The sequence below is a fragment of the Microchirus variegatus genome (assembly GCF_963457635.1).
Source record: "Microchirus variegatus genome assembly, chromosome: 8".
NCBI lineage: Eukaryota > Metazoa > Chordata > Actinopteri > Pleuronectiformes > Soleidae > Microchirus > Microchirus variegatus.
In genome coordinates, this window is record NC_139809.1 from 16,824,773 (window position 1) to 17,084,410 (window position 259,638).

Sequence of the window (259,638 nt, forward strand, 5' to 3'; positions counted from 1 at the left end):
TCAGTCTGTTTGAATAAAAGCGTGGGTTTATTCACAGAGTGACACGGTGAGGCTGACGCTTCACCCACACCTTCACTCTGAGGCCACAGACACCAGATTAAACAACAACACAACAACAAAAACACCTTATTATGACATTATTTTCTCTTTCACGTCTTAATACGACACTCACTTGAATCTTCTGGGTCTTTTAAAATGATTTATCTGTCATCAGGAATTAAACCACTGGATATTAAAGAGCCAGTGTGTAGGTTTTAGTGTCACTGGGACATTGTTTATGAATGCACATCAACGTGTAAACATGCCAGATTACAGTATATAGCATAAGCTAATTTACATGTGTAGTCTCCGGGTGGGTTGATGGAATAAGACAGATTACACAAAAAGGTGAGGAAAACAGGGAAAAATATGTAAACGTGACAATAATAATGAGGACGATGTCAACAAGAGTTTAAGCCTTAAGAGTTCCTTTAAAAAACTGACTCATTTGTTCCTCGCCGCAGAAAATGTCACCTTCACAAAAACTGCTGTAAAAAAATGTATATATTAATACATAATATTATATAATATAATCATATAATATAACGTATTTATATTAATATTATATTACATAATAATATAATATTATATAAAATAAGTGTGTGTGTAAGTGAGTGAGTGAGTGAGAGTGTGTGTAAGTGAGTGAGTCTGTGAGTGAGTGAGTGAGTGAGTGTGTGAGTGAATGAATGTGTGAGTGAGTGTGTAAGTGAATGAGTGAGTGAATGAGTGAGTGTGTGAGTGAATGTGTGAGTGTGTAAGTGAGTGAGTGAGTGAGAGTGTGTGTGAGTGAGTGAGTGAGTGTGTAAGTGAGTGAGTGAGTGAGAGTGTGTGTGAGTGAGTGAGTGTGTAAGTGAGTGAATGAGTGAGTGAATGAGTGTGTAAGTGAGTGAGTGAGTGAGTGAGAGTGTGTGTGAGTGAGTGAGTGTGTAAGTGAGTGAATGAGTGTGTGAGTGAGTGAATGGATGTGTCAGTGAGTGTGTAAGCGAATGAGTGAGTGAATGAGTGAGTGTGTGAGTGAATGAGTGTGTAAGTGAGTGAATGAAAGAGTGTGTGAGTGTGTAAGTGAGTGAGTAAGTAAGTGAATGAGTGAGTGTGAGTGAATGAATGAGTGTGTGAGTGTGTAAGTGAGTGAGTGAGTAAGTAAGTAAGTGAATGAGTAAGTGTGTGAGTGAGTGAGTGTGTAAGTAAGTGAGTGAGTGAATGTGTGAGTGTGTAAGTGAGTGAGTGAATGAGTGTGTAAGTGAGTGAATGAATGTGTGCGTGAGTGAGTGAGAGTGTAATTGAGTGAGTGTGTAAGTGAGTGAGTGAATGAATGAGTGTGTGAGTGAGTCACTTGACCTCATGTTGTGAATGGGTGAATGTGTGAAAAGTATTTTGAGGAAGTGCAGCAGAGTAAAAGTAAAAGTTGGTCGAAATATAAATAACAAAGTAAAAAAAAACATGAAACCAAATCAGTTTGACAAAGAAAACTCTTGACTCTTGTCAACTGTTTTAACGGAGGAAAAGTGTGTGAGTGTGAGTCTCTGCTGGGAGAGAGACATTCACACGGACAGAGGAGAGAGAGGTGTGTGTGTCTGTGTGTGTGTGTGTGTGTCTGTGTGTGTGTGTTACCTGGGAGAGAGTCTGATTAGAGACAGAGCAGTCAAGTGGAAAACTCATTAAACTATGTTTAAGCCTCTTAATCAAATCAATGGCCAAAGTAACTGTGGACTGATACCAGTTATCAGCTGCTGTGGAGTTTAAAACAAAGATTAAAAACAACAGATGAAGATGTTGTTGTTGTGTCTTCACTCACAGAAGAGTCAGTGAGTGAAGGGCAAACGGTTTGAATAAAACAATGTAAAATTACATAATAGTAGTTTTTTGTAATTATCATTATTAGTGCCCCATCGGTGTCAACGTAAATTAACGCATGACACGTTGCCATGACCACTGAACGGAAAAACGCGCATGTTTACGTGCAGCGGCACCAGAGTCCAAGCACCGTTTACCAGTTAGCTCCATTAGCTGCGTTAGCTCCGCTAGCTGCGTTAGCTCCTTTAGCGCCGCTAGCACGCCTACAGTCGGACTGGAGCGGTCTGTTTGTCGAACGAAAATAGCAGTGTACTGCAGTACACAGGTATTTGTGCTACAAATACCTGTGTACTGTGTATGTGTGCCTCTGCTTTTAAAGTTTAGCGTTACTTTAGGGGCTCATTTTAATAATCGGGAGTCATGTAAAACATGACGTCACGCGCGTCTTTTTCTGGTCAGTCGTCATGGAAACGTGTCATTGCGTCGCCCAGCACTAACCATTAACTAACAAACAAGAGGAAACACCTCTCGACAAATCTTGCTAATCATCACGAAAACGCAATGTTTTACGCTAATCCGTGACAAACCAGAACATAATGTTAGGCCCTGGTCGGGGTCAAGGGTCGAGGGAGGAAGCTGCGGGGGGTGGCTAAAGAAAGTCTGATATCAGAATGTTGTTGTTTGTGATGTTTTGTCCTGTGGCGGCGGCGGCGTTCTGCGCGCCTCAGCTCCACTGGACAGGCGACGACGTTCAAGGCTCGCGTTTATCTCCACATCAGCACTTTTGTTGCGGTGGATTTTGTGCTGTTTGCATTTTATGGTTCATGATGAAACAACACGGAGAAAATAGGATAAATATTTATTATTCAACGGGAAAAGCCATGGTTTGGATTGTTTTTTTGAAGTGTGTGCCTTTGGCTGCTAACACGCTCTGCTTATTAAGGCATCGACAACATCGTGTTCCTCCTCCCGTCAACGTCTCTGCATTCAAACAGGGGAAATTAATTAAAGGACTTTTGTTGTCTTTCTTCTCCGATTCACATCACAAAGACGCTGTTTTATGACGGAGCTGTAATTACGAGGAAGTCCCGAGCATCTCAAAGCGGCTCCGCCACATACAGTAAACATTTGTTTTATTCATCGGATGCTAATTTCGTTTGACGTGCTCCTCAAAGGGAACATGTGTCGACGGTTTGATTCCCTCCGCGCTCGGCTGTCAGCGCAAATCTGAGGAGGTGCAAAAACGATGACAGGGAAAGCGGCCTGACTCTACATCATCACCAGAGCAGCTGACGACAACGAGAGGTCGACCGGAGACTTCATGTTCTTTTTCAGGACACGTATAGGGAATGTAGGGGGAATAAGACGACATGATTTTCTGATTAGATTAAAACAAATCACAAAGTAAAAGACGATGACAAAATGAAACAAAGAGGTTTCACGTGAACAGTGTTTTAAGAGGTGAATATTTATCATGTAGCCGCAGGCGGCGCGATATCACACGTGAGCATCTTCCTCCACGAAAACACTCTGCACTAATCTTCTCACCGCCGTTTCCCGTTATCTTCACCATCAGACTGATAAAAATCATACAGATTCACATATTGTTATTCTTTACTGAATATTTATGCTCCATTAGCAGCTGTTTTAATATTAATGTTCTTTGATAACATCTTTATTCTCATTTGGGGTTATTTTAAAGTCTGAAATGTTCCTTTAATGTACATAAATCTGATCCATATGTTCAGATTTACCTTTATATGAAGCTACAGAAATAGAAGGAAGAAGCTAGATTAAAATAAAAATAAAAATTTAATCCAATAATTAACTTAGAGATTTTACTCACTAGGCCTGGTCTTTGTGCAGCTAGCTTAGCTTATACAAAGAAACAAAACTACATGGAAATAGCTAGTTAATCCTTGATATCTAGCTTAGGTTAGCAATAAGCACGGTGGAGCATTAGCTAAGTGTACAACTACAAATACAGGGAACTAGCTGTTTAGCAAAGAGACTTACATACATACGTATACGGGGAAACAGCTAGCTTTTTTTCTGCATAAAAAAAGGTGGAAAGAGCATAGCAAAACTATAGGGAAACAAGTGGCTTAGCATTTTTACACAAAAATAGAGGGAAATTGTTATCATTGTTATCATTGCTTAGCATTATGGACTACAAAAAGCTAGCAGCTTAGTAAAATGACTATAGGGAAATAGCTAGCTTTAGATAAGTTAAGCATAAAATAGAGGGAAAGAGATACAGATTAGCTTCAAGGAAGCAGCTAGCCTAGCTTCTCATTTTATATATGAGAATGTATAAAATGAGAATGAAAACAAAAGCATTAGAGCTATTTGAAACAGCTCGCTAATATTAAAGCGAAATCTGCCTTAGGTTAGGAATAAGACAAAAAAAAAACAACGGTAAAATGGTTGTGCAGTTAGCTTAGCATACAACTACATACAGGGAAACCATGGAAATGACATAGCAAAACTATAGGGAAACACATGGCTAAGCTTAGCATTTTTACAAAAATACAAAAAATAGAAGGGAACTGTTACAAATCAACCCGGTAGCAGGTTAGTATAAAGACTACAGGGAAACAGCTAGCTTAGCTTGTATAAGAAGTAATAAAACACCTTAAAGAAAGTGGACAGAAGGATGATAGACGGAAGAATGAACATATCTTCTCTGCTTTGTTTTCCCAGAAAACTTTGAGTGATCCGCCGATCACAGACCACATGATCACAGAATGCTGATAAATATCCCACCCAATTACGCGATGTAATAATTCCGCAGTGGCTCGATAATGAGCTCTAATGCGGCCCCCGTGTGTGATGATTCCTCCAACGGACGGCGTCCCGATCGCATGTTGAGCTTTGTAATTAGACGAGCACGAAAATCATTATTTGGTGTTCAAACAGAAAATGAGGTTGTGAGGAGTCAATCTGTGCTGGCACCGTGCAGCACACGCGAGAATTTAATGATTTAATTACAGATGTAAGCTCCTGGGATGAGCCTTCAGCCCGGCCTGGTGTGGTGAGGGGGGGATAATGACAAACTGAGCTCTTGACATCAGTTCAGCGATGGCATTAAGGACTGGCCCTCGGTTAGCTTAGCACTGAAACTTTTCACAAAGTGAGACCCTGAACTCACCTTCAAGTTTATTTCTGGAACATCAGCTGCTCCGATTGTGCTTTATTATAAATACAAATACGTATAATCAGTATTATTTCCTGGAAACCCTGATCTTCTGCCACCATCTAGCCTATGACTGTTTCTTGTTTATTGAGTCTGACTTTGTCCCATACAGCGGCAGTTAAGAGCGTCATAGTGTGCACTAATGGTGTCCAGGCGCGTTGGTCCTCTTCAATCAGCGCTGTCTGTCAGGGAGCCACCTGCAGTGCTCTGCAGGCCTGCTGGGGGACACCTTTACACGAGAAAGAAAGAAGTTTCTGGGACTGCAGCGCAGCGACGGATGGTTCCGTCACTCAGCGACTCTCTGCTGTGAAGGAGCTCGGACGAGTTAGAGTTTAGATTCTCTGCCCAAGCCCAGGTCGGGCCCTTGATCAAGCATTTGTGTTTTTCTCCCTCGTCGTGTTTGCGTGGTATGTTATAGCACTTCGTATTGTGTGAAGATTGTGTAAAATCCTGCGACCGTGAACGCATCATTTAAAAACCAGGAAGCGTATCGTCATTAGCATCATATGCGTTCGTGGAAGCGGATCTCAGCGGCTCTGTTATTGTTGTAAATTAGACCGTGGCAGCAGGTACAACAAGCTCCCGCTGTCGGGAGGACGTGGACGCACATGTACGGCTCACGTTTTAAAAAAATGTCGGGTTTAAATCAGGCACAATTAATGTGTCGGGCCGGCCGGCCTCGGACAAAACGTGCACATGCACGGGTCGGCCTTGATTTTTTGGGATTCTGAAGGTGAGGTAGTGTGAGTAAGGGATTTGATTTCGTACATCTGGCAAGGACATTTTGTCCTTTGTGTCATTGTGATGGTTAGATGTCTTGTTGTGGGGAGATTGGGGGCTGTGTCCACTACCCCCCACTGTCTGTTAGTAGAAAATTAGCCTCGCAAGATCAGGGCATGCCGAGACCTCCGGAGAATCAGGAGGTCTTGCAAAGTGACAGGTCTTGCAAGAAACCCTTTAACGCTTAATGGCACTAGCCAGGTACTAGCTATGAGATCTAAGTGATACCATCGTGGCAGAGTCGGTGAAAAGAAAGCAGAGAAAACAGAAAACGGTTGTTGGAGGAAGCGAGGAAGAGGAAACAACCGCACAAAATTGGATACCCACTGGCATGGACTCCGCGGCTTGTGTCCGCCGGGGAGATTCAGCGGTGAGTTTTTACAGTACAACAGTGAGGATGAAGAGGTAGTTGTTAAGGCACCATCGCTCCTAGAAAACCACAACACCCACGTTTGCTGCGTACGTCAAACAGTTCATTGTCCGATTGGTTGTAGGTCTGTCCAGTTGAGGCCTTGCATCATGGAAGTGGGAGGTGACTGCACCCTTACTAGACCCCTAGCTGGCTAGGCTAGGCTAAAAAGTGAACAAATGCGAAGTATGTCAAGTGTTGCTGTGTCTTCAGCGACGCCTTCCGTCAGTCTGTCGCATCAGAGCGCCTGCATTGTGAAAACCTTTGACGTGGCATTTCAACTCATTAGGCTTGAGTCACCGTGACGACCGTTTTGAGGCAAACAATGAGTTAAGGCCACATTTCTTCCTCATCATCCGGCCTCTTTATACAAGAGAGGTGACAGCTGTGGGAAACATCGAGGTCAGAGTTCAGCGGGGGGGTGGAGGGGGGGCGTCGAGTAGAGGTCAACATATTGTTGTCACATGCAAAAGGACAGACGGACGACAGTGGGTCGTTTCACTTTGCGATGTCTGAGACAGTTTGAGGAGCTGAGGTGTGGCGTTTTACAGGCCACAAGGTTTGCGAAAAGTGTTTTCCCGTGAGGAAACACGCTCTTGGTGATGACCTCACCAAAGGGGTCAACATCACAGAGCCCGAAATCTCCATGGCAACGAGACAAACAGCTCAATGGAGGCTCTTATTCAAAACGTCTCACTAACAATACAGTAAACGCGAGTTGGGGAATCAAATGCAACATCTGATAAACTAAAGACTCGCCTACTATAATATCATATTAAGAATATATTTGCTAATTTATCTCATCGTTAAACAGCCATTTTGTGGCTGGAAACTCAAGTTTGTAAAGCCCCGCTCCAAACTCACATTGAGAAAACATGCTTTTTTAGCTCATGGCGACAGAGCAGCTGCTGGTCGACACTCTTAGAAATAAAATTGCTAAATTGAACCATATAAGGTTCTTCGGCTTGTCCTCATAGGAGAACCCTTTTTGGCTACAGGTAGAACCTTACCCTTTTGGATGGTTCCACCAAGAACCCTTTTAAAACCCATTATTCAGGAAAGGGTTTTTAAAGGGTTCCCTGGATCAAAATGTTTCTTCTTACTGGAACCATTAGTGTTACCAAGAACCCTTGAAAAACCCTTTCTGCAAGAAAGGGAGCAAATGGTTCCAGGTAGAACCCCAGCCCTTGTAGAAGAACCCCTTTGGAACCCTTATTTCTAAGAGTGTACTGCTGCCTTGTTTTTTTAGGTTTGTGTCACTTAAATAGACACGAACAACACATTTGAACTGACTGATGGAGGCAGCAGTGGATCAACAACTCCTGTGTGATTTTTCAATGGAGTTTGGTGTGTGACGGGAAGTGTCGTTTCAAAGCTTCTATCGTGACATTTTCTAAACAGAAGTGAAGTAAAATAAGAACAACGTGAACCTGAATGAACATTTTTACACCTTATTGTGCTGAATCATCAGGTTTGAACGCAGCACGTGACGCCTGTGCAGTGATCTTTAGTCACACATGGACGAGCGGTGTTAGTTTCTTCCTCTCCGCTCGTTTCTTCCTCATCAGTTACACAAACGCTGCCGCTCCGCCTTATTAAAGCAGATAACGAGCTTTCAGCTCCGATGCGGCCAACGGCGCGAAGACGTTAATGAAGACGTTAATGAGTGTGTGAGCGAGAATGAGAGGGTAAAACATGTTTCACTGTGTCAAACATTTACTAATGTAATGGACGCAATAACCACACTCATCTAACAGCTTCTTCTATAAGTAAAAAAAAAAAAAAAAAATGTCCAAACACAAAAGTAAAAGAAAAGACATGAATGTTATCGCTCTGGTTTAATCCTGAATTAAATATCCATAAAACTGAGGTCTGAACCAAAACAGTAACATCTTGAAATGATGAAAAGCATATTCACATTTTTAACGACAGTACAAACAAACAAACAAACTACTACTTAAAAAACACACTCGGATTGAGATTAACATTTAGAAAAACAACTTTTTGGGAAAACCTTTCGCCCTCCCACACCAAAGCCCATTGAAAAAAATCAAAGTTTTTAGCTCGTGGGGACACAGGAGCTGCTGCTACATTGCTGCCTTATTTGGTCATTTTGTGTCACATAAGTAAATCCAAATAAAGGTTTTAAAAAGCCGATGTCACAAAATAACACGCTTAAATTTAGTGCAGTGGATCGATAACTCCCTGTGTGCTGTGACCTAAAATCGTGGATTTTCTCTATGGACTTTGGTGTGGGAGAGTTATCGGTTCCCAAAAGCGACATAAACTTTAACAAACAACTGTAAAACTTGTGTCCAGCTGCAGATTTGTTGCTTGGCAGAGAAAGTTCGGTTCCTCTTCCTCAGATGGGAGGCGTTCCCTGAACATTTACTCACTCTCTCCAGCAGGGAAACTCAAACCTGAAGGTCCGACGTGTTGTGAGAGGACGACTGAGGCGAGGACATCCCAAACTCCAGGAGGAGCTGACCCTGACTGCGAGAGCGAGACATCAGCAGAGAGGACAGAGAGGACAGAGAGTTGCGCTGTGTCCGTCGTCCTCGAGAAAACCTCCCACCTGCAAACACAGCAGCTGTGATTCAGCCTCACAGGACTCGTCTTCTCTTTCAGTAAAGCCGGATGCAGCGCCACCTCAGGCGAGGAGGGGAACAACAGAAAAACGTGGCCGCTCACCTTCCTGAGTCTCCGTTCGGCGGAAGGCGTCGGAGCAGCCGCTCCAGTAATGAACGGCCGTCTTCCCGTGATAATCTCTGACGCTGGTTTTAGCGTCTGGAGACGACAAAGAGAAAGAGAGATGCCGAAATTAAATAAGATTACAGTAAAACACTGACAGCAGGTGGCACAGTAACTTCCTGTCAGACCTCAGTTAGTGCAGCAGTCATTGTCGCCCTCACTCAACGGTCAAAAAGTGGGATTTTAAAGTAGTTTTCCGGCCATTTTAACTAGGGCTGTCAAGCGTTAATGCAATGTTAGCGCACGTTAACGCACAACGCGTTTCCATGACGACTGACCGGAAAAAGACACGCGTGAAGTCATGTTTACGTGACTCCCGATTGTTAAAATGAGTCTCTAAAGTAACGCTTAACTTTAAAAACAGAGGCACACATACAAGTACACAAGTACGCTAGTTATTATATATATATATAATATATAATAAACAGACCGCTCCAGTTCCACTGTAGGCGCGCTAACGGCGCTAAAAGGAGCTAATGCAGCTACCGGAGCTAACTGGTAAACGGTGCCTGGACTCCAGTGTCGTGGCACGTAAACATGACGTCATGTGCGTCTTTTTCTGGTTAGTCGTCATGGAAATGTGTCGTGCGTTAACACACACTGATTTTAACGTCAACTTTGTCACACCACTGAGGCCACACCTTTTGACTTAGAGAAAATCATAATCTTTGATAACTTTTAAATCATTAACTTGTCCAGAAAATATGGACCGAGTTTGACGCGGCTAGCTCAAACGCGCTAGGACGAGTTTGTTCAAATAGCGTAGACGAGCCATTTTTGTTTTTCCAAAATGGCCGACTTCTGGGTGGGCGGAGCTAATGGAAGTACATTAGAAATTTGTTTGGAATCACGAGAGCAACGAGTGTACGCAACTTTGGTCAAAATTGTAACAACAATGTGCGACTTAGACACGATAGAATAAATGCAAAATTTAGCATTTTTGCACGAGAAAAATTATAATCTCGACAGGAACAATAGGTTCCTCCTACTTCGTACCGGGGGAGCGTCATCAAACACAGGTGAAACATATCAAGGTGGAAGGCAGGACAGGAAACAGGAAAACCCAAGATAAAGAAAACCAATGTACAATAAAGGTTCCAGTGTTTTCCACCTGAACGTCTTCACAGGGACCAGAGTGGATAATTAGCAGCACAGCTTCCTGCTGCAGACCTGATGGACGAGTATAAATCCATCACGAGGCTCAGGACGGAGAGGCCTCACGAGAGAGCGACAGAGGCTAATAATGTCAGATAACATGTGGTGAAGGGAAGGAGGAGGAGGAGAGAAAAGTCATGGAATAATATCATCTTCATCTCAAGTCTAAAACATCTCGTGTTCACTGCTTTATTTAACAATAAAACAGACTTTTATGATGATTTGTAAACGTCTCAACCGTCCCACACCAAACCCCATTGAGAAAATCGCCAAATTTACAACACAGCGCGTGGGGGTCGTTGACCACCACTTCCTCCATCGCGAATTTCAAATTCAAATGTGTTATTTTAAACGTGTTTGAAGTCCTTGGTTTGGATTCACCTCAGTGACTCAAAGTGACCACACGAGGCAGCAGTGGACCAGCAGCTCCTGTGTACTCCCATGAGCTAAAAACGCTGATTTTCTCTATGGGCTTTGGTTTGGGACATTGAGCGGTTTAATAAACGTCTGTCCAGTGGTCAGATAAAGCTGCAAACGTATATTTAAGACACTAAAACACTCTGTGACTGGGGCATTTTGATTGACAGGTGGTGTCACGGCGACGGTGGCCCCTCCCTCTGTGACCATATGTCTGTCTGTAGATATGGAGGAGGAGGAGGAGGAGAATCATCATGAGTCCATGAACCGCCCCGATGATTTAAAGCTGGAGTCAACCTCATTAGCAGCAGTGTGACTCCCCGCCTCTCCTCATCCTGCTGAGGAGGAGGAGGAGGAGGAGGAGGAGGAGGGGGTGGCCTGTCAATCAAGCTCTTGGGTGGTTATAACGTCTGGCAGAGTGGATTTGCATCACCGCTCTCTTTGCCTCTCTGAGCCTCTGAGGCGTGAGAGAGGAGAATCTCACTCAGGTGAGTGAATGTCAGCCTTAAAGGGACAGTTCAGGTGTTTTTGAGTTTTTCAGTTATTATTCTGTCATAAAAACCCAGCAAAAGATGCCCTTTTAAAGGTTCATGAGGACACATGAACAACCGTGCCTGACTCAAATATAACAGTCTATATAAGAAAGGAAATGAGCATCATCGTGTGCTGAGGTCGGTTCTGTTATATATATATATCTGTTATATATATATATATATATAAAGTTTCGTGGCATTCGGTCAATGTATGGCAAAGTCATAGGGCACTTCCTGTTGTGTGGCGAATGGTTGGAATTTGCAAAAACGATGGTTGCAGTGGTAAAGAGAAGAAAGTCAGCTCACTGTCAAAGTGCATCAGGGCAAATTTCCTCAACTTCAAAAAATCATTAAAATTATTCCTTAAGAGGTACGCAAATATCTTTCGACGGATCCTTGTTCAGGGCGATGCCCACTATTAGGATGGTCAATTTCAAGTCATTCCGAGATACTTTTTGTTTTTGAGAAGAAAGTCAGCTCACTGTCAAAGTGCATCAGGGCAAATGGATCATTTCCGGAACTTCAAAAATTCCTTAAAATTTTTCCTTAAGAGGTTTGCAAATATTTTCAACGGATCCTTGTTCAGGGCGATGCTGACTATTAGGGTGGTTTCAAGTCATTCCGAGATACTTTTTGTTTTTAAGAAGAAAGTCAGCTCACTGTCAAAGTGCATCAGGGCAAAAAAATCGCCTAAATGGATACCAAAACTCAATATGGCCGACTTCCTGTTTAAGCCGTGGTTACGTTCACCTTTTTTATTCGTCTTGGTCTGTAATATCTTCCCACAAAGTTTTGGGAAATTCGGTGGATCTCTGTTCGGTGAAACTCTGACCTCTGTTTTCATCTTTAGGGAGCACTGCTATAGAGCCCTTGTGCAACGCACGGGTCTGGAAACTATGTCAATATCGCATTTTCACCAGAGCTGACCTCTGTGCAAAGTTTCTATGCCTTTATTGTTCACGTTTTTGTGACTCACTGTAGTCGTTGACGAGGGAGAGGACGACGTGCTGGTGTCCGTGGATGGATGCGAGGTGTAGAGGTGTGTAACCCTGCGAGTGACACAACACACAGTTAGCATCAAAACACACACACACACACACAACAACAACATAGGGTCAATTGTCTCGTCCACAACAAAGAAACATCATGTGTTCCAGTTGTGGTCGGAAGTCTGAGCAAAGACACCAACCCTGACCTGGGCTTCCAAGATGGCCGCCACTCAGTGTTGTGTTGTATTGTAAAATAAATTAGTGCTGGGCGCTAGCATGACACGTTTCTATGACGACTGACCGGAAAAAGATGCACGTGACATCATGTTTACGTGCCGCGACACTGAAGTCCAGGCACCGTTTACCAGTTAGCTCTGTTAGCTGCATTAGCTCCTTTAGCGCCGTTAGCGTGCCTACAGTTAAACTGGAGCGGTCTGTTTATTAAACGAAAATAGCAGCGCTACAAATAACCAGCGTACCTGTGTACTGCGTATGTGTGCCTCTGTTTAGCCTCTGCCTCTGTAAAGTTTAGCGTTTTTTAAGTCGTTTCTTTTTCCGGTTAGTCGTCATGGAAACGCGTCACGCATTTCCCAGATAAATGTGTGTACTTTTACTCCACTATTCTCTTGTGGGACTATAATTGGACTAAAACTGGACTAAAACTGGTCTAAAACTGGACTTCTGACTTGTTGTGTCCTTCCTTTGGGACACACTATAGAAATGTCCACTCTACTCTGAAGACATCGCGGTCAACTCGACGATGGCGATGCCACTTCCGACTTCCGATGCAAACGGAACGCAGCACCTATCCGAGGAGAAACTTGAAATAAAATAAATGAATGAATGAAATCATCAAAAGCAGCATCCTGTCGACCTCACTCACTGATTTTTTACTTTTCGGCGTCTCTTGTTGTCTCAGTCAATGTCCATCATCCCGTCGTCGCTAACGCGCTTTTTTAACGTGGGCCGATGGAGTCCCGGTGGAGCGGCTGTCAGCGTCCGCCCGTCGCTGTCAGTCCAGTCCAGCGTCTCCGCCGCAGTTTGAACAAAATGACAGCAGGAGACGCCGGAGACGCCTTTTGAAGTCGGCGCCGGTTTGCGAGGACGACGTGGACGAGTCTGTAGTTTACAGAACGTCGCGTCTTTAAACTCTTCTCTCAGTTTTTGACTTTTTAAAACGGGCCCTGGAGGCCGTTTTTGATGCGGAGAACAAACGCTGTCACACTGTCACCATCACACACACACACACACACACGAGTGTGTACTCGATACAATGACACGTTTACACTCGTGAACGCGAGTCAAGTGACAACAAAGTGAGACGAGTCGGTGTGTCGGCGTCTTCTCCTCCTGTAGGTGGTGACGGACAGTTAGAGACACTTTAAATGCCGACAACAAAAAGAAACGGTCGCGGTGGCGACGGTGACGTTAGAGTTCGGACGCGGACGTTTGTCGCAAACACGCTGCGATTTGACATTCAGCGGCGAAAAGGTTGAGACGCTTTGATGTTCAAATGCACTTTCAGGCTCCGTTATCACAGGGAAAGGCCACTTCAGCAGGAGGCCCAGGGACCAAGGGAGATCAAGGTAAGGCCTCTTTAACACAAACACACGGGCGCGCACACCCCCCCCCCCCCTCACACACACACACACGTACTAAAAGTGATACTTGATTGAGCCATGGTGGCTCAGGGATCGGGCGAGTTGTCTTTTACCTAGGGCTGTCAAAATTAACGAGTTAACGCAGGATGATTAATTTGTGGAATTAACGCGTTAATTTTTTTAACGCATTAACGCACTTTCTCACTTTCATCGCGCTACGGGTAGACGTGCAGTTTATGAACAGGCAAGGCGGCGGGCAACTGCTTGGGGCCCCGAGCCGATAGGGGGGCACCCGACACTCGGAGCCTAAATGCATCAGTGAGCAGCTGCATCCCTGTCTCCCTTAAACAACAATGGTTGATTTGCAATGACATTTCAGTAGGAAACCTCCCTAAAGGAGCCCCACGTCTCCTCACGTTAACCTGTGTGAAGCTGAAGGAAAATGAAGAGGAGTTATCAATCAGGAAGTTAGAAGAAAAAAGAAAGAAAGACACAGTTGTAAGTGGCGCTACTGGCGCAGATAATGATATAATCATAACATTAACAGTCACTGTCTAACTAACAGGGACACAGACAGCTAACATTAGCGGGGGTCGTACCTATGTTCCCCACTTTGTATGTGACCGGGGAACATAGGACCCTTTCTCTAACTCTAACCCTAACCCTAACCCTAACCCTACCCTTTTTCAAAAAAAGGGTCCCATGTTCCCCTGTCACATACAAAGTGGGGAACATAGGACCTTTTTTGGGAAAACGGGGAACATAGGACCCGGGGAACATAGGTACGACCCCCATTAGCGTCAGAATGCTAGCTGATGCTAACGCTAACTAGTAGAAGCAGTGCTTCAAAGTGCTGATGAGGAATTTCCTGCTGTGAGTTTAGTACCACAAGAAAACTATTTAACTTCTATACTTTATATTTTTTTTATAATGTGAGTTATTTACAGTGCAAGGTTTTTTTTAAGTTATTTACAGCATTTTATTTTTTCTATTTATTTATATTGTCTTATAATGTGGGTTTTTTACAATGTAATGTTTTTTTTTACTAAGTTTGAATAGGTTTTTACAAGTTATTTACAGTATTTTATTATTATTATACATATTATTATTATTATTATACATATATTTAAATTTATATTTTCACATACTTTATTTATCTCTCCATTCCTACAACAATATAAAGACAAAATTTGAACTTTTTTTTGCATATTTACGAATGGTAATTAATCGTGATTAATCGTGATTAATCCACAGCTAACCTGTGATTAATCTGATTAAAAATGTTAATCTTTTGACAGCCCTACTTTTAACTGGAAGGTTGTGGGTTCAATTCCTGGCTCTATATGTGAGCAAGACACTTAACCCCATGTTGCAGCGTGTGAGTTAGTGAGTGAGTGAGTTTGTGTGAGTGAGTTAGTGAGTGAGTGAGTGAGTGAGAAAAAGTGTGAATGAGTGAGTGAAAGTTTGAGTAAGTGAGTGAGTGAAAGTGTGAGTGAGTGAGTGAAAGTGTGAGTGAGTTAATGAGTGAGTAAGTGAGTGAAAGTGTGAATGAGTGAGTGAAAGTGTGAATGAGTGAGTGAGTGAAAGTGTGAGTGAGTTAATGAGTGAGTAAGTGAGTGAAAGTGTGAATGAGTGAGTGAGTGAAAGTGTGAGTGAGTGAAAGAGTGAGTGAGTTTGTGTGAGTAAGTGAGTGAGTTTGTGTGAGTGAGTGAGTGAAAGTGTGAATGAGTGAGTGAAAGAGTGAATGAGTGAGTGAAAGTGAGTGAGTGAAAGAGTGAGTGAGTGAAAGTGTGAGTAAGTGAGTGAGTGAAAGTTTGAGTGAGTAAGTGAGTGAAAGTGTGAAAGAGTCAGTGAGTAAGTGAGTGAAAGAGTGAGTGAAAGTGTGATTAAGTGAGTGAGTGAGTGCCTTTTTTTTAAAGGTGCATTGACGGAAACTCACCCCCTTCAGAGACAGAGATGCAAGCGTAGAAACAGAAACACAGAAAACTAATTTCACATCACTGCTGCAGGATAATATAATATAGATAATAATAATGATTAATAAAAATACATTTTAAAATATAATAACATGAGAAACACTCACATGCTGTCGACGACGACGAGAAGACAGGAAGAAAAACAAAGACAGAAGAATATATTCAGTCAAATGAAAACGTCACATGACATTAATATTCACAAAAAGACCAAATATTTAACCAGTTTTCAATTATAGTCAACGTCATAAATATTAAGTTTTTTATATAATTTTAGACCTTATTTTTCTATTTTCTGCATGATATTAACATTCCAACATATTTCTGATTCAGATTCAGGTTAAAAAACAGATGAAATGTAAACACGTGTGTAGCTGCTCAGACTGAAGGAACGTCCACACTATTTAACGCTCTTCTCTGCTCCCTAATCTCCTTCCTATGGATTATTGATCTTTGATTTGCTGACTGCTCTCTTTCGTCATTAGCTCTTTAACGATTAGAGACAAAACAGTTCATTATGTCATTATGGAGCCAATAAGTGATTTGTCTGCTTTGCTTTGCTCTGCTGGGACTTCAACTATCTGCTGTGTGCACATCATCATCATCATCATCATCATCATGAGCAGCAGCAGTGAAGGAGCAGATTAACACTTAGAGCAGATGCTAAATTGAATTCTCCAGGTCCACGGCTGACTGGGAACACATTATTGTGTGTGTGCGTGTGTGTGTAAGTAACTGAGGATAGAGAAAAAAAAATTAAAAATAAAATGTTTTGAGAAGGTCATAATTTTATGAGAAAAATTCATAATTTTATGAGAAAAGTCATAAAATAACATGGAAAAAGTCAATTTTACAAAAAAAAAGTCAGAATTTTACGAGAAAAGTCATAATTTTACGAGAAAAAAGTCATAATTCTACGAGAAAAAAGTCATACATTTATGAAAAGAAATCATAAAATAACATGGAAACATTCAGAATTTTACGAAAAAATAAAGTCATAAATTGACAAAAGAAAAGATAATATAATGAGAAAAAAGTCATAAATTCAGCAGAAAAATTATTCAGTTTGATCCTAATACTCCGTTGTACTTTTTCATGTTTTGTCGCTCACCGATCTGACGTTGACGTCGGCGCCGGAGCGAAGCATCATGTTCACCACATCCTGACGTCCCTGCTTCGCTGCCCAGTGAAGTGCTGTCTGAAGACACACACACACACACACACACACACACACACACACACACACACACACACACACACACACACACACACACACACACACACACACACACACACACACACACACACACACACACACACACACACACACACACACACACCTTTTAGACACTTGACAAAGTCCTCTAATAAATCCATGTTTCAAACATCACTAACCAAACCCCATAGAGAAAATCAGTGATTTTAACATCACAGCACACAGGAAGTTGTTAATCAGCTGCCTCCATCAGTAAATTCAAATGTGTTATTTTGTCACTTAGGCTTTCAAAATCCTTTGTTCGGATTTACCGCGGTGACACAAACTGACCACAAGAGGCAGCAGTCGACCAGCAGCGCCTGTGTCCCTGTGAGCTAAAAACACTGGTTTTCTCAATGGACTTTGGTGCAGCAGAGTGAGTGGTTTACAAACTCTAACTTCAGCTGGAAAAGTCTGACAGCAGTGAACTTACATTCTGGACGTGTCCCGTGGATTAGACAGAAGGAGACAGAGAGGAGAGAGACAAACATTAGACAACAACTGAACGTTGACATTTAAGTGTTGCTTTGTTGTTTTTTTGTCTCTTTGAAGGTTTGTCTTTCTTTGGAGTGGTTTAATGTCTCTTTGTAGTGTTTTGTCTTTCTTTGAATGAGTTTTTTGTCTTACTTTGGTTGTATTTTGTCACGTTGTAGTTGTTTTATGTCTCACATAGTTGTTTTATCTTTATTTGTGGTTGTTTTGTTTTTCTTTGTAGTTGTTTTGTTTTTATTTGCAGTTGTTTTGTTTTTATTTGTAGTTTTGTTTTTATTTGCAGATGTTTTGTTTTTATTTGTAGTTGTTTTGCTTTTATTTGTAGTTGTTTTGTTTTTATTTGTAGTTGTTTTGTTTTTATTTGTAGTTGTTTTGTCTCTTTGTAGTTCTTTTATGTTTCTTTGTAGTTGTTTTCCTCTCTTTGTGGTTGTTTTTTTCATCTGTTTGATTATTTTCTATCCAGTGAAAATCACTTCAAACAGACCCTCTGACTCTGGACCTAGTTGCCATGGAGTCGTCGTGTTCAGTAAAGCGTCCGTGTGTTTGTTTGTTTTTAAACGTGAGACGTCACTCACACAGACGCAGATGTGTTGCGTATGCAGGATGATGCGGCTTTCCAATCCCTTAAAGTCGCTTGAGAGGTAGAGAATAGGTCCTGTATATTTGTATGACGCGCTGCTGCCTAACATAGAAGCACGCTGAGTCCAGGTACGTTTTCACTTGTATTTATTAAACGAAAAGAGCTACAGCGGCCTTCCTATTGCACTCGCAAACGTGTACACTGTTGGCGTGTGTATTTAGACAATCATCTTTTGAATTGACGGTCAACAAAAATTACGGCTACCTCCCTTCCTCTCTCCTCTCCCGCTGCAGGTGAATCAGCCCTTCTAAGTAACTTCCCGTGACCATGTGACCCAAACCCCACATATCACCGTGGCAACCAGACCAAACAAATCGAAACCCGAACAATCCTCAGCAAAGCAATGTGGCTCCTACACAGGACGTTGCTCGGGTTTGAGATCACGCCTTCACACTTCACAGAGCAGCGATAAAAACATGTCAGACGTCGTCCACGCGCCACATATTTACATCATGAAGAGCGTTCTGAATTTAAGCAGCTGCAGCTTCTCTGTGCAGAGCATCGATGTGAGACAGAGGTCACAGAGGTCACACGGACAGGAAGTGTGTGTGTGTGTGTATGTGTGTGTGTGTGTGTGTGTGTGTGTGTGTGTGTGTGTGTACAGAAAACACAACATGACTTACCCCCTGTATGAGGTTTACATCACATGACAGTGAGGGGGCGGAGCCAGAAACAGACAGAAGACACATGATGTCAACATTGAGACAGGAGCAGTTAAAGGGACAGTTCAGGTTGTATATCTGTGTATTTGATTGGTGGACACTGTGTCTCTGAGTATCTTCATCATCATCATCATCATCATCATGTCCCTCTGCAGCTTCTTATCCAGACTAATAGGATCTTTACTCCCTCAGATTACTCACTTGTTTACTGCTCTCTGAATGTTAATTTCTCCTAAGCCAGAGCTTAACCCAGAGCTGCTAAATAAACAACAACAACAACAACAAGCAGCAGCATTTATCTGCCTATTTACAAATTTATCAGTTTATTTACCCATATATATATATATCTGTTTATCTGAGATTTGTGATCTCACTGGGACGTCTGGTTTAAATAAAGGTCAATTCAAAAAGAAATTGTTTTAATGTGTGCAAAGTGAAAATGTAAAAATGCTTAAAAACACAGGAAACATAGGGACATCTATCAGTGAAACAGGAAGTACTCACAGTAATGAAGTCCTGAAGACACAAAGAAGAAGAAGAAGAAGAAGAAGAGGTGGTTAATACCTGTCGTTTCCATCACAACTCATCACACGATGTTGTCTCTGTACCTTCTTCACCACCAGACTCGGCTCCTGAGCGAGCAGCTGCCTCTGCGCCGCCGTGTTCCCCAGCGCGGAGCTCCGCCACCAGGCCTTCTCCAGAGGATCCAGCTGCAGCCTGTGGAACAGAGACTGGGAGAAGACGTGGGGGCTTGGGTCGGCTACATGAGAAACTGAACTCTCTAAACCACCGCTCACTCTCCCACACCAAATAACCATAGAGAAAAGCAGTGATTTTAGCTCACGTGGACACAGGCGCTGCCGGTCAGCTGCTGCCTCGTGTGGCCAGTTTGTGTCACTGCGGCTAATCTGAGCGAAGGATTTCCAACACTGAAATCACAAAATAATACATTGGAACTTAGTGAAGGAGGCAGCAGTGGATCAACAACTCCTGTCTGCCGTGATGTAAAATCGATGATTTTCTCTATGGGGTTTGGTGTGGGATTCTACAATTCTCCCATGCCAGAGAAGGCAGAAAAAACCCCTGAAATATGCCTTTAACGCTCCCAGTGTTGTGTCTCTATGTCAGTATTGTCCACCACGAGTCAGTGTCCTCGTTGTCCTCTGGCAGGGACGGTGACGGTGACGGCGGCGCCGCCGCAGGACGAGTTTCCCGACGCCATTAATGGTGTTTATTGTCCAGCAGTGATTAATCACGTCCCTGCTGAGTCATCCTCACTGTTTACCTGATACCTCCATGTTAATTACTCGGCCTCAGTCGCACACAGAGGGGGGCCGTCCTTCAGCCTGACAACATGCAGAGCGGGGGCGGAGCCAGGTACCTCTTTTTTTACATAATAGTTATTGAAAATCAGCTAAAATCAACACTCACCATGACAGAGGAGGTGGTCACACTCCTGGTGTCATCCTCTTCACTCTGCAACAACCAAAATAATACTCTCATAAAACGGTGTTTATAGTTATTTACAATAAAGTTCACGTGAAACTGTGAAACTCGTCTCCAACAGTTTGATGGACATTTAATCTGTTTTGTTTTAGTGTTTGTTTTCTTATTTGTCATTTGAAAAGGCAAAAATGCGATATTGCCAGATGAGTGCGATCCTCAAGGGCAAAATTGAGTTGCACAGAATTTCCAGAAACTTGGTGGGAAGATGTTACAGACCAAGATGTACAAAAAGTCGACCGTAACCATGGCCTCAACTCAACAGGAAGTCGGCCATTTGGAATTTTGGCCTCCATTTTTTGCGATTTGCACCCTACATAAACAAGCTAACTTGTCCGAGTGCGTTTGTAGTACCGACATAAAAAAAAAACATGCCAATTTGTACTAGACACTTCAAAGGTGAAAAGTTGTCGAAAAAGGTTTTGTGGATTCAAAACGGTATGGGCCGTGGCTACCCACGAAACAGGAAGTGCCCTATGACATGAAGTTGAGTTTCATCAAATTTCCAGAAACTTGTTGGGAAGATGTTACAACATGTACCAAGACGTACAAAAAAGTAAACCATAACCATGGCTTCAACTTAATAGGAAGTCGGCCATTTGAAATTTTGGCATCCATTTTGGCAATTTGCAGCCTACTTAAATGAGCGAGACACATCAGAGGTGAGAAGTTGTCAGATTTTTGTCAATTTTTCTGGGATTTTTTTTTATCCCCAGTTTGTGTTAATATTGTGTTTTACACAATCTCCTAAACTCGTGTTCGCAGGTGTTTATGTTGTTTTTTTATCTTACATTTAATAATCCTGTAAATTTAGCTGCTGTTGTGTAACCGTTTGTTATGTAAGATCTGTGTGTGTGTGTGTGCGTGTGTGTGTGTGTATGTGTGGTTAACGTCCCTGAAGGATGAGGCGTAAAAAAAGGCAAAAATCTAACGAAGCCATTAAGTGACTTAAAGCGGCAGAGTGAGGCTCACTTCAGAGAGGACGAGGCAGCTTTCATGTGACAGCCTGACGTCTGCTCTGACTCTGTGATGATCGCAAAAGTCTCCTCTTAACGAGATAATGAGCGGCGCTTCATTCGCTCATTCATCTTTTTCTTTTTCCTTCTTCTTCTTCCTTTCGTGTCTTTTCTTCCTCTCACGTTGAGGCACTAGAGTCTAAGTGACGTCCTGGTCACGACTGAGAAGCCGGGAAAACACGATCTTAGCGTAGGAAACCAGGTGAAATAAAACGTGGATAATGTCGTGTCCAAAACGGCTCCTGGCACGAATTTGTGCCTATTATTTTCTTCCATATTATTGTTATTATTCCGTGGTTTTTTCCTGCGATCATTTTTGTGGGCGTTAACGTGCAGAAAAACTCTAGAAACTTGACACGGAGGTCAGGTGTGGCCAAAATGCCATATTGGCATTGTTCTCGTTGCATCCTCTCTCGCTATCTGAAGTCGCTCTCAGCCAAGGAGGCAAGAAGAAGAAGAAGAAAAAAATCCATTATTAGCATAACAAAAGGCCTTTTCCAGCCACTTCCACTCCTCCACCTATTCATCCTGTCAAAACATGCCCCCCTCCCCATCCTCGCCTCCCCCACAGATCCTCTGACAGCTCCTGGAGGAAAGTCGTCCTCCGGCAGCAGCTCTTTTGTTCATCTGTAGCTCGATCTAATTGGCGGCGTTTAGTCAAACTACAGCGCTAACATGCGGGCGCTAACAAGTCGAGGAGAATCTGCAAAAGTTTGTTTTTTTTGCTATCCACATGGAACCGACATTGTTTGGAAAAAACGCAATTTTTGAAAATCACTCAAAAATGCCACCCTTGCAGTTATGTTGGCGCGCAACTGATTCATGCTAGTTTTGGGGGAAAACGATGAAAACGATGGGTCATAGCACCACATACAGGTCTGACAGAGTAGTTTTCTGTTGTTTTTTTTGCGTGAATGACGTAGGGACGGGACGATACCACTTACTGAAATCACAAACTCCAGGATCACCACATACCGTTTAGTCCGTTAGTCCGATACGGTCATTTTAGACCATTCATGAAGCTCGTTGAGCTTAAGTTTTGTTAAACCAGACAGAAAAACGACCTTTAACATGATTCGACCTCAGCAAGAAGACACCCTCAACCGGGGCTCAAACCCAGGCCGTCATGCAGAGAAATACATTGCGCTCATATACTTGTCATTACGGTAGAACCTCGGGACTTTCACGCAATCACAAACGAGATTCAACAGAAGCAGAAGAACTCACTCATTCTCACAGCCATAAAATCTTAATATCATGATGGTCATAAGAGGGTTAAACTTTGATTGATTTTTAACTGATCACGTTGAACTCTGATGACCTCAGATGTTTCTACGCTGCTGTAACTAATCACAATCCTGCGCATTAACATATTAATTGAGATTTTTCCCCCACAATCATGTTTTGTTAATGGAAGCTTTGAAACCAGATTCTGACTCTCTGCGACGCTCGCTCCGTCGCCGTCACCGTGTCATTGTTGGAGAAATGAAAAAGCCATTTAGGAGTGAGCGTCGCTCTGAAAGGAGCCCTCCATGTCGGGGCCCGCCGGGGTCGCCGGAGGTCAAGGGAATTATGATTACACTACAGCCTCGGCGCTTGTTCCACGGGCTCCATCTCGCCCCGAGCGACCTCTCAGTAACGAGACACTCTCGCCGATGATGAGAGGAGAAAACTGAGCACATGAACGTGGATGAAGAAGGGGAGGGCGGGGTCAACGTGACAAGATGGAGGGCATGTTTTTTTGTTATTTTCACCCCCTCATTTTTCAAGGTGATTCTTGACACTTTTCATAAACTAGGTTTAGAACATTTGAGACAAAGACGACGAGACGACGAGATACGAAGCTAGCACGACGTGAACAAGACACTCACACAATGCTAACATGGCGCTAAAACGACGCAAACTTGGAGCTCACATGCTGCTCACACAGTGCTCACACAATCGCTAACAACCGCTAACAGGACACTAACACAATGCTAACACACCGCTCAAACTGCGTTAACATGACGCTCACACGGCACTCACGCGGTGTTCGCACGGCGCTCACAAGACGCTCACTCTACGCTTACAGGACACTAACACGCCGCTCAAACTGTGCTAACATGCCGCTCACATAATGCTCAGTCGACGCTAACACATCGCTCACACGGCACTCACATGGCGTTCGTACATCGCTCACACAACACTAACATGACGCTAACAGGACACTAACATAACGCTAACACGCCACTCAAACTGCGCTAACATGACGCTCACATGACTCTCACATGGCGCTCACTTGACGCTAACTCAACGCTAACACGGCGTTCGCATTGCGCTCACTCGACGTTAACACATCGCTCACACAATGCTATCAGGACACTAACACGGTGCCCAAACTGCGCTAACATGACACTCACATGACTCTCACACGACACTCACTCGACACTCACTCGACACTCACAATGCTAACATGACGCTAACAGGACACTAACACAGCGCTAACACGTCACTCAAACTGCGGTAACATAACACTAACGCAACTTTCACACGACGCTAACTTGGCGCTCACGCGACGCTAACACGAAGCTTAAACAGCGTCATATCGCTTCGTAAACGCCACCTACTGGACGCTATGCACATGCTCCACAGTCTCACTCACCCTCCTGGAGACGGTCGTCTCACTGGCCAGAGACACGGAGTCGCTCCTCAGAGACAGGAGGTCGGCACAGCTCATGTCTCCTCCGTCACCGCTGCAGCTCAGACTGGGATCAGTGCTGACCTTCACTGGGTCTCCCGGGCTCTCTGGTGGTTCTGGACTTGGCGGAGGCTTGACTGGAGCGGCTGACGCCTAGAACACACACAATTCAGGGTTTTTAAACCATTTAAATAAACACAGTAAAGGACGTAGGACAACAAAACCATCGTCGTCTGCCAAAAAAAAACGTATTGTTTCAGCTCTGATATGTGGATAATGTCATATTATTAGGAGCCTGAGACTCACAGCAGCAGCATTAGCATATGAGAGAGTGTTTTTGTTTGGCTTCATCTCTCAGAGCGAGCGAGACAGCGAACGCACCGCCGCCTCGGCCTGTTGAGGACAATTAGGCCTCAGACGCCATCAGACAGTTTAACGTCTCACAGAGCGGAAGTGTCCTTTAACTGTTCAGGACTGAATGTCCCAGGAGAACTCATTACTCTCACAGAGATTTACATCACTGTGCGCACGATCACGGCCAGTTTATTAGGTACACGCTCCTGCTGCAGTGCTGTTTTTCCACGTTTGATAGCATCTGACCGTAGGACGACAAAGTTCCACATACACACGAATGGAAAACGGTCGAGAAAACGATCAGAACCCACTTTGGAGCCTCACGGTGTCATCATACTTTAACGTAGAAACGTGGTTGAAACTTTAAACGGGTCAAAGTGTTGATATCTGTTATGATTTTTTAACAATCGCAGTTTAAGTTTTGAATTTTTTTTATTTGGACGATCTAGCGCCACTACAGTGGCACACTATAATGACAAATATCTCTAAATCTTCTGCTCAGAATTTCCAACCTACACTGACATTTTTAACATAAAAACGTTGCTATGGTTGTTGTCTAACCCTGTGTGTTGTTTTCATTTTCATGTGACTTTTAGTTTTTCTTAAAATCACATAAAAGCGCAGAGAGTTCTGGTCAAACCTCAAATTGACCCCCATGTTAAAACTATAAAAAAAAAATGATGAGGGCGACTTTAAAACTGTAATTTCGCTATCAATTCACGCCCGTTTTGCGCAAATTTAAATGTGGGAGTTCCTGAAAGCCTCCTGACGCTCACAAACTAAACATTTCATCTCTATCATCAACCGTTCTTGAATTAGGACAACTTTAAAACACGTTACTTTCTCAGTTTTTCACCTGTTTTTGACTGTCAGAAACAGGTGTTCGGGAGGGAGGAGTTCAGGGAAGGGGGCGGGGCTTGTACGACAAAAGTCATTAGTAGCGCTGTGCAATAGGCTAACGCGCGTTAACGCACGACGCGTTTCCATGACGACAGACCGGAAAAAGGCACGCGTAACGTCATGTTTACGTGCCGCGACACCGGAGTCCAGGCGCCGTTTGCCAGTTAGCTCCGTTAGCTGCATTAGCTCCTTTTAGCGCCGTTAGCGTCTACACACACGTACCTGTGTACTGCGTATGTGTGCCTCTGTTTTTAAGGTTTAGCGTTACTTTAGAGACTCGTTTTTAACAATCCGCCGTCACGCGCGTCTTTTTCCGGTCAGTCGTCATGGAAACGTTGACGCGTTAACGTTTGACAGCGCTAGTCATTAATGCAGAAAATGTAACACATTATAGCTTTCATTTAAATGTTGTATTAAATTTGTATGGTAAAGTTTTGGTGTTTTACATCAGGACCTGCTGCTGCTGCTGCTGCTGCTGCTGCTGCTGCTGCTGCTGCTGCTGCGCGGGGTGTCCTCGTGTTGTGTTTGTTGCCATGGCAACAGAGGGTTAAACCAACATCCCACCCGCCGGTGAGAACTGCGGCCTGTGATTTGTTTATCAGACACTCACGCAGGCGTCTAATCCCATTTGCATTCATATTAGTTCCCCGTATCGGCGTCTGCGAGGGTAAATAACTTCATGCATGATCTGAGTATCTTCATAACTCACATCAGTGAAGTCAATTTAGCTGAAGTTCTCCATCAGCTGCTGCTGCTGCCGTTACCGCGGCGCTCAGATCAGCGAGCGGGAACCGAAGCTGCTGACACTGACCAGTTTATTAGGTACGCCTCGCTGAACTGTGTCATTTTTTTTCTCCTCGCAGCTGAAATGATTATGGATCAATTAATGTGATTAATCAGATTCAAAAATTCATTATGATAATGTCTTTTTTTGGGGGGGGTTTGATTAAAGACTAACGAGTAAAGCTGTTTATTGACCACTTTGTTTGACCTTTGACCCACATAACTCTACACATATTTGAATCCAAATGAAGGTTTTATCGTTGACTCAGGGTGCTTTCACACCTATGCCAAATGCTGTGGTTCGGTCCGTTTGCGTAAGTGTGAATGTAATCTCGGTCCTTTGGTGCGATTTGGTCCGCTTTATCCGCGCTACTTTTGTAAGGTTTCTCTGGTGTGAAAGCAACCAAAACAAATGAGACTAAACGGTCTCGGTTAATGCATTATGGATATGAGATATGGGATAACCCAGGATTTCCACCGGACCTCAGTGGTGCGGTTTTGCGCCATTCTCAGCCCAGCTTCAATCCCCACCAGGCGCAATACGGTTGTGCAGCGCTGCTATCAGTGCAGCGTGGTCTATTTTGGTGTTCTGGTGCAGACCAAAGCAATCGAACTTTAGGTGTGAAAGCGCCCTAAAATACATTCTCTCTGTACGACCAGAACAGGACCGAGGACACAGGCAGAGAGGGACAGAAAGACAGGAGATGAGGATGGGGACAAGGAGAAGAAGGACATGAGGAAAAAGGACCGAATCGATAGATCTATTGATCAGGACATGGACGATGGCGTCTCTGTCCTCGATAATCACTTATTTTATGTCACAAAGTCTCAAATGAAGCTGTTTTAGTTTTTTTTCTACACTCGTTTTCGAGACGGTGGACAGAAATCGACGCGGACGGATCAGCTGAAGACGTACGATGACTGATTATCGTAAAAAAAAAAAAACGTTCTCTCGGATGGTTTAAATCACAGCGGGATCGCAATCAATCAGTGATTTTATAAAGAAGGGGAATAAAAAAAAATAATAATAAAGTGAGTCGGGGCAGGTTGACGAGCCGTCAGCGCCGCCATCGCTGTTCCTCGCCGGCGCCACCATCGGCTCGGCTTTGAACATGATCACTGCGCACATCTCTTGACAAAGAACAAAGAGGATCATGAATATACATGAGACGCTCATTTTACTTCCCATCATGCCTTTCTGTCCCACCTCCTTTGCCTGAGTGACGAGCAAGGCTGGGACGCCGTCACATGACCGCCCAGCCTTGTCCTCATTGGCTGCTGTAGTTGTCAGGTCCTGGTCCTGGGGCAAACCTTGAAGGGGGGGAGGAGTCAAAACATGAAGACATGTCAATGCGAGAGAGCGCCACCTGTGATACAGCTGCTCACTAAAGGAATAGCTTTGGTCGCTTTGTGAAGAACTCACTTCCTGCACCAAAGCCCATAGAGAAAATCAGCGATTTTACTCTGTGGCGCAGAGGAGTTGTTGATCCACTGTTGCGTCCCTCACGATATTCACACAAGTTATTTTCATGATTTCTGTGTTTGAAAACATTTGATTGGATTTACCTCAGTGACACAAAGTGACCACACGAGGCAGCAGCAGACCAGCAGCTCCTGTGTCCCAGTGAGTTCAAAACACTACTTTTCTCTATGGAGTTTGGTGTGGGAGAGTGAGTGGTTTATAAAAGTGAACAAAAACTTCAGTTTCCTGTTATGAAAAAGGCTGTTTTAAAGCAAAAATAAGAACAATATATATCCTTAAACTATTGTGGACTTAAGCAGGCAGTCAGAAGTCATCACCTCATACAAAAACCAGAAGACTGATGGCATCAGGAGACCAGTAGTTCCTGTGTCCTTGCAAGCTAAAAACCCAGATTTTTAAGTCACATCTCACCTCTGTCCACATCAGCTGCTGAACGTTGGTCCTGGATCTGCTCCGTTTGTAACAAACCCTGTTGGAGAACACGCTGAACATCTCCCTGAACCTCATCAATCTTGTCTTCATCTTGAACTCCATCCCGATCCAGAGGACGCTCAGACCTCTGGTCCTGTTCTTGGTCTCGGTCTTGAGGAGTCACCTCAGAGCTGCAGGGCTGGAAGTCACGATCCACTGGAGGCTCCTGGAGATCTTCTTCCATGGTCCAGAGTTCCCCCAGAGTTCTTTGGCTGTAGACAAAGACAGATCAGATCAGGGTTAATGTTGGTTTGACATTTCCAAAAATCGAGATCTCCACATACCGTGAGAGGACTCAGAGCGACGCTTACTGACGTTAGCTGTGGGACGATGAAGACGTGTCCACAAAATACAAAGATACATAAGCTTTATGATGGAATACAAAACAAGGACTTGCTCAATGAGCAACTATTGACGCTCAACTAACTAACAAAAGTCAATACTATAAAATGGACACTTTATTTTGGACTTTGGTCAGTTGGATTTTAGATTCGGTATTTGGTCCTGGGACAGTCAGTTTTTGGACAGTTGATCTTTGGTCCTTGGACAGTTGACATTGGACAGTTGGTCTACGGTGCTTGGACAGTTGATATTGGATAGTCGGTCTGTCCTTGGACAGTCAGTTTATGGACAGCTGATATCAGACAGTTGGTTTTTGACATTTGTGGGGCCGGGTACCGTGCTCAGGGGTGTCCTCTACGGGATTTGACCTGATGGTTTAACCTGGTTTTGACCTGGTCGGGCGACTCAAACCCCGGCAACCCTCTGGTTACAAGCCAAGTTCCCTTTCCTCTTGGCCATGGGCTCTTGGGATTCACTTTTCAAATCGGAAGACAATGAAGAAAATGTTATGTAGAGTCTACGGTTCATTTCCAACACATACCAGGACTAATCCCAGGAGGCGTAATTACGGCTGAGCCCAGATAACAAGGACTACTCTTCATACTCGGATAACGGCGATTAAAAACAGTGTTTTCCAATTAATTAAACACACTCTCTTTAAGTAACCTCGGGACATTTGTCCTGCGGGCAGAGATAATTTATGAAAACAAACGAGTTCCTCTTTCATGTGAGAGAGAATCAGTACCAGGAGAAAAGGCAGCGAGCCTCGACGCTCCACTCTGCACATGCAAATTGTGAACATAAGTTTTTGATGTGATAAAAAGACACAGCTGCGTCTCATCGCGGTTGCACTGAGGGTCTCGACCGTGCGATGATGAAAGAGTCGCTGCAGCTTTTCCGAGCCATTGCTCACACAGTGGGTTTAAATACGAGCCTCTGGAGAAGAAGAGGCGTCTCCTTCACCTCGGCTCTAATGAAAAATGCTTAAAAAAGCGTGAAAATGCCGCCGCTAATCTCCTCGACCCATCTGCAGCCGCTCGTTCCAGAGCAGTCAGGCTCATGATAAGCTCAGAGGCTCCGGCGGGGATTATTCAGGCTTCATTATGTCCGATCAATATTCATTTAGACGTGTCCTCACAACGCAGCTCTGTCCATGTGTGTGTTATGTGGACACATGTTCAGTCAGCTGCACAGGTAGGTGGTTTGGTCCAGGGAAGTGTCCGGAACTTTTGAGTCTGAAGATGGTGGAAGAGGACTTTTACTGAGGACAGCAACTGGAATTAATCACTTCTGTTTGGTCCAATTTTAATATTCAGTTATTCAGTCCTTAAAATAAGGACAATTTACTGTGCACTAATCATCGCCTTTGGACAGTTGATCTTTGTCTTTGGACACTTTGGTCTTTGGACACTTGGTTGTTGTCTTTAGACACTTGGTCTTTGGACACTTTGGTCATTGGACACTTTGGTCTTTGGACAGTTGATCTTTGTCTTTAGACACTTGGTCTTTGTCTTTGGACACTTTGGTCTTTGTCTTTGGACACTTGGTCTTTGGACACTTTGGTCTTTGGATACTTTGGTCTTTGGACAGTTGATATTTGTCTTTGGACACTTGGTCTTTGGACACTTGGTTGTTGTCTTTGGACACTTGGTCTTTGGACACTTTGGTCTTTGGACACTTTGGTCTTTGGACACTTTGGTCTTTGGACACTTTGGTCTTTGGACACTTTGGTCTTTGGACAGTTGATCTTTGTCTTTGGACACTTGGTCTTTGTCTTTGGACACTTGGTCTTTGGACACTTTGGTCTTTGGACACTTTGGTCTTTGGACAGTTGATCTTTGTCTTTGGACACTTGGTCTTTGTCTTTGTCTTTGGACACTTGGTCTTTGGACACTTGGTCTTTGGACACTTTGGTCTTTGGACACTTTGGTCTTTGGACACTTGGTCTTTGTCTTTGGACACTTGGTCTTTGGACACTTTGGTCTTTGGACAGTTGATCTTTGTTTTTGGACACTTGGTCTTTGGACACTTGGTCTTTGGACACTTGGTCTTTGAACACTTGGTCTTTGGACACTTGGTCTTTGGACACTTGGTCTTTGTCTTTGGACACTTGGTCTTTGGACAATTGATCTTGGTCTTTGGACACCTGGTCTTTGGACACTTTGGTCTTTGGACAGTTGATCTTTGTCTTTGGACACTTGGTCTTTGGACAGTTGATCTTTGGACACTTTGGTCTTTGTCTTTGGACACTTGGTCTTTGGACAGTTGATCTTTGTCTTTGGACAGTTGGTCTTCGGACAGTTGATCTTCGGACAGTTGATCTTCGGACAGTTGATCTTTGTTCTTGGTGTAGTTGGTCATCACCTTTTGGACATTTAAGCTTTGTCTTTGGACACTTGGTCTTTGGACACTTGGTCTTTGGACACTTTGGTCTTTGGACACTTTGGTCTTTGGACACTTTGGTCTTTGGACAGTTGATCTTTGTCTTTGGAGACTTGGTCTTTGGACACTTTGGTCTTTGGACAGTTGATCTTTGTCTTTGGACACTTGGTCTTTGGACAATTGATCTTGGTCTTTGGACACCTGGTCTTTGGACACTTGGTCTTTGGACACATTGGTCTTTGGACAGTTGATCTTTGTCTTTGGACACTTGGTCTGGACAGTTGATCTTTGTCTTTGGACACTTGGTCTTTGGACAGTTGATCTTTGTCTTTGGCCACTTGGTCTTTGGACAGTTGATCTTTGTTCTTGGTGTAGTTGGTCATCACCTTTTGGACATTTAAGCTTTGTCTTTGGACACTTGGTCTTTAGACCGATAAGCAGGTCTCTAGTTTTTGGACGATCAGTCGTTGGTTAATCGGCTTTTGGACAGTCAGTTTTAGACAGTCTCTCTTTGGTCTTTTATGGACAGTTGGACGTTGAACAGTTGGTCTTAGGTCTTGATATAGTGTTTTTTTGGGACAGTTTGTATTTGACAGTTAGTCTTTAGTTTTTGAATGACTGGTCTTAGAACCTTTGGTCTTTGGATAGTCAGTTTCTGGACAGTTGATGTTGGACAATTGGTATTTGGTCCATGGACAATCAGGTTTTTGGATAATTTATATTGGATAATTTTGATTCTTTTAGACACTTGGTAAATGGACTTGCAGGACACCTTCACAGTGATCCAGGGACAGTTATCTGTGAGACACTGGGTTCACTGCAAACATCAGCTGATCACAGTAAATTCAGCTGCTGAAGTGGTTCAATCTAACCATACACGTTACACTTAACCTAAAAGCTAAAATAAATAATGACCTTAATGAAAACAATCATCATCAGTCCTAAAAACACAGCTTCAGACGAGCGTTGTATTCCTGGAGTAGATGCTGGTTAGTTTAGTGACTGAGATCAACAGCAGTAAGTCAGTGAAGCTCCTGACAGCAGCAACAGCTCGGTCTGTGACCTGAAGGCCTCATCTTTCCACTCTTACCTGGAAAATCTGGAAATCCCAGCAGCCGCAGAGCCTCGTCTGAAAAACACAAGCCGACCAGTAGACTGGAGGTTCACCAGGAGGTTCACCGACACGGCCAGAGAACGATGGATCTCTGCAGGTGACCGTTCCTCTCCTGCTGAGAGCACAGCCTTCCTTCAGACAACACGCTGGTATTTATAGCAGGCGCTAATCAGATTAGCTCAAACTCTGACCTCACCTGAACACACACACACAGATAAAACACATGGTCTGCAGTTCTGACAGCTGATTGGACTACAAGAGCAGCAGGAAGAAGGAGGTCACTGCCTGTCCACCGACTGACCTCGCCCGCAGGTCACATGAGGTTGGTGACATCATACTGGAGGTTGGTGACATCATACTGGAGGTTGGTGAGGTTGGTGACATCATACTGAAGGTTGGTGAGGTCAGTGACATCATACTGGAGGTTAGTGACATCATACTGGAGGTGGGTGACATCATACTGAAGGTTGGTGAGGTCAGTGACATCATACTGGAGGTTAGTGACATCATACTGGAGGTGGGTGACATCATACTGGAGGTTAGTGACATCATACTGGAGGTTGGTGACATCATACTGGAGGTTAGTGACATCATACTGGAGGTGGGTGACATCATACTGGAGGTTAGTGAAGTCGGTGACATCATACTGGAGGTTGGTGACATCATACTGGAGGTTAGTGACATCATACTGGAGGTTGGTGAGGTTGGTGACATCATACTGGAGGTTGGTGAGGTCGGTGACATCATACTGGAGGTTAGTGAGGTCGGTGACATCATACTGGAGGTTAGAGAGGTCGGTGACATCATACTGGAGGTTGGTGACATCATACTGGAGGTTAGTGAGGTTGGTGACATCATACTGGAGGTTAGTGACATCATACTGGAGGTTAGAGAGGTCGGTGACATCATACTGGAGGTTGGTGACATCATACTGGAGGTTGGTGACATCATACTGGAGGTTGGTGAGGTCGGTGACATCATACTGGAGGTGATGTCATACTGGAGGTTGATGAGTTTGGTGACATCATACTGGAGGTTATTAATTAAGAGTAATAATATTTATTATTATAATAATTATAATAATGCTCCCTCCCCCCTCTCTCAGTTTGCTCTTCCTCTCTCTCTCAGTTGTCTTCAGTGAGGACAGTCAGTCTCCCGCTGCCTCCTGTGATGATCCTCCGTGTTTAAAACTCTGTCCTCTCCCTCTTTCTCCTCCTCCTCCTCCCCTCTCTCCCTCTCCCTCCCTCTCTCTTTCTCCGCTCACATGTGACAGTGTCAGGGAGTAAAAGTGTCTCCTCCGCCGCTGCTGCTCTTCGCTTCTGTCCGGTTCCGCTCGGTCATGGCTTTTCCTCAGAGTTTCCTCTTCCAGCCCTCCGTGTCTCTGGCTCTTCACTCCTCTTCTTCTTCTTCCTCCTCCTCTTCTTCTTCTTCTTCCTCCTCTTCCTCCTGCGCCTCCTTCAGCTCCGGGCTCCTCTTAGGACCGAGGAGGACGGAGCAGCTCGGTCGGTCCTCCTCGGGCTCCGCCTTCGCTCCGTACGCGGCTTCGGCGGCCGTTTCCCCCGGTTTCACCTCACACCTGCCGTTCAGCCCCGGAGGAGGAGGCGGAGGAGGCGGGGGAGGAGAACCGCGGCCCGCCGCCCTCAACCCTTTTATGGTGAGAACCGGAGTTTGTTTATTTGTTTGTTTGTTGTTTGTGAGTTTAAAAACTGTTGATAAAGTATTATTTTGCCTGTTTATTGTGCCTTTTAATTGAATTTCTGTTTTTTTTTTGTTTATGTTATGGTTTTGTCATAATTTAGCACTTTTTTTCCATTAAAACATTGCATGAGTTACTTTATTTATTTACTCATGTGTTATTTTTATATTTCTTTGAGTGAATTTATCTGGACATAATAAGCTGTAAACAAATAAAAAAAACAAAATCATTGTATAATATGAAGAAATGTGAAGCTTATTTATTTACTTGAAAATCAGAAAAGAACAAAGAAGCGACTCCTTTTATATAATTATATCTAATGAAGCTTGAATGTGAAAATAACATTTAGATTTTTTTCAATATAAACGATTAAAAATAATTTAGAAAACAAGTACAATATAATTAATAATTAGCCTGACTTATTCTATTATTTTCACTTAACGTTTAATTTATTATTTAAAATCACATTATATAATTTTATTATAGGACTCTATTAGTTTATTTATTATATTGTTTTGTTTATTTATGAATGTGAATTTATATTTTTTGTATTATAATTATTATTATTATATGTATTATTATTATTTATAATGTTTTAATGTTTTTGTTTTATATATTGAGGTGTTTGTGTTACATTTTATTCATATAAACAATAGACTATGAGTGATTAACTGACTTTATAATAATAAAATAATTAATAATAATTTTGATTATTATTGTAAAATGTTTATATATCTATATATATATATATATATTTTCAGAAGAGATGCGACCCTCTTCCCTGCGTCCCATTTAGTTTATACTTACATAGAAATCAGTGACAATAAACACATGAAAAGAATTATATATAATATTACACATTTTAAAAATAACACCTGAATGAATACAAATTATATTTATTGTTGTAGCTTTTATAGCAAATTAAATGTGATGTCAATTTGTATTTTTAAAATAACTTGCATAAAAAACGTCATATTTGAGAACTCAGATTTATTATGAATTAAATTTGGGATTAAGATAAAAAAAATAAAAAAAAGTCAGATTTGAACAAAGTGTTCACGTTTTTACCCTGAAAAAAATAGTTATTTCAGTCAAATATGTACCTATTATGTCAAAAACATCTAAATAAATGAAGTTTATTTAAAGTAAAATTAGCAAATTGTGTTTAAAAAATTTAAATGAAAATTCTCTATATATATATATATATATGTGTATATACACACACACATATATTTAAATATATGTCTATATATCATCAAAACATTATAAATAACATCGTGACTGTGTTTCAGACTCCCGGTTACGACCCCTCCTCCTCCACCATCTCCGTGTCTTTGGACTACCACCCGTTCGGGCCCCTGGGGGCGTACCCGTACGGAGACCCCGCCTACAGGAAGAACGCCACGCGAGACGCCACAGCCACGCTGAAGGCCTGGCTCGGCGAGCACCGGAAGAACCCGTATCCCACCAAAGGCGAGAAGATCATGCTGGCCATCATCACCAAGATGAGCCTGACGCAGGTGTCCACGTGGTTCGCCAACGCTCGCCGCCGCCTGAAGAAGGAGAACAAGATGACGTGGACGCCGAGGAACCGCAGCGAGGACGAGGACGAGGAGGACAACATCGACCTGGAGAGACACGAGGAGGACGAGGAGATGATGAAGACCAGCAGGGACGAGACGAAGATGAAGAGAGATGAGGCTGGTGAGTGACAGGAGAAGAATCTCACACACGGTGTTCTAACATTGTTCCACACGTTGTTCTCCACATTGTTCCACATTTTGTTCTCCACTTTGTTCCCACATTGTTCTCCACATTGTTCCACACTTTGTTCCACACTTTGTTCTCCACATCGTTCCACACCTTGTTCTCTACATTGTTCCACACATTGTTCCACACTGTGTTCTCCACATTGTTCCACACTTTGTTCTCCACATTGTTCCACACTTTGTTCTCCACATTGTGCCACACTTTGTTCTCCACATTGTTCCACACTTTGTTCTCCACATCGTTCCACACCTTGTTCCACAAGTTGTTCTCTACATTGTTACATAAATTGTTCCACTCTTTGTTCTCCACATTGTTCCACAAGTTGTTCTCCACATTGTTCCACCCATTGTTCCAAACTTTGTTCTCCACAAGTTGTTCTCCACATTGTTCCACTCTTTGTTCTCCACATTGTTCCACAAGTTGTTCTCCACATTGTTCCACACAAAATATCGTCCACTCTGTGTGAGTCTTCTGTGAGTATGTAATCTGATGTTAATCTGATGTTTCTCCTCCTCTCTCAGCAGGAGACTCCTGTGCTCTGACGTTCGACGGCAGCAGAATTGATGCTGACCTCAGTTTCACTCGTCCAGACTTCACAGAGTCCGTGGACAGGAGACCGCCTCACACCGCAGGCTCCGCCTCCTCAGAGGCTCCTCCTCCAAACACCGCCCTCTGTATGCTGGACCGCACACCGAGCCCTACGTCTAAGACGCATCCGGACTCGTGCGGCGCCATCCAGGGGCCGAACCCGGTGTCAAAACCCAAACTGTGGTCGCTCGCCGAGATCGCCATGTCTTCCGACAAAACGAAAGGATATAATGACACTTCGTCACAGAGCGGGGGCGCCAGAGAGCAGGGGGCCACCCCCACGCCACGGACCCTGTTCGCACACAGCCCCGCCCTGCACCGGCACCTGTACTACACCTCCCCTTTTATCCCGGGATTCTCTAACTCCCGCCCCCTGGGGGCGCTGGAGGGCATTAACGGATTACAGCAGACGATGCTGCAGCGCGCGGAGGTCGTGGCGAGAGACTGTAAACGCCACGGCGAGAGTCAGCTGGAGCTGCACGAACTCACGAAGGGCACGACGCACGCGTAGAGAGCGACCTTTGAGCACATCTATTCAGCGGACTGAAGTGAGGAATTGTGGGAAATTTTTTACTTTGCGTGACACTTCCTGGATGTTGAAGAAAAAAAAAACATATTTAAACAAAGACAAAAAGGACAAAATATTCACTTTGACACGTTGAGTGTTTTTTTCTATGTTTGTGAGATTTTAACGTTTGTTCTGCACAAAACACGAGGAATCATTAAAAAGTAAGTTTTACAAAAACACAACTGAGCCGTTTTTCAGCAGAATTCACAACCTACAGGATATCCAGAAATGCTGCTCAAATATTCAACGGGATTATCTGTCTAATATTTACACACTGCATTGACTTTCATTCATTTAAACACCCAAAACAAAGCTTTATCCTTAACTTAACCTAACCTGATTCAAATCTTAGCCCTGAACTTAAGTTCTGCCTCATTAGGATCAGGGTTTAGCCTCCATGAGGACTTCTAAATATACAACATGGTACTTGACTGTGAATCCAGTCATTTGAAAATCCCTTGATCTCCCTGCACCAAACCCCATAGAGAAAATCACCGTGATTTTAACTTGCAGGGACACAGGAGCTGCTGTGTCACCTCTGGTGCTAGCTGCTAATGTTAGCAACCATGTCCAATAACTTCTACTATCATTCGGCATTATTTTTAATGATACATGTTAGCATATTAGCATATAAATCAGCCACTTTGCAGTCTGAGACACTTACCCTCACTCTCCGTGAAAACAAAATGGCTGCCAGTGGAGACACAAGGAAAAAAACTGATTTTAGCCACTTCACTAAACACTTAGCTTATAAAATCTACATCAGTTTAAGTCTATGATGTCTTAATAACATGTTTCACGTCTTTATCTCACCGTTAGATGGACTTTACCAACAGGAAACTGAAGTTTGTAAACCACTCACTCTCCCACACCGAAGTCCATAGAGGAAAATCAGCTATTTTAACTTGTGAGGACACAGGAGCTGCATGTCACCTCTGGTGCTAGCTGCTAATTAGCATCCATGTCCAATAACTTATGGTATCATTCGGCATTATTTATTATTATTAAAATCTACATCAGTTTAAGTCTACAGTGCCTTAAGAATATGTTACACATCTTTATCTCACTGTTGGACTGACTTTTCTAATGGGAAACTGAAGTTTGTAAACCACTCACTCTCCCACACCAAACCCCATAGAGAAAATCAGCGATTTTAACATTTTTAACATCACGGCACACAGGATGTTGTTGATCCACTTCTGCCTCCATCACTAAGTTTTAATGTGATATTTTGTGACTTTGGTGTCTGAAATCCTTCGTTTAGATTTACCTCAGTGACACAAAGTGACCACACGAGGCAGCAGCAGACCAGCAGCTCCTCTGTCCCTGTGAGGTAAAAAACGCTGATTTTCTGTATGGACTTTGGTGCAGGTGTGCGAGCTCCTCAAGACATCGTAGACTTTAGAATGTGTAGATTCTGATCACTTTTACCATGGTTGTAATCACCAAATCTGATGTTTATATAAATGTTTTTTTTTCTGAAAACAGTCTGAGTGAGAGTGACATTTCCCCCTCGCCACCGGAGTTAAACGCTGTCAGACAAACATTGAGCGTTGTCTCACCGTGGGCCGTCTCACCGCCACGACTGGCAGATGTCGCGCCGCAGTGATGCCACTCAAGCCTCCTGCCTCGCAGATCCCCTGCTCCTCCTCCTCCTCCTCCTCCTCCTCCTCCTCCACCACCTCCACCGTCAGCTCCAGCAGCTGGGCTCACAGGGGCAGAGCAGCAGGCAGCTGTCCCTCAAACTACGCCTCGGTTCCCCCCCAGCAGAGCCACGGGGGCCCAAACCCGTCTGCCGTTGTTCGGTCTGACCCTCCATCATCACACAAACAACACGCCAAGCACGAGGTGTTACTGTCGCCGCGTTCCATTTACGCCGGAGCTCGGATGTCGGAGCAATCCGGTGATTTCAGCTGAAAAAATTTAATAAAAATGTACACAGTGGACCCTTCAACTTTTATTTCAGACCAGGTAGAAGTGTAAAGGTGTTGTTGTTTCCCATGTGCATGTTATTTTAAACATATGTCATATAAAAATATGAATACATACATTTTAAAGCGATAGTTTGATCATTCTGAAGCACGATTACACTGTTAAAGGGTATTTTTCTTCCTTTATCCCACTGCAAACTTAAGTTTGAAAACTGCACCAAACCCCATAGAGAAAATCAGCGATTTTAACATCACAGCACACAGGAGTTGTTGATCCATTGTTGTCGCCATCACTAAGTTCAAATGTGCTATTTTGTGATTTCGGTGGTTGAAATTCTTTGTTTAGACTTACTTCAGTGACACAAAGTGACCACACGAGGCAGCAGTAGACCACTGCTCCATTGTATCCACATGAGCTTAAATCACTGATTTTCTCTATGGACTTTGGTGCGGGAGAGTAAGCACATAATTGTAGATTTTACTTGGTAAACCCTTTGACTCAAATCTGTAATTACTTAAGAATATGTTTCCCACTTTATCTGATGTTTGCTCGCTCTCCCACACCAAACTCCATTGACAAAAATCAGTGATTTAAACTACGAGGACACAGGAGCTGCTGGTCCACTGCTGCCTCGTGTGGTCACTTTGTGTCACTGAGGGAATTCTGAAAGAAGAATTTCAAAGGCAGAAATGACAAAATAAGGCATTTGAACTTAATGATAAAGACAGCAGTGGATCAACAACGTCCAAACTTCTTGTTTGCTGTGATGTTAAAATTGTTAAAATCAGTGATTTTCTCTATGGGGTTTTGATGCAGTTTACAAACTGCGCCAAACTTTCTCTTTAAAACGTATTATCGCTCATATTTTATATGACATATGTTTAAAAAAGAACCAGCACATAGGAAATGATAATAATAATAATAATAATACAGATAATAATAATAGCGACATAAATTAATACACATTTTTATCGACACTGTCTGAAGACACAAAATAATGTATTTTTATAGGAGACTTTTCTTTTTTAAATATTCATAACTAAAAAGCTTTTGATGTGAAATCTACAGAGTGGCGACGTGTGTGCGCACACAGACACACACACACACACACACACACACACACACACACTGAAAACATAAGGAAGTCAAATAAATTCACTTTTTCATGATTAAATAAATTGAATTGAAAAATAAATAGTCTGAAACACTTATATTATGCACACAATCAAATAGAAAGATATAATTGTTATTTGAGGTCAATCCTATTTCATTATAAATTATGATTTAAATTGATGATTCATTTACAGTGAAATTAAAACACACTCAGGTTTTTCTCCACAGATTAAAATAAATAGCACAGAATGTAATAATAATCAGAATAATATGTGTGTGTGTGTGTGTGAGACGGTGCCGGTGATATTTGAAAGAAACAAAGAGAAACTATAAACTATAATGAATGTTATTATAATTATAAATCTATCGGTCTATATTAAAATTAAATATCCACACTGTGGTTATCAGTATATAACAACATATGAAACATCAATGTTATCCATAGGTTTGTGTGAGGATTTTAATCACATTTGCTTAGACCGCCCTCTGCTGCCAGCTGAGCGGAAGTACAGTCCTATAAATTATGTGATTGGCAGCTCATCTATTTCTAAATGATCAACTCTTTTTTTTTTACGTTTTTCTTTTACTGACTTTATATATGAAAATATTCACATTTAAGAAATCACAGAAACGTGTTTGTTTTACTTGTTATTGTTAAAAAAAACCCTGTGTTTCTGTGTGTGTGTGTGTGTTCTTCTAAAAATAGGGTTTTAACCAACAAAGTGAGGTCATTTTTACAAAGTGAGGACATTTTGGCCGGTCCTCACTTTGTTTTCATTCAAATCACTTCCTTAGGTTGTAAACATGCTAAACTCTAATTTTTAACAGAGGTCCTCAATTTGGTACAAAAACCTGTTTTCCAGCCCTGGTGTTTCACACACGTTTTGCTCTGGGGCTCCACCTGCAGACATTTTATGGTACTGCACCCAGTGGTTCTTTATAGATGTCATTCATGAAGTAGATATTTGTCATTTGGTCGATTTATAAAGTGGAACTGCTGGTCCTCACTTTGTCAGCACTTTTACCCGGTCCTCAGTGTGCGGCAAGTACAAGAATGTGTGTGTGTGTGTTTCCTCCTGCAGGTTTTTCTGTTGTTTTTTTTGGGCTCAAAGTGTGAAACAGATGGTGCCATTTTCTCTCTGTCGTTCCTCTGGTGACTCTTAAATCTGAATATCAGCACACAACAGGAAGAAGCTGGAAGGAAGAAACTACCAACACGTTATGACACTTTATTTTACTCATAGACAGGCTTTTCTGACCCGGAAACCAAAGTCTGTGCAGCACTCATTTTTATTTTACACGTGTGGTCACTTTGTGTCACTGAGGTGAATCAAAATGAAGGATTTTTATTCCTGAAGTCACAAAATAACACATTTGAACTTGGTCATGGCGTGCAGCAGTGGATCAACAACTCCTGCTAACTGTGATTTGAAATCGTTGATTTTCTCTATGGAGTTTGGTGCACAAACAGTTTAAGAGTGAAATAAAGCCGCAAACCGTCTTAAAGCTGCAGTATGTAACGGTGCAGAAGGAAGGTTAGTGTGCGGTTACCATGGAGACGACGCTCAGCTTCACTCCTGCGTCTGTCTTTGTGGACGCTTGTCGCCTGGAGGAGGGAGCCCCCTGCAGGCCGTGGCTCCCCCACAGCAGACGGCCTGGCTTCAGCGCTCCGCCAGAGTCAGACGGAGGCATGCTGGGAACTCTGACAGAGCAGGGGCCTGCTGCTGCTGCTGGGCCCCGTGGACGCTCGGCAGATTTAACATTTCTCTGAAGCGTCATCTGTCACCTCAGCTGGGAGCAGCGCCTCCTGCTGGCCCCTGTGGATCGGCGCTGTGCTGTCAACACCTAGGTTTGAGAGTAAGGAGGCGGAGTCACATCAGGGTCAGCGCATCACAACTTATTATCACGTGCACTTGAGGTGAGATTTTAGCCCCTTAAAAAAAGGCTAGTTAATTAGTTAGTTAGGTTGTAGTACTAATTTTAGTTTAGTCTTAGTAGTACTGAGTTTACATCACCTAAAGTACTAAATGTACTCACACACACATTACTGTACAGGCAAGGTATTGTGGGAGTAACACAACTGCGCATGCTCAATGGCGTCCACAACCTGGATATAAACCAGGAAGTCAGAAACTTTTTTTTGGCAAAAAACATAAATAACAACTTGAATTTCCAGGTCATATCATTTTATTCCACTAAGTCTCTCAAAAGTCAGAGAAAAATAATAAATTGTCATACAAATAAATTATTCCCAGGATAAACAAAGGAAGGGCTCTCATCATCTGACTGGTTATATGTATATATAAATATTAGTTTTTTTGTGTGTTTATTATGAGCTGCTTGATCGGCCAAACTTACCTTGAATCATGATGATAAGGTGTATTCGTTTAATTGCTATCTCGCGCGTTATGCGGCGAGATAGCGGTTGTTCCACACGGACCGTTTTAGCAGACGCACATCCAGTATTCAGCTGGAGTGAAACAGTCCGTAAAAGGCAGAAAATGTCCAAAATGTAGGATAATTTCACGCTGAAACAAGAAGCGAACATGGTGCAGTGTAACCACCGTAAACGACAGCTGGCGTACAACAACAACACGTTCTCGATGATTCAGTATCTGATCCGGAAGCATCCGTTTGCTAATGCTAACGCTAATGTAAACATTGACGTTTGTTTACCGGAGCGAAAGGGGCGGGGATTTTATCATACGTCTACCGGAAAGCATGTCGCGTGGCTACTACGTCACAAACGAACAACGTCCCGCTTGTAAACAACAAGCAAAAATGGAGCGGAGCCCGGAGGAGGACGACGACCTGGGCCCGGAGGAGCAGGCGGCGGCTCTTCTGGCTCCGGTTCTGAGCCTCGGTTTTCCTCCGGAGCTCGGGCTACAGGTGTGTGAGTTGTTCCGACTGCAGGTGACCGTCCTGCGGCGGCGGAGGCAGCGGGAGATGCTAGAGAGGGAGCGGCGGCGGCGGCAGTACCTGCGGAGGAGGAGAGCCTTCCTGCTGTCCTCCCTGGCGGCGGCGCTCAGCCTCTTGTCCAGCACCAGCAGACCCATCTGGGTCAGGGACCGCAGCCGCGGGCAGAACCTGTGGGCCACGGCCGAAGCCTTCGACGACGAGGAGTTTAAGGCGCAGTTTCGCGTGTCCCGCTCGACCTTCGACTACCTGCTCGAGCTGATCGGCCGCGCTATTAAACGCCGCAAGACGAACTACCGCGTCCCTATTGAGCCGCGCCGCCGGCTGGCCATCACCCTGTGGTGGCTGGCCCGCTCCGGGGAGTACCGCTCCATCGCCGACATGTTCGGAGTGGGCATCGCCACGGTGTGTAACATCGTGCGCCAGGTCGCAACGACCATCGTGGAGCGGCTCTTCCACCGCTTCGTGTCACTCCCGAGCGGCCAGCGACTGGACGACACCATCCAGGCCTTCAAGGACCGCTGCTACCCGCAGTGTGCCGGGGTCATCGGCGGCGTTCACGTCCCCATCGCTGCTCCGAGGGAAAACCCGGACCACTACATCAACCGCAGCGGCTGGCACTCCGTCATCCTTCAGGCCGTGGTGGACCACAACGCGTGGTGAGGTCACAGGGGCGTAGCTACAGGGTGGAGTGCCTAGGGCCCCCCTGACATGTCATTGGGTCAGATACCAATATTAAAACCTTCCTGCTTGGTAGTTAAAGGGTAATTATGGGGAAATATAGTATGACATGGGTCCTTGAAGTCCTTGAAAAATATTTGAAAATGACATGGGTCCTTGAAATCCTTGAATAAACTTTAAAGGATGAAAGTTTTTGAAAACGACACAGGTCCTTGAAATTCTTGTAAGTTTTTAAAAATCACCCTTAATAGGCATGGGTCCTTGAAATCCTTGAGAGTTTTTGAAAATGACATGGATCCTTGAAATCCTTGTACGTTTCCTTGAAATCCTTGAACATTTTTGAAAATGGCATGGGTCCTTGAAATCCTTGAATAAACTTTTAATTATGAACGTTTTTGAAAACGATACAGGTCCTTGAAATTCTTGTAAGTTTTTCAAAATCTCCCTTAATAGGCATGGGTCCTTGAAGTCCTTGAATGTTTTTGAAAATGACATGGGTCCTAGAAATCCTTGAATAAACTTTTAAGGATGAAAGTTTTTGAAAATGACATGGATCCTTGAAATCGTTGATAGTTTTCTCCTAAAACAACTCGTAGATTAGCAGCAGACTAACTTGTTGCCCACTCTGAACGACAGTGAACATCCTGGTGTCTCGTGTATCTCTGTCCCCTCAGCTTCACCGACGTGTACGCTGGCTGGCCTGGGAGCAGCAGCAGTGCCACGGTGTTGTCCAGCTCTGACCTGTACCTGAAGGCAGAGGACCGGCCTGACGGTTACCTGTTCCCCCGAGAGGTCAGTGCACGTACAGCTTTTCTGTAATACGTTAGTTTTTGACTTATGGTTTTTTGAAGTGATGATTTCTACGGCAGCTTACGTTTAGGATACCTTGAAAATATGTCTTTGACAGCGGTCGATCCTGTCCGACGGCGTGGAGATCCCCGTTCACCTGATCGGCGACGCGTCGTTCCCTCTGAAGCCGTGGCTGATGAAGGGCTACAGCAAAGAGCAGCAGCTTTCCCCCGAGCAGCGCCGCTTCTCCTTCACCCTGTTCTCGGCGCGCTCTGCGGTCGACGCCGCCTTTGCCCGCCTGAGAGGTCGGTGGCGCTGTCTGCTGAAGAAGAGCGATGTCAACATCTCCATGGTGCCCCGAGTGGTCGCGGCGTGCTGCGTCCTGCACAACATCTGTGAGCTCCGGGGGGACGGCTTCCTGCCCGAGTGGAACGTCAACATGGCGCCCTCGGAAAATTACCTGCGGCAGCCTGACATGGAGCCGTACAACGCCGACACGTACTGCACCGCCGAGGTCATCAGAGACACGCTCACTTACAACCTGCTGACTATTCTGCAGTACTGAACACACAGACTTAAACGTCCAGTCCAAGTGGTCAGGTGCCGCGTTCCATTTACGTCGGAGGTCGGAACTGCGGGAGACGGCATCTCTCAGAAGCGAGAGACACTAACTAACTAAAATCATCGACCAGGAGAGAGAACAGGGGTCTCAAGGGTCCTGGAAATCATTAAAGGTTTGTGAATTTGCAGAACAAAAAGGTCAAGACCTTTGAGAGATCACCCTCAATAGACCTGGGTCCTTGGAACCATTACACATTTGTGAATTTAAAAACCCCTAAAACAAGACCCTTAAAAGTTTTTGAAAATCACCTCAAATCCCTCAAAGTTTTTGCGTTTGCAATAAAAACAAGGCCCTTAACAGTTTTGGAAAAAAAATTGCCCTTAATCGTCTCCTTGAAATCCTTGGAAGTTTTTGAAAATCACATGGGTCTTCAAATCCTTGAACATTTTTGAAAATAGCCCTAAATTGACCTGGGTCCTTGAAATCCTTGAACGTTTTTGAAAATAACACTTAAAAGACATTGGTCTGCCAGGCTGCAGTGACTCATATCTGCTAACGTGTCTGTTTTTATCTAACTGTTTATATATAAATAATATATATATTTTTAAAACATTTTAGAGTAATCCTCTTCTTCTACATGTATTCAAGGTTGTTATATCTGTTACTGTTTGTATATACATTTTATATAAAACATTTGATGAAATCATAAAATCCTTTTATTATTATTATTTATATATATATATATATATTTATAGTATTTAACCATGAGAATCTACAAGAGCATTGTTAAATCTTCTTTGTGGTTATATAATAATAATAATAATAATGATAGTAGTGCGTATTAAAAAGTCACATTAGACATGACACAAGACGAAAGAAATATCTAATTGCGACTTCTCGGGCAGATATCGCGATTGCACTTGATTTACGATATCATTTATAGGTTTTCGTTCAATTATTCACTGTTTTTTAGATTTAATACATGCATGAACATATTCATATATAAATATAATCCTATGTTCATAAAGTAATGCACGGATGAGAAAACTATTTAAAACTGTGACTTTCTGACTTTAATCTCAGAATTCTGACTTTAATCTCAGAATTCCCACTTCCTGGCTTTAATCTCAGAATACTGACTTTAATCTCAGATTTATGACTTCCTGAATTTGATCTCAGAATTATGACTTTAATCTCAGAATTCCCACTCCCTGGCTTTAATCTCAGAATTCTCCTGTAGAATGCACCATAAAGAAAAAACAAAACCGAATGGCGGTGCAGAAGTTGGTGGTGACGTGTGCAGAACTGTGTGTGTGTAAACCTGAAATGTTTCCTCGTTGCCTTGTTCATGAAGATAATCCCAATAATCCCTCCTCACATTTGTTTTGAAGCAGTATCTGAACTCAGTTTTGGAGAATGACGTACTCGTTCGTCTGAGAGTCTCCTGATCCAAATGATTGAATTAAACTAAAGTTAAAAAACAAAGAGATCATTCAGGGCCTGGGATCAGTGAGATTCATTTATTTTAATTCACTCAATTGAGTCACAAAAATATTTTAATTTCTAAATTCATTTTATTTAATTTCACGGCAAACACGAGGACGAGGACTGGAAGAAAATATAAAGCGGTTCTGTTGAAGGCGTTTTTCACTCTGTGCCACTAGGTGTCAGTGTTGTAACACATTAAAACAGCACAGGCTGCAAAATTCACATTATTCATTTATTCATCTGATCCCTTAAGTTCTGATTTTTTGTTTTTTTAATACCGCAAAATTAATCTACTATTACCATTAATAATGATAATTAAATTAGATTAGACTTTATTGATCCCACACTCACATCTTGTTGTGTGCGTTATAAAAAAATATATTTTTATATAAATTTTATACACAAATACTACATATAATAAATAGCTATATATATATATAACAATAACAACATTTAAATGTATAATGTATATAACATTATAAAACATACAATACTACTAGTGGTAATATTTATATAACATGCACAATAAATCATGGTACTATTATAATAATAATAATAATAATAATAACGATACAATTCTTTAAAAAAAATAATATCATTTAAAATTTAAAAGATCAAATAAAATGACATTTTTGTGTCACCTTCATGTACCGTCGGAAATCTTTGCTTATGAGAGGTTTGGCAATATTCCGTCTGTATCGATGTTAAAGTCGTCAATCATTTACTGAGACATTTGAATAATTGATCATGTCAGAATTATGTGGTGGTTTACGCTCCCGCCGGCTGAGCATTTAATAAGACCGCGCTCCTTTTATTGTCTTTCTTTTTTTGTTTAAGTAATTGATACCCACGAAACGCTCGAGTTTCCGAGGCGCTCATGAACGCAGCACGCCGATCACATGGCAGGTGTAGTTGCTCCTCAGCTCAGTCTGAGCCGAGCGAGGACGAACCGGGACGAGCGGACAGTTCGGCTCTCACTCACTCTCCCGGTTCTGTCAGTGTGTTCTTTTACACGCGTGGGTGTGAGAGAGAGAGAGAGAGAGAGTGTGTGTGTGTATGTAAGTGTGTGTGGGGGTGTGTATGTCCGTGTTTTTGACCCAAACTGTGGATTATTATCGATAAACAGCGGAGGAGTTGACGCTGCTGAGGTGAGTGAGCTACAACATGACAGCGAGCTAATTGCTAATTACACACACGTTTAACTTTAAGGTTTACACATAAACGCATGTTTTAATATTATTCTTTCTTTCTTTCTTTGATCGATTAATCTGTGGAATATTTTCTAGATTATTCTCGCTTGCTTTTATGGAAGAGGATTAGCGCCAAATGTAAACAAAAAAACTGGGAAAACAGCCTGAATTTTTGGATTAAAGTCACTTCCTGACTTCTCAGAATTATGACATTTTTCTCAGAATTATGTTGTTTTTTTCTGAATTCCGACTTCTTGACTTTAATCTCATAATTTCCAATTTACTAACTTTAATCTCAGCATTTCCGATTTCCTGACTTTAATCTCAGAATTCTTACTTCTTTTTAAAATTATGATTGATTGACATTAATCTCAGAATTCTGACGTTTTTCTCAGAACTCCGACTTCCTGACTTTAATCTCAGAATTCAGATTTCTTGATTTAAATCTCAGAATTCAGATTTCCTAATTTTAATCTCAGAATTTCCGATTTCCTGAATTTAATCTCAGAATTCTGATTTCTTGGCTTTTAATCGTAGAATTCTGATTTCCTAACTCACCTCAGAATTCTGACTTCCTGACTTTAATCTCAGAATGCTGACTTCCTGACTTTAATCTCAGAATTATGACTTCCTGAGTTTAATATCAGAATTCTTACTTTATTTTCTCAGAATTATGACTTCCAAACTTTAATCTCAGAATTCCGATGTTTTTTCTCAGAATTTTGACTTTAATCTCGGATTTATGACGTTTTTCACATGACCATGTGTAAATGTGTCCTTTGTACTTGAAGCCACTTTTCCATGGTGACACTGGTGCTTCTCTGGCTCAGTCATGTGTTGTCAGCCCGCAGCCATGGAATGATGCTCAATCGCACTGACACATGCTGTGTAATTGCAAATCATCAGCTTCTGACGGCGTGCGTGCAGGAGGGAGGGAGGGAGGGAGGGAGGGAGGGGGGGGGGGGGGGTGAGATGCTAATGGCATCATATCAAGGCTGATGTTCAGCTCCCCACTGCGCCAACATCTGCTGCTGCAGGAGCGCCTCCATACCACTTTGTTATGTCTGACAACAACAATATGACATCACAACGGGGGCAAAATATCAATACTTTTTTTTGCTGATTAATCAAACTTTTAGCACTTTATCGTTTAACCCTGAGAGACATCTTCAAAAATGTCACATTCGCACACCCAGAGCTCATAAAAGTTCATATTTCTGAGATTAAAGTCAGGAAGTCAGAATTCTGATATTAAAATCAGGAAATAGGAACTATGAGATTAAAATAAAGAAATCTGAATTCTAAAATCAGCTACTCGGAATTCTGAGATTAAAGACAGGAAGTCAGAATTTTGATTAAAAATATCATAATTCTGAGATTAAAGACAGAATCAAGAAAATAATCGGCAGATTACTAGATTCTAAAATCGTTAGTTGCAGCCCTCGTTGTCTCTGTGTCGCTGATGATGATATTCTCAAATGTCTTGTTTTGTCCACAAATCCAAAATTAATGATTTTGTTCTTTTGTGGATCAAAGGAACCGGAACATATTAACATTGAAGCACCTGAAAAATCTAGAGTTGACGTTTATTTATAACAAAAAGGTTAACAGTTGAACCTAATAAAGTGGTCAGTCAGTAGATTCAAAGAATGCCTGATGAAAGTGCTCATTATAACGTGAGCTCTGTGAATAGTAATGTTCGCAGGCTTCAGATGCACTGAAGGAGCTTCCTGCCTCACAGACTCACAGGCTTTTCTGTTGCAAATCTCATTTATGGAGTTGAAAGGAAGGCATCGCTGCCACTGATGATGATGATGCTGAATTGATTAGTGAAGAGCTTTGGTTGGCACTTGTGTGGCATTAGCACACAGTGAACATGGGGGAAATAACTCCGTATTCACTCAGTATTATTATGACCCCTCCTGTTTATACAGCAATAAAGTCATTACAGGTCAAGTGAGGACAAATAATAGTAGAGATTATACAAAAAGTAAACAAGCATTAAATAAATCCTGGCTTCGGGTTGGTGGGTAGTGGTGTTGTGTATAATACATACGGATATGTGATTAAACCTGTGTATACGTATACAGTACTCGCACATATCAACGGGAAACAAGAACGAGAGGGAAAAACGCAAAAGGATAATGTTTTTATGAATGAAATGTAATATATAACGTGTCTTATAACAAAACAATACAACGTAACTTGATATAAAACAGTATAACATAATCTTACAGCATAGTATAACATCTAATATAACATAATTTATCTAATGTAACATAATCTAATATTACATAAGTTAACATAACTTAACCTAATATAACATAATCTAATACAACGTAACCTAATATAACATAACGTAACCTAGCATAACATAACCTAACCTAGGATAACATAATCTATTATAACATAACTAATTTAACATAATCTAATATAACATAATCTAATGTAACATAACCTAATATAACATAACATAACATAACCTAGCATAACATAACATAACCTAACATAAACTAATATAACCTAACATAACATAACGTAACCTAATATAACATAACCTAGCATAACATAACGTAACCTAATATAACATAACCTAACATAACCTTGCATAACATGAAATAACTTATGTGCTGCAGCAATTAATTGCGTATTAATTGATTGACAATTAATTAAAATGAATCACCATCCGTTTTGTCAATTGATTCACGAGTTTGGAGTGATTTTCTTATGTTCTCTTATAATACGTGTGGTTTGTGGTCAGGAGGAGACATTTGAGGACATGTTTTTCCCCTCATTCCCTGACATTTTATGAACTAAACAATTCATTGATTTATCAAGAAACAACGCACGCACGCACGCACGCACGCACGCACGCACACACACACACACACAGGCTCGGCTTTCCCCTCATCCCTGTGATCAAAGACACTTTTGTAAAAAAGCAGCTGATCACAGCCACTGTTGTGTTTTCCCGGTGGTAAATCCTCTGATCGCTGATGTTGAGGAGCGGTGCAGGGAGTTCACACGAGGAGGAGGAGATGAAAGATGCAAATAACGTCAGGGGATGAGATTTTACAGTAGACGAGAAAAAGGGGGAACGGCCGAGGAACCAGGAGAATAAATTCAGGCTGTTTCATCTGTAAAGGAGGAGAAGATGAGATGGTAGTTAAATAATATCTCATTGTCATGTTTCTGACGGATCTATTTTCTTTTCAAATAAAGCTCTGAATTCAGGACAGAGTAGACGAGAACGTGGAGAGTTTAACGGAATTAGGATTGTAACGTGAGATAACGCAAAGTGCAGAAGTTCACACAACTGTGTAATCCAATTTTTTACAAGTGCAGTGATCGCGCAGCCTGAGCTCCTGGTGTATTACAGCTGTACGTTATGTATTTAAAGGAATACATCGCAATCATCGAGAACTAGCCTGAGAAACGAGAAACTCAAATGTGTAAACTGCACCAAAGTCCATAAAACAGTGATTTTAGCTCACACCGACACAGGAGCTACTGGTCTACCACTGCCTCGTGTGGTCAGTTTATGTCGTTGACGTGAATATGTACAAAGATTTTCGAATGCCGAATTGACAAAATTATACATTTGAACTCAACCGACAGAGGCTACAGTGGATTTACAACTCGTGTTTGCTGTGAGGGTAAAATCGCTGATTTTCTCAATGGACTTTGGTGCAGGAGCGCAACGCTAGCGTTATTGGGAGTGAACCCCGACGTCTAAGGCTAATTCAGTCAGAACTGAGAAGTTGAACAGCCTCTTTGAGTATTGTTGATCACACAGTACGAATTTAACTGAGAGCGCTTGAGATCTACGTCGATTCAGCACTGAATTGTGTGTGTGACTCTAACTGACACACAAACACACACACACTCTTTGTGGCTGTAACTGTAGCCTGTGTAACGCGATCTGTCGCTCGTCTCGTTTGTTAGCAGGTTGTGACTGGCGGCCTCCTCCTGCTCTGCGTAACCTTAGTCTTCCTGTAGTCACGGTGCTAGTTTTTCCGGAAGTTTCTGCACTTCACTGTTGCCGTGTCCTGGTCTACACACACACACACACATGCCCCCCCCCCCACCATTCTACATTCTACATCGGAAGTAGATGAGTAGATTAATAAAATAAAATATGGATTTAATCGTTCGTTATAATACACTTGTTCTATGCATTCCCTGATTTGATCTTTGCGTTCCCCGATTTGTTATTTACGCTCCCTGATTTGTTCTTTACGCTCCCTCACTTATTCTTTGGGCTCCCTGACTTTATCTTTGCACTCCCTCACTTGTTCTTTGCACTCCCTCACTTATTCTTTGCGCTCACTGATTTGTTCTTTGGGCTCCCTCACTTGTTCTTTGTGCTCCCTGATTTGTTCTTTGTGCTCCCTGACTTGAACTTTGCGCTCCCTCACTTGTTCTTTACGCTCCCTGATTTGTTCTTTGTGCTCCCTGACTTGAACTTTGCGCTCCTTCACTTGTTCTTTGCGCTCCCTCACTTGTTCTTTACGCTCCCTGACTTTATCTTTGCGCTCCCTCACTTGTTCTTTGCACTCTCTCACTTGTACTTTGCGCTCACTTACTTGTTCTTTGCGCTCCCTCACTAGTTCTTTGCGCTCCCTCACTTGTTCTTTGCACCCCTCACTAGTTCTTTGCTCTCCCTCACTTGTTCTTTGCGCCCCCTCACTAGTTCTTTGCGCTCCCTCACTATTTCTTTACGCGTCCTGATAAGTTCTTTGAGCTCCCTGACTTGGTCTTTGCGCTCCTTAACTTTATCTTTGCGCACCTCATTTGTTCTTTGCGCTCCCTCACTAGTACTTTGCGCTCCCTCACTTGATTTTTGCGCTCCCTCACTTGTTCTTTGCATTCCCTCACTTTGTTCTTGACCAAACAAGAACTGAATTACATATAATTGTTACTTGCAGCTCTAATATTGCTCTATAATGTATAATAATGCTCAGCTCTATAATGTGGAGGCCATGATTTGAGCTGCCTCGATTCGCTGATGTAGCTGTTCCTCCCATGATGCTTTGCTGTGTCACCTCATCAGCATCAACACATGGCAGAATGAGTCCACACTGTCTAAATGGTTTTTTTTTTGGTCGATCTCGGCCGTCACATGAGGTTGTGTTTGTCTTTAATATGTGTGTGTGTTTATTAAGAGGCGCCGACGTGTTGTTTTTATAACCCTGGCTCGCAGTCACTGTGCTGACACTGGTCTTTGACTCCACTCCTGGTTTTCTCTGCCTGAGGCCACTTCATGACTTGAGAACGAGGCGGAAAGTAAAATCTTCACAGCTGTAACATTTTTTATGACACTTATGGACCGAAACAAATGCATTTAAAGATAAATAAATAGCAGTTGGTAGCATGAAGTACTATAATTGCTAAAATCTCCAAAAAATGGCCGTTCAACCCAAGATGGCGGACTTCCAGTTGGATTTGGATCATGGTCATAATGTCATTTTTTCTTCATCTCGACCGCCTACACACGTGTACCGATTTTCGTACATTTGCGATAATTGTGCTGGCACACTTATTGGCCCCTCCCACATCCAATTTTCGAAGCACTTTAAATGGACCACTTTAAGACATAAATCCTAACCTTGTGCACTCATACCCTAACTAGGACAAGTCTGTTTAAATGCCATTGGTCCAATATCGCCCAGAAATGGCAGTTCAAACCAAGATGAAAAAATAGCCATCGTAGGATCTGGATCCTGCAGCCTGCAAGATGGGGACAGAGAGAGAGGACAGGAAGGACAGAAAGAAACGTTATGTCAACTGGTGAAGAATCCGCACAGTGAAATTTTTTGCCGTGTCAGAAAAGCAGAAGCAGGCGCCCAATGTTTTCCGCCTTTCAAAAAAAAATAAAATTATTATAACATTAACCGATTAATATTCGAGAAAATTTTAATATTATTCAGCAGTCATTTTACTCAAGTCTAAGTCAAGTCGACTGCACACGGTGGTGCGTAAATGTGTGTGAGGGCCATGCAACGTCGGCTTGTCAAAGTGATTTCACTACGCCCGTCACACACACACACACTAACGCACACACACACATGTGCCTGTGTGCTGCCATGTGTGATCTAAGAAACAATATTTTTTTTGTTGAGGTGGAAGAGCTTGAAGTTAAATAAATAATTGAAAGGGGATCATTTTGTTCTGATTGATTAGTTTAGAAAAAATGAAATTGTCAATAATTAGGCTTTAAAATTAAAGAACGAGAAGTCTTCTGTTCGTCCTTCTGTGTTCGTCTGGTCTCTCTGCGGTGTCGTTATTCTTTTGCTGGACGTTTCTCGAATCGTTGCGTCTGTTTTTGTTTTTTCGTTTGTGAATGTGCAACTCGTTGCTCGTATTTCTGCGTGTATTTTGTGTCGTGGTGCGTTTTTGCCACCCGTCGGCCATCTTAGGACCTGGATCCTGCAGCCTGCGAGATGAGGACAGACACAAACCAGGGAGAGAAAGAAATGTCTGTGGTCCTGTCACATTGATGTCAACTGGTGAAGAATCCGGGGTTTTTTGTTGGCTTTGCTGCTACACACACACACACACACGCACACACACACACACACACAGGGCTAACTCTACCTCTTACCTAACCGAATCTCGTCTTTGGTCTCAGTGAGGATGACAGGTCCTGACAAGGTCGGTGTATGTAACACAAAAGATCCTTAGACAAATGTGCACACACACGCACGGTGACACACACACACAGACACACACACACAAACACACACACGGTAGAGCCTCGGGGGCTCAGGTCTGGCCTCTGGCAGTTGACATTAATCCAAACAGGCTGAGCGAAATGAGGAGGAACAACAAACGCACCAGTAGCTGTTTTTGTGTTTTTCCTGCGTTAATATTTAAGCCGTGTGGCTCCACAAACACACACACACAGACACACAAACACACACACACACAGACACACACACACACACACACACACACATCAATAATCAGCGTACACTGCTGATGTGGGAACCCGATCGTTTTTTCCCACCGTCCAAAAAACAATGACGACGCTTAATATTTAACGCGCTTTGACCCCCACCTTCTGACTCTGAGCTACTGATTTAGTTCTGTTTATTCTCCTAAATGTACACAGATTTTTTTCAGTCTCGTATATGAGTATGTTATGTGAACACACACTCTCATTGATTCCACATGCTTAATCTCTGTGGTTGCTGTTGTGTCACAGTCAGGTCATTGAGTCATTATTTACATCTGCACGAGAGAAACCAAACTAAATCATTAAATACTGGCGATCGTTACAGCATGATGTGGTCAAAACATGTCATTGTGTCACGTTTAAAATTCTTCTTCTGCTTCTTCTACAGTTTTTAATCTGTTAATCTGAGCTGTAACTCGGACTGCATGTCAGTCATGATAGGGCCCTCATGCCACCACCACGCAAGTGTTGTGTTCAGTGTAGTATTACGTAGGGTGCAAATGGCCAAAATGGGTGCCAAAAATTAAAAATGGCCAACTTCCTGTTGAGCTGAGGCCATGGTTACGGTCGACTTTTTTATTTGTCTTGGGCGAAAACATCTTCCCGCCAAATTTTGGAAAATTCTGTGACACTCAATGTATGCCAAAGTCATTGGGCACTTCCAGTTTTGTGGCAAATGTTTGACATTTGCAGAGAAGCCACGGCCATGCCGCTTTGAATCCGCAAAACCTTTCGCAAACTTCTCACCTTTGATGTGTCTAGTACAAATGGCCGACTTCCTGTTGAGTTGAAGCCATGGTTACGGGCGACTTTTTTGTTCGTTTTACTAGATAACATCTTACTGCCAAATTTTGGATAATTCAGTGGAACTCAGCATATGCCAAAGTCATTGGGCACTTCCTGTTTTGTGGCGAATGTTTGGAATCTGCAAAACATTTTGTGAATTTTCACCTTTCATGTGTCCAGTACAAATGGCCGACTTCCTGTTGCGTTAAGGCCATGGTTACGGATGACTTTTTTTGTTCGTCTTGGTCTATAACATCTTCCTGCTAAGTTTTGGGAAATTCGGTGGAGCTAAATTTTGCCTCTGTTTTCTGTTTCACTCAAGAGCCCATGAACAACGCACAGGTCCAGGAACTATGCCAGTTTAGCCAGACCTGACCTCCATGCAAAGTTTATAATAATCCTTATTATTATGATAACGATTACCACAGAGGAGCTGCTCTGTAACTGAATCTACAGGAATGTAGTCGTACTGGACGGCAGCCAGTTGTTGGTGTGCGGACGCTGTAACAACGGGGGAAACCTGTAAACTCTCGCTGCAGGCTGTGGCAGTTAAAGGAACAGTTTCTGGGGGGGGGTTTGTTTGCTTTTTTGAGGCGTGGTTGTCTGAAGTAACCGAAAAATAGTCAGTGTTGACTGTGCTGTGAGATGTGAGCGCCCCCTGCACTGCATGTTGTGCATAGCTCTTAAACTGAAATTATATGTTTTTAATGCTAAAATCTAATTATAATTGTTTCACAAAAAACCTGAAAAAGGAGTCTGTTTTATCGTTTTTATGACAGGTTTATTGCATTTATTTTGGTTATAAACTATAAGTTTTCATACTATGTGATCTAATTAAATAAATATAATAATACAACTAAAGATTTCTTAATGCACACAGGCTTTTTAAGATGAGGAACTGAAGTTTTTAAACTGCTGTTTAAAAAACAAACTTCTATGTTTTTCCACACCAAAGTCCATAGAGAAAATCAACGTTTTTAGCCCGAGAGGGAAAACAGGAGCTGCTGGTCCACTACTGCCCCGTGTGGTCAGTTTGTGCCACTGTGGTAAACCTGAACAAAAGTTTCCAAACACTAAGTCACAAAACAACACATTTGAACGTAGAGACGGAGGCAGCAGTGGATCAAAACCCCGATGTGCTGTGATGTGAAAATCGCTGATTTTCTCAATTGGGTTTGGTGCGGGAGAGTGAGTCTAAAAAGCCTGTGTAAACAGCAAGATTGAGCAATTAAGAAATATTCAGAAGGCATAAATATTATTAAGATAGCCTTTTATTAGGTTATATAATAAAATTTTATTAATTAGATCCAGTTTTTGACAGGTATAGGTGCATTAAAAACGTCCATATACGTTGTGTTCACACAGGTGCAAGAGATGTGTTGATATGATATGACTGTTTGCTCACAGGCAGCAGAGCAGATGTTTGTTTTATACCAACCGACGCACTTCATAACCGATTAGAACCTTCGCTACGCCTGAAATTATGAAAAAATACAGCAAAAAGCATGCAGTTCATAGCAGTTATGGTGATGAAAGCTTTTTCAGGGGAAAAGTGTCGATTGCTGAAGTCAAATGTGCCTTGGACTGCAGAGCTGTGGATTTAAAGCTCTACAGTGAGTGGATTATCCCACTTAAATAGGTGTTTGTGTAGGGTGTGTGTGTGTGTGTGTAGGAAGGTGCTGATCCGCAGTGCTGTCAGCACTGCTGCTTTGTAAAAACGTGGGGGGGTGTGGCTGACCTGTCATCACATGACGACAGGCCCAAATAGCAGGTTTGACACTGAGGTGGCAGCGGAAACCATTTTTTTTGTTTTTAAATCCCTGTAATCTGGGGAAAAATTGCGACGCTCGACTTTTTCTGTTAAAGTAAAACATCTCCGTGAGGTCATTTTCCACCAAAGTCCATAGAGAAAATCAACGTTTTAAGCTTCCGCGGACACAGGAACTGCTGGTCTACTGCTGCCTTGTGTGGTACGTTTGTGTCACTGAGGTAAATATATGAATAAGGTTTTTTAAACACGGAAGTCACAACATTTGACTTAGGTGACATTCTCAGTTTAAAATCCAATTTCCAATTTTTCAATCACCCCATTTTTCACTTTAGGTGTAGTTGAATAAAGGAACAATTAGTGCCTGCTCTGCAATGCACACCACTGAGAACTCCCGCGTAACTCCTCCAACAATTCTGAGAAAAACCCCACACGTCCGATATCAAAACGTGCAGTTTGATAGGGAGTCGTGTGCTCTGACTTTTCAAAGAGTTTCGAGTAACCATGGTGACATAAAACGCAAAAAAATGCGAACAAATTTCCACCTACAATGGGAAACGGTCAAAAATGACCATGATTTGGAGCCTCACCGTGTCGTCATACGTTAACGTAGAGACGTGGTTGGAACTTTAATCGGGTCACAAGACTTGCAACTTTTCTCACCTAAATCATAGTTTTCATACATATTACGGGATGGGAATTACACAAATTTTTAGAGTCGATTGTCGAGGTCCACGTGTCAAATTTTTTGTCCACTTTTTTTTTTTTGCAGCAACAGCAGTAATGCGGGGGAGAATATTATTCTACACTGTACTACTTCATTTTAGGCTCAAAAACATGGCTGTAATGTCCGTTATTGACCATCAGAACAGCGATAATAAGTGAGATGCCGTCTTCATTTGTGTAGCGCTTGTGTTATGTTGCTCACCCCCGTCCTAAACTTAAGCGCAACCTCGTTCGCACTGCACGCACGTGTGCACACACGCTTGGAGGCGCACAGCCTCTCGAGAGAACGAGCCGGTGACGCGCGCACAATCATCTGAGAGAGCTTAGAGAGCCTGGACAACAGGATCAACTTTTCGTGCACATCTTCTTTTAAATTTACGTGTTTGTGACACTTCGACTTTTAAAAAAAAAATTTTGTCGAGGTGCGCACGTCTCGATTGTCGGTCGATTTGTCGACAAAAAAGTCCCATCCCTAGTTTTTATTTAAATCACCTTCCGGTCAAACCTCCCATTGACTCCCATCTTAAAACTTAGCTTTGGAGTTTTTTAAAAATGAAGACGAGGGTTATTTTAAAACTGTAATTTCTCTGTCAATCTACACCCGTTTTTCACAAATTTAAATATGGGAGTTCCTGAGAGCGTCCTGACGCTCACAAACCAAACATTTAATCTCTATTATCAACAGTTCTTGAAATACGACAACTTTAAAACACGTTGCTCTCTCAGTTTTTCACCGGTTTTGGACAGTTAGAAACAGGTGTCTACGTTGTCTAAATACTTCAAGTTTTAAAGGTTCAATCCACTCAAAATGGGTGGCAAGAAGTAGACACCATCAAAATTTGGCTGCAGAATTTTCTAGTTATGATTATAGTTGTTATTTCTGTCTCTCTCTCTTCACTCGGGATCAGTCAACACAACAGTGAGGTGGGCGGGTGTCACTGCTGCAGGAAACAGGTCACACATTGTCACGTTTGACAAACTTGTTTTTCTGGTGTGTCAGCCGTGTTTCTGCAACAACCAGAGACCTGGAGGAGGGAAAATCAATGCCATTTAACCATTAACCCTTCACTCCATAACGGGGGGAGTATTGACGAATCAGTGTGGCCATCACGCAACTCCACATCTGTTTTTAAATCTGATAACAACGGTGTGTAACGCTCATGTGCTTTTTACACATCACGTCACGTCTGAGGACGCTGTGATTCACTGACGTGAGTGTGTGTGTGTGAGACTTTGTTTTCCTCTAAACAATCATTAACACGGTTTAAGGAGGAAAAAACTGTTTCATCATGAGACGTTTCTGTTCAAAAGGAATAATCCTGGAAGACGCACACACAAACACAGACACACCCTCACAATTCATTCTTCCCTCCTCTCTCTTTCTCTTACCTTCAAACACAAACACACACAGGTTTGTCCTGCTGATCTTCTCACCCGTAATCAATTAATCCCTTACCTTAATCTAACCACAACTCAAATCTAAGCCTTAAACTTAACCAGTTCCGAATGAGAAAGTGAGGTCCTGCCTCATTAGGACCATGTTTTGGTCTCCATGAGGACTTGATATACCAGAAAATGTCAAGAACACACACACACACACTGCTCTGCTGCCACATACAGGCCAAAGACTCTAAACAGAATCTCTAGAAATTCAACAGGTAATCTGAAAATACATGATACTTAACTGTGAAATAAGTACGTAATTAAGCCCACGACGTCTTTAAAAAACATGTTTAATACTTTATCTTGCATTCATACTGAAGTTTGTGTCACGCTTAAATAAATCGAACCGTCTCCCCACACCAAACCCCATTGAGAAAATCAGCCATTTTTACATCACAGCACAGAGGAGTCGTTCATCCACTGCGGCCTCCGTCACTGCGTTCAAACGTGTCGTCTTGTGACTTCGGGGTTTAAAAATCCCTCGTTCGGATTTACCTCAGTGACACAAACCTGCCCCCCCCCCCGTGAAATAAAAACTCTTTTCTCTGGACTTTGCTGCAGGACAAGGACACTTGCACAAATCTATAGAAGAGACCGCGATTGTTATGTCGCTATGTTGTAACAAAGACACGTAAAACGTAAAACCTGCTGTTTGCTTAATGATCGTCCTACACACACACACACACACAGTCATTGTTCTGTGAAGGTCTACACTACTGCTGAACACAGTCTCTCTGTCGTTTGTCTGAATGGTTCCTGTCACTCTTTGTCTCACCAAGACTAATATAGAGTCATTTATAATCACACACACACACACATCATGGGAGCGCCCCTAGTGGTTTACACAAACTAGTGACTCGTAAAGCAGTTGTTTTCCGTGTAACTGAATCATTACAATCTGAATCACAGAAGGGTGAAACGGTCAAGGTCAGGTCACACTAGGTAACATAAATGTAGATTAAAGTTGAGTTTGTCAAAACTTGTCGCTTTCTCGTTCTTCAGCACGTCGCAAAAACCCCCGAGACCCGATGCTTCACGCCGTCACCATGGAAACGGAGGCCAGTCACATGCTGGAGGCGGCGCTGGAGCAGATGGACGACATCATCGCAGGTAACGAGAGACGTCGCCACATATCGATGTGAATGTAAGAGTGAATGGTTGTTTGTCTTTATTGGAACGGGAATTTCAAGCAAAATCCCAGGGAACTATTCCACCATTTTTCATATATTGTGTATCTATGTCAGCAGGGATTGGCATTTATCTTACCTTACCTACCTACTTACCTACTTAACCATTTATCTTACCTTACCTTACCTACCTACCTACTTTCCTACTTAACCATTTATCTTACCTTACCAACCTACCTACTTAACTAGCCATCTACCTACACTACCTTCCTACCCACTTATTCCACTTATATGATATAGACTACATTTACTCCTGGTTCTTCCTGCACCAACGTGTCTGTCACTGTAGTTTCACACCAGTGGCAGCTCATCAATAGAGGGCGCTAGGGCGCCGCCCCACCTGTCACACATAGGGCAGGAAGATGGGGAATCACACGAAACGTCTATTGATGAAAAACATGAAAATGGAAATAAACGAGCAGTACATTACGCAGTCGGTGAGCGCTGCTGTGTGTTCTCTGTGAACTCCTCTGCTCTGTGTCGTCTCACATAAACCCTGTGACCTCCTCTGTTCCGGCTCTCAGCGACCACAAATAGAAATGCATTAAGAATCCCATTTACGATAACATCAGCCAATCACTGACATGAAAATTAGAGGCACTTATCAACGGTATTTAGATCCGTCTGTTCGTCTGTCCATCGCTCGTTCTGCTGCGTTCCACGATCAAAATATTTGGGCTCCGGTGGGAGCAGCAGTGGAGGCTCTTTAATGACTTTAATGCTGGTTTCCATGGTCTGCCCTTTGACCTCTGCCCTCATTCATTATGGTTTCCATTCACAGCTTTGTTTATCGCTCAGATGTCAGCTTGTTAGTTTTGGTGTAAGGCTTCTTGTTGTCTGTAAAATGTCAAACAGTGTTTTAGCAAACTTTGAAATGATGACGTTTCTTTGTTGTTTGGAGCAGAGAAACCAGAAAATATTTACATTTAAGAAGCTAAAAAAAACTGAGAGAATCTTCTCTTAAGTCTTAAATAAAAACAATTGTTTTTCAGAGAGTGAACAGGGATATAATTTAATTAACTAAATATAAAAATGCATTGTGCTAGGACAACATTTTTATTATGGAACAGTCTAATCGATGACATAAAGCAGAGTAAAAACAAATATATTCATCATTCTACTCCCGCGACCCTCTGGTGGAGGATAAAGCGGTAGATAATGGATGGATGGACAGCATTCTACTGTAAAAGACTTAAAATGAGAGACCGAGGCCATGAACTCCTCAGGAAGATGGTCGCTGACGTTTGAAATCAAGTGAGAAGTAGAATTTTTCTGTAGCCAGCAGAGTCCAGAGTGGATATTCAATATATTCACATTTCCCAATTTGCTTCACCAGGGAAATACGATCTATGTTTGACAAAGAAGCGAGTGAGAGGATAAATGGGGGGGAAAAGCTCTTTGGATGTAGTGTGTGTCAGAGTGTATCCAGATGTGTGTGTCGTACAGTTGCCAGGTGACACATGGACAATATGGACGTACCAGTCCCACTAAACTCAGTCGCTCTTAGGCTTCGTTTGCAGCTGCGTCGCAGTCACATTTTCAGATTTGAATGACTGGTGTAAATGATCACTGTGCTCCTCCAGGGTCTAAAGCAGCAGCGGGGGAGTTCTCCAACAGCGTGTACGACCTGGGTTCTCCCGTGAGCGTCGGCCCGCTGCACGTCGTCCACTTAGCCGAGGAGCTCAAACTGGCTCTGGAGCTCCAGCCCAACCAGGAGGAGCGCCACGGCCTCAGAGCTCAGTTACACCAGGAGACGGCTCAGGCTCTGATCGACTGGCTGCAGAATGGAAACGTGAGTGTCAGAGTCACTTTTAATGTTCCCATGTTCTGTTCTCTCTGCTGGGCAGAAGCTCGTGACAGTTCTTGGTTCTCGTCTGTCAGTATCTCCATTTCCATATCACGAAAATTGGCTCATCAGTTTGAGTGTTTTTTAAATAATTAACCTTTGTTTTATATATTGTGATAATATTTTTGTTTCTTGTCTTAAATAATGTGATAATATTGTAATATCTTGACTTTAATATGGTGATATTATCATCATATCTTGACTTAAATATTGTGATAATACTATCGTATCTTAACTTTAATATCGTGATAATACAGTCATATCTTGACTTTAATATTGTGATAATACAGTTATATTGTGACTTAAATATTGTTGTATTGTGTCTTAAATATTCTGATATCGTATGGTGACTTAAATATTGCTATAATATTGTATTGTGATAATATCTTTGTATCCTTACTTAAATATTGTGATAATGTGGTCATATCATGACTTTAATATGGTGATAATATTGTCGTATCTTAACTTAAATATTGCGATAATATTGTATCTAGATAATACAGTCATATCTTGACTAAAATATCACAGTAATATCGTATCGTGTCTTAAATATTCCGATATTGTATTGTGACTTAAATATTGCTATAATATCGTATTGTGATAATATCTTTGTATCCTGTCTTAAATATTGTGATAATATCGTCATATTGTGACTTTAATATGGTGATAATATCGTCATATCGTGACTTAAATATTGCGGTATTGTGATAATATCATCATATCGTGACTTAAATATTGTGATAATATCGTCATATTGTGACTTAAATATTGTGATAATATCGTCATATCGTGTCTTAAATATTGTGATAATATCGTCATATCGTGTCTTAAATATTGTGATAATATCGTCATATCGTGACTTAAATATTGTGATAATATCGTCATATCGTGACATAAATATTGTGATAATATCGTCATATCGTGTCTTAAATATTGTGATAATATCGTCATATCGTGTCTGGACACAGAGTTATGAAACCACACCGAAGTCCATAGAGAAAATCAGCGTTTTTATCTCATTGGGACACAGGAGCTGCTGGTCCACTGCTGCCTCGTGTGGTCAGTGTAGGCCACAAGGTAAATGTAAACGAATGATTTCAAATGCCAAAAGCACTAAATAACATATTTGGACTTCCTGATTGAGGCAGCAGTGGATGAACAACTCCTGTGTGCTGTGATGTTAAATTGTTTGTGAATTATGTATTTTCTCTGAGGACTTTGGTGAAGGAGAGTGGCAAACCTAATTTTGGAGCTATCACACACCTCAGACATGTTTATTATTATTTGGCAAAGCAGCTGTGTGTGTAACTTCTAATGGAGGCAGCAGTGTATAGAAGCCATTAACGCGTTTCCCCTGGGACACAGTTACAACGCGGCGATTATCAACTTCCTGCGCCGAGCTGAGTTTCCTCCCTCGTTTTTTTTTTTACGCCATCTCTCGCTGCTTCACTACATCCTTCATCTTCACGTTACTCCACTGTGTGACTGTGTGACTGGAGTTAGTCACAGCTGCAGTCTTAAACTCTGAGGTCTGCTCAGGTAAAGTCAAATTAACTCACACTTTGGTGTCTCTGCTGAATTCACTGTCTCTGCTGCTGCTGCTGCTGCTTTGTTCAGTTGCACGAGAGATTTTTGTCCTGCAGAGGCCGCTGTTTTCTCTCCACACACACGCACACACACAGACACACCAGTGTGGAGTTTTACGGCTCAGGCAGCTGAGACAGTTGAGGTTGAAAAGGGGAGGGAAGAAAAAAGAAAACTCTGGCTTGAGTTCAGTTGCTTTGTTTCAACAGCAGATGTCTCACATGTTGCACACACTGACTCCCTCCCTCCCTGTGCCTTTTCTTCTGTGTCTTTCTTTTAGAAGTGGCTCAAACCAGTTGAAAACATGACGTCTTGTTTGATTTAAACCTGTGTGTGTGCTTAAACAGATGAGTCCTTGGTTTCTTTTATCCATGTGTTGATGTTTTTGAGTTTCCTGCTGCAGTAAATAAGGTTTACTCGCTTTGGTATGGTTTTCCATTACTATAGCTTCTCCTCTCAGCTGAATCATTAGAATCAGTGGATTATAAAAAGATCTGTTCACAGAATCGTTGAGTACTTCCTGCGATAAGCAGCGCACAGACTCTCTGACCAATCAGTGGGATTTGGAACTATAAGTAGATTTTGGAATTATAATAGATTTTGGAACTATAAGTAGATTTGGGGATTATAAATGGATTTTGGAATTGCAAGTACATTTTGGAATTATAAGTAGATTTTGTAATAAAGTAGATGTTGGAATTATAAATAGAATTTGGGATTATAAATAGACTTTGGAATTATACATAGATTTTGGGATTATAAATAGATTTTGGAACTATATGTAGAATTTTGGAACTATATGTAGAATTTGGGATTATAAATAGATTCTGGAATTGTAAGTAGATTTTGGGATTACAAGAAGATTTGGAACTATAGATTTTGGAATTATAATAGATTTTGAGATTATAAATTGATTTTGGTATTATAATAGATTTTGGGATTGTAAATAGAAATTGGGATTATAAGTAGATTTTGAGATTATAAATAGATTTTGGAATTATAAGTATAATTTGGGATTATAAATAGATTTTGGAATTAACTAGACTTTGGAATTATAATAGATTTTGAGATTATAAATAGATTTTGGTATTATAATAGATTTTGGGATTGTAATAGATTTTGGGATTGTGAGTAGATTTTGGAATTATAAGTATAATTTGGGATTATAAATAGATTTTAGAATTAACTAGATTTTGGAACTATAAGTAGGATTTACCAAAGTCTACACCAAAAAACCTGAACTGTTCCTTTAAACTTCAACGTCATATAGCTTAGAAAGGAACTTTTTTTCTTCTGTGTGTGTGTGTGTGTGTCTGGCAGAAGACCAAGACGGTGAGTTTGTGAGGTCGTCTCCTCATCCTGGGTTCACCGGCGCCCCCTTCCTGCTCCTCCCTTTGCAGTGTTAAAGACACTTGTGCTCAACAATTAGTCTGCCCCCTGCAGGCTGCTCTAACTCCCCCCAAGTCCCCATGACATGTGTGTGTAAACAAATTTAGAGGTCCTCACAACATGAGCAGTACACACACACACACTTATGTAAACACACTCATGTAAACAGGAAGCATCACAAGTACATTATTGTCTCCAGGACAGGAAGTTAAGACGCTCTGTGACTGCAGCTCGTGTTTAGCTCATTAAAGGGACAGTTCACAGGTTTAGCCTCATAACTAAGGAGCTCACTTCATTATGGAGAAGTGTGTGTGTGTGTGTGTGTGTGTGTGTGTGTGTGTGTGTGTGTGTGTGTGTGTGTGTGTGTGTGTGTGTGTGTGTGTGTGTGTGTGTGTGTGTGTGTGTGTGTGTGTGTGTGTGTGTGTGTGTGTGTGTGTGTGTGTGTGTGTGTGTGTGTGTGTGTGTGAGAGATCATGAATGGAAGTGAGTGAGAGTGAGAGAGTGTGAGTGAGTGAGAGTTTGAGTTAGTGTGAGAGTGTACGTTGTTTGTGTTGAGTGAGAGTGTGTGTGAGTCTGAGTGTGAGGTTGAGTGAGAGTGTGAGAGTTTGAGTGAGTGTGTGAGAGTGTACGTGTGAGTGAGAGTGCGATTGAGTGAGTGTGAGTGAGTTAGTGTGAGAGTGTAAGTGTGTGAGTGAGAGTGTAAGTTAGTGAGAGAGAGTGTGCTGAGTGAGTGAGTGTGAGGTTGAATGAGGGTGTAAGTGAGTGAGTGTCTGAGTAAGAGTGTAAGTGAGTGAGTGAGTGTATGAGAGTGAGTGTCTGAGTGAGAATCTGAGTCAGTGTGTGTGTACGACATTCATATAAACGGTGGACGTTGTCACGGTGAAAACAGTTTTGTAAAGTAAACAGAAAATGGAAAAAGCTGAACTTCATCAGTCATGTGATCAAACTGACAGATGGACGAGAGACAGAGAAACACAGAGAGAGAGAGAGTCTCTCACTTCTTCAGTCAGAGTGTAACTTCATTCAAAGGGAGGTGTGTGTGTGTGTGTGTGTGTGTGTGTGTGTGTGGGGGGGGGTGTGTGTGTGTGTGGGTGTGTGTGTGTGTGTGTGTGTGTGTGTCAGACACAGAAACAGATGACCCCCCCCCCTTCCTCTCTGGGCTCGGCCATTTGGCTGTCAGACAGACTTGAGAGGAGACGAGTGGGAGAGAGAGAAGGGAAAAGGAGGAGAAGCGACGCAGAAATAAACAGAGAAAGAAAAGAAGGAGAGAGAGGGAGAGAAGGGTGAGGGGACATAAAGATGAGAGAAAGTGAGGAGTGGAAGCAAAGAAGGAGAGAGTGAAGTATTGTAGGAGGAGGAGGAGAGAGAGTGGGAGGTGGGAGTGGTCCTCCATTCTGAAGGCAGGGATCGTAAAACACCCTCCTACAAACACACGCACACACACACTGAGATGAAGTAGGGGCTGAATGAGGCAGAGATGGGTTGGGATTATGGAGACTCCCATCGACTTCTACAAACACTTCTCCTGGCTCAGAAAGGTGAGACTGGTGTTTCTTTGTGCTCACGTCTGCTTTCATCTTAATCTTAATCTTGGTGCCTTCTTGAACTTCAGTGATTCTGCTCGACAGGACTCGGACTCCTGTCTCTGTTACTGTAGAGGTGTGTGTGTGTGTGTGTGTGTGTGTGTGTGTGTGTGTGTGTGTGTGTGTGTGTGTGTGTGTGTGTGTGTGTGTGTGTGTGTGTGTGTGTGTGTGTGTGTGTGTGTGTGTGTGTGTGTTATCAGATTAAAAAGCAGTATGCCTCAGCTGACTGCTGTTGACTGAACTCTGTGTGTGTGATAGCGCAGGATTAAATCAGACACGAGGTTTTATGGGAAGTGTGTGTGTGTGTGTGCACAGTTATAGCTCGACTCTGCCGTTCAATTGTTCTCCCGCTCTCCTTGTCCCAGTACACACACACACACACACACACACGTACAGGCTGTTGATTCATTCAGTAAAGTGTGTGTGCACCTCCAATTCACTAGGGGGCTTAACACATAACACCCCCTTAAGCTTGTATTAAAGTATTTAAAACAAAGGTAAGAGTTGGGATCGAGCCACTCAGACTCCTGTCTCTGTGGTAGAGCGAGTTGTCTTTTAACTGGAAGGTTGTGGGTTCAATTCCTGGCTCTATATGTGAGCAAGACACTTAACCCTATGTTGGAGTGAGTGAGTGTGTGTGTGAGTGAGTAAGTGAGTGAGGGTGAGAGTGTGAGTGAGTGTGTGTGTGTGTGTGTGGTGTGTGTGAGAGAGGGTGTGCGTGAGTGAGGGTGAGAGTGTAAGTGAGTGTGTGTGTGTGTGTGTGTGGTGTGTGTGAGAGAGGGTGAGCGTGTGAGTGAGTGAGTGAGGGTGAGAGTGTGAGTGAGTGAGGGTGAGAGTGTAGGTGATTGAGTGTGTGTAAGTGAGTGAGTGAGTGAGGGTGAGAGCTTAAGTGAGTGAGCGTGTAAGTGAGTAAGGGTGTGTGAGGGTGAGAGTGAGTGAGGGTGAGAGTGTAAGTGAGTGATTGAGGGCGAGAGTGTGTAAGTGTGTGTGTGTGTGTGTGTGAGTGAGGGTGAGAGTGTAAGTGAGAGTGAGTGAGTGAGTGAGGGTGAGAGTGTAAGTGTGTGAGTGAGGGTGAGTGAGTGGGTGAGGGAGGGAGGGAGGGTGAGTGTGCAAGTGAGTGAGTTTGTGTATTTGTGAGTGAGTTAGTGAGTGAGTGATAGTATGAGTGAGTAGTGTGTGAATATTGTCTGAGTGAGTTGTGTATCAGTGAGTGAGTTGTGTGTGTGTGTGTGTGAGTGAGCTTTCAACTGAAAGCTTGTGGGTCAATTTGTTAGTAAGGAGTAACAGAGAGAGTTAGAGGACATGCAGTGAAGTTGTTAAAAACATAAGTAACAAAGTAATGTATGGCTGTGTTTGTCTGTGAATCATTAAAAGTAGGTGGCGTCCTTCATGTTGTCATGCATTCTTTGACAGTGGGATCATGATGTACACAGCACTGCTCGTCATTTAAACCTCTCACCAGTTCCACTGACCCAAGCAAAACTAACAGAAGCACTCAGCCAAACCAAGAAACTCCACTCACTCACTCTCCCAAACCAAAGTCCATGGAGAAAATCGTTGTTTTTAAGCCTGTGTGGGGTGGACACGGGAGCTACTGGTCCTCTGCTGCCTCGTGTGGTCACTTTGTGACACATTTCATCAGTCCAGCAGGTGATGACAGACACTCTTGACCTGTTCTTTTGTCAGCAGCTTCCCACTGCAGTGACTCTACTGTAACTAACTCTTCTCATGCTGCTGTCTTTGTGACCGTGGTCAGTGCCAAATATGGAGTCAGTGACTCTCAGCGCTGTTTCCTCTCATGTCTGTGGTCGTTTACACTGTTGATGGGTTTTAAGGACGCGTCCATATGGTCACTGTCAGGCCTCAGTGTATGTGTGTATGTACAGTTATATATGTATACAGTTCAGCTTTGATTCTTGTGTCGGATGTCGCACTCATGACCAATCAGTGGGATTAGGAATTATAAGTAGATTTTGGAATTATAGCTAGAATTTTGAATTATAAGTAGATTTTGGAATTATAAGTAGATTTTGGAACTAAAAGTAGATTTTAGAATTATAGCTAGAATTTTGAATTATAAGTAGATTTTGGAATTAGAAGGAGATTTTGGAAATATAAATAGATTTTGGAATTAGAAGTAGATTTTGGAAATATAAATAGATTTTGGAATTAGAAGTAGATTTTGGAATTATACGTTGATTTGGAATTAGAAGTACATTTTGAAAATATAAGAATATTTTGGAATTTTAACTAGATTTTGGAACTTTTCATAGAATTTGGTAATTATAAGTAGATTTTTTTTCAACTATAAATAGATTTTGTAACTTTTTGGAAATTTTGGAATTATAAGTATAGTTGGACAGGATTGTCAGGGATTACAGGCTGCTTTTTTTCCATTACTATGTAGAAATGTATATACAGATGCTATAAGAAATGTTGGTTGCTTTAAAGGGGCCAATGAGCATCTAGTCTGGTAAGGAGGGGGCGGGTCCAGCTAAGGTCTAAGATTATGCATGATGATATTTCACAGAATTTTCAAAATAAAAGTGCTTGTTTGGATATGGAGTCATGTACACTTCGCAATGATGAGGCAAATAATTAAATTCTACCAAAACGACAACTGTGACTGAAATAACAAAGCTATATTTAGCATTATAATCCGTCAAACATGATATTAAGTGTGAAACCTCTGCGTTAATGTGTCTTATTCTGCCAAAGCAAAACATGACAAAGTGCTCGTGAATCACACACGCAGTCACAGCAGCAGTGATGACATTACAGGCTGTCGTGGTGTATTTATGATGATCCTGTTGTTGTGTAGATTCAGAGCTGAGATGCTGACAGAGCTACTGCTGCTGCTGCTTCACCAGCACGACACTCCCACTTAATCAAAACCATCTGACTCATCTGACTCCCATTTACACAGAAATAGAAATTAACACTGACGATGAATTGTCCACGCGCTCCTGAAGCATGAGCCCAGGGATTTTTTTTCCACAGCGTCGCAACATTCTCCCGTCAGGACAAAGCTCGACTTCAATTTAGCCAACACAAACAGAAGAATCACGACATTTTTCTTTTAAAATAACTTCTTAAAACTTGTCTTACCCTCATCCTGAGCTTTGCCACACAGCTCTGTCATGACTCGGCTCGACTCTGATTTTTGTCATCAGCGATCTTACCTGGTGTTTATTTTAGTACCTGCTCTGACGAGGTTTCAAGCCAGCTAAGCCAGCTATATACGTTAATACACACATATATATCTATATATATATAGATATATATAGATATATACGCGTTTCCATGACAACTGACCACAAAAAGGTAAAAAAAAAAATTGAAATTATGTTTATTTGCCACGGCACCAGAGTCCAGGCAATGTTTACCAGTTAGCTCCGTTAACTCCATTAGCTGCGTTAGCTCCTTTAGCGCCGTTAGCGCCGCTACAGTCGAACTGTAGCAGTCTGTTTATTAAAGGAAAAGAGCAGCGCTACAAATAACCAGCGTACCTGTGTACTGCGTATGTAGCTTTACTTTAAAGACTCATTTTAACAACAGGGAGTCACGTAAACATGACATCACTTGCGTCTTTTTCTGCTCAGTCGTCATGGAAACGCTCCATGCGTTAACGTGCATTAACGTTGCCGCTGTTAATGTGCCCAGCACCAATATATATGTATATATGCATTTCAACAGTAAACACTGCACGAGATCAGAATGTTGTTTCTAGTTCATTCAGAATCCGCCGTTTTTCGCGTACGATGCAAAAACTCCTGTCGCAGCTTCTGTCCGTATTAAAACAGCGTAAAAAAAATGTTTACGCTCAGCTCTATGTGAGCGCTCCTCACTTCATTCTCCTCATTAAAGCTGTTTCTTCTGTTTGTGTCCAGGTGAACCTCAGTTCTCCCGTCAACAATGAAACCTACCAGGATCGACTGCTTCGCCTAGAGGGAGACAAGGAGTCGCTGGTGCTACAGGTGTGTGTGTGTGTGTGTGTGTGTGTGTGTGTGTGTGTGTGTGTGTGTGTGTGTGTGTGTGTGTGTGTGTGTGTGTGTGTGTGTGTGTGTGTGTGTGTGTGTGTGTGTGTGTGTGTGTGTGTGTGTGTGTGTGTGTGTGTGTGTGTGTGTGTGTGTGTGTGTGTGTGTGTGTGTGTGTGTGTGTGTGTGTGTGTGTGTGTGTGTGTGTGTGTGTGTGTGTGTGTGTGTACACATGACATTTTGGCTGCTCCTCACAACTTCTAAGGGCTTTTTGAAGGTCAACACTTGGTCTCAGGTTTGGGTTTATGTTGGGGTTAGGTTGAGGGGAATCGCTGCTGATCTCTTGAATGGATTTGATTCCGATTCACAAGGGCCAGATTTGATTCACATTTAGATTCCATGTCACTTTCAACACAGATATTCTATCTATTAATATTCGTGCTGGGTAGGTGTGACGTCATGTTTACGTGACTCCCGATTGGTAAAATGAGTCTCTAAAGTAACGCTAAACTTTAAAAACAGAGGCACACATAAATATAAACAGACCGCTCCAGTTTGACTGTAGACGCGCTAACGGTGCTAAAGGAGCTAAAGGAGCTAACGGAGCTAACTGGTAAACGGTGCCTTAACTCTGGTGCCGTGGCCCGTAAATATGACGTCACGCACAGTCTTTTTCCGGTCAGTCGTCATGGAAACGCATAATGCGTAAACTTGCTTTAACGTTGACACCGTTAACCGCTGTTAACGCGCTAATGTGCCCAGTACTCATTTACATATTGAGATATTTACTAGTGCTGTCAAACGTTAACGCGTCAACAACGTTCAACGGTGTCAACGTTAACGCATGACACACTTCCATGACGACTGACCTGAAAAAGACGCGTGACGTCATGTTTACGTGACACCCCCTGCTCTCTTCGTTTAATAAACAGACCGCTCCAGTTCCACTGTAGGCGCGCTAACCGGCGCTAAAAGGAGCTAATGCAGCTAACGGAGCTAACTGGTAAACGGTGCCTGGACTCCGGTGTCACGGCACGTAAAGATGACGTCATTCGCGTCTTTTTCTGGTCAGTCGTCATGGAAACGTGTCGTGTGTTAACACGCTTTTGCACAACACTAATATATTTCAGATTTCCATAACACATTTTCCTTAGTAATGAAAGTCTAGTATTTGCCAGACGTTGTTGTTGCTGCTGTTGCTGTTGCTGTTCTTGTTCTTGTTGTTGTCGGGCCTTACGCTAACTTGTCCAACCCATCAGGTTCCTTCAAGTCTGGACTGTCTCCGGTTGAGTAAACGCGTTCCCGATTGCATTTTAAAAACAACCACAATAATACACTTAGAGGGCGTTAATGAAATCTCTTGATTGGGAACATTTATTGGACGTAAAATGAAGCGGCAACACTTTTTCCACGACCTGGTGACGACATAAACGTAGACCAACGTCCTAGTCCTGCTAAAAACATCTCAATCAAACTGTCGTAATACCAATAAAAATCCAGTTGTTTTTATTTTCACGTGATACGTTAAATCCCTGCTGTGAGAACAAGAGCCCCAGGATTAGTCTGGAGTGAAAAACAGCCTCTGTATCTTGTCTGCAATCGCAACAGCTCCTCGATGTTGTCTCATAACAAAAACGTGTCCAGACACCTTCAAACCCTCGGAGCGTGTGTTTACTGTGATGACTGTAACGGTGTGTATCATCATCATCGTCATCAGAATCGTCGTCGTAGCTTCTGCGGTGAAGCAGGATATGATTTGTCTCTTTAATGACTGAGCGCCGCACTCGGTCGCCACATTCCTCCGACTCCTGCCACATTTCTCCACGTCGGGCTCGCCTTTGCTTGTTTTATGGTCTCGATTCAGTGTCTGGTTTTTAATGTCACAGTGAACAAAGTGATTAAATCTACACCGAATAAGGTTCTTGGACATTTTAGGAATGTGTTTGCAGCAACATTTTTGCTGTTTTTGACTGTTTTTCTCTCCTGAACCAACGTCCATAGAGAAAACCAACGATTTAACGTTACAGACCCACAGCAGTCGTAGATGTCGATCCAACGCCGCCTCCGTCAGTAAGATCCAGTGTGTTATTTGTGTGAGTTCGGCGTTCGAAATCCTTCATTCAGATTTACCTTGGTGGCACAAACTGACCACACGAGGCAGCAGCAGACCGACAGCTCCTGTGTCCCCTGTGAGCTAAAAACGCTGATTTTCTCAATGGACTTTGGTGTGACTGGAAACTCCAGTTTCTAGTCATGTAAATGTGAGATTAACTGGCTCAACATATCCAGAACACATCATAGGCTTAAAGCGGTGTAGAATTTAGGAGGTTGAGTTTATTGTTATGTGGCTAGAATCTGGTATTTGTCCTCGTGTCCTTGCTGGCAGCCATGTTTTAATGCTTTCAATCATGGTGAACACAAGTCAGACAGCTCTGACTGTGTCTCAACACACACAAACCTGAGCTGTCCCTTTAAGTTAAAGTGTAACACCCCCGGAAGACTCTTGTTCCTAAAGTTGCCATACACACACACACACACCTGCTTGCTACACATTCCTTGTGTGTCGTCAGCTGTGATTGGTCGATATCCAGGATGACCGGGGCTTGTTCTCCCCGACACATGAGCTCATTGGGCCGCTGTCAGTTTGGCTGTTGCTTGACTTTCTTTTCACCTGTGTTCTGCCCTCAGTGTGTGTGTGTGTGTGTGTGTGTGTGTGTGTGTGTGTGTGTCTCATGTACACACACACACACACACACTACTCTTACCTCTGTGTGTGTATGTTGCTCAGCAGCGAGACTCAGAACAGGTAAGAGTCTGGTTGGATCTTTTAAACTTTTAAATATATATATATATGTATATATATACATATATATATGTACATATAGCATCCGTAAGTTTTCAGACTTGAAGGATCCTGAATGTTTTGATTTTATTTTTATTTACTCAATGACATTGTGAACGGTCACCTGTGTGTGTTTCCTGTGTCCCAGTTTTCTTTTTGTAATACGGCTTTTAAAAGACTTTTAACTTTTAAAAAATGTTGATTTGTTTGTTTGTTGTGAAGCATTGATTTTGACACAGATGTGTGTGTGTAAATAGCAATAAGATTTAAGTTAAGGTCCCGCAGTGGGGGGAAATCCACATCTGTCACAGCAGAAAAGTAAAGCTAATGAATCAGAAACATGCATTTCCACGTGTGAAAGTACAATATAGAAAAAAAATATTAACAATGTGGCTATAATGAGTTAAAATACAATATACATGATATAATATACCAGAATATATACAGTATGGCCTTGATGTTTACAGTCTAAACAAGGACTGTAAACACAAGATATTGTATATTTATATTGCACTTGTATGTATATTTGTTGTAATATGTAAAGTATATTATATATTGTATGTATACGGCCTGCTGCAATTTTTTAATTTGTAAAAGCCAAAATATCAGCCCAAAATCAACCAACTAACCAATCAAATCTACTAACCAACCATCTACTGACCAACCAGCCAACCAACCAATTTATTAACCAATCAAATTTACTAACCAAGCAACCCATTTATTAAGCAAGCAACCACTTTATTAACCAGTCAAATCTACTAACAACCAATTGTTAACCAATCAAATCTACTAACCAACCAACCAATGTATTAACCAGTCAAATCTACCAACCAATTGTTAACCAATAAAATCTACCAACCAACAAACCAATCAAATCTACTAACCAACCAACCAATGTATTAACCAATCAAATCTACTAACCAACCAACCAACCAACCAATTTATTAACCAGTTATATCTACTAACCAACCAACCAAACAACCAATTTATTAACCAGTTATATCTACTAACCAACCAACCAAACAACCAATTTATTAACCAGTTATATCTACTAACCAACCAACCAAACATCCAATTTATTAACCAGTTATATCTACTAACCAACCAAACAACCAATTTATTAACCAGTTATATCTACTAACCAACCAACCAAACATCCAATTTATTAACCAGTTATATCTACTAACCAACCAACCAACCAATTTATTAACCAGTTATATCTACTCACCAACCAACCAACCAATTTATTAACCAGTTATATCTACTAACCAACCAACCAACCAATGTATTAACCAGTTATATCTACTAACCAAATAACCAACCAATCAAATCTACTAACCAACCAACCAACCAACCAATTTGTTAACCAATCAAATGTACTAACCAACCAACCAATTTATCAACCAGTCAAATCTACTAACCAACCAACTAACCAACCAACCAACAAAGTAAAGTACAGATACATGAATTTTGTACATAAGTACATTAGCAATGTAAGTACATTAGTACTCTGTTACATCACAACACTTTAAAAAGTAAGTAAAGTGTGTATTTTACGTATTCTAACGTAGTGCGGCTGTGTCGTCCACCAGGTGAGCGTTCTGACCGACCAGGTGGAGGCTCAGGGAGAGAAGATCAGAGACCTGGAGAGTTCTCTGGAGGAACATCGTCAGAAACTGGCCTCCACCGAGGAGATGCTGCAACAGGTGGGACACACACACACACACACACACACTCCCACACACACACACACACACACACACACACACACACACACACCCACACACACACACACACACACACACACATACACACACACACACACACACACACACAAACAAAAGGCGGGGTCACACCCTGGACAGATCGCCAGTCCATAGTTTTGGGTCTCGGGAGTTAGATGATGGTAACGGAAGGTTTAACTGAACCACAATTCAAATCCAGGTTTTTAGTCTCCATGAGGACTACTAGTCCTGATAAGGTCATCAAGAGGTAACAAATACAAGAACAAACACTCAGTAAAGACCAGCTTTGAAGAACAAAGTTCCTGCACGATCAAAAGTGTGACAGAGGAGTTTTTGGGCCTGTAGGTGTCGACTAATGATCCTGGAACTCCCCGTTCTGCATCACACTGTCCTCATGTTCTTTAATGAGACTCACCCTGAGGACTGCTACTCACCAAAACATTAGAAGATCTAAGGAATCTCACATGTGAGAGCTTTAGCTTCTGACCGGAGCCAAAAAAATGAGAAATAGCTTCTTACAATGGACGTTCTAGGAGGCCTCTAGGAGGTGCAGTGGGAGCTTCTAGCACGTCCACTTCCTGGATGTTGCAGCAAATACTGCAGAACCATTCCATCCTCATTTGGAAGCTTTCAGTTATCCTTCCAATAGGCCAGGGGTGTCCAAACGTTTTTTTTTTTTTAATGAGGGCCAGATTTAATGTGAAGATTCCTGAGGGCCAATGGTCCAGGTTCAGACCTCTCTGTGGACCAGACCCTCTTCACACAGGATTAGTGTCACCTGGGGGATCTCCAGTAATATGTAATTGTTGTGGAGGATATCTGTGATATCCAGGAGTCAGATGTATGATAACAGGAGATGAATGCATGAAACTATCTGTCTGGGTTGGTCGTGAACCCGGGACTCAAAGAGCAACTCCTTAATGGGTTTCTGTCCCAGTCCGTCCCCGGTCATAAATAATTCATTATAAATCCAAAGCTGCAGGGTCGTACAAAATCTGTATCTGGATTCTGGACATGCCAGGATACTGGGGGTCGTCTATCATCACAAGTTTACATGCGTACAAGTTTTCCTTATCAAACTCACCAAATTCAATGTCTAAAAGTCTGAAAGTCAGCAGGTCGTATTTTTTTTACTCCACAAACCCATGAGGAGCGAGAGCGACAAGAACGCGGCTTTGTGTGTCGGACAGAAAGAGAATAAGACCTCCTGTTTCTGCTCCTCAACACACTGCTCTTTGTCCTCGTCACTGTCAACAACACTGTGACATAAAAAAGACCTCAGACCCTGAAATAATGGCTCTCTGTCTGTAGCTGTGGCTTGGAAAACATCATTGTATCATGGGTCTGTTTCGATTAAAATCTAATTTTTTATAACTTTATATTATGGCTGTCAAACGTTAACAGCGTTTAACAGAATTCAAAAGGGTCAACGTTAACACACGTTATAACAACGTCATGTTTACGTGACTCCGGATTGTTAAAATGAGTCTCTAAAGTAATGCTAAACTTTAAAAACAGAGGCACACATACACAGTACACAGGTACGCTGGTTATTTGTAATGCTGCTCTTTTCCTTTAATAAACAGACCGCTCCAGTTCGACTGTAGGCACGCTAACGGCGCTAAAGGAGCTAATGCAGCTAACGGAGCTAACTGGTAAACAGTGCCTGGACTCCGGTGTCGTGGCACGTAAACATGACGTCACATGCGTCTTTTTCCGGTCAGTCGTCATGGAAACGTGTCACGCGTTAAGTGACGTCACTCCCGAGTTCACCTCGTTCCAGTTGAGAAGTCGTGAATCCTTGATTTGTTCTCTGCGCCGTGGTTTTTTCTTTGTGGGCGGGCCTTAAGAAGCTACCTGCCGATTGGCTACTGTGTTTTGGAGCGACAGCTCAATGGACCGAAAGTCGTCACGGGCTTGGAGTCGCTGTCTGTCTGGAACTCAAAATAATTGTAAATATCTAACGTTTGTCAGATTAGAAACGTGAGATACTTACAATTATTTTGTCGGATGTCGACAAAACTCAGTCGCCAATCAGCAGGCAGCTTCCTAAGACCCCGTCTGCAAAAACAAAAACCACGTTGCAAAGATCAAATCAAAGAGTCTCCAACATTCTGATGAAGGCTAGAAATAAACAAATGTGCGTTGGTGTATTTAAAAGCTTTAGCATTATTATTAGCATTATTAAAGCGGACCTAGACCGGAAGTTCCAATTAACGCTGGTTTTTTTGGTGTGTATCTGCGTCATTACCATGTTTAAGAAGCCCTGAAGGTTCGAAACAAACAGTTCAGTCATTGCTGAGAAAGCTGTGTTGTATTGTTATCTCGGGCTCGGCGAGATCTCTGAAAAAACCCGGTCCGGTTACGTAAAAATCAGTTCTCCCGAACAGCGAATCCTCCTGGTCCGGGCACTAGTCTGGGCACATCCGGTTGCGTACATTGAACCGCAGAAGAAGAATAATGTCCGTTGTGGAGGTTTTTCTCACGAGCAACAGTGTCTTCTGACTCTGGGTCTGACTTTGGGTCAAAGTCATCAAAGGGACTGCGGTGGGGAGTCGTGAAGAAGCTATTTTTAAACACTGTTAAAACAATGTTTTGATAATGAGTAGCAGTGCATCCACCGTTCCAGAAGGGGGAGCTGCGCTTCTGAGAGCTGACGTGCTGATTATGTCACTTCCAGGTATTGGCCAATCACAAGACAGTTGGGAAAGCTGTCGTTAGCTGGCCAATCACAACACAGTCTGTCATCTGGGGGTGAGATTTCAGTCTGAAACTGTGCGACTGACAAGAGCTTCAGTAAGGAGAGATTTCTATCGGCTCGTTTCCAGCAACTAGGAGGTTTCTGACCATAAAAACAAGTTAATGTATGTAAGTAGACCTCCATAACTCGCATATATGTGCGATAGGATCACTCTATGGGAGCTTTAAATGAGTAAGTGTCTGGACTTGCAATCATTTGGTTAATGTTTGACTTAGTTTGTCCTTTTTTGCTGTTAATGAGTATTTAGCTGAAACCAGCAGCGCTCCATTCCACAAATCCCTGACCCGAGCTTTAAGGATGTGTGGATTAGCACATTAAGGATTTATACTCTCCACTCTGAAAGATCACATGATGTCAACAGACGGGCAGCTTTAACTCTACAGACAGACAGACAGCTGACTGACTGACTGTCTGAAAGGCCAGTGTCACTTACAGCAGGATAAGCCGTCTTCTTCAGAGCTAATTCATCAGATATCTGCGGTCGCGCCTCAGCTGCCCGACATTTGCGTTCCCCTCAATTATGAAGAGCAACATGTGACAGATTATGTGACGGATTATCCACTCTGCAGTGCCAACAGATGCGTCTGAAGATCTCACACGCGTCTGCCAAACTCAACAACAAGCACGATTAGTTTTATGCGTCGTCACATCACGCCCACTTCAAAGGACATAATTCACACTGTTTTTCTTCATCCCGAAGTGAGTCGTTATTTTAAGTTTGTCGACCGGTTTGTTTTTTAAGTGTCTTCACAGTATTTATTTATCTCAAAGTTAGAGAGCCCTTTCTAAAAGGAACATTTAGCATTGTTAGCGCCCCTTTTCCGCCAACATGTCCAGGAACTTCCTGAGAATAATTCCTGGTACTCAAAGTTCTTGTTTCTTTTAATGAGTTTTCCCGATACCCGTTTAATTTTACTAAACAAGAGGGTGTGTCATAATTTGCAACCTGGATTATTCACATCCGATGTGCAAAGACGACCTTTAGATTGATGCGTGCTTTCACATCAGTGTCTCCAGATGTCTCTAAGAAAAACCAGAAAAGGTCTTTTTTTGAAAAAGAGTCGCGAGAGGGGTCTGAATACTTTATCGGTATAATATCGCTAAGTTAGCAACAGCGTTCTTCAGCACACATTCCCGCCCCTCTAGAGTTCCTGGTAATCTGCAAGGTCCCCACTTGTGAGTGGGGACTTCTTTCCGCGGAAAGTTTGGGGTCAAGAGAAAGATTTTAATTTCGAATGGACACATGTTGTGGTAAATAACCCGCCCACAACTTCCGCTAGCCTTCCCTTGGGGTACAAGACGGAGTCATGGTACGGTATGGGTGGAGCTAAAGACCCACGACAGTCATGTTGTGCTGGACGTCCTCCATTGTCGTCGTTGTTCATTGTTGGCACACCAGCAAAACTCCACGCTCTAGCTTGACGTGGCCATCAGGAACCAGCCCACACCCCACCTACAAAGTTACATTTAAGCTTTTAGCAGACGCTTTTCTCCAAAGCTACTTCCAAAAGAGGAATAAGCTACGTAGAAGAAGTCTTGGAAAGAACTCTGAGTTGGATCCAAGTCAAGGTCAAGGAAGATGCTCTTAGAAGAGCTGGCTCTTCAAGAGCTTCTTGAAGATAGACAGGGACGACCCCTGTTCTGGTGGCACTCGGTAGGTCATTCCACCAGCCAGGATTGTTTTGTCGAAGATCCTTAGATGAACGGAGTAGTCAAGGGGTAACATGAGCCTTTAGGAGAACATTGAAATAGGTGGGAGCAGATCCATGAAGGGTCGCCAGTGGAGCTCAATGAACAGAGGGGTGACATGTGCCCTGATTGAAGACCATGCGTGCTGCCTTGTTCTGGATCATCTGTAGCTGTTTCACAGCACAGGTCAGGAGGCCTGTTAGCAGGGTGGTGTGGTAGTTGAGGTGGGAGATGACCAAAGCCTGTACTAGGAGCCTGTTGGGTTAGGTACGGCCGGATTTTTCTTATATTGACGTATACCAAATTCTAATCCCACACACGGGGTTTAAAATAAATCCACCGCAGGGCAGTGGAAAACGATGTTAGCCTCTCTGTTGTTAGCAGGTTCACTCAGGGTCACGTACATTAATATTTACATATATACCTGCTAATTTTAGACGGAAAGAAGAGAGAGCAGCAAAAAAAAGTGTTTGTTTGTTTGAGGTTTAAGAGTCATTTGGTTTCAAGGAAAGAGGAAGTGAGATCCGTGTGGATGAGGAAATGAAAGCAACAGGGTTTTTTTTTCTCTGTGATTTAAAGGAAAAATATCTTTCACTTTTAGGCAGTCTTTTCTTTTTCTCTCTGCCGCCATACCAAAGAAGCACAGACGTATATTAATAGAGTCCTTAGCTCGCCTGTGTGTGTGTGTGTGTGTGTGTGTGTGTGTGTGTGTGTGTGTGTGTGTGTGTGTGTGTGTGTGTGTGTGTGTGTGTGTATATTTAGCCTTTTGGGGTTGGACGGAGCTGGTCAGTCAGTGTGGGAAGAACATTGTCCTCGGTGGACTAAACATGCTGGACTCTCACAGCTCCCATCACTGATTCATATGTATGTATATATGTATATGTGTGTGTTGGTTTTTACAGCCTCGAAAATGGTTCATGTTTTTTGTTCCAGGAGCTGGTCAGCAGAACTTCTCTGGAGACTCAGAAGCTGGACCTGATGGACGAGGTGTCCTGTCTCAAACTGAAGCTCACAGAGGTCGGCATGGAGGAGACATACGCCACCGACACGCGAGCACAGGAATCTGCGGACGCGAATCAGAACAAAGCCGAGGTAGGGACTGCAGCGACTTAACTAAAGCAGGGTTTTTAACACTAATTTAACAGCTTCAGCGTGTGATGGTTAGATGTTTTGTCGCAGTTTGGTGGCTGTCTCCACTGCCCCCTACTGTCTGTAAGCGGGGGAAAAACAGCCTTGCAAGAAAACATCAGTGCCGATGTGCAGCCATCTGCCAAGACGGGTTGGGGTGAAAGGACGAATGTGCGACCAGAGGAGAGGTGCTTCCCATGGGTCCTTAGAATCCTTTAAAGTTTGTAAAATTTGAAAAAAAATTCTAAGCCCTTGAAAGTTTTTCCTCCCCCAAGGGTCCTTGAAATCATTGAAAGTTTTTGAGAATCGCCCTTAACCCTCTTATGACTGTCATGATGAAAAGTCCGTCTGGATTTATTTTTGATTTTATGGCTAGCTTAAGAAGCTAAATTCACAAATGTGCGACGTGGCAGTGAATCTCGTCTGTGATTGAATGGTCGTTTCCGTGGAAGTCCTGAGGTTCTACCATGAGATCTTTTTCTGTCGTAAAACACTGATCTAGTCAGGACCAGCAGTCCTTGTGGAGACCAAAAACCTGGTCCTAATGAGACAGAACCTCATCTCTGAGGAGCTGGTTTAGAAGTTGAGTGTCATTAGCTGGTTATGGTCAAGTTAAGGGATAAGACTTCCTGACTAATATGTTTATTAGTCAGGAAGTCAGTGCTCAGCATCCTCAGAGGAATATCTGTATGAACATGATAGAGCGGTTTGGACGAACAGAGACTCTCATGTCCGACAGAGTCAGATAATGATCAGAGGAAGTGGACAAATAGAGAGTTGGCCGAGATGAGAGACGGTGACGGGCGAATTGAAAGATAGAGAGTGGTAGAATTCCCTGTGGATGCAAACACCCTGAAGTGAACATGCAGGACGCACACTTCAGGACGTGCTAACTGTTTATTCTCCTGTGTTGAAACAGATCTCGCCTCCTGCTCAAATTACTTCACCGTGGACAGTTTTTATTTGACTATTTTATCAGCGTCATCTCTTATCAGGACGTTTAGAAACACAACAAGCAGGTGAAACAACAAGCTTCTCTGTGAAGCCAGTTTAGACGCTGACTCTGCATTTTTTGCAGCTTGACCGAGTGAAACGCGACACTCAAATAATTACTTGTCTCTTCGAAACAAGAGAATAAAACCAGTCGTCAGCCTCGTTTCAAACCGCTCGCTCTCCTGCACCAAACTCCATCGAGAAAAACGACGGTTTTTATGTCCCAGCACACAGGAGTTGTCGATCCACTGCTGCCTCCATCAGTAACTTCACGTGTTATTTTAGACCAGCAGTTACTGTGTCCCTGTGAGCTTAAGACGTCGATTTTCTCTATGGACTTTGGTGCAGAAGAGTGAGGAGTTTCATAAAGTTAGGATATCTTTTAATTAAGTGGATTAATATCTGTGAAGAACTTTCATGTGCTCGGAAATGTCTTTCAAATTTCACAAACTTTCAAGGATTTTAAGGACCTTTGGGCAGGAAAAACAGCCTGATGTGCAACCATCTGCCTAGACAGGTTGGGGTGAAGGAAAAATGGGGGATCAGAGGAGAGGTGCTTCCCATGGGTCCTTGAAATCCTTGAAAGTTTGTTAAATTGGGAAAAATATATTCAAGGCCCTTTTTTTTCAAATTTACAAACTTTCAAGGATTTCAAGGAGGCTTCCCATGGGTCCTTGAAATCCTTGAAATCCTTTAAAGTTAGTGAATCTGGAAAGTTGTGTCAGATGAACCCGAACACAGGAATTTTAACAATAACAGTAAGGCGTTTATGTTCAGTTGAGTGCAGTCACGACATAAACAAACAAGCGTGCGCTGAACAAATCACACGTATCCAGTGTTTGAAAGCGTTGTGTTTGGCTTTGGTCACGCTGTGATGGAGAGTGACACCCGTGTGTGTGTGTGTGTGTGTGTGTGTGTGTGTGTGTGTGTGTGTGTGTGTGTGTGTGTGTGTGTGTGTGTGTGTGTGTGTGTGTGTGTGTGTGTGTGTGTGTGTGTGTGTGTGTGTGTGTGTGTGTGTGTGTGTGTGTGTGTGTGTGTGTGTGTGTGTGTGTGTGTGTGTGTGTGTGTGTGTGTGGTTAGTTAGTAACAGCTGCTGCGAGGCTCTGGCAGGAGGAATGGTGAGCATCCATTTTGAACATTCCTGAGGGCCAAACACTTTCACCTTAGGGAGTCAGAGGAGCGTGACCCCCCCCCCCCCCACACACACACACGCACACACACACAGTCTGGTGATCTCTTTGATTTGGGCGCAGCTGTGGCTCAGGAGGAAAAAAGCCGCGTTCCACTCGTCGTCACATGGTCGGACGTTCCTTTGATCCCTGGTTTGTGTGTGGTGTGTGTGTGTGGGGGGAATTTCCTCAGATGTTGTCCCCGGTCTGGAAAAGTGAAGCCTGAATTCTGTATTCTCTTGATTTGCCATCAGGGGGCGACTCTCTGGGATATTTGACGTCATAAAAGTCAGTTTCCTGAGGAGAGTGTGATCTCAAGTTGCTCGTTTTAGGTTTATCTTTGATACAGAATGACGATCATGTTGTCAGATTTAGATTCAGGGTGTGCTTTAGGGGGCGGGGCTTTGGTGCGATTGACAGGTGGATGTGCGTGTGCGAATTTCCTGACAGAACAATTTACGGTTCATTGATTTCAAATCAAATAATTTTAGAGTAAGATTTTAGTCGTTATTCTTACAAAATAAAATACACGTTTTTATGTTTCTGTTCGTTTTAGTCGTTTTTCAAAATAAAATACACGCTTTTATGTTAACGTTGGTTTCAGTCGTTATTCTTTCAAAATAAAATACATGTTTTTGTGTTAACCAGTTTTAGTCGTTGTTCTTACAAAATAAAATACACATTTTTACATTATTGTTAGTTTTAGTCGTTTTTCTTTTTTTTGTTTTCGTCTGTTTTAGTCGCTATCCTTACAGAATAAAATGCATGTTTTTATGTTATCCTTTAACTTTGGTCGTTATTCTTACAGAATAAAATGCAGGTTTTTATGTTTCTGTTCGTTTTAGTCGTTTTTCAAAATAAAATACACGCTTTTATGTTAACGTTGGTTTCAGTCGTTATTCTTACAAAATAAAATACACATTTTTACATTATTGTTAGTTTTAGTCGTTATTCTTACAAAATAAAATGCACGTTTTTATGTTTTTGTCCTTTTGTCGTTGTTCTTCCAAAATAAAATGCGTTTTAATGTTATCTTTTAATTTAAATCGTTATTCTTACAGAATAAAATGTAGGTTTTTATGTTTTTGTTTGTTTTTGTCATTATTCGTACAAAATAAAATAAAACATTTTACGTTATTATCAGTTTAAGTCGTTATTCTTTCAAAATAAAATAAAAGTTTTTACGTTATCGTCAGTTTCATTTGTTATTCTTACAGAATAAAATACATGTTTTTATCTTGCAGTCCTCAGGACATGAACGCAGGCTTTCCCCCCAAATCCTCCATATTAAAACTATGAAATGACTTAACGTCTGCCTCTCCTCCTCCTCTCCTCTTCACCTCCTCCTCCTCCATCGCTGGTTCTCTTCCCAGTGTGTGGTAAATCTCATCAGTGAGCTCCAGGAGCAGATGTGCAGGTTTCAGGCAGAGATCAGCACTCGAATCCAGGAGAAGCGAGCGCTGGAGGAGCAGGAGGCCCAGTGGGCGGAGCCAAGCGGCGACTGGGCCCATGGCCCCGCCCCTCCGCCGGATTTGGCCGGCTCTGGCCTCCACCGGTCCGGCTCTGAGGCCTGGATGCAGAACGGAGGACAGACTGTACACGTAGGGAGACTCGATGGATGAACTCATCTTTCCTTCCTTCCTTCCTTCCCGTCATTTCTCCCCTTCTAACCAGCCCACACACACACACACACACTGGTATTTGGACACTTCCACAGAATCAGACAAATATCCTCTCTGTGATTTGTTCCTGTGTGTGTGTGTTAATTGTAGGATGCTGGAGTCGTCCTTTGCTCTGGTTCTTGCACAAACTGTTGATGTTATTTTTGTTTTCCAAATACTTCCAGACAAAATGAGGGGTTATTGAGGGTTTTTGAAGTTGAAGATTTCTCCAAAACCTAAACCTTTAGTCTGGGATAATTAATTGGGGTTCTGTGAGGTACTAACTAACTAGGTACTGTTTATTAAAACACATAGGATAACAGGGGGAAAATTTTCAGCCACTAAATGAAAGACTCGCAAAACCAATTTTAGTCAAACATTTGATCAAAAAGTCACACTATAGCATGTCGTCCAAAATGTTATCAAAAAGTCATACTATACTGTCGTCCAAAATTTGACAACTTTAAAAAAAAAATTTTTTAAATGGTCCAAAAATTTGACAAAAAACGTCATACTATACTATGTCGTCCAAAATTTGACAATTGTTTTTCAAAATAAATTTATTGGCCAAAATTTGGTCAAAGAGTCATACTATAGCATGTCGTCCAAAATTTTACGAAAAAGTCACAAAAAATTTAGTCCAAAATTTGACCAAAAAGTCATACTATAGCATGTCGTCCAAAATTTGACCAAAAAAAAGTCATACTATAGCATGTCGTCCAAAATTTGACAACTTTAAAGAAAATTGGTCCACAATTTGACAAAAAACGTCATACTTTACTATGTCGTCCAAAATTTGACAATTGTTTTTCAAAATAAATTTTTGGTCCAAAAATTGATCAAAAAGTCATACTATAGCATGTCGTCCAAAATTTTATCAAAAAGTCATACTATAGCATGTCGTCCAAAATTTGATCAAAAAGTCATACTATAGCATGTCTTCCAGAATATGACAAATTTTTTTTCAAAATAAATTTTTGGTCCAAAATATGATCAAAAAGACATACTATGGCATGTCGTCCAAAATTTTACAACTTTTTTCTATTAAAAAATGTTGTCCAAAATTTGACAAAAAACGTCATACTATACTATGTCGTCCAAAATTTGACAATTGTTTTTCAAAATAAATTTTTGGTCCAAAATTTGATCAAAGAGTCATACTATAGCATGTCGTCCAAAATTTTACAAAAAAAAGTCACAAAAAATTTAGTCCAAAATTTGTCCAAAAAGTCATAACTATAGCATGTCGTCCAAAATTTGACAAAATAAGTCTCAAAAAATTTTGTCTAAAATTTGACCAAAAAGTCATACTATACTTAGGGCCCTATGAAATCCGTTTTATTTTTTTCCAAATTCCGTTTTATTTTTTTCCAAATTCCGTTTTTTCCGTTTAAATTTTTTTTATTCTGTTTTTTTTTTTACCTTTTATACTTACTTTACCACCATAGAATGTGTGCTTTTTGTGTCAGTGAATAAAATGTCCACTGAAATTCTTCTTGAATCCACTGACTTCTCAATTGTTTAATTGTTTTCACTTAAGTTAAATCCTAATTAAGTAAATGCCAGTGAATCTTAAAACAAGCCATGCATAATTAACATAAATAAAAAAGTGGTAGTGCCCCCTCATCTGGTGCAGACGGATTTCTGCGCACCGCCCCTGCGCTGTACTGTTCTCCCTCTCCTGCGCCGTCTGCTTCGCCGTATCCGACTGGATCGTTTCTCTACACGCAATATTACCCCTACAACTCTGCAATTAAGGGAATAACAGATGCATCAGATGAGCCGATGTCTTTAGTTAACTGTTCAAAGAGAGAGAATGTTCTCTGGTGTGAAGTGAAAGTCGCGGGGAGTTCATAAGTTTCACTTTTGCGCAGCAACTTTCCAGCATTTAATAGGCGATGTTCCACAGTTTACTCGCCGTGTTTCGGCCGCCGAATTATCGGTGCATTCCTAAATATAACATCTTTATTGACAATAACAATATAACCGTAATAATCGCGTATTTGATGGTGTGACTTGAGTTTCAATCGGCACCTGGACAAGGGGACGCTCGCCGGTTACATGCGGGCGCAGCGCACTTGTTCCGCGGTTTAGAAAAAAAAGTGTATATAAAGTAAATAAACAAGCAACACGCACTGGGGGAGACCCTGGCCGGGTGAGTGTTTGTGAGGAGATGCACGGGTGGTGCCACGAATGAGCGTTCCCCGGAACATTTCACCAGACAAACGTTCCTTCTCCTCACGATGACAGCATTTCAGTCACATTATGTCAATTTCCGCGATATTCCGCGTTTAACATTAGATTCCGTTTTTATTGGCCAATTCCGCGATTCCGTCAGCGATTCCGTTAACACGGAAATCATAGGGCCCTATATACTATGTAGTCCAAAATTTTATCAAAAAGTCATAGTATACCATGTCGTCCAAAATGTGACAAAATTTCACTTCGCTTAATATACACATATATTTCTATATATATGCAGTTTGGTGCCTCCTACATCTTTGCTAACTCCTCATGTTTGTGGTTATTGTAAAAAATACTGTCTAACGTGGGTCTTTGATGTGTGATTTGATGTCATAGTTTGGTCTGCATGGTGGTGGCTCCTCCTCCTCCTCCTCCCTCTACTAACAGAGTTTATGACACCTGTGCGTTTCCTCCTGTACTGACCAGGTGGACGGCTCATGTCATGTAACAGGGTTTTTCAGTGTTTCCTGTGGTCAGCGGTCACCTGTGCTGCTCCCTCCCCGGTGGCTGATAACTGCACGCTGTGGTGTCTTGTTTCAGGAGGATCGTGTTCCCCCACATTAACCACTGGACTGGAGACTGATGTTTGATTGACTCCTCCCCCTTGTCCTCATGTCTTGTAACGCATGTAAACAAATGAAATGAAATGAAAAGGTTTTGTCTTTGTGGTTTGTTTCCCTCCACAGGATTTATCTCAGGAAGTGATGCAGCTGAAGAGCAAAGTGGGCGAGCTGGAAGGAGAGAAGAGCCGATATGAGCGGAAACTGAGAGCAACCAAGGTAGATATTTAACATCTGTGAAAACATCTGACAACTTATTTTCAACATTCTTTATTTTGACATTTGTGCAGAAAAAAGCAGTACAGTGCAGGCACAGAGGGATTTCTAGCAAGATACGATAAAACAGAAGAAATAATTGTATATATATTTTTAAAAAATCCTGAAACGAACAAAATTTGACACAAATTGATTTTTTTCCCAAAAAAATATTTTCAAAACTGTACATTTTTGAAACACGTTAAATTTAACCCAGACATCTGTTAAAATCAGGTGATGTGAAATGGAACAATATAAAAACTTGCAAGATTCTTTATTTTTCTGCATAAAAAAAAAAAACGTCCAGACACAGAAATATTTGTCCAGGAAAAATCAATTAACAAAAAATTAATCACGTTGAAAAAAAATCTCGAAACAAGTTTTACACCAATTTTCATTTTGGATTTATTTATTTGTTTTACAAAAAATGAAACCCATAGAAACGATGACTTTTTTGTCAAGTTTGGACGAAATACTAACCTATGACTTTTTTCTCAAATTTTGGACGACATACTATACTATGACTTTTTTGTCATTATATTGGACGACATACTATACTATGACTTTTTTTGTCAAATTTTGGACGACAAACTATACTATGACTTTTTTGTCAAATTTTGGACGAAATACTATACTATGACTTTTTTGTCATATAATGGACGACATATTATACTATGACTTTTTTGTCAAGTTTTGGACGACATACTATACTATGACTTTTTTGTCAAATTTTGGACGACATACTATACCATGACTTTTTTGTCATATATTGGACGACATACTAACCTATGACTTTTTTGTCATATAATGGACGACATATTATACTATGACTTTTTTGTCAAGTTTTGGACGACAAACTATACTATGACTTTTTTGTCAAATTTTGGACGACATACTATACTATGACTTTTTTGTCAAGTTTTGGACGACATACTATACTATGACTTTTTTGTCATATAATGGACGACATATTATACTATGACTTTTTTGTCAAGTTTTGGACGACATACTATACTATGACTTTTTTGTCATATAATGGACGACATATTATACTATGACTTTTTTGTCAAATTTTGGACGACATACTATACCATGACTTTTTTGTCATATAATGGACGACATATTATACTATGACTTTTTTGTCAAGTTTTGGACGACAAACTATACTATGACTTTTTTGTCAAATTTTGGACGACATACTATACTATGACTTTTTTGTCATATATTGGACGACATACTAACCTATGACTTTTTTGTCATATAATGGACGACATATTATACTATGACTTTTTTGTCAAGTTTTGGACGACATACTAACCTATGACTTTTTTGTCATATAATGGACGACATATTATACTATGACTTTTTTGTCAAGTTTTGGACGACAAACTATACTATGACTTTTTTGTCAAATTTTGGACGAAATACTATACTATGACTTTTTTGTCATATAATGGACGACATATTATACTATGACTTTTTTGTCAAGTTTTGGACGACATACTATACCATGACTTTTTTGTCATATATTGGACGACATACTAACCTATGACTTTTTTGTCATATAATGGACGACATATTATACTATGACTTTTTTGTCAAATTTTGGACGACAAACTATACTATGACTTTTTTGTCAAATTTTGGACGAAATACTATACTATGACTTTTTTGTCATATAATGGACGACATATTATACTATGACTTATTTGTCAAATTTTGGACGACATACTATAAAATGACTTTTTTTGTCAAATTTTGGACGACATACTATACTATGACTTTTTTGTCAAGTTTTGGACGACATACTATACTATGACTTTTTTGTCATTATATTGGACGACATACTATACTATGACTTTTTTGTCATTTAATGGACGACATACTATACTATGACTTTTTTGTCATTATATTGGACTACATGCTACACTATGACTTTTTGTCATATAATGGACGACATACTATACGATGACTTTTTGTCAAATTTTGGACGACAAACTAACTTACAAATTTTTTGTCAATTTTTGGACGACATACAAAACTATGACTTTTTTGTCATTATATTGGACGACATACTATACTATGACTTTTTGTCAAATTTCGGACAACATACTATACTATGACTTTTTTGTCATTATATTGGACGAAATACTATACTATGACTTTTTTGTCATTATATTGGACGACATACTATACTATGACTTTTTTGTCATATTTCGGACAACATACTATACTATGACTTTTATTTGTCATTATATTGGACGACATACTATACTATGACTTTTTTGTCATATAATGGACGACATATTATACTATGACTTTTTTGTCAAATTTTGGACGACATACAATACTATGACTTTTTTGTCATTATATTGGACGACATACTATACTATGACTTTTTTGTCAAATTTCGGACAACATACTATACTATGACTTTTTTGTCATTATATTGGACGACATATTATACTATGACTTTTTTGTCAAGTTTTGGACGACATACTATACTTTGACATTTTTGTCAAATTTTGGACGACATACTATACTATGACTTTTATTTGTCATTATATTGGACGACATACTATACTATGACTTTTTTGTCATATAATGGACGACATATTATACTATGACTTTTTTGTCAAATTTTGGACGACATACAATACTATGACTTTTTTGTCATTATATTGGACGACATACTATACTATGACTTTTTTGTCAAATTTCGGACAACATACTATACTATGACTTTTTTGTCATTATATTGGACGACATACTATACTTTGACTTTTTTGTCAAATTTTGGACGACATACTATACTATGACTTTTTTGTCATTATATTGGACGACATATACTATGACTTTTTTGTCAAGTTTTGGACGACATACTATACTATGACTTTTTTGTCATTATATTGGACGACATACTATACTATGACTTTTTTGTCAAATTTTGGACAACATACTATACTATGACTTTTTTGTCATTATATTGGACGACATACTATACTATGACTTTTTTGTCAAATTTTGGACAACATACTGTACTATGACTTTTTTGTCATTATTTAATTGAAGACATACTATACTATGACTTTTTTGTCATTATATTGGACGACATACTATACTATGACTTTTTTGTCATTATATTGGACGACATACTATACTATGACTTTTTTGTCATATTTCGGACAACATACTATACTATGACTTTTATTTGTCATTATATTGGACGACATACTATACTATGACTTTTTTGTCATATAATGGACGACATGTTATACTATGACTTTTTTGTCAAATTTTGGACGACATACAATACTATGACTTTTTTGTCATTATATTGGACAACATACTATACTATGACTTTTTTGTCAAATTTCGGACGACATACCATGCCATGACTTTTTTGTCATATATTGGACGACATACTAACCTATGACTTTTTTGTCAAATTTTGGACGACATACTATACTATGACTTTTTTGTCATTATATTGGACGACATATACTATGACTTTTTTGTCAAGTTTTGGACGACATACTATACTATGACTTTTTTGTCAAATTTTGGACAACATACTATACTATGACTTTTTTGTCATTATATTGGACGACATACTATACTATGACTTTTTTGTCAAATTTTGGACAACATACTGTACTATGACTTTTTTGTCATTATTTAATTGAAGACATACTATACTATGACTTTTTTGTCATTATATTGGACGACATACTATACTATGACTTTTTTGTCATTATATTGGACGACATACTATACTATGACTTTTTTGTCATATTTCGGACAACATACTATACTATGACTTTTATTTGTCATTATATTGGACGACATACTATACTATGACTTTTTTGTCATATAATGGACGACATGTTATACTATGACTTTTTTGTCAAATTTTGGACGACATACAAAACTATGACTTTTTTGTCATTATATTGGACAACATACTATACTATGACTTTTTTGTCAAATTTCGGACGACATACCATGCCATGACTTTTTTGTCATATATTGGACGACATACTAACCTATGACTTTTTTGTCAAATTTTGGACGACATACCATGCCATGACTTTTTTGTCATATATTGGACGACATACTAACCTATGACTTTTTTGTCAAATTTTGGACGACATACTATACTATGACTTTTTTGTCATTATATTGGATGACATATACTATGACTTTTTTGTCAAGTTTTGGACGACATACTATACTATGACTTTTTTGTCATTATATTGGACGACATACTATACTATGACTTTTTTGTCAAATTTTGGACAACATAATATACTATGACTTTTTTGTCATTATATTGGACGACATACTATACTATGACTTTTTTGTCAAATTTTGGACAACATACTATACTTTGACTTTTTTGTCATTATATTGGACGACATACTATACTATGACTTTTTTGTCAAATTTTGGACAACATACTATACTATGACTTTTTTGTCATTATATTGGACGACATTCTACACTATGACTTTTTTGTCAAATTTCAGACAACATACTGTACTATGACTTTTTTTGTCATTATTTAATTGAAGACATACTATACTATGACTTTTTTGTCATTATATTGGACGACATACTATACTATGACTTTTTTGTCATTATATTGGACGACATACTATACTATGACTTTTTTGTCATTATATTGGACGACATACTATACTATGCCTTTTTTGTCATTATATTGGACGACATACTAACCTATGACTATTTTGTCATATTTTAGACGACATACTATACTATGACTTTTTTGTCAAGTTTTGGACGACAAACTATACTATGACTTTTTTGTCATATAATGGATGACATACTATACTATGACTTTTTTGTCATTATATTGGACGACATACTATACAATGACTTTTTTGTCATTATATTGGACGACATACTATACTATGACTTTTTTGTCATATAATGGACGACATATTATACTATGACTTTTTTGTCAAGTTTTGGACGACATACTATACTATGACTTTTTGTCAAATTTTGGACAACATACTTTTCTATGACTTTTTTGTCATTATATTGGACGACATACTACACTATGACTTTTTTGTCAAATTTCAGACAACATACTGTACTATGACTTTTAGTCATTATTTAATTGAAGACATACTATACTATGACTTTTTTGTCATTATATTGGACGACATACTATACTATGACTTTTTTGTCATTATATTGGACGACATACTGTACTATGACTTTTTTGTCATATAATGGACGACATACTATACCATGACTTTTTTGTCAAATTTTGGACAACATACTATACTATGACTTTTTTGTCATTATATTGGACGACATACTATACTATGACTTTTTTGTCATTATATTGGACGACATACTATACTATGACTTTTTTGTCATTATATTGGACGACATACTATACTATGCCTTTTTTGTCATTATATTGGACGACATACTAACCTATGACTATTTTGTCAAGTTTTGGACGACATACTATACCATGACTTTTTGTCATTATTTTGGACGACAAACTATACTATGACTTTTTTGTCAAATTTTGGACGACAAACTATACTATGACTTTTTTGTCATATTTCGGACAACATACTATACTATGACTTTTATTTGTCATTATATTGGACGACATACTATACTATGACTTTTTTGTCATATAATGGACGACATATTATACTATGACTTTTTTGTCAAATTTTGGACGACATACAATACTATGACTTTTTTGTCATTATATTGGACGACATACTATACTATGACTTTTTTGTCAAATTTCGGACAACATACTATACTATGACTTTTTTGTCATTATATTGGACGACATATTATACTATGACTTTTTTGTCAAGTTTTGGACGACATACTATACTTTGACATTTTTGTCAAATTTTGGACGACATACTATACTATGACTTTTATTTGTCATTATATTGGACGACATACTATACTATGACTTTTTTGTCATATAATGGACGACATATTATACTATGACTTTTTTGTCAAATTTTGGACGACATACAATACTATGACTTTTTTGTCATTATATTGGACGACATACTATACTATGACTTTTTTGTCAAATTTCGGACAACATACTATACTATGACTTTTTTGTCATTATATTGGACGACATACTATACTTTGACTTTTTTGTCAAATTTTGGACGACATACTATACTATGACTTTTTTGTCATTATATTGGACGACATATACTATGACTTTTTTGTCAAGTTTTGGACGACATACTATACTATGACTTTTTTGTCATTATATTGGACGACATACTATACTATGACTTTTTTGTCAAATTTTGGACAACATACTATACTATGACTTTTTTGTCATTATATTGGACGACATACTATACTATGACTTTTTTGTCAAATTTTGGACAACATACTGTACTATGACTTTTTTGTCATTATTTAATTGAAGACATACTATACTATGACTTTTTTGTCATTATATTGGACGACATACTATACTATGACTTTTTTGTCATTATATTGGACGACATACTATACTATGACTTTTTTGTCATATTTCGGACAACATACTATACCATGACTTTTATTTGTCATTATATTGGACGACATACTATACTATGACTTTTTTGTCATATAATGGACGACATGTTATACTATGACTTTTTTGTCAAATTTTGGACGACATACAATACTATGACTTTTTTGTCATTATATTGGACAACATACTATACTATGACTTTTTTGTCAAATTTCGGACGACATACCATGCCATGACTTTTTTGTCATATATTGGACGACATACTAACCTATGACTTTTTTGTCAAATTTTGGACGACATACTATACTATGACTTTTTTGTCATTATATTGGACGACATATACTATGACTTTTTTGTCAAGTTTTGGACGACATACTATACTATGACTTTTTTGTCAAATTTTGGACAACATACTATACTATGACTTTTTTGTCATTATATTGGACGACATACTATACTATGACTTTTTTGTCAAATTTTGGACAACATACTGTACTATGACTTTTTTGTCATTATTTAATTGAAGACATACTATACTATGACTTTTTTGTCATTATATTGGACGACATACTATACTATGACTTTTTTGTCATTATATTGGACGACATACTATACTATGACTTTTTTGTCATATTTCGGACAACATACTATACTATGACTTTTATTTGTCATTATATTGGACGACATACTATACTATGACTTTTTTGTCATATAATGGACGACATGTTATACTATGACTTTTTTGTCAAATTTTGGACGACATACAATACTATGACTTTTTTGTCATTATATTGGACAACATACTATACTATGACTTTTTTGTCAAATTTCGGACGACATACCATGCCATGACTTTTTTGTCATATATTGGACGACATACTAACCTATGACTTTTTTGTCAAATTTTGGACGACATACCATGCCATGACTTTTTTGTCATATATTGGACGACATACTAACCTATGACTTTTTTGTCAAATTTTGGACGACATACTATACTATGACTTTTTTGTCATTATATTGGATGACATATACTATGACTTTTTTGTCAAGTTTTGGACGACATACTATACTATGACTTTTTTGTCATTATATTGGACGACATACTATACTATGACTTTTTTGTCAAATTTTGGACAACATACTATACTATGACTTTTTTGTCATTATATTGGACGACATACTATACTATGACTTTTTTGTCAAATTTTGGACAACATACTATACTTTGACTTTTTTGTCATTATATTGGACGACATACTATACTATGACTTTTTTGTCAAATTTTGGACAACATACTATACTATGACTTTTTTGTCATTATATTGGACGACATTCTACACTATGACTTTTTTGTCAAATTTCAGACAACATACTGTACTATGACTTTTTTGTCATTATATTGGACGACATACTATACTATGACTTTTTTGTCATTATATTGGACGACATACTATACTATGACTTTTTTGTCATTATATTGGACGACATACTATACTATGACTTTTTTGTCATTATATTGGACGACATACTATACTATGACTTTTTTGTCATATAATGGACGACATATTATACTATGACTTTTTTGTCAAGTTTTGGACGACATACTATACTATGACTTTTTGTCAAATTTTGGACAACATACTTTTCTATGACTTTTTTGTCATTATATTGGACGACATACTACACTATGACTTTTTTGTCAAATTTCAGACAACATACTGTACTATGACTTTTAGTCATTATTTAATTGAAGACATACTATACTATGACTTTTTTGTCATTATATTGGACGACATACTATACTATGACTTTTTTGTCATTATATTGGACGACATACTGTACTATGACTTTTTTGTCATATAATGGACGACATACTATACCATGACTTTTTTGTCAAATTTTGGACAACATACTATACTATGACTTTTTTGTCATTATATTGGACGACATACTATACTATGACTTTTTTGTCATTATATTGGACGACATACTATACTATGACTTTTTTGTCATTATATTGGACGACATACTATACTATGCCTTTTTTGTCATTATATTGGACGACATACTGTACTATGACTTTTTTGTCATATAATGGACGACATACTATACCATGACTTTTTTGTCAAATTTTGGACAACATACTATACTATGACTTTTTTGTCATTATATTGGACGACATACTATACTATGACTTTTTTGTCATTATATTGGACGACATACTATACTATGACTTTTTTGTCATTATATTGGACGACATACTATACTATGCCTTTTTTGTCATTATATTGGACGACATACTAACCTATGACTATTTTGTCAAGTTTTGGACGACATACTATACCATGACTTTTTGTCATTATTTTGGACGACAAACTATACTATGACTTTTTTGTCAAATTTTGGACGACAAACTATACTATGACTTTTTTGTCAAATTTTGGACGACATACTATACTCTGACTTTTTTGTCATATAATGGATGACATACTATACTATGACTTTTTTGTCATTATATTGGACGACATACTATACAATGACTTTTTTGTCAAATTTTGGACGACATACTATACTATGACTTTTTTTGTCAAATTTTGGACGACATACTATAAAATGACTTTTTTTGTCAAGTTTTGGACGACATACTATACTATGACTTTTTTGTCAAGTTTTGGACGACATACTATACTATGACTTTTTTGTCAAATTTTGGACGACATACTATACTATGACTTTTTTGTCATTATATTGGACGACATACTATACTATGACTTTTTTGTCATTATATTGGACGACATACTATACCATGACTTTTTTGTCATTATATTGGACGACATACTAACCTATGACTATTTTGTCATATTTTAGACGACATACTATACTATGACTTTTTTGTCATATATTGGACGACATACTAACCTATGACTTTTTGTCAAATTTTGGACGACAAACTCTACTATGACTTTTTTGTCAAATTTTGGACGACATACTTTACTATGACTTTTTTGTCAAATTTTGGACGACATACTATACTATGACTTTTTTGTCAAATTTCGGACAACATACTATACTATGACTTTTTTGTCATTATATTGGACGACATACTATACTATGACTTTTTTGTCATATTTCGGACAACATACTATACTATGACTTTTATTTGTCATTATATTGGACGACATACTATACTATGACTTTTTTGTCATATAATGGACGACATGTTATACTATGACTTTTTTGTCAAATTTTGGACGACATACAATACTATGACTTTTTTGTCATTATATTGGACAACATACTATACTATGACTTTTTTGTCAAATTTCGGACGACATACCATGCCATGACTTTTTTGTCATATATTGGACGACATACTAACCTATGACTTTTTTGTCAAATTTTGGACGACATACCATGCCATGACTTTTTTGTCATATATTGGACGACATACTAACCTATGACTTTTTTGTCAAATTTTGGACGACATACTATACTATGACTTTTTTGTCATTATATTGGATGACATATACTATGACTTTTTTGTCAAGTTTTGGACGACATACTATACTATGACTTTTTTGTCATTATATTGGACGACATACTATACTATGACTTTTTTGTCAAATTTTGGACAACATACTATACTATGACTTTTTTGTCATTATATTGGACGACATACTATACTATGACTTTTTTGTCAAATTTTGGACAACATACTATACTTTGACTTTTTTGTCATTATATTGGACGACATACTATACTATGACTTTTTTGTCAAATTTTGGACAACATACTATACTATGACTTTTTTGTCATTATATTGGACGACATTCTACACTATGACTTTTTTGTCAAATTTCAGACAACATACTGTACTATGACTTTTTTTGTCATTATTTAATTGAAGACATACTATACTATGACTTTTTTGTCATTATATTGGACGACATACTATACTATGACTTTTTTGTCATTATATTGGACGACATACTATACTATGACTTTTTTGTCATTATATTGGACGACATACTATACTATGACTTTTTTGTCATATAATGGACGACATATTATACTATGACTTTTTTGTCAAGTTTTGGACGACATACTATACTATGACTTTTTGTCAAATTTTGGACAACATACTTTTCTATGACTTTTTTGTCATTATATTGGACGACATACTACACTATGACTTTTTTGTCAAATTTCAGACAACATACTGTACTATGACTTTTAGTCATTATTTAATTGAAGACATACTATACTATGACTTTTTTGTCATTATATTGGACGACATACTATACTATGACTTTTTTGTCATTATATTGGACGACATACTGTACTATGACTTTTTTGTCATATAATGGACGACATACTATACCATGACTTTTTTGTCAAATTTTGGACAACATACTATACTATGACTTTTTTGTCATTATATTGGACGACATACTATACTATGACTTTTTTGTCATTATATTGGACGACATACTATACTATGACTTTTTTGTCATTATATTGGACGACATACTATACTATGCCTTTTTTGTCATTATATTGGACGACATACTGTACTATGACTTTTTTGTCATATAATGGACGACATACTATACCATGACTTTTTTGTCAAATTTTGGACAACATACTATACTATGACTTTTTTGTCATTATATTGGACGACATACTATACTATGACTTTTTTGTCATTATATTGGACGACATACTATACTATGACTTTTTTGTCATTATATTGGACGACATACTATACTATGCCTTTTTTGTCATTATATTGGACGACATACTAACCTATGACTATTTTGTCAAGTTTTGGACGACATACTATACCATGACTTTTTGTCATTATTTTGGACGACAAACTATACTATGACTTTTTTGTCAAATTTTGGACGACAAACTATACTATGACTTTTTTGTCAAATTTTGGACGACATACTATACTCTGACTTTTTTGTCATATAATGGATGACATACTATACTATGACTTTTTTGTCATTATATTGGACGACATACTATACAATGACTTTTTTGTCAAATTTTGGACGACATACTATACTATGACTTTTTTTGTCAAATTTTGGACGACATACTATAAAATGACTTTTTTTGTCAAGTTTTGGACGACATACTATACTATGACTTTTTTGTCAAGTTTTGGACGACATACTATACTATGACTTTTTTGTCAAATTTTGGACGACATACTATACTATGACTTTTTTGTCATTATATTGGACGACATACTATACTATGACTTTTTTGTCATTATATTGGACGACATACTATACCATGACTTTTTTGTCATTATATTGGACGACATACTAACCTATGACTATTTTGTCATATTTTAGACGACATACTATACTATGACTTTTTTGTCATATATTGGACGACATACTAACCTATGACTTTTTGTCAAATTTTGGACGACAAACTCTACTATGACTTTTTTGTCAAATTTTGGACGACATACTTTACTATGACTTTTTTGTCAAATTTTGGACGACATACTATACTATGACTTTTTTGTCAAATTTCGGACAACATACTATACTATGACTTTTTTGTCATTATATTGGGCGACATACTATACTATGACGTCCGAAAATTGACAATATTTTCGAACAAGTTTTTTGGTCCAAAATTTGACAAAAACGTCATACTACGTCCAAAATTTGTAAAAAACGGCTATTAGGCTCAAGATTTGACCATATATTTGGAAAATTCGGTCCAAAATTTGACAAAAACGACATACTATACTATGTCATCCATTATATGACAAAAAAAGTCATAGTATAGTATGTCATCCAAAACTTGACAAAAAAGTCATGTATGTCGTCCAAAACTTGATAAAAAAGTCATAGTATAGTATGTCGTCCAATATAATGACAAAAAGTCATTGTATAGTATGTCGTCCATTATATGACAAAAAAGTAATAGTATAGTATGTCGTTTTTGTCAAATTTTGGACCAAATTTGTTTCCCCAAATAAATGGTCAAATCTTGATCGTAATAGCGTAGTATGCTGTTTTTATAAAATTTTGGACGACGTATGACGTTTTTGTCAAATTTTGGACCATAAAATCTTTTCAAAAATATTGCAAATTTTGGTACGACATAGTATAGTTTTTTTTAATCAAATTTTGGATGTAGGATGACGTTTTTGTCAAATTTTGGTCCAAAGTTTTTTTTCCAAATAAATGGTCAAATCTTGAGCATGATAGCGTACAATGTCGTTTTTTTGATCAAATTTTGGACGTAGTATGACGTTTTTGTGACATTTTGGACCAAAAAACTTTTTCAAAAATATTGTAAATTTTGGGACGACATAGTATAGTATGTCATTTGTGTCAAATTTTGGACCAAATTATTTTTTCCAAAAAAATGGTCAAATCTTGAGCGAAATATTGCAGTATGCCGTTTTTATCAAATTTTGGACGTAGTATGACGTTTTTGTCAAATTTTGGACCAAAAAACTTTTTCAAAAATATTGTCAATTTTGGGACAACATAGTATAGTATGTTGTTTTTGTCAAATTTTGGACCACATTTTTTTTTTCAAATAAATGGTCAAATCTTGAGCGTAATATCGCAGTATGCCGTTTTTATCAAATTTTGGACGAAGTATGAAGGTTTTGTAAAATTTTGGACCAAAAGACTTATTCAAAAATATTGTCAATTTTGGAACAACATAGTATAGGATGTCGTTTTTGTAAAATTTTGGACCAAATTTTTTTTTTCAAAATAAATGGTCAAATCTTGAGCGAAATACCGTAGTATGCCGGTTTTTTTTAATCAAATTTTGGACACCTATGACGTTTTTGTCAAATTTTGGACGACATACTAACCTATCACTTTTTTGTCAAAATTTGGACGACATACTATACTATGACTTTTTTTTGTCAAATTCTGGAAGACATACTACACTATGACTTTTTTGTCAAATTTTGGACGTTGGAGTTGGAGGACAAAGAGAAGTTCTTTGCAAACGCTGTGAAATAATGCACGAACCCCAGAAGAACACAGTGATTGTTTCACGTCTGATTAAACAGCAGAATAAGACGATAACTGTAAACCTTTATTTTTTTACATGTACCAAACACAACTGGAATAACAACTAAATAAGTGACTATGTCTCAGACTCCGTACAGCACAGCTTTTAATCACTGTTATTTAATCATCATCGCTCTGCTTTTGTATTTTGTTTGTTTCGCCGTTCGATTTTGAAGGAGGTCAAAGGTCAAAGTGTCTTTGCTTTTTTTTCCTCTGAGCTCACACTGCTTCCTCCTCTCGTCTGTTAACCCCTCTCTCTCTTTCCCTCTTTCTCTCTGCGACTTCCTCTCTTCCATTCTCTCTCTCTCTCTCTCTCTCTCTCTCTCTCTCTCCACATCTCTGAAAAAACCTCACCCTGTCATTACCCTCTCTCTCTCTCTCTCTCCAGCTCTCTATCTCTTACTCTCTCCATGTGTGTTACCAGTCGCTCATGACTCAGCTGTCCAGCCTGAAGCTGACTGTGGAGCACACGCAGCTGGAGAAGCAGCAGTGGGAGGAGCGCTGGCGCGGCGCACAGGTGCCTCCTCTTCCTCTTTCTCCTCCTCTTCTGATTAATCCCGACTCCTCTGCATCACTCCTTCATCTCCGCCACTGCTCCTCCTCCTCCTCCTTATTTTGCACCTCCAGCTCCTCCTCCTTCTTCTTCCTCCTGATCCTCGTTTTTTTTGTCAGTCTTGTGATCGTTGATTTTTTGTTTGGAATATCACATTTGAAAAAAGAAAAGACACAGAGGCAGTCAGAGAACAGTCCTGATGTAGAAGGAAATCATTCTGATGAATTTTGTAAAATTTACAAATCATTGAACAAATGTACATTTCTGACAAAACGTAAAAAAAAGGCCAAAATTTGACAAAAATGTAAAAACAAAATTGTCAAAAATATGGCAAAAAAAGTCAAAAAAAAACTTTAGAGAATTTGACAAAAAAAGTCATAGTTTAGTATTTCGTCCAAAATTTTACAAAAAAGTTTAACAAAACAAAATTGACCAAAATTTTACAAAAAAGTCATAGGTTAGTATGAGCTAGGTGAGAATTAGAGACAGTCAGAGAAACGTTCCTGACGCAGAAAGAAATCAGTTTGATGCATTTTGTAAATTTACAAATTACAACATTTTGAACAAATTTACATTTTTGAAATTTTTGTCTTTGTCTTAACTAACCTGAGAGAGCGACACCATTCACTGACACCCACTCTGGTCTTTGGTCATCCACAGACAGAAATCTCAGATCTGCAGCAGCTTCTCGCCTCCAAAGACGCAGAGATCGAGTGTTTGCAGACACAGCTGTTGGCCAGAGACGGCTCAGCTAACGACAACGCACAGAGAGGTACGTACAACAACATACAATATCATACAACGTACAAACTGTACAACGACTAACCAACACGTCTCCCTCTCTCTCTCCTCTCTGCTGCCCTCTGCTGTAGAGGAGGTGTATATCAAGCAGCTGATTAACAAATGTAAGGCATGCTGTGCTGTTTGTGAAACGCGTCTGTGGCCTCTTTAAATGTTTGCTTTGAAATCGGACCACAGCCTGTTGATCATGAACTTTGACTTTTTTTATGTAAAAAAAAACAACCAAACATCTCCTAAAAACAGCCCAGAAAAAACCTTTAAAATGTTTTGGTAAAAAATCTTGTGAACATTTTTTTATCAAAAAATCTGTGAACATTTAAAATCCTGTGAATTTTTTTTTGTGTAAAAACAAAACAATACAAACAAACAAAAAAAATGCCTTCATGAAACAGCTGCAGCGTCTCAGGTCACGCTGTCGTCACGCCGTCACTCTGTATTTGTTTTGCTTGTTGGTTCCGTGTCATGAAAGCTGTCGTGTCCATTTGTGCTCAACATCAGGCTCCGATCAGACAACACGCTGATGTAGAGTTGTCGAGTTTTAACCCTTCACTGCTCTGTTCTCCTTCTCGTCTTTTAGACCAGGAATACCAGAGGCTCAAAGCGGGGATGGAGTCTCTGCTGGCATCAAATGATGAAAAGGTAAATTATATTGGGTTTTTCTTCATTTTATGCACACAAAATTGGAAATTTGTACAAAAATGTGAAAACATACAGCCCCCACTGGTCCAAAAACAGGTTTTAATCCTGTTTTGCTAGTGTTTCTCATTATTCTTTGGTGAAATTGCTGAGTTTTGCTTCATATGTTATAAATTAGTAAAAGTTTGTTGTTGTTCTTTTAATGAAAGTAGTTTTGTAAACGATATTTCAGGACAAAAATCTATACACTTAAGAAAAATATGGAGATTTTGAGATATTGAGTCACTTTTCTGTGTTTAAACAATAGGTTAAATCTACTGTTTATTCTCACGCAAACAGTTAACAAACAGTTATATATATCTGGTATTTCTGTTATTTTTCCTGTGCTAATAATCCACTTTCTCTGTGTGGCTGCGGTGGTAGAAATGCTAACAGACTGTGTGTTAGCATGACTCAGTGATAGCCAGCAGTAGTGACCAAATACAGAAAGAAAGTTAGCTCAAATTTAGCCAATAGATGTAGTTTCCCCACACTCATTTCCTGTAAATAAGAAAAATTGTAAATCACATTGAAATATTTAAATCACAGGGGAAAAACAAACTAAAGGTGCTGTCAGAGGTGTCACATTTTTTGGCTAACGTTTAGCAAGTTGTCTTGTTTTTGGCTAATTTTTAGCTAATGTCAGAAACAGGAAGTTAGCCAAAAGATCACATCGCTGACAGCAGCTTAAAGGGCCCATATTGTGCAAAATCAACTTTTTAATCATTTTAGTACTGATATTTGGGACTCAGGGGGCCATACCAGTCCCCAAAATGTGAAAAAACAAGACTCGTCTTGTTTTAGTGGTTCCACTTAGTGTAAGTATAGGCGATAAAACACGCGATGTTTAAACCTCCCTCGGAATGACAACATAGCGAGCATTTCACCGTGAATGTTGGCACCCCACCAGGCAGAGTACTTCACAGCTCCACCGTAGCTCCCACTTGTCCCTGTGAAATACGAGAGTGCAGGCGAGGGAGGAAGAGTGGCTGCACAGCGAAGCACAGTGTTTTACACAAACTTCTAGCCTCAGAGGACGTGTGTCCAGTGGATATATTTTATTTATGAAAAAAATGTTCACAAGCCCTTTGTTGTTGATCGTGTATGTAAATTCCTATGCTAGAAAAACACCTTGAACGCACCAGTTACGTGCTTGCAGTTAGCGAGTGACGTGTGGATCAATAATATGGTGAGCACGCGTTCGAAAGCACTGTAGAAATATGTAGATGTTGTCCCACATTTCTTCTCAACCAAAGGCTGCCTTTCTGTCGTGTTTCCACGTTCTCTCCTCATATTATTGATCCACACACGTCACTTGCAGCAGCATTAACACTGGTGCATTCAAGGTGTTTTTCTAGCATAGGAATTTACATACACGCCGCGCCACGCATTAATCGTTTTTCTTCGATTCTAATGTTTTTATGATCGCGAGAAGCCAAAATCATGGTCACTCTATGCATTACGGTGAAACGCAGTAACAACGGACATTACTATGGGGTATATGGAGCGGGTGTTGGGACGACGGTGCATGACAATAGGTGATAAGTGGCGACAGTATGGCTGTGGATAGTAAGTTAGATCGACACTCCCCTGGAAGCAGTGGATGTGTTTACCTGGGTCTCATTTACATGTAAATGACCAGGCACAAAACCGAGCGTTCTGAAAAAGGCTGTTTTGGCAGAGTTATTGAACTGCTATTGTGCTTCATCCTTATGATATTTTGACTAAAGCATGACACAGACATGTTCATTAGGGCATCAGGAACTAGTTTAACTTGGGGGTAATAGGGTATAATATGGGACCTTTAAGTTTTCCCTCCCTTTTTATGTTGTTCAAATGTTGTAATTGACATAAATATATATTGAAATGACAGGAAAAGTGTGTGGGAAAAGGCTAAAGCTAATGTCAGAGGTGTTTTCTTTTGGCTAAAGATTTCTGAAGTTTTCCTGTAAATAAATGTCCAGTTTCAGAGCTGGTTTATTTCCTCACTGACATACTTTATACGTATACTTTTGATTAAATTATAATTGTACTGATTTACTTGCTGTTTGACAGGACCGTCGTATCGAGGAGTTGACCGTCCTGCTCTCTCAGTACAGACAGCTGAGGGAGGTCATGGCTCTCACACAGGGTACGTACACAATCTGCCAGGAAATTATAGAATAATGAGGTTTATTTGAATTCTAAATTAATCTGTCAGTCATTGTTTCGATTGATCAAGGTATTCAGTCAGAAAATATTGATTATTTTTTCCCAATTTCTGAAATAATGATGTTTTCAAACATCTTGTTTTGTCCATAAACCTGAAATTATTCAGTTTTCATTACATTTTGTTATACGGCGCAAAGAAAAGCAGAAAATGTTCACATAGAAGAAGCTGAAGAAAGACCCTCAAACAGATTAATAAATTATTATTATTATAATTTTTAATTTTATCTTCCAGGAAGCAGTGAAGAGGAGCTGAGCAGCAGTTTGAAAGTCAGAGGCGTCCCACACAAAGCACATTCTGATATTCTGCCACGCTCAGAGGTCAGACACACACACACACTTTACCTTCACCCTGAAAAACACACACAATAACATGTAAATACAAGTCGACACACACAGTTGTGAGAGTCAGTGATGTTTTTGTCTCTGTGTAGAAGTTTTCTCGAGGACCTCCACTCTTGTTGTCGTCTTCTCCTTACCAGAGGGAAGGAGACATGTGGTAAAACACACACACACACACACAGTCACATCATAACTCACTATCAGTCATCATTTAGTCTGTACAGACGAGGATTAGGATTAGGATAAGGGCCACATGTATAAAAACATTTTTTTTAAATAATTAAAAAAAACACATTTGGAATCAAAATTTAAAAAATAAAATAAAATGGCACGAATCTTCTCTTTTTCTCAGAATTCTGACTTTAATCTCAGAATATTTTTTCCTAATCTCACAATTCTGACTTTAATCTCAGAATATTTTTTCCTAATCTCACAATTCTGACTTTAATCTCAGAATATTTTTCCTGATCTCAGAATTTTGACTAATCTCAGAATATTTTTTCCTAATATCAGAATTCTGACTCATATTTTTTCTCTCTCAGAATTCTGACTGACTTCAAACATTGTATTAAAAATCCTAATTCTGACTTCAATCTCAGAATTTTTTTAATTTTGTGTTCCTTTTTTTTTAAGTCTGGCTTTTATGTTGTGGTTTATAATTGTATAAGTTTCATAGTTTAAATACTTTTATTATTTTCTCTGTTCAACTTTAAGTTTGTTTGTATTTATTAACTTAACTTATTTAATTTAGTTTAGAAGACTTTTCACTATTCTAGTAGATTACGTTTTCGATGTATATTTGAGTATTTATTTTGACTTTGTTTGGTGTTACTAAAATGTACCAGATTTAACTTTGTTACTCTCTTAGTAACAACATAAAGTTTTTAATGCCACTAAAGCATTCGCTTTAATTCATCATTACCTTTATTTTATTTCCATACTTGATCTGATTTGTTGCAGCAGCCAGAACTCCATGGACGTGTCTCTGGCGTCCATGACAGACATGAGCTTCTTTAACGGGTCGTGGTGAGTCTGCGGTGTCACATGACCTGACGTCATCATGTTTTTTCATGTTTTAAAGTTTAAACACTGGTGTTTTTTTGTGCTCAGGCATCAGCGCAGGTTATTGTCCAGCAGTCTCGAGGAGTTACAGAGTGGATCTTTAAAAAAGGTTTGTTCTGCTGTTATTTTAACCATCAGAGCCACGAAGGCCAGGAGCAGAAACCACTTTAACTGCTTATTAATCTGCTTATTAATCTGCACTGATACCTTTGCGTTCTGAAATAACGATTAGCTTTTGTGCGAGCTAACTCTGGCTGTGTGTGTGCTACAGACTGTAGAGATCCAGCCTGCCGACAGTGACTCAGATGTAGGGCCAGAGGTAACTGCTGAACTGCTGCATGACCTCACATCAGCTGACCTCCAGCTAACCCTCTGCTTTACACACACACACATATTAGTTGTTTCTGCCGTTAACCTCTGCTGAATGTTACACTGCTCCTTTAATTCTTGCAGCAGGACTTGTGTTAATATCATCGTTGTTAATAAAGTTTTTGTCTGCTGCAGAATTCTCACCTGGAGTTGAGCAAATACCAAACTCTTCCTGGGAAACTGAGTAAAAACAGCGAGCAGAGGAAGCAGCAGCTGAACGGAGACTCGGATTATTTGTCTCCTGTTCACGAGCACAGACTGAGTGAGTTTCTGCTGTTCCATAATCCCTAATCTGACGGGATTGACAGCATTTTATCATGTGGAAGAACAGAAGTGAATAATAACACAAACTCACAGTGTGTAAACTCTGTCGACTAACTTTGATCCAACTGCTTTCTTCCCCGTTTCCTTTCCTTACCTCCTCTCTGTCATTGTCTCCTCCGTTTCCTCGCCTCCAATTCCCTCTTTGTCATTGCCTCCTTCTCTCTGTCTCCTTGCCTCCTCCTCTGTGTCCTCATCTTCTCCCCTGCCTCCTTGCCTCCTACTCTCCGTTTCCTCATCTTCTCATCTCTGTTGCTTTGTTTCCTCTGTCACCTCGTCTCCCCCTTTGTCTCCTTGTTTCCTTCTCTCTGTCTCCTTGACTCCTGCTCTGTCTCCTTGTTTCCTCTCTTCACTGCTCTCTTGTCTTGTTTTCCTCTCTTGTCTCCTTGCCTCCTCCTCTCTGTCTCCTTGTTTCCTCTCCTCCCTGCTCTCTTGTCTTGTTTTGCTCTCTGGTGACAGTCCGCTGCAGGAGTGCCAGTGCTCCAGCTTTAGGTACTGAACTCTCACAGTCACACAGACAAACACAGGAAACACACACACACACACAAGTTAAAACTTAATCCCTCGTCACAGTGAGCGGCGGTTTTAACGGAGGATCTCCGTCAGGATTATCAGGACTTCCTGCCTCATAACTCAGAGCTGGTGACGATGTTCAGCTCTCTCACGTTAAACCGTTCACAGACGCACGAACACACGACGCAGAGCCTCGGCTTAAAGCAGCTGTGTAATCTCAGAGAGGTGTGAGAGGGTGAAGGCTTCATGTCCATGGTGTGTGAGCACTTTCAGCTGGATTAGAAAGTAAACAAACAGCCACGTAACCCGACAGCCACCATTTTCTGCTGCCTCATCCAGCTCAGCCCGTCTCTGACAGCAGCACGTTAAATACAATCAGTAAACAAACAAATATCAATAAACTATAACTTCAATTCCACAGCACACAGTAAACTTTTTGTAGCCTCAGTTAGAAAAGTAAGTTACAAAAAAAATCAACTGTTGTGTCGACTGACTAAAACCGGACGTGTAAACATGTTAGTCTGTCTAAAACCAGACTTTAAATATGTGTAAACATGTTAGTCTGACTAAAACCGGACTAAAAAATGTGTAAATGTGTTAGTCCGACTAAAACCGGACATGTAAACATGTTAGTCCGACTAAAACCAGACTTAAAATATGTATGAACATGTTAGTCCGACTAAAACACATGTAAACATGTTAGTCCGACTAAAGCCAGACTTTAAATATGTGTAAACATGTTGGTCTGAATAAAACCAGATTAAAAAACATGTTAGTCCGACTAAAGTCGGACTTGAAAAGCGTGTTAACATGTAAGTCTGACTAAAACCAGGCTGAAAACACGTACACGTTATTCCAACAAGCTGAAAGGCGGCATTCTGCCACCTCGTGGCATGGACTTACACACAGTTTTTCAAGACACCGGCCTGAGGCGTGGACATGTGCATTTGCTGCTAGCGTTTCTTTGATCAAGTAAACAACAACATGTACTGCATGTGGACACACAGGGTGTTGACTAATCCTAATCCTGGCTTGTGATTTCTGTCCACTCACTCACTCTGCTGTCGCTTTGCTAAACCTCCCACTGCCTCAGGATCTCCTGGGAAACATGACCTCTGTGATGTTGGTGGGTATAACGTGGTAGAATGTTGAATGTATTGCAGTGTTTTTTAGTTAATTAAAAAAAAAAAACTCACACTTTTATTCCTCGTGGCAGAAAATGGCACCTTCCCAAAAACTGCTGTAAGAAATATAATATACTTAATCAGGCTGAATTAGTTTGAAAAGATAAATAAAAAAATGTTTGTACAGCATTTTTTTGGGGGGGGGGAGGTCACATTTTCTGCCCTTAAGGACAAATGTGTCTGGATATTAAAAGGTTCTCTTAAGAGTTAAAGTTATGTGAGGCACTGAAAACGTGATGTACTTCTTTTTTACCTCTTCAGGGCATCCACAGAGGCTGGATGAGTTCATCCTCTCGGATCAGTCTCCTCTGAGCTCCGGAGTGGACTCTGGACAACAGTCGCCCGTCTCGCCGGAGAACAGGAAGAGCCACAGAGGCATCAGGAAACTGTGGGGGAAGTACGTGCTGAAGAGAGACTCTCAGGTACATGTGTCCACCACAGCATCTGTGACTCTGTGAGATTACATCGTTTGTGTCGTCTCCAGGATACGTCGCAGCCAGTCGGGCAGTCCTGTCCAGGTCCACGACTCAGAGCTGGGAGAGTTTAAGAGGGGAGGTTTCAGAGCCACAGCTGGACCACGACTGGCCCGTTCAGGAAACAGCAGGTACACAAAGTTACATGTGTTAGTGATTTCTCTGATTTGTGAAAGTGTTGAAAACACTGAAAACATGGCTGCGAAAAACACACGTCAGCCACAAAAACTCCTCAGAGAAAGAGAAAATCTGCATTTGTAGCGCACAGGAACACACACGCTGCTGGTCTACTGCTGCCTCGTGTGGTCAGTTTGTGTCACTGAGGTACAACATGCAGTCTAAAGGCAGGATAATGCAGGAAGTCGGTGTCTCACACAATTATCACTTTAACCCATAAGAGATCATTTGAATATCCTGACAAATTTGTCCTTAAGGCCAGAAAATGTCACCTTCCCAAAAACTGCTGTAAAAAATTTCATTTATCTTGTATTCATCTTTTAAAACTATTTCAGCCTGAATAAATATGTAATATTTTTTCTAGCAGTTTTTGGGAAGGTGACATTTTCTGCCGCGAGGAACAAATGTGTGAGTGTTTTTTTTTGTTTTTTTTTTACATATTTTATTTAAAATCTGACACTGCAAACAAAATAATGTGTAAAGTAAATGTTTCTGCCACTCATTGACCCATGTCAAGGCTTAATAAGAATTATAATCAAATTCTCCTTCAAATGTATTTTAATGGAAATTGTTGTAGATAAAGAAAACAGTGTTGTGTAAAAAGTATTGGCTAAAATCATTATTTTTGTAGTTTGTTGTAAATGAGCTCAAACTTGTCTTTGTTATCCTATATGCAAAAATCTTTATTCACAAACAAAAATTAGCAAAATTTTGATTTTCTCTTTGATATTTGCTTACATTTCTGGTAATTTTCCCTTTTTGAAATATATATGTTTTTTATTTTATTATTATTATTATTTTAGTTGTAGCGCTATCTTTAATTTATTTGTCACTTATGTGACCAATGTTGTTTGTGTTATTGTATTGTGTACCTTGTAGTTTTGATACCAATTCTCAACACAAGGGGGCGCTGACAATGTGTCAACTTCCTCATACAACAACTCCATTAAAAATAAAAAATAGAAATGTCTTGATCTCACCATGTCAGAGATCTGAAGATGCCGTTTTCCAAGTGGAGCACGGAGCAGGTGTGCGACTGGCTGGAAGACGTGGGACTGGGCCAGTACGGCATCTCTGCTCGCCACTGGGTCAGCAGCGGTCAGACGCTACTGTCGGCGAGTTCTCACGACCTGGAGAAGGTACACACACACACACACACACACGTTTAATGTTACCTGACAGATGAATCTTCCCTCCGTCCCTTGTCAGTTCCACCCGTCTGCTCGTGGCTCAGTAACGCTCGTCCACTTTAGTTTTGCCTGTCAACGATTTTCCACCCTGACGCCTCCGTGTCTCACTGTGGTCATTTTGATTTCCAATAAGCTTCGTGTAAAAAAAAATATTTTTCTGTTTGTACAGGAGTTGTCGATGAAGAACCCGCTCCACAGGAAGAAGCTGCAGTTAGCCACCAAGACGATTAGCAGCAAACAGGCCGAGAAGTCGGCAGAGCTCGATTACATCTGGGTCACTCGTAAGTCCAGGACTAGATTTAACGGACAAACACAAACTGTGCAGAACTTCCAATGTGGATGTAAAAATGTAAAATGTGTGTGTGTGTTTGTTCGTTTGTGTGGCAGGTTGGCTTGACGACATTGGTCTGCCTCAGTACAAAGATCAGTTCAATGAAGGAAGAGTGGACGGACAGATGCTGCGCTACCTCACTGTGGTGAGTTTCACTAAACCACATTAAATCATGATTTAAGTGGCGTAAACAGCAGAAACAATTGAGTCAAACATCAAAGTTTGCCCTAGTTTGTAAATGCTCACTCTCCTGCACCAAAGTCCACAGAGAAAATCATCGATTTTAGCTGACGGGCGACACAGTAGCTTCTGTCTTGTGCTGCCTCGTGTGGCCACTTTGTGTCACAGATGTCACTCGGAACAAAATGATTTTAAACACAGACGACGTCACAAAATAAGTTATAACACATTGGAAGTCTGTGATGGAGGCAGTGGTGGATCAAAAAGTCCTTTGCGATGAGATGTAAAAATGATGATTTTGTCTATGGGATTTGGTGTGGAGGAGGAGGAGGAGGAGGAGGAGGAGTCAGCAGTTTAAACAGCAACACAAACCTCTGTGTTCAGGCAGAAAAGGCTGTGTAAAGGTGAAATAAAGCAGCAGATATATTCTTAAGTTTGTGTTCACTTCAGTCGACATTGATATTTATGAAGTGAGCCTTCTGTAACTCTGCTAAAATCATCGTTTCCCTGCTCGCAGTTAAGATTGTAGCTGCTTTTCTGGACTTGTACTGAGCAGAGTGAGCACAGCTGTAATCTGTTACACGCAGAACTATGAAAACACGACAAATCCTTGGGTCTGACTCGGCCTCTTGTACCTTTTTCTTCCTCCTGTTCCAGAACGACTTATTATCCCTCAAAGTGACGAGTCAGCTCCACCACCTCAGCATCAAGTGTGCCATTCACGTCCTCCACGTCAACAAGTTCAACCCGTACTGCCTCAAACGCCGGCCCGGCACTGAGGTAAGAATCTGCCCTTTTTAAGAGAGTTTGATAAGAGAAGATAATGGCCAAAAAAAACAAAATGTTTTGTAACGTAACTTAGAAACGTGTTAAATGCTGAAAACATGAGGGGGGGAAAAAAGCACGTCAGCCTCTTATCATAAGGCTGGCTTTACACGACAACACTCCCGGGTGAAACCGACAAAATATTTTATCAGATGTGCCTTTCGTTTAGATGGCGACGGCGTTTTTGGGGCTTAAAACGCAAAAAAAATGAACCCACCCTCCACAGTGGAAATGTTAAAAACGCTCTGCCATCGCGTTCCCGTCTGAAGCCCAATTTATACTCCTGCATAAAGTGCTCTGCGTAGGTTACGCAGAATCCTCTGCTTCGTCTCCAACTGCACAACATATTTTTTAAGTGTCCGTCACGCCGTCAAGGGACAACGGAGACGGCAAGAGCTGCGATTCGTCCTCAGGACAGGCCGAGCGAAGCTGCTCTGTGCCGGCTCACAGTGCACACTGAGCGTCCACAGAGGCGGAGCTGATCACTGCCGACAACGTCGCTGCCAAACTATAAATACGTCATATCTTAACACACACAGCATGTGTGTGGAGTCTAAATGGCCAATTTCTCGCCTCAAATTATCTTAAAACTGCGTTCCGTCACACAGAAAAGTGACGGAACAGTCTTTCTGTCTTGGACGCCATTGCTCACTGTAGCCAGAAGCACAACAACCTTGCGCAGCGACCCCTACTGATCGGGCGGGAAATTGCAGCTAATATCCGTCACCACGACGCAGAAGTATGAGGGCTCACACTTGTGTGTGAAACCGTGTGCATGCAGATTTCCACCCAAAGACGCTCGTCTAAATGTGAAATAAAAAGTGGGAATGCGACGCCACTTTTGCGGTTTGTGTTCAGATCGTTGTCGTGTAAAGCTAGCGTAAGACTTAATTTACACCTGCCTGAGTTTATAATATGTTAAGAGTATGTTCACTGATTTACTTTACTGTTATACAGCATTTATTATTTCCCTGCTCTCCTGCATCAAACTCCATAGAAAGTGTGTTATTTTAGCTCACAGGGACACAGCAGCTGCGGGTGTGCTGTTGCCTCGTGTGGTCAGTTTGTGTCACTGCAGTTAATCTAAATGAAGAATTTCAAACAGAAATGGACAAAAATTACACATTTGAACTTACTGATGGAGGCAGCAGTGGATGGAAGTCCTGTGTGCAGTGGTGTAAAATGTATGATTTTCTCTATGGGATTTGGTGTGGGGGAGTGAGTGACTCACAAAGCAAAAGTAATCATCGTTTCTGGTCAAAGTTTAATGGTGAAACGAAGTGGCAAAAATCAGAATTGTCATAGTGTCCTTGCTGTAATTCAAATTTATGGAAAATGTTGTTCTCAAAGTACATGTGTGACCAGTAGTATGCAAGCTCCCTCTTGTGGTTCCTAGAGGAATGTCAAAAAGCTTTTGTTTGGTTAGTTACGCAAATCTATTTGTATGCCACTGTATTTTAACATTAGCGGTTGAAAAGCTGAATTATTTAGTCATTCAGTGTTTGCGTGTCTAAATGAAACGTTTGCCTTAAACAGGGTGTGGTTTTAAGAAAGACGTAAAAATCCCTGAAAGCACAAATGTTCGTTAATATTTAGCAAAGGAAATCCCCTAAAATATGAATCTTTAACGGAGGAGTTTGGTGGACGTTGAGATAGCAACTGTACTATGATGACTCCGCCCACATTGAGGAGGTACCAGAGTAATGGAAAAGCGTCATTGGTTGTCAATCTATCAGTCTGTTTCCCCACAAAAAGTTAGAGAAGTCAGGACAGACATGGTTGTGAAATGCAAATCCAGTGGTTGTTGAAAGCAAATAACCATGAGACAGTTATTATAATGTGTCCCATTTCTGTGTGTGAACCATGTCTGGGGTTTAATTTTGTGTCTCAGAGCCAGTTCTCTCCCAGTGAAGTGGTCCAATGGTCCAACCACCGGGTCATGGAGTGGCTGAGATCTGTGGACCTGGCAGAGTACGCACCGAACCTGAGGGGCAGCGGTGTGCACGGAGGCCTGATCGTAAGTACAGGAAACTATGAATGAGTTAATAGATTAATATTTCCTGGTTTCTTTGTGTCATTTAACAGAAACATTTAGTCAAACAGCTCTCTACTTTGTCTAACATCCTCTTCTCCTCTGGTAGATCCTGGAGCCTCGCTTTAACTCGGACTCTCTGGCCATGCTGCTGAACATCCCTCCTCAGAAGACCCTGCTGAGACGTCACCTGAACACCAACTTTGACAGTCTGGTGGGAGCTCAGGCTCAGCAGGAGAAGAGGGAGTACACCGAGGCTGTGGGCTATGCTCCGCTCAGCATCACAGCCAAAGTCAAGGTAAGGAAAATAAATGGTCTCAGTGTGTTAATCAGCTTAATGTCAGAGCCCTTCATTCTTGTTAAACACAGACTGAACCTGTGTCTGCTGTATTGTGAAGAAACTCTAAGTGTGTAGAAGCAGCCATGTGTTTGCTGCTTCATGTCACTGTGAAACAGCTTTTATTTTGGCTAAAGTTTATGAAGCGTTTGCTCGTCTACACTGAAGCACAGAGACACAGTTAGCAATGTTAGCCTCATGTCAAGGTGGTAAGAAGTAAGTGGGAAGACTTCTTTGACTGGATGTAGAAGTCACCAAGAAGACCAAGGTCTGGCCATTTCCTGTGATGTTGAATGGAGGACATTTTGTTGTTCCAAGAAATCACCAAGTGTTTCTCAATCCTGGTTCAGGGACCAGACTTGTGTTTCAGATGTTGCTGTGCTCCAATATACAACTCAAATTAATAGATTGTCATTGTCAAGCGCTGGCAGAACTTGATGACCATTTGAGTCATGTGTGTTGGAGCATGGCATCATCTGAAATATCCAAGTGTGGTCCGTGAAGACCAGGAATGAGAAACACTTGGTGATTTCTTGGAAGAACAAGATGTCTTCCACTCAAACATCCCAGGAAATGGCCAGACCTTGGTCTTCTCGGTGACTTCAACATTCAGTCAAACAAGTCATCACACGTACTTCTTACCACCTTGACATGAGGTGAAGATCTCCTCCATTCAAACATTGATCCAACACTGCACTGGAACCTTGTTGTCCATGAGGGTTCCAGTCCCTGTCGGCCATGTTGTCTTGATGTTGATTGCTGTGAAGAACCTGTCCAGGAACAGAAATAAAAATGAGTTTCAAACAAACACAGTGTCTTGAGCTTCTTCATCACACAACACTTTATGAGAGTGTCCATCAACAGTTAGCAGTGAGAAGCTCTCTGTGTCAGAGGAACATCAGGAAGAGAAGAAAAGGGAGGACATGACATGTGCTCAGTAGAAAGTAGCATGCACTTACCTTGGTATGTTCCACAGCTCTACAGAGAAACAGACCTGGCATCGTTTGAGGTAGTTGTAGCAAAAGCAGGAGTTCCTCCAAGAAAACCCCCCAAAAAAAGAATGTGGCGCCTCCTTTGTCGACTCCTATGTCTTTGTCAGTCTTCGGCTATCGCCCAGACCTCACTTCTTGTAGATCCGTGGAGCACCAGGCTGGATTGCTTGCACCTGTGTGGACCACACCCCTTTACAATCAATGAAACATGGAACACCTGGTGATAGTTCATGGCACAACAACAACTTCTTTCCTGACTTATCACAGCATAACTTCCAATATCGCCAATAAACTCATCAATGACCTACACAGACAAGTCAGAAAATTACTAGAGCAATCACTGACTTAAGTACAAAGGCTAAACCCTGCTTTTCCTTGTCTTCTCATTCCACCTGCAGCCAAAGAAGTTAGGCTTCTCCACCTTGACTCACCTCAGGAGGAGACGTCAGGACGAGTCCACAGACTACATCTGTCCCATCGAGTCGTCCTCGTCCCCTCAGGCGGGACAGGCTGCGGTGAACGGCGCCGAGATGCGTCCCTATGCCGCCTTCAGGGGCCTCAGCCCCATCCTGGACCGAGAGCCAGACCCGAGCAGGGAGCAGGTGGGCCATAACCACGACAACTATGACAACGACGACAACGACAACAGCAGAGCAGACCTGGCGTCTCCATGACGACACCTGTGACACACACACATGGACAACAGTGTTACAGTCACTTCTCTGCTTCCTTTACGCTTGCGGCCCATAATACCTCAGCCCACCCGACCCCTCACTCTGAGCCCTGTGCCTTATCCTGTGACAGCGTCACTGACTCCATAAAACCTAACATACACAACATTTTTGTCTTTTTTTTTTACGTTCTCTGATGTCTCACTAACCCCTGACCTCAGCCTCGAACCTGTGCCATGATCTAACTCATGAGGCGAGGACGCCTCGCTCTGGACTCTGTAACACACATGCTGTACAGTAATAAAGTGACAGTTTCTTTATTTGATAAAATGTAGTTGTGTGAGGATTGTGTGAAATACAGCTTGGATCCCTCACACCAAAGTCAAAGACAAAATCTGCAATTTCACACCAACGCACACACTACATGTCAAGTCACTGCCAGCTCCATCACAGCATTTAAATGCATTTCTTTTACAACTTCAGCCTTCAAAATACGTAGCTCAGATTGACCTGAGTGACTAAAATGTACCAAACACGCTAGTGTTAGAGTAGCAGAACTTAAATCGCCTATTTTCTCGATGGACTTTGGTGTGAAGGACAACAAACTTCAACCTGCGCAGAACAAGTTGCCGATGTTATCGTACAGTTGCGTGTACACTTAAATTTGATGTAGCTTTTTACGAAGCTAAGTGGCTAAAATCGTTTCTTAGCAAATACCTCACACAATGACCAAAACTGAACTATGAAAGAACAAAAAAGTGGAAAAGGACAATATTCATGATGACATTTGACACACTTTCAAAATAAAAGTTTTTCTTCTCACATAAAACAATACATATACCACAGTATAAAGTACTCAATTATACTGTGGTAAAATTGAGTACTTTAATTAATATTCAATTATTAATAAAAAACATGCAGAAAAAACTCAGTTAAGTAGCAGGCTGCAAGTTTTTGTCACACAGCTGAAAAATTAACCTGTGCAATATTTGCATAACGGAGGGGATAATTTAATCTATTTATATGTTACTGCAGATTTAATCTGGAGACAGCATGTGTGTTTTTTAAAACCTGAGGTGATGATGATTATTATTATTATTTTGTTTTTTTGGTACTGATATTTTCCTATTTTGTCTGTAATAGTATTTTTATAGCAAATTAAAATCTTTCATCCGCTCAACGAAAGCGTACATACGTGTAAATAATGACCAAATCATTTAATAAACAGAAATATACGTGTGTAAACTCAGTGTTCGTCATTCATTTTTTTATACTGCTAACTAAATAATCTGCTAACCACTGCTTCCTCCTCCTCCTCCTCCTCCTCCTCCATCATCATCATCATCATCATCACATGGCTGCAAACCATCACCACAGTAAGTTCAACAGTTTGGATAATAATTACACTTGACTTTACATTATATCATCATACTGCTAATTCAAAATATAATCCAGGATGATATAACTTACCCTTTCAAAGTAAAAGTGTTTGTTTCAATATATCTATAAGACATTTCATGGGTTCTTCCTGGTTTCACAAATCAATTACTCAATCAATCAATCAACCAACCAACCAACCAATCAACTAACCAATCAATCAATTGCTTTACTGATGTTTTACACAAACGTTAAATCTTTTGTGCACTACCATCAACATTAACAAAAACCATCAACTGCCTATTCGGTCCACTAGATGGTGCCAAAGTTCTCACACTCACAACAGCTATCTGTGACTATTATCGCTGAAAATAAATTAAACACTATGCAAATACGCTGTAATTTTTTGGCAATGTCACCATATCTCCGTTGATTCCCACCTCTACCCCATTTGTGTGACTACTTCCTGTTAACACTAATATATTGAGATTTATTTTTATAGGATCAACTAATATGATGAATTACTCCATACAATACAATCATGATCGCAAGCTATTAACTACTTCCTGTTGACGCCAACGCTACAAAAGTAGCAAAATTGTAGGAAGAAAGACTTCATAAAACTGTGTATTTTATTTTACTATTACATTACTATTGAGTAATAAGGCAAACGGTTTTAAGCAAACATTTTAAAAGAGTTCAAAAGCCCAGGTCTGTGGCTCTTATTTTGAAAGGAAGTGGTACTATGTAACTTCCTTTGGTTTTAGCTGCACAGTGTGTATAATGTATATTTTATTTAAAGGTGCCATATGTAAGAATGTGGCCAAAAACAGTTACTACATCCAAATTAAAAATACAGAGGTCTTTTAGGTTTCGTTTTCTGACGTAACTGGCAACCCGTGGTTGCTCGGCAGGCTGAGACTCTACTGACTGCAATGATTGATAGACTGTGGTAGGTGGCGCCACATGCCAAAACATGATTTCAAAACAAACATGATTTGCAGTCTGCAAAATATTTTTTTAATGCAAATATTTTGTCTGTACTGTTATTGTTGGTGAGTTCAGTTTGTTATATGAACATTATTCCTGAGTCTCTGTGACATATTAGGAGGATTTTATGGCCAGTTGCTTTAGATTTATTACATAATGCACCTTTAACCACAATAACTACTAAATGAAAGTATATGTATTTTATTTGTCTAACTTGGCACATGAGTTTTAGGTACAAATCAGCTAGAAAAAATGTCATTATAGCCTCTTAACAAAAGACTCATCTAATAAAACCTACACTGTATTAATAGAACTGTCTTTATCTCACTGTTAGACAAGTTTTTCCAAGTGGAATCTGAAGTTTGTGTCACTTTGTAATGTTTCCAAGCCAAAGCCCATACAGAAAACCAGTCATTTTAACATCACAGCTCACAGGAGTTGTTGATCCACTGCTGCCTCCATCACTACATTTAAATGTCTTGTTTTGTGACTTCGGGGTTTGAAATCCTTTGTTTGGATTTTGCACAAACTGTCCACACGGGGCAGCAATTGACCAGCAGCTCCTGTGTCCCCACAAGCTACAAAAAACGCTGATTTTCTCTATGGACTTTGGTGCAGGAATGTTAAAGTTGCCCAAACTGAAAATTCCACTCAGAAAAGACTCATTCTATGAACGGCATACATATTACTGAGATACTGTGGAATTTAATCTGGTGCAGACTTGATCACGTGAGCCTGGTGCCAGCCACGCTTTTAACGAGAAAGAGCTTCTCATACAACCACACTCAGAAAAACCTCAACTATCACTGTGAGTGTGTCTCTAATCGTACATTTGTAATGTGTGTCTGTGTGTGTTGCAGATGGCGCTCACAGAGGGCACCGTGTTGCAAATAGAAGCTGTTTCTGAAAGCATCAACAACCTCACAGTAAGCACCATCACACACACACACACACACACACACACACACACACACACACACACACACACACACACACACACACACACACACACACACACACACACACACACACACACACACACACACACACACACACACACACACACACACACACACACACACACACACTGGTTAATGACTCCTGTCGCAGAGTCGCCCACAAAGCTAAACACTCGTCGTCAGTCGTGACAGAAGCTTTAGTCACTCGGATGAAAACAAAAAACTCTGAGGGGAAAAACATCATTAGGGCATTAACGCAAAAGATCTGTGATGGAAATTAGAAAGTGATGCTGTGACTGCTGGTGTGAAACCGACTTCCTGTGGCTTAAATGACGTGCTGTTGTTAGGCAGCCGTGGTTCTCCTTGCTCTGTTACAGGCAAATTTCTACATCTACAATCTTTCACCTATGAAGATGAAAACTGCTGTCAGTGAAATATTTAGCACACCAGCAATAGCTGGTGCTGGCCTCTTGCATCAAGAACCAGCATAAAACAGATTATGCTGCCTCTAAAACAGATTATTTCACCACGAGGCAGCCTTTTATGATTGGAAACGTACGTTTTTCAACCACCATTCACACAGAAGCTGCAGGCCCACTGCTGTGTGTCATCTACTGTAATCTAAAACAGGAATTGTGCTCAACGACTACGGAAACAGCCAAAGTGAACATTACTCCCGACCTGCAATATTCCAATATCTTCAAACTATCTGATGAACATTCCTCGTTATTAAATCATGTAAAACTACAAATAGCCAAAATCACCAAAAAATTGCTGTTCTATTCAAGATGGCAGCCCTCCGGTTGGACTTAGGGTAAAGACATAATTTATTCTTTGGACCGCCCTGACACGATTAACGTGTCCTAACTTTCATTCATGTACATGAAACTTTTTCTTTTTTTATGACCTATTAAATATATTTCTCATTGTCGTTAGCCCCTCCCACTTACACTTTCCCACATTTCTTGGCCGAACGACTTTCAGATGTACATTTACACCAGGATTGATACAGTCGCAAAAATGAATACGTTTTCAAAATTGGATCATAATAAACAAGATATTCAAGCTAGTGAAGTAGAATCCATTGCCAATGGATACCCATTGCTTCAGGGGGGGGGTTTATGTTTGTTACGAGCATGATACAACAATTACGGTGATCAGTCGGCCGTTGTGGTATTCAAGCTGGCTGCTGTACTATTTGCTGCTAGCTGCCGTTCTTTCCTGTTGTACCGTACCAAAAACCTAAATCCTCCTTTACTCGCCTACATTCCCACATTTTGTCGTTTCTCCCTGAAATGACACAAAGCCACTTTGAGCTAAGCACTTTGTTTACCCACCAAACCCTTCAGGGCCAACCCTGGTCCTCGAACCGCTGCTGACAGTGAACAGGTAAGATGAGTCTTCTGTTGACTTAAATAAAATTTCACAGGTTCCAAACACCACACCTCGCACTAACACAGTACCCCCCCTCCTCCTCCTCCCTTTGACACCCGGGAGAGAAAACCGATCCTTCTCCATTCGGCTGAAGGTTCTCCAGACATCAGGACACCAAAGACCGTGTGTCTATCTCAGCAGGACAGGGGTCAGGAGCAGCGGGCAGGCCGTGGACGTGGAACTGCAGAAACTTCCAGACCCATCCTGGTGAGTAGCTCTGCTCAATTTTGAGCTCGGTTACAAATTATATTACCATCATTCCATTTCATTGCACCATATTTCTGTATGCATGCATCAGTGGATTGAAGATTTCTTGTGCAACGCTGACAACCAGTCATTTATTTGCTGGTAAATAAGAGAAACATTGGTACCATATGGTAGGACAACACTGTTTTCTACGCAGCTAACAGTAATCTCTTGTTTTACCAACCATATGTTCACTTCTGATAACGTCTCACTGTGCAAAATCTGTTTGTAGTGTATCAGGGAAACCACCCTCTGATCTCCTGCCCTCCACCGTCAGTCCACCATGGGCCAGAACATCGGCAAACCCGCGTCGAAACCCTTTCAGAACTCAAACCCCTTCCCCGCGTTCAAGAACACCTACAAGAGAACCGCCTCAGACGAAAACTCGCCCATCCCACCGCGACCGCCGAGCATCTTCGCCACACTGAGGAGACTCCCCGTCGCCAAGCCCAACGATTTCATACCACTGTTCAACGACTGCGTCTCTGCCGCCTCATCCAAAGTCCAGGAGTACATGCTCTTCAAAGACCCAGAGGACAAGTTCCGCCCGAGCCCTGAGGTGCTCACTCAGGTAATGTTACTCTGATGATGATGATGATGAAGGTGGTGGTGGTGGTGGTGGTGGGTGTTTAAGGTCCTGATCTCCAGACACGCTCAAGGAAGTCTTGATGCGATGACAAAGAAGCGACGTCTAGTAGTTTTTGTATACGTCCAACATGACGGCCACCCAAGAGCAGCTGCTCTACAGAGTTCCCCTGAGCAAATGTCGTTAGGCGCCATCGCCCCAAGAATACGTTTTCCTTTGCTCTGCATACATAATCCCGATCATTGGTCCTGGCTGGTTGTAGGTCTATTCAATTTCTTATGGAGGCCTTTTGGTCACACCTTGAGGAAGCGGGAGGTGACTACACCCTTTCCAAACTTGTATTCAATCTCAAATGAGATTAAGATGCAGTCTGGCATTAGTCAGGCTACTACTGACTCAGAAAAGAAGTTTGTCTCACCGAGGGACATTAAGAACCTTAGAAAACCCCGTTCAGACCTGGTATAAAAGTTCCGTCCACAGTGATCCGATTGTGTTCAGATCACGCTTAGCTCACGTCTGAACACCCCCAATGTGTCCTGAGATCACAGAAACCACATTCAGAGGTGGTTTGAGGACACACATGAACACAATCTATCCTCAGGCTGGATTAGAAACCGCCCTCTCTTGGGGCAGCGGTGGCTCGGTTGGTGGAGCGCCTGCCCCATATGCTGGGGCTGAGTCCTCGCTGCAGGCGACCCTGGTTCGAGTCCCGCACCAAGTGGTCTTTCCTGCGTGTCATTCCCCCCATCTCTCTGCCTCCCGTTTCCTGTCACTCTATACTATGCTATCATTAAAAGGCAAAAATGCCCAAAAAAAAAATATCAAAAAAAAAAAAAGAAACCGCCCTCTCAGATGACGTTGTCAGATCAACGTTAGTTTCTAAATTGGTAGGTGACTCACACTCAGGGCACCAGCGAGTGCTGTGCCAAACTTTTTGACATTGTTTGGATGAGGAACCGGTAGGGTTGCCGTTTTACTAGTAAGTAAATATTCAGAAATGTCCAAGCCAGTATTTGGGAATGACTAATCTCATCTACCTGAACTATAATCAACCTGTTGTCTGATGTCTCTTGCCCCAGGTCTTCTTGATGACCTACATATCCCAGAGCGTTTGCCTCAACATGACGGACACCTTCAACTGCACAGCCATGACTCCCCAGCAGCGCATCCTCCTCGGGGCTGACTGGGTCTGGGCCTTACTGGAGAAGCCCACCAAGAACCCTCGGATCCAGATCGCCGTGCAGGTCCTGCACCTGCCGGATAAAGAGGACCCAGAGGAAAACGACGTCCCCCCAGAGGTCTTAAGCGAGTCGCTCCAGATGGCCCAGAAAGAGTCCAGCAACAAGAATATGCACGAGAAGTTAGTGGACTTCTGCACCTCCGTCGGCAAGGACTGCTACGCCCTCTTCTTGTTCTTCGGCAAGAAGAATGACAGGGCAAACATCTACGGCGTCCTCAGCAACAACTTTGAGGCGGCAATCGGGAAGTGCGCCAAGATTGACAGACCATTTATCGAGAATTTCTTCAAAGGTTCACGGTATCTCCACACACCTCCAGGAATGATGCAGTCTATTGTCACCAAGAAAGAGGAGGATCCTCTCACCCTCATGATTAAATTTAGCTAAATCAAAGGGACTCGAATCCAAAACCACCAAACAAGACCAAAGCCTTGTACACGACGCTCAGAATTCTATTAATGAAAACAACGTCCGTCTGTTAAATCGTATATATCGACAATAACGACAAGCGTTTGCTCATTAACTAGCGAGCTACCTACTCAGCTGGGCTTTTTGCTGAATATGCATATACCTGTTAGCATTATTAGCATAGTGGCAAAACAGGACAGCCTAACAAACAGAGTAAAAACAAACAAATTAGTCATGTATAAACACTAACATCAGGGCCTTGTGTGAAATATCAGTGTCCACACCACTAATTTATATCGTTATTTATATATTTTTACCCATTTGATGCCGTGCAGAAAACACAGAAGCATGTTTTTCTCCATATCCTGTTTCACTGATGTTAAGCAAAGAAATTTGAAGCTGAAACGTTTCCCATTTAAAGGCCTTAATTATTCCACTGATAGTTTTAAGCATTTTTAGGCATAATAAGAGGGGTGTTTTTCAGGGTTTTTTTCTTCAAATGAAGGCTGTGGTATCTGTAAGGACTAACTTTTATGTGCAATAGCAAAGAAAAAAAATGTTTAAGAAGGGGACAAACTTTCATGTCATTTCATTTCACACAGAAATGTGTTAATATATATATATTAACTATATATATATATATATATATATTAACTACAAACAATAAAAGGTTACTTATTGTCTAATATTTGTCTTCCTAGAAGTGAAAGTCAACATTTGTCAAGTGTCATTAAGTTAAACAAATGTTTGCAACAAAGTGGTTGCTCAGGGGTTTTTTAAGTGGTGATTGTATGACGTACTAAGTTTTATTCAGTTTTGATTGACCATTGATTTCTCTGTCATAAGAACCCAAAAATCCAGGAAAACATTACATTTTACAGTCGTATATATGTATATTTACACGTGTGTGTGTGTATTTATATACACATATACAGATACACACACATATATATATATATATATATATATATACACACGTCCTCACTGGCAGCCATGTCATAAAACAGCTCAGTAATTTAAATATAGTATTAAAATGATTTAAAGAGAAGTTTATTTAAGGACGATTAGGAATACAAATATAAAACAGTTATGATCTCTACACATGACAAACCAAAGCTTTACAAAAAAAAGGTACAAAACTATATTATTATTTTTTGTTGTAATTTCTTCTTTAAACACTGTCCTACGAATTCCTTTGCTTTCCAAAATAAAAGCACCATTTTCTAAACGGGAATGTTTCACTGTAGACGTGCTCACTTTCTTGTACCACAGACACGATTCGGAGAGAGACGATGACTAAAGACGGCTCATAGTTCATCTTTCAGACCTCGGCGTCCACACGTGCAGGCGGCGGCGTGGTCGTCCGGCTGCGGCACCAGCTCCATGTCTGCGTGCTGTAACGGCCGACCGCTCTGTCTCTCCGAGTACATGTGCAGTACTTTGTAGTAGTAGCAGTAGAGTCTGCTGGGCTGCAGCAGCTCTCTGGCCGCCGCCTGACCCGCGCGAGCCATCTCCTGCGCCTCGCCGTCGTTCTCCTTGGCCCACTGGACTTTCTCCAAAAGGTCTGACAGGTTCCTCTTCAAGGGGACGTAGTGAGTGCCCGCCTTTAATTGGCTGTAGAAATATTCGTAGTACTGCGAGTCCTGCTTCAGGACCAGGCTGTTCCCGAGCATCAGGTACGGGAAGCGGTACGCCGCCACGGTTCCGTCCACGTTCACCTGGTACTTGTACTACAATGAGAAAAAAAAGGTGTTTATCGCAATATCACTCCACGTTTTTATCCATTGAAAGACGGTATCCACGATGACGTCTCCTCACCTTAAAGAAGTCGAAGAATCCAATAAGCGGCGATTTGCCGACGTCTTTCTCCCTGTCCCTGAAAAAGAACCAGCCCGTGATGCCCGCGTCCAGCAACTCGGGGTTTTTCTTGGACATAGAGACGAGCTGCAGACGCTCCTCTCGACTGTCCCGGCCACGGAAAAACGCCCGCGCTGTTTTGTTCGCCCACGGAGGCCCTGAAGGAAGGTGATCGGACCATTACCGGTGAACGTGACGACGGGGATCAAAGACCTCAAAGAGGAAGGTAGGCCTTAAAAAAGGTGCTTGACTTGTTTTGGGTTTATTTTTTATTTTTATTTTTTTGTAACTTTACATTAACTAGGAAAATAGGGTTTCAACCATGAGGACACATGATGCCTCAGGTTAGGGTGGTTGCTTAGTTTGATTCTAATGAAGTAAAAACTGCAAATATAGGTGCGGTTAAGTCAGTACATATCTGACTGTGAACATTTCACACCAATGTACCCAGTTAAAAAGCTGCATGAATAGTTTAGAAGAATAGATTTGGCTTCACACAAACAAAGCTTTAAGTTTAAAGAACCAGACACAGACACGAAAGCACCTTTGATTTTTGCCACTTAACAAAATAAAACACCTGCTCAAATCGATAAAAAACTTAAGAGTATATTTGCCGCTTTATCTTCCACTGGAAACAGAGGTTTATAAAGCCGCACGCTCTCCCACACCAAAGTCCATAGAGAAAATCTGTGTTTTTAAGCCCCTGAGTACACAGGAGCTGCTGCTCTACTGCCTCGTGTGGTAGCTTTGTGTCACTGCAGTAAATCAGCAGTACATCGTTTTTCTCAATGGTGTTTGGTGCAGGAGAGAGCGAGTGGGTGGTTCTATGACGTCAAAACTTGGCAATTTAATTTACCAGAACTTCCAACATTCTGGGTTTACAACAAACCTAAAATCCAGTTACAGAAAGACTGTGTGTGTGTGTGTGTGTGTGTGTGTGTGTGTGTGTGTGTGTGTGTGTGTGTGTGTATGTGTGTGTTGTACCTGTGTTCCCCTGGATAGACAGCAGGTCATTGGTGACGCCTCTCATGGTCTCCAGGGTGGAGTGCGTGACCTCGTAGGTGGGAAGCACGATGTCCCGAGTGTCTGTGGAGCCGCACCACGAGAAGACCGGGAAAGGGTCCGTCCTGCTCGTCTCGAGCGGCCAGTCCCCGACGTTGATGAAGAACTCCACATCGGGCACCTTCACCTACAGGGTGACAGGAAGGTCCAACGAAATTAGCCTTAAGGCCACTCAGTATACTCCTGCGTTAAATGCTCTACGTAGGTTACAGAGACCCCTCAATGTCGTCGGAGAGCCTCTACGTTGTTTTTTAAGTGTCCGTCAAGGGACAACGGAGACGGCAAGGGCTGCGATTGGTCTTCAGGACAGGCCGAGCTAACGCTGCTCTGTGCCGGCCACTCTGAGCCGATCACCGCCGACTATAAATACGTCATATCTTAAAGATGCATTATGTAATAAATCTAAATCAACTGGCCATAAAATCCTCCTAATATGTCACAGAGACTCAGGAATAATGTTCATATAACAAACTGAACTCACCAACAACAACAGTACAGACAAAATGCATTAAAAAAAATATTTTGCAGACTGCAAATCATGTTTATGTTTTGAAATCATGTTTTGGCATGTGGCGCCACCTACCGCCGTCTACCAATCATTGCAGTCAGTAGAGTCTCAGCTGCTGAGCAACCACGGGTTGCCGGTTATGTCAGAAAACGAAACCAAAAAGACCTCGGAATTTTGAATTGGAATGTAGTAACTGTTTTTGGTCACATTTTTACATATGGCGCCTTTAATTTCAGGTGAGAAACGGCCACTGTTTCAATGTTATTCAATGTCTTTCTCTCTCGGACGCCATTGCTCACTGTAGCCAAAAGCACAACAACCTTGCGTAGCGACCCCTATCCAGCACCACGACGGAGAACTATGAAGGCCCGAGGGGTCTCCGTGGTTGCGCAGCTGGAGAAGTATAATGTGGCCATTAGCCGTCGCATCATTTCATGTGCAGAAATTCAAATAAACACTCACTCACCTTTCTCATTAGCGAGTGCAGCATCTCGTCTGAGAACATCTTGAAGTCGGTGTACTTCCCCAGAGTGCGTCGATACAGCTGGTTGTCGATGATGGTGTAGTGAACGAGTCCTCCGCGGTTTGAGAACCTGTGAGGCACTTCCTGTCTGAGGCGCTGCAGGTCCACGGTGGGAAAGGCTTTGAAGTCGGCCAGGACCTGAGGCTCCTCGGCAGGACACTGCATGGTGCTCTGCCACAGGGAGGCGTCGGGTTCCGGACAGTAGCAGTACTCGTGGTAGACCGGACCTGAACAGCAAGAACAATCAGAACCACGGGTTAAATGACACAGATTCTCCCACGACACTCACATTTTAAAGATAAGGCAATATTTATGGGATTGTTCAGGTTCAAACTGATTTTAGCCTCTAATTAAAATCAATTAAAGGTGCATTATGTAATAAACCTAAAGCAAATGGCCATAAAAATCCTCGTAATATGTCACAGAGACTCAGGAATAATGTTCATATAACAAACTGAACTCACCAACAACAACAGTACAGCCAAAATATTTATATTAAAAAAATATTTTGCAGACTGCAAATCATGTTTTGGCATGCGGCGCCACCTACCGCCGTCTACCAATCATTGCAGTCAGTAGAGTCTCAGCAGCTGAGCAACTACGGGTTGCCAGTTACGTCAGAAAACTAAAACAAAAAGACCTCAGTATTTTGAATTTGAATGTAGTATCTGTTTTCAGCCACAATCTTACATATGCAGAATATTTCTGATTCCATTGTAATATGACACATTATGACTTGAAAATGCTCATCAACACACAGTCCTAGTGATTTATTCTGAAGTGCAATAAAGGGGGAGCCTGCATGTTCACAAAAAACTGCATTTTAAGGATGTGTTGCCACTTTGGGTGAGTTTGAAACAACAAAGTCCACAGATTAAATGAGCGATTTTACATCGCAGCACACAGGCGTTAATGATCCACTGCTGCCTCCGTCAATAAGTTGAAATACGTTGTTTTTTTCTGACCGTGGTGGTGTTTGGCGTTCTTTGTTTAGATTCACCACAGTGACACGAGCATGTGAAACAAGGCAGTGGTCGAACAACGCTTCCTGTGTTCTCAGAGGATCAAAATGACAAGTTTCACTTCGGTGCAGGAGCAATACAGTGGATAAATATTCATATACAAGATCCTTGCACTGGGTAAGATTTTATTAGGTAAATACAGGGTTGGCTGATATAAAAATCGAGGACTTTTTAATGACTTTCCAGGTCCAATTCCCTGAAATTCAAGGACAGAATGTACTGACACAGCTAAAACGATCAGAACTGTATTGTGGAAAAGCGGCAGTACTTCTTTCCTGCACAAAATAATTCAAGCACTTTAATTGACCCAAGTTTATTATTAAGGGCGATTTTCAAAAACTTTCAAGGGCCTTGGGAAAAAAATTAACAATTCAGAAACTTTTTAAGGATTTCAAGGACCTGTGGAAACCCTGAAAGTAGCTGAAATTCCTAAAATAAATAGATAGATAATAATAAATAATAATAATATTAAAATCCATTTTAAAAAGCTGAAATTTGTGTAAACACAATCCCAACAGGCTGACCGAGGCTCTGCTGAAAGAACAGCACTCACTTTGCATATATTTGGTCATTCAGTCGACTGTGTGTGTGTGTGTGTGTGTGTGTGTGTGTGTGTGTGTGTGTGTGTGTGTGTGTGTGTGTGTGTGTGTGTGTGTGTGTGTGTGTGTGTGTGTGTGTGTGTGTGTGTGTGTGTGTGTGTGTGTGTGTTGACCCAACAGTCACTTTGCACAGCAGCCATTTCGTTGTAGGAAAATCGCAGGATTTAAATAATCAAATTGTGGCTTTTGACCTCCTGCCAAAACATATCAAAATGGCTGCCGCCCAAAGAGTTCACGTAAGGATAAGGACTTCTTCCTTGTTGCCATTTAAAATCAACCTGAGCTGACATGAGCTTTAAAGTGTGCCATAATAACACAAACCTGGTAAGACGTAAGGAGACCTGGCCACAGCAGCATCCTGGTGGAGGACCTCCACCTTCAGACCCTTGAGCGCCGTGCCGTAGAGGCGGTACCTCACCAGGAAGGAGCCGTCTCCTCTGTCCAGAGGCGGAGGGACGTGGATGCGGATGTGCTCCTTCTTGTCCAGGGAGCTGATCTTGACTTTGAATGTTTCTTTACCTGATGAAAAAAAGTGTTTTAGTGACAACGTTCACAGTCGTAATTAAACTTTATTCAGATTGCGACGTTCAGGTTTGGTCCTGAACAATTAATCGAGATTTTAATCAAAACCGGAATGTGGTGAGCGTAGGGCTGGGCGATATATGAAAAATGTATCGTTATCGAAATTTATGGCGATAATTGACGTCATTTTGCCTTTATCGATACATTCGATAATTAAAAAAAAGAAAAAAGGAAAACAAAATAAAAGTTGTTTTTGGATGTGTGTGTAGGTAGGCAGCCTACCTGTATGTTCATGTATCTTTAAGACACTCGGACACTTCATCAGGCAAATGGTCAATTATGCAAATTAGGCAATGACGTCAATTAGCAACTTCAAACTTATCGTTAATTTATCCTTATCGAGGTGAGCTGCTCAATATATCGTGATATTGATTTGAGGCCATATCGCCCAGCCCTAGGTGAGCGGCAATTTTCAAATAGCAAAAATCTGATAAAGTCTACACAACATCAACTGGGGTTGCCAGGTCTGTGGTCCTCCCCCATCCTAAAGCATTTAGAAACAGGTTATGTTTCTAAACATTTGACAATGAGACTGCAAATTGCAACATACATTTGTTTTTTTTTTCAAGTGTAGAGGAACTATGGTGGCCTTCACATGACAAAAGTTTGACTTTCTTTTTTCAAGTTTTTGGGCTGAAACAACTACTCAGTTACTTAAAGGTACCATATGTAAGAATGTGGCCAAAAACAGTTACTACATTCAAATTCAAAATACCGTCTCTTAGGTTCATTTTCTGACGTAACTGGCAACCCGTGGTTGCTAGGGATCTGAGACTCTACTGACTGCAATGATTGGTAGATGGTGGTAGGTGGCGCCACATGCCAAAACATGATTTCAAAACATAAACATAATTTGCAGTCTTCAAAAGATTATTTTAATGCAAATACTTTGTCTGTGCTGTTGTTGTTGGTGAGTTCAGTTTGTTATATGAACATTATTTCTGAGTCTCTGTGACATATTAGGAGGATTTTATGGTCAGTTGCTTTAGATTTATTACATAATGCACCTTTAATAACTTAAGTTCATTATTCGCTATTTTTGAAGAGTTAAAACAAGTGCTGTGATTGTTTGGCTTCTTAAGTGTGGAAATTTTGTGGACGAAAACAAGACATTTGAGAACCTCATTTTGAGGTTTTTGGGAAAACAGTGATCGACATTTTCTGACATTTTATGAACAATTAATGCCTTTTGGAACTGCTTCGGAACTATTTTGGACCATATATTAAAAGCTACCAAATATAGTCATTTGCCTGGTAAAGGGTTCAATTTGATTGGAGCCCATTTTTGAGTTTTTAAAACTTTCGCTGTAAGACACAAAAACATGGGCTAACTGCTATGACAGTCCCGGCTACCGTAGAAACAACATGGCGGCTTCAATAAGGCAAGACCCTTATTTAAAACAAGCTAGGAAAACCGAACCTGTTTGGGTTTTAAAGCTATTACAAACTTATATAAACATACTCATGGGTAGCACAGTTATCCCTCTCAATTGTTACGCAAACGAGTGTATTAATTACCCGGCGACGAGGTGAGATTTCCTCCCTGGGAGCCGACCGCCTGGATGGTGAAGAAGCGGACCGGCACCACCGTGTCCGGGTTCAGACCTGGACCCCAGATGAGGCATCTCTCCGGGGCGATTCCTTCACGTTCACAAAGCGCCAGGTTGATTAAGCTCGTACACACGAGTGAAAGCACCAGCCCGCGAAGCACACTGTTCTTCCCGGGTCTGCGTGAGTCCACGCCGCTCCGGAACACCATGTTCCTTCCTCCTCAAAAACAACAACCGTAGTTTACGTCCAATCTTTCCCGTAAAGTTTGGATGAGAAAGTCCTACGACGACATGTTGGTGTGCATGGAGGACACGCCCACTTGTTCAGCGACGCTTTCACGGGAGGTCGGAAATTTCGATTGCGGACCATGAACGCAGCACGACACACGACTGAAAACCACATCAACGCCAACATTTTTCCCACATTGATATATATAATAGTCTAAATCTAAATATCAAATGTTACACCTAAATGTTAAATGTAAATATACCGGTGTTTTGTGTGAATTCCCCCCGATAACTTGGTTTTAATTTGTTACTTAAAACGTCAAAAGTTTTTTTTATTTTGGTACTTCCGGTTATCGCCAGTGTGTATTTGCATATTAGCTAAATATTGAGTTTTACCCAGGAAATTTACATTTAACATTCATATTACACATAAATGCAAAATCTAATATTGTTATTACTGTTGTTGGAGGAGGAGAAATCAGCAACAATCTGTTGTTTTTACATTTTTATTTTTTAAAAATCATTTTATTTAGGCCTAAATCCCCAGTTTGACAGCAAAAAAAGACAAACACGGCAATAACCAGCACGCACCACTTTGTATAAAATCAGCTGTGTTCACTGAAGTGACCAGAGCAGCTCATCAGTAAGAAAAGATGTTTTCTGTTTTGTGTCCCAGCTTGTCCAGATTTGGGAGACAGGCGTACTGTATCATTGGTGGAGGACCACACAGGACAATGAGGACATCTGCAGACGGAGCAGGGAGGTGGTCCTTGATCATGTCGTAGTTGACAAACCCTGAGCTGTAGCTCCAGTCTGAGGAAAAAAAAGGCAAATTTTTGAATCAGAAAAATCCAGACTATAATAGTGAGAGGAGACAGACTATCGTCTCTGCGGTAAGCTAGCATGATGATGTGAACCAACCCCTGCTCTTTTAATGAAACACAAATGTCAAAATTAAATGAACCATTGTCAAACTACCACACATGACGTGTGCTAGCATGAAAATAGACATACCAACCCCTGCTTTGTTGAGACTGGAGCGAAAGTTAGCCAAACTCTTGCCAGAGAGATAAGCTAGCACCTGGCTGGAATGTGAACTAACTATTTGCTAATAAAACTCAAAAGACTAGCTAAAGTTAGCCAAACTCTTGCCAGAGAAATAAGCTAGCACCTGGATGGAATGTGAACCAACTATTTGTAAATAAAACTCAAAAGACTGGAGCTAAAGTTAGCCAAACTCTTGCCAGAGATATAAGCTAGCATATGGATGGACTGTGAACCAACTATTTGTTATAACACAAAAGTCAACAGACTGGAGCTAAAGTTAGCCAAACTCTTGCCAGACAAATAAGCTAGCATATGGATGGACTGTGAACTAACTATTTGTTAATAAAACACACAAGTCAAAAGACTGAAGCTAAAGTTAGCCACAGTTGAGGTAAGCTAGCATGAAGATTGACCCGAGCTAAAATAAGCAAAACTATCGAGGCGACATACAAGTAAAACAGAATAAGACTGAACACTGCACCAGGAGTGTTCAGGTAACAAAAGGTGGAATATATATTCCGATGAAGAATATAAATATGTAAATTTATATATATAAAAATATGTAACAAGGTTCATTTCTGCTCACTTTCAGGATTATGCAAATAAAGGCACGAGTGTTTTGCTTCTTTTACTTAAACTCCCAGCTGCAGCTACAGTATCTCCCTCCTCAGCCTGTGAGGATTTTCTTCTTTGTTTGAAACCAGATGACGGCTTAAGCTCCCTGCAGCTTCCTGCAGCCTGGCACTAATACCCACATGCGTCCGTATATTTATACATACAGTATTTGTATATTAACATGTGAATATTTTCCCACATTATGAGTGGTAATGTGGCCTACATGACTCAAAGTACAACGTTTCAGGAGATTGTTCAAGTTTTGATGATGGATGGGTTATTATTTAAAATAGGAATTGGACAAATGAAGACAAAAAGTCCTTGACCTTGTGGAGGTTTGTCCAGCGTGAACCAGAGCTTGACTTTGTCAGGATGATTCTTCTTCACCTCCTCCAGCTCCTCCCTCAGGAGGATGTCCTTCTCAGTCTGAGCAACAGAGAGTGAAAGAGAGATTATCATTCAAGGGCAAATTGATAATTTCTCTTCACAGCAACACTGAGGTTTCCCAGAGCAACAAACTGCACTGATCTGACCTGGTTGGCGAATATGAGGGAGCAGCTGGTGTCGTCTGTGGGGTCGGCTGTGATCCTACGAATCAACTGCAGCATAGGAGTGATACCTGTGATGGAAGAAGAGTGACGATAACATCTGTTATATCATTGAACAGCGTTTTCTTAACTGATGTTTGTAAACCGCTCACTCTCACACACCAAAGTCCATAGAGAAAATCAGCGTTTTAAGTGCATGGGGACACAGTTGCTGCTGGTCTTCTGCTACTACCTTTGGTAAGTTTATGTCACCGAGGTAAATCCACTGAAAGGATTTAAAACACAGGAGTTGCACCAAAAATACATTTGAACTTAGCAGTGGATCAACACCTCCTGTGTGCTGTGATGTAAAATCACAGATTTTCTCAATGGGCTTTGGTGTGCGAGAGTGAGTGGGTTACACTTAACAGTCAGAAAAGGCTGTCTTAACAGTGGGAAATAAAACAGCAAACACATCATACAATCATAATCACATAATGGTGATGAACACTGGTTGGAAGGGCCCCCTGGGAATTTTTGCTTAGGGCCCCTACAGACTCTAGAATCGCCTCTGATGCCATAATTTGCCTTAATTTAAAAAATGTTGAATCAATAATCGATTTTGAATCGAATTGTGAGCCACCCAAAGATTCACATCTCTACAATCTACATACAAAAATACATTTAAATTCATGATTTTTTTTAAATGTATTTGTCGTTTTGGAAGGTTTGGTCCTCCATATGTGCAAAGAAATGTAAACGAACCTGTTCCTCCTGCGATCATTCCAACGTGCTTGAACTTCCGAAGTTTGGCCTCTGACTTTTTGTCTGGTCTGATGGAAAACTGACCTGAGCAGAAGGAAGGAAGTGTCAACATAATACAGTATAAGAGCTACCAAGGAAGCTCAGGATGACACAGTGCCACAGCAACATCTGCTGGCGACTACAAGGACTGCAAATATGAATGCACTGAATACAACTGATTGGCCGTTTCTCAATATCCATACTTGTGTGTACTTGCGTACTTCCGTACTTGTGAAAACGTCATCAGCCTCAGTCCAAGTTCTGTTCCATTTCTCAAGAACGCGGGCAGCTAGTACGGTTCTCATACCCGGAAGTGTTCTCGCTCCGCCCATTTTACCAAGTATGCATCAGTGCCCGGCACAGAGCAGCATTACCTCAGCCTGTCCTGATGAAATGATCCGCTGGTTCAGACGGCTCCATCATTACATACTTGGTGTGATCGATAGATTTGTTGTTGACATGTTGTTTTGTTTTGAATGCAAACGTTTTGACCTGACAGTGTGAACTTTTGTATAATATTAATATTTAACTTATTGTAACTTTGAATTTTAGATTTATATTAAAGTCGCACTATATGTAAATACATTGTATATGTATTTACATATAATGGACATTATTTTATAGTGTATAAAATATTTAAAATGTGAAAAATGAATGGCGCCACCTGCCATTCAAACAGTAGAACAAGGAAGTACACTGCTGTTCCAATTGAAGAATCGTACTTGTGTACTTCCGTACTTGGCAAGTATGTACTTCAGTCATACTTTTCAAGTATGTACTTTCCAAGTAAGCAAGTACTTACTGGCATACTTGGGTATTGAGAAACGGCCATTGACTGACCTTTTCCGTTATAGACCAGCAGTCCACTGGGTCCTCTGAAGTCGATGGCGTCTCCGATAGCCATGTTGTTCAGGTGCTGAGACATTTTCCCTCCCTCTGGGAAGGACGGATGACAGTTCTTGAAGTAAACCTGAGAAGAAAATTGGAATTAAGGGCCTTTCAAGAGACTTTGAAGGCCGTCACTACCCGATCCGTACTGGAAACCCAATTTGGTCCATTTGGCCTTCACTTCCTGTCGAAACCTCGACATCCAGTAGTGCGTTGAAAACGGACGTAAATTGGCACGCACATCAGAACTGGCGAAAATTCAATAAAATAATGAACTTGTGAAAAACCAATGCAAAATGGCTCGGTAGCGCCCCCACAGGTCAGGCCCCTATGGAGAGGGCAGAAATTTAGTTGTGCCAAATTTCTTGAAATTCGGTGGGTATATTGCCCGGCCCGAGACGAACAAAAAATCCTCTTGACACCATGACCTCAAATCAACAGGAAGTCCGCCATCTTGGATTTGGCGTATTTCTTGTAGTTTTGCAAGTTTCCTAACTGAGCTTGCTAGTCTGAGGCCATTTATCCTAGGAAGATGAAAAATGCTACAAATTGTACTCGACCCTTCCAAGATCAAATGTAATCAGAATGTTGTGCAGATTCAGAAAGGTCGTGGCCACGGCAGCCATCAGAACTTTGGCAAATTTCGATGGCTCGCCGCGAAACACGAAACGCGATACAACTTTGCCATACATTGACCGATTGACCGGCATGAAACTTCTCTCTCTGTGTTGTATTGTCATTCTTCAAAACAAAACTTTGGCGCGTAACCCCTCCCACAGTTTTGAGAAAACCACCACACATCCTGTATCGAAGTGCACGGTTTCCTGGCCGTCCTGCTTATTAATCGGCCTAGCGGTGGCGCCGGCGGATGCGAGGTCCCGCGCAACTCTGCTCGCATTTTTTTTCTGCTTTTACTACAAATTATATAACATAATTTTATTTTAAATCCTCCAAACTGCCATTAGGAGGTGAAACAACATCCAGCTGGTCCACGTTATTTACCTTCACCACGAGGTCAACGTATCCTTGGTCCTCATCACTGGAGACTGGAGTGTAGGCTCTGACCACCAGGCTGCCATTCACCTTGGTTGATAAGTACACATGCTGACCTGTGGGGGACAATATGAACGGGACTGGTCACTTTTGAATTTATTTTTGTGGCAATTAGCAATTAGCCTGACACAAGGAGGCGCTGTCTCTCTGAAAACACGGCTGAGAGAAGGCAATTAAAGGACTTCAAGTCTATGCTAGTTTAAGTCTACCATACCTTAAAAGTATGTTTGGGAACTCAAAAACAAAATACCAAAGACCGCGGTTTTACATCACGGCAAGAGGAAGTAGTCAATCCACTTCTGTCTCCATCAGTGAATCCAAACGTGTTATGTTGTGAGTTCGGCGTTTGAAATTCTTCGTTCGGATTTATCTCAGTGACACAAAATGACCAAAGGGGGCAGTAGTCGACCAGCTGCTCCTGTTTCACAGAGCGCTAAAATCTCAGATTTTCTACATGGACTTTGGTGCAGGAGAGTTTACAGTTTACAAGTAATGTCATTTACATTCATATAAACTCATAAGACAGAAAATGAAGAGCAAAGAGAAGAGTTTCAGTACCGACTGGAAGTCCAAGGACATGAGCTTCAGATGGAAGGCCAAACCGCAGTTTCTTTGTGTCGTGACTGATTTCCTGAGAAAGGACAAACATAACTTAAAGGGGTGATTCAGGTTTTTTTTTTTTAAGCGTGAATGCATGATCTACTTATTATTAGACATGTTACATACAGCTGGAGACAGACGTGCTCAGTGACGGACACCAAAAGCAGTTTTAAAAAGCCTCTACTGACTGGAAAGTCAAATTTAGAAACCGCTTACACTCAAAATTTAATTGTTTTCCTTTGAACTTTGGTGCAGCATAGTGAGTGCTTTACAAAGTGCCACAAACTCCACAGTTTCCTGTTGAAAAAGGACTTTCTAACAACAAAAATTAACACCCAACATAGCCTTCAGATACTGTAGACTTAAGCTGATGTACAGTTTATTTGGAGGGCCTTTCAGTTCTTTTCAGTGTCCCAGATAGCAGCCATGTTGTCCCTGAGCCATGAAAAAGACATTATATTGTACACACCAACCTGTTTGTGTATGAGGGGAAGTGAGTACTTGACCACCGGGTCCAGCAGAGTGACGGGCTGCTTGTTCTTCTTCTCTCCTCGTAGGAGGAAGTACAACAGTGTCATCACCACCACAGAACCAGCCACTGCCATCGGCATCACCTGAGAGGACTATGGTTTACAACACGGTAAACACAAACAGAGCAACACGGTAAACACAAATAAAACACGGTAAACACAAACGGAACAACACGGTAAACACAAACAAAACAACACGGTAAACACAAATGGAACAACACGGTAAACACAAACAAACAGATACAGAGGGATGTAAAATTTCAGCTAACTAATATAGCTAACTGTGGGCAAAATTTAAGCTAACTCCCTATCCATTAGCATTACCCTCCCTCATACATTGATAGAAATGTAATTTATTTTTTTTGTTATGTTGTTTCTGGGTTTATTAATGGCATCCCAGAAGTGTGAGCCTGCAGTGTTGAGGAAAAAGACGAGTACTCACAAGTTCACTTACCAATTTTTAGTTAATAATTAGAAATGTTTTTAGCTAATAGAGAGATAGCCATTTCTAGTTGTTAAGCTAGCTAGGTAGGTACATGATAGATAGATAGATAGATAGATAGATAGATAGATAGATAGATAGATAGATAGATAGATAGATAGATAGATAGATAGATAGATAGATAGATAGATAGATAGATAGATAGATAGATAGATAGATAGATTTTTAGGCTAGCAATCAGGTCGGTAGGTAGAGAAAAGTACAAATAAAGTGAAAATAAATAGAATACAAACAGTGAAAGTCAACTCTCACCAAGTCTTGATCCATAGTTGTAAAATGTGACTGTCCTCACAACATATGCCTGAGATTAGTCTGGAAGGTAACTTCTCTCTCTCTCTCTCACTCACTCATGTACACACACACACACACACACACACACACACACACACACACACACACACACACACACACACACACACACACACACACGATTGACAGGGCCGTTTCAAGGGGGCGGTCTTGCCACTGGGGGAAAGGTTGACACAAAGTCCAGAGCACCAATAGGAAGAGTGATCTTCTTATGGCCCTACACAGTACAGAGTGAGGTGGTGAACAGGCAGTGAGCAGCAGAGCCTTCACATCACACCACTGCAGGAAGGGAGGAGACACACACACACACACACACACACACACACACACACACACACACACGCAGAGATCTAGAGGGAGAGCGGTTGCATAATCTCTGTAAATCTCCAGACCCTGAAGAGAATGCATTTCAATACGGCCCATAGTAAAAAAATCTGTTACTTACCCAGATGTGAGAAGAAGACGACTTGGAGAGGAAAACACTGAAAACTTCTCATGCACAGGTGGAATACACACCGTCATTAAAAGTTATAGATGACCCATAATCATATTTTTATCATCACTTTAATTGGGTGCCAAAGTCTGCGTGGCTGCACTCACAAGTACGCAATCCCAGAACAAAGGATTAACCAGGTTGTCCATCTTCATTGTGTATTGAATAAGTGTGAATAGCAATTCCTTGCTTAACCCTCAATCTCAACAATGCGCGCTCCCTCTACTGCAAGTGCTGTCACGATTCTCAGAAAAATTAAGTTGAGGGCCAAGTTTAAGGGCTGTATCGCCCTCAATATTGAGATTTTCAGACACCACCCTTGGAAGCAAGGACTACCCAGAATGCATTGCGTGTTTTGACATAACACAGATGGCACTGAAAGCAGCGAAAGGAGTATGCTTCAAATTGAGTATTTTCTTTGTTAATAGATAAAAAAACAATAAAAAACCATTGTATTATCTTAGTTTAGGCCCATATTATGGATTACTTACATTAACTTTTATTTTACGATCTTTTGTCAATAGCCGGCCGGTGCGGACAAGCGATGGTTTGCTATGGTTTACTTTTCAATAAGTCGTGGTGTGTGGTAACTGTCAGCTGAATATGTCCGTGGTTGTGGTATTTGTATGAGTATCATCTTATAACTAACTGACAACCTAATAACTTGACTGACAAACGGATCGTAATAAATAATCCTGACGTAAATGTCTTCTTTTTTGGAGTTGACAGACTGGACGCAGCTTTCGCGTTATTCTGCCCCCTACAGTCTGAAGACGTATCTGCATTTAAGGGGTGTCCCATTTCTAAGTGACAAAATAACCCTCAACACTTGGTTTTGAGGGCCAGTTAAGATTAAGGGTTGGGCTGTGACAACTAAAAAGGGTACTTAAATAAAATGAACACAAAATACCTTTATTTTCAATATTAAAGCAGGAAAATATTCATATGTATACCGTGTATGAAACATTAGCCAAAATTAAAGGATTTAATGAACCTCTTCCACCGCCTCTTTTTCTTCTTCAGTGATACTTCAGGCGTCTCGCATGCTTCTTCAGCCCTGACGTCCTGGGCCTGGAGGCCAATCGTCTCAAATTGTTCTTGCGTCATGAAGGACGCGAGCTTCCGATCGTCGACAACATCGTTCTGTGGCTCGTCCTGTGACGTTTGATTCAGCTCGGACACCTGAGTCTGAAGCGTAGAGCTGTCGGGTGTCGGCGAAGAACGGAGCTGCTGGTTTTCTTGCAGCAGACCGTCGATCCTTTGTTGATCCGCTTGTGAAGTCTTATTCAGGTTCAAGATCTGAGTCTTCATCCTGGACATGGCCTTCCTCTTGTGGGTCAGTGACAAACGGAGCTCCTGCAGTTCGTTCTCCAGATCGTCCCCTCTCTGTTTGGCGTCGCGCGCCATCTTCACCGCGTCCGACGCTATGTTTTTGAAATGATTGCTCTCCGCTTTCGTTTTTTCGTGACTTTCTCTGCTAACGAGGAGGGTTCCGGTCACCGAGGTCTGGCAGGCCTCCTCCACCTGCGTCGCTGCCTTCTCTTTAAGGTGTTGCAGTTCAGCATTTTTCTTCATCTCAAGTGTCAGTCGCCTTTTCACCTCCTCGTATTCGTCTTTGAATTCTCTGAAGTTAGCCTGTGATTTCTGCAGAGACGCCCTCAGATCGGATAGCTTGGCCTCAAATCCTGTTTTGACACTGTTCTCCTGTTTTAGCGAAGAACTGAGCTCCTGGTTTACATATTCCAGATGGTCAATCTTCTCCTGGTCAGCCTGGGATTTCCTGTGCAGCTCTGAGACTTGGGACTGAAGCCCCGTTTTGACGATGTTCTCTTCAGTCAGTGAAGACGTGAGCTCCTGATTTTCGTATTTGAGATGGTCAATCTTCTGTTGGTCAGCCTGCAGTTTCTTGTGCAGCTCAGAGACCTGGGACTGAATCCTCATTTTGACAACGTTCTCTTCAGTCAGCGAAGAACGGAGCTTCTGGTTTTCCGACTCCAGATGGTTGATCTTCTGAAGGTCAGCGTGCGATTTCTTGTGCAGCTCCGAGACCTGGGCCTGGAGACTGATTTTCGTATGAATCTCCTTTGTCAGTGAAGACCCACGCTTCTTACTTTCATTTTCCAGGTGGCCGATCTTCTGTTGGTAAGCCTGTGATTTCTTATGCAGCTCCAACACCTGGGCCTGAAGACTGTTTTTGATGTAAATCTCTTTTGCCAGAGAAGACCCAAGCTTCTTATTTTCATTTTCCAGGTGGCCGATCTTCTGTTGGTCCGAATGTGAAGTCTTAAGCAACTCTGACACCTGGGCCTGAAACTTGGATGTCGCACTTTTCTCGTGCGACAGTGAAGATCTGAGCTCTAGAGTCTCATTTTCCAGATCATCAACCCTCTGTCGGTCAGCCTTTGACGCCGTGTGCAGCTCTGAGATCTGGGCCTGGAGTCTGGAGGTGGCGATCTTCTCGTACGACAGCGAAGAATGAAGCTGCTGAATTTCGTTCTCCAGATTGTCGATGATCAGTTTGGCTGCGCATGCTGCCTTTTCTTTGTCTGAGGCTAAATGCGCGCACTCTGCTTTCGTCTTCTTGTAAACTTCTTTGCTAACAAAGAGCGTCTCGATGACTGTGGTCTGGCAGGCCTTCTCCACTCGCCTCCCTGCTTTCACCTTAAGGCGTTGCAGTTCAGTGCTTTTCTTCTTCTTACACGCCATGTGTTCTTTCGCCTCCTTGTGGCCCTTCTTAAATGTTTTCAGGTCAGACTTTGATTTCTGCAGAGTCTTCTTCAAATTTGAGACCTGGGCCTGAAGCCCAAGTTTGACACTGTTCTCCTCTGCCAATGAAGCATGGAGCTCCTGGTTCTCTTTCTTGAGATGCTCTATCCTCTGTTGGTCGGTCTGTAAATTCCAAGTCAACTTGGAGACCTCAGCCTGAAGCGTGATTTCACTGCCGATCTTCTGTGCCAGCGAAGAACGCAGCTCCTGGTTTTGATTTTTCAGATTTTCAATCCTCTGTTGGTCAGTTTTTGATATCTTCAGCAACTCGGAGACTTGGGCCTGAACGTCGGATGCGGCACACTTCTCAAGTTTCAAGGAAGAATGGAGCTCGTCAATTTCATTTTCCAAATGGCTAATCTTCTGTTGGTCGGCCTGTGAAGTTGTGCACAGCTCAAAGACCTGGGCTTGAAGTCTGGAGGCTGCATTCTTCTCATGCGTCAGCGAAGAACGGAGCAGCTGAATTTCATTTTCAAGATCGTCGATCCCCTGTTTGGCTGCCTTCTCTGTGTCTGAAGCCATGTTTTTGAAACGGGTGCACTCTGCTTTTATATCGTCGTAGCTTTTTTTGCTCACAAGGATTTCCGTCTCTGCGGTCTGGCAGGCTTTCACCACCCGCATCTCCGCTCTCTCCTTAAGGTGTTGGAGTTCCACATTCTTCTTGGTCTCACATGTCAGCCGTCGTTTAAGCTCCTCATAGTCATCCTGAAATGTCTTGACCTCCGTCTGTGATTTGCACAGAGCTTTGGTCAAATGAGAGACCTGGTCCTGAAGCTCGGCTTTGACAGTGTTCTGCTGTGTCAACAAAGAGCGATGCTCTTGAATGTCATTTTCCAGATTGTCAATGATCTGTTGGTCAGCCTGTGATTTCTTATCCAGCTCAGTGACCTGAGCCTGAAGCCCGAGACTCCGATCGGCCTTTTGTGTCAGCGACACTCGACGCTTCCGAGCTTTCTTCTCCAGATTGGCGATCCTTTCTTGGTCGGCCTGCGACGACGTTTGCAGCTCGGAGATCTGGGCTTGAAGTCTGGAGTTGGTGTTCTTCTCGTGCTTCATTTTATTTTCCAGATCGTCAATCTCTTGTTTGGCTGCACACGCTGCCTTTTCGACGTCTGAAGCTATGTTTTTGAAATGTTTGCACTCTGCTTTTGTCTTTTCAAAGATTTCTTTGCTCACAAAGAACATCTCGGTCTCTGTGGTCTGGCAGGCCTTCACCACGTGCTTCTCTGCTTTCTCCTTAAGGTGTTGGAGTTCGACATTCTTCTTGTTCTCGCTCTTTAGGCGTCTTTTCACCTCCTCGTAGTCAGCTTGGAATGATTTAAACACAGCCTGCGATTTCTGCAGAGCTTCCTTCAGACTGGAGACCTTGTCCTGAAGCTCTGTTTTGACTGTGTTCTGCTGTGCCTGCGAAGAATGAAGCTCCTGAATTTCATTGTCCAGATTATCAATCGTCTCTTGGTCAGCCTGCGATTTCTTATGCAGCTCAGAGACCTGGGCCTGGAGCTCAGTGCTTTCATCAGTCTTTTGACTCAGTGAATATTTGAGCTTTCTAGCCTTTTTTTCGAGGTTCTCAAACCTTTGTTGGTCAGCCTGTGATTTGGTCTGAAGCTCAGAGACATTGGCCTGAAGCCCAGTTTTGGCAGCCCTCTCCTGTGTCAATGAAGAACGAAGCTCCTGATTTAGATTGATCAGATCTTCAATCCTCTGATGGTCAGACTGCGAAGACGTATGCAGCTCGGAGACCTGGGCTTGAAGTCTGGAGGCGGCGCTCCTCTCCTGAGTTAGTAAAGAACGAAGCTGCTGAATCTCATTTTCCTGTTCAACGATTCTCTGTTTGGCTCCACCTTCTTTGTCCGAAGCTATGTTTTTGAAGTGTGTGCGACCCGCTTTTGTCTTTTCATAAATGACTTTGCTCTCGAAGAGGATGTCCGCCTGTGTGGTCTGGCAGACCTTCACCGTCTGCTTCCCCGCTTTGTCTTTAAGGTGTTGGAGTTCAAAATTCTTCTTGATCTCACTGCTAAGGCGTCTTTTAACTTCCTCATAGTCTTCTTTGAAAGCTGCATGCGATTTTTGAAGAGTTTCCTTCAAACTAGAGACCTGGTCCTGAAGCTCAGTTCTGACATTGGTCTGCTGAGTCAGCAAACAACGCAGTTCCTGATTGACACTGTCCAGATTGTCAATCCTCATTTGGGCAGTTTGCAATTTCTTACGGATCTCGGAAACCTCCGTCTGAAGCTTGGTTTTCATAGTTTTCTCCTCTGTCAGCGAAGAATGGAGTTTCTGGTTGAGATTTCTCAGATACTCGGGCTTCTGTTGGTTAAAAGTCCGGTACAGCTGCGAGACTTGGGCCTGAAGCCTGGAGGTGGCGCTCCTCTCCTGCGTCAGTGACGAATGCAGCTGCTGATTTTCATCTTTGAGATGGTTTGTGTTCCTTTTGTCCGCCAGTAAGGTCAACAAAGCCTTATGAAGCTCCCAAATCTCATCCTCCAGAAGTTGATTCATCTTCTCGAGGTCTGTTGGTAAAACCAACGCAGACTCAACCGTCTCATTTCGTTGATATTTCAGATTGACAATCACCTGATTGTCATCCACCGAGTCCTCAGCCGCGTCCAACTCAGAGAGCGGGGTGTGAAGCCTGAAGGATTCACTCGTCTCCCATGCGAGCGGAGGATGGACCTCCGGATGATCAGGCCTCTGTTGGCGAGTCAGCGATTCTGGAAGTAAGCAATGATTTGTCAAGCTGTCGGTCGTCTGGTTTTCATCCACTGAATCCTCTTTGAGCTTAGGTTCCGGGGCTTGAGGCCAGGAGTAGGATCTCTTGTGTGACATCAGTGGAGGAGGCGCCGCCTTTGCCGCATCTAAAGGTGCGGCTTCTAAATCTGTGCACTTCTTTGCCGTCTTTTTCCCGTCCTCGCTGAACTTCTCCTTCTTCCACAATGTTTTTAATTTGGCTTGCCATACTCGATTTTCCTCAAGAATCTTCCTCCTCAGCTCATCTTCTCTTCTATGAGATCTTGGGCTGCTGGAATGCTTGTCATCCATCTGGCACTGAGGATTTCTCTTTTTCACTTTGCAAACATAGTTTCCACAGTGTACTCCACTGATGTGATCATTTTAATCCATTCTCATGCTTATTTGGCATCTGTAATCATCCTGTTTTGATCGTTTTCAACGATTCTTCTTCATTTTTAACCATGAAAGTCAGACGAGCCAGTTGTTGCTTGACCCCCTTCGCCTACACTTGATCTTAGCCAATCCCGAGCCTCTGCTTTTCCAGGAATGATTCCAAATATCATCAAAGGAATAGAATGTTTACTTCAAGTACATATTAAGGGCTTTATTAAGCAGCTTTGTTTTCATTCAAAGGTTTGCTTTTATTCTTATTATTCTGTAAAAAGCGCATAGCGATTTGGCTGACATGGCTATGTCACGTTAACATGCCCCATTCTGGCAGGTGTAATGCTGCCCTCTTCTGGAAGAAAATGTTTACTAAATACAGACCAAAACTGTCTCAGAGACAAGACTCAACGACTCGATTGATTTCAAAGAAAGAAAACCAGCTACTACTACTGCGGAACCAGGTTTTGGCAAATACACATAACCTTTAGGGGATTCTGTCCACATGTAGACAGCGTTTTTAAGGCACCTGAAAACACCTCAATCTAAAGAAAAACAGGCTTTGCAATTCCATTTAGTTGGCAAATATGCTAATTTAGGAAAACGCCATGTGATGGGACGTAACGGCAACATTAGCAATGGCGGGCAGGTTTTATGCGCATGTCCCACCGCTTCTCCGTTTTGGATGCATCCGATTAACAGCGTTACAGCGCCACTTACAGGCTTGCCGTATGTAGCGTTTTGAGTCATTTCAGGTCAGGGGGGTTTATCATGGGTGAACTGTTGTTAAGAACGTCTAACTCTAGAGGGCAGCATTAGTGTACAGGCTGTTGGAAAGTATTACTAGAAGAAGAATAACATCGAGTAGAAGTACGCTGCGTTACACGTTAAATAGCCTCTTTGCTAGCTAATTTTTTAAGCTAACTGCCTGAGGTACAAAGTAAATACAGTAAACTAGTTCCAATAAACACAAACATGAATGCAAACATGTTAACCTACGCAGAACTTTGTGCAGACGGTGAGATTTAACAACCATGTGTGGCTCCAGGGGGCGCTGTTGCTCAGCATTACAGCCATCCCTGGATGGAACACTTTGAAATGTTATGTTTTGGCATCACGAGGATGAGGATCCTTCACTGGACTCTTCATCGTCTGAGCTCGTGTCCACATCCGGTCCGGGACCCTGATCCACATCGCCCTGGTAGGAAGTGGTTCTGGTACTGGACTGTTGCACATCAGAGTTTACTAAAACACAGACGGACACAAAGATCCAGTCAGTTCCTCAACTCACGGCACGACTGATGAAAAAAGTTTAAGAGAGGATTCAGGGTTTTTACTCAGGTGTGGCTGTTGGCCCTCTGCTGCCCCCCTGTGTCGAGAAACTGTATGTGGTATTTTCCACAGGGGAAACAGAATTTATCCTTTAAAAACAGAATAATTACAAGAAATGCCTTTATATATTAAAAAAAAAAACATACATGCCTACATATACAGGCCTGTATGTGGCGCTGTAATTCTGACAGAAAAACACAAAAAATGTCAAATAATGCATTATTGATTTTAACAGGTGTCGATATAATGAGCCTTTTGATGAGTGACTAAAACACTTTATACTGATTATTCTAAGAATTATGGAGGGCCAAAACTGCCATGATTCACTATTTTCTGTGCAATATTTATTTAAATGAAATTTCATAATCTTTAAAAAAAATAATAATATTAATTTAATTAATTGTTTTAATTATGACAGGTTTGGTCTTCCATAGAGGTCAGAAAATGCAGTTTCATGAAAAATACATCATAATTTGTTTTTCTTCAGTCTTTCCTTCCTGCTGCTGAATAATAACAATTACACTATCGACATAAACAGAATGAACAGCCATTATTATTATTATTATTGTTATTATTATTATTATTATTATACTGACTCTGCTCACATCCATGAAATTGTAATTACGGTTTTACTTGTAGTTCCTAGGAATTGTCACTAGAGGCTGCCCTGCACCTGTAAACATGTTTGTCCAGTTATACACCACCATGTATACAGGCTACAATATTATATTATTATCTTTATATGTAGGGTATATATACTACTGCTACTATATAGAAGTAGTATATAGTAGTTTCTTTAATTTTCTATAAAGATACAATATTTCTGCAGAGTCATGATACGTGATATCATGACGTGATAATAACGATACGATTATTGATTATTTATGTTGAGTCACGTCGTATGGTATTTACGCAACATGTGTTGTACTGAATTTAAAACTGCTGAGTTGACTTTATGTCTTCCGTTCCCCCAAACTTGTGAAGGTCACGCAAGTACTTTGACTTGTACTGAAGTAACAAGGCTGTTTAAAGACAAGATAAAGCCTCAGAGATATTGTCGATTAAAGCTTATTTTATGGAGCTAATGAGCCTTTAGTAAAGAAGCTAAAATCTTATTTTTTCACCCCTTTTTGTTTCTGATCACGAGAGAAAATGTGAAGCTGTGAATTCTCCTCCGTTCTTGTGACGACAAAAGCTCGCAGCTGTGCGATATGTGAGATCAGTCACACAAGTGAGAAACGCAGACTTTAATAGTACTTTCATACATTTGTGTGGAACAGCTTGGTTTTTTTTCTCCCCTCAGAAAACACTGACGACTGAAGACAGATGAAAATATAGAAACATGACACTGAGTGAAAGCTCAGAAATTTTGTTTTTATGTGTGTGTGTGTGTGTGTCTGTGTGTCTGTGTGTGTGTGTGTTCCTCTCAGCTCAGTATCACATGTCACATAAATGTACTAAATGCCACTCAGGCAGAAACGCTTTGCATGGAGGTCAGATGAGGGTGAAAATGCGATATCAGCATAGTTCCCGGGCCCGCGCATTGCTCCAGGGCTCAAAATTGAGTTCCACCGAATTTCCCGAAACTTGGTGGGAAGATGTTATAGACCAAGACAAACAAAAAAGTGGACAGTAACCATGGCCTTTACTCAACAGGAAGTCAGCCATTTTGAATTTTGGCGTCCATTTTTGGCCGTATTTTGGCGATTCCCACCCTAAGTAAATGAGCAACCTTGTTTGTCGTACCAACATTAAAAAAAACATGGCAATTTGTACTACACATATCAAAGATGAAAAGTGGTCAAAAGGTTTTGTATATTCTCAACAGCGTGGCCACGGCAACCCTTTGCGATTTTGTGAATTTCGACCGTTCGTCACGAAACAGGAAGAGCCCTACAACTTCAGCATACATCCAGTTCCACCGAATTTCCCAAAACTTGGCGGGAAGACGTTATAGACCGAGACGAACAAAAAAGTCGACCGTAACCATGGCCTCAACTCAACAGGAAGTCGGCCATTTTTAATTCTGCCGTCCATTTTTTTGCGATTTGCACTTTACATAAATGAGCGAACTCATACGCGCTCGCTGTGAAATATATTCAATTAAAAAAAAAAAAGTTTTAACAAACCCTGATCATGTGATGCTGCATGCCCACGCCAGTCAGCTGTCACATGATCTTGATGACCCCTTTGAGCCCTCGCTGGCGCGTGATCGCCATGGTGAAGGTCTGCAGAGGGGGAAAAAAGTATTATAACACAAAATATTGTGTTATAGTTTTGACATATTGTGAATTATTAGATGTTAGAGAAGATCTTTTTTATGCGTGCAGAGTACAGCAGGTTAAAGTTACAGTATGTAACATTTAGGAGGCGCAGAAACCGATTAAAATAACCCGATTTTGTTTTTTGTTGGTCAATGTGACAGAGGTTTTATGACAACAAAACAAAACAAACTTATTTTAAGACCAACACACCCACTGAAACGCGAAAGCGACACACCTGTCACCCTTCACATGCCACACACCTGCGCGGTTGATGAATGCCAGCGACGCCCTGAAGCCTCGGTGCGTGACGCTGCCGTCTGAAGAGAACTGCAGCACCATGACTTTGTCGTAGGACAGGACAGGAGGAGGGACACTGCGACCACACAGCACCGCTGCACAAAGACAAAGTGAGACAAACGCCCAAGGACAAAAGAGAGAATACGACAGAGACGGCGAGAGATGACACTTTCTTCTCGCTGACCTATCTCCTCCGTTAGTTCCACGTCTCCCAGGACAGTGAGGGAATCGTACCGACACGTGTGCGACTCCTCCAGATCCATGTCAACAAAGTCCAGCTGAAACAGACAATAAGAAAACAGATTTAACTGTCTATATTATCTTAAGAATACATGAAGTAACTCACTCTCCTGCACCAAACCCCATAGAGAAAATCAGCAATTTTCGCTCTGTGGCACTCCTGGTTTACTGTTGCCCTCCTGTGGTCAGTTTGTGTCACTGAGTTAAATCCGAATGAAGCATTCCAAACACCGAAGTCACAAAACGACGCATTCGAACTTGCACAGAGGACAGCAGTGGTTGTGATTGTTAAATTGTCGATTTTCTCTAGAGCGAGCGTTTTTACAAAGTGCAGTTTCCCAGTCTAAGTGTGAGATAAAGCATTGAACTGCCCCTTTAATGCATCACCTTCACAATGTGACCACGGGGAGCGTAGACGACCCAGCGCAGGACGCAGTCGTTGCTGTAGGATTGTGGGTAATTTGGGCTGTGGACGACCGTCTCATCTTCAATGAAGACAAGCGTCCCACATCCTGTCGTATGCACACACACACACACACGTTTTATTTGTTGATATTTATTTGCGTGTGTTTTATTTGTGTGTGTGTGTGTGTGTTCCCACCAGGATCAGTGTTTCCCTGCACAGCGCGGTGTCTGATAACAAAGCCACTCCCTGATCTACTGACGTCAGAGGAGAATAGAAGTGTTGCATTCTGGGAATGACTCAGGAGCACCGAGCTGATTGAGACACTTCCACAGAAAACACCTGCGACGAACAAACAAAGTGACATTTAGAACTGGAAATGTGTGCTGTTTGTAAACCGCTCACTCTCCATTCACCAAAACCCATAGAGAAAATCTGTGATTTTAACATCACAACAAACAGGAGTTGTTTGTCCACTGCTGCCTCCATCAATTTGTTAAAATGTCTTATTTTGTGATTTCAGTGACACAAACTGACCACACGAGGCAGCAGTGGACCAGCAGCTCCTGTGTCCGTGTGAGCTAAAATTGCTGATTTTCTCAATGGACTTTGGTGTGGGAGAGTGCACATACAGTATTCACATGATTAAACCTGTGGTCTTTGTGTGTGTGTGTGTGTGTGTGTACCTCACCAACTGGTCTGTGGGTCCCCACTGATATAGTGAGTCGATCATAGCGACAGTGCGAGTCATTCTCCAGGTCAAAGGTCACAAACTCCAACACAAGACGACGACCTGGAGGAGCAGGGATTCTCCACACACACAACCTGACACACACACACACACACCAGAATAAATAAGTGTATATTCATGTTTATAACTTCATTTTCATGCAGTGTCACTCACTCATTGTTGCTATAGCGATCACTGGAGAAGGCGGGGTTTCTGATCACGCCATCATTGTCGTGTACAGATCCGTCTGTGACGCTGCAGAGGCCTGACACACACGCACGCACGCACGCACGCACGCACGCACGCACGCACGCACGCACGCACGCACGCACACACACACACACACACACACATTTCAAGGATCCGTTGAAAATATTTGCAAACCTCTTAAGGAATAATTTTAATGAATTTTTGAAATTCGGGATATTATCCATTTGCCCTGATGCACTTTGACAGTGAGCTGACTTTTTAAAAAAAACAATAAGTATCTCGGAATGACTTGAAATTTACCATCATAATAGTCGGCATCGCCCTGAAAAAGGATCCATCGAAAATATTTGCAAAGCTCTTAAGAAATAATTTTAATGAATTTTTGAAATTCAGGAAATCGATTGCACACGTGGTTGCACAGTGTTAGTATTATTTTCGCCTTCACGTTCCTTATCATGCATGACCATAACTGAAAAATCTTCTTCAGCTCCCACTATAGGAATACATACTTCCTACGGGCACTGCACTAGTACAGAAAAACTCACCCAATAAATTGTTTCCCTGTTTCTTCTGGTCGGCTGAAGCAAACACAGAGGGTCAAAGGTCAACATTGAACAAGAAAAACCTTCATTTTCATCCAAGAAGTGTTCACACTTTGTTTTTAAGTGTGGCTGTATCATGTGTGTCAGTACTTTACACTCAATTTTAGCCATTTTTACAACTGGAAACTGACATTTGTATCACTTCCAAAATCTCACACATGAGGCAGCAGAAGACCGGCAGCTCTTGTGTCCTCTGTGAGCTAAAAACCCGCTATTGTGCGATCACCAGCTGTGATACTCACTGCGCCTCAGTTGAAGCTTTATCCAGGGCAGCAGCAGCCTGACGTCAGTGAAGATCCCCGGTGATCCTCTCCTGGAAGGCGGGCGGCTGCCGTTGTTTCCCCAGCTCCGACCGCATCCTTTACCCCAGGAAGTTACGCCCAGCGCCACCCAGTGGCCTCCACCTGACCCTGCCGGACACACCAGGGGACCTCCAGAGTCGCCCTGGAGAGAAGACGAAGGGCAGCATCAATCTCTGCCAACGCTTCTCCTAACCAACCAGTTCTAGACTCTACTAAGTGTTGTAGAGAATCTTTTCTTCTACCTGACAGGCGTCTTTCCCGCCTCTCTCTGGCCCAGCACACAGAACCGTCATGGCAGGCTGAGGTCGCACCGGTCTTTGGTTGAGACGTGAACTTCTGACAGTTCTGAGGACGTGGTTGCACTTGGCTGCATTTACCAGGTCCAAGCGAACCTCTCTGAGCACCGCGGGGAGACGACCCTCTGTCAAAGAACACGACAGATCAGAGTAAAAACTGAACGCTGCGGTCTGCTTTCACAAACATTCATCGCATTCCTAACCCTAACCCACAAGGGATCGGGGCAAGGTGGAGGCAGATGATCTGCTGTGGTCACCCCTAAAGGGAGAAGAAGGTGAAGAACCTCACTTGTTTAGATCTGTTGGATGAAGAGGACATTCAAAGTGGATCTAAGGCCAAGCTGTGCTCACAGTAATTACTTCTGACCGTCTGGGGGTGCTTCGAGGATGGATATTTTGGACATAAATGGGTTTTTGAGGTTCCGGGTTGAACTTTTTCCCCCCACTTTTGAACAGGTACACAAATTTTGGATTAAAAACTGACAGCCGAAGTCAAAACATGCCCTGTCATGTCGGGTGATCGGAATCCTGGAACTCAAACTTAGCATCAGTCTCCAGTACCTTGGACAATCAGTTTTGGGGTTCCCCAAGTAAACCCAAAGTTGTATCAGAATTGGATGACCGTTTTTGTTTCTTGTAGACCTGGTAGACCCTAAGACCTGGTGGTTCCTTGAGATACCCGAGTCACTTTTTGGCTATTAGCTATTGGTCAACTAAAGTCGCGCAATAAATTTCGTTGTGAATGCATTTTTGGAGAAAACGACATACTTTCCTTTATCCTTCCCCATCCACCCACAATGCAACTGGTGTGAGGAAAAACTCTCTCGTCGGGTAACGGTAGACATAACGGCTGCACATGGACTCCTGGTTACAAAAACACAATAAAAAAATGACGTATCAGTATAAACGTTAACCGGGGTTTGATCGACGACGATCGGATCGGGAACCTGCCCAGTCGGATGTGTCGGTCCAGCTCGACCAGAGCTATGTCGTAGCTCATGGGCGAAGCGTGATGGTACTTCTCGTGCACCGACACGGTCTTCACCCCAAACACCTGCTCCTCTTCGTCCTCCACTCTGCGGTCAAACTCCCCAACGGCCACGCTCACTCCACCGAGGAACTCTCTGCGCAGGAAATGAACCAATTCAGGTTATTATGTTCATTGAAAACCCAAAATCCACGTGTATGAAGTCTAGGATGTCCTTAAAGACTGTGTTTGCCGCTTTATTTCTCTGAAAAGACAGACTTTTCTGACTAAAAAAATGTTGGCGGCAGCAGTCGACCACCAGCCCATGAGCTAAAAATGCTTATTTTCTCTATGGAAGTGTCCGTCTAACAGTGAGATAAAGTGGAAATAAGATTCCGTGGACTTAAGCAGGCATAGATTTTATTAGGTGAGCCTTTTCTTCAGTGACTCATATTGAATAAAAGGGAGCCTCTGCTTCTTAAAGGGACACTGTGTAGTATTTATGGGTTTATATAATTTATTTATTTTAATACATATTATGTGCTCCTGCATTGTCTAGTCGCTGTATAATATTTTTTGTTTCATTTTCGTAGTGTTTCAAAAAGTCATGTAAAATAACATGGTCGCGGGCCGTGGTTGCATAGCCACTGTTAGCAGCGAGTCGCCATGTTTCTACCGGAGCCTGTAAGGACAAACGCGAGAGAACAAATCAAGCGTCTCTTTACTTGTAGCGGAAGTCCCGCCTCCACTCTCTCTGCTTTGTCTGCTACGGCCGCGGTAGCTCGCCCTCTCCCTCACCTCACGAACCTCATCTGCTGACACGGAGAAAGACGACGAGGACGACATTTGACCGGCTGAGGATACCGTAGCGCTCAGGGAAGGGAGGGGGTGAGCAGAGCAGCAGTTCTTTGTTGTAAATTTCAGCCTCTCCTCTAGATGGCACTATAAGCTACTTACTTCACCTTTAAAGGTGCATTATGTAATAAATCTAAAGCAACTGGCCATAAAATCCTCCTAATATGTCACAGAGACTCAGGAATAATGTTCATATAACAAACTGAACTCACCAACAACAACAGTACAGACAAAATATTTGCATTAAAAAAATATTTTGCAGACTGCAAATCATGTTTATGTTTTGAAATCACGTTTTGGCATGTGGCGCCACCTACCGCCGTCTACCAATCATTGCAGTCAGTAGAGTCTCAGCTACCACGGGTTGCCATTTACGTCAGAAAACGAAACCTCAAAGACCTCTGTAGTTTGAATTTCAACGTAGTAACCGTTTTTGGCCACATTCTTACATATGGCACCTTAAAAATCACAAGGGTTTGACAAAAACATCTTCTGGAGAATTAAACCTCAAAATGACAAAAATAGGGTTAGGGTTAGGAGTGAGGTTACACTTTGGTTTTGAGGTCCACAAACAATCAGAACATCAGTCTCAGGACAAAATAAACTGAGTCATTTCCGAGAAAAGAATCACAAGAACTTGGAGGAAATCCTCCCTTTTGTGGAGGAGGAAATGGCTGTTACCGGTTACATGCTCATAATATTCAAGGAGAGTTTTATAGTTTGCCAAAAAACGGTTTCATCATTTGATAAATAAGGTTTTGGATCCTCTAATATTCTGTACTGCTGTACGTACATAACTGTGTGAACGCACAGACCTCGACACAGACGTGAAGCAGTGAGCTGCAGTCATGACCCAGCGCTGAGTCAGGACGGCTCCTCCGCAGAAATGAGAGTTCTTGATCCGTAGGGAAACCTGGGTAAAGGAATCATTTGTAAAAGACATGTTTGCTAAATTAGTCAAAACGTCATTCTAGTCCAGGGATCTCAAACTCAAATGACCTGGGGTCCTATGCTCATCTATCGTGGTCAAAGAGGGGGCCGGCCTAGAGAAGAAAAAGTGGGGAAAAAACTGTTCATAATATTGCATCATGATATCACACCCATACTATATATGATGCAAAATTAATGTATTAATATCAAAAACAGACATTTATTTTCAATTACATAAGTAATAGCGTGGACAACTGTAATTCAAATTCGTACCAGGAGCCGTTTCGGGCCCTAACAAATGTATTTATGTATGTAATTGAATGTTGTATATGATACATTTAATAATGGGATAATTATGACCAAATGTCTTATTATTGCTGTTATAAATGTATTATATTCTATCACCTCGAAGCTGTGCCTCAGCTAAGTGTTTAAATGATGGTTAGGTCGGGGGCCATGTTTTCATTATAACATGATATTAAGTGGGGGGCCGCATGTAATCGATCGGCCCCCGGGCCACCAGTTTGAGACCCCTGTTCTAGTCATTTCATGTCATTTTAAACAAAGAAATCACAGGAATCTGGACTAAAAGTTTGGGAAAATTTGGTTTGGGGACCCAAAAAATATCTCCTGCGACCCATCTGTGGGCCCCGACCTAGGCTTTGGAAACCACCGTACACACACAGGTTTGTGCAGCTATTCTTCTGAGGACAGTTCAAAATCTTCGTTCTAAATTTCAGAAATATTGAGGTTCTGCTTCATTAGGACCAGGTTTTGGTCTCCATGACGACTACTGGACCGTCTTGTTTCCATGAGGTCATTACTCTGACTTACTCTAACCCTTAACCAACTAAACTTAACCACACACGTCTTCACCATCAAAAGTAATCATTTACTTGATCTTTGTCCCCATAAGGAAGTCAAGTCCCCGTAAAGTCAGTGTGTCGACACATTTATGTCCCCTAAACCCAACCACCTAACTCTGACTCATAAAGCAGGTCTTAAGCCTGGAATAAGCCCTTTAAGGCAAAATGTCCCCACACACACACACACATACACACACACACACACACACACACACACACACACACACACACACACACACACACACACACACACACACACACACACACACACACACACACACACAGCTGACGGCCGAGTTTAAGTAATGAAAGAATTTCTATGAAAAGGACTGACCAGCCATGGATGTGATCCATACGTGGCCTCGCTGCCTCCAACGACCCTCAGAGACTCCACTGTCGGGCTCCACGGCTGTGAAACTCCACATTTCAAACCTGGGAAGAGGACGAAGAAGAAGAAGAGGACGGAGAAGGAGATGAACATAAAGAAGAAGAGGACAGAGACAATAAAGAGGAAGAAGAAGAGGACGGAGAAGATGAAGAGGATGAAGTAGAGGACAGAGAAGATAAAGAGGACGAAGAAGAAGATGAAGAAGACAAAGAGCATGAAGAGGACGGAGAAGAAGACAAAGAAGATGAAGAAGATGAAGAAGAAGGGGAGGGAGAAGATAAAGATGAAGAAGATAAAGACGAAGAATAACAAGACAAAGAAACATCATAAGAAGATGATGAAGAAGAAGAAGAAATCTCCTTCCCACTGAAATAAAGTGTTTCTTACGTGTGTGAGCAGCAGAGACGACGATGTCCACGCAAAAACACACAGAGAGAAGAAGAAGAACAACAGTGGCCTTCATCACCAACACACACACACACACACACACACACACAGGAGACAAAATGGTTGACCGAGTGTCTGAGTAGAAGCTCATAAAAGAGCCAGTAAACCCTGGAGTCAGATGTTTGACTTCAAACGTCACAAATAAAACTCTCAAGGTCAAACAGTAAAAAATCAGCGTCTTCAAACTCATGTTTGAAGAAAACAACTCAAGACACGGAAAGGTCTTGGGAAAACTCGGAATTCGCAAATCATGAGGACAGAAATGCATCGGAAAGTAAGCGACGAGAGGTTTAAGTTTGTCGTTATTTAGTACGTCTTTGTAAAATTTCTAAATCTCTAACGTCAACCACGCGTGCTTGCCGGCGTTGCCTAGCTACCGCGTTTTAACGATTATCTACCGAGCGTTTGTCTTTGTGTGAAGCTTCACGGTGACGTCATTCATCCAGAGTTTGGTTGTTTTGCTTTTCGTGAGTGAGTCACAGAGCTCATCGTGAACGTCGGAAAGGAACCGACGGTCTGATTTCAAATGTGTGACATTTGAGGCAAAGCTTTAAAAGAGTCAGGGAAATGAAGAGTGCATTCAGTTTGTGATGACTCATCTCTCTCAAGGTCAGGGGTGTTTCCAGGTATTTTGGGGCCAATAAAAAAAGAGACACCCCACATCAGTCGCAAAAAAACTAGTGCTGGGCACGTTAAAGTTGTCAACGTTAGCGCTCGTTAACACGTGACACATTTCCATGACGGCTGAATGGAAAAAGATGTCATGTTTACGTGCCGCGGCACCAGAGTCCAGGCACCGTTTACCATTTAGCTCCGTTAGCTCCTTTAGCGCCGTTAGCGCTCCTACAGTCGAACTGGAGCGGTCTGTTTATTATTAAAGGAAAAGAGCAGCGCTAACAAATTACCAGCGTACCTGTGTACTGCGTATGTGTGCCTCTGTTTTTAAAGTTTAGCGTTACTTTACTTGACTCCATAGAGAAAATCTGTGATTTTACGCCAGGGCCAGGAGTCGTCGATCCATTGCAGTCCACTTCAAATGTTTCATTTTGGGATTTTCTGCATATGATTTTCCTTCTGTTGGATTTACCTCGGTGACAAAAAAAAACCTAATGAGGCAGCAGGAGACGAGCAGCTCCTGTGTTTAAGCTGAAAACACTGATTTTCTCTATGGGATTAGGTGTGTGGGCGACTGAGCAGCTCACGTCCTGTTTAAAGTTCACAATTTCTCTAATTACACTAATGAGGCAGAACCTGATTCCTGCTAAGATTAGAATTGTGGTTATGGTTAAAGTAAGGGATACGATTTTGTTTCGACCGTCCAAACAGGTGGAAGTCAACGGCAGTGTGAACCTGTATGTGTGTGTGTGTGTACGCCTCAGGGCTCTCAGCAGCTAAGCCCTTGGTTCCTGTTTACTCGGCGCAGAAGCTCAGGCTCCACTGGGTGTGAACTGAGCAGGGCCCGCCTGCGACAGGACGGTGTTTAGGTGACGGTTGCCGGGGGCCACAGTTGCCACGTGGCTGTTGCCAGGCATCGCAGAGAAAGAGGCGCAAAAAAAAAAACAACACACCAGAGGGCTCCCATCAGTGCGTGATGAAAAAAGACAACATGATAGCTGCCGTGAACGCAATCTGGTGGTTTTTTTTCAACACTTTAATGCCTCAAAAATGTCAGTTTTGCTTATTTTAACCATAAGAAGGACCAGAAAATGTCCGGTAATCAAGTGTTTTTGCCCAGTTCTCCAGAATATCTTTCAATATCTGGCACTTAATTTGATATTTTGAACAGTTATAAAACATATTTCCGTTTGTTTCAATGTCCAAACACAGGCCAAAAAATAGAAACTTGACGCTGAATTGGCAGCTTCCTGCAACGTCACGTCATGTTTACGTGACTCCCGATAGTTAAAATGAGTCTCTAAAGTAACGCTAAACTTTAAAAACAGAGGCACACATACGCAGTACACAGGAACGCTGGTTATTTGTAGCGCTGCTCTAATCGTTTCATAAACAGACCGCTCCAGTTTGACTATAGGCGGGCTAACGGCGCTCAAGGAGCTAAATCGTAAACGGTGTCTGGACTCCGGTGCTGTCGCACATAAACATGGCGTAATGTGCGTTTTTTTCCCGGTCAGTCGTCATGGAAACGTGTCATGCGTTAACGGCGCTAAAGGAGCTAATGCAGCTAACGGAGCTAACTGATAAACGGTGCCTGGACTCCTCCGGACACATCGATGAAGATCCGTCACTGTGGAGTCAAAAGAAATCAAACTTCTCACTCCAGAAGAGGATTAAACATCATTTATTCCTTCTTTTTTTGTTGTTTACAAACAAAAGGCACCATTGATTTATTGTGGTGGTGGTGATGGGGGGGGGGGGGGTTTCACATCGACTATGGCAAGAAACTCAAAGAATGAAACAAGAGACCATCTCAAAAACATCAACCCGAGCGAAAAAGACTTAACTTCATGAAAACAGTGCATGAACATGGGTTTTTATTTTAAATAATCATAGCCATGAAAAACAAACAAACAAAAAACCGTTTAGCAACAAAAGCCCAAAAACATATGTTTATACACTGAGTATTAAAAAAATGTTCTCAGTCAACATGAATCAGCATTTATTTTCTGCCAAAGTGAGAAACAATCGTGGCTAGCCCAAGACTCGGTTGCATCCGTGTATTTTTCCGACTCGTCGTTAAACTCCTATCGTTTTACCACAAGTCTTGGTGCTAAGCTTGGCTATAGCTAGCTAGCTGCTTCACAATTACTGTACAGACACGAGAGCGTTAGCGGTCGTTTTTATCTCGCCAAATGTGCGTTTTCTTCTTCAAAACAAGAATAGAAAGAAATCAGACATGAAACCACGTTTCTGGAGACTTTAACGCGAGTTTATGCCGAGGTTGCTTTATCGGTAAGATATCGGTATATTCTCAAATGTCAAGAGTTTGACACAAACCCTGAATTATAACTTATTATGTATTTAAATTTAGTTTTCACCAGTAGGCATTACTCTAATCTACATTTAATCCCACAACACAGGACTCGGCAATGCACACGGGTTTTTATTGGCTTCGATTGGCATCAGTGGAGGTGAACGCGCTAGTTCCTAATTTGTCTGCTAGCATTGCAGCACAATCCTATGACATGCATTCATTTTCTGGCCATTGGACAAAACGGTTGTTGTGATCCTCTCTTTTCAATACTCGGGACATCACTCAATATCGTTAATTTCCTCCATCGGGCCAACGCAACCATTAACTTGAAGGGTATGACGCAGAATGGCGACCACTGTAGCATTATCGCTGAAAGCTATCGAGAGGACTCGTTTGTGACGCCATCATTCAACAGGGCAGAATAACGACTAACTGTGGGTTCAATGGGATTAAATCACCTTTTTTTTACGGCTTCCCACACATTTGAAAATCCCAGGCATACCCGCTAGTTTTCTCATCCCCTCAACTTAACCCACCTATGCTAGAACATGACAACGTACAGTAACTTTTTTTTCCTGTAGGGGGCAGCATTTTACCTTTTAAACGTATAGCCTAGCGGGAATTTACGAGTAAAAGAAGAACAACCACAGAACTGACCCGAAAACAAACAGGAGATACAACAGTGAGCGAGCTAGCGCTCACCGCTCCGCCCTCTGGTGGACAAAACACAAAGTCCACGCGATGACGGTGTTTTACGAATTTGTTGTTTCAGGAATTTTCAGGAAGATTCGGGAACATTTACAGCGACCACAGAGCATTTTATTTCACAACAGCGACTTCCTTCAGTTCCAAACTTACTGCTCACGCGTTTCGCCACGCAACCGTTATCCACACAAAAATACACCCGTCTGTTAATATTTCTACCTAAATAGAGCTGTACACAAAATAATTAGAAAACATAGATCTGTTTTTTTTTTCTTTTTTCCTCTTTACACATTTGTTATGGACAAAAGTTCAGGCACAATTTCTCGCTCTCTGCCACCCGATGAACGTTGTGACGCGAGTGTGAAGCATCACATTCGTTAATGACGCAGAGGTGAGTGAAGCGACACCACGGGGACATTTTTGTGAAATGAGTTAAAACTTAAAAAGGGAAAGTTCAGGGTTTTTTTTTTTTTTTACCAGCGAGTTTTCCTGACTTTTCGCTCTGCGCCAAACTCCATAGAGAAAATCATCGTTTTTACATCACAGCCGACAGGAGTCGTTAATCCACGTGACTCCAGTGATTAAGTTCACACTTCATCATTTTGTGACTTCTGTGTTTGAAATGTTTGATTTGGATTAACCTCAGTGACAAAAACTTACCAAACGAGGCAGCGGCAGATCATCAGCTCCTCTTTCCCTGCGAGCTAAAAACGCTGATTTTCTCTATGGACTTTGGTGCAGGAGAGTTAGTGGTTCACAAAGTCCAGTTTCCTGTCAGAAAAGGCTGTCAAACAGGGAGAACAAAGTAATGAACATATTTAGTGCTGGGCACGTTTAACGCTAACGCACGTTAATGCATGATGCGTTTCCATGACGACTGACCGGGAAAAAGACCCGGGTGAAGTCATGTTTACGTGACTCCCGATTGTTAAAACGAGTCTCTAAAGTAGCGCTAAACTTTAAAAACAGAGGCACACATACGCAGTACACAGGTACGCTAGTTATGTGTAGTGCTGCTCTTTATGTTTACGCGTTAAAGGGGCTAACGCAGCTAACTGGCAAACGGTGCCTGGACTCTGGTGTCGCGGCACGTAAACATGACGCGTGTCTTTTCCCGCTCAGTCGTCATGGAAACGCACCGTGCGTTAACCTAGCGTCCAGCACTAATATGATTTAAATATGTTCTTCCCTTGTTTTCAGTGATGGCAAACCTCCGAACACACTTTAAAAAAAATCTGAACCCTCCCCATTTTAATATGGCATTCCAGTCCAAACACAGCGATGAAATATTGACTCGGTATATATACACACATCAGATTCATCAGAAGTCAGATCACCTACCATCTCTTTACAGGAGTTATGGATGAAGATGAAACCACAAAGAGCCGTGAGAGCAACAGTTTTAGTAATGGAGCGTAGTGTTAACACTCATCGTTGTGGGTGTTTATCCAGTCATGAAAGTGCACAATCCCAAGCATGAAAGGAGGAGGAGGAGCCAAAGGTGACCACATTTCTGCTTTTGACTCCAATCCACGAGTCCGTTAGCGTCGAGGTATTTTGGCAAAACAGAGCTTATGATGCGACGGTCACAAATGACTTTTTCGAGGAAACGAAGCGTGAAGCAGCGGCAGAAGGTCGACGTGCGATTTATCCGCAGGCAAAAACGCAGACGACATTTAAAGCTCAATCTGCTTCGTGCAGGGCTGAAGAAGGGACTTTACAGGAGTGTTCAAGGCTGTTCATCAGCTGGAGTCAGTCCAGAATCCAACTCCGCTAATTTATAGTTTCCCCAAAGAAAGATTAAAACCCCGCTACAAACATATTTCACGAAGTCCGACTACTAGGAATTTAAAAGGGCTGAATGAGGCACTGACAGACGGCGACTTTAACAAAAGTCTCACTTCATAAACACTACCGTTCAAAAGTTTGGGCTCACTTAGAAATGTCCTTATTTTTGAAGGAAAAGCACTTTTTTTTAAATGAATCTAACATTAAATGAATCATAAATACACTCTATACATTGTTAATGTGGTAAACGACTATTCTAGCTGCAAACGTCTGGTTTTTAATGGAATATGTACATAGGTGTATAGAGGCCCATTTCCAGTGTTCTAATGGAACATTGTGTTTGCTAATCGTGTTACAAGGCTATTGGATGATTAGAAAACCCTTGTGCAATGCACAGCTGAAAACAGTTTTGCTGGTTCTTTGACGAAAGGGCAAAATTATTATTTTTGAATAAAAATCATTATTTCTAATCTTGTCAATGTCTTGACTATATTTTCTATTAATTTGGCAACTGTTTTGATGAATAAAAGTCTGACTTTTAATGGAAAACACAAAAACTGTACAGGTGAGCCCAAACTTTTGAACGGTAGTGTACGACTGAGGTTAGTTTCGCTCTATAAACTCCAACCAAAGCCCATACATAAAACCGGCGATTTTACATCCCATCATACAGGGTTTGTCGATCCACCGCTGCCTCCATCAGCAAGTTCAAAAGTGTTATTTTGTGACATATTTTCATTCATATTTCATTCAGATTTGCTTCAATGACACAAACTTACCACAGGAGGCAGCAGTGCACCAGCAGCTCCTGTGTAACTGTGATTTAAAAAAACACAGATTTTTTTCAATGGGCTTTGGTGTGAGAGCGTCCAACAAAAAAAAGTGATATTTTTTAAATATTATAGACTTTTTTTTTTGCAGTGAGGCTGTTAAGTTTCTCTGTCAGCAGCCATGTTTAAAACAAACCCTCATATAAACTCTGTTTAATAACAACACGAACAAAAAAAAATCGTAGTAGTAGTTTCCAAAGTCACGTTAATTATTATTATTATTTTTAAATGAAAGATAGAGCCTGTTTTTACAGGATAACTGGAGTAAAGCTGGAGAACAGCGACAAGGAAATGAACAGGAATCGGGACGTAGCCGGGAGTGCTGTCAAACGTGAGCGCTGTGGAGATAAATCCACACGTGAAACGATCGCAATGAAGTTGTATAATCTGAGATATGCTCGTCCAGTCCGGTCCGTCTGGGTCCACAGCAGAGTGTGTGGGCCGGAGACATGGTGTGTGCGTGCGTGTGTGTGTGTGTGTGTGTGTGTGAGAGAGCGTCGACCCCAAAAGCTGGCGTTTCCCCTCTCCTCTCGCCTCCAGCCAGTCGTCCTCCGACGCCACTATCTCATGCTGGAGGACGCTCTGAAGTAGGAGAGGAACTTGAAGCAGAGGCTCACCACAAAGTACCAGATGTTTCTGGCCATCTGCGAGCGAGCGATGAACACGCGCCAGATCAGCACCACCAGGACGGTGTTGAAGGTGTAGCGGATGTTCCTGAGCCTGAGAATGACAATTTTTCAAGTTAAACTGTGCGTGTTAAATTATTTACAAGAACCGTGTATGGTTCCTTGCCCAAATATGTATAAGAACATACAAGAAAAACCACCAATAAAATGTAAAGAAACCTTTTCGAACAGTGTTTCCTAATCCTGTTCCTCAGGGACTGCTGTCCTGCATGTGTGACATGTTTTATCTATTATCATTTATCTATCTATCATTAAGTTTTGAGATATTACTGGAGATGCAGGAGAAGACCGAGAGGTCTGGAACTACACTTCAAGTTTGGAGCGTAGCAGGCCTCCAATGACTGGTCAAATTTCATGGTAACGCAGTTTTGGGCGTCTCCAGGAGTTAACCAAATAAAGAAATAGAAAATATTTTTTAAAGGCCCCTTAAAATGCCAAAATATGATATAAATATTGAGGCTGCAACGATTAATCAATTATTACTCTAATAAATTACTCAACTGTCTTGACTGACTAATGGGTTTTTGGGTCTTTTTTACCATGATTAAGACACTTATGCTTATAATTCCAAATTGTACTTATAGTTCAAAATGTACTTATAAATCCAAAATCTACTTATAGTTTAAAATGTACTTATAAATCCAAAATCTACTTAATTCCAAAATATACATATAGTTTCAAAACGTACTTATAGTTCCAAAATGTACTTATAGTTCCAAAATGTACTTAAAAATTCAAAATGTACTTAATTCCAAATTCTACTTATAGTTCCAAAATTTACTTATAAATACAAAATTTACTTAATTCCAAAATCTACTTATAGTTCCAAAATTTACTTATAAATACAAAATCTACTTAATTCCAAAATCTACTTATAAATCCAAAATCTACTGAATTCCAAAAACTACTTATAATTCCAAAATTGACTTAATTCCAAAATCTACTTATAGTTCCAAAATGTACGTAATTCCAAATTCTACTTATAGTTCCAAAATGTACTTATAAATCCAAAATCTACTTAATTCTAAAATCTACTTATAAATCCAAAATCTACTGAATTCCAAAAACTACTTATAATTCCAAAATTGACTTTATTCCAAATCCATTGTAGAGAGTGTACTGTTGCTCCTGAACCGTTGGTGATATTGAGAAAATTCAAAAACTATGTCAAGTTAAACGCTTTTTCTCTCTGTGTGTGTGTGTGTGTGTGTGTGTGTGTGTGTGTGTGTGTGCCCACTTGTTGAGGTGTTTCCTTGCGGCCGGCAGCCCCGACAGCTCCTCGTTCAGGACGTACTTTTTGGTTCCCATGCAGTAACTCTCCATGTACTCTGCCCAGTGCAGCTGACGCACGTCGAAGTTAAACACCTAAAAACACACACGGACAACAAGAAAGTGTTCATGTTTTAAAAAACACAAACTCAGTCACAGTGAAAACATTAAATGCATACATTTGTGCTGCGGTGACGTCTTTCTCAGCCTCCTTTAGTTTGAGTTTGCAGAATCTGCAGCTGTGTTTGAGTCTGAACGAGCAAAACTCTGTTCTGTGTTTTATTTGCATCCTGTTTGTTTGTCGCTTCCGTCATGTTCTGCAGCTGAAGATAAAGATCGTTTTGATTAGATCTTAACCTAAATGTTACTTTCAGGATAACCATGAGACTATATACATATCAGGGCTGGTAGGCCAAAGTTGGTCCACCAAAGGGTTTCATTTGGCCCGCCAGACTTATACATTTAAAAATAAATAAATGAATGAATGAATGAATGAATGAATGAATGAATGAATGAATGAATGAATGAATGAATAAAAAAATTAAAAAAATGTAAAGATTATTTATTTTTTCAACCACCAACTATCTTTATCGATTCATGGGTTTTTGGGTTCCCCCCCCCATTAATTAAGAATCTATTTGAATTTTTGGAATTAAGTATATTTTCGAACTATAAGTAGATCTTGGAATTATAAATAGATTTTGGAATTAAATAGATTTTCAAACGACTAGTAGATTTTGGTAATATAAGTAGATTTTGGAACTACAAGTAGATTTTGGAATTAGTAGCAGATTTAAGATTTAAGAATTAAGTCGATTTAGGAATTAAGTAGATTTTGGAATTAGAAGCAGATTTAAGATTTAAGAATTAAGTAGATTTAGGAATTAAGTAGATTTTGGAATTATAAACAGATTTTGGAATTAGAAGCAGATTTAGGAATTAAGTAGATTTTTTAACTATAAGTAAATCTTGGAATTATAAGTAGATTTTTGAAACTATAAGTAGATTTTGGAATTATAAATAGATTTTGGAACTATAAGAATTATAAGTAGATTTTTGAACTATAATTCAAATTTCTAAGTCTTTTTGACTGGTGTACAGTTTGGCATTGTTCGCTTTGATCCTTCTGCTTTGAGTCTGTTGACGTCACATTTTAGTATCGCCTCGTCAGAGCAGGTACTTAAAAAAACACCAAGTAGCAGGTACTATCAATAAGGGAAAAGCGAAAAAAAACCACAACTGAGTCGAGTTGTGCCCAAACGATGTCGCCCTCTAAAAAGGCACAGTTTGTTAAATTCGTGGACCTTCTACCTTCTTGTCCTCGGCGCTCATCTGACCGAGCAGCATGTTGACGTTGTCGTTGTTCCACACCCACGAGTGGCTGGTGAAATACTCCAGGACCATCATGGCTTTGTGGAGGCGCGTGATCGTCTTCATCATCCTGACCATGAACGAAGAGGAGGAGGAGGATGGAGGAGGAGGACGATGGAAAGGATAAAAAGATGATTATAATCGAAGAGCAGAGAGAAGATAATGACTGTCATCTGATGGACAGAGAGGCGATATACTATCGTTCATTCTAAATCATCCAGATCATGTAGTTTGGGCGATTACAGTGCTGTGTTTGTAAACTTCTATCATGACGTCAGTTTGCAAACCATGCATTAATGTGATTTCAAATAGAGCGTTAGCTTTGGTGTTTGTTTTATAGTGTACTTCTACAGACTTGTATTATAATATAAATTAACTATAGTGCAATTTTCAAACTGTGTTTTAACACATTTGCCAACGAAAAACAGAGGTTTGTTCAAACATAGCACTGTAAAAAAAACTGGATTTAATCTGTGTGCAACAACAGGAGGACAGAGAATAAATCAGTCATGTAAAAACGACTGCAGGTAAACAGTAAACTGTCGTCCTGTTCACACCAGTGAATCCAGTTCTTATCTTTTTTGGTTTGTTGTTGCCATTTCTGGTCAATTTAAATGATTCATAACCACTTATAATGAGGGGGTTAGTGTGAGACAGTGGAAACCAGCTGTAAACATTAATGACAGGATGAACTGTGAGGGTACCCGAGTCTTCAAAGTGCACATTTCTTCAATATCTGTTGTGCCAATCTGTCATTATTATCATCGGTTGCGTTCCGGTTACTCTATAGAGCTCCAGACGTCAGGTGACATCGGTTTGTTTTTACTCCGCCATGTTGGCAGGCAAAGCTTCGGCAAAAACGTAAACAAAGCTAGTGTCGGTTATGGAGCCGTGAAGATTTCATCTCGCGCGTAGGTTTTGGAATTATAAGTACATTTTGTAACGATCAGTCAATTTTGTAACGATAAGTAGATTTTGGAATTATAATCAGATTTTGGAATTGTAAGCAGATTTTGGAATTATAAGTAGATTTTGGAATTGTAAGCAGATTTTGGAATTATAAGCAGATTTTGGAATACAAGTACATTTTGGAACCATCATCAGATTTTGGAATTAAGTAAATTTTGTAATAATCAGTCGATTTTGTAACGATAAGTAGATTTTGGAATTATAAGTAGATTTTGGAATTATAAGCAGATTTTGGAATATAAATACATTTTGGAACCATCAGTAGATTTTGGAATTATAATCAGATTTTGGAATTGTAAGTAGATTTAGGAATTATAATCAGATTTTGGAACTTTAAGTAAATTTTGCTACTATGAGTAGATTTTGGAACTATAAGTAGATTTTGGAATTATAAGTAGGATTTTAACTCCTATCAGAGCAAAATAAGAGTAGAGTTGTGCTACAACTGCAAAAATGGAAAAGCTCCATAACTTGCTTGGTAAACATGTCGTTTCCTGCCAAAATGCCAAGTGACATGATGCCGTAACGCCAGCTAGTGGAGCTTTATTTTGAAATAATTTCACCAGTCAAAGCAGAACATGACGACTCAGATTCCTCCCGGGGAAACAGAGGATTAAGAAGCCGGTGACAGACATGCAGAGTGAGTCGCACACACATGCAGAGAAAACACGGAGAATGTGAGGATCAAATAACACACACAAAAACAAACACAACAACACACACACACACACACACAACACACACACTCAGACACTGAAGCTTTAGAGCCAAACTTAATTTCAGACAAATTATATTCAACTATTTTGTCTGAAATTCCTGCGTAGTTTGGCAGAAAAGCAGCAATCAGAAGACAAATGTATTTATTTAATGGGGAAAAACCTCCCAGAATTCCTCAGGATTTCCCATGACTGAAAAACAGAAACACTCCAAACATCATCGTCATCATGGCAACTTTTGTTTCCATCAACCTGTTTTTGGTTTTGACCTCCCTCTCACACACTCCCTCGCTCCCACACAGTCTTTAAAACACGACACACACCAAAGTGGAGGAGGGTGAAGCCTCGTTTATACTCGAGAGAGAGAGAGAGAGAGAGTGTGTGTGTGTGTGTACGGACGGTGTTTAGAGCTTCAATCGTTTGCGTTTCCTGAAATTAGGGCTGTTTTGATGCACTAAGGAACATATTTTTTAGCATGTTTTATATTTATCAATTAAATGTGTTTTATTGTAGTGTGTAATGTAGATTAGCGTAGTAGTAGCAGCGCTAGCTCATTGTCATTGTTGAAAGAATCAAGCATCGGTCGAGTTCTACTCGTGTTTTAATCAGCGTCACGTTTTTTAAAATAATTGTATAAGATTGTGTACATGTCTCCTTATGAGCTTATGAGCCGCATATAAATTATAATTATATTACAAGAATAAATTTGTAATTTTGCGAGAATAAGTTATTTTCCAAGAATAAAGTTGTAATTATACAAGAATAAAGGTGTTATATTAAAAAAGTCGGAATATTACGAGAATAAAGTTGTTATACTAAAAAAGCCGTAATTTTGCAAGAAGTTGTAATTTTACAAGAATAAAGTCGTAATTTTACGAGAATAAAATTGTTACATTAAAAAAGTCGAAATATTACAAGAATAAAGCTGTAATTTTACAAGAATAAAGTCCTAATTTTACAAAAAATAAAGTTGTCATATTAAAAAAGTCGTAATATTACGAGAATAAAGTAGTTACATTAAAAAGTCATCATTTTGTGAGAATATAGTTGTAATTTTACAAGAATAAGGTCCTAATTTTACTAAAATAAAGTTTTTATATTAAAAAAGTCGTTATATTAGGAGAATAAAGTTGTTGTATTAAAAAATAATCATTTTGCGAGAATAAAGTTGTAATTTTACAAGAATAAAGTTGTTATATTAAAAAAGCAGGAATATTCTGACAAAGTCGTAATTTTACAAGAATTAAGTTGTTATATTGAAAAAGTCATAATACATTATATGAGGAAAAAAAGCTTTACGAGATGATTTCTGTGTGATTCTTTAGTTTAACAGCTAGGTTTCATCAGACGGATCGACCGCTGTTCTGGACGCACTACAGCGAGTATAAACCAGGCTCATGTGTGTGTGTGTGGGGAAGGTTTCGGGGCTAACTGATGGAGGAGGAGGTGGAGGAGGAGGAGGAGGAGAGGCAGGGAGGGGTCAATGACGGGGTCGGGGGGGGCGGGGCAGTTGCGACCTTACCGGGGCTTGCGGCCTGTCAACCTGAGATAGCCGTCATAGAGCAGCGCCGGCAGCGTGTGGCTGACGGCGGTCCAGTACTGATTAGTAAAAGGGTTGGAGCGCAGATTGACATTGGGCCTTCTGAAAGCCTGCTCTAAGGGATTGGTCTTGAAGGTCATGTTTATACAGTATTCTGTAGGAGAGAGACAGACACACGCACACACACACACGACAGACACGACACAGACAGTACGACATGGTCTTAGAGTCTCTGCAGGACTCTGTGACGGCGCCACCACCGCTCGCCAGTCATTATTGTGCCACAGTGTTGACTTTGCACACGTACGCACTTTACCCGCGACCCGATTTTAACCCGATGTGCGAACTATGAAGATATCCTGTAGGAAAATATTAGACGGCAGGTCCGGGATATTTTTAAATAAAGCAATGTTACGAATATAATCTTACGAAAATGAAGTTGTAATTTTGCAAGAATAAAGTTATAATTTTACAAGAATAAAGTCTTAATTTTACGAGAATGAAGTTGTAATCTTACAACAATAAAGTCGCTATATTAAAAAAGTTATAATATTGCGAATATAAAGTCGCAATTTTACGAGAATAATATTTCTACGTTAAAAAAGTCGCAATATGCCGAGAATAAAGTCATAATTTTACCTCAATAAAGTTGTAATATTACGAGAATAAAGTCGCCATGTTAAAAAAGTCGTAATATTGCGAGAAAAAAGTCGTACTTTTACAAGAATGAAGTTGTAATATTATGAGAATTATGAGAATAAAGTCGCCATGTTAAAAAAGTCATAATACTACGAGAATAAAGTCGCAGTTTTACGAGAATAATATTGCTACGTTAAAAAAGTTGTAATATGCCGAGAATAAAGTCATAATTTTACCTAAATAATAAGTTGTAATATTACAAGAATACAGCCGCCATGTTAATAATGTGGTAATATTGTGAGAATAAAGTCGTAATTTTACAAGAATAAAGGTGTAATATTACGACAATACAGTTGCAATATTAAAAAAGTCGTAATCTGAGAATAAAGTTGTCATTTTACAAGGGAAAACCGTTTTACGAGATAATTTCCTCAAAATCTGTGTGATTCAGTCGGTTAGTGTATACTCTTCTTTTTCTTTTCAAAATTGGTAATGACTGCGAACATTGTGTAACGTATCCCTTAGCTTACGATAAAGAATGCACGTACTAAAACATACTTGGGAGTGGTCAACAATGTGGCACAAAAATAACACTATAGCTTTGTTTTCAGCCGCTATAGCAGCTATTTTGAAAAGGCCTAACACCTGGGTTGGGCTCCCTAAGGCGGAGTCTTCGGAGTGAACTCCACCTTTTTTATCGGAAGGATTGTTCGGCCGACAAATTTGGGAACCCAACAGAAGAAGCCCCACATTGGTAGAAGAGGTAAAGCGTGCAGAACCCGTCGTAGAGTGGAGTCGCTGGGTTCTACATTCTTCACTTTTCTACAAAGAACGACACAAGCGTCGTCATTAGCAGCTACGACGTTAGCCCACCACGCCAGCAGAAAGTCACAGGAGTAGAAGCAGCAGAGATGTTTGTGCGCGTACGAGGGGAGGGGGGTTGGCGTTAGAAACAGCAGAGAGAGAGAGGCGGCGGCGAGGTTACCTGGGCTCTCGTCCAATCAGCCTGAGGTACAGGTCATAGAGGAACGCCGGAGCCTTGTGGCTCACAGCGATCCAGTACTGATTGATTAGGTGATTGGATGTGAGATTTACATTGGGCCGACGGACGGCCTGCTCGAGGGGGTTCCTCTTGAACGTGGATATTACATGGTACTCTAAGAAACAGAGGGGTGGGTCAGCACAATTCATCAATGAGCATCAAGGTTCTGTTGCTTTCTTTTACGACCCCCGAGTAAGGTCCAGTCCTATTTGTCGTTTCAATTCACCTTTTGTCCACTGCTAACGGTTAAAAACTACCGCTGAAAAAAACAGGACAGTTTTTTTGCCAGAGATTCAAGAAGCTGTTGTTAGCTCATACTAGCTAAACTCAAGTATCTGCCGATGCAGTCCAATTACACTCATTTTAGTCCCATTAACAAGGGCGTGTTTAGCAACATATTTGCGCTAGCCATTTCAAAAGACAAAATCACAACATGACTCAGCTAAAATCACATTTTAGCCATCCGACAACCAACCCGGTGATTTTGAGTATCGTACCAAATCTAAGGACGCAAGTGTTGTGCCGTCGTAAAGCTAGCACTGGTTAGCATGTTGCGTAGCTATGCTAGCCACATCAAAACACGTTTCTTGTGCATAACAAGCATAAACGGCTCCACCAGGAATCCCAGACATTAAAGAGACTCCGTGCTACATAAGACATTTTTATTTATATTTTTCAGTGATTTTGGAGTGCTGTACCGATTAAATCGCTAAGAGATGTGTCCCAGATTGTATAAAAGTACGCTAAAGATGTGCTGTTGTGAAGCTAGCGTTGGTAAGCGTGTTGTATAGCTATGCTAACCACACTGAAACATGTTTAAAGCATGCAATATATATATGTAGATCTCTTGGATTGTACCAACTTTTACATTTCTATCAGTCCCATATCCGAAACAGCGATTTTGTACTGGTAATGCCTTTGTTGAATCTCTGGCTAAAAAAAACATCTTGCATCTACAAGCGTTCTTGAAGGGGCGTCCCATTTCGCAGGGAAAGATTTTAACCACTCCATTCCAAGAGGCACGGGAAACGGGATGGACCTTTTCCACGTGGTTGTACCAGTAAATTAAGATTACATAAGAACACAAAACACTAAACATTTAAGAATCTGCCGTGTCTCAATTCAGCGTAGCCTCCTTTTTTCAGAATGTGGCCCACAAAGGTCGTCACCTCCCTGGCCTATGTAGACCACATTCTCCAAAGGTCACAATGGCCCTGGATAACAGTCTATTAATAGCCGTTCTGGAACTTTCAGCCATATTACATAATCTTCCTCAGATTGCACAGGTGTCATGTGACGCTGGATTTGATTGTGTCCAACTCTCAACCCCACACACACATTAAATGTGATAATTTTGAAGGACTCATACACTCCCATGCTGAATATGGATGCTTGCTGCGAGAGAACACGAGGTAAAACTGGTTTTCAACCACTCAACAAAAGGCTAACCAAACAAACCCTATGCTAAACCTAAGTCCACAGTATCTAAAGAATATGTTTGTCCCTTCATCTCACCATTAAACAGCCTTTTCTAACTGGAAAATAAAGGTTATAAAGAGCTCAGACCAATAAACCAAATCCCATACAGAAAACATGCGTTTTTAGCCCCATGTGAACACAGCAGCTGCTGGTGGACTGTGCTGCCTCGTGTGGTCAGTTTATGTCACTTGGATAAATATTTCAACAACATCCCGTGTGCTGTGATGTTAAATGGTAAATTATTATTTATTATATATATATATATATATAATTATTTTTTTCTATGGCGTTTGGTGCAGGTTTTACCAGGCAACATAAACATCAGTTTCCAGTCCAAAAAAATGTTTGTCTGACGGCAAAATAAAAAAGGTAAACGTCCTCTTTAGATAATATAGACTTAGGTAACAACACTATTGTTTAATAAACTAAAACTGCTTCAGCTGGTTTTTAAACCAACAAACTGATGTGTTGTTCAAACAGTTTAAACAAACGCTTCAATTCCTCCAGTGAAATTCCTCCATGAATCAGCCGCTTAATTCCTGTTGTGCGAGTTCAAACATGACGTTTTTTATGAGCGCCGGCGGTGCTGCCACATTTAATTTTCCATGTGTGTGGGAAAACAATGACAGTGTTTTTACTGCAAATGTGAAAATCTGCAAAAAATAAACCAGCAGATCAAAAACTCTGTTTATGGTATAGATGGAGTAAAGGCCAATTATTTACATTACATAGCATGATTAAAAATGACATCAAGTGAGAAGTGGATCCGTGTAAAAATAACAAAGAAAAAACCAGGATCAGGGAGGAACAGGTGAACAAAAGCTCCTGGAAAAGTCTGGGTGTGGCAGCACGGCATCAGATTACAACCTGGTGCTGTTATTCAACACCACATTTCAGTAGGGAGAGGCGACTTACCGACTTCTCCCCAGTGGAACGGGTTAATCCCACCAGTCGTGCAGTTGTACACCAGGATGTTCTTAGACCTGTGAAGAGGAAAAAAAGAGGGAACGACAATAAATTTATAGCTCAAATATCATATAACGATGAGATTTGACCCTCCAAAATTCCAAAAAACACATAAACGTAAAAAAGAAAAGAGCCCAACCTGTTGCTCGTCTGCGATCCAGAGAACCAGGCCGCAGCCACCGTGGCGTTAATGACCACGTCGACAGGCACCAGGTCGGCTACGGCGTCATTCGACGCTCTCATCGTCCGCAGGATGCCCTTTCCAGCCTGCAGGGGGCGATACAGTGTTAGTTTTGATTATTGCTGTCAAACGGCATCAACGCTAACGCGCCTTAACGCATGACACATTTCCATGGTGACTGACCGGGAAAAGACCAAATATTGTCATGTTTACGACACAGTATACCAGTTGGCTCCGTTAGCTGCATTAGCTCTTTTTAGTGCCGGTTTAGCGCCGGTACAGTGAGACTGGAGCGGTGTACCTGTGTACTGCGTATGTGTGCCTGTTTTTAAAGTTTAGCGTTACTTTAGAGTCTCGTAAACATGACGTCATGCGCGTCTGTTTCCGGTCAGTCGCCGTGGAAACGCGTCATGCGTTAACGTTGACGCTGTTAAACGCTGTTGACGCCGTTAAACGCCGTTGACGCGTTAGCGTTTGACAGCACTAGCTTTGATTGAAGGTTCCTTTAAGGTTCGTCTACTCTTTCTTCCTAACGCCGTTGTTTCCGTCCAGGTTCATCAACCTAGCCTCTGTACCACGCAGAGATCAGTCCGATTGGCACAATAGATTTCGTCCCAGGTATTTGTCATGTCTTAACGTCCGGTTCTCGTCCTTTTTCATCCTAGTTTTGTTTTCATTAGCGAAATTCGCACAAGGTGCGTTGGAGAGCTAATGACGATTACTACAAGGACTGCGACCTGGGCGATTGAGAACCTGAACAGACACTTTACGGATGACTAAAGACCAAAGAAGACACCAGATTAGAGTGAAATTACCATTTTTTTTACCTTTGTATTTAGCACATGTTCCGTTCAGCTTCCCCCCCCCCCCCCGAACTATGGACTTATTCCAATAGCACCACCCAATAAAAAAGGTGATACATGTGAGAAATGTATTATAATATGAAATGAAATGACCTGGATGTGTCATAAGAAATTAAATTTGACCTAGAAACCACTTAAAAACATCTCGAACGGATGAGCAGAAGAAAAACAAAAGGTCAAGAGTGGAGATCCTTTTGGATATTATCATATTCACATTCAGGATGGGCAAAAGTGATGTCCAACAACAACAAGGATGATAAAGGTTTTTTCCTCTTGGTACTTACTGCAATGAATATTCCACTTGGACCGTTGAAGTTATCAATCCATCCCTGAAAGAGTCAAAGAAAAACATTTAATAAGTTTGTACCCAAGTTATTAAAAATTTGAGTAAAGTAGTTTTAACAGTTTCACAGATAAACTGTAGCGGTAATTATTGAGCAAGCACTGGATAGAACCGCATACATTCTTGGTACTCCAGGACATATATGAAGTACCTTAAAGTTTAAATACTTGAGTAAAAGTACAAGTAAGTTACCAGAAGATGACTTCGGTAGAAGTAGAAGTCACAATTGCATGATATTACTATTAGTGCTGGGCACGTTAGCACGTTAACGGTGTCGATGTTAGCGCATGGCGCGTTTCCATGATGACTGACCGCAAAAAGATGCATGTGACGTCATGTTTACGTGACTCCCGACTGTTAAAACGAGTCCCTAAAGTAACGCTAAACTTTAAAAACAGAGGCACACATACGCAGTAATAAACAGATCCAATTCCATGCTAACACTGCTAACGGAGCTAACTGGTAAACGGTACCTGGACTCTGGTGCCGTGGCACCTAAACATGACATCACACGTCTCTTTTTCCGCTGTAAACGTGCCCAGCACTAATTACTTCAAGTAAAAGCCTTAAAGTACAAGGTTGTGGGTTCAATTCCTGACAGTCTATACGCTCTTCCTCCTCCTCCTCCTCTGTGTGTCCCCAGATGTAAGGAAAAAACTGCAGCACTGAGCGTTACTTTACTCCACATTCCTCGCATTCCCGCTCTCACAATCATCGTCATCATCATCACAGTGTTTTCCCTGCACAACAGAAGGTCTGAGTGTTGGCAGAACTGACAGAGAGGAGGAGGAGGAGGAGGAGGAGGAGGAGGAGGAGGAGGTCACACTCCAGATTAAATCAGTAGCAAAGAGGAAATTGTAAAAAAAACAAAACACACATCCTCAAGATATCCTGACCACTTATGTGTAACTTATTAAAGGACTAGTTTAGGTAAGAGGAGAAGAACTTTTCATATGCATAAACCTTCAAGGATTTCAATGACCCATGTCTATTTTATGTGGTTTTCAAAAACTTTCAAGGGCCTTGAATTTTTATTTTTTTAATTCAAACTTTCAAGGACTTCAAGGACCTATGTCTATGTCAGGTGACTTTCAAAAAACTTTCAAGGGCCTTGAGTTTTTTTTAATTCAAAAACCTTCAAGGATTTCAAGGATCCATGTCTACTTCAGATTATTTTCAAAAACTTTTAAGGATTTTGATTTATTTTTATTTTTTTTTAAATTCATAAACTTATTTCAGGAGGATTTCAAGGACTTCAATGACCCATGGCCATTATAGGTGGTTTTCAAACACTTTTAAGGGCCTTTAATTTTTTTTTTCAAATTCAAACTTGAAGGATTTCAAGGACCCATGTCTATTTTATGTGGTTTTCAAAAACTTTCAACAGTGTTGAATTTTTTTTTTTTCAAATGCAAAAATGTTGAAGGACTTCAAGGACTCATGTCTATTTTATGTGGTTTTCAAAAACTTTCAAGGGCCTTGAATTTTTTTTTTCAAATTATTTCAAGGACCCATGTCTATTTTATATGATATTATATATTTTTTACATGTCTATTTTAAGGGACAGACCAACAACAAAGTCTAAGATCCTATGGACACACAGAGTTGCCCGACTTTGCCGTTCATGGACATGTTGACTGGTTTGGACTCGCTCACTAAAGCTACATATATGACAACCATCACACTGGTGGTCATTTTATCCGTCCTACATTTGAGGAAGAGAACAAGAAAAGGAGAAACGAGAATGAGAAGCAACAACTGCCACACAAGGAGCAAAACGTGAGAATCTTAATGAAACTGGCACAAACAAGTCAATGTTTTTCACACTTTCAAGGTCCTTAAAAAAATTTCAAATGTAAAACTTTCAAGGACAAATGTCTATTTCAGGTTATTTTCAAAAACTTTGAAGGACCTTGATTTTTTTTTCTTTCAAATTCACAAATGTATAATGCTTTCAATGACCCTTGTCAATTAAGGGCAATTTTCCAAAACTTTCAAGGACCTTAAAAATAAAAATGCAAAACTTTGAAGCATTTCAATTACCTATTTCTATTTCAGGTAGTTTTCAAAACCTTTCAAGGACATTAAAAACATTAAAATGCAAAACTTTGATGGACTTCAATGACCCATGTCTATTTCAGGAGGTTTTCAAAAACATTCAAGGACCTTAAAAAAATAAATTCAAAACTTTGAAGGATTTCAATGACCCATGTCTATTTCAGGAGGTTTTCAAAAACATTCAAGGACCTTAAAAAAATAAATTAAAAACTTTGAAGTATTTCAATGACCCATGTCTATTTCAGGAGGTTTTAAAAAACATTGAAGGACCTTAAAAAAAATGTAAATGCAAAACTTTCAAAGGTCACTCACTGGGAACGGCTCTTTCCAGCTAGCGCCGACGATGGAGGGTCTGACGATTGCGATGTTCAGGTCTCCACCCTCCTGCTGCACCAGATACTCGGCTAAAGCCTTTGTGTAAGTGTATGTGTTCGGACGCTCGCCGATCAGTTTGGGCGTCAACGCGGACACAAGGTCATCGTCCATCCATCTGAAGGAAAGAGAAAAATACAAATCTTTACGACGTCAACAGCCTGCTGAATTGACTGCAAATTTGTTTTTTTCAAATTCACTAACTTAATGATTTCCCGTACCTGTGTCAATTAAGAGCAATTTCAAAAACTTTCAAGGATTTCAAGGACATAAAACCAGTCAACTATTTTCAAAAACTTTCACGGGACCCATGGGAACTGATAATCAGAACAATAAAAACATAACCTGGTCTTTGAGAACTGAAACTACATAAAATAAAGGTTACGTGACCTTCGCATGAGTCTAAGATCCTACAACATCTACGACACAAATCTACAGCAGCTGTGTAGATTATATGCCCGTTAATCTGTACATTATCGCCCACACACACACCCGTCTCCTCAAAATGCTATCACTTCTCTGCTAATCTCCGCTCAGTGCGCAGACTTGTAAAGCTTCACTGATGTCGTTTCCACTAAAAGCAGCTTCTGCATCATTAATGACGCGAGGAAGCCATTTATGCCGTCACTCTGCGGCTCCACGTTAATCTGGATTATACCTACCGCTACATCGAGCAATCACAAGAAACACAGAATCTGTTAAAAGCCCACGACCGCTCAAATCTGTGTCAACAAAGTGGGTCATTTCCACAGGAAGTCCACGAGAACTTACTCCAGGGCGTCGATGAGTCTGCGGTAGTCCACGGGCGGAGGGTACACGCGTTCCTCGATGAGCTCCTGGTTGCAGTTGGCGTAGGCCGTGGAGACGTGGATGAAGATCTCCAGGTGCTTTATCCTGTGGGCCAGGGCCAGCATCTTCTGAGTGGCCAGAACGTTCAGCTGCATCGCGTCTCTACGAGGAGGAACAAACACACACAGGGGCCACTTCCTGTTAGGACACTTGCAGACAGGAAGTTGCCGACAGAAGGACAAACGGATCCTCGTGAGTGAAGGTAAGCGAGAGAGAGTCGCGACTCACTTGAGCGGCTCGTTGAAGCGTACGGTGGCGGCGCAGTGGAAGACGATGTGGACGTTTTCAGCCAGGACGCTCTGGTCCTCTTGACTCAGGTCCAGCTCTGGCATTGTGAGGTCACTGCTCACCGCCACGATCTTCTCAGCAAAATCGGGCTGCTCGTCTCGTAATCTTTCAAACAGCTGAGGATGGAAAAGATAATGATAATGACTATAATAATGAAGTCAATGCTAGAGCTGTCCAAAGTGTGGTGCATGTACCACCAATGGTACGCAAGCTTCCTATGCTGGTCCTCCCTTTCTGAAAATGTCCTCCTCACCTCAAAATGTCCTCACCTTCTGAGCATGTCCTCCCCACTTTCTAAAAAGATCCTCACCTTCTGAAAATGTCCTCACCTTATGGAAAATGTCCTCCTCACCTTGTGAAAATGTCCCTCCTCACCTTCTGAGCATGTCTTCCTCACTTCCTAAAAAGGTCCTCACCTTCTGAAAATGTCCTAACCTTCCTCAAAATGTCCTCACCTTCTCAAAATGTCCTCACTTTCTGAAAATGTCCTGATGGAAAAAGTCCTCACTTTCTGTTGAACTTTTCTGAAAATGTCCTCACTTTATGAAAAAGTCCTCACTTTCTGGAAATGTCCTCCTCACCTTCTCAAAATGTCCTCACCTTATGGAAAATGTCCTCCTCACCTTGTGAAAATGCCCTCACCTTCTGAAAATGTCCTCCTCGCTTTCTAAAAAGGTCCTCACCTTCTGAAAATGTCCTCCTCGCCTTCTGAAAATGTCCTCACTTTCTGGAAATGTCCTCACCCTCTGAAAAAGTCCTCAACTTCTGAACATGTCCTCCTCACTTTCTGAAAAGGTCCTCACCTGAAAATATCCTCTCCTCACCTTCTGAAAATGTCCTCACTTTCTGGAAAAAGTCCTCATTTGGAGCAAAAAAACATCCTCAAAATTCAACTCACGCTAAAGTGATAACCCGTGGCAGTACCCACACTCCACATCAGGGGGCAGTAATGCTGTTTACCAGCCACCAATAAACATCAAACAAGGAGAAAAGTCGCAGTCTGTACAACACAACATGCTAATAATATTGTATTTTGCCGTATCGTTGGTCCTCTAGCGCGTTAGCGGCGACTCACCTTGCAGTTGACCATGTCGTCGATGCGAGCCTGTGGACACTGGCCGGCCTTTGACCTGACCATCACGTACACCAGTTTGACCTCCGGGCACGACCTCAGCAGCTTCTCCAGCAGCACCTTCAGCAACGACGAAGGAAAAAGATCCAACACCAGATCATTAGAATAAATGATAAATCACTTTCAGAATAAAAGCATAAGTTAGTCTCTCCTATGTTTGTGAATTCTGTGTATTGGTTGTGTTTGTTTGTGTGTTCATCTGCAGGTCATACGGTCATGGATGGGGGAAAATGACTCAACATTACCTTGCCCATGAAGCCTGTCGCTCCAGTGATGAGCACATTCTTCCCTGCGTAGTATTCTGGGATGTTCACCATGATGCCTGTGGGTCCTGGTCAGTGAGCACCGCAAACACCACTACACCTGCGAAACCAAGTTAAACATCAAGCTAAGTTGTTGATCCACCACGGCCTCCTTTAAAAGGTTCACACATGTTAATTTTTGGATGTTTGAAATCAGTCCGTTTCACCTCGGGGACACAATCGTCTACCACACAAGACAACAGTAGACTGGCAGCTTTTTACCATGAGCTAAAAATGCTAATCTTCTCTATGGACTTTGGTGTGGCAACTTCTGTTGGACACGTGAACAGAGGAAGGTCTGGAGGAGCACCAACTGTGGATGTTCACCCCCCACACCTGGACACCTGTCATTAGACTGTGCATTGTTTGTTGTTGTCTGAGTTGATGCAAAGCTGAAGCTGAATAACTGGTTCAACTGTAACTCCATGAACAGGGGACAATAAAAAAAGAAAATATCCTCCTCACTTTCTGAAAAAGTCCTCACTTTCTGGAAATGTCCTCACCTTCTGAAAATGTCCTCATTTTATGAAAATGTCCTCATTTTTCCTCTTTATGTAAAGTCCTCAACTGCTGAAAATGTCCTCCTCATTTTCTGAAAATATCATCTCCTCACCTTCTGAAAATGTCCTCACCTTTTCAAAATGTCCTCACCTTATGAAAAAGTCCTCATTTTCTAGAAATGTCCTCCCTATGGAAAAAGTCCTCACTTTCTGGAAATGTCCTCACTTTCTGAAAATGTCCTCACTTTCTGAAAATATCCTCTCCTCACTTTCTGGAAATGTCCTCACCTTATGAACCGTTTGCTCGAGGTGTAAAATGTCACCATTATCAAAACAGAAAATAGCGACTGTTGTCATTGTTTCAGTCCCACTTGTACTCTAACCTCGATAATCCCTCGCCTGGACGCGGAAATAACTCCGCTGCCTCTCATAAAACAGCCTGGACGCCGTCGTTAATGATGATTTATCTGCACCTGCTCACAGACTGCAGATAATTCTGCTTAATCTCTACTAAAAAAAACCCACACATTTGCATGTTGTCACTGCTCAGATTAAAAGGACTTTCCAGGACCAGTTCCCTCAAATTCAAGTACCGAATGGGAGGACAACTTTTATTGACTTGCAGCACAGAACGCTCTGCATGTGGACAAGTGATTGTTGTTGGTATCTTGGACAAAGTCAGTCTTTGTAATTTTCTTTGGTGACACAGAGATCTTGGAATTTTCATTTTCCCTCTGGATTCTCACGCCAACAGAGGACAAGTCCACTCCACCGCTAGTAATTATGACTCCACGTTTTTCTTGCATAGGCCTAGTTTACATATATCGAGCAACGCAAGGCATGAAACAGTAGGTGGCTTTGTCACAAACAAATGACAGCATTTACCTATATATCAATGTCACAGAAAAGGGCTTTATAGTAGGGCTGGGCGATATGGACCAAAAGTCATATCTCAATATATTTTGGTTGAATAACGATATACGATATATATCTCGATATTTTTTCCGCAAAGTGAGAGCTGTGAAATGAAATGTTCAGTCAAAGTCAAAGTCAAATGAGTAGTTTTAATGAAAACTACTCATAATAATAAAATGTAAACATAAACACTGTATAACAACAGGAGTGCCTTTTATAAAATCAAAGCTCCATAAGGTACACATTTAAATAAAAAAAATATCTTAAATAGAAATAGCCTATAAAATAGGCCAATCTTTTTCTGAAATAAAAATGTGTATACTGTTTACTTTGATAAACAGTAGTGCTGTCACATGTGCTGCTTGACCACATATCGCGGTCGACGCTAAATGGGTGACGTTAGCGAGCCGGTTTGCAAGACTCTGACTGACGTCACATTTGCGGCAGTGCTTCTAGTGCACAATGGTTGCGACTGGGAAGCTCATAACTCTGGTCCATCGTCTTAATTAGCTTTTCATTAACGTGTCTTTGGCAATATGAAAGGACACCGCTTTTGTTATTGCACACCACTTGTCTGGAGTTTTGTCAGGTTGTGGACGGCTTGCGCCTGTGGCTTCTGCAGCGCGCAGTTTCATACACTCTGCATATTGCACTTTGTGCCACGTTTTTAAGTGGTGAAAAAGACTCGTATTGCTTCCATCACTGGCTGCAACGTGCTTATGGCACTCCCTACATATAGCGTGGTTTTGTTGCTCGTCCGATGATTTGTATCCAAACCATCTAGAAATGATTGAGCCACTGCTTTTTCTTTTACTAACCCAGACGCTCTCCTCCGCACGCTCCGCAGACGTTGCTGCTTTCTCCATGTGAAGCGGAGTGTCTGTACCTGCCCCTCCCCTCTCTGTGCATGAAAGAGGGGCGGGGCAAGAGGAGCAGTGCAGAGAGCTCCGGTCAGCGCATGGAGCAAGGACCACAGCGCTAATTTGAACTATATCGATATACGCGATAGGGTCTTATTCCATATTGCATTTAAAAAATATATCGATATATCTTAAATATCGATATATCGCCCAGCCCTACTTTATAGTAAAAGTTAAGTTAATTTTGGGATGGGAATCGGTATAGGTCCAATACAGGTCAAAATCACTGGATCGGATATCGGACCATTTTAGCCGTGTCATGTTTGTTGCTGTTAACTTCTTCGCCAACAACAAAAAATATGCCTCCAGTATTTGTTTAATTCCCATCTCGCGTGGCATGTTCAGCTCAGGGATCATTGTTCCACACAGACCGTTTTAGCAGACGCACACCGCACATCTGGCTTTCAGCTGGCGCAGAGACGGAGAGTGAAACAGCCAGAAAATATCCAAAGTGCGGGACCATTTCACACTTTTAAGCTAACAAGGTACAGTGTAACCATTGCAATCAACAACTGGCGTAACCAAAACAGCACATCTGAGCCGATAGCATCCAGTTGCTAACACTGCCGGCACACGCTTACGTGAACATTGATGTTAGCCGATTTGATCGGGCTGCAGCTATATAATATTTTTGTAATTGTGTATTCTACAGATTATTCCTGAATTAATCAAGTAATCAGATTAAAACAAATTCAAAAAAAATGTTGAATTACAAAAAAACATTTATTAGATTAGAATAATAATAATTTTGCGTTTTGCTTCGTCGACTATTAGAAAAAATAATTGGTTGAATACTTGATTACAAAAATATTAGATGGCTGCAGCCGTAGTAAGCTACATTAAAGCAGCTAATATCATTGTTTTACGTTAGCGTGTGCCGGAAGAGCTAGCAACTGGATGCAACTGGCTGCAGCCTTAACTGGCTTATTAACTTGTCCTGCAGTTGTCATGTCGTGTTCATTTGGTACCAAAACAAACAACATTTAAACCTAAATTACATTTTCCGTTCTTTGCATTTCACTAAACCTTTAGGCATCAACTCTGGGGAAGAAAAGACAACAGTAAGACAGCAGAATGCTGTCTGCGCTACTATGACAACAGAGCTACTATGGCTGCGTGGGCTCTGCAGCCTCGCGTGGAACGAAGACATGTCGCCGCGTGGACGCCCGCTCAGGCCAACGCTGCAGATCTGCAGTCTCGAGTCAGGAAGAAGCTCGAGAGACGGGAGGGAGGAGGAGGAAGGAGGAAGGAACAAGAGAAATAACCCTCTTGAGACACAAACGGTTTCCAAAGAAGGAAACGTTTGACAATAATGGCAACAGAAGAGCCAGTATTTGAACATACAGGTAGAAAACTGAGCTCAGACAGCCTAGAACTTCTCTCTCTATCTGTGTGTGTGGGTGTGTATGTGAAATCATCAGCATATGTCATTCTTTTTTCTCGAAAACACAACAGGAAGCTCTGTTCACACATTTGTGCCGAGTCATTCTTCAACTGTGGAGGAAGAACTGTGCCTCTTTATAAACAAACGCTCTCTGCACCAAAGTCCAGAGAGAAAATCAGTGATTTTACAGGATGTTGTCGATCCACTGTCGCCTCCACCGGTGAGTCCAAATGTGTCGTTGAGTGATTAAGGCAATTTGAAATGAACGCATGAATCACAGGTCGGTCGGTTGCAAACGACTGGTGGCTTTTACTCGTGTCTTAAAACTTGAAACAAAAAACTCATGTTCAATGAGTGAGTTCCTCTGCTTCTGCTTTATCCTCCACATGAGGGTCACATCCTGGACAGATCCATAGTTTCTAGATATCACAAAAGGGTCTAGGAGTTACGGTAACGAGAAGCATGTGTGCCAAATCCTGTCGGCGACAACACTATGGGTTAATAACAAATTTGAACCGTACCTTTAAGCCTGAGCCAAGTCACAACCTGCTGCTGCGTTTTGATAAGCTGCCAGTTTAGCTCGGAAAGCCGATCCCCGATGAAACATCTTGCATTATTGATCAAACACACTGCAGCATTTAAATCTGGCACCTCGGGCCAAAGACCACGGCACGCAGTTTAACACACCGATCAAACTCGGACGTAATCTAACGACTCCACGGTCCCAGAGGAGCCGTCAAAACAAGACAAATCGAGACACCCACAACGCATTTGTGACGCAACTTTGCGATCGGTCTTCTTCCGGCTTCCTGACGATGTCAAAACGCAGCAGCTCTGTGGTCGCAACCGCTTGTTCTGACTTGTGTCGGGGATCAAACCAGACACAACAGTTCATTTAAAACAGTCCAAGCGTGTTGTTGATGTCTGTAAAAATCCAGACATCAGGTCACTACGCCAAAAACGTTTGCTGCAAGTGGACTCGAAATCAGGGGTCAACAAGCTAATTTGGCCTTTAGCGATGATTGATGCTGCGTTCCAGAGCCCGTCCAAACCAGTTGGACGTGGGACTTATCCTACCTCCAACTAGAAAAAGTGCACTGTAATGCGTGTCAAAGTGGGACCTCCTACTGGCGACCTACCTATTCTCCGACTTCACCAAAACGAAGTCGGAGAATAATGGCGGCGCCCATGGAGTCACATGAATAGGCTATAAACTTTACTTTCCTGCGTATAGAGTTGTTTTAGACAAATTTATCGCAACTCGTTTTTCATGTTATTGCGCGAAATTATGTCGTTATCTGTTAGCATGAAGATATGTAGGGCTACGGTAAAAGTATACTCATGACGTTACATATCGATACGTTATCGCTTTTACGTATACGGCTTGCTTGTAGTGGACTGAATTGCTAACAGTCAAAATGAATCTTCAAACATAAAGCGAAAGCGCCACGATCGTCCAGGTTTTCTAACATTCGACTTCAATTGCCTGGAACGCTTTGAAGAAGGAGCTAGTACAATTCAGCTAGCATAAGCCTCACATCCCATTTGTTTGGATGGGCTCTGGAACGCACCGTTAGTAGGTTTCACAATTGAAGTGTAGGAGATATGGGTAGAGAATATAACCGATTAAATGTTAAAACTGCTAGCCATAACAAGCCCACATCCCACCTACCGAAACACAAGCCTGACCTGGGGGGCTTTACCATTCCAAACTGTACCAAAACGAACTTGTCCCGACTTGTGTCAGGGATTGAACCAGACACAACAGTTCATTTGGGAATAGTCCAAGTTGTAGACGTCTGTAAAGCTCCAGACGTCAGGTCACTCCGCCATGTTGGCAGGAAAAAAATGTCTGGACTCGAAATCAGGGGTCAACAAGCTAATTTGGCCTTGGCTAGAGGTGGGTGCATGTTAACGGCGTCAACGTTAACACCGTTTCCATGACGACTGACAGGAAAAAGACGCGTGTGACGTCATGTTTACGTGCCGCGACACCGGAGTCCAGACACCGTTTAGCAGTTAGCTCCATTAGCTGTGTTAGCTCCTTTAGCGCCGGTTAGTGCTCCTACAGTCGAACTGGAGCGGTTTGTTTTATTCAAGGAAAAGAGCAGCGCTACAAATGACCTGTGTACTGCATATGTGTGCCTCTGTTTTTAAAGTTTAGCGTTACTTTAGAGACTCCTTTTAACAATCGGGAGTCACATAAACATGACGTCACTAGCAAGTTAGCACGCTAACAAGCCCACCAAAACACAAGCCTGACTCATAGGGCTTTACCATTCCAAACTGTACCATACTGTACCAAAATAAACCGTGCCACGATGCCTTTTCGTGCAGAAAAGCATACATGGGAGATTTCAACCAGTTTAGCATAACGTTAGCTATCGGAAGCCATACGAATATAAAAGTGAGAATTTTGTCATTTAGCTGCTGCCAACTTTCCTTTTTTTTTTTTTAAAGCGGAACGCCGTCGATTCCATCATATTAGCATCGCATTAGCATCAAATAGACAAACCCTTGATAAACACAATGTAGCAGTGTTATGACTGTGAGATGTATATTTATCACATTTAAGCGCAATCGATTCAATTCAAGAACAGGAAACAACAAATACAAGCGTTATCATCGTTAGGGCTGGTAAATCGGTCGGGGGGGGAAAAAATGAGGATATTGATAATTATCGCAATAAATAAGCAAGACGTAAGTATTAAGCTAGGCAATATATTTTTATCATGATGAAAATGTTTAAATCTAAAGAATGTTGAATGAATGGGGAGCAATAAGGCCCTTAATTTTTCAAATATGACAAATTAGTAAAAATCTATAATTTCTGCGATAAATAGCCAACAATAAATAAAGTTATTTCACAGATAAATATTGTTATTGAAATATCGCCCGCCCACAGGCCGAATCTTTCCTACTTTTCTTCACATTGACTGTCAAACATTGATTTTTTTTACGCACTACTAATTATGCAACTTTGCCGGTGTTCGCTGTTGCAAAGATCCACAGTTTCCACTTGTGAGTGAAACCGGTTTCCAACATGATGTTAACGTTAGCATCACGATGAGATGTATATTTATCGCATTTAAGCGAAATTGATTCAATTCAAGAACAGGAAGCAACAAAATACAAGTGTTATCGGCATTAGGGCTGGTAAATCGGTCTGGAAAAAATTGAGGATATTGATAATTATCGCAATAAATAAGCAAGACGTAATTACCAGGGCTAGGCAATACATTTTGATCACAACAAAAAGGTTTAAATCTGTTCACATTATGCTAAAATTAAATTAATTAAAGTTATTTCACAGATAAATATCCTTATTGAAATATCGCCCAGCCCACAAGCGGATTCTTTCCTACTTTTCCTCACAGTGACTGTCAAACATTGATTTTTTTACGCACTATTAATTACGCACCTTTGCCAGTGTTCGCTGTTGCAAAGATCCACAGTTTCCACTCGTGAGTGAAACCGGATTCCAACCAGAAAAAGAAGGCGGAAGAAAAAAAAAAACACACGATGTTAACGGATCGCGTGAGTCTCATCACACACGGCTGCCTCTCATTACAGCGCAGCGGCGGTTTACGCAGAAAAACCCAAAACTGTGGCAGGCAGCGCTCAAAAATCGCACCCCGTGAAACTGCGAACGCCAAGACAACTGTAGACGACGGGTTTTCACGCGGAGCAAAAGGACGTGAAACGTCCACGCGTCAAAAATAAAGAACGTGCGGTAAATTCACGCTCAAACTTGGGTGCGTACGTAGTCTCCCCTCCAGCCTCTCCCCTCCACATCTTTTTTTTTTTCCTCCACGCCGCCGAGTTACATCCGTCATTTTCGTACGGACGCAGCAGAATACGTACCCGTAATGTTGACGCTTCCGCCCGGCTCCAGAACTTCACAGTGTTCGGTGTGTGTGTGTATGTAAATGTACTGTATACGTGTGTGTGTGTGTATCAATGAGTGAGTGTGTGCGCGCGACACAGCTGTGGCGCGTTCCACTACCAGCAGAAGAAGGCGGAGTCTAGACAGGAAGTGAAGCGGCGGCAGCGCCGTGACGTCACAGGAGAGCGCTCTGTTCTGAGCCAGAGATGGGGAAGACGACGGGCAGGAGGTCTCACTCCTCAATAAAATAAAATAAAAATAAAATAAAAATTAAGCAGTTTGAAGCTTTTTCATGATTAAAACAAGATTTCTGATTGGTTCAGCTTCTTAAATGGGAATATTTTCTTCGTTTCTTTGCTCCACATAACAAAGAAATGATTAAAACTGAATAATTTGGGAACATCGCAATTTCCAGCTTTGACAAACTGATCAAAGTTTTTTTTTAACATTTTCTGACATTATATGGACCAAACGGTTCATCGATTAATCGAGAAAATAATGGACGGATTAATCTATTACTAAAATAATCGTTGGTTGCAGCTTAAGTCAAAATGTCAAGAACAAACTTGACGTTGCGAATTAAGTAGAATAAATCATGTTTTGATTTTTTTCTGTCAAGAACATTGCTGGAAAAGTATAGATGTGTATAGAATAAACTAATTGTCATGTTTCATCAAGGTTAAAGTAAAAAAGCGTATACATGTACAAATCAAAGCACAAATTGTCAAACAATGTCTAGTTTTATTTTCTATATCATGAATATAGTCAAAAGTTTAAAACAATGAAGTCTATAACGAAGTACAAAATATTGATGCATTAAATTAAATTAAATTAAATTAAATTAAATTAAATTAAATTAAATTAAATTAAAGGTAATATTGAGGAATACTTTTCTTATTTTTAAGGTAAATTGTCAAGGATCATGGGGATTGAATATAAGAAAATAAATCACAAATAAAGTTCAAATGTTGAGAGAACATCCTGTAAATCCACGCTTTACATGTTACATAAAGAAAGCAGAAGCAGAAGTAGTCTGCCCTCTAGTGGCCACTGTTGTGCATCGCTGCAGTTCTCAATCAAGCTGGTCTCTGAGTTTATTTATAAGATTCAAACATAAAGAAGCGTTATCATGAATAAAGGTCAAAAGGTCAAAGAATAAAGTCTTAAAGGGAAGTCAAACATGGTGATGAATCAAATTTAAGGTGATAATGCAGCAGTTGAGGAATATGTTTCTTATTTCCAAGGTCATTTTTAAGGTGAATTGTAAATAATAAAAAAAAAAAATTAGGATTGAATAATTAATTTTCTTCTTAACAAAGTTAAAATGTAGACAGAACATCATGTAAATCCATCGTTTAAATGTTCCATAAAGAAACCAGAAGCAGACGTCTGCCCTCTAGTGGTCACTGTTGTGCATTGCTGCAGTTTCTTTTCTTGGTTTCTCAAAAACGAAAGACAAAAAGTCGGAAAGTCTTTTATTTCCGTCATGATTTACACATACAGATAAATAACAGTACTTTAATGGGACCAAACAATATGACGTTTAATTCATAAAATAATGATCATAAAAAAATAATAAACCACCTCACGATTGTCAGTCTTCAGTCAGCTCCGTACAAATAGATCTGCGTCTGAAAGAGAAAGAGAGAAAAGGCTCAAAAACGTCAAATAAAACAAAATAAATGTTACAAAACATCAAATACAGCAGTTAAATCTGAAGGAAGGATTTTAACCTCTTAAAGGTGCCATATGTAAGAATGTGGCCAAAAACAGTTACTACATTCAAATTCAAAATACCAAGTTTTCTGACGTAACTGGCAACCCGTGGTTGCTCGGCAGCTGAGACTCTACCGACTGCAATGATTGGTAGACAGCGGTAGGTGGCGCCACATGCCAAAACATGATTTCAATACATAAACATGATTTGCAGTCTGCAAAATATATTTTTTAATGCAAATATTTTGTCTGTACTGTTGTTGTTGGTGAGTTCAGTTTGTTATATGAACATTATTCCTGAGTCTCTGTGACATATTAGGCGTGCTTTCGATGCATTACATAATGCACCTTTAACAAAAGAATGATCCAATAGTACAGACTGGAAATAAATGTTCACTCTCCTGCACCAAAGTCCATACAGAAAATTTGCATTTTTAGCTCATGGGGACACAGCTGCTTTACTGCTAACGTCTGTTAATGCTACATCACCAAGCTAAATGCGACTGGCTTTGGTTGGTTATAGTAAGCACAAGCGTCCTTGGCTGAACTCGACCTTTAATATAATATAATACCTCATATTTTAGGGCACTCCGGGCCAGAAATATACCCAGAGAACCGCATTTTTAGCGTTCTCACCCATGAGGTTGGCACTGGAGGTGTTGGGCACAGGGGCAGTGGTCACGTGGCACCTCCTCGTCCCAGGCCAGCATGTCCATCAACAGGTTGGGGTAGTTGAGACAGGACTCCCCCCGTCCTGGTTTGGGGTTACACACTGGAAATAAAAGCTCTGGAGGAAGAAGAAGAAGAAGAAGAAGACGATGATGCAGAGACTAAGACTCATGACCGTGGTGTGAGCGATGCGTCCCTGTTAACCCTTTAAGGTACAGGCCTCTACCAAACGGTTGAGATGTCTGTTCATAATAAACCTGGTTTGCATAATTCATAAAGTACAACAGTCAGAACAAGTCACATTAATTTAGTGTTGTGAGTTCAGCTTGATGCATTTTTCAAAGAGATATAGTGACTTAAAGTGTAGATCGACCAAATGGTTGAGTAGTACCTTAAAGGGTTAAAGGCACAATATGTAAGAATGTGGCCAAAAACGGTTACTACACTCAAATTCAAAATACCGAGGTCTTTTAGGTTTCGTTTTCTCCGCCGTCTGTAGCTTCCTGCAGACGTAACTGGCAACCCGTGGTTGCTCAGCAGCTGAGACTCTACTGACTGCAATGATTGGTAGACGGCGGTAGGTGGCGCCACATGCCAAAACATGAGTTCATAACATAAACATGATTTGCAGTCTGCAGAATATTTTTTTTAATGCAAATATTTTGTCTCTACTGTTGTTGTTGCAGAGTTCAGTTTGTTATATGAACATTATTCCTGAGTCTCTGTGACATATTAGGAGGATTTTATGGCCAGTTGCTTTAGATTTATTACATAATGCACCTTTAAAGCTCACCTCGTTGAAAGGCGCAGCAGAGGTCGTCCCTGCAGTCGCCCTGACCCTGACAGATCGTCCCCTCTGTCCCCCCGGTGGCATTGACCGTGCACTGGCCCCACACACACATCTGATCTAAGCAGCACTCCTCGTCTTTACTGCAGGGCTGAGTCACCACAAAAACACACAAAAACGCGAAGCTTTTTTTAGTTATCAGTCTACAATTATGTAGTTATTCTGCTGCTCTATTTGTGCGTTCCTTTTGTCGTCAGAAGTTGGAGTTTCCTTCAACTGCAATGCCTTCAAAAGTTCCTCACAACCTCACAAATGTCAACATGGCTATTCCAAAATGGCCGCCACCTGCGTCAATAATAAAAACATTCTGCTACTTCTGCTGATATTTTCACTTGTCTTTTTTGTCGCTCAAACACATATTATGCTAACACATAGCACACTTAGGTTAGAGAGATAGGCGCTAGTTAGGTAGCTTAGGTAGATGCTAGTTAGGTAGCATAGATAGATGCTTAAACACATGTTATGCTAACACATATCATAGTTAGCTTGGCAAGATAGATAGATAAAATTGTTTTTCAGCTAGCTTTTAGCTATGTTTATGCTATCTTTGGCTAATAGATAGATAGTTAGAAATGTTGTCCTTCCGCTAGCTTTTACCTATGTTAGCGCTATCTTTGGCAAATAGATAGATAGATAGATAGATAGATAGATAGATAGATAGATAGATAGATAGATAGATAGATAGATAGATAGATAGATAGATAGATAGATAGATAGATAGATAGATAGATAGATAGATAGATAGATAGATAGATAGATAGATAGATAGATAGATAGATAGCGTTCCTCACCATGTCAGTGATTAAACAGGGCAGACACTTGGAGCTGTGAATCTCGTACAGACAGTAGCCGAGGTCGCCACAGTCCTCGTCCACCATGCATTCCTGTGAGCACAGACGACAATAACCGTCAACACCTGGCACAAGAATGAACACATGACAGATAATAAAGGGCTCACCTGATGAAATGTGTCTTTGTTTAAATCTACAAATATGTTTGCTGACTGGAATTTGTGGAATTCTCACTCTCCTCGCACCAAATTCCATAGAGAAAATCTGTAATTTTACATTAATGGCACACAGAAGGAGTCGGCCCACAGCTGCCTCCATTAAATGAGTAACTTAGGTTTAAATGTGTAATTGTATGACTTCTGTGTTTGAAATCCTTTGTCCAGACTTACCTCAGTAACACAAACCTACCACAAGAGGCAGCAGCAGACCAGCAGCCCATTGTATTACCGCAAGCTAAAAACACTGATTTTCTCAATGGAGTTTGGTGCAGGAGAGTGAGCAGTTTACAAGTCCAAAGAGGTTTGTCTAATGGTGAGTACCGTTTCACAGAGTCCTGGAAAATGTGCAGCGGAGGCTGAAGTTTAAACTGTGTTCTCGTCCTGAGTGGATTTATTATTGAGGTGACAGAGACACTGGAAACTACAAACAGGGGCAGCACCACTGCTCACAACCCGGCAATTATCTTAATAAATGCCAGATGACTACGGCTATTATTACATCCCATCAGCCCACAAGTGAATTATGCCTCTCTATGAAGACATTTTTCCACAAATTACTTAGGGGGTTGATAGAAAGTTAACCCAGATAACCCACTGGGATGAGGATGAATGAAGTGAGCCATGTGAAGTTATTCCTGATGATATTGTTGTGGAGTTGTCCTACGTTTGAAGACGGACATTTACCGACATTATACTTTATCTTTCAGGTGAAAACACACACAGTGCTGTCAAAAGCATGCCCAGCCAACAGGTGGCGATATAACTGCAACCGTGAAGTCTTTTCCGCCAATCAGAAGCGGGAGATACTAAAAGGTCATTGATTATATGTGTGAAACTGGCAAAACAAATCAATTTAAATGCAATGCGGGTGGTTCTGCATATTCTGGATCAGAGGGAAACGTGTTTTGTTGACAATGACAGTGGGCCAAGAATGGAGCCTTGAGGGACGCAATAGAATAAACAATAAATGTAGCATTTATTTCCCAATATTACCCTTTATTAATGACCCTTATTGTGCCTTTTTACAGTGTATGTTTAAGAAATTCTTACCAAGGTTAAGTGACGATAATTACGTGCTATTATACATCAATGAGGGGGAAAAAGTGACTTTACAGACTAAATAAAGGCACTTAAACCTTTAACTGTCACTGAACAATTATTGCTGACATTGTAAATAACTTAATTGAGTGTTTTGTTGACAATGACAGTGGGCCAAGAATGGAGCCTTGAGGGACGCCATATTTAATAAACAGCGGACGCCCACATCTCCACCACACTCTTCCCTCTTTGAATTGTAATTGGGCTAAATAAATGCAATTAAACCTTTCACTGTCTCTGCACAGTAATTGCTGACATTAACAGCAGACTATAAATAACTTCATTAACTTGGACAACATGAATAAGTGTAGTTTATTATTGCGTGACTCATCTTTGACTGAGTATAATTCCACTGTGGGAGCTGAATGTCTCCATTGTTAGTCATGTGAGAGGAGCAGGCATCGTCCTGTCTGGTTTTTTACAGGCTACTCTTACACTCGCTCGCTCTCCTGGATTTTTTATTTTCCAAGCAGGAAGCTGCAGCATTAACGTGACCACTTTCTGTGCGGCAGCTGCTGCTGCCAGGAAAAGTGGAAAAAAAAGATCAGAGCGACCGCTGTGAAAGAAAAACAGTGAAGCAGGCAGAAATAACGACCTCAATCCAAACTGGCATCCCGTCGGACAGAAGTATGATAAGTACACGGTGGGTCTGCGTGTGACCGATCGTGATCCTGTTCAGACCTCGCTGCCTCTTCAAACTCTTGATTAAGAGCTTTGCTTTTTTTGTCCTTCCTCCAAATAAAATTCCTTCATGACTGATTCTCAGTGGAATGTAATGAGCCGAGGACTCCAGGCATTTGTTTGTTTTTCCAGAATCCAGTGAAAGATAAACACAGTGAAAACCGAAGCAGTCGGACTTAACGAGTTTTGCTTTGTGACGAACTTCAATCATGGCTGACGAAGCTGAATCAGCCGACGACATCTCAGAAAACACATTCCCTGCTTTTATTTGACCATTTTACAGCGTATTATTCGAAACTGCTCACTCTCCCGGCACCAAACAGCTGGTCCACTGCTGCCTCGTGTGGTCAGTTTGTGTCACTGCTGTAATTCGGAACAAAGTACTTCACACACAGTCAAGTCAACAAAATCACACATATGAACTTTAACTGTGTTCTGATAAAGAAAACAAGTGTGTCTGCAAGCCTAAAATGATGATTTTCTCTGTGGGATTTGGTGCAGAGCAGCATAAAATCCTTAAATATCCTTTTTAAATTCAAACAAAAAAATCAGGTTTCTGCTGAGTCATGAGTCATTACACATTCACAATGAGTCACTGACCTCAGACCAGATGGAGAGAGAGTAAGAGACGGTGAAGGACTCACATGATCCACACTGTTCCATGGACCAGAAACCTCTACGTGGACATGTGACAGACGAGTGTCTCCAGTTGTGTTATCTGTTTCCTGTGAAATGGTTAAAAAAATAAAACATGATTTATTGTTTTTTGTTAGTTTGAGCTTTATTAATGACCCTCATTGTGCCTTTTTAGAGTGTACGCTTAAGTAATTCTTACAAGGGTTAAGTGACGATTATTTCATGCTATTATACATAAATTAATATAGATTTAGAGAATAAATAAAGGCACTTAAACCTTTTGCTGTCACTGAACAGTTATTGCCGACATTGTAAATAACTTCATTAACTGTTTTGTTGACAATGACAGTGGGCCAAGCATGGATCCTTGAGGGACACCATAGTAGAGAGTACAGAATAAACATTGAATGAAGCATTTATTTCCCAATATAACCCTTTATTAATGACCCTTCTTGTGCCTTTTTGCAGTGTCCACTTAAGTAATTCTTACCAGGGTTAAGTGACGATTATTTTGTGGTATTATGCATAAATTAATTGTGATTTAAGGGGGAAAAATGACTTTGGAGACTAAATAAAGGCACTTAAACCTGTTGCTGTCACTGAACAGTTATTGCTGACATTGTAAATGACTTAATTAAGTGTTTTGTTGACAATGACAGTGGGCCAAGCATGGAGCCTTGAGGGACGCCATATTTAATAAACAGAGGACGCCCACATCTCCTGACTACACATTTCCCTCTTTATTCCTTTGCCACGTTTACTGAAAGAATGAGAATCTACACAGACGCATGTGAGCTTCGTGATTGGGTGGTTGACGGTGGGTGGAGCAACAAACCAAAACAAAAACAAAAAAAACGGTTTGTGGTGCGGAAAATTTACATTTTGTTGGTATTTTCAAATTTAGCACATTTCTTCAACGTCTGGTGACACTTTCTTGGTGGTTTTATGTCTTAATTTCTTACATACATGACCTTTAAATTAAGAGTACAAAGTGGATCCTCACCTCGTTTGTCCTGTTCAGGACCTGGTTAGGTCTGTGTCCGTTATTCTTGACAACCGCTGTAGTTCCGTTGCTGAATCTGGGACGCAGGTCAGGTGACGTCAGAGACGACTTAGCGCTCTCTGTATTTATCTGTAGGGTTGAACGTGAGGAAACATTCGGTTTTTTGTTGCTCTTCTTCTCAATTGAAACATTCGACTTCCGATGTAAATGGAACATGCCGTTCATTTCTTGGACGACATAAAGGGAAAAGTTGCCCAGAGTTCGCAGATGGTTTAAACCAGACACTCGGGATCGGGATCATTAGATCTGTTAAAAGTCAAATTCTAGGTAAAACAAACAGACGTTCCAGGACTTTCCATGTTGGCCTCACATATACAGACTTTTACAACTTAAACATTAAGTTTTTGTCTCTATACAAAACACTCACTTCACGCCCACACCAAACTCCATAGAGGAAATCATTGATTTTACATCACAGCACACAGTAATTGTTGATCCACTGCTGCCTCCATCACTAAGTTCAAACGTGACATTATGTGATATCAGTGTTTGAAATCCTTTGTTCGGGTTTACCTCAGTGACACAAAGTGACTACACGGGGCAGCAGAGGACCAGCAGCTCCTGTGTCCCTGTGAGATTAAAACGATGATTTTCTCTATGGAGTTTGGTGTGAGGGAGAGAGAGCAGGTTTAAAAAACGTCAGAAAGTTCAAGTTTATGAGCATAAATATTACTTTTAGTTTATTTATGAGACAAACTATATTTATGAAGAGACATGGAAAGTGCGTGTCATGTTTTCAAACCAAACAAAGTCACTTATTGTCGTTGTTTGTTGATGGTTTTAGTTGTGTTGGTGTTGTGAAAAGTGAAGAAGACAAAGTTAGAGAGGGGAAATTAAAAAAAAATGTGACGCAGACCTGGTCCACCGCCTCCTCCAGGATGTGCTGAGTGTCCTCCATCAGCTCCTCCACCTCCCGGAACATGTCGGTCAGACTGACCGGGCCTCGCTCCAGCGCGTCCCGCAGCAGCAGCGCCGCGCGGCCGCCGCTCAACAGCAGACACAGAGTCACAGAGGCGGACAACAGCAGCGTGAGGCCGGGCATCTTTCCTTCTCCTCTGCGTCCTCCTCACTCACTCACTCCCTACTCCCTCTGTCTGTCTATGTGTGTGTGTGTGTGTGTGTGTGTGTGTGTGTGTGTGTGTGTGTGTGTGTGTGGAGCAGAGCGGTGACGCACCGAGGGCGCGTGCACTACAGCCGCTCACAGCTGGAACCTGTTTTATTTGGAAACTCGGAAGAGGAGAAGGAGGAGGAGGAGGAGGAGGAGATCACACTGAAGCTGCTGCTTTTATAGTAAAGTGAAACTAATCACGTACAAAAGAAACAAAGAGAAAAAACAGAATCCACAGAGACTGTTGTTGTGGTCTGTGACTTATATACAGTTCTGCTGGAAACATCATCCGGTCATCCTCCATCCATGTCAACATATAGAAGTCATCCATCCAAGTTTGTTTAAACACCATCCATCAATGGCTCTTTGTCATCCGTCCATGTCAACATAAATCATCCATTCATGTCAACATAAATCATCCATCCATATCAACATAAATCATCCATCCATGTCAACATAAATCATCCATCCATGTCAACATATATCATCCATTCATGTCACCATAAATCATCCATTCATGTCAACATATATCATCCATCCATCTCAACAAATATCATCCATTCATGTCAACATAAATCATCCATTCATGTCAACAAATATCATCCATTCATGTCAACATAAATCATCCATTCATGTCAACATAAATCATCCATCCATGTCAACATATATCATCCATTCATGTCAACATAAATCATCCATTCATGTCAACATATATCATCCATCCATCTCAACAAATATCATCCATTCATGTCAACATATATCATTCATTCATGTCAACATAAATCATCCATTCATGTCAACATAAATCATCCATTCATGTCAACAAAAATCATCCATTCATGTCAACATAAATCATCCATTCATGTCAACATAAATCATCCATTCATGTCAACATAAATCATCCATTCATGTCAACAAAAATCATCCATCCATGTCAACATAAATCATCCATTCATGTCAACATAAATCATCCATTCATGTCAACATATATCATTCATTCATGTCAACAAATCATCCATTCATGCCAACATACATCATTCATTCATGTCAACATAAATCATCCTTTCACGTCAACATAAATCATCCATCCATGTCAACATATATCATCCATCCATCCATGTAATACATTTCATTCATCCATCCATTCATCCATGTCAACATATTTCATCCATTAATCAATGTCAACATATATCATTTATTCATGTCAACATATATCATTCATTCATGTCAACATAAATCATCCATTCATGTCAACATAAATCATCCATTCATGTCAACATAAATCATCCATTCATGTCAACAAAAATCATCCATTCATGTCAACATAAATCATCCATTCATGTCAACAAAAATCATCCATTCATGTCAACATAAATCATCCATTCATGTCAACAAAAATCATCCATCCATGTCAACATATATAATCCATTCATGTCAACATAAATCATCCATTCATGTCAACATATATCATCCATCAATCTCAACAAATATCATCCATTCATGTCAACATAAATCATCCACTCATGTCAACATATATCATCCATTCATGTCAACATAAATCATCCATTCATGTCAACATAAATCATCCATTCATGTCAACAAATATCATCCATTCATGTCAACATATATCATCCATTCAGGTCAACATATATCATTCATTCATGTCAACAAATCATCCATTCATGTCAACAAAAATCATCCATCCATGTCAACATATATCATCCATTCATGTCAACATAAATCATCCATGTCAACATATATCATCCATCCATCTCAACAAATATCATCCATTCATGTCAACATAAATCATCCACTCATGTCAACATATATCATTCATTCATGTCAACATATATCATCCATTCATGTCAACATAAATCATCCATTCATGTCAACATAAATCATCCATTCATGTCAACATAAATCATCCATTCATGTCAACATATATCATTCATTCATGTCAACAAATCATCCATTCATGCCAACATACATCATTCATTCATGTCAACATAAATCATCCTTTCACGTCAACATAAATCATCCATCCATGTCAACATATATCATCCATCCATCTCAACAAATATCATCCATTCATGTCAACATAAATCATCCACTCATGTCAACATATATCATCCATCCATCCATGTAATACATTTCATTCATCCATCCATTCATCCATGTCAACATATTTCATCCATTAATCAATGTCAACATATATCATTTATTCATGTCAACATATATCATTCATTCATGTCAACATAAATCATCCATTCATGTCAACATAAATCATCCATTCATGTCAACATAAATCATCCATTCATGTCAACAAAAATCATCCATTCATGTCAACATAAATCATCCATTCATGTCAACAAAAATCATCCATTCATGTCAACATAAATCATCCATTCATGTCAACAAAAATCATCCATCCATGTCAACATATATCATCCATTCATGTCAACATAAATCATCCATTCATGTCAACATATATCATCCATCCATCTCAACAAATATCATCCATTCATGTCAACATAAATCATCCACTCATGTCAACATATATCATTCATTCATGTCAACATAAATCATCCATTCATGTCAACATAAATCATCCATTCATGTCAACATAAATCATCCATTCATGTCAACATATATCATCCATTCATGTCAACATATATCATCCATTCATGTCAACATATATCATTCATTCATGTCAACAAATCATCCAGTCATGTCAACAAAAATCATCCATCCATGTCAACATATATCATCCATTCATGTCAACATAAATCATCCATTCATGTCAACATATATCATCCATCCATCTCAACAAATATCATCCATTCATGTCAACATAAATCATCCACTCATGTCAACATATATCATTCATTCATGTCAACATATATCATCCATTCATGTCAACATAAATCATCCATTCATGTCAACATAAATCATCCATTCATGTCAACATAAATCATCCATTCATGTCAACATATATCATTCATTCATGTCAACAAATCATCCATTCATGTCAACATAACTCATCCATTCATGTCAACATTTATCATTCATTCATGTCAACAAATCATCCATTCATGCCAACATACATCATTCATTCATGTCAACATAAATCATCCTATCACGTCAACATAAATCATCCATCCATGTCAACATATATCATCCATCCATCCATGTAATACATTTCATTCATCCATCCATTCATCCATGTCAACATATTTCATCCATTAATCAATGTCAACATTTCATCCATTCGTCCATCCATGCCAGCATAAATCATCCATCCATGCCAACATAAATATCCATCCATCCATGTCAACATATTTCATCCATTCATCCATCCATGTCAACATAAAGTATTCATCCATCCATGTCAACATATTTCATCCATTCATCCATCCATTATTATGTCAACATTAACTATTCATCCATCCATCCATCCACGTCAACATATTTCATCCATTTAAGCATATTTCATCCATTCATCCATCGATGTCAACATAAACTATTCATTCATCCATGTCAGCATATTTCAATAATATCATTGTCTTCACATGACACATATTTTATTAGATGAGCTTGTATCTACATTGTGTTCTCACTGGTTTGGAGTCTAATAAAAGTGCACTTCCACAGCAAAGTCTAAAATATTGTTGCCCTTAAATCACACAGAGAAGAAAACTTTGCTGAACAGATAAAAATACGTGCTGAAATCAAACATTTGTGTTGACAGATATTTGTCACAGAAAATTATGTTCGTTTTTTTTTTTTTTTTTAAATGATACAAAGAATTATATATTTTTTGTACCACATCAATTACACAGCAAACAAAAACCAAACAACAACAGGAAATTTCAGGAGAAATTAACAAGGCACGGCTAACAGCCACAACTACTGTTTTTTTATTTTAAAAAAGTCCTAGTTTTGTTTCTGTGATGCACTTTCCCACTTGAGATATAAGACCTGATTTATTAAATAAATTAAATTAAAACCAAGTAAAGTATGTGAAGTGGCATAAAAAGAGCAAATGAACCGTTTTCAGAGGAGACGATGGCAAATAATCCCACTGCCTTTGTTTTTTTCCATGTAGCCTACTGACAGTCGTCTAATCTGTTGACATGGAAATACATACATGCATTAATCATAACTCAGTCACAGAAATCATAATTATAGGTTCAGGTTTAAATGTTAAATGTGGTTTTAAATCAAGTACTGACACTTTGCCAGACACTGTCCCTCTGAGCTAAATACTAGCATAAAACAAGCATGCTAGTTCTCTCTAAAAGAAAGAAAAATAATACATTTCAGCCACTTAATAAAAAGTTCAGCTGACAAAATCTATGCCAATTTAAGACTACAATTGTTTAAAGGTGTGTTTTCCACTTTTTTTTGCTGCTTTGACGTCCTTTTCTGACAGAAAAAGAAAGTTTGTTACAGGCTAACTTTCCTGCACTTAACTCCATAGAGAAAATCATTGTTTTAAGCTCATAGAGACAAAGGAGCTGCTGGTCGATTGTTTCTTGGTTTGGCAGGTTTAAGTCACTTGGGTTAAGCCGAATGCAGGATTTCAAACACCGAAGTCATGAAATAATAATTTGAACATATTAATGGCGGCAGCGGTGGATCAATAACTCCCTGTGTGCTGTGATGTAAAATCGCTGGTTTTCTCTATGGAGTTTGGTGTGGGAAAGAGAGCGCTTTACAAAGTGACACACATTTGGTTTTTAAGAGACAATTTGCCAAAGTTTTGACGTGAAATTTCATCATTTGCTTAAATGCCACATACCTGATGCATCATTGTCGGCTGTCGGTTTGTCGTCGTCGGCGTAACCAAACCTCAGCAGCTTGGACATGTCCACCGGAGCTGGTTTCTTATCAAACACTCTGATTGAAACACAAATTTTAATCAAATGACACTCAAAGTGCTTTCGCAGGTGAAAAAAAACATAAATAGAAAAACACAAGATAATAAAAGAACGAAAACATAACAATAAAACAGAATTGTGTATGAAAATTCAATAAAATAAATGAATAAATAATATATATATATATATAAACAGAAAATGTGGCCGACAATGATTGTGTTTTTTATTACACATGAATTCAACCATAAAGTAACTACAGACCAACAGCGCCCTCTTGTGCACACATGAACTTACATCCTCCTAAATTTGCCGGTCGCATGTTGGTGTTTGCTGAGTGACGGTGGTTTCTGTGTCGGACTGTGGTGAAGGTTGTTGTTGTTGTTGTTCTGCAGAACACGAAACAGTATCAGTACAGTAATGGTGGCAGTAGTACTAGTAGAATACCTAGTAGTAGGAGTGGCAGAAGTAGTCGAAGTAGTAAAAGCAGCAGAAGAAATAGTAATCGTGGCAGTAGTAATAGTAGTATTGGTGTTAGTTATAGTAGTAAAGGAAGAAGTTCATGTGCTGTAGAAAAACTGGCAGTAGTAGTAGCATTAGTAGTATAAGTAGTCTAGTACAAGTATTAGTAGTAGTAGGAGTAGTAGAAGAAGTAGTCTTGGCAGTAGTAGTAGTAGTAGTAGTAGTGGTGGTAGGTTTAGTAGTATTAGTAGAGGAAGAAGTACAAGTACTGTAGAAGAAGCGGTGGAAGTAGTAGTAATAATGGTAGACTTAGAAGTAGTCTTGTACAAGCAGTAGTAATCGTAGTAGTATTAGTGGTAGTGGTAGTAGAAAGAAGGAAGAAGTAAAAGTAGTGGAAGTAGTATTGAAGTAGTAGCATTAGTAGTATAAGTAGTCTAGTACATGTACTAGTAGGAGTAGTAGAATAAGTAGTCTTGGTAGTAGTAGTAGTAGTGGTGGTAGTATTAGTTGTAGTAGTAGTAGAAAGAAGGAAGAAGTGCAAGTGCTGTGGAAGAAGTAGTGGAAGTAGTATTAAAAACCGGTAGTAGTAGCATTAGTAGTATAAGTAGTCTAGTACAAGTACTAGTAGCAGTATGAGTAGTAGAAGAAGTAGTCTTGGCAGTAGTAGTAGTAGTGGTGGTAGTGTTAGTAGTAGTAGTAGAGGAAGAAGTACAAGCACTGTAGAAGAGGTAGAAGTAATAGTAATGGTGGTAGACTTAGAAGCAGTCTTGTACAAGTACACTAGTAATCGTAGTAGTAGTGGTGGTTGTATTAGTTGCAGTAGTAGTAGAGGAAGAAATACTGTGGAAGAAGTTGTGGAAGTAGTATTGAAAAACTGGTAGTAGTATCATTAGTAGTATAAGTAGTCTAGTGCAATTACCAGTAGGAGTAGTAGAAGTAAAAAATGTAGTAGAAGTAGTAGTCTCGGCAGTGGTAGTAGTAGTGGTGGTAGTTTGATTAGTAGGAGAGGAAGAAGTGCAAGTACTGTAGAAGAAGAGGTGGAAGTAGTAGTAATATTGGTAGACTAAGAAGTAGTCTTGTACAAGTAGTAGTAATCGCAGTAGTAGTAGTGGTGGGAGTATCAATTGTAGTTGTAGAAGTAAGACAAGTAGTAGTAGTGGTGTATGAAGTACAAGTACAAGTAGAATTTTCAGCAATGGTCCAAGAAGTAGAAGTAGTAACGTAGTGGTAGTGGTATTAGTTATAGTAGAAGAAGAAGTAAGTACTGTAGAATTAGTAGCAGGAGAAGTTGTGGCAGCAGCAGTTGTAGTAGAAGTAGAAGTAGCAGTAGAAGACAAATACACAACACGAGCATTAGCATAAATAAAGCTGAGTCATGAGTTATTGAACTGTGTGACTTGTCTAATTTTGTGTGAGGAGACATGACATGAACACATGAACAGCCTTCCCCTCTGTTTACCTTCTCAGTGCTGCCGTTGTCGTCGTCCTCACGCTCCCAGGCGGACATCTTGTCCGTCCCAAAGGGAGGCTCCAGTTGTTGGAATGCTCCAGGGCTTTTCTTCTTTTCACTGTTGGAGACAAAACAGACACCAAAACGGTGTCCATCACTTAATCATGTTCAGTATAAAAAGTAACATGATCACAGGAGACCGACGTCCTTGATGTCCTCTGTGTCACACGATTGCTGTACTGACGTCTACACTAGTCCAAGTCAAATCTAAACAAGTCTAAACTCATGTAAACTAGACCAAGTCAAGTGTAAACTAGACCAGGTAAAGTCTAAACTCATGTAAACTAGTCCAAGTCAAGTGTAAACTCGTCATAACTAGTCCAAGTCAAGTGTAAACTCGTCTAAACTAGTCCAAGTCAAGTGTAAACTAGTCCAAGCCAAGTCTAAACTCATGTAAACTAGGTCAAGTCTAAACTCATGTAAGCTAGTCCAAGTCAAGTGTAAACTAGTCCAGGTAAAGTCTAAACTCATGTAAACTAGACCAAGTCAAGTGTAAACTAGACCAGGTAAAGTCTAAACTAGTCCAAGTCAAGTGTAAACTAGTCCAAGTCAAGTGTAAACTAGTCCAAGCCAAGTCTAAACTCATGTAAACTAGGTCAAGTCTAAACTCATGTAAGCTAGTCCAAGTCAAGTGTAAACTAGTCCAGAACAAGTCTAAACTCATGTAAACTAGTCCAAGTCAAGTTTAAACTAGTCCAGACCAAGTCTAAACTTTTGTAAACTAGTCCAGGTCAAGTCTAAACTCTTCTAAAATAGTCTAAGTCAAGTGTAAACTAGTCCAATGCAAGTGTAAACTAGTCCAAGTCAAATCTAAACTCATCTAAACTAGTCCAAGTGAAGTGTAAACTAGTCCAGGTCAAGCCTAAACCGGTCTAAACAAGTCCAAGTCAAGTGTAAACTAGTCCAGGTCAAGCCTAACCTTGTCTAAACTAGTCCAAGTCAAGTGTAAACAAGTCAAGGTCAAGCCTAAACTCGTCTAAACTAGTCCAAGTCAAGTGTAAACTAGCTTTAGCCAAGTACCATCATTCACCTGTCCTCATTTCAGAAGTAATAAGATTTAGTAGAAGTAGTTGTACAAGATAGTTGACTAAGAAATAGAAGTAGCAGAAGAAGTAGTAGTAGTAGGAGGAGAAGAAGTACAGAATGCAGCAGCAAGTAGTAGTAGTACTACTAGTATTAGTAGTATTAGGTGGTAGTAGTTGGTTAGAGTACCTTATTGTCTTGCCGTCGTCCTCTGGTGAAGTCGTGAGCCAGTCTGGACGTTTGTAATCGTCGGTTGAAGACGGACTTGTCTCGTCGTGACACAACAGTCCTGTATTTACACAGAGATAATGGACACGAGTGAAGGTCAAACATCACGTCTTCATCGATGAAGACACTGAAGACACTCTTCACCTTTGTGTCCTCCTTGTTTGGCCAGTTTGACGTATTCCGAGTCCGTGTCCAGGACTCGGACTCTGCGTCCTCTGGTCTTCTCCTCGTGGTCGTCAGCCGTGATGGACGAGGACAGTCCAGGGATCTGAGAGATGTGAGCGCCCACGGCAGCTGGAAGAGTAGAATATATGTTTATATTATCCCTGTTTTGTATTAATTTAATATTTGTGTGCAAACTTTGCACGTAATCCAAGTTTTTCATCTTTTTTTTTGCATTTACTTTATTATTAAGCACATTTCTGTGTATATTGTTCATATTTTATTGTATTTACTCATATTCTTTATTTTGTATTGTCCATATGTTGCACATTTATGTTAAACATGAGACCTGTTTTGCATTTATTTGATGTTCTTGCACACTTTATATATTGTCCAATTTTTTAATTTACATTGATATGATTATACTTTAATTATGAAGCAATTTCTATGTGTTGTTTTGTGTGTATATTATCCATATTTTGCACTTGTAATATTTTATAGTCTCTATTTTACAGTTTACTGGTGTTTATTTGTGTGTAAAGGTTTTAAGGGGAAAACAAAGTAAAAGTTTATCATTTACAATAAACAGTTATTGTTTAGTTTAGTATTTTCTTACCAGGTTTAGTTGCTTGATGATCATGACTCGTGATTTCTGTGGATTTTCTGGTGGAAATGGAAACAAAAAACTCCTGTCAGTAGCAACCTCTGTGACCACACACAATCATCATCATCATCATCATATATGTGCACGAGCTGCACTGACGTCACGACACGACGTACGTATGTAAGTCTTAAAATAAACGTAAGTAAGTTTTAGGCAGTTTCTTACTCTGACTCCATTTCTTCGTTCGTTCCTCGACGTGCTCTGTTTGGAGCCGCTGACCTCGTTGCTACGGAAACGGACCGGAAACGACCGCCGACTAAGCCCCGCCTCCCCCCACCTGTTTCAAATCTCACCGGAAATGAGCTCTCGTCTCGAATTCAACCGTTTTTATTTAGAATTTTTAAGTCGTACACATTAAATATTCACAACGCTACATGTATTTAAAGGTACATTGCGTAAAAACGTGTTAAATTAGAGGAAAAGGACGTTTAAAACGGTCAGAAGTACGCAAGAGGAAACGGACCGGAACCGACCGCCGAGTTAGCCCCGCCTCCCCCCAGCTGTTTCAAATCGCACCGGAAATGAGCTCTCGTCTCGAATTCAACCGTTTTTATTTCACATTAAATTATTTTAAAATTATTTCACGTAAAAAGGTGTTCAATTAGAGAAAAAGGACGTTTTAAACGGTCAGAAGTACGGAAAAGGATGAGGGTCATATGAAAAAAACAATTCTGAGAGTAAGGTATAAAAACATCTTTTTTAAAACGTAAAACAAAAATAAGGTATCATAAATTCATACATTTTATAGTAAAAATAGAAATCTAAAATATCTGATACTAAATAATAATGTTTTAAGTATAAAAATGACACGTTTAATGTATTTAAACAGAAATGTCATAAGTAAATAAACGATATTGCAAAATACTCCCCACACACCACCATTAATATAATAAAATATGGACACAGTAAACATAAAATGTGTAAAGTACGATATAAAAACATCACAGTGCGTTCAGGAATGAAGAGAAAAACCACAGCGCAGATTTTGGAACTGACCATTTATTTAAATTGAATAGCATATGCGTACAAAGTCTCTACAAAGCTAGAAAATATCTAACGTACTTTTAGCCATGAGGGGAGAGAAAATAAACATTACAAAGCAAAGATCAGACCCTGTGAAGAACCAACGACACACACACACACACACACGTTCCCTACGTGTTCTCTGTTCTTCGCCAAAATAAGAATAAACATTAGAATATCAAAGATATACACAACATCTGTAATAAACGTTATTGTCACTTTTATACAAAGCACCTTATCAAAAGACCCTCAGTGCACACACACACACACACTCACACACACCTGACATACACACACACACGTGTGTCGCACATGCACTGGAGTGAAAAGATTCAAGGCCATTTTTGGGATCGATTACATTGACAGGATTTCTGTGCCACACAAAGGTTTTTCGAAAAAAACAAAAACAAATATAAAAACAACAACAAAAAAACATCCATAACTCGCACGTACAAGAAAACGGTAACAACAATGACTCAGCAGAAACTCAGCAGTTCAGAAACGTCTTTGAACGATAGTGTTCTACAATGCCGTTTGCGGGATTTTCGTAATTTTCGCATTTTCCGTCGATTATAGCGAGCAGACGTGGCGACAGTAAAGTTAATCACAGAAATCAGTTTCTTCTTGCAGTCTTGCCCAACAAGACGACTAAAAGCGTCCATATTTGTTAAGAAATGCCTTAAAAGTGTATTATTTTTTGCGCTGTACAGATGTAACCAACCCGGTCGCCGGGATCGTACGTCGCTATGGGATGTTTCTGCAAACCACAGATACACGGACTCCATTTATGAGCCAAAATGACGACTAAATATTCATATTCATATGAAGGTGTTTAAACTGTTCAGGGAACGTTTTGAATCTGACTGTATTATCCAGGTCTCGGATCTTCTAGCAAAGAAGCCCAGACCGCCCTCTACCCAGCAACTTTTCCCAAGCCAGACAAGAGATATCACTCCTGCAGTGTGCCGTGGGTCGGCCCTGAGGTCTGGAAGGACATGCCCAAAAACAGGGAGGCGTCCAGGAGGTATCCTAACCAGGTGCCCCAACCAGCTCAGCTGGCTCCCCAGAGGCCCGAATGTCCTAGCTCTTTAGCCTAACTCTAGGGCTCAGCCTGACCACCCTGCGGAGGAAACTCCTGTATTTGTAATCTCGTCCTGGCGGTCATTGCTCAAAGCTCATGACCAAAGGTTAGGGTTGGAACGTAGATTGACCGGTAAATCGAGAGCTTCGCCTTTCCGGCTTAGCGTTGTCTTCAAGACAACAGACCACTTGCCCAGATCTGCCTGTCGATCTCCCGTTCCATCGCTCCCTCACTCGACACTTCAACTTTCCTGGCCCAGATTAGGCAATCCACCCTTTTTGCGCCGAGAATATAGTCCCTGTTGACGGAGTTGAGAGTGCCCCCTGTACCAAGAACAAGCTTGAAACATCCTCTCACAGACAATAAGGCCGCCAAGGGGAGGAACACGAGAAAAACAATGGACCAGGTCAACTTTGCTTGACAATATCGTAAAAACCAATCCCATTGTGAACGGCAAACTTTGGATTTCTTGACTTTAGTTACTTGCAAACACTGGCTTGTCCCTTTTCTCTCTCAAAACTGCCACTAGCTATGCTGATGAAACAAATTAAACACCAAAATGTCAAAATGTCAGACATATTTACTGCACTAATATGACAAACTACCATGGTTTGCAGAAAAGTAAATATACTAACGCTTTCCTGGGAGACCAGTGTGGTTTTACAGTGTAGCCCATGAGCTACAGACGTTGCTAGGTTGATAGAAGTCTCTTTTTTTGGCAGAAGCTACTAAGTTTCTTGTAATAAATCACTTTTCCTCTGTTTTTTTGTGTTGCATGGTGACTGTCTTTGGTAAGCAGGTGGTAAAATAAGATCCAGACGGGTCTGTGTACAAACAACAAATTGTTGTGGTGTGAGACTAAACTGTGGGAAAGCTAAAAGCTTTTGGACAAATGTTCAAAACATGGCAGGGGTTTGGACGATGGCAAATCTAGAAACTTTTAGGCACAAAGGTAGAAAGTCAGATCTGAGTCATTATTCATCGAGAGCAAATGTTTTACAGTTGGCCAGCTCTGACTAAACATGGCTCTGGTGAAATAATAAAGGTTGCCCCCTCAACACTTCCCGTCTCTGGATGTTTTGGACAACACCGCATCACAGCTATCTCTCAATATGCTGACGATGCACTCATTTTTATGGGCGTCATTCGTCAAAATGTGATGAACGTCATGGTCTTGTTGTTCCAGATACGTCCAGAAATGCTGCTGGGATGTTAAACAGAAATGTTTCCATTGCACTTTTCTCACATTTTGCTTTTAATAAGAGAACCACTATGTTAGCGAAGTACAAAACAATGACTTAATTTTTAGGTAAAACCCAGTTTGCTGGGTTGAAGAGTTGGATTTATGGATTCAAACAGTTTCTCCCAAACTTTCTATATCTGGAAATCCGGACTTCAAAGCTATAACTTTGTGAATTCATTATTTCCAAGTGAAGTTTGGTAAATGAATACACTACACAAATAAATCTTAACTAAAAAATTGGGAAGATTCTGCCAATTTCTTTGGGCACCCAAAAGGCCTGATCCAGGAATCGGTGGATTAAACAACATCTGATGCTGTTTAATTTTTTCCATCTTCAGGCAGAGCCATGCTAGCTATGTTTAGCCGTTTCCACTTATTGCGGCTAAGTACTCTAAGCTAAGCTAATCATACCATCTGTTAGTGGTGTCTCTGTGAGAAAGTAAAATTAAGTGCAAGTTCCAAATTGCCAACCTGTTCCCGAGTTTAAAAAAACAAATCTTTAATCGCACATTTGTTGATTTTTAAATTGTTCTTCTATTGAAGAAACAAGCCATGAGAGTTGCATCTGATGAATGAGGCACCGTCACGTTATTCATGAGCCATTTCAACATGAATCCGTCACGTAAAGAAACATGAAGTCAAATCTTACAAAAAACAGACAGGAAAACGGTGTCTTGTCGAGTTCTTCTGACTCTGATACCCGATCACGTGTTTTGTATATTTGATAAAATCCGACAACAGCGACAAGGTCAGTTTCCAACCAAAGGCACTTCATGCTGCTGAGCATGACACCTGCTACAGTATGTACACTTCAACAGTTTTTGGTTTGTGTTTCATAAACTTGACATAAACGACGCCAACGTTATTTTTCGAGTAACTGGTAGAAACCCAGTCTCTGATTAAAGGGGAACCGGTGTCTGCAACCCTATTAAAAGTCCTCTGTCGGGGCAACCTTCGGTTTGAACGTGGACGTGTTGACGTTTCAGGCTAGTTAAAGCTCGAGTTAGCTGGTAGAAGAATACTGAGCTAAGCTAGGTGACAGATTTTTTTTAACGTTTCTTTCAACACCCTGAACACGTTGTACGTACGGTTCACGAGAGTCACAGTGTTTTCAAATGGATGCGTTTGAAGTTATAATCCTCAGAAACAGTCTCTGACAGCGACAGAAAAACATGTACATGTACGTTTTCTGTAACGTTAGCGTACAATTATACTATATATTCTCCAGTAAAATGTCTGAAACGGCTAAACTCCAGAGAATGTTCGGAAAACAAATTCTCCAGAACTCTCTGCACGTTATTCATAGCTCATTTAAGAAAATAGCCACCAGGGGGCGAACCTACTGGTTGCAAAAAGAATGCCAGCTTGAAAGAAAGTCCATGGGAACACGAGCTTCACTTTTACACATCTCGTACATGGAGGGCGCCAGACTCCTGTTTTTAAGGAGCAACATTTTAAAATTATGAGGCTTTTATTGTGAAAGGGTCAGAGGAAACACTGGGAATATAAGCAGGACTGAACTCTGAAGGATTATAACTTAAACAAGGTCATTGATATTTATTCATATCTATATGAAGAGTCACCTGTTGTTGCACAGAAAGGTACCTGAATTGTTAAATTTCACTTATAATTTTCTTTTTTATTAATATTATTATTATTTTTATTATTATTGACATAAATTTTAGATAGTGTTCCTGGAATCAAAATATAGTCTATGTGCTACTATCAATAAACAATTTCCCAAAGTTTAGAAGCTCTTCTTTCTTCCTTTTTTTTAAAGAAAACATACAAAAAGGTTAAAAAAATTGTTTTTTCTTTCTTCTTTGGGACAAACCCTTGAACTCTTATTCATCTTATTTTGTTTTTCCAGTGCGAGAATAAAGCTCGCACAATTTGCAGTGGTTCCACATCCACCGCGAAACCACACTATATGTTAATACAGTAGTGTTACTTCCTTTTTAGTGTTATTGACGATACACAGGGTCTGACCTTCAGTGTCTGCTCATTTCGTGGCTGATAACACACACACACACACACACACACACACTCATTTTTTCCAAAAACACACCGATTCGCTGCAAGGAACCAATTAGCAGGTTGATATTAATGCGTTTCCATGGCGGCACTGACACTGTGCTTTTCTCGCCTAATACGTTTGTAATATTCAGTATATTCTTTATTTTTGTGTTAAAATGGGAGAATTCTGCAGCACAATTTTTCACTTTGTTTGTTTTTGTTGTGTGTGTGGCCGTTTCCTTTCTTCACTGTACGTCGAGATTGTGTCGCAGAATTGTTTTTGACGTTTTAGCTCTGAAAAAAAAACAAAAGCCATATGTGTGTGTGTGGTGTGTGCTGCTGTATAATTATATTTATATATGTGTGTGTAAGTGTTAATCCTTGACAAGTCGATAGATGTGGTGCTGTGCTCCGTGCTCATTGTTGGACACCTCAAACACACACGCCATGCACAGCAAGGTCTCCTGAGTGTCTCTGTTGCTCACCACCTGGACGGACACACACACACAGGAAGAAAAAAAACAGTCAGTTTCATAGTAATCATAAAGTTATACTTACTGTAACTCAAAACCATCCTCAGTGTGAATACATGAATTTAAAGGGAGGCAATTACGTTCCTGAGTCTGTGTTTGACCCATTGTAGCAACCTGTAATTTTCCTGCTAATCCAGCAGGTGGCGGCAATGTAATATAAGTGTGGCCAGAGAAAGTCTGTACAGAAACTATTGAGTTACGTTCAAAATAATGTATTAAAAATAAGTGTTGCTGTTTCTGCAGATGGAAAATCTGTGTTGTTGGTATTTGGTGACATATCATATATAATGTATGGAAAATACTGCATATTTTGTGTGTTTAAATCTGTGTAATTGCCCTTGTAAAACTGGCATTTAATACATTTAATTATCAAAATAAATTTATGAAGTTAAAGGTGCCATATGTAAGAACCAAAAACAGTTACTACATTGAAATTCAAAATACCGAGGTCTTTTAGGTTTCGTTTTCTGACGTAACTGACAACCAGTGGTTGCTCGGCAGCTGAGACTCTACTAACTGCAATGATTGGTAGACGGCGGTAGGTGGCGCCACATGCCAAAACATGATTTCAAAACATAAACATGATTTTCAGTCTGCAAAATATTTTTTTTTAATGCAAATATTTTGTCTGTACTGTTGTTGGAAAAGAAAGTTACTTTTTTAAAATGTTGCATGAAGGTTAATGAATTCCCTTATTATATCACAATTTATAGCAAAGAAAAATAACAAGATAATGTGTAGATTCTCGATTGAATTACTTTTTTATGACAAAATAAAATTATTAATGGTGTAAAATAAATAATATATATATAAACATATACATATGTATATATAAACATATACATAGATATAGATATAGATATATATATACACACGCATATATGCATATATACATGTATATGTATATAAAATAAATCACTGTATAGTTTATTATGCTAACTAGCAGTTTAAGGTGAGCGGACATTTTTGGCCTTAAGGTAAAGAATGTCACTTTTTTTAAAAGTTGCATGAAGGGTAATGAATTCCCTTATTATATCACAATTTATAGCAAAGAAAAATAACAAGATAATGTGTAGATTTTCGATTGAATTACTTTTTTATGACAAAATAAAATTATTAACGGTGTAAAATAAATAATATATATACATTTACATATGTATATATAAACACATACATAGATATAGATATAGATAGATATATATATACACACGCATATATACATGTATATGTATATGTATATAAAATAAATCACTGTATAGTTTATAATGCTAACTAGCAGTTTAAGGTGAGCGGACATTTTTGGCCTTAAGGTAAAGAATGTCACTTTTTTAAAAAGTTGCATGAAGGTTAAATTTGAAAATGTAAAAAAAAATTTCCACCAAACTAGACTGGTTTGTGACCATGACGTCTCTGCAGCCTCCAGCCAAACAAAGCATTGAAGGGCGTTTTTACAAAATTTGTAGTAGTAATAGTGTGTGTGTGTGTGTGTGTGTGTGTGTGTGTGTGTGTGTGTGTGTGTGTGTGTGTGTGTGTGTGTGTGTGTGCTCGCTCACCAGCAGAATAGTGAAGTTCTCCAGCACACTGTTCATCATGTATTTCTCCGGCAGGTGCTTGAGCTTGTGGATGAAGTTGATCATGTATTCACACATCGGCGAGCGGCTGATTCTGTAGACGAAACGGCCGTTCTCGAACCTCGCGTACTCCGTCTGTGAAAGAGCGAGGGAGAGAGAGAGGCAGGTCAAGCATCGTCAACTTCAAAGTGATATTATTTCCATCTCTGTAAAAGCAGCTGTTTTATCGGTTCTCGTTTGATTTTTGCAGGACTGCGACTCAAAAACAAGGATAAACCCGCGCTCACCTCCACCTTCTCGACCACCTGCTTGCCGAAGGAGCAGACCTTGGTGGAGCAGGTGATGGTCATGTTCTCCGAGCTCTCGTACTGACTGCTCACGCCGTAGAAGGCCGCCGGGTCGTCCTGCACGTTGTAGTTCAGGTCCGCCTGGTGGCCACACAGCAGAAGTGTTAATCATTAAAACAGAAATAAACGTATATATCTGTATCTCCATAGCAGACATCTGATAAACAAAGGTATTCTGTGTATTAGGGCTCAAGCTTAATGTGAATAAGAATAACATAAAGAAAACGGGACAAATGTTATTAAATGGATGAATAGAAACGAACAACATCAGTAAAAGTCTGTGGAAAGAGACTGGTGGTAGGTTTGATTACTCATGAAGATTACAGCGCCCTCTGGTGGACAAAAAATAATCGGAATAATCGAGATTTTCAACCATAAAAGGATATAAAGTGATAACGGGTCCTAGCGTCTGTGCCATCTCATCTGCGACAATTTATCAGAAACAATCTACAACAAGTCATTTCAACAATTTTGAGTTGCATACAATAATCCCCGTAAGAAATTGTAAAACCAGTTGTTTTCTGTCACCACCAGGGGGTGCCTTTTCCCCCAAAATGTAATATTTTCACATAGACTTCCTCTGAATGTGACAATAATTAATCACAGCAATTTTAGATCAGATCTGACTTTTTAGCGGGAAGTTATGCAAGTTTTTTGTTTTTTTGGCGAAACATCGGGAAAAAAGCCAAAATTTGCCGCCCCTAGCGCCTGCACCATTTAACATTGATTAGAGCTTTTGATATATTTTATTCATTAACAAGTCTAGAGTGACCTTGCTGAATTTAAAGATGATCGCGGTGTGTTATTGTTTGAAATCACGCAAAATGTGATTTTGTTTAGGCCCTCGAATTTGTGATATATACAGAAAAAAAGCCAAAATTTGGCACCCCTTAGCGCCTGTACCGTTTAACATAGAGTAGAGCTTTTGATAACTTTTGCTCCCTAACTAGACTAGAGTAACCTTGTTGAATTTGAAGAAGATCGCACTAAAGCTCTAGGAGGAATCTGTTGAAATACCACATGCAACAATCCAAAATGGCCACCTTCCTGTTTGGTTTAGGTCATGGATCCTGATGACATTTTTTGTTAGTCCTGAGCCAATACACGTGTGTACCGATTTTCGTTCATGTACGTGAAAACTGACCACCAGTGTTATTGTTTGAAATCACGCAAAATGTTGTGATTTGTTTAGGCCCTAGAATTTGCAATATATACAGAAAAAAGCCAAAATTTGGCGCCCCCTAGCTACTGTACCGTTTAACATAGAGGAGAGCTTTTGATAACTTTTGCTCCCTAACTAGTCGAGAGTGACCTCACCATATTTGAAGTTGATTGCATCAAAGGTCATTAAAATACCACATGTGCAAAAATCGCCAAATGACTACCACCAGAATCACAGAATCGCGCTATCATTTTGTGACTTTTTCGTGCACGTTTAGGCCCTCCAATTTCCGCGATACACACAAAGTGGTTGTGTAACGTTGTGTTTTTGGGGGTGGACAGGTGTTAAGGTGTAAACAGAACAATGAGAACATGCTGCACCTGGACCACAGGCTGAGAGGAGGAGGAGAAGGTTTTTACTATTCATAATGAGTTCTCTGAGGAACACTGTGTGTCTCTGGACTAAGAACACACACACACACACACACACACACACACACACACACACACACACACACACGCCCTGACAACACTCATCCATGTGCATCTTTTGAGAGAGTGAGAAACACACTGACCTGACTAACTCAGGTCAGTGTGTTTCTCTGCAGCTCATGATGATCTATAGAATCTGACCTTTGACCTTTAGGGTACAATATGTCCACATTATATAATTTAAAACAAGAGACAATTGTGTACATAATTGTATGGTATTTTAAACCTAAGATTACCATATTAATACTATTAACCAATCATAACCTACACTTTTATTTATATTTCAATGTCAGAGTTTGTTTCTGTGCAGGTTTTTATATATTATTATTACATTATTTGATTGTATACTTGTATTTGTGTCTTTGAGGTCCAAAAAACCTTAAAAACCCAACTTTGTGGGGACATTTTGCCTGGGCCCCCACACTTCAGATACCTGATGGTCACAGTGACGTGTGAGGTTGCCGGGATATTTGAAAGTCCTTTAGTCAGTGTACACACACACACACACACACACACACACACACACACACACACACACACACAGGTGGAGAGTGAGCGAGTCAGAGTCAGGAGGTGAGCAGGTGTTCAAACAAAGCAACTGTGCTTTCATCAACCCACCACCTCCATATCCCAGGTGGACACACACACACACACACACACACACACACACACACACACACACACACACACACACACACACACACACACACACACACACACACACACACACCTGCAGGTACAGACAAAGACGTGGCAATGGGTGGAAAAATACAGGAAAAACCAGCATCTTTACTCATCACTATTTGAGCAGATTTTAGCAACAAAGTCATATGATCGTGTTTGTGTGTGTGTGTGTGTGTGTATGTGCTCACCCAGAACTTGATCAGGTAGAAGGCGTTCTGTGGCCCTTTACTGAACAGCTCCTTCAGGCCGCCTTTCTTCTCGGGGAACTTGTCGTAGATCTGCCTGATGTCCACACACTCCAGCAGAGGGTCGCTGTAGCTCGGACTGCTCTGATTGATGTGGACAAACAGGTGCTTGTTGTACTGAGGACAGAGGAAGAGAAAGAGAGAGAAATGTTGATGAAAATGAGGGGAAAATTCAGATAACAAGATAACAGGCGCATTCACTGTTTCTGACACAACCTCTTTGTTCCTGTAAAGTTCCAGGAACCTTTGGTAGAAAGATTTAAACGAAAATATTTCACTGATAAACTGATCTAAGCTAACTTTTCTATCTATCTATCTATCTATCTATCTATCTATCTATCTATCTATCTATCTATCTATCTATCTATCTATCTATCTATCTATCTATCTATCTATCTATCTATCTATCTATCTATCTATCTATCTATCTATCTATCTATCTATCCATCTATCTATCCATCTATCTATCTATCTATGCGAGCAAAGCTTACTATGGTAGGTAACAAGCATCTAAACTACTTAACAAACCTCTATTTTTCTATCTATTCTAACTATGGTAGCAAATTATCTAAGCTACTAATTAGCATCTATCTATCTATCTATCTATCTATCTATCTATCTATCTATCTATCTATCTATCTATCTATCTATCTATCTATCTATCTATCTATCTATCTATCTATCTATCTATCTATCTATCTATCTATCTATTGCTAGCAAACTAGCATCTATCAGTGTAGCAGTTTACTGTCAGTAATCGTTGACTGAAACTTTGCACTGTCATGATTCGTACGTCTATTTCCTGTTCTTCTTCTTCCTCATTTACATCTACTGTTCAACGTCACCGTACAAAAAACTTCACATTCAACGTTTGTGTGTTTTTTCTGTTAGATGGATGGTCAGCTGTCAGTGAGACGCTGGAGAAAAACGACACACCGAGCAGAGAGTGACAGGATGATAGAGAGACTGAGCTCACACACACTCACACACACACACACACACACACACACACACACACACACACACACACACACACACACACACACACACACACACACACACACACACACACACACGAACACAAACACAAACACACACACACACACACACACACACAGTTCTCTGCTGTGGGGTCATCGGTCATCCAGGACAATAGGTTGAGCTTGTTGTTGTCTGGAGTCTGGAGGTGTTTGTTTGTGTGTCTGTTTGTGTGTGTGTCTGTGTTCTTGTATTTGTTGCCTCTTTAGGACCTTTTTCTGACATCAATACTGACCTTGTCAGGGGCAGTAGTCCTCGTGGAGACTAAAACCTAGTCCTAATGAGGTAGAACCTCATTTCTGAGGAACTATTTGTTAGATGCGGCATACTGAGGACCAGTGAGGGTTTTTAACCAACAAAGTGAGGTCATTTTTACGAAGTAGGGACATTTTGGCCGGTCCTCAATTTGTTTTCATTCAAATCACTTCCTTAGGTCGTAAACATGCTATACTCGTTTTTAACAGAGGTCCTCAATATGGTACAAAAACCCGTTTTCCAGCCCAGGTGTTTCACACACGTTTTGCTCTGGGGCTCCACCTGCAGACATTTTATGGTACTGCACCCAGAAGTTCTTTATAGATGTCATTCATGAAGTAGATGGTGGAAATGCTGGTCCTCACTTTGTCAACAACCCAGTAGTACAAAAATGTGTGTGTGTGTCTGTGTGTGTGTGTGTGTGTGTGCGTAACACTTACTGCCTCTTGGTCCCTCTGCGTCTCCAAGAAAGACTGAAACTCCACCAGTCGTAGTTTGGTGGTGCCGATGGAGCGACCCTGCCATGCCGGCTCTCTGTGTGTTTGTGCTGTAGTTGGAGGCTCGTAGCCTAGAACACACACACACACACAACTGTTTAGCATACAGCATAACATATTACAGACAGTATATCTTCTGTAGTTTGCTGTAGGTGCCTGGAAATGCCCACGTGTGGAGGCTACGAGTGACAACACAGACGCTCATATGGACAAAGTTCACACATGTTCTTGAGTCAAGAAAGCACCCTGTAGAGAGGGTAAACCGAGCAGGAGAGAAGACGACATGACTTCTCCAGAGTAAAGACATAATTGTACCATAATATTCCCTCTCACCTGAGATTGTGGTGGTCCCTGCTGTCTGCACACTGTAGCCTTGCTGGGAGAACGGCTTGATACTGAAGAGGAGGAGGAGGAGGAGGTGGGAGGGGGTGGGGGGGGGGACAAAAAGACAGAGAGGAGAGCGATGAAGAGGCTGAATTCTCTTCTGTGTCGCGTACGAGCGAGAAGGTCAAGAGCATGAGCGCCGTCATCATCCTCATCATCATGTGGTCGTGTAATAGAGATGAGCAATGTAATGAGCAGGGTTTGCACAATGGAGCGCAGGATTCAATAAGGCGCAGGCTTTTAGACGAAAGAGCCTGGAGGTAAACTTCTTTGTAAGAACTGTCCTGATCAGCGATCGCCTGTGTTTTGGGAAGGGTTTTGAACTCGTAGCACGCTTTTCAAAACATAACAACAGGTCTTTTGAGGGGCGGAAAATGACCAGGAACTGTGATCTTCCTGCAGATCAACGTCCACCTGTGTTTTGAGAAGAGTTTGTACTTTAAGCACCAAGACTATTTTCTTCAATGGGAACTTTTTGAAAGCCCCAAAAAAGGTTCTCGCGGATGAACGTTCACCTGCAGCTCGATTAGGGTTCTGTACTTTTAGCACGGTTTTCAAAAATAAGTCGCATTGCAAACAAAAGCACTTGGAACTCTTTTAAAGAACTGAAATGTTCCTGCAGATCATCGATCACATGCGTTTCGAGTACACTCTTAGAAAAAAAAGTGCTTGTCCTCAAAGGAGAACCCTTTTTGGCTCCAGATAGAACCTTTTTATAAAGGTTCTATCTGGAACCTTTTTGGAGGGTTCCACCAAGAACCCTTTTAAAACCCTTTATTCAGGAAAGGGGTTTTATTTGGGTTCTCTGGATCAAAATGGTTCTTACTGGAACCATTAGTGTTACCAAGAACCCTTGAAAGCCCCTTTCTTTGGAAATGTTTTTTTTCAGAAGCAAATGGTTCCAGGTAGAACATCAGCCCTTGTAGAAGGACACTTTTGGAACCCTTATTTCTAAGAGTGTAGGGTTTGTTGCTTCTCGCACAATTTTCAAAACTTAAATTAAGGGTTAGAACCCCTTTCAACGAGCGGACATCTTCCAGATCAATCACCAGCAAATCAATATAAACAGCCATTTGTGGGGAAAAAAGTACCTGGAACTCCTTTAAAGAACTGAAATGTTCCTGCAGATTATCGATCTTTTGTGTTTCGAGCAAGATTTGTACTTTTATTCACTGAAAAAGAACTGTTTTACCTACATTTAACGCATCATGAAGTACCCGGGAACCTTTTACTGTCTGGAAGACTTTATTAAATTAACTTGGCTACCATGTGCCATTCCACTCTGGTCCACCAGGTGGCAGTAATGCAAACAATGTCTATCCGCTTTAAAGACATAGCACCAAAATGTGCTTTAAACAGAGCTGCTTCATTCTGGGTTAATGAAAACCCAGTCAATCGGGTGATTGTACGCTTAAATGTAATTATTCTATTCCTGCCAAAGGGAGGAACAATTAACCCTTGAATTTTTACACACTGGACCTTTAAAAACAATAGGCCACTGCTCATGTGACGATATTTATCCATGTCCTCCGGTGTCAACAAAACACCAACGGGTGGAGTTATTATTCTGAGGCTGAGAATCAGTGATGGTGAAAAGTGAGATGAGGTTGTTTAAGGTGAACGTGACTCACTCTTCTGTGGTGGAGCTGGACTGTCCCCCAGGAATCATGCCCTGCCACAGCTGAAAATAAACACACACACACACACACACGGTGAACTGAGGCTGCAAACCAAGGCAAAGCATTTTCACACAAAGGTAGTTTCAAGGTGCTGCAGAGAAACATTTTAAAAACCAACACAGAGACATTTGGCTGGTCCTCACACCTTAAATGGGCTGTGTGTGTTTGTGTGTGTGTGTGTGTGTGTGTGTGTGTGTTACCTGTGCGTTACCAGGGAAGCTAGCTCGTACTATTCCCGGCAGCAGTTTGCTGTGGATGGCGGTGGCTGAGACGATCTGAGCCGAGGACATGGAGGAGATGCTCTGCAGGGCTTTCTCCTTAGCGCTGTGGTCCTGAGTGTCCACAAAAACAGCAAGGGACGCGACATGAGACGCATGAGACATGCTCAAAAAAAATAACTGGTCATTCTTGTGTCACAAGACCACAGAAATAAACACAACACAGTCAGTTATGGAAAAGCAGCAGCAGCAGCAGCAGCAGCAGTGTTTAGAGAGTAAAGGCGTTTCAGTGAAGCTTAGAACAGGGTTCCCACACCTTGGTTAACATCAAATTCAAGGACCTTCCAGGACCCAATTCCCTCAAATTCAAGGATCAAATGTGTGGACTTAAGACAACTTGTAAGAGCTTGTCCTCATTCATGATGGTGTCCACTTAAGTTGATTTGCAGCAAGTGATTGTCCTTTTTGGGATCTTGGTCAAAATTGGTCTTATGTTGGACATTTAACATTGTCCTTTTTGGGATCTTGGTCAAAATTGGTCTTATGTTGGACATTTAACATCAAATTCAAGGACTTTCCAGGACCCAATTCCCTCAAATTCAAGGACCAAATGTACGGAAACATGTTAAATTGGGAGGACAACTTGTAAGGGCTTGTCTTTGTCCACGATGGTGTCCACCTTTGTTGATTTGTGATTGTCCTTTCTGGGATCTTGGTCAAAGTCAGTGTTTTGTTGGCTTTTAACATCAAATTCAAGGACTTTCCAGGAACCAATTCCCTCAAATTCAAGGACCAAATGTGCGGACACGTTAAATTGGGAAGACAACTCGTAAGAGCTTGTCTTCGTCCATGATGGTGTCCACATTTGTTGATTTGTGATTGTCCTTTTTGGGATCTTGGTCAAAGTCAGAGATTTGTTGGACGGTCAAACCTCTCCCAGAGTTCGTGACTGATCATTGTTATGGGCTGTTTAACGCAACAGAGTCACAGCTTCGCCTGAGCCGTCGTTGTGACCGTATCTATTATTCTATGAACGGCAGAGCAGCAAACAGCTGAATGAAATGGAATTACAGGCTGTGCAATAACTGCAGAACTCACTAATTGGCAGCTTCACTCAAGTTAATTGGCACTGCGAGAAAGGGCTTCTCCTCGGGGAGGTTAATAACATTAACAGAGGCAGTGACTCTGAAATCGGACTGAATTTGAATACTTGAAGTGAGAGGTTTTTTTTAGGAGTGGGTTATGGGAAACATGTGGCGCTTTTCCATTAGACGGTCCTGGCATGACTCGTTTTACTGCTTTTTCATCAGTGATAGTTTTTCATAAAAAAGCGGCAGCATTTTAACCACATTATGTTAAATATTTGTTACAAAGTTGGGGGTGTTTTGTTTTTAAAATGGCAGGTTATGGCATTGGCAAAACAAATATATGTAGTCTTTTATTTTGAAGTCTTAGACGATTGAAAACAGAAACTCACGATAACCACCTGTCAATCACACTGGTGTCCACTCACATGTTCCATACTTTCTAGGAAGAGTTAAAGTAGTGATTTAATCTTTTAACTCCTCAGGAAAACTTATAAATTAAGTTATAAACCAAGTGTTTTCTCACAGACTTTCATTCAAAAGGAGTTCTTTTCGCAAACCCAACCAGCAGAGTCGCCACCTGGTGGCAAACTCAGTACACTAACTGTATCTACAGCTCATGTATCTGACACAACAAAGTGCGTGTCTTTATCTGCCTGGGTCTGCAGGTGGCGCCGTTCCTGTCTGTTCATTCGCACGGAGGTAATTAGTGCTAATCCTCGCTGTGCTCAATATTCCTAATGTGATGGATCGTTGCATCTGTCTTTACCTTTAGTTTGGACTGAAACTCCCTGGATTTTCTTCTGGCTAAGACCTGGATATGACTGGAGACCTGGAGGAGGAGGAGAGGGTAGAAGAAAGGGGAGTTGAAGGGCGGTAAAGAGTGGAGGAAGGACCAAACAGTGAGTTGCCATGGTTATGAAAAGCCTGTTGCCACACTGAAACGGCTTAAACACACACACACACACACACACACACACACACACACACACACACACACACACACACACACACACACACACACACACACACACACACACACACACACACACACACACACAAACACACACTGAATATGGAGCAAAAAAAGACACCTGGGAAACACAGGCCAAGAACTCACACACTGGTGTTATACAAAATCAACACATATGTATATTTATTTATATATATAACACATATTAACACGTGTTTATACACAGAATGTTCCTTTATCTTAGAATAGGCTGACATGTTTGTGACTGAATCAGCTGTTTCCACCACAAAGCTAATCATTGTAATGGACAGGGTAAAAATTAAACCCGAAGCTCAAACAAAATTTCGTATTAACTGGACTTGACGGGTGACATAAGAGGGTACACTCTTAGAAATAAAAGTGCTAAGTAGAACCATATAAGGTTCTTCGGCTTGTCCTCCTAGGAGAACCCTTTTTGGCTCCAGGTGGAACCTTTTTATAATTACTGGTCTTACTGGAACCATTAGTGTTACCAAGAACACATGAAAAACCCTTTCTTTGGGAAAGGGTTTTTCAGAAGCAAATGGTTCCAGGTAGAACCTCAGCCCTTGTAGAAGAACCCTTTTGGAACCCTTATTTCTAAGAGTATGATACATTTTAAATCTAAATGTTACACACGTTTTGGTCAGAGCTGAAGTTGATTAAATGATTTAAACCCCAAAAAAGCAGAAAAAATATTAATATCTACTATTTTTATAGCAGTATTTGGAAGTGGACATTTTTGTCCTTAATGACTAAAGAGGTTAGTGAATTTTTAATCTGATGCTGCACAAAAACAAATTATGCATCGGGTTAGTAAATTTTTTAGCTAATCTTTGACATATTCAAAACTGATTTTAAAAAAAATATATATGAATAAATAATAAATACACTTAAAATTACCCAAACACCCATTTGTTGCATGGTAAATAACTTTTTTTAGTCACCTATAAACAACAACAGTGACATTAAGTAATAAAACATGGCATTTAAGGGGATAAAAGCCTGATAACTTTTTAAAAATGTGAAAGATTTAATCAGGACTGTTGTGTAAAAGATTCAACCCAAAAAAGTCAGTACTATATTTATTGCAGTATTTGGAAGTGGACATTTTTGTCCTTAATGACTAAAGAGGTAGTGAATTTTAAATCTGATGCTGCACAATCTGTTTTAGCCAATTTTGTTTCCTATAAATAACAGATAATAAACATAATCTGAGGCAGCACAAAAACAAAGTCAATATTTTGGTTAAACCTCAAATATTTGCTATATATAAACTGACATTTTAAGGTAATGACTAGAGCGTGTAGTTAATCAAACACCTGAGGGTTAATAAACATGTATTCATTTATGTTGATTGATCTTTATAACACCACATTTTGGAATACATCTTATCTTATTTGATTTATTTACTCCTAATACCTGACAGGTTACAGTCACATCAGATCATTCATTACATTTAATATCATAACAAAACTAAATACTTTTGCAGCTCAGATTTATGAGACCTGTGACTCCTGACATTTTACTAAAGAAAAGTCCATCCCTTATATCCTCATAAATATGTTCTATTCTATTCTAAGTGACCTGCTGTCGATGCTGTGTCTGGATTTGATGTCCGATCCCATAATTACCTGTTTCCTCGTACGCGTCTTTCCTGTTCGGAGCTTGATGTATCTGGCTATCAGCTCATTTCGACCTGGACAAAAAAAACACAGGACGTATTGATGAAACATTCTGAACACACACACACACACACACACGCACAGAGAGACACACAAAAACACAAACAAAACTGTTACGTCTGTCTTTTCTTCCTCATAAACCATCACAAATATGACAAACAACTTTGAGTCTGATTTACTGCTGTTGACCCGGTGACCTTGTGACGATGGCCCTTGTTGAGCCACACACACATGCACACACGCACATGCACATGCACACACACATGCGCGCACAAACACAAATCACACGTACGCTAAGGCCCTGAATACACATGACCCAACAATACAGGCATTCATGCAGACTGGCTGTCCCCTGATTAAAGGAACCAGCAGGCCAGCTGTACCCATGCTTACGTGTGCACGCACGCACGCACACACACACTCACGCACGCGCACACACACACACTTACAATGCTGAATAATTCAACCCATTCAATGGGGAGCACAGCAGACTCAGCATGACCTGGCTAGTATAGATTAGTCAGGCAGAGGAGGAGGAAGAAAACCCTCACTGTTACATCCAGAAAACCTGTTAGAGACGTGGCTTTGTAATACACTGTGTGTGTCTGTGTGTGTCTGTGTGCGTGTGTGTGTGCGTGTGTGTGCGTGTGTGTGTGTGTGTGTGTGTGATTAGTTAACAGATTAACAGTGTTGCTTTACTGGAGAAGTACTAAACAATATAACGATAGCAGAAAGCGAGATTTGGCACAACAACAACAACAACAAAAACCGAGTTGACATTTGCAGCCATCTTTACGAGGTGATGTCATCACAATGGTCTGAGTGTTTGTTTGTTTGTTTGTTTGTTAGACGGCGGTGAGAGAGTGAAAACCTGAAGAATCAACTTTTACGGATACACAAAAGCAGCTGTGGGATCACAGTTACAGCTACATCGTAGCTAAATGTCAATATCTGCGTGTGTGACGTTAGCTAACAAATATACTATGGTGTGTGTGTGTGTGGCTATCCTGGCTGCTAACGTCAAACATTGATGCTAGGGCATGTGGCTATCATAGCTGCTAATGCCAATCATTGATGCTATGGCATGATGCTATAATCGGTGCTAATGTCAAACATCGATGCCAACATCGATGTTTGCCAACATCAACCACCAACACTACGGTGTGCAACTATTATAGCTGCTTACATAAAACACTGACGCTATGGTGTGAAGCTATCATGGCTGCTAACATAAAACTCTAATGCTACGGAGTGTAACTATTATAGCTGCTAACATCAAACACTAATGCTATGGTGTGCAGCTATTATAGCTGCTAACATCAAACACTAATGCCATGGTGTGCAGCTATTATAGCTGCTAACATCAAACACTAATGCCATGGTGTGCAATTATTATAGCTGCTAACATCACACACTAATGCTACAGTGTGTGGCTAACATAACGGCTAACACTTAACACCTATGCTACGGTGTGTGGCTATCATAGCTGCAAACAATAAACATTGATGCTATGGTGTGTGGCTATCATAGCTGCTAAAAACAAACACTGATGCTATGGCATGTGGCTATCATAGCGGCTGACATTAAACACTAATGGTACGGTGTGTAACTATCATAGCTGCTAACATCAAACACTAATGGTACTGTGTGTAACTATTATAGCTGCTAACATCACACATTAATGCTACAGTGTGTGGTTAACACCAAACACAGATGCTACGGTGTGGCTATCATAGCTGCTAACAACAAACATCGATGCTACGGTGTGTGGCTATCATAGCTGCTAAAAACAAACACTGATGCTATGGCATGTGGCAATCATAGTTGCTAACATCAAACACCAATACTACAGTATGTGGCTCTCATAGCTGCCAACATCAAACATTGATGCTATGATGTGTGGCTATCATAGCTGCTAACCTCAAAAACAGTGATGCCATGATGTCGGATCAAACACTGAGACAAGGCATCTGGTTACCATAGCTGCTAATGTCAAACACTGACGCCACTGAGTGTAGCTACCCAAGCTAACATGGCTAAGTAAAGCAACTGTCATATACCTTATGACTTTTTACTTCATCTTCGACCAAAGTAATTTTCTGGTAAGATTCTGCTCCACTTTAACGATGAATATGAACAGGTTATGACTTCCGAGTTGTAAAAATGTGGTTAATTTTCAACATTTCTGCCGTTGTTGTTGTTGCTTTTAATTAGATTATGTTTTCCTCTTGTTGTGGCTCCGCATCTCAGTTTGCTTTGGTTTTGTCTCATTTTGGCCTGTTTTTCTGTTCCAAACCAAGTGGAAAAAACCAAAGTCAGGCCAGCTGGCCAACTGATGGTCAAGATCAGCACAAAGCCAAAACCTCTACTCACCACCCAAATGGCTCACAACAATAGCCCTAACTAACTAGCAGATGGTGTGTGTGTGTTCGTCTCTGTGTGTGTGTTTGTCTCTGTGTGTGAGTGTGTGTGTGTGTGTGCTCTGACCACTCTCGCAGAGATAGGGAGCTTACAGTGATAAAATCTACAGCTCGTGCAGGTGTTTTCCTTCTAGCAATCAAAAGCCGTGACTGACGACAGCACACACACACACGTATGTACATGCATGGGTGCCAACACACACACACACACACACACACACACACACACACACACACACACACACACACACACACACACACACACACACACACACAGAGTGGGTCCTGGCTGCGGAGGCTGACATCTGACTCCAGAGGGGCCAGCTGGTCTTTCTAGGAGGCTTAACGGTGAATTATCATCCTTCACTAACCCTGCGGCACACATCCCTCGCTCTCCCTCTTTCTCAAAAACTCTCCAACACACACACACACACAGATGACCCCCCCCCCCCATCCATCCATCCATCCTCTGGCTGTTCCCTTGTTCCCCCTCTTCTGTTCCTCTTGTAGTGAATGGGCTTCCCCTCCCCTCTTCTCCTCTCTCCCTCTCTTTTCTCTTCTTGCCCAGTGAAAGACTTCAAGGCCAAAGTCAGATGGTCATTAACTGTGACGAACACTGTCCCCCCCCCTCCATTTCGCCAAGCTGTAGCTACTCTGTGTGCGAGCAGATACAGAGGGTGACAAATATCGCCATAAAAACCCTCTCAAATCATCCAATATTGATATATATGAGGATAAAATATCACCTGATAGTTGTGGTTTCAAGATTCTTTATAGACAGAACAACAAACAGCAAACACCAAGACCCTAACCCCTAACCCTAATCCCAATTAACAGTCAACAAGGGTTGGGGTTCATTTTTAATCATCCAACACTTACTAATCACTTAGCAGCCTCTTTTTGCGCCATAATATAACAAATAAATCACGATAAAGTTATTCACTTTGGGTTCGTGGACAAAAGAGTCCATCGTTTCCAGGTTTGGCAAAACACAGATCACCAAACTAATCAATACATCAAGACAATAATGGACAGATTTTATGAAAAACAGTTGTGTTATCGACAGATTTTGAACATATTTGGCCGTTATTACCCAGCGATACGACAAGGATCACGCAACTACTAAGTTTACTATAGACTATTTTGAAAAAAATCGGTCCAATATCCTCTTCTTCTTCTTCGCTCGTACCATAAACAGAATATCGCCGGACAAAACCATTTAGAGGTTTGAAGGCGAGGTCATCACGTGAATCCGTCTTCAGAGAACAAACGCCAACGAAACTGCTGTGTTAGCTCACTTCCAATTTCTAACAGATTATTCTCAGGATTCAGGTTACAAAGTTCCGCCGAGAACCTCGGCCGACAATTCCAAGATGACAAATTGTCTAAAAAGACACCAAAGGTCGTCTGCTAACATGCAGGACACGCCATACCAACAAAGTCCAATGAAATGACTATTGACCGATCCGTCCAGCTGTCAAGTCTACGTCGCAGCCTTTATGAACCAAACTAATCACAGGCGTGATTTGTTTGAAGAACAAATGAAGCAATGGAATTCTCAAATGAAGCCAAAGTGACTGGAGTGATGTAATTGTTACGAGGCCGAAAGCAGGAAAAAAAAAAACATTAGAAACCAATTATCATGTAATTTGTCACTTGTCATTGAGGCCGCATTGAGACAAACGACCACTTAGCAAATAAGCACTTTTTTTTTTTAACCGTCTGGAAACCATTTTCTTCTTCTTTTCACTTTCCAGCCAGCGCTCCGGTGGTTTACCTTCACTCACCACACTCAGTTAAGTGCAGTGATTAAGAGCCCGAGCTGCTTTAAAGAAGAAAACTCCCTCTCAGAGTAAGGTCAAAGCCCGGCGGACTGCGCTCGCTAACAAGGCTGCAGTGGAGTGGAGTGGCGAGCGTTGTTTGTGTGGCGTGGACAGACCTCGGAGACCACAGGAGCAGAACTCTGACCCCCGAGGCCGGGCTTCTGGATCAGGGACGATGTGGTTTGTGTCCTTCATTTTCAGGCCCAGTGAACGACATCAACACAAATAATTGTTGGAAAACAACCTTAAAATCTGCAGTGGGAGAACGAGTTGATACAATAATAGGTATAGACCGTCTAGAAAATTAAAAAACTATGGATCTGTCCATCGCCCTATGTCAGCTGAGATTGAGATCCCGCACGACCCTCATACGGAGGATAAAGTGGTACACTCTTAGAAATAAAAGTGCTAAGTAGAACCACATAAGGTTCTTCTGCTTGTCCTCATAAGAAAATCCTTTTTGACTCCAGGTAAAGGGAAAGGGTTTTTCAGACGCAAATGGTTCCAGGTAGAACCTCAGCCCTTGTAGAAGAACCCTTTTGGAACCCTTATTCCTAAGAGTGTAGAAGATGGATGGATGGATACCGGAAATGTTTGTAGAAATAGAGCTTTTTTTGCGTAAATATACTAGTTGTTACAGTAGAACTTCACGACTTCCGCGTGAGCGACCGGCCAATCACAGATGAGATTGACCACAGCTTCTTAGTAACGTAAATTTCTTTATGGTTGAATAACTGCCAGATATGGAAAGTGAAAGCACTCACTCATTGACACTTTTTTGGACAATTCTACAGCCATAAAACCAAGATAAATCCAAGCAGCCCGATTATCATGATGGTCATAAGAAGGTTAAAAGGATCAGGTTTGTGATATCAGTATTGTACATGGAAAAAACGGTAACCCATGGATGTAGGCTTCTGGTTTGAAGCCTGAGGCCTAGGAAAAAAATGGCTTTCGGGGTTGGTTTAGTCAGTTGACGTAGTAATATTGTAGTAAAGTTAGGGTGGATCAAATTTGTGCATTATCGTAAATTAGGGGTTCGTGGTATATCTTCGTTCTTTACTTGGGAGTTAGGGTTAATCAATACTCCAGGGCAATAATTTCAGGAACTCTTTAAGTAAACAGTCACTGACTGTTTCACTCGCCGGGCGTCACTACTTCACGTCTCCTCACAGAGGCGCTGCTCAAATGAATGAAGGGGAAACTAAAGGGCTAACGTTACCGTAACGGTGGAGAAAGCTATCGTGCGCTTTTAACTTTTCACGTTAACGTTTTGGTATCGGACATCGTGATGTATCGCGCGATGCGATGGTCTTGCAATATATCGTTTGTCGCAGAATCGTTGCTATTGTGGACCGCATATCGTATTGTGCTGTGATTACCACCCCTAAGGACACCGGTGTGATTGACAGCTGGTATCCTCCAATAGGAGTCTGGCTGCGGTGTCAACTTCTCTCTGTAAACTAGGAATATTTTATTATATTCTATATATATATATACGAGGGCCCACGGTTGGTGTAGTGGTTAGCACTCTTGCCTTTGCAGCAAGAAGACCCGGGTTCCTGGGTTCGAGCCCCGTTTGGAACAACTTCGGAACAAGGGCCTTTCTGCAAGGAGTTTGCATGTTCTCCCCGTGTGTGCGCGGGTTCTCCGGCTTCCTCCCACAGTCCAAAAACATGCGATATGGGGATTAGGTGAATTGGTCACTCTAAATTGACCGTAGGTGTGAGAGTGTGAGTGAATGGTTGTTTGTCTATATGTGGCCCTGCGATGGACTGGCGAACTGTCCAGGGTGTACCCCGCCTGTCGCCCAATGTCTGCTGAGATAGGCACAGCACCCCCCGCGATAAAGCGGTAGATAATGGATGGATGGATATATATATATATACGACCCTGAATAACACACTTTAATAAGGCACTTGCTGAATAGTAATAGTGGTTCATGTCAGTGCTGCAGCCTGCTCTCCCTCCATTAACAGTCACAGTATGTTGTCGACTTTTACGTTACGCATCTGTTTTCCGATCCCTGATCTGCAGCTTTAGACTTGGACGAAGGTTCAATAGCGTTGATTTGTCCCCGTCGAGCCATACCATGTTTGTGTAGGGGACAAAGCCACTGCCCATTACATTCTACTCCTCGTGTACCTTTGCCAAGGATAATAGTGCTATTACGCACCTTTTCAATTCTCCCTTTTACATGCATCCATTTATTTTTCTCTCTCCTGCTAAGTTCATCCCGGCACTTTTCGCACCTTTTTCTTCTTTTCCATTTCAGCCCATTTAGTCTGTAGCCAGTGGGGGGTATTTTTTAGAAGCAAACAGGTTCCCTGTCCCATCAGATATTACCTCTTTCTTTTCTGCAGGACTACTGAACAGTGAGGACGTCTTTTACATCAGTTTCTACTCAAAAACGAATCTTTATCCTGTTCCTTTCTGTGACGAGACGCTGTTTTTAAAGGGTGTAACGATCAAAATATTGTTTTGTTTTGCCTGTATTCCATTTATCTAGACTCCAGTCCAGTAGGTGGCAGTAATGCACCTGTTAACTGGTTTGCCAGGCATCATTAAAGTCAACAACCCACAGAAGAAGAAGAAGAAGAAGAAGAGGAATCCACGACCCAATCCGTACCTGGAACCCGATTTGTTTTTAGTGTGGCTACCTCCTATTAGCATGTTAGCTAGTTGATGTTTTGCGGCAGTCGTGTAGTGACTACTAAAATAAAAAAGACATGTTTGTTTGTTTTCTTTTAAAGAATCACTACTGTAGTCTTTTATTGCCAAGTGTTATGGCAAAAGGTTTGTACAGGAAGTAGTACAAATCTGAAGTCAGTGGCTCTTATTTTGAAGGCCAGGTTGAGAGTAAAGCCCAATTTATACTTCTGCGTAAAGTGCTCTGCGTAGGCTACGTAGAGACTCTGCGTCGACGCAGAGACTGTCGAAGAGCCTCTGCGTCGTCTCCGTCTGCACGAAATATTTTTTAAGTGTCCGTCACTCCGTCAAGGGACTACGGAGACGGCAAGAGCTGCGATTGGTCCTCAGGACAGGCCGAGCGAAACTGCTCTGTGCCGGCTCTCAGTGCGCTCCGGGCGTCCTGACAGAGGCGGAGCTGATCCCCGCCGATAACGCCGCTGCCGAACTATAAATATGTCATATCTATACACACACAACACATGTTTAGACCCTAAATGGCCAATTTCTCGCCTCAAATTATCTTAAAACTGCGTTCCGTCACACAGAAAAGTGAGAAACGGCCACTGTTTCAACAACAACAGTCTTTCTCTCTCTTTCTTTCTCGGACGCCATTGCTCACTGTAGCCAGAAGCACAACAACCTTGCGCAGCGACCCCTACTAATCGGGCGGGAAATTGCAGCGAGTGTCCGTCACCACGACGCAGAAGTATAAATGCTCGAGGCGTCTACGTGGTGACGCAGACGGATAACGCATACGCAGTCGGAGAAGTATAATGTGGCCTTAAGATGAGCTGAATTGACAGTGTGCGTACGAAGAAAATAAAGCTACACTGGCACATTGATAAGATCTGGAGAGAAGTCAAGTCACTTGAGTTTGAGGAAAAACCTTTCACGGCACTTTTTCTTTGTCTTTTCACTAAACAGGAAGTCGGTCATGTTGGATTTCCTGTGGCATTTTTTTTTCTATTTACCAAAGGTCCTTAAAGAAAGTCAGATTATCACAAATGTTTGTAAAAGACGTCCTGCAGATTTGTCAGAGCAGATAAAAAAAAAACACTGTTGGGGTTGAAGCCGTTGTAGCACAACTACACGTTAGCTACTCCCGCTAACCCGAAGCTGCTGTCAATAAATAGGTGTGTAAATATTTTTTTATTTTTTTTGCGTTTCCCGTGAGTTTTGTAGAAAACCCCGGTGTGTAAACTGTGCTACGAGCGTGTAGCAAAGTACAGGACCGCAATGTTCAACTCATGCTAACTAGCGCTACAGACGTGTTTGTAAGCTTCAGTTATATTCAGTTGTGGGAAAACCCCTCGATTTAAACATGTAACTAACGTACTGGAACCACGTTTACGGAAAGCGAAGCAGGTCACATTTCTCCAAAGGTGTTTCCTTACATGTATGATCATGTGATTGGAGGTCAGAGGTCAGATTTTGTGACGATCTCGCATCCGTTCCCGTGAGCCAAGCCACGGGAAGGAGCTTCATCATCTGCTCTGCTCAAATGCAATTAGGGCCTCGGTGATGAACGTGTCACAGACGCAGAGACAGAGTCAACAAGCTAAACAAACTGCCACTGAGACGAGGACAGGATGAGAGCCATTGATTGGCTCCTGGACCAGTGCACTACTGTATATGTCAACACGTGAATGCTCGGTAACGGGCAGTTATTGGTTATTTCAGTGGCCAAAATAGTCACGACTCATCCTGGAATCCACATAAATCTGCGTTTATATTTAAAGTAATGCACTGTTTCATTTTTTTAAGCCTTTTAATGACATCAATGACACTTATTTAGAAGACGCAACAGGCGCCGGTTAATCAGTCTGCCTCGAGAACGAAAGGTTAAAAAGTATCTGCTACTGGGTGTGTGTGTGTGTGGGGGGGGGGGGTTTGGTTTAAATTTAAACCCAAGACTAAAGTAGTGCAAAGAAATCAGGAGAGTGCACTCTGTATACTGAGAGAACACAGGCACAGCTGGTGGCAGCCAGAGGACCATCTGTTCATCACTTTATTAGTACACACACACACACACACACACACACACACACACACATACATGTCTTTACCACATTGTGTGGACCACGTTCTCAGTAGTCATTGTGTGGACCACCACTTCCACTGTAGCTAGAAATGTGCAAAAATCAAATCCTTCACTAGATGGGAGTAGAGAGCAAGAATCTCACTTCAGATTCGAAAACACTCAAAGAAAAGCAAAAAAAGTTTTCTGCTGCACTTGTGTGGACCGGTGACTGTTGCTAGGCAGACTTTAACATACGCACATGTATTTGTTTGTAGGTTTTTAGAACAGTGGAGCAGGGATCTCTACAAATATATTAATCTTTATTATAGTAGTTGATTAGTGAAGTTTCACACCTGAAATACTGTACTCAATACATATAATTAATTTTTTATATATAAATTAATTTTAGGTTAATTGTAAACACTTCCACTACTTATTCTGAAGACAACTTGTACTTTTTTTTTTTTTACTGTACTTTAAGGTTTGTTTACTGAAAAAAGTCCATGATTCACAGCCAAAGTAACACATCTATTTTAAATAATAATAATAATAATAATACTGACTAATCTGTGGGTTTCTTATGATGCCACAAGTATTTTTTAATTACAGGATGAGTTTTCTATCACATGTAAAATACCACATGTATTAGCTACCATGTAAGTAGCTAATAGAGATATTAAGTACTGAATCAACTCTAATCACTTTATTTGAGCTGCAACTTAATCAATATGTTGCTTATTTATTTATTTTTAATAATTGAGCTTGGTCCTAAAAATGTCATTTAATTTAATTTGATTTCTCTCATATTCTGATTTAATCACTTATTCAAAATAGTTAAACAATTAACAATTAATTTAGTAATCAATTAATATATTAATTGTTGCAGCTCCAAAAAGTATGAGAAAAATAACACAAATCACTTTATCAGTAACATCAAACATCATTTAATGATAAAGATCACACTTCACAAAGGAAGTGTCTTTGATAAACTAACATCACTTATGGGAAAACCATAATGTTCCCTTCACAAGGATCATCTCATTATAAAAGAGGAGGTAAACAAACAATGAAAAAAATTAATACATGAAAACATTTTCACCACTTCACCATCTCATCACTTCACCAATTCACCATCTCATCACTTCACCACTTCACCATCTCATCACTTCACCACTTCACCATCTCATCACTTCACCATCTCATCACATCATCACTTCACCATCTCATCACTTCACCACTTCACCATCTCATCACTTCACCACTTCACCATCTCATCACTTCACCATCTCATCACTTCACCACTTCACCACCTCATCACTTCACCATCTCATCACTTCACCACTTCACCATCTCATCACTTCACCATCTCATCACTTCACCACTTCACCATCTCATCACTTCACCATCTCATCACATCATCACTTCACCATCTCATCACTTCACCACTTCACCATCTCATCACTTCACCACTTCACCATCTCATCACTTCACCACTTCACCATCTCATCACTTCACCACTTCACCATCTCATCACATCATCACTTCACCATCTCATCACTTCACCACTTCACCATCTCATCACTTCACCACTTCACCATCTCATCACTTCACCACTTCACCATCTCATCACTTCACCACTTCACCATCTCATCACATCATCACTTCACCATCTCATCACTTCACCACTTCACCATCTCATCACTTCACCACTTCACCATCTCATCACTTCACTTTTTCAACTTCAACTTCACTTAAAATTCTTCAGCACCATTGATTACTGTAGAACAAACTCAGTAATAAAACAATTTGCTATCAGCATTTTAAGTCCTGCGACTGTCAAAGTGCTTACAGGCACCAACATTTGGGTACATTTACAACCTCTGTTCAACCAGAAAAAAACTAAACAAAACTACAGCTGTTTACGTCTGGATGATACAATATAATTGTACACATAGTTTTTCACATCTCTCCAATCGCGCCTGGAGAGATCTGGCTCTTTGTCAATGGCCTCATCACAGATCTCTTTACCTGGAACTCTTTGCAGAGTCATGTATTTGCCAAGATGCTTCCATACTGCCTGTTTTTCTGCAGATGTCCAAGATCTCCGTTGGCCTTTTTTGGGAGGTACGGTTTGTGGATCCACACCTGACATTTAGAAAAGAACATAAGACACATAGTGAGTGCAGCTGATTTGTAATTCTGAAATGTTGTGTTTCCTAGAACATCCTGGTGAAACATACTGTAAAAGTGTATTTTTAACCCCACAAGTTGGTTTTGATGCAGAAGAGAGTAATATGTACTTTGCCACAATAGACTAATCATAATCCAGAACCCTGAGCCCAGCAGCTGTTTCTGTCCACCTAACATTCCATCCCTTACACCACAATCACAGCACAGCGTCACATGCTTCATGAAGATGCAGCTGAAGTGTGTGGACAAACTGAGAGAGCAGGTAACAAACGCATGATATTTCACATTTTTTTTTTTACAGTACTATTCACTTACAAAGCAAGATTTATTTACACAAAACCCTGGAACTTTCCCTTTATTTGTTTTGTTGTAATTGGAGACTGTAGAAGTGATCATACACAAAAGCAGGAGGAGACAAATAAGACAGAAGAAGAGTTTACCTATTTTCTGAGTCTTCTTAGGCTTTTTTGGTGGAGTTGGAGCTGAGGTGTCTGGAAGTTGAATGGATGTCTCTCCTACAAAATAAAACAGATCATAAATCACCCCAAATTATCACATTTATATATTATATATACAATAATAGCCATATAATAATGCTCCTTCACTGATCATACCATATGATTCCTGGAATGATGATCTTGACCGCTTTGATGTCTTTTTTTTGGAGGACGCTTCAGGAAGAAGAAAAACAGAACTGTATTATTTTAACAAAGAAAGAAGTAACATACACTCAAACTTACAATGCAAAATAAAAATGTAATTCATATTAAGGATTAATTATAGAATACTGAACTGTTAATACACAGGAGCAGGGTCAAATTAATGATAATTACTAAGAGTTTACCTGTTTCCTGAGGCTTTATCTGCTCGTCTGGTCTTGGAGATGAGGTTTCTGCCAACAGACTCTCAGACGGTGTTTCTTCTACAAGAGAAAATATAAATGTAATATCATGTCAGTATTAAAATGTCATCATACTGACAGATGCTGTAAAGGTAAAAGTGCACATTTTTGGAAACAAAAATAAATAACTCAAAAGAAACAAAAACGCTACGTTTATGACTTGAGTTAGGTTCACAGAGTATGTTGCCAGGGTAACTGACTCAGAGTTGAGCCAAACTGGCATTTTGAAACAAAAAAAAACAGAGTTTCCCTCATCTCAGGGTTAACTAACTCCCCAGGCCCCAGGATGTGACCCTAAATCAGCTGGGATTGGCACCAACAGCCATGTGATACTCATATGGAGGATAAAGTGAATAAATGTGTAAAATAACTAAAAACTAAAATAACTTACCATCATATTCTTCTTCTGGTTCAGAAGATTGGTCTTCAAACGTCTGTTCAGCACTTATTTGTGAAGCTGGAGGAACTGTTTTGATAGAACACACATCACAACATAAAAAACTTCAAACGATACTCTGTAACTTTCTACTTTCATACTTACCTTCTATGTCTAAACTGATTTCATCTAGCGATTTGCCTTTGTAAACCTCAGTCCCACATTCTATGGCCATTAGCAGTTTGCTAATCTTGGCAAGCTGAAGCGTGTTCTCTGTTAGTCTGTAGTATTCGCGATGAACGCGAACATCATGTCCCATGAAATTTGCTAACTGATCCAACTCATTGTCTTTAAGGTTCATGATTTGACTCAATGTGGCCACATGTTTTCTCAGGTGAGTTGATGTGAGTGTTTCAGGCCTTTCTGCATCACATGCATTGGCATATTTTCTCAAACAATCTGAACCACGTAGATGAGACTTTGAGTTCTGTCTTGCAAAGACATAATCGTTCGATTCCAGGACCCCATTTTCATCATTTCTCTGTTTGATTAGGAAATCCAGTGACTCAGTCATCTCACTTGTGAGGAGTACAGGCACCTTCCGTCCTCTCTTTCCTCTTATGACAAGCCTGGTAATTGTGTTGCTTAAGTTTTGTTCGAATTTTGAAAGACACTGCATGACGTCTTCGTTTGGTATGTCTTTGACTCTGTTCTTGTAGGTCAGCAGAGGAATTCTGGCAGCTTCTCCTTGTCGCCGTCTATTGAACAGAATAATCTGAGAGAGAAGGCACTCACTTAAAGTCTTGTAAGCATCAGGGTTAGGTCCAGTCAAGAGCATCTGTTTTGCTTCTATCTTTGTGCTTTTTAAAATGTTGTTCATCTTCATCACATCTGCTGTTAAAGGGATCATGTCTTTTTTATTCCAACGATCCTCCTCCAAGTTGGTTCGGGCACGACGTGACACATAAAGACCCCACTCTGTGGACACTAACCCTAAGAAGCTCCGAACTCTGGCAGCAGCCACATCGTCCTCATTCTTGACATGTTGGCCAATTACAATTTCACAAAGCGTCTTCAGCGAATGACCTAATTTTATTGCAAGAGATGGTGTGTCATAACGATATTTCGCCTTCAAGAAACCACTGGCTTTTTTTGCAGCATCAACAGCTAGTTTAAAATAAGGAGGCACCAAGATATCTTGTAGGTTCTTCACCCTCTGGTTCATGGACCGAGCAGCAACAAGAAATCTGCCCAGCTCTCTCATCTTCTGGCTGACGTGACCGTCCTTTGATTGATCACTTCCATGCCTCTCTAGGAGTCTTTCTCCATATTCACAGATGAGTGGGTCATTTTTCACTTGTATAGATACTTTATCAACAATCATTCTGCTTATAATCTCTGAGCACCTTTGTGACGCTTGTCCTTCGTGAGGTAAAAGAGAAATGGCAGCAGACTGAACTCTTTTTCTTTGCTTCGACTGAACTTCAGGCTTCTCGTTTTTTTTACACCGTTTTTCATGTCTCCATAGTTCATTTTTCTTGAAGAACCCGAAACACTTGTTACATGGTAAGTAATCATTTGGCTCAACTTCTTCTGTTGGCTGCCTGTAGGTAACAATCTCACCTTGTCCTTCCTTCAAAACGTCAACATTATGGTAGTAATCTCCTTTTTTGCGAAGTGACGCTAATATCTGGCTGCATGCTTTCGGATTTTCACACAGTGCTAGGGCCACTTCTTTTTCATTACTGTGCTTTCTCTTCAAATGCCGTGCCATTTTGCTCTGAGGATGTTTACAGTACACACAGTAGTGTTTTTTGTCAAATTTTCGTTTCTGTCCTCTTCTGCAGCTTTTCACACTAACTTTTGATTCCGTTGTCTCGTCTTCCCTGTCACTTTTGTGTTTTGTGCCACAGTCTTCGTCAACATTGGAGTTGCAGGGGTTGTCGTCTGAGTCACTTAAGTTGTTGGCAGGTTCATCTTGAAGTTTAGGGTTTATTTTTAGTGTTGATTTTGTGTTATTTTCAAGAACCTCACATGTGGATTCGCTGTCTGAGGTCTCTGAGGCTGATGGCACATAATCACTTTCCAGATCATGGCTAGATTCTGATAGAGAAGCATCACAGTCCTCCTGAAAAAACACAATGATCAATTATAAGTTCACTCACTGACAAATGGATAATTTTTGCAGCACTGTGATCCGTGCAAAAATAACTAAATATAATAATGTAAATATTAAATAATAATACAAATATAATAATAATTTCAGTTGCATTGCAAAATTTGGAATGCTTCAATTAATCAGTTTCCTTATTAAAAGGGAAATAAACAGAGTTTACAACAGTATACATTATATTGTTACAACAAGAAATGATCCAATAAACATACATTTCCTTACTTTTTGTGCTAAGTTTAGTTCACAATGTAAAAACTGTGTTCATGTGTCATTACAGACCATTAAGGCCCAATGGTTGGTGGAAAATTAGCATCTGACAGACTGCGGTACTTTGATTTAATCTGCTATATATACACATATACACAGTACTGTGCAAACGTTTCAGTCTCCAGCAGCTTTGTTGTTTTTTTCTGTGATCATATGAATTGTGAATGAAGTGATGCGACTTAAAGCTGCTCTTATATATTAGCGAGCTGTCAGTGAGTTTAACTCATGCAACACGTGTATGTAACAGCATAACAGCATTTTTTACAGCAGATATTTCTATAAATGAAATAGTAGGAAAAACAGGATTTAGCAGTAACATTAATGAAGGTTCCACTCCAGTATTGACAGAGCTGTGTTATTGTTCAAGTGTAAGAGTAGATCATGCTAAATACTCTACACCTGTAGAGGATTTTTTCTTTAAAAAAAAAAAAAAAAAAAAAAAAAACTGCATACATATTTTCTGGATGTGTTCCAGTGAAGTGAAATAGAAATAATTATCCTTGATTGTGGTTATAGCAGCAGCTAAAACAACAAATCTAATGGTGGCCTGAGTCTTCTGCACAGTACTGTGTGTGTTTATATATACACATATATATATATAAATATATAAAACAAGGTTCAGTTCAATATTCACAGTGTAATAACATCTGAAATATAATGGAATGTGATCACAACTGAAAATATGAAATGTTTCCTACATGTATGAATAACCTTTTCATATGAATAGGACATAGGACATAACAGTCAACAATAGAACTAGAAGAAAAAAATAGAAGAATTAATAACCAGCCTGTATGATTTATATATTGCATTGTCTCAAATTATGATTTCATTATACTGTAAAAAATATATATTTATATATAATGTTTCATCCATACAAACCAGTAAAAACTGTATGAGCTCCAAATTATGGGAACATTAATTAAGCTTTACTGAAATAATATTCCAATTATGTCAAATGTGTGAAACTTTTAGTCTCTTTTTAAAAACCTAAACATGTTAGTGGCTTTCAGCCGACATCAATATAAGAAACAAAGGAAGAGGAAAACATACCTGTTCCTCTTCTTGTTCAACTTTCCTTCGCTTCATCATCTGAAAAGTTATAAGTTGTAAAATTAACAAGAAGCAAAAAAAAAAACACTGTTCACTTTATTAAAAAAGTACACTGATAATGTTTACTAACACAAATGATTTTCCATACAGCAAAGTTTAAAAAAAAAGTCGATTAACAAGTCCTGTGTGTGATGACATGGACACCAAGAAGCAGCCATGATGAATATCATATTTATACTTTGGTCCCCACAAAAAAGGTCTGTCTATCTGTGTGTGTCATGGACTCGAGTGGACACGCCCCCAGAATCTTAGGTTTTAAATTTAAACACTTGGTGACTGTCATTCAAATGTATTAAGGTAATTAGTCAAAATAAATGAGCTGGCTGACTTTACAGACTGATTTCATGTGTAAATACATTTCATAGAAATCATATGACTCTATAATAATACTTCAAATGCACCAGAAAACTAGAAATGTTTTAAAACAGTTCAAAAACATATGAAAAATGACTTACCTCCAATAATTGTAAAGTTTTTTGGTGTTCTTGAACGTTTTTTGCAGTTAATTGGTCCTCCAATCTTTTCTGACACATGTGATGATGCTGCTGCAGCCTCTGAACTCGGTCAGACATGTTGGAGACGCGTTCAATGCAAGTTTGGAAACCTGGACTTTAATGTGAAAGGATGCTCATAAATGTTATTTATTTATATAAATTACTTATTATTTAAGTCATAGTTCTGAGTTTCTATGTAGCATTAAGATTTTAAAGAGTTATTAGTTTAAACATAAAACATGTTTTGTTAGGGTCATTAAAAGTGAAATGTCTGTTTTCCTGTGAATGCAGCATTCTAAAAAAAATAAACATAGTTTGCAGGTGCAGGAAGAGGCGGGAAAGCCTGACCTGACTGTGACCCTCTGAACATATTAACACTTTTCAGTGCAGCCTTCATTGATGGCCCATCAGAGGGAGGGGGGAGAGGGGGGGACATGCTGCACCTGCACTGATGTTAGTCTGCTGTTAATCTGATGCTGCCCATCCCCCACCTTTCTCTCTTACTCCCTCAAACTGCAAGTTCTGTTCTGCTCAGAATACAGACATGTTACACATAGTAAAAAAAACTGTGCCTCCTCACCACACACACATCCACCCTGAAATATCTGACTCCATAAGATATAATATAACACAATGTATGGATTATGAGAGCTTGTCTACATGATGTCGTGGATGTAGTGTTTTTATATATATTTTTAAATCGTGAGAGTAGAGATTTTCTAATAAGTCTTTTAACGACTGTCTAATACGGATGAGAATGCTATACTGTGAGAAATGACAGTGAATCTTCAACCTTACATTTAAAAAAAAAAAATTTGATGAACATTTTTCCCTGTGTTTAGCATTACCGCTCAGTGTGCAACAACACAGCAGTTAGAGATTGACAGAGTTCTGATCGTCCTCAATATTTCTCAGAAGTGAAAAACATGTTCTTCCATTAGTTCAACCTGATCAGATGTACATTAATACTAGAGAAATATGAATGTTTTATAAATTACAAGTGAAATCTGGGTTACAATGTCTTATGTCCCTGGATCTGCATCTGTTTCAATGCACCTTTGATAATTGAGACCCACTATGTGTGAGACAGGATGGGTGTATTAACACAAAAGTACAACCAAAATGTCATCATTTACTGGATATACTAGCTTCAAGGCAGTGAGTCCAAACCTGTCTTTGTGTTTACAGCCTTTCAGTCTTTATTTCTATATGTCAGTGAGACGAGAGGTAGAGTGTCATTTGTGATGAGGACGTGTCATGCTCACAAAACAGTCGGTGAAGATCTGCCCAATTTAAAATGATTTTTACATCACAGAACTCTGAGCTGTTCTCAATCAACCTGAGAGTCTCAGCCTGAGCCTGAGACAAGAGTGTGGAGGCCAAGGCTGCGACTATACAGTCATGCATAATGGCTCTTTTTGTGTTAAAAGTGCAAGTAATGTAGTATTTTTCAGATTAATGGTGTATTATTTCACACACTAACAGCATCATCTATGAATCAGAACTTGTATTTTTAAGATCTCGACCCCTAAGCAGAGGATTATTTACTAGTTGTCCCTAATTCTGTTAGACTGAAAAAGCAATTTCATGCTGCATTTGACCTATGACCTAGTTTGACCAACATTGCACCTGTGTGAGCCTGTTTAAATCTATGTTTATCTCAGTAGTTATTGTCCATGTGCTGTTCTTGTTTCCTGGGACTGTCCAGTTCAACTGGCCACTCTCTTTACTCACACATGCCTGGTTTATGCACCGTGTTTCGTCATTGTGTCTGCTGTGTCAAGCTCATGTTGAAAAACAAATACACTTTTCTACTTGTGCCTATACTTCAGTTTAGTTTTATTGTAAGCATGTTAGCCTGTAAAGGCCTGAAGTTCAGAGAAGAGAAGAGCTGAATATTGTGGAGTTAATCTGCTGTTAATCTGATGTTAGTCTGATGTTAGACTGATGTTAATCTGCTGTCAGTCTGCTGTAGGTCTGCTCATCCCACACCGTTCCCTCTTACTACCTCAAACGGCAACGACTGATTAAATTAGACAAAGACTTGTGTACTGTTCTGCTCAGACATAATCATGTATGAGAAAATCATAAGCATTATGACGGGAACAAAATCTAACATAGGCATGTTAGACATAGTAAAACAATCGCTGTATGGATTATGTGAGCTTTTATGTTGTTGATGTAGTGCTTTTATATATCTTAAGTAGTTATTGAAACTGTCTTTTAACGAAATACGTATTTCAGATGGAAAGCATTTTCTATCTGGACAAACAGGGAAAAGTGCAGTGCAGATACGACAGTGACATGCAATTTAAGACTGAAAATACATCACAAGGCATCTAGCCCATTGGCCTGGTCCATACAGCCTGGACTGCAGTCACAAGTTGTCATGTGAATAAGAAATTTAGAAAAGGAGACAATGGCAGTAAACAGAAAGAGACTGGAAGAACATAAAAAGAATGGTTCAAGAAAAAGAAAAAAACAACTGTGGAGTCAAACTAAGAGAGAAGATGATGACGAGGCTGACAATTATCAAATGTGTGGTTTCAAAGCAAAATGTCAATAAAATTAAGTTTTCAGTTAAACTCTGAGTTTAAAGCAAAACTACTGTTAGGATGGTGATCTTAAGATTGACAGATAACCTGTTTAATCCCCTCTGTGAAATTCAAGTATGACTTTACTTAAAATATAATAAAATTCATGTAATTCATGTAAATTAAACTAATTTTTCAGTTTATTTTTGGTTACGGTACATTATAGATTCAAATGAAAACGTCTCTGAAAGGTAAATCAAAATAACATTGAGTGTATATTATTAATACTGATGCAGTCAAATCTGTTTTATTTGTACAGCACATCTCATAAACATTACCTGAGTGTGCTTACAATTAAAATACATGAAACTCTTACTACAATTTTTCAGTTTCCTTAATAAGCCTATCCTCTACACTCATACACTGATTTATACACATGATTTGCAAAAGTGGTTCAAAAATATATATTTGAATCATTATTTAATTAATCTGTGGCTAAAATTGACTATTTCCAGTTTAAATATTATTATTATAATATTATTATTATTATTATTATAACTCTAATTGTGGTGCTCTGGATTATTGCTAAAGTTTTTGTGAATAGTAAATAGTAATAATTATAATAATAGTCAAAGCTCTGTTTGCATTGTTTTTCATTTGAAATGTACTGTCTGCCTTTGAAATAGCCAATCACAAAATTCCCCTGCTTCAGCCAATCACAAAATTTGTCTTCACTCCACCCATTCGAAAAAAAAATTTGGGTGCAGTAACACTGAGTGGCCACATGGCAAACTTTAAACACACACATTTCTGAGTTTTCTAAGTCTATGAGGACTTCTGCTGAAACTTTGACAGATCATCCATTAGGGTCAAAGGAGCTCATCCTAGCATTATCCTTGTTAGGACCGGGCATTTTGTCCCCACAAGGTAAAATGTCCCCACAAAAAAGGTAGTTTGCCAGGGGGTGGTCCACACAAGCATAGAAAGACAAGAACACACACACACACACACACACACACACACACACACACACACACGTTTGTGCGGCTATTCTTCTCAGGACACGGCATTGACTTCCACTCATTTGAACAGTGTAAAACAAACCTCTAACTTTAACCATAACCACAATTCAAATCTTAGCCCTAAACTTAACCCCAGAAACCAGCTTGGGTCTTATTAGGTCCAGGTTTGGTGTCTGGTGTATTTAGCATTTAGCATGTATTCGGTGTACAGCGAGCCCAGTCACAACCCCTTCAGTGGTATTTCAGTTCGGTGAAGTAATACAGGAAGTACTGAACGATTCTGTGAATAAATCTTTATTTAATCGACTGATTCTAATGATTCAGTGACACCGAAAACAACTGCTTTACAAGTCGCTAGTTTGTGTCGCGTCTAAAACCAATGAGGAGGTAAAAAATGCAGCTAACGAAGCTAACTGGTAAACGGTGTCTGGACTCCGGTGTCGCGGCACGTAAACATGACGTCACACGCGTCTTTTTCCGGTCAGTTGTCATGGAAACGTGTTGTGCCTACATTGTGACATCTTTTTAAAAATGTAATTGCCATCAATGGTTAGATTTACTTTAATAGTAATTGTTAAGTGTAATGTCCACTCACCGTACATCTTCCCCTCGTCTGACAGAATAATCTTCCTCCGTCCACAAGGCGGGTAAATGGCCAGGGCCTCCTGGAAGCTCTGCTCGATGTCGGGGCTCCACACGCCCTCGGGGTCCCCGTCCATGGTTTTGTCCCCTCCCGAGTCACTCATTCTGTCCATGTCCTCCCCGGCGCTCTCGCTGCCGCTCCAGCTACTGCGATCCATCCTGGCAGCTAACGCTAACTAGCGTAACACGTGTACGTAGCACAAACAAGCTACTCAATTGAGGTTATTATCACTAGAAAATAATAATAATAATCTTCCAGTGGGAGCAGCCAGATGTTGGCAAACAGACGTGTAATGCTAATGCTAACTGGTGCTTCAACAGCAGTGGCTTAAAATGCTAGCTACCAAAGATGAAACGGCAAATTTGTTGACTGTAGAAAAGTCCGGAAGGTGTTCGGACATCCAGCCGCAACGCAGCAGGGAACCCTGAAATATAAACAAAGAGATAAATTAACATGATTTAAAGCTCATTTTTTTAAGTTTTTAACTGACAAACAGGGAAATACGTGAATTTAGCGCCGTTAGCATCACACACACCCCAGTCGCCATATCCATACTGTATACATTCTGCTAACTGGACGTTCTATTTCTTACTTGACTAAGTATATATATGCATGTTTATTATTTAATAATATAAATTCTTGTCCTTTTCTTTCGCGAGCCTGCTGCATCCCCAGGTGCATTATTGCGTCTTTTCATGGATGAAATAGTCTATTTTTGTTTAACTCTTGCAGCAGACGAGCATCAAATCCACAAGTGAACAGAGACAGAGTTAAAAATGAAGAGGAAAAAGAAAGAAAAGAAACGAGTGGGGTTTTGCCAGCTGCCTACAATTCTTCTAAAATCCCCCACGGAAAACAGCAGGGTTGGCACAGCGCACACACACACATACTAACATATGCACACACACACACACTTCAGAAACACACACAATTACAGTGCCAGCTCCTGGGGCGAACACATGTCATTTTGTCTGGTCTTCTACGGTTCACACTTCCCCTGCACTGTCGCCTGCCACAGCCTGTAAATGTGTGAGTGTGTGTCCGTGTACACACACACACACACACACACACACACACACACGCACACACACACACAGATGTAAATGCAGCATGCAAAGCAGGACATTTATTTATTTATTTATTTTTAACCCCTGGTCCCACGCACTGTGAGGATTTATTACAACGAGAGGGTAAAAAACACGACAAGGCCACGGGAAAACATCTGTTAGCGAGTCGGGCGTGTGTGTGTGTGTGTATGTTACGACCGCTGCTTTTTACAAGTTTGTCCTCAGCTTCTCTTCTTCTTCTTCAGCCGGGTTCCATTTAGCCTCATTTCCTTTTTTCCTCTGCTCAGCTCCAGCTGTTTTCCATACAAACAGCTACCGATTCATTCATTCATTCATTTCTCCCCTCTTGTGTGGCGTGTTGACAAAAGTGCGGTGTTTGCACAACTGATATATTAACCTCACGCGTATAACAGTCAAAAGTGATACAGAAAAAACAGGGTGAGAACATGGTTTTGGAAACACCTCGTGATTCAGAGCAGGCTTTTAAGGTCACGCCTGGAGGTGAACGCACAGGACAGTTGTGTGACACAGCGACACAAAGAACTCTTCACTGTTTACTCACTTTAAGACAGCGTGTGCAGTGCGAAACCAAAGTGCAATTGTCATCAAAGCAGTCGTCATCAAAGCTTCGATGACGAAAGTACTTCTTGTATATAGCTAATCCTTTATTTCTTTGTCATCATCTGTAAATGATCATCAGAACCTGTTTGATTTGCCGGTTTACAACCTATTAAGTAGTGTGTTAAGTTGTGTTTAGAATAAAACCTCTTAAAGACACTCGAGTTGTCCGCCATACTTGTTCTGGTCGCCCTTTCCAGAGGGAAGTTTATTGAGCTGTAAGAAGCCAGCCGGTAGAAAACTGGACAATTGTCAAACAAAACTTTTTAAGAAGCAAATAAAATATTGATTAAATGATTAAATATTTAATCATTCAAAAATATTGTATTTCATAATACACTTAGCGCAAAGATCATGTGAGGGAGCGTTAAGAGAAAATAAGGTAAAGAACAAGTGAGGGAGTGTTAAGAGAAAATAAGGTAAAGAACAAGTGAGGGAGTGTTAAGAGAAAATAAGGGAGCGCAAAGAACATGTGAGGGAGCTTAAAAGAGAAAATAAGGTAAAGAACAAGTGAGGGAGCGTAAAAAAACAAATGAGGGAGCGTAAAGAACAAGTGAGGGAGCATAAAGAACACATAAGGGAGCGTAAAGAACAAGTGAGGTAGCGTAAAAAAACAAATAAGGGAGCGTAAAGAACAAGTGAGGGAGCGTAAAGAACAAATAAGGGAGCGTAAAGAACAAGTGAGGGAGCGTAAAGTACAAATAAGGGAGCGTAAAGAACAAGTGAGGGAGCGTAAAAAACAAATAAGGGAGCATAAAAAACAAATAAGGGAGCGAAAAAAACAAACAAGAGAGCGTATAGAACAAGTGAGGGAGCGTAAAGACCAAATAAGCACAAAGAACAAGTGAGGGAGCATAAAGAACACATAAGGGAGCGTAAAGAACAAGTGAGGTAGCGTAAAAAACAAATAAGGGAGCGTAAAGAACAAGTGAGGGAGCGTAAAGAACAAATAAGGGAGCGTAAAGAACAAGTGAGGGAGCATAAAGAACAAGTGAGGGAGCATAAAGAACAAGTGAGGGAGCGTAAAAAACAAATAAGGGAGCATAAAAAAACAAATAAGGGAGCGAAAAAAAAACAAACACGAGCGTATAGAACAAGTGAGGGATCGTAAAGAACAAATAAGGGAGCGTAAAGAACAAGTGAGGGAGCGTAAAGAACAAATAAGGGAGCGTAAAGAACAAGTGAGGGAGCATAAAGAACAAATAAGGGAGCGTAAAGAACAAGTGAGGTAGCGTAAAAAACAAATAAGGGAGCGTAAAGAACAAGTGAGGGAGCGTAAAGAACAAATAAGGGAGCGTAAAGAACAAGTGAGGGAGCATAAAGAACAAGTGAGGGAGCGTAAAAAACAAATAAGGGAGCATAAAAAAACAAATAAGGGAGCGAAAAAAAACCAAACACGAGCGTATAGAACAAGTGAGGGATCGTAAAGAACAAATAAGCACAAAGAACAAGTGAGGGAGCATAAAGAACAAATAAGGGAGCGCAAAGAACAAGTGAGGAGTGCAAAGAACAAGTGAGGGAGCATAAAGAACAAATAAGGGAGCGCAAAGAACAAGTGAGGAGTGCAAAGAACAGGTGAGGGAGCATAAAGAACAAATATGTGAGTGCAAAGAACAAGTGAGGGAGCGCAAATTCACCTAAACCTATTTCTGTGTGGACGGCCCCTAAATTTGGGCTCTTAAACTGGCTCTGCCCACAACAGAAGCATGACTCAGCATAATAAACTAGTTTAAAAATAAAAGTAGTCTGTTGGGTGATTAAGTTGGGTGATAAAACCCAATAATCTGGGGTTGCAAAAGTTCCAATTGATTCCCACGGAAAAACTGGCCAAAACCTTAAATACATTATCAATAAAAATTTTTTACAAGCTTTTAAAAGTTTAATCACCAAAATAAAAGGCAGAGTGGGAACTGGTGTCCCTGAGGTTGTTTTTCTGTGATTCAATCAATAAACTCCCAAAAACATTCGGAGCATACAAGGCGACTCTGCACATTCAAATCATCTTTATGGAATTACCTTGAACAGATGCTCAATAAATGAGGGCGATGTCGGCCGCTTTATGATCTCAGGTCGCCGAAATATAGAATCTCTTCTTCCACACATGATCTGAATGTGTCTCCATTTTACCGCTCACAAAGCGTTTGACCCGTTTGAAAAGCTCACGCCGAAGCCGCGACAATGAACCACCTACTCTGGCTTTAAAATCCCGCGGCTACATCTTAGTCTCTATTGAGCGCACTCACTCAAAAGTGTTTCATTATTATTGTTATTATTTTCAATCGCGGTTGCAATGACCTTCAGGGAATAAATCCAAGCCTGAATCGTTGCCGTTGCGGCGGGAGCACTTCACCGCTCTTCGTGTGCGCGATACCAAACTTTAACGCGGCACAGAAGGCCGTGGCGAGTTTTCCAAAAAAATAAATAAAAAAATACAAGTAAAAACCTTGAATACTGCAATCCAACGCAGCTCTGTGTGTAAACAAGGAAATGTTAAAATAGATCAGGGAGCAGATTAGATTAGATTAGATTAGATTTTAGTGATCCCACATTGGGGTTGATATTTCAAATCCGTGGCAAAAAAGTACAAAAGACATGAAGGAAAATTGGAGCCACGAATCGTTGAACTTGTAATTCGGCTTAGCTGTGGGCTTTCATTAAGTTTTCTCCGCTGCTATGCTAAGCTGTAACACACCGCGGTGCGTGCGCACAGCACGCTAGCTAGTGGTGCTCGATAAATTCTCACCGGGCAGCACAGGTGGACTACTTTAGTTCCGTGTTGTAGTTGTGTGTTATTGCATCCTCAAAAACAGAAACATTTCAAAGGGATACGTTTTAAATAAAAGTAACTTTGAACAATTTAAGACATTTTAAGGCCTTAAATTCAAATGATTGGATTTAAGATTTTTTAAGACCCCACGGATACCCTGCATTTAGCTGAATTGACAAAATCTAACTGTTGAATGATAACAAATAATCTTGTTCTATTTACTTTTTTTGAATAATGAATTATCACGGTCAAATAAAAAGTCGGGGAAACCAATAAATCGAGCCAAAATTTGCCTTTTTTTAAATAATCGGCATTGGTCAGTTAATAAAAATGGCAAATTTTTACCAAAAAGTTGCTAAAATTAACATTTTCCATTTAACAAAGTGAATTTATTTTTAAGTTTTTGATGACCTGTTTCATGTATTTAATATTTAGTTTCTACATTATTTTTTATTGAAAATACTATATTTTCCCTCCAGAACTCTGAGGCAGTGAGGACGGCAGGTGTATCCGTCTTGTCTTTTTTTTTTTTTTACAAAAACACAACTGCAGCAGCGTGGGCTGTAGCTGCGTCTGACACGCCACTGCTAAAATGCTAACGTTTATATTCAGCCTCTTAATTCAGTGCATCAGAAAAACTCCTTTGGCAGCAGCTCCGGCTTCGACTCTGTTCACACCTGGATCCCACTCCTCCTGGCAGACGCTGCAAAGCTCTGTCAGTTTGAGTGGGCTTGTGTGAGCTGCCACATTCTCGTTCCCTTCCCACAGATGTCATAACCAGGAGCCCAGGAGTCTGGTTCTTTGGCTGGGACACTCGAGGACAGTCGGATCTGTCCCCAAAGGCTCTCGGGCAGTATGCTCCGGCAGAACCGATGCACACGGATTTTCTTCAAGGACCTCTCAGTTTTTTTGGCTGAGGCCTTGGATTTCATGGCCAGGTCTTTGTCCTGACATGTAGTGCAAATTAAGGAACCTCACACACACACACAAGCACTTTTCTTAACTATGTCCAATCAATTTAATTTGCCACAGGTGCATTCCAGTCGTGCTCTGGGATAATTAAAGAAAAACAGGATGCACCTGATAACAGAGCCACGGAAAAGGCTCGGAATACTTCGACAAATGATGTTGGTTTTTCTTTTCCTTTCAAATTCATCTTTCATCTTCTCTAGGGGGTCGACACAGCGGATCACCTGGTTTTTCAGTGATCCGAATATTGGGATTTGGCAGATATCTTTTACACCGCCGGGTGCCCTTCCTGACGCAACTGTCCTATTTTATCCGAGGTTTGGTGGCCCGGTCAACCAGATAGGTAGAGTAACATCGTACCCGTGCAACAACAGGTGTGAGAACACCTAGCTTGAAGAAACACCAGGGGTGGCACTTTTCAGTCGCACCACTCAGCTGATTGCCGTGGGTCTAGCTCCATACCGTACCAAACTGTACCATTACTCTGGTAGCCCCAGGAAAGGGTACATCATTTTGGTACTATTCCAGATGGAAGCGTAAAGTAATAGCACGGTAACGTTCAAGAATAGTACGGTGCCAAACTGTTACTGTGAATGGCAACTTGGGTGTCTTACTCAAGAAGTACCCATGCCCTTGCCTTGTCTGGACTCCAAGAACTCCAAGTTCCTTTTCCACTAGGCCATGGTCTGCCCGGGTTTTAAACTGTTGGTCTCCCCCCCCCCCCCCTCCCAAAAAAAAGCTATACCACACTGTACCAAACTGAGACATACCGTACCGTACCAATTCCAGATCCCAAACAGGAGTTCAAGGCTCTTATGAGCGACGTCACCGCAAGTTGCGCATACCAGATAAAGTGGGTCAACGCCACACTTTTATCAGCTCGAATTCAAAGCTAAAGCACAACAAAGAGTGAAGACAGAAGTCGCTCCTGGGTTTGATTAATATCCGAAGCCGCTGTACAGTTTGGAGAGGAGTGAGCGCGAGTGGGGCCCAGGAGCAGATGGACACTGGAGAGGTACAACAATCAACGGACGAGCGGGTGACTCGTCTTCACTGTGGACACCCCCGCCCTCCTATCCCCCATCCCCGTCCTCCTATCCCCCGCCCCCCCTCGTCACCAGGCAGGCCCGGGCCGCTGCAGCCAGTACAGCAGGCTTCATGGTGTCAGTGCCAGCCCTCGGGAGAAAACACAGGGCAGAGCGCCACAATCCTGCAGCTGCCTTGGACTCGCGCTCTCTCCCTGTGTGACGCCTCTCTTCCTCCCCTCACTTCGTCTTACAGCTTAAAGGCTTCCGCCGCACGCCAACTACATGTATGAGCCTGAGCCCATGCAATGTGCATGGCTCCGTGCCCTCGATGTCCTCCGATGCAAGCCAGCGAGGTTGTTGAGAAATGCACTGGTGTGTGTGTGTGCAAACATAAGTGTTTGCGTCAGCGGGGGGTCCCCGTTGGTCGACGGGCTGTTTGCATCGCAGGCTGGTCAGTTCCTTTCACTCATTCTTCTATTGGAGCATTCAACGGCATCTGTTTTAACTGCTTCCAACACACACACACACACACAGAGTCTGGTTTCCATGACTTCAGAGGACATTACATTGACTTACATTTATTCCCAGGAAACTTAGGCCACCTCCAGACGGAAACGGCACGAAACATAAACAATCTTTTTCTTTGCCGTATTGAAAACGTTTTTGTTTTTTCAAGTAGAAATAGATTCTGCACCTTTTCACCCCCGTGTGTGAAATCTCTAAAGACAGGACGTGTCCTGGTGATAGCTAACGTCTTTTCAGGCTGACTTTAGTTTATTTTGCATTGACAGTCGTTGGTACAACTGTCAAACAATCCCCAAACGCAAGACAATAATGACAGTGCAAGAGAGTGAGAGCTGGGAAGGTAACGTCAGCGTTAACCTAAAGTATTAGCCGTATACACAGAAACGCTAGCAGTTTTGAGATTCTCCCACTCTGGGAGGTGTTTTTCAAAAAATACTGCTTCAGTTTCCCCTAAAAAGCCGTCTCCATGTGGACTCTTCAGTGACGACACTCTCTGACCAATCAGTGGGATTTGGATTATCAGTAGATTTTGGAACTATAAGTAGAATTTGGAATTATAAGTAGATTTTAGAACTGTAAGTACATTTTGGAATTTTAAGTAGAATTTGGAATTATAAGTAGAATTTGGAATTATAAGTAGAATTTGGAATTACAAGTAGATTTTGTTCAGTAGAATTTGGAATTATAAGCTCAGGTACTAAAAACCACCATGTACCAGGTACTATCACCGATGGAAAAGCAAACCAAATTGTACAAACTGTACTGTATAAAAGAAAAAGCACCGTGAGCATCAAGTAACAAGTGAGTATCTGCGCTCACATGACGAGGAGCTCAGGACAGAGAGAGTAAAACATGTGCACTTTAAGGACAATCCTGTCGACAGCAGCTTTAATCAGCCACCAGTGAAAAGAGTCTAGACCCAGGACCTTTCACTGTGCTCTGCACACATACCACAGTCAATGAGGTCATCTGACAGTCACGCAGTCATCGAGGGTGAACCTCACTCATGGCCTCGTATATCAGTACCGGTCATATGAGGATACGTGTCCGTCCATCCGTCCACACAGAGCTCTGTGTGAGTGTGACGTAATCGACACGCGGCTCTATTTTAGGGCGGTGTTTGATTTGCGTGCAGGAGCCAGATCTAAAACAGACGACAAATAATAACAGGGTGATATGTTTTCTCACACAGGGGCAACACAAGCATGTGACAGCGCCGAGGATTTACGAGCAAACTGCTCCGTCGACGCCTCGAGCAAACCATGAAGCAAGACCGTAGCTGTTGAAAACACAAGCCTCATCTCTGGGCTGCTATAATCATAATATTAATAATATTGAGCCATTTGAGGCATAACCCGTCCTTTCCAATAACACACAGTCACAAACTGTTATTGTACCGTCGTGTCCCTAGCGGTTGCCGTTTGATTACTGTTGTAAAAACGCAGGCACCGGTGAGGACGCTGGTGCTTTTTTGTTAGGTGAAAAGCATAAAAGAGAACAATATGAACATCAGGGCTTATATAAGAGATCAATATAAATGTGGGTGTGTGTTAGTTTCTATCACCATTACGATTTAAGACAAGCCTTTTCTGATTGAAGTTGCTAAGAACTTAATCCCTGCACCAAACTCCATTGAAAAAATCTGCGTTTCTTTTTTTTAACTCACAGGGACACAGGAGTTGCTGGTCCACTGCTGCCTCGTGTGGTCAGTTTGTGTCACAAGTGATTTAAAAACACCAAGGTTATAAAATAGCATATTTGAAGTCAGCGACGGAGGCAGCAGCGCATCGACGCATTCCGTTTGCCGCGTTGTCCATTGTCCATTTTCTTAATGGAAATTGGTGCGAGGGATTTATGACGCAATTCTTTTGTGAAGTGGCTAAAATCTAACACAGTCAGGCCAGCAGGGGGCGGCGTGAACAGCCCAGGCAGTACTTACTACATACAGTCAACAAAGAACTTTTCTCATTGACCCCGGGATTTGGGAAAATCTCTGCATATTTCCCTCCAAAATTAAGGGTTTCCCTTGACCCCAAACATTCACCTAAGGAAGTACCTGCTCGAAACTGAGTGACTTTTCAGATTACTGGGAATTCTAGATGAAGACAAAGACAGGACGTGGACCAGTGGACGGACGGCGAGGTCCAGGCTCTGAAAACTGACCAAATGTCGTTTTCCAGGGAACGTTACAGATTACTGGGAATTATATTCCCCTCCAGGTAAATAAGTTCCTGGCAATGTTTTGGCTCTTTCTGTTTTTTCCCTGTTCCTCACATTCAAATGACGTTAAAACTGGAACACAGGCACGGTCGTTGCTCACTAGTTTTCTAGCTTTTTTGTCTCCACTGATGGTTTCCCCGTGAAAAAGACTTTGTTCTGCTCCGTGACTGAAGATGTTTATCTAGCTGCTGCTGACGCACACGTCTCTTTTAAAAAGTCTGATGGTCGCACTTTCAATTAATCCATTAGCGATTATCTCGTCGTGTCCAGACCGTCATGAGAAAGTCTTGAAGACACACATTCAGTGTATGAAAAATCATCAGCAACAACAACAACAACAACAACAGGAGTAGGAAAAGGAGAGCGGCGAAGCTTCTTTTTGTTGTTTTATTCTCCACGCGTAATAAACACTTGAGGAAGAGGAAAAAGAGTTTGCTTTGTGAGCGCTGAAGGAAGAGGCCGCGCTATTCCCTCATTATTTCACCATCTCTACTCGCAGAGACATTAGCATTTATTCACACACACACACACACACACACACACACAGACGGTCATTTGTCCCAGATTGGCAGACTGATGGACTGAAGAAGTGCTTATTTCCTCCTGGAAATTACGGCGGTAACAGGTTGCAGCTGCAGCAGCAGCAGCTCCACGACATCAACACGTGCAACTGTTACACACACATATATATATATATACATATATATATATATATATATATGTGTGTATAAATAATGTTAGCTTTAAGTGTTGTTTTCTTGTTCCTTGAGTTAGCTTTGGTTGGCAGATAAATCCTCGTTAAGTTTAGGGCTGAAACAATTAGTCGCTAAATGAATCGTCAACTATTTAGAGTGTTGTTAAAGGATCAAAACAAGTTTTCTGATGTTTCAGCTTCTTAAGTGTGATTCACCCCCCCATCCCCCCCCCCCCCCCCCCCCCGGTTTCTTTGCTCCGTATCACGACAGAAATCAATGGTTTCAACATTTTATGGACCTAGCAATTACACGATTAATCAGGAAAATAATCGAAAGATTAATCGATTATGAGAATAATCCCTAATTAAGTTAGAGATTGTTTTTGTTAACCATAATTTGCTTAATCGAGGTTTGGGAAACACTGGACAGCGTTTTCTGACATTTTATAGACCTAGCGATTACGCGATTAATCTGGAAAATAATCGACACATTAATCGATAATGAGAATAATCCCTAATTCAAATTAGAGATTGTTTTTCTTAATCATAATTTGCTTAAATCCCACCCTCAAGCACCACAACAACTCGTTGAGCAGAGTAAATGACCTAAATTCCGTCTTACTTTTATTGTGGTAGGTCATCGGTTCAAAAGTGATCCTTTTTATTTTGAAAGAGTAAAAGAGAAAATAGCGAAAGAAAAAAAATCGTAATCTCTGCTGACATAGAGCGAAAGGTGGGGCTCACACATCCTGGACAGATCGCCAGTCCGTAGTTTTTTAATTTTATAGCTATCGCAAACAAACAATCGCAAACAATATCCGCGATGTTCAACACTTGTACGCCCCGGTTCTATTTCAGTGGTACAATTCATCCCCAATTCGCTTGTTTTTCTTTTGTCGTTCACCACAGGTTTTTTTTTTTTGCTGAGTCAGGGCGAACCATTATCCGGCCTCTCCCGGGGGGGGGGGGACTGTACACACACACACACACACTCAGAAGCAGAAAAGAGAGGCCTGACAAGGTTACAACAATACCAACACCATTTAATAAGTGTGAGTGAGTGTGTGTGTGTGTGTGTGTGTGTGTGTGTGTGTGTGTGTGTGTGTGTGTGTGTGTGTGTGTGTGTGTCCCATTTCACACCTAGCAAAGGAACATCGTACAAGAATACGGCTCCACGCAACAGTGGACTCTCCGTCGATCCACTCACCGCGACAATTACATTTTCTACATCTAACACAACAGGCTCTGGTTCTGCTGACAACACACACACACACACACACACAAAATGAATTAGCCCCTGAACTGTATTTTCCATTTGTGCTCCATTAACGACTCAGGTACGGCTTTATTTTGGACAGACGCAGGTCAGAGAGTTTTGTGTGCTATACGGTGCGCATTTATTTGTTTCAGGATATACAGAACCTGCAGTTATATCTGTATATATATATATACACACATACTGTATTTCCCTTTTTAAATTTTAGAGCCTAAACTCAACTTCATCGCAAATCAGGACAGAGAAAACGCCTTAATTCTGAAAAACACCAATGACACAAAAACAACATCCAGGTGTTATTTACAAGTATATTTTAGTAGTATTGTTGATTTATAATGGAGTAAAATGAATCATTATCCAAATCCTTAACAGAACACTGCAAAAAAAGGCTAAATGCAGTAAAAAATTAAAATAAAAACAGTTTAAAAACACAGTTTAAAAATACCTTAAAACACAGCAATTAAAACCTTCAACGACGGGGATTTTATCGTGTTTTTTTTACAGTGACACTGTTAAATCCCTATTTTTAAATTTCATGGATTTAATTTCTACCCACTGTTTTTATTTTACAGTGTAAACAAATATTATATTGTTATATTGTGGCTGCACTATTTAATAATATTGACTATAATGGATTTTTTTTTTTGGATGTTTTAAAATAAATCCTCCGGTTTCCTAAAGGATGCGTCGAGCTCCAAACACCGAGTTATCAGAGATCGACAGAACAAACAAGCGAGTAATCAGCGTCCGTCGAAAAAATAAAAACACACACGAGTCGACAGTGAAACGTGTTTCCACTGTGCCAGGATCAGCTAGCTCTCAGAGCTCTGCCCTGGTCATCGCGTCACTTCCTCAGAAGCAGGAACGTAAGCAGGAAATAGTAGAAATCTAGACTTCCTGTTCACCTCCTGCCTACATCAGGAAACATGATTCAGACTTCCCATGAAGACTCAGGCGGTCTCGCCCTTTTAGCTGCTCAGCCACTGAAGTTCAGACCATGGTGTACCCGAGGATTTCAAGAGACCAAGAGACCAGTCCACTATATGTCCAACCTTAGTCTTGGTACAAGCCTGGTGTTGGTTTTGATTTGATCCCAACAGACCTTTGACTTGATACAAGTATGTGGTTGGTCTTTGTCAAAATGTGGTCTCACCATGCCTTGGTCTTGGTACAAGCCTGGTCTTGGTCTCACCCTGGCCCTGCCTTGGTCTTGGTCTCACCCTGCCTTGGTCTGGGTATAAGCCTGGTCTTGGTCTCACCCTTTCCCAGTCTTGGTACAATCCTGGTCTTGGTCTCAACCTGCCTTGGTCTTGGTACAATCCTGGTCTTGGTCTCAACCTGCCTTGGTCTTGGTACAATCCTGATTTTGGTCTCACCCTGCTTTGGTCTTGATACAAGCCTGGTCTTGGTCTCCCCCTGCCTTGGTCTTGGTCTTGGTACAAAGCTGGTCTTTGTCTCACCCTACCTTGGTCTTGGTATTAGTCTGGCCTTGGTCTCACCCTGCCCTGGTCTTAGTATAGGCCTGGTCTTGGTATAGGCCTGGTCTTGGCATAGGCCTGGTCTTGGCATAGGCCTGGTCTTGGCATAGGCCTGGTCTTGGTCTCACCCTGCCTTGGTCTTGGTATAAGCCTGATCTTGGTCTCCCCCTGCCTTGGTCTTGGTCTCACCCTGCCTTGGTCTTGGTACAATCCTGGTCTTGGTCTCACCCTGGCCCCGCCTTGGTCTTATTATAAGCTTGGTCTTGGTCTCACCCTGCCTTGGTCTTGGTACAATCCTGGTCTTGGTCTCACCCTGGCCCCGCCTCGGTCTTGGTCTCACCCTGCCTTGGTACAATCCTGGTCTTGGTCTCACCCTGGCCCCGCTTTGGTCTTGGTCTTGGTACAAGCCTGGCCTTGGTCTAACCCTGTCTTGGTCTTGGTATTAGTCTGGTCTTGGTCTTGCCCTACCTTGGTCTCAATCTTGGTAAAATCCAATATTGGTCTTGGAATTATCATTTCCCAGGCATCACTTTGTCAGTTGCTTTTTCTTGTCTTAACTTTACTCGCTCGTTGTTCTGCACGGAATCTCACTTCCACAACACGGCTAGTAATCATTTAATCCTGGTCTTGGTCTCACCCTGCCTTGGTCTTTTTTCCAAAACTTTCAAGGTGATCCTTGAAATCTTCCTTTCAAATCCACAAACCCCGTTTAGTTCGGACCGATAAAAATAAAAATTAGATTGCAGTGAGGGGAAACTTGTGTTAATTGCCTTTTTAGCGCCGCCACCCGGGTTTAAACACCCAAGGCCTTGGGCGCTAATTTTAGTGTGAAAGAGTGTGGACACACGAGGGGGGGGGGGGTTTGACAGACGGAGGGGGGGGCAGAGGGGAGTCGAGCCCAGTCAGACAAGCCTGTACAGGCTCCTGCAGCCATGGAGACATAGTGCTCCCGCCCTCCCAACTCCACCCCACCCCACCCAGGGGGACGCCTATTGTTCCCCCATCACCTAAACAAAGACTAACCCACCTCACCCCTAAACACCCTCCCATTCCCCCCCCCCCACACACGCTCAGCATTGTTGCTCTTAATAAAAAATCAGCTCCGCTTCCCGAAATTTCATAACACACCGCTCTCTAAATCTGTTCAATCCACATTTTTTGGGAGGAGATTACATAATCTGATATCTATATATATGTAAAGAAGAAGAAAGTAGAGCAAAAGCGGGATAGTGCGGGATTTACTTGACAGTTTCCACTGCGTCACCTGTTGATTCAGCGATACAACTAAATTCAAAATTAGCCCAACATCTGTCGACGTGTCACGTCATTTCACTCCGGGGGGGTGGGGGGGGGGGTGATTACGTCTCCTAATCCCATCACCATAAAATTCTGTGTGGCGGATTCTGTCGAGAAATGAGACGACAGATGAGGAGGAGGAGGAGGAGGCGACAGCAGCAGCAGCCGAAACTCCACCATATTGTCACAGCATTGACGAAGTGCGCACACACACACGCGCGTGTTCACACACACACACACACGTACACAGTGGCGGTGACTAAAGCACACAGAGGCCATATGGTGCGTCCTCATCCACCGACGCCTGTTGCTGCCGCAACAATGGGCTCAGCCTGGCCTGGACAGCAAGAGGCAAACACACACACACACACACACACACCAAATGGTCGTTAGTCAGTCAGTCTGTGTTGCTCAGGCCAGAACAAACGCCTGGATTTGCATTATTCACCTCCCTCCTCCCTCTTCTCTCCCGCTTCCTTTTACACACACACACACACACACGCTTCCCGGTCTCTACAGGTGCACACAACACTCAAAACAGATGTCAACGGACTGGAGAGAGAGAGGGAGAAGGAAGGAGTGGAGGAGGGGAGGAACTGTGTGTGTGTGTGTGTGTGTGTGTGTGTGTGGGGGGGGGTGGGGGGGGGCTCTGTTTACCCAGAGTGACGAGCAAAGCTTTGTACACTCACCAGACACCGACACACACATTCATTTGACCTGCCTCATCGCTAACCTTAACCATAAACCAGTTCATGACTAATCCTAATCCTAATCTTAATTTTTAACCTGGCTACAAATTTAAATCTCAGCAGTGGCCCCCGCTTCATTATGAGGCCGCGATGAGGACTACTGGCCCTGACGAGGGTCAACAAGTATTTGTGTTTTTTTGAAGAACCACAAAATTGCACTCGGTAAACTCGGATTAAACAATATGGAATTACGCAGAGACTGATTTTACATCGATTTAAAGAAGTGGACGACGCGCTATTATTCGACGCACTTTGATGAATAAAACATGATTTTTTTTGTGTCATTTTCTGTTGTAAAATCTACGCTAACGTCGGATTAATTGACGACATCAGCAACTTTCATAAAATTCTTGAAATGTGTTGTGTTTTTATCGTTTGGCCTGAGTTCCTTTCTCAGTGGGAAGTGGCCCTGCCTCATTAGGACCAGGTTTTGCAATGAGGACTAATGGTCCTGACAAGGGTCAAAAAGTGTTTGTGTCTTTTTTAAATACACAAAATTGTACTCACTAATCTCGGATTAAACAAAAACATTGTGAAATTACGCGGACACCGTTTTTTTTTTTTTTAAATGTCTAATTAATTTCAAGAACCTACACCCCCACCGAGTGGTGTATCGCCACCTAGTGTCGCGGAGGCGCACACAATTAAATTATTATTAGATGCAATTTGAAGATTTAAACACGATTTTCGTGGCATTTTCTGCTGTAAAATCTACTCCAACATCAGATTAAATGACGACATTAACTTCAAGAAGCGGACGACACCTACCTACTAACCCCACCTATAGTGTAGCGGTGGCGTACACAATTTCATTATTATTAGACGCAATTTGATCATTTAAAATGCAACGGATTAAATGACGACATCACACGGTAGAATCTCATAAATACAGCAACTTTTATAAAGTCTTGGAAATATACCGCGTTTTTATAATTTTTAGCGTTTGGCCTGAGTTCCTTCCTCTCACTCTCTCAGCAGTGGCCCCGCCTCATTAGGACCAGGTTTTGCAGAGTCTGGAATGAGGACTACTGGTCCTCAAAAGATACACAAAAAACATGAAATTGTACCCACTAAACTCGGATTAAACAAAAACATCGTGAAATCACTCGGAGACCAATTTTACGACAACACCTAAAGGGTGGCTGTCGCCACCTAGTGTAGCAGAGGCGTACGCGATTGAATTATTATTAGACAATTTGATGATTGAAACGAGATTTTTGTGTCACTTTCTGCCGTAAAAAAGTCGGATTAAATGACAAATCTCAGCAACAAAAATCACCTAAAACAGTGGAAAAACAGTGGAAAAACATCAATTAAAAACCTCTCATAAATAAATCACTTATTCTAGAATTCAAATCCTTTTACAATTATTATTTTACTCTGTGGTTTTTGGTCCGAGTCGCTCTCTATAGGTCATGTTATAAAAAGGAACGGTCCTTTAATCATCACACACACAACTATAAAAGAACATGTGTGGGATATTATAGGATGGCGACATTACAGAGGGGAGAAAATAAAGGAGGAATTCGCTAAAATCATGTTTCATGTGATTGATGGCGTAAAATTAGTGATGTGGTCATAAATTACCCAAATGACAGATTTGAATTAAAGACGGAAAATAAGAAGTTATGAAGACGCTAGCAACTAAAACGGATATTTTAAATGTACA

General features: G+C 40.8%; 9 protein-coding genes across 9 annotated transcripts; 4 read left to right on the forward strand and 5 right to left on the reverse strand.

The window, feature by feature from the left end:
- Positions 1–33,050: 33,050 nt before the first annotated feature.
- LOC310931122 (Iroquois homeobox protein 5a-like) lies at positions 33,051–36,276 on the forward strand (the record flags this gene model as incomplete). The annotated part of the gene is made up of 4 exons (XM_083894232.1): positions 33,051–33,110; positions 33,153–33,365; positions 34,700–35,111; positions 35,702–36,276. 4 exons carry the CDS (start codon positions 33,051–33,053, stop codon positions 36,274–36,276), a joined length of 1,260 nt encoding a protein of 419 aa, XP_083750358.1.
- Positions 36,277–42,143: 5,867 nt separating this feature from the next.
- LOC310930208 (uncharacterized protein) lies at positions 42,144–44,976 on the forward strand. Its single transcript, XM_083893122.1, has 3 exons — positions 42,144–42,953; positions 43,650–43,767; positions 43,883–44,976. Exons 1-3 carry the CDS (start codon positions 42,160–42,162, stop codon positions 44,327–44,329), a joined length of 1,359 nt encoding a protein of 452 aa, XP_083749248.1. The 5' UTR covers positions 42,144–42,159; the 3' UTR covers positions 44,330–44,976.
- A 14,737-nt stretch (positions 44,977–59,713) lies between these two features.
- Positions 59,714–121,422, forward strand: ppfibp2b (PPFIA binding protein 2b; the record flags this gene model as incomplete). The annotated part of the gene is made up of 31 exons (XM_083894233.1): positions 59,714–59,795; positions 61,456–61,664; positions 70,165–70,251; positions 74,686–74,799; positions 80,222–80,380; positions 83,952–84,179; positions 87,170–87,262; positions 101,349–101,441; positions 102,138–102,249; positions 102,350–102,382; positions 102,856–102,917; positions 105,009–105,084; positions 105,397–105,482; positions 105,596–105,660; positions 106,464–106,529; positions 106,614–106,674; positions 107,070–107,196; positions 107,715–107,747; positions 108,862–108,894; positions 109,214–109,349; positions 109,437–109,556; positions 110,591–110,741; positions 110,962–111,073; positions 111,180–111,268; positions 111,961–112,083; positions 114,020–114,145; positions 114,270–114,458; positions 115,888–116,091; positions 119,388–119,453; positions 121,062–121,127; positions 121,399–121,422. 31 exons carry the CDS (start codon positions 59,714–59,716, stop codon positions 121,420–121,422), a joined length of 3,225 nt encoding a protein of 1,074 aa, XP_083750359.1.
- Positions 121,423–121,449: 27 nt separating this feature from the next.
- Positions 121,450–123,377, forward strand: rep15 (RAB15 effector protein; the record flags this gene model as incomplete). Its single annotated transcript, XM_083894234.1, has 2 exons — positions 121,450–121,737; positions 122,832–123,377. The coding sequence occupies 2 exons, from the start codon at positions 121,450–121,452 to the stop codon at positions 123,375–123,377; spliced, it is 834 nt and encodes a 277-aa protein (XP_083750360.1).
- A 1,327-nt stretch (positions 123,378–124,704) lies between these two features.
- On the reverse strand, positions 124,705–131,342 carry poglut3 (protein O-glucosyltransferase 3). The gene is made up of 6 exons (XM_083893948.1): positions 131,070–131,342; positions 129,291–129,488; positions 127,292–127,575; positions 126,240–126,444; positions 125,217–125,413; positions 124,705–125,128 (listed from the first exon to the last, which is right to left on the reverse strand). The coding sequence occupies exons 1-6, from the start codon at positions 131,308–131,310 to the stop codon at positions 124,706–124,708; spliced, it is 1,548 nt and encodes a 515-aa protein (XP_083750074.1). The 5' UTR covers positions 131,311–131,342; the 3' UTR covers position 124,705.
- Positions 131,343–145,694: 14,352 nt separating this feature from the next.
- LOC310931125 (ovochymase-2) lies at positions 145,695–157,241 on the reverse strand (the record flags this gene model as incomplete). Its single annotated transcript, XM_083894235.1, has 14 exons — positions 145,695–145,825; positions 148,437–148,568; positions 148,658–148,751; positions 149,101–149,225; positions 149,315–149,458; positions 149,808–149,909; positions 150,602–150,634; positions 150,901–151,102; positions 151,203–151,381; positions 152,025–152,120; positions 152,208–152,380; positions 153,894–153,991; positions 155,209–155,306; positions 157,148–157,241. 14 exons carry the CDS (start codon positions 157,239–157,241, stop codon positions 145,695–145,697), a joined length of 1,701 nt encoding a protein of 566 aa, XP_083750361.1.
- Positions 157,242–162,116: 4,875 nt separating this feature from the next.
- On the reverse strand, positions 162,117–186,711 carry far1 (fatty acyl CoA reductase 1). Its single transcript, XM_083893830.1, has 13 exons — positions 186,613–186,711; positions 178,973–179,090; positions 178,671–178,787; positions 177,536–177,711; positions 177,230–177,409; positions 176,399–176,576; positions 173,970–174,014; positions 172,781–172,908; positions 172,591–172,658; positions 170,140–170,311; positions 165,231–165,360; positions 163,888–164,015; positions 162,117–162,684 (listed from the first exon to the last, which is right to left on the reverse strand). Exons 2-13 carry the CDS (start codon positions 179,042–179,044, stop codon positions 162,525–162,527), a joined length of 1,554 nt encoding a protein of 517 aa, XP_083749956.1. The 5' UTR covers positions 179,045–179,090; positions 186,613–186,711; the 3' UTR covers positions 162,117–162,524.
- A 1,393-nt stretch (positions 186,712–188,104) lies between these two features.
- dkk3b (dickkopf WNT signaling pathway inhibitor 3b) lies at positions 188,105–195,421 on the reverse strand. Its single transcript, XM_083893417.1, has 7 exons — positions 195,210–195,421; positions 194,294–194,422; positions 193,299–193,379; positions 190,658–190,750; positions 189,813–189,957; positions 188,987–189,137; positions 188,105–188,265 (listed from the first exon to the last, which is right to left on the reverse strand). Exons 1-7 carry the CDS (start codon positions 195,393–195,395, stop codon positions 188,229–188,231), a joined length of 822 nt encoding a protein of 273 aa, XP_083749543.1. The 5' UTR covers positions 195,396–195,421; the 3' UTR covers positions 188,105–188,228.
- A 14,304-nt stretch (positions 195,422–209,725) lies between these two features.
- On the reverse strand, positions 209,726–243,439 carry tead1a (TEA domain family member 1a; the record flags this gene model as incomplete). The annotated part of the gene is made up of 11 exons (XM_083893342.1): positions 209,726–210,238; positions 211,837–211,989; positions 212,142–212,282; positions 214,727–214,900; positions 216,517–216,644; positions 216,907–216,968; positions 218,589–218,638; positions 218,837–218,968; positions 220,709–220,771; positions 222,565–222,629; positions 243,235–243,439. 11 exons carry the CDS (start codon positions 243,437–243,439, stop codon positions 210,125–210,127), a joined length of 1,287 nt encoding a protein of 428 aa, XP_083749468.1. The 3' UTR covers positions 209,726–210,124.
- Between the last annotated feature and the right edge of the window lie 16,199 nt (positions 243,440–259,638).

What these genes read in the sequence shown, in the direction of transcription:
- far1 (XM_083893830.1), bottom strand. Translation starts at nt 179,044, where the DNA reads ATGGTGAACATCCCAGAATACTACGCAGGGAAGAATGTGCTCATCACT. An exon ending in CGACAGGCTTCATGGGCAAG is followed by an intron (nt 178,788 to 178,972) that starts GTAATGTTGAGT and finishes TCGTTGCTGAAG; the next exon opens with GTGCTGCTGGAGAAGCTGCT. An exon ending in GTTCCACTGGGGAGAAGTCG is followed by an intron (nt 170,312 to 172,590) that starts GTAAGTCGCCTC and finishes TCTGTTTCTTAG; the next exon opens with AGTACCATGTAATATCCACG.
- poglut3 (XM_083893948.1), bottom strand. Translation starts at nt 131,310, where the DNA reads ATGGTGTTCCGGAGCGGCGTGGACTCACGCAGACCCGGGAAGAACAGT. An exon ending in GTCTATCCAGGGGAACACAG is followed by an intron (nt 125,414 to 126,239) that starts GTACAACACACA and finishes ACCTTCCTTCAG; the next exon opens with GGCCTCCGTGGGCGAACAAA. An exon ending in GATTCTTCGACTTCTTTAAG is followed by an intron (nt 125,129 to 125,216) that starts GTGAGGAGACGT and finishes TTCTCATTGTAG; the next exon opens with TACAAGTACCAGGTGAACGT.
- LOC310930208 (XM_083893122.1), top strand. Translation starts at nt 42,160, where the DNA reads ATGGAGCGGAGCCCGGAGGAGGACGACGACCTGGGCCCGGAGGAGCAG. An exon ending in GTGGTGGACCACAACGCGTG is followed by an intron (nt 42,954 to 43,649) that starts GTGAGGTCACAG and finishes CTGTCCCCTCAG; the next exon opens with CTTCACCGACGTGTACGCTG. An exon ending in GTTACCTGTTCCCCCGAGAG is followed by an intron (nt 43,768 to 43,882) that starts GTCAGTGCACGT and finishes TGTCTTTGACAG; the next exon opens with CGGTCGATCCTGTCCGACGG.
- dkk3b (XM_083893417.1), bottom strand. Translation starts at nt 195,395, where the DNA reads ATGCCCGGCCTCACGCTGCTGTTGTCCGCCTCTGTGACTCTGTGTCTG. An exon ending in CATGGAACAGTGTGGATCAT is followed by an intron (nt 190,751 to 193,298) that starts GTGAGTCCTTCA and finishes CTGTGCTCACAG; the next exon opens with GAATGCATGGTGGACGAGGA. An exon ending in CCTGTTTAATCACTGACATG is followed by an intron (nt 189,958 to 190,657) that starts GTGAGGAACGCT and finishes GTGGTGACTCAG; the next exon opens with CCCTGCAGTAAAGACGAGGA.